At 43.6% G+C, this 288358-nt stretch overlaps 1 protein-coding gene across 5 annotated transcripts; it reads right to left on the bottom strand.

The window, feature by feature from the left end:
• Positions 1 to 98817: 98817 nt before the first annotated feature.
• Nek10 (NIMA related kinase 10) lies at positions 98818 to 285566 on the bottom strand. 5 transcript variants are annotated; one of them, XM_040747626.1, is made up of 36 exons: positions 285391 to 285566; positions 275334 to 275444; positions 275041 to 275101; positions 270592 to 270722; positions 268332 to 268430; positions 258471 to 258555; positions 254273 to 254314; positions 251975 to 252053; positions 250485 to 250552; positions 248700 to 248779; positions 247630 to 247716; positions 245580 to 245804; positions 242335 to 242474; positions 240803 to 240864; positions 238747 to 238824; positions 236798 to 236862; positions 235167 to 235269; positions 234948 to 235076; positions 232618 to 232755; positions 230241 to 230286; positions 227803 to 227924; positions 227586 to 227688; positions 203626 to 203701; positions 164206 to 164335; positions 163219 to 163289; positions 157437 to 157650; positions 147731 to 147917; positions 147566 to 147652; positions 137576 to 137630; positions 130944 to 130981; positions 127908 to 128008; positions 118906 to 119016; positions 108947 to 109055; positions 108005 to 108057; positions 107871 to 107926; positions 98818 to 104415 (listed from the first exon to the last, which is right to left on the bottom strand). In XM_040747626.1, exons 2-36 carry the CDS (start codon positions 275405 to 275407, stop codon positions 104358 to 104360), a joined length of 3363 nt encoding a protein of 1120 aa, XP_040603560.1. In that variant the 5' UTR covers positions 275408 to 275444; positions 285391 to 285566; the 3' UTR covers positions 98818 to 104357. The 5 variants fall into 5 exon arrangements, with proteins under 5 accessions (XP_040603560.1, XP_040603561.1, XP_040603563.1 ...); XM_040747627.1 differs by lacking the exons at positions 275041 to 275101; positions 275334 to 275444 and having other exon boundaries at positions 285391 to 285565; XM_040747628.1 differs by lacking the exons at positions 98818 to 104415; positions 107871 to 107926; positions 108005 to 108057; positions 108947 to 109055 and adding an exon at positions 111451 to 111689.
• Between the last annotated feature and the right edge of the window lie 2792 nt (positions 285567 to 288358).

Here is a 288358-nt window from a genome sequence, read left to right as displayed (position 1 = left end):
TCTCAACAGGAGACATAACTGCGACCACAACCCTCTCCTTCCCATGCAGAGAGCACAACCCTCTCCTTCCCATGTAGAGCTGATACCTGAACCAGGTCAAAGGCCTGGAGAGGCAGGACAGCTTCTATGGCACTCACTCCAGGCTCTTAAGGTCCATGCACTCCTTAGTGACTAAAAGCCTATAAACAAACTCACTTCGTTCCTATTTGCTAGTTAAAGTAACAGAAAGTACAAGCCTCACAGTTTTCATTTGGAAGATAACGCTACCTCTTTCCCCGAGTGAACCTCTGAAAATCGGTGGAAATCTAAAATAAGTTTATGACAGGCCTGTCATTCAAGTGCTCCTGAGGCTGAAGCCTGAGAATGGGAAGTTCAGGGACAGCCTGAGCAACATGGTAAGACAATATACAAAAGGGAGAGGATGTCGCTTAGGGACATAATTACTGCTTACAAGTCCCTGGGTATAATCTTGTGCCCAAAACAGCAAAACATTACTTTTATTTGTGATGGTGGATTTCACGCGCTCTGCATCTGTACCTTCCATATTCCAGGTTTATCACTGAGGGCACCATGGTATCAAGGGGTGGAACACGGGAAATCCCACGTAAGTGAGTCATCCCAATCGAATGTTTGCTTTAAATGAGTTGCCATGGTCTTGGTGTCTCTTGGCAGCAATGGAAACCATAAAAGGAGAGCTCATCACACACACACACACACACCAACTGTGGGGATCACAGACCCTGGCCGGAAACCCACCCCTCCATCAGCCTGGGAGCAGGCAGCTGCAAGATAATGTTTACTGAAAACAATTCAGTGCTATAAAGCTCTTGATAGGGCTCCGATAAGGGCTCGCTCACTGAAACACCATGACTTTTATCCCCCCTACAGCTAGATGCTTCTTCCTGCTCCCTGCTGTTTCTCCCAGATTCTGGTGCCAGAGATTTAACGACCAGCCAGGAGGGTGAGAATCTGCGAGAGCTGTGAGAGGTGTGTGAGAGCTCGGTTGGAGAATTGTGTGTGTATGGATGGCAGAAGTCTTTAAAAAGGGAAGCATTTTTTCTTGGGGAGTTCTCCTAAGCCGACTTGGGGAGCATAAAGTTTTCTTAAAAGCAACCGACCGGTCTCTGGTAAGAGCTCACTGACTCTAGACTGACTGCTGGGGAGCCTACATAGGACCTAACTAGACCCACTGAATGCAGGTGACAGTAGGTAGATTGGGCAATTTATGAAGCTACTGACAGTGGGTTCAGGACCTATCCTTAGCACACGAACTGGCTTTTTGGAGCCCATTCCTTATGAAGAGATACCTTGATCAGCCTAGACACAGTGGGGAGAGCCTTGGTCAGGCCTCAATATGGTGATGAGACAGACTTTGCTGACTCCCCATGGGAGGCCATATCCTCTCTGAGGAGCAGGTGGGAGGTGGGGTGAGGGGAAGATGGGGGGAGTGGGATGAGGCGAGAGAGGAAGAACTGGGATTGATATGTAAAATTTAAGAATAAAAATAAAATTAATTAATTTAGAAAAGACAACCAAAGAAATATAAAATCTTGAGCTTAGGACTAAACATTGAGGAGTCGGTGTTCTACCAGCTTATCAGAACTCCATTGATCAATGTTAAAACTCTAAACACTAAAAATCTTAGTGTAACAATCACATAGAAGAAGGAAAGAACTCTGAAACATTTCCCATTTTCACATACCTTAAACCACTTACTTATGCTTTTATACCTTGCATTTACACATCTTAAATCATTTTCTGAGGCCCTCAGAACTTACCTATGCTTTCTTATTCTCAGATCTTTATATACCTTAAAACATTTTCTGAGACCCTCAAAACTTACCCTTTTTCTTTTCATCTAATCATTTACTAGGCACACAAGTAGTTATTACTAAGCAGTCATTGCATGTTCCTTTAGTGGAAAGCTATGTTTAAATCCTGTTTATCTTTTAATATGAAGCCTGTTAGCAAGGCAAACTTGCCTGCCTTTTCTCAATAGGAGACCTAGAAGCTCTGGAAAAAGCAAGACCTAATTTTTTCATATGAAATAAGCTAACAAGGTATCTGCAGTCTTGGAGAAGAACCTGGCTGCCTGCTACTGTCAAGCTGGCAAAGCTATAGTTAACCTAGCCATTAATACCATCAGAGATCTGAGCATGCTAATTTGTAGCAGGAAGCATATTCCAAATGGCCTGTGTATCAGTTAAAATGACAAAGACTAGCTCATTATCCAGATGGCTCCTGTGGTCTCCATGACATTGAGGTAGAGGTACCAGGACAGCATCAGTCTTTGGCTACCAGGCCCAGAAGATAAGAGGTTTCCCTATGGAGCAGGAACTCTGTGTGTGTGTGTGTGTGTGTGTGTGTGTGTGTGTGTGTGTGTGTGTGTGTGTGTGTGTGTGTGTGTGACCTTACTTTGTCTAGGCAAAGTGGGGCAATCATCGCTCCAGCATCTTACATGGTCATAGTTTGGACCAGATCCTGGCAGCAAGTTGTGCATTGGGACAGTCTTGCCCAGTGGTTAGCATTACCACAACCAAGGTGGAGTTGTTGTGATACCCTGTCTTCTCTGAAGACCTTGGGCTCACTGCTAGGAGGTGGGGGGTCTCTATCACAGCAAGGTTTCCCATTAAAAATTTTAAATGCCATATTCATCAGATCTCTGAAAAGTTTGAGGACCATTATATATTAGGTATATCTAAGCTAAACAAACCTAGACTTAACCTTGAAAACAAATATAGACTAAATAAAGCTTTTTCCTATAATTAATCATATTAATATTTAATATGACTACAGGTACAGTTATGAACACATTAAAGAATTTGATCCTTTATAAGTTAACTGGCTGTTGTATATCTTAATCATCCTTAACAGTTTACAACTATAAGCTTTTATAAGACTAAGATTTGCTGGTGTAAGCCTTGTGAGCAGGGACTGAAAGAGTCTAGAGGCTGGCATTGCCCTTGACAAGTTAATAGGCATCACAGTCATATGTTAATGGCAGGGTCACAAATTCCTCTTGCCAGAGATAAGGAGAAAGACTCCCTTTTTAGCAAGCATGAACTTTCTTCAAGCCCCTGAGGGAATGGGGGCTTTTGTCTAAATACCTGACCTTGGGAAAATGACTTTATCGCTTTATCTCTGTCAAGTTTAAGCCTTTGAAAGTAACAATTTCTGAATCTAAGCTCTTTTTAGTATCAAAATAAAACTTTTAACTCATAAACACAATCTACATAAAGACTGGGAAATTTTCTGATCCTTTTATAGCACACCATTACAGAATATAACAATTACTTATATGACTCAGTTCATCAAAATATCTTAAGTTTAACAAAGTTCACAAAGATGAGGCTAGAAATTCATTCTTAAGCATGAAGGTAAGGAGAGATATTCTGTAAGATATTGGTTCTCAAACTTCCTAGTGCTATTACCCTCCAACACAGTTCCCCGTGTTATGGTGATGCCCCAACCATAAAATCATTCCTGCTGTTATTTCATGACTATAATTTTTGTGTTATGAATCTCAGTGCAAACATCTGACATGCAGGTGGTCCTAGGCTATCCATATAAAAGGGTCATTCTACCTCTTCACACACACACAAAGGGTAAAGACCTCTAAGTTGAAAAGCTGCTCCAAGCCCTTGTTTAAGTCATTGTCTTGCTGTATCATAAGATAGGGATATCTGAGTTTCTAGTGTTTAGTATTTGGTGCTCAAAATCGGGGCCCGAATTTTTAATGTTTTTACTTTTTAAAATTCAAATGCTAATGATATAAAACATTTTATAAACCTAAAATGTCTCATAGCCTTATAAATTTAAATATTTTAAAGGCTGTTCCTTAAAAAAATCCAGTTCTTTTATTCAAATTTTCTATAGAACTCCAAAATTTCCTCTTATAAAGTCTAAATTTTTCAATTGTGTGCTCCTGTACCTGTTTTTACTTCAAGAGGAAAGATACAGGGAAAAACCAAGTTCTAACAGTACAAACAATTTAAAGCTTAATATCTTGGATTCATTCACGAAGATTTGGGTTTTCTGGAGGGCTTGGATTACCTCTTTGACCCCACCCTCAGCAGCAAATGCATAGCCTGCCTTCTAGATCCTAGCCTGTTCCACTTCATTGTGGCTGTTGCTGCTGGTGGCTGTCACATGGCACTGGCATTTCCAAAACTGCTAGGGTCCACCATTGCAACTGGGCTCTCTCCAGAAACTCTAGCCCTTTCACACATTTGCAAACTTCAGCCATTCCCTATGACCCCTTCATACCTTAGAAACAATACCATCTGGGTGACTCCTGTGTTACACAGTTTGGCTGTCAGCACAAGGTACATTTTTGCATATGAATGCATGATAATGAAGTTTTAAAACATTAGTAAATAAGCATTGTTTTCAATCCTATCTTTTATACACCTTATTTTCATCATAGGACAGGACTAATATTCAAAACTCCATCTTAATCTGAAATATCTCAGACCTGTTGTTGCCTCCTTAGTAGGCCCCTGTCACCTGATCATCTTTAATCAAGATAGTGATGAAGTCACATGACATCCATTTTCTCCAACCCTAGCAAAGATGGCTGCCAGCCACATGACTCCCCAAACATGGTGAAGTGACATCTGCCCTCTTCAACTCTGGCAAAGATGGCCGCCAGCCGTGTAGCTGCCAAAAGATGGCAAAAATCCACTTGTGCTTATATCCAAAAATACAATCATAACACATGATTCTTTTAAGATTATCTATGCATAGATATTAACTATCAACTCCATTTTACTGGATTTAAGTTAATTTTTTCCATAGATTTTACAGGGTTTTTTTTGTTTGTTTTTTACGAGACAGGGTTTCTCTGTATTGTTTCAAGGCTGTCGGTCCAGCCTGGCCTCGAACTCCCAGAGATCCACCTGCCTCTGCTTCCCGAGTGCTGGGATTAAAGGTGTGTGCCACCACTGCCTGGCGATTTTACAAATTTTTAACCATATCCAACAAAATAAATGAATTTATAAATCTTAAGGCACAGAATGTTTCTTTTTTTTTTTTTTTTTTTGACTGTTCTGCTTTGCTTTCTTCTCCCCATCGCAGTGTCAGACAGAACAACTGGCAAAGGACATAGAGGAAACTTGTAAATAAGCATGCCTGGGTCTTGAGAAGGAAGAAGCATAACCCAGCTCTACAACAGTGTAAAATGGTTTTGATGTTATTCAAACCCAAAAGACATCGGAACTCCTACTAACCCAAACCCAGTGGCCAAAGAGCTCAGAGATAAATTCTGAGACCCACCCATAACAGCAGCCATGTCAGCAGTGGTGATTTGTGGCTGGAGGCAGCAGAAACAGCAAAGATATCCCATTCATTTCTGTCTCAGCAACATGCTTGCAACAAAACTGATGGGCACACTAGAAAGCACAAATAAAACTTTCCAACAAAACACGCAGACACAACATTCTTAAGAAATAGACAAAACTTCCCAACAAGACAAACAAAACTTTTCTTGGGAAACAGAAAAAAACTTTCCAGCCAGAACCAGAACGAGGTGGTCAGGCAATATCTCACTATATGCTCTGGACAGGATATTTGGATCCCATCGAATATGGTTTCCCTCCATATAACAGATAAGCTGGGTCTTGTGGTAGGTTTATTCCCATTTTTCTGAGGAATCTTCAAGAAAGCCAGTTACAGAGAGGGAGGACTGATGACCAAAGGGATTAAGACTGGGCTGGTTTAACCCCAGAAACAGCTGACCTGACAAGGGTTAACTCTTGAATCCCAGGGAATCCAGCATGGGACTGATCAAGACCCCCTGAATGTGGGTGTCAGTGAGGAGGCCTAGGTTATCTATTGAGCCTTGGGCAGTAGATCAGTATTCATCCCGAGTATACCCATGGACTTTGGACTCCCATCCAACAATGTGAGATGCACTCTCACCCTGAACTCTTGGGGGAGGGTCTAGGCCCTGCCCTGAATGAAATGACAGACTATGAATACCCCCATGGAGGGCCTCACCCTCCCTGGGGAAATGAGGGGATAATGGGGGAGGTTGCTGGGAGGGCCCTCAGTAATTAACCTCTCATGTCTCCTGGTAAATTATTAGATATAAATAAGTTGTTTTAAGGTGCAAAGTTTATGTGGGGATATGAAAACTTTAGTTGTAGGTATCTAAAATATTTTTTAGGGTCTAAGGTTTTTTAAGGTGTGTAAATTCAAGCTATAAAGGTCTGAGGTTGTGAATGTTTAAGTGGTAATTGTTAAAAAGAGATCTAATATATATAAAAGGAATTTAAAATGTTTCAGAATTCTTTCCCTTGCTATGCTACTGTTGTAGTAAGACTTCACAAGTTCAAACTCTTAACATTAATCAGTGGAGCTCTGAAACTATTTGGGCAAAGCACTACTACTATTATCATAGTCACAAGCTCAAGATTTTAAATTTCCTTTTGTTGTTTCTTAGTACAGCTGTAAAATTGCTTGTCATTGTGCTAAACAAAAATCTGTCTAATCTATATACACCAGTCTTCTGGATGGAGGAAATGAAAAGTTTCTCCACCCAAAAAGCCTCTCCACTGGTGCAGCAATCCAAATCAGATCTAATCAAACCGAATTAGAAAAGCCCATGTTTAATGGATACAATGCTCCGGGATGGCCTTCCAGCCCCCCCCCAGAGAGGAGACAGGAAAGAGAGACCAGGAAAACCATGAGTCTATTTTCTGGGAAGCAGTTTAAATACTCTGTGGGAGTGGTCTTAAGCATCTCTAAAGGAGTGGTTATCAATCATTTCAGGGCTTTCCGAGATTCAGCAGGCTTTAGAGAGATAGAGGAGGGGCCTGGGGTGGAACTTCCACCATAGCAGGAAAAAGTGTTCATTCTTTTAACTCAAAATCACCCAAGGGTCCCCAACCTTTTAAAAAACTATGACTTATAGGCATGAGTCTACTGTCTTTTCTACAATGTGGATTTCAGTACAGATGAAAAACAGTGGCAATGCTAACATCTCTAAAACTTTTACCACTTTTTATCAACTTAAAAAATTATTTTAAGCTTGGAACCATCTCTCACAGGTCAAATGGACTCTAAATAAATACTGTCTGTCAACAACCTATTCTCCCACCTCCTATTCCCAAGGGTGGGATCTCTTCCCCTTTTTCTGGTCTTGGGAACCCCTTCCCCCACTACAAGACCATGGGCCTAAACGTTTCAAATGTATACCTAAAACTAAAAAATGTACCCTTAAACTTCTTAACTAATCTTGTGTGTATGTATATATATATATATATATATATATATATATATATATATATATATATATTACTGGAGCAGATTTCCAATCAATTAAAGACTGCAAACTGAATGTCCCCAGCCCCAGATGGTCCTGCAGAGCTGGGACAGTGAGTGAAACAGCCTCCTCTTCCTGAACTTGGCCAACATTTCAGTTTTTTGAATCCCCAATGATGCTCCCATGTCAACAGGAAGTAATCATAGATTATTACATTGGCTGGGATATTAAGTTTCAAAATGCAGAACAAATGGCTAAGGTGCCTATTTAACATATCAAAACTGGACCTGGCCAACAGGTTCTTCAAGCATCTCAGTCCCTACCTGTTACAGGGTATGGCTCTCACATACTGCCTTCTATTCTAAACTTTCCAACCCAGGGGCTGGGTTGCCTTTCCCCCAGAATCTCTTCCCTATATAATGCAGCCATTTTGACTTCCCTTCCCCTTTTTTGGACATTTGGCTTTCTGGCTGCTGCACATGGTTCTGTCTCTCTCCCTTCCCTTCCTCCCCCAACCCCATGACCCAGCTCTGTCTGGTCATGTCCACTCTGGACTCTCCCAGATGTACCTGCCTCTGACTATGCTCTCCCACACATCTACAATACACTTTCTCCTCCACCATACCTAGGAGCAGTCTAGTCCTTTGCATTTTTTTTCATTCAGCTAGTCCATGTGAAAATGTATACTACTCCCAGCATTCTGTACTAACTCACCTATACAAAAATGGATCATGCACCACTTCAGAGATGTTAATATCAGCTCCCCAGGTATCACTGCCATGGAAACCAAGTTCCTTTGTGTGAGGCAGTGTTATGCCTAGATTGCAGAACCCCAAAATTCCACCACCAAGGAAGTGACACACCAAATGTAAAAACAAAGGTTTTCTTATTACTTGCAAGTCAGATATTGTCCCTTCGCGGAATAAGCAGAGTGCCAGTTTTTGGCTGAGGGGGAGGTTTAAAGTGGAAAGTTCAAACGCAACATGTATTCTTCCAGCCACCCTGGTCCTATTGGTTGATAAATAAAGTGCTGTTGACCAATAGAGAAGCAAGATAGATGGAACTAGGAGTCGAGAAGGAGAGGGGAAGTTGCCATGTGATCGTGGGAAGAGAGGACACATGAGACTGTGTCCTTGGTAAGATAAGACCTTATAAAAATATATACTAGTAATTATGGGTTAATAATTAAGTCAGAGCTAGCCATTAAGAAACCATAATAAATGACCAACAGCTTTATAATTAATATAGCATCTTGCACATTCATTTGGGACTGATGTGGTTCTGGGACCAGGCTGCTGGGAATGTACTTGTAGGGGTGTTAATGGACATCTACAAGTACATTTTGGTGTCCTAACATGAAAATTGTGTTTAAATAGAGGCCAGTAGTCCCAGTCAAGGCGTGGTACAACACGGTCCTGGTCGAGGTGCGATGATACACATCACTGTCTCCACTCCCATCTTAATCTTCTCAGAGAAATTGTCAGAATTTTATGAAATCTTTGTCTGGGGTTCTTTTCCCCTTAAGCTGGCACCCTGCTTCAGCCTTTTCCTTCTGCCAAGGGAAATTCCAGTTTATTGAGGTCCTTTGTTTCAATAGTCTGAGAGCCAAGTAACAGACCTCAAGTGTCTCTTTAAAGATCCTCATTTCTGCTGGGATGTTTGTATCTCCTCTATTTTTTGAGAAAATAGGGGTTTTAATAAGCATTCAAGAAGTATCAATAGATATCAGTATCCACTTCCTATTGAACATGAAGTGTGTTTGTATTGAAGAAGGAATGATTGAGTAGTGACTGTTCCTCAATGCCTTGTCTCTCACCAGATAAAACTCTCTTATGTACCTGAAAACAGCATTTCTTCTGGCCCCAGAGGAGTTCGTGAATGACTTAGAAAACAAGAAAATGAAATTCACAGGTCCTTTCAGTCATTTCATTCCACGTAAACTTTCTTCTTGTAACAATTTTTTAAAGATTTGTTTTATTTTTATTTTATTTTTTTATTTAATTTAAATTAGAAACAAGTTTGCTTCACATGTCAATCCCAGCTCCCTCTCCCTCCCCTCCTCTCCCACCCCCTTCAACCCTCAGCCAACCCTTCCTCCAATCCCCACTTCACTCTCCAAGGAGGGTGAGGCTCTTCATGGGGGATCTCCAAAGTCTGTCATATGATCTGGGGCAGGGCCTAGGCCCTCCCCCATGTGTCCAGGAAGAGACAGCATCCCTCCATGTGGAATGGGCTCCAAAGTCCATCTGGATGACAGTGCTAAATGCTGATATATTGCCTGAGACCCCAAAAAATGATGAGGCCTCCTCACTAACACCCATGTTCAGGGGGTCTGGATCAATCCCATGCTGGCCTCTCAGCTATCAGTCTGGGGTCTATGAGATCTCCCTTGTTCAGGTCAGCTGTTTCTGTGGGTTTGACCTGCCAAGTCATAACCCCTTTGCTCATCACTCCTCCCTCTCTGCAACTGGGTTCCAGGAGTTCAGTTCAGTGTTTAGCTGTGGGTGTCTGCCTCTGTTTCCTCCAGCCACTGGATGAAGGCTCTAGGATGGCATACAAGGAAGTCGTCAATCATGTTATCATGGAAGGGCATTTAAGGTAGCCTCTCCAGTATTGGTTAGATTGAGAGCTGGTGTCATCCTTATAGGCCTCTGGACGTCTCACTAATACCAGATCTCTCTTCAAACTTATAATGGCTCCTTCTATTATGGTATCTCTCATCCTTCTCTCCTCTATTCTTCCCCCTACTCAACTTTCCTGCTCCCCCATGTCTTCCTTTACCCTCCTTTTTCACTACCTCTCTTTCTCCCAGCTTCCTCACCTCTCCCCAACCTCCCCTCATGTGCCCAATCCCCTCAGAAGATTCTGTCCCATTCCCCTTCTCTGGGTCCTCCCTGTTTCCCTGACTCTCTGGCTGGGGATTGTAGGCTGGAACTCCCATGTTTCAGGCCTAAAATCCACATATGAGTGAGAACATGCCATGCTTGTATTTTGTGACTGGGTTACCTTATTTAGGATGGTTTCTTCTAGTGCCATCCATTTACCAGCAAATTTCAAGATTCCATTGTGTAAATTTACCACATTTTCTCTATCCATTCTTCAGTTATGGGGCATCTAGCTTGCTGCAAGGTTCAGGCTATTACAAATAATGCTGCTATGAATAAAGTGGAACAGACGTCCTTATTGTATGAATGTGTGTCCTTATTGTGGTAGACTGATTCCCATTTTTCTGAGGAATCTCCATACTAGTTTCAAAAGTGACTGTACAGAATTGGCACTCCCACCAGCAGTAGAGGTGTGTTCCCCTCTGTGCACATCCTCTCCAGCATACATTGTCGTTGGTGATTTTGATTTTAGCCATTCTGTCAGGAGTAAGATGGTATCTCAGACTTGTTTTGATTTACATTTCCCGGATGGCTAAGGATGTTGAGCATTTTCTCAAATGCCTCTCAGCCATTTTAGACTCCTCTATTGAGAATATGTAGAAATTACTCACAAGAGACCAAACAAGTAACCCAGATGAGCCAAGTAGATTTCTGCCGCCAAACGGGAAGCCAAAAGCCAGAAAAAGAGAGCTAGATTCCCACTGTTCAGTCTTTTATACCTTCCTCTGTAACGCCACTAGCCAGGCCCACTTTTGGGCCTGGCTTGTGACATAGTTCACTGCCTACATCCATATAGGTCTTTAGTCATGCCTAAAGTGGGTGTGGTAAACTGCTCTTTTATTACCTCATCTGTATGCGCCTCTGATAAGTCACATGGCTAATGGCAGAATTCTGTTTTCCTCTTACAACTCCCCTTTTAGTCTAAAAAGGATATTTAAACTTAAACAACTAACATGTCAATGAACAAAATGTACCAAACATCTATCCCATGTAAATCTAAATATATCTGAAAGAAACACCCAAGACTGAACACCTCTTTCCAATCCCAACTCTAAAATAATTGAAAACTAACACTAACAGGTGTAAACTATCCTATAATATCAATAGTAGGGAGAGAAGGCATGAAATTCTCAAAACTACTTCCTGCTGAGATGGGACAATGACAATCTCATGGGGACCTGTGAGAAGAAAAATGTTAGTGTAACAAAATCTTCAGTAGATCAGATAGTCTCTGTTTGGCAGGAGATGCATGATTGAAGTTCTTGACTACAGTTCTAGTGTTGATTGAAGCTCTCTTCTGAAGCTCTGGCCAGATTGTACAAGGTGTGCTGTTTCAGTTCCTTGTTCTGGAGTTGTGTCGAGTGATGTAGTTTCAAGCCAGTTTCAGGATAGTGCTTGTCAGTCGATGATGTGAGGCAGTTCAGATGCCTCAAGTCCAATCAGGTGGAGTCAAGGAAGTGGATCCTCATTCTCTTTATGAAGCAGATTACTGTCAGGAAATCCCTTGTTCTATGGAAAACTCAAACATTAATGTTAAGAAAGAAATATTGTAACTTTTATATGTATGCATACTGGATGAGGTGACAATAGGGAAGATGGTAAACATGAAGGAAATTAGACTTTTCAGAAAAAGAAATCCACAGATAACAGTCCTTGATTTTATTTTCTTCTGTCTTATATCAAGGCTATTTGATATAATACAGAAATTCTGAATTTTATTTAAATAATATGCTTGAATTTAGAGTAGGAGAGCCAATCCAACTCCAAAGCCAGATTCAGTTAAATGAATGGGGATTGAAGTATATGAAGAAACAAAGATGAAAAGGTACTATAAAAAACAAAATAGAGAGATTTAGACTTTGATACCACACAGTGAGTTACTGTTTGTTTGATGGTCCTCAGGGTAGCTATACATTCTTCTTCAGGAATCTATATGTCCAGTATTCTTTGCTAAGTTTACCTGTGAAGACAAAAAACAAAATACTTCTCTTTCCTGGAGGTCACTTTACCCATGGTAGAATATGATTTTTTAGATGAACTGTTATCTTTCCTCCTCCTGAGATGTCTTCTGTTATGATCGAATCTTAATTAATTTTGATGGAACCCAAAGCTTTTCTTCTCCTGTGGAAACAAAAGCAAAACCTCTTCCCCAATGTAACACATATCCTGGTTTCCAGACTGAGGTCATAACATCCTTAAAATACACCGGTTGGTTCAGTTCAGAAGTCTTCTCTGTAGTCCAGTGTCTTTGTGCTGTAGTTTGTCCTTTTTCATCAGCATTAAGAAAATTCAACGTTAGTAAAACATTATGTAACCTGTGTTTGGGGGTCTTTGTTCCTCCTGGCTGTTTATGAAGCATCTCTTTTAAGGTTCAGTTAGATCTTTCAATCACTGCTTGTTCTGTGGGATTGTAAGGTATACCAGTTACATGTTTTATATTATAATATTTGAAAAATTGTTCCAATTTACTGGATACATATGCTGAAGCATTGTCAGTTTTTATTGTTTTAGGTATACCCATAACAGCCATCACCTCTTAGAGGAGTGTAATAACAGAATCAGCTTTTTCAGAGCCAAGGGCAGTAGCCCATTGGAAGCCTGAGAACGTGTCTATGGTATGGTGTACATATTTCAAACTGCCAAATTCTGGGCAATGAAATACATCCATTTGCAAAAGTTCATTTCTGTGAATACCTTTAGGATTAAAACCTGCTGGTAATGGAGGTTGATTGTAGAATGAGCAACTGGGGCAATTTCTTACTATTTCTTTGGCTTGTTGCCAGGTGATAGAAAAATCATTCTTTAAAACTTTTCTGTTAACATGGAATTTCTTATGAAATTCTGAAGCTTCAAACACATTACCTATTAATAAACAATTAATTTCATCATTGCCTTGTGCCAGAGGACTGGCAGATCTGTATGGGATGTGATGTGTGTTATATATATAGGATGAGTCCTGTTTCTGATGGTTTCCTGTAATTGTAAAAACAATGAGGTTAATTCTGTACTATCAGGAACAAACTCTGCAGTCTCAATGTGCAAGACAACTCTCTCTGCATACTGAGAATCCGTGACTATATTGAGAGGCTCTGTAAAGTCTTTAAGTACCATGAGAATACCATATAACTGCCTTTTGTACAGAGTTGTAAGGGCTTTGAACTACTTTACTTATATATTTCCTAATTTATACCCTGCTTTACCTGATTTGTTTGCATCAGTGTAGAAGGTAAGAACTCCATAAATAGGTGTTTGCCTCACGATACGCAGAAGAATCCAAACTGTTTATTTTATAACCTAAATAGTTAATAGATTCTCCTCTTTGTATTTTTTCTGGGGCAATTTGTAATCCCCAGCGAGGCAAAGTTTCCTTTACTACTTCAAACATCTTTACCAAAGTATCCTTATTTAAATCAGACAGTAATATGTCATCCATATAATGATATATTAATTAACGAATGTGGAATTCTTTATGAATTATTTCTAGAGGTTTATGCACAAAATATTGACACAAAGTTGGGCTACTTAACATACCTTGAGGTAGTACTTTCCACTGGAATCTCTGTACCAGTCAGGAATTGTTATAGATAGGTACTATAAAGGCGAACTTTTCTCTGTCGTTTTCTTGTAATGGTATGGTTAAGAAACAATCTTTTAAGTCTATAACTATAATTGGCCAATCCGTAGGTATTAGAGAAGGTAATGGCATCCCAGGTTGTAGAGACCCCATAGGTTAACTTCCTCTCTGTCTTTCTGGCCCAATAAAGTCAATCTATCTAAGGCTCTGTTTAACTTGAGATAGGGTTCCAATCCCTAAGAATTGAACGTTAACCTCTTTTAAAGGCCAAATTGTGGGCCAATACTTCTGGTTAAGGATGGTGACGTCACTTCCGGTGTCCAAAATGCTGTTGATCACCATATTATTTACTTTAACTGGTAACTTGGGTCTATGATGTGATATAGAAGTTTGCCAAAATATACGTTTGTATTTCCTCCTGATATAATTGATTCATCCTCTGGAGCTAATGTATTATCCAGTGCCGTATTATTTACAATGGGCAGTGGATCTTCTAATTGTCCTGGGAGAGGCTGTCCTCCACTGTCACTGGGAATGACCGGATAATCTTGCTTTTTGGAGCCTTCCTGAGGCCCCTGCTTATGTTTCCCGGCTGTAAAAGTCTACCTTGTCTATCTGCAGTCGACCAGCATTCCTTGTTCCAATGTTTTCCCTTTCCATACCTCCTACAGAGACCAGGAGGCTGAGGTCTTCTGTTTGATGCATTCCTGGTAAAAGCATTATTTCTAGGAATGTGTTGTCTACAGTTCCTACTCAGATGTCCTATTTTACCAGTTAAAGCACGTGGCATTTTTATGTCTGTTAAAAATTTTGGAGATTGCCTCCCCTACCCAGGCCTCTATATCGTCACAGGTAGGGTATTTGGCATCCTGGTGCCTCCTCAAGCCTGTAGAAATAGCTTCACCTACCCAAGCTCCCATATCCTGACTTTTACATTCCAGATTCACTGTATATAGGGCCCATTCCTTCAATGGCGCTGATCTTATTTTTAATGGCCAAAGTACCTGCCTGCATTGTGGATTTGTGTTCTCATATGCGAAAGATTCTGGATTTGCTACTTGTACTTCTATTGCTCTGGATAATCTCTCTAAAAATTCAGTGAACCTTTCCCTGGACCCTGTACTACCTTGGTATAGGGTTTCATTATCTCTCCTGTTTCACAAACCTTATCCAAAGCATTCAAAGCAGCTGTACAGCATAAAGACAACATGTGATCGTCATATGCAGACTGAACCTGCGTGTCAGTGTAAGTATCCTCCCCAAGAATCTTGTCTTGGGGTGCTTCATGACCATTCTTTAATTGAATCTCTAAGGCTTTCGCCTCTTGCCTCCATAAAGCTCACCATTGAATTTGACAAGAATTTTCGAGCATTGCTGAGGCTAATTGGGCCTAGTCTTTTGGGGTTGCTCTATTTTTTTTGAGTTAACCTTGTATCGTGCCACTTTGCTGAAGGTGATTATCAGCTCTAGGAGTTCCCTTGAAGAGTTTTTTGGGTCACTTATGTAAACTATCATATCATCATGCAAATAGTGAAAGTCTGATTTTTACTTTCCAATTTGTATCCCCTTGATCTCTTTTTCTTGTCTTATTGCTCTAGCTAGAACTTCAAGTACAATATTGAAGAGATATGGAGAGAATGGACATCCTTGTCTTGATTTTAGAGGAACTACATTGAATTTGCCTCCATTTAATTTGATGTTAGCTGTTGGTTTTCTGCATATTGCTTTTATTATGTTCAAGTATGTTCCTGTTATTTCCTGATCTCTCTAGGACCTCTATCATGAAGGGGTGTTGGATTTTGTCAAAGGCTTTTTCTGCATCAAGTGAGATGATCATGTGGTTTTTCTTTTACAGTTTGTTTATATGGTGAATTACATTGATAGATTTTTGTATGTTGAACCATCCCTGGGATGAAGCCTACTTGATCATGGTGGATGATTTTTCTGAAAATTTTTTGGATTCAATTTGCTAAAATTTTATTGAATATTTTTGCATCAATGTTCATGAGAGATTGGTGTGTAGTTCTCTTTCTTAGTAGTGTCTTTGTGTGCCTTGGGTATCAAGGTAATTGTAGCTTTGTAAAAAGAGTTTGGCAATGAACCTCCTGCTTCTATTGTGTGAAACACTTTGAGGAGTATTGGAATAAGCTCTTTTTTAAATTTCTGGTAGAATTGTGCACTGAAACCATCTGGACCTAGGTTTTTTTTGTTTGTTTGAGAGTCTTTTGATGACTGCTTCTATTTTGTGGGGGGTTATGGGTCTGTTTAGATTGCTTATCTGCTCCTGATTTAATTTGGGTAAGTAATATCTATCCAGAAAATTGTCCATTTCCTTTAAATTTTCTAATTTTGTAGAGTACAGATTTTCAAAATATGACCTGAAGATTCTTTGGATTTCCTCAGTGTCCAATGTTATGTCCCCCTTTTCATTCCTGATTTTATTGATTTGCATATTCTCTCTCTGCCTTTTAGCTAATTTGGACAGAAGTTTGTCTATCTTGTTGATTTTCTCAAAGAACCAACTCTTTGTTACATTGATTCTTTGTATTGTTTTCTTTGTTTCAACTTTATTGATTTCAGCCTAAATTTGATTATTTCCTAGTGTCTACTCCTGGATGAGTTTGCTTCATTTTGTTCTAGAGCTTTTAGTTGTGCTGTTTATTCTCTAGTGTGACTATTCTCCATTTTTTTCATATGTGCACTTAGTTCTATGAACTTCCCTTTTAGTACTGCCTTCAAAGTGTCCCATAAATTTGGGCATGTTGTATCTTCATTTTCATTTAATTTTAGCAAGTCTTTAATTTCTTTCTTTATTTCTTCCTTGACCCAGGAATGGTGCAATTGCACGTTGTTCATTTTCCATGAGTTTGTAGGGTTTCTGCAATTTGCATTGTTGCTGAGTTCTAACTTTAAAGCATGGTGATCCAATAAGATACAGGGAGTTATTCCAATGTTTTGTACGTGTTGAGATTTGCTATGTTGCCAAGTATGTGGTCGATTTTAGAGAATGTTCCTCGTAACCTTGAGAAGAAGATATATTCTTTTGTGTTTGGGTGGAATGTTCTATAGAACCAATTGGGTCATAACTTCTGTTATTTCCTTTGTTTCTTTGTTGAGTTTCTGTCTGGTGGTCCTGCCTAGTGGTGAGAGTGGGGTGTTGAAGTCTCCCACTATAACTGTGTGATTTGAATTTTAATATTTCTTTTACAAACCTGGGTGCCCTTGTATTTAGAGCATAGATGTTCAGAATTGAGACTTCATCCAGATGAATTTTTCCTGTGATGAAGATGAAATTACCCTCTTTATCTCTTTTGATTGATTTTAGTTTGAAGACTAATTTGTTAGTCTTCAAGAACACCAGCTTGTTTCTTGAATCCATTTGATTGGAAAATCTTATCCCAACCCTTTACTCTGAGGTAATGTCTGTCTTTGAAGTTGAGGTGTGTTTCTTGTATGCAGCAGAAGGATGGATTCTGTCTTCCTATCCATTCTGTTAGCCTGTGTCTTTTTACAGGAAAATTAAGACCGTTAATATTGAGGAAAATTAAGGACCATTGAGTGTTAATTCTTGTTAGTTTTTGATTTGTTGTTGGTTGTGTAATTGTGGATTAACCCCCCTTTTTCTTTTGTCTTTTAGTAAATTCTGATAATCTATTATGCATGTTTTTGTGAGTGTAGTTACCTTCCTTAGATTGAAATTTCCCTTCCAGTACTTTCTGTAGGGCTGGACTTGTGGATATGTATTGTCATATCTTGTTTTCTCCATCTATAGTGATTGAAAGCTTTACTGGGTATAATCGTCTGGGATGGCATCTGTGGTCTCTTAGTGTTGGTAGAATATCTCTCCAGGATCTTCTGGCTTTCAGAGTTTTCATGGAGAAGTCAGGTGTAATTCTGATAGGTTTGCCTTTGTATGTTACTTGGCCTTTTTCCTTTGCTGCTCTTAATATTCTTTCTTTGTTCTGTATGTTCGGGTTTTTTACTATTATGTGGAGAGGGGACTTCCTTTTGTGGTCCACTCTGTTTGGTGTTCTGCAGGCTTCTTGTACTTTCATTGGCATGTCATTTTTTTAGGTTGGGAAGGTTTTCTTCTATGATATTGTTGAATATGTTTTCTGCACCTTTGAGCTGAGTTTCTTCACCTTCTTCTTTACCTATTATTCTTAGTTTGACCTTTTCACAGTGTCCCATATTTCCTGGATATTTTGTGTTAGGGATTTGTTGGATTTAATATTTTCTTTGGTCAATGAATCTATTTCTCTTAGTGAATCTTCAATGCCTGAGATTCTCTAATTCATGTATTCTGTTGTTTATGCTTGTGTCTGTAGTTCCAGATTGTTTACCCACCTTTTCTAGTTCCAGCATTCCTTCAGACTGTGTTTTTTTTTAAATTGTCTCTATTTCAGCTTTGAAACCTTGCACTGTTTGAATTGTTTCTTGTAATTTTTGGTTTGTCTTTTCCTCCATTTCTTTAAAAGATATTCTCAATTCTTCCTTTATAGTTTCTATCATCTTCATGAAGCTGGTTTTTAGGTCATTCTCTTCTGTTTCATCTGTGTTGTGATGTTCAGATCTTACTGGTGTAGGGTCCCTAGACTCTGGTGGTGTCATATTGTTTTTTCTGTTGTTGAATTTGTTCTTGGATTGTCATCTTCCCATTCCTTCTTTCAGTGGGTACAGATGGGGTCTCTTCCTTTCCTGGTGAGTAGGGGTCCAAGGTTATCTTCCGGTGGGTGCAAGCAGGTCTAGTTCACTGATGGGTCTCTTGGAGGGTGCAGATGGGTCTCAGACACTCCCCTCCCAGTAGGTGGGAGCTCTGCCCTCTGCACTCTGTACTCTACCTTCTGCCCTGAGTGGGAGAGAGCATAGGCAGGCTCTCTCACCAGGCTCCTGGTAGCTTGGTCCTCAGGGGGTGAGTGAAGCTAGCTGCAGTTCCCAGTCCAGGAGATCCCAGAGAGGCCTTCTTGTAACTTTATGCTCTCCACCTATGTCCAAAATCAAAATACACTAGGACAGCAGTCAACAATGTGTGAGTGTTATAGACACAGACAACAGGAACACTCCACTGGTTCAGGGGGGTGAATTAATGCTCAGAATACAGAATGCAAACTTTCCTTTCTGCTTGCTGGGAAATAGCTAGAACCCTAAAAACAAACAATGTTTCTAATGACTAGAAATAGACCCCAAGCCAGTCCAAGCAGAACACAGCACAGATTAGTTCAAAACAGTGTGTGTGGGAGGGGGGTGGAGAGCTGTCCTGTCTGCACTCTACCACTGGTACACACACCATCAATCTACATCTAGAGTCTACATGCAATTGCCTCCCAAATGTACCTTCCAGCCTTCTCAGACATTTTATTTACATAAAAGAAATAAGATGGACACTTCCTGAGAAGCAGGAAGCTATGCTGAAATGGATCTGTTTGTTTTCCTCAGCTGCAAACATGAAAGCCATGAATAAGTAAAAGAAGAATAACAACTGGGGACAAATCAGAGGCCTTGAAAAGGACTCACTGCAGTGGAGGCAAAAACTCCAACTTTGCCAGTTCTGATGGTTTTCAAGGAAAAAAGAATGTCGCTTCTATTTCCAATTACCCTCTGGGAAATTTCACTTGAAAAATTCATTAGATGCAATTATCACCTCCATAAATTTTACTGTCCCCTCCATAAGCTCAAGTCAGTGGAGAGCATGCATAAATGACTTGAGAAAGCAAGTGACAAATGCCAGGCTTGGCTTGAAATTAGCTCGGAGACACCAAGCCAGGGATCCACGTGATGTTAACAGGAAGGGAGCATCTACTGAGAACTGGCACCCCAAACTGGACTTGGTTCATAAAGTGAGGACTAGCCACATCAAGTGTGTGCTGTGTAATGGAGGATTTTCAACTATTTGTCTTGAATGTTTACATTGGCTGGGGCTTGATTGCTCTGAGACAGCTGGAAACATCTAGACTTCAGGTATTCCCAGTCTTCCTCCTGTGAACATGTTACAGATAGACTCTGACAGTGGTGACAGATACACCACTGACTATGTCCCCAATGCCTGGTTCCCAGTTGGAGGTGCTTTCATGGGTGGTACTGGAAACTTTAGGAGAAGAGGCCTAAATGAAACAGCAGGTCACCAGCTGGTGGTATCTCTTTGAAGGTGTGTCCTATCCTCTGTCTCGTTTTGCTATCCGGCATCAGGTGAGCAACACCTGCCTCCCCTCATTCCCATGACCCTGAGGGCCTGCCCATGAACCAGAACCAGCAACCCTAGGCTGACCTCTGTGAAACTGTGAGTACACACTCCCATCACCCTGAGGATTTGCCCTTGAACAGGAGCCAGCAACCCTAGGCTGACTTCCTCCATGAAACTGAGATGACTCTGCTTTCAAGTTACATTCTGAGATATTTTGGTCACAGCCAGGAAAAGGTAACTAACAGAGTGGCTGGATCCTGGTGATGTCTTCATAGGGATGTAAAGATTTGACAGTGGGAGCCTAAAGCACCACTGCTTACACATTTACCAAATCCACCTCTGACAACAACCTATTGACCACAGAAAGCCACCAAGGAACGAAGAACTTCTTAGGGACTTCTCAGGGGTCAGAACTGCAGAGCCAGCTGCTAAGGGTCCTGCATCTATTTCCAGCTGGAGCAGTGACTCTCCTAGGAACCCTTCTTTCTTGGAGCATACCTGCTCCACACACAGAGGCACAGCATTACCTACAAATAAGACCTGTCTGACTCTTTGACGCACCAGTTGCTTTGTGTGAGAGAAAAGAGGAGAGCCAGGCCCAACACCAAGAGCTTCCTCCAGGAAACCTTCTCTGAATGGATCCAGGGGAAGGCTGTGGGCCTCTGCATACCTAGCAGCTGGTGGCAGGGGTGGGAACGGGGGAGAAAGGGGAATGGCCATCTCCTCCGTAGCATTTGAGTGGAGAAACCCCAGCCATGAGCAAGAGAAGACTGCCACCGACTAAGGTGCTTCAGATGGAGAATGCAACGTCTAAGGCTGTGAGAGCAAGCCCTCCTGCAGAGACCCAGGGCCTCACCCTTCCACTTGGTTGCTAGTGTCTGTCAGCTTCTTCTCTGAGGAAAGCCTACAGCAAGAAGATGGTTCTCATAGGACATTGTAGTCCTCCATGTTATGCTCTGGAGAAACTAGAGAATCTGTGTGAGAGGTAGTTTTAGCAGTTGGTGTTACATCCTGCAACACGTTGTTATAACTGAAATGTAGTTAAAATGACTTGACTTTTTTAGCCCTTCTGTAATAAGACATCAAGGTTGCCAGACATCACTGTAGTGATTACACAGCTTCCTTAAGGATTTGGTTTCACCCTCACCAACCTTAGCCTGGGACTTTTGTTCATGGTTACAATATGGCTGCTGTTGCTTCTGTAGTCACATTCACATTCCACCTCTGGAAATGGAAAAAGTAGCAAAAGCATTTTCCCTGTGAGTTTTTATTTGCATAACAAAGGAAAATCTTCCATAACTTCTTCCTCTGTGTTCCTGAGTCAAAGACCTTCAACACGGCTGCAACACTTCAAAGCAATATTGTTGCTCTCCAGTCAGTTTCAAAGGGAAGGAAGGCTGTGAGTGCCATTAAATCACAAAATATACTGTCTGTGGCCAGAGAAAATCATGGGTAAGACTCAACGCTTCTATCTGGTCCTCTGATCTCAGGCACTGCAGCTTTGCCATCAGGGAACAGGGCTAAATAGATGTCCAGGGTTCTGTTCCCATCCAGGATGCCCTGCCGGTCACACAGCAGAGTGCACATGCTAGGTCGTCTGCCCTGTTCATGACCTCCTGGTCTTCCTTATTGGCAGAGAGCTCCACATGGTACAAATTCTGGTGACATTTTCTATGCCAGGTAAGGCACGTGCATGAGGCCAATATGGGTCAGTAAGAACCAAGGAAAAGTGTGGCCTGCAATATTGTCTGAGGAAGACTTCCTGTTAGCCAATCAGAAGAGTTTCTGGCCCCTCAGCTCACAGTGTCCTCCTTTGCTGCAGCCTCTAGACTCTGAGTTGCAGCAGCTGTTTTGAATCAGCCTGGTAACAAAATCACCACACTTAAAATGATGATATCTGTATCACACCAAACATTAAAATCCTACTTACTTATGCTGGCTTTTAGAGTCTTACTTCTTTATTTTATTTATTATTATTATTATTATTATTATTATTATTATTATTATTATTATCATTATTAGTTGCTGTTGTCGTTTTGTTTAAAAGCCTAGCACATCCTAGACATTGTAATGACCTGAAAGATTGCCTGTGCTTATCAACTTATCAACATGACACTTGAACAGTAGCATCTAAGTCAAACTGGGCTACTGTGGCCTGATGGTGACCAAGCCATGTCAGTGCCCCAGTTCTCAGTATTCTTGCTGCCTTTGGCAGCACGTGGGTTAGATCTCATCAGATGGGAAAACAGCATGAGATCCCAGGAAGCTGAGATACAAAGACTGGTTCACCCCTGCAGAATGGTCATTGATCTCATTACCTCATACAAATTCATATAGGACCAAGATACTCCATCTGTGACTGTTTCCATGGCGACCCAACTGCCCCCTCCATCCAACCTGCACCCTGCTTGAAAGCAGCAAAGACAGACTGGCTAAGTCAGTAATGCTTACAGCTGAAGTTGGAATATTGTTATATGGGGGGTCAGTGCTAAAGGGAAACTCAATTCCTAAAGATCTGAAAAGGTTTAGAACAATCTTCCCCTCCCCTGTGTCTTCCTCTTTACATATGAATGGAGAGGATGAAGTAGTTATTTTAATGACAAGACACCGGCCTGGGGTGTGCATGCCAGGCTTCTCTGCCTGAGCCAACACTTAATGGAGTCACCTGGGTCACCACAGGGTTTCTGCTCCACCTCTTTCAGGGTGGAAGGTCTACACAATTATGAAGAATTCTACAAGGAAGCCATCGTTTCTCCCACTGCTGGCCACCCTTCCATTGCTGTGACAGGCCCCTGAGAGGAACAAGTCAGGGGGTGAAGTCCTTATTTACTCTGCAGCTGCAGACATCTGTGCCCATGTTACCTCAGCTCCATCAGCCCCTTGGCTCTGCTGTTTCTGAGCCATGGTGAGGAAGAGACAGCACTGTGGTGAGGGAGCAGAGAGACAGGAGGTGACTAGGGTACCACTTTACACTCCAGCATCCCAGTACCCAGTGACTGTCTTCATCCCCATGTCTGAGTGTCTGCTACTTGTATGTGGTGGGTGACCCAGCATCCAGCCTGTGAACCATTGGGGACATTTAAGAATAAAACTGTGACCTCCGCCTCCCCCCCACCAAGGTTCTTAACTTGTTCAAACACTTCTATCAGCACAGACACAGGGTTATTTTATTTTGTCAGGCTATCTAGCCTTAGCTGCTGGGGGCTCTCCCAGAGGGCTTCGTCCTTCTGCTTTTGAACAACCCTTGCTTGTTATCTGGTGCTGCATAATAACCCAGGCTCATCTTTCATATTTTCTTCCCAAGTTGTCTAAGTCATTTCTTTGGCTTCCCCTGGTTCTTTTCTTTGGAGAATAACACTAGAAACAAGGACCTGGGTACAGAGAAACTTGGTTGCTATGGGGGTTTTGAGTCCTCTCAGTGATCAGAGAAAAATATTTATGCTTATAGTAACTGATGTACATACACATATCTGCTAATGGCTCATGTGTCCATGTCACATACATACGGGCAAGCGACTCATGTGTGAGCATCTGGATATCAAGCCAAACAAGACTATTCAACTCTAATACCACACCAATCACAGCAGCTTCCCCACTGCTATCTGTAATCTCCCACTGCATCCTCCAGAAAACTGGACGTTGATTTCTGCTATCTGTTTAGTTGGTCCTTCCATTCCTGTGCAGTTTGGATGAATGACGGCATCATAACCACTAGCCTGGCCCCTGTGAGAAACAACTGGTCAAAAATTATAGTGAAGGGTAGCTCAGCGGTAGAGCACCTGTTCGGCATATATAAGGCCCTGTGAGAGGAGGAGGGAAGGCTGCTCTCCATTAGAATTGTATTCACCTCTGATGCAAAGCCTTCCGTTTTACAGAACCCATCATTTCCAGAGACACTCAGGCAGAGCCCCATCTCTGTATCCTCTTGGTTGAGATTGTTTTTCATGTGCAACACAGATTCACTTCCACTATTTATATCCCTTCCTCAGACCCCGAAATGTGTTTGTATTTATGTACATTTAATGATAATGTCCAAAGACTTGACTAGAAATGACAGGAGTAGGACTCAGCTTTCTCAGTTCTGATCAATATCACTTCTTCACTCTCTGACAAGGAGGGGCCATGTCCCCACATCGCTTCTTCACAATCCAGCAAAGATGGGCCCATGTTCTTTTCTCATGTATAGGTTCCAAGTCCTGACAACCTTATGCATTGCTAAGTTTTAGCCTTTTCTTCTGTTCTTTCAAATCAGCTAACAGTTCCTTTGTTCCCTACCTCCCCTGAACCCGCATTTCCCATGCCACCTTGTGGAAGAAAAGGTGAAGTGATGATGGATCTCCTTGGGTCCACAACATTCAAACTCTCCTTCCCTAAGTCTTTCTCCCTGGGCCCACAATCTTTTCTTCCTCTTTCTACAACATTTGCCACACAATTGTTAGACCATGAGCTCTTGAGTCTGGGACACATCAATAATCTTAATTCCTTCAACAGTATGTATGTGGGAAATAAGATTCATCCAATCATTATTTGTTAAGGGACAGATAAAGAATGAATGAGGGACATGGGCAATCCATGCAGTAGGGACATACTATAGAACATTTCTGTAAAGAAACATTAAATCACCAACTTTGCAGGTAAATGGATGGACCTAGTAAACATTATATTGAATGAGATAGCCCAGACCCAGAAAGACAAATGTTGCATGTTCTCTTTCATCAGAGGTCCTAGTTCCAAATCTTTAGATATTAAGTATGTATCCTAGAGTAACTACAGAAACCAGGGAAACAACTAGGGACAATTGTCGGGGGCTGGGGAGAACAATAAAAAGGAGAGTATCAGGGTACAAGTAATCTGATCAGGAAAATGAGAAAACGGGAGGACTCTAGTTATGAAGAGGGAGGGAAGTAAATAGAAATACAGAAGGAAGAGGAAAGTGGATAAAATAGCATCAAGGATGTCTGAAAGACATATGGGATCATACTATCAACTATCTACCTGATTATAACTGTAGTGTACATAGGTCTGTACATCAATATACATATATGGTTCAAATGAATGTTTTCTCATTTGGTCTGACAATACTTCCTCTGAGAACCAGAGACTACATAACAACTCTAACCTCAGGCATGAGAAATCCTCTTTTCAGCTGGTCAGAGCATTCCAAGAGATCCCAAAACATTATAGATGATCACTTATTGTCCTTGGTTACCTCCAGAAGCATACTGCTGAAGACACCATGTACTTCAGACCTAGGGCCCAGAGGTCCCTAAGCGGGAACTGACATGACAGTCTCCTCCCTGAGGACTAGATTTCATGGTACCATGAGGTGGACTCGGGCCATGAGGTTTGGCACCATGTACCTTTAAATGCTGAGCCATCTCACCAGCCCCCTGCTTATGGTTTTCTTGCTAATTTTTAGTAATTGTCCATTTACATCAGAAGATTATGGATGACCCTTCTTACCATATTGACAGATCAGAATGAACTTGCCTTTTCTATGACAAGTTCAGCAGCAGCAACCTGAATGATGGAAAATAGATATCTCTCCGGATGGTCTGTGTTTTCATTCTGCAATTTTGAAGGGAGCATAACAAGAGACAAGGAGATCGCAAGGTAAAATACTGCAGAGGTTATACCACGGCCCGATCTTCTGAGAGACAACTCTCAGACTCCCAGTTCTGCTGCCCTGCACCAGTCCAGAGAGCTGCTTATATAAATGGCTTTCTCTCTGACTCACACATCTCTCCAGAGTTAGGCTGTACTTCTTTTCCCAGTGACTGGTAACTATTTTAATGAAGAGGGGAGAAAATTGCCATATTGAGAAAAATCCCTGAATAAACAGCAGGAGCATAATTGCTATGGCCTTCAGGCTCCTGGGAACTCATACCACTTTCCACAGTGATTGTCATGATTACCTGCTGTTTAATTGTATATTTAGGACTCTGTGGAAATTGCAAACATATTTCAGCTTAGCTGTAAGATTTTGCAGCTCAAAAGAGGTAACAAGCTCACTCTTGCTCTAGACTAAATTCATGCAATTGTGTTCATCTCAAGCACATGACCATGTTCATGAGCTCGTCTGTGAGAAATTTTGGGGACAACCAGTTTCACCGTCACCATCTGGAAAGGCTTGTCACTTTTCCAGGTCACAACCACCACTGCTGGCAGCCCACTAGAGGAACAGCAAACATGAGGGGCCAGTCCTTCTCTGTCATCTTTGAACTCCCAGGGGAGTCCTTCATCTTTGGCACAGCATAGGAAGACCACAGCGGCCAAACATGGGGCAGCTTTTCCAGATTGCTCCTGACTGAGCTTCAAGCCAGGAAGGACTTGTGAACAGGATACAGGTAAAAACAGGACACAGGCTTTCTAAGACCTGGTGACAACAGAACATGGCATCTGTAAGCATCTGACTTTCTCTGCTGGCCAGCACTTTTCTCCTGAACACGGAAAGTATTTGTGCTAAGTGACAGCTCAGGCTACACAGGCAGCTGAGGCTTGAGTAAGGAGGCAGGGACAAACCAGAGAAGCATCGTAGCAACTGGTCATTAGACCAGAATTCAGCAGTTTGTGGTGAGCATCGTCAGCCCTTGCAGACTACAGATAGTTCTCTGTAACACCCATCTTTCTAAGCGACACGGCCCATGGAGCTGTTCGACCCAAGACACGACATGAGCAGCCTCCTACAGAACATTGAATTCTATATGGCTTAAGTCACAGTGGGGAAAAATCTTTTCTCCCAGACATCAAGATTATTGTTCTATTAACTCTAAATTGTGTTTTACTTCCTTATATTTTCCCTTTCTTGAAGTTGGAGACAGCAAGCATCCAGTCCAGGATGCCACGTCAGCACCAAGCTGTCTACCCTGCCTTTGGGATCACATGACAAGTTTGACACTGTATTTTCCTCAGTTTTGGGAATGCATGACATAGTGAGGAAACCAAGGTGGTGTCCTTTAGATGTGGATGTCAAAAAGACACAATCTACCTGGGCATTGCATCCTCTAAGCCTGTGACATAAAGTATTTGCCATAGATCAGTGTTTCCCAGCCTGGCTAGATTCATCTGTGTTTGATACTTTATTTCTGTTTTCAATACTTCCTAGTGTTGAATACTGCCTAATATTAAACCAGGGCCTCATAAACTAGCAAACACTATTTCAATACTCCCTAGTGTTAAAACCAGGGCTCATAAATGAGCAAGCTCTCCCTCACAAAAACACATGCCTAGCCAATTTTAATGTTTGGTTTTGAAATGAGGTTTCGCTAAGTTGCCCAGGCTTGCCTCAAATTTATGATTCTCCTGCTTCAGAATCCTGTGTAGCTGCAATTAAAATCCTTCTCTCGAGGGACCTAGCTTCCCTGACTATATCAGGAAGATGTTTTATAAGATTTGATGCCCAGGTCAGGCCTTGACTCAAGAAATCAGGGTCTATGAGGATGGGATCACATGTTTAATGTCCCTTGGGTAATTCTTTTTTTTTTTGGTTTTTACGAGACAGGGTTTCTCTGTATTGTTTTGGAGGCTGTTGGTCCAGCCCAGCCTCGAACTCACAGAGATCCGCCTGCCTCTGCCTCCCAAGTGCTGGGATTAAAGGCGTGCGCCACCACCGCCCGGCTCCCTTGGGTAATTCTAATTTGAGTTCAGGCTTAAAATCCAAGATGAGGGGTCATTTATGAACCCATACCTATATAGACATTCTGTCACCTGATACATACATTCTCTCTATATTGGATTCCCAAAGCAAACAGAATTTAGTGCAATCCCTAATGAGTTATGCCTTTGTGTGGGCCCTTTCCAATTCTGGAAAGTGTGAACTGACAATGTCATATCACACAAAGCAGACTGAAGTGAGAGGCCCTGCTGTCTTTAAAGAAGAAAAATGCATGGCTACAGGAGAGTTTTATGTTGGGCAACAACTGTCACTCCCCCCAGACCTCACATGCTGACATCTAACTGCCAATGCATTTGGAGATGGAACTATTTTAGAATCAATCAGGTCATGGAGATAGGAATTATGGACCACTGATGTTCTTTCTATACCTTACAAGAAGGGTAAGAGAATCAACCCCCTATCTTTCTGCCATGGGGGAGCAGAGCTCGAAGTCCAAGGCTGAAACCCAGAATAGAACCTCCGGAGACAGCAAATCTCAGTGGTAGAGAAGCTCTCTGCCATCTGTGAAGTTTGGTGATACTAAACTCTTACCATGGTGTGAAACATAGCAGCTGAAAGACGGAGCAGGTATGTGTGAGTGAGTGAGTCTAAGACAGCCTAAGTTCTGCCCCTACTAAGTGTAGCGCTTTGGCCACGTGACTTATTCATCTTGATAAGTCTCAGTTTCCACATGTGAACACTCGCCAATCTCCTAACATTTGGGGGGGTAGGTTGGTTGGTGGACTGGATTTAATAAGCATGGGAATTACACTTCATCATGACTCAAAGCTAGTAGTAGGAATGGTTACTGTGGCCCTTCTACCTACAAGATCATTCTGCAGCCATTAGTGGCCATTGAGGTATAACTGGAAATGTAGATCTGGGTGAATGACAGAGTGTCTACAGAGAACAATGTCCTGCCCCAGAGCTAGCAGGGAGTACTGTCTCTAATCTCTGTCCTCAGTTTCCATGAAACTTCAACACCAAGTGCTGTAAGCCACAAGATCACACAGTAATTATACATCTATTGTATCATGAGATAATTTAGAAGAATTGAGGATTCTTCTAATGGATGAAAACAGTACAAAAGTTGTATTTGGCATTATAGTCTTGTGAATGAATTGGCTGTTTCTTGTTGCAGATTGTTCCTGTAGCTTATTCTTTTCTGCAGTAAACTTGGTATTTACTTCCCACAGTTTAATAATACCAGATCACTTACAGGGAACAAATTTCTCCCATGCATTTGGAGTTTACTGATTACATTCCTTAGCTATGTGTGAGACCTGTTTCCCACTAACAGGTCCTTTTCCCTTCTCCATTGTAATTGCAGAGAGCTGCCTTCCTGCAGTTATCCTTATTGACAGGCATTTGTTCAGTGTTTACGACCCAGGCAGAAGCATCCCATCTAAGACATCCCCAGATATCCAAGGACATAAAATTGCTAAACCCCCAAAGTTGTTGATTCATAGCTGCCTAGATGGATAGAAAAATAAGCACACCCTGATTTCACCTCACTGACCGATAGAGAAGTGATAACCTAAACTAACCCTGCACTAAAAGATTCTCAAACTTCTTGTTTTATTAACTAAAGATTTTAGCTCAGAGATTTACTGCTCCCTCCTATTTCCCCTGAGAAGATAAAAACAAAGGTAACCAGACCATTTTCTCATCCTCAGGTAAAAGTAAACTTTTGTGAAGGCCTGTGCTACCACTGAGGCTAGAGCACTGGAAGACACCAGGTTTTTTTTCTTGTACAAATTAAAGTTAGACCCTCTCTTTGACCTACAGCCCTAAGCAATTGTGCCAAACTTTTCTCCTAGCAGCTTCAGTTTGCTGCTCTGTGTGGAAATCTTACCTGCCTTGCTGACCCTGAGAAACTCAAGCCTCACATTGTATTGTAAAAATAATTACTGTTGCAAATGTGTACATACACACACACACACACACACACACATATGTGAAACAGGAGGAAGAGAACAAGAAAGAGAGCAGAAGAAGAATAAGGAACAAGCAGAGGGAGCAATTGTGTGTGGGTCAATTCGTCTTTCCTTCAGATTTTCATTCCTTCGCTTATCTGTAGTTCCTTTTTTTCGAACCCTGAGTGAAATTTTTAAAAGCAAAGGTCTTTTAACATTTTCTATACCAAGAGGGCCAGTGCTGATGATCCCCGTCTAATAGTTAAGTGAAGTTACAGAGCAAAGTAGTGGGCTTCCCCTGCTTAATCTTCACCTATCCTTTTTGATTATTAAAGCTACTGTCCTTCAAGTTCTATTTTAAGCTTTCTTCAGGTAGCTCAAGTGTAATTTTCTTCAAAATCAAAAATTGGGAAGCTGCTGATGAGAGACCAAAAATTAAAATTAATAAAAGTTTAAAAACTTGGGCCGCTGAACCTATGCAGAGAAAAAAGGGAACTTCTAAAATTTGACTTCCTAACCAGGAGTACATGACTAGGAGCCTGTGCCTAGCTCTTGGAGAAAAGGAGTTAGTTTACCACCATCTGTGTCAACATTATTTTGTCCTAGAGAAAACCAGATAACTACTAATTGCAGGTTGTAAAAAAAATCCCCTGACTCTATGCCCCTGCCCTATCTTGCTCAAATGTCTCATGCTAAAATATATAGCTTTTGCTTTACTTTCTACTTTGCAACAACCTTGAATAACCATGGAAACTTTATAATTTATGGCCTTTGACCTTATGGTCTTACCCTTTAAAAGCTTCCCTTAATTGCTTGTGGGGATCTCACTTCCTCCCGATGAAGTGAGATCCAGGTTGGCCACCCTGAAAATAAAGAAACCTTTGCTTTTGCATCAGAGTGTCAGTAAAAGTCAGTTCTGAGGCTTGCTCTTGAGAGGTCCTCCCACTAATGTGGGGAAGAGAACCCTAATGCGGGCCTCAAGAGGGACTTCCTATTTGGCTGAGAAGAGATTTCCTGAAGGTTGCCTCACAATCCCCAGGTCCCACATTTAAGGAGTATGTATGATGTAGAGAGAGAAGTGACAAATCCAAAGGATAACACCCTCCTATGAAAATAAACTCTTTAAAAAACAGAAACAAGAGAAGTTTTAAGGGATAAAGAAAACATACTAAATCATCATACTCAAAGACAATACACAATGTAACAAGCGCATTACCAGAAATTTAGATAAACAAAATCCAATGAGGTTCAGATAAACTCATCAGAGAAGCATGAAATTATCAACTACATATGAGAGATTTCAGATTATTCAGAGTTTGCACATGTCACCGGTGCCTTCTGACAAGGGCTGCTTGGTGATTCCACCAGAAAACAAGTTCAATGTTGGTTCCTCTGCTGAGTTCTGACTCCTGGAAGACACAAGAGTCAGAGAGAAGGGTGGGTTGCATTCACAGTGCCTTTCATAAAGCATAACTCCTAGACACTCGATGTTCATTTGATGGGCAATCGGAAATAAATTCACTCTGTCAAAAGGAGCTATAATAATCACTTTAAGCTTTAGGATAAAAATCTGAAGCAAATGTGCCCAGTGAACAGTGTTCAAATATGCATATGTAAATCTGAAAGCAGATCCATCAGAAATTAAAGAGGAAGAGAGATTAAGGGAAGGAAAAGAGGGGAAAACAATCCAGCATTTTTCACTCAAGGTGTCTTACGAGGGAAATAGTGATAGGCTATGACTGTAATGTTCAGTCTTCCCACCAGTCGCTTGGGTCCCTCTGCTGTCTCAGCCCCCAAATAACACACGGGACACTATATTAATTATGGAGCTGTTGGCCGTCTGCTTGGTTTCTTATCGGCTAACTCTGACTTAATTATTAATCCATAACTGCTAATCTGAGTATTTCCACATGGTGTTAACCGGAGAAAGGGTCTGGACATCTTACTCCTCTGGTGTCCTACATCATGACCAAGTGTGCCTCTGTTTCCCAGAATCCCCCTCAATTCCTAGTTCCACCTATCTTGCTTCCCTATTGGCCAACAATGCTTTATTCATTCACCAAAGAGAGACATATACAAAGAAGGACTTCCCCCATCACATGACACTTTAAATACAATTAGGGAGGCCTCCTCAAACTGGAACCAAAGGTTTAGACCCCAAAAGGTGACCAACTAAACCAACGACAGGGGACTCAGGTACCCCTGAAGTTCTTAAGATAGGTGGAGACCACACCAAGGATTTCTTTCTCAGAATTTTTCTGGGTCTGACACCTTTCCAAGCATTAGAAAATGATTTACAAACCTTGATGCTGTTTCATATCTGGAACAAGCTAAGCCCTATTTGTCTGAGTACGTACTCTTGATGTTTGCTACATGTTCACTTTCTACATACTCTTAACACCTCTAATTGGAAGTTGATGACATCAAGGTTCTTAGGTTCGCCCATCTATCTAGAGCACTTTGTTTTTAGCTCATACCAAATTTCTAGTAATGAATGTACTACAGAGTCAGAGCTACTAAAACTTTAGCCTGACTCACACTCGCTGAAACTTGTTTTCTACTAACCCTGCTCACCAAGAATCAGGGCCTCTCTGTAACCTGCTCAGTGTCTCCCCTCTTCCCAGATGTCCCAGAGCGAGCCTCAGTTTAACCTGTGGCTGTTGTAACTATCTTATTGGTGCCATCCTTCATTTTCTTTTCAAGTGTTAAATATTGTGGCTGTTAACATGCATTACCCCTGTAATAAAAGAAAATAACCCAAGTTCTGAAATTTCCATCAGTTGTGTGTGTTGCACGGCTGCACGACGGAATGTTGCCTTGCCATTGGGGAATCTTTTTTTTTTTTTTTTTTTTTTTGGTTTTTCGAGACAGGGTTTCTCTGTGGCTTTGGAGGCTGTCCTGGAACTCACTTTGGTAGTCCAGGCTGGTCTCGAACTCACGGAGATCCGCCTGCCTCTGCTTCCCGAGTGCTGGGATTAAAGGCGTGCGCCACCAACGCCCAGCTCTGTGGAATCTTTTTAACTGATGTGAAGCTACAGCTGTGTCACTTTACAGGAAAGGGGCAAGGTGTTAAAAATGACAGTATTTTGATTTTTAAAAATAAAATGGGAAAGCAGAAGTGTGAATTATGTTTTGATTGCCTTATTTGGGGAACAGCAACTCACTATGTCCTGACTTTTATCGTGTCCGGTTTGTTTTGGCTTTCCAAACAAGACAAATACAAAGAAAGAATTGAAACAGTAAACAGGGCACCAAGACCTTACCTGGGCAGCTGTCAGTTACGTGTGAATTGGGTGCCATTGTGAGGCCTCTACCCCTATCCAGACCAAAGCCAGGTGTCTGCTGAAGCCTCCATGCAGGGAGATAGAAAAGCCAGACTGGATTCTTAGGTACTTTATTTACATACCTAAGTACTCCTTTTTTTTTTTTTACTGTTTATTACTTTTTTCATTTTGCTACTTTTAGTTTTGAGAATTTCATACATGAATACAGTATATATTTTTTACCATATCCATCCCTCCCTCTGTATCCAGCTCATCCTATCTACCCACACCCACATCTCAAATTCATATCCTCATCCTTTACAAACATTATCATTCATATAAAACCCACTGAATCCAGTTAGTTCTCCCCAGCTTAGGGCTGAGCACTTGGGCACAGCAACCTAACAGGGACTGTAACCATGGAAACTGACTTTGCTTCCTTTAGCAGTCATCAGCTACACACAATAGGCCCATTGGGGTAACAGTGGCAGTAGTATCTTGGAAGTAACCAACATCTGTGTGATTAGACTTAAGGCCTAATCAGTAAGAGAGAACTGATATCTGATGGTAAATCTAACCAAGAACCTGTGCCTAGAGAGGTTACAGATCCACAGAACCAAAACAATGCCACCATTTTGTTGAACCAATAGCGTATCCACCTGCCTTCCAAATACTTCTCACAATCATAGACAAGTACACCTCTCAGTTCTAATTTCCCTTCTTGAATGTAGAGTAAGTTGCTATTCAACTACAGGACTTGGCCCTCTAGTGGATATGGCCCTACCATTCTCAGATTTGAGTTACTAGATTGATGGGAGGGAGGGGTGCACTCTGTGGACCAAAACGCAACCCCAACACCCACACATTCCTCCTTATGACACTGTCAAGGATCTGCTGCTGTATCGAAAAACCACTTCAAAGCACAAGGGCTTACAACAACAGTGGCATTTTTTGGTCAGCATTCTATGGGAAGGCAGGCTCTGATGTGCAGCTGCTCTGCACCACAGGCTAAAGCTGTGGTTCCCTGTGCAGTGACATTCAGAACCTCCAGATGGTTTCTCCTCTCTTCAGGTGGTAGTATCACCTGACACTGGGGGGGGGGTGGGCTGGCTTTATGGAGGAAGTGTGATAAAGAAATGGATCCTGTTCTCAAATTCTCCTGGGGCTTACTGAGATCAGATAGTTTAAGATGAGGCAGGAAATGACCAGAGGCTGACACCCCCATATCTCCAGGAGCAGGAAGGCTTTCAAGGCGCACAGAGGCAGAGCAGCCATGAGAAACCCCAGTCCATGTAGAAGAAGAAGGAGCTAAGTGGAAAGCATAGCTGTGCCAGTTATTTTTTTCTTTACCATAACAAAATGCCTGGTGGAAGCAATTTATGGGAAGGAGGATTTACCTGGGCTCCCGGTTTGAAGGACCATTATGAGTGGAGGCGTGGCAGAGCTGGCACATGGTGCTGGGACTTTTCAGGTCTCCATGGATCAGGAAGCAAAGAGTAAAGAATCCTGACACTCCATTGACTTTCTCTTTCCCCCTTTTATTCAGTCTGGCCCTGGGGTCAAAAGACAATGACACTCACATTGTGACTGACATCTCTCTTCAGTTAATCCTCTCTAAAGTGCCCTCACACACATGCCCACAGGTGTGTCTCCTAGGGGGTTCCAAACCCAGTCATTCTTAGAATAAATATGAAATCCCTTACTGGGGTTTCCTGGAAGTGGACTTGAGGCAGTGTATGCACACTGGGTAAGCTTAGAGTTGTAGAGAACAGATAATTATAGGGTACAGGGCTGGTACATGGCTCAGGGGTGATAACAGAGTGGGGCAGAATTTGCTTAGAGTTAGGGATGTTATAAAGGAGGACACTGGGATACGGGCTTTGAATCAGTTGGCTTGTATGTCAAAGACACATTTAGAGGAAACATTTAGAGGAATCAGCTAGTAGTTGAGAGGCAGTGTTCCCAATAACCTGGCCCACAGTGCCAAAGCATCTGGAACTAAAGCTTAGAGAACTTGATAAGCACGGGCCCTGATGGGCAAGCTCATGCCCAGCCTGTGTTTGCATCATGCTTGATAAAACACTGTCGTGCTGGAAGCAGGAGACTTGATGGTGAGAATCAGGGTACAGACACAGAGATGACAGTGTGATGATAGTTACAGCTTATTTCTAAATAAATGATGTCTGGTAAGGTCAACAATGGATACATCTGAAGCTTGGAGGTATGTATTCACCCTTGCAGTACTTGTATACTGTTTTGATTTTCTTATTTCACCAATGAACATGAGTTAAATATTCCTGTCTTAGTTTATATTCCCTACATCCATGACAAGCATTTTTTACACAGAGATGTTGGTGGGGGAAAATGGCCACAAGGGAACCAGAGGAGCTGACTGGACAGGTAAAGAGACTAAATAAGACTGACCCACAGAAGCCTGCACAGTCCTGAGACCCTAGAGGATGGGTGTGTCTGCAGTTGACTAATCTTGAGGCAAGCTTCGGTTCTGCACTACCATTGCGGTCAGTGGCAAGTCCCAAGGAGTAGAAGACCTTAGCTCTTGGCAAAAATTCTGTGAGGAACAGCTTTGATTCATCATAATGCATTCCATGTACATGCCATGATCCTTCAAAATGGCACTGGCAGTGGCTGGACCAGCACACTTTCCTCTGTGAATGGCTTTGTAACTGTAATACCCAGCTGGTTCTGCTAAACTTCCCTGGAATTTTCCTCTGGGCTAACAATACATGAGAAGTTTCAAAGGGAAGACTCGTTTCTGAAGATTGTAAGCCTAGATTATAAACTCACCTTAATAAGTCAGACGTCTAAAAGTTCTAAAAATAGGGGCAAATAATAAGAGTACTTTCTCAAGCAAAACCTCAGCCTTCCCTCTGCTGCACTCATAGAAAGCAGAAATGAATCTGTCTCCTCAAATGAAGGAGTAGGTAATGGAACACTCCACAGATGCCTTGGATTCTGGGCACTGACAGTGTTTCCGTCAATCTCATTTATTTTTGTCTGAAGTATTATTTTCAGTACATTACATTCAAATACTGATCAGACCATGATCTACCAGCTATTTTTAGAAAAAATAAAACAAAAAGGAATACCTTTTATTAGCAGAAACTATGGTTGTCTGGTTTTTAGCATCAATAATAAGTCTGCATTGAAGGAGGTGAGCTAATAGCTGGCTGAATTTTAGGCAAAGGTGCTAATAGAAGTGCTTGGAAAAGTGGAATTGGAAAAGTAGAAAAGTTGGGGGTCACTCTGAGGTCACATCAAAAGGCTCCAGAATCACCAAATTAGAAAGATGCTAAAAAAATAATACGAGACTCAGTTTCTAGAAAAATCAAGGTCCTGCTGCTATGTGGGAGCCAGAGCTCACTGTTCTAGGTCCTCCCTGCTGGCTCCTTCCCAGCCCAGTTGTCTTCAATAACCAAGTAGTATGGCTGGGTCATCCAACTGAAATAATGCTATTGTTGGGAGAGGAAGAAGAAACAGCTCTGTGGTCAACTACAAGAAAAGTCAGAGCTATGTGTGGTGCCTGTGAGTCTACCTCAGGAAGTGGCTCAGTTGGAGTGCCATGAATTTCAGGCCAGCCTGGTCTGCAGAGAAAGGAAGGAAGAGGAGGAAAGGGAGGGGGAATTCCCAGGTAAACAAGCATGACGTTTTAGGATTTTCTCATACAAATAAATCTATAGAAAAACAATCAATAAATCTTTGAACAGATTATGTTCTAGCTTGGGATGTGGGCAGTTTAGCTCTTCTTATTTCACTTCCAAATCTCTTTCAATGCCTCCCCTATCCTTTCTCTTCCTTGCTTTCCCCCTTTCTACCTTTTTTCCTTATTTCCTCACTTATCTAGAAGGCAACACAGTAGCCCAACAGGGGACCATAAAAGGCCATCTGCTTCTGATGCTAGGGAGGCTGGTGACAGCTCTGGGAGATCCCACAGGGCACCAGGCACACTTTTGACAAGCCAGCTGCCCTCCCAGGAAACTAAAGAGAGTGGCACAAGCTGTCATTGACTCCCCTTGAGGAGCTAGAGACTGGACTTAGCACAGCAAGTATCCTTTGAAATACTACTAAAAGCTGGCTCTACCAGGCAGGGCAGGAAAGGGAGCATGTTTCCTCATGGGGCTCTTCCCCTGGGTGTCAGCCCACCACTCAGCAGCTGCCAGTACACAAGAAAAACAGTCTGGATTCTGTCCCCCACCAGAAGTTTCTAGCTGCTTCCAGTTGCTTCACTGAGAATTTACGAGGTGAAATTGCATTAAATTGAGTTGTGTGTTTTGATATAAATCAGCCAGACCTGATTTCATATGGTTCAATGTAATCTGTCCTGTGGTGTCTGCGAATGGTGGTGGGAAAATCCCCTTGGAGGGACATATTCACATATGGATCATGCCATTCATATTCTTTAAAATCCCCAGTGGGTCCCTGTCAACTCATAGTGACGTCCACATTTTCAGAGTGAAGTAGCCACAACAGAATTATCTCGACTTACTCAAACCCATGCCCCATCTTCTAATCCCTCCCACGAATTCTCTTCTTATAACTTCTTAAACAGAAGTCACACACACTCACAAAATTTCTCCAGCTTCTCTCCAATTCATTTATACATTTGGTTCATTAGTTTTCCTAAAAGCAAAGAGTAACAGAAATTAGGATGATAATTGGGGTTATTTCTCTGTGGGTGATGACAAGCCTAACACCCACAAGCTTGATCACCAGAACTGACACACAAAAATTGTAGATAAAATCTAGATCATGGACCCTATACCCAAAGTCAACAGACTGTTCAATTTTTCTCAAACAGTAACACTGAGATACTGAAATGCTTTCACTAATACAAACCTTTTGGGGACATATATTTGTTTGACCATTGCTGTTGGAGAATTCTTATGCTACTGTCAGAATGACATCTGTTTTGGGGGATAACAAAGTAGTACTGATCACTGCAACTAACTGTTAAGACTCTCAGTCTTGCCTGGCAGTGTTGGCGCACACCTTTAATCCCAGCACTTGGGGAGGCAAAGGCAGGCAGATTTCTGTGAGTTCAAGGCCAGCCTGGTTTACAGAGCCAGGAGAGGCTTCAAAACAACAACAACAAAAAGACTCCCAGTCTTGCATGCACGCCATGGAGAATGAGAAGGGTCCACACAGGCCGAGGATGGGCCAGCAAAGTCCCAGCTCCTGACTTTCCTTGAGAAGAAGTCCCTGCAGGCTCCTGGTGGAGGAAGGTAGCTCTGAAGCCCCAGTTCTTCTGCTCTCAGACAGTCGGAGGTCCACGTCAGCAGCTAAGCCTGGACAGCCTGACTCTTCTGCAGAGCGTATTGAAATGATGCTGATCTCGTGGTGATCTTGGACCTGTTGACTTTTTCTGTTGTCCATGTGCTTAATGTGCCTGCCAGGTGTCTGGAGATAACTCCACTACTAGATACAAGACAACCAGCAGAGGTAGTTTTCCATGGTCAGCCTGAGCCTGAACACACATATACTGATATCGGCAGTGTTTCTCTAGGGTTGAATCACCTGGTTATTTATTGCCTATGACGGTTCCACACTTTGCACCGCTATGCACTTCAAGGCTCCAAAAAGAGAGCAGACTGGAAGCTGCCAGTAATACATTTCTTGGTAACAGATGGCGTGGTTCATCCCCAGAGAGACATGTCAGGAACAAGCCTTGACCCATGAAGCAGAGAGGAAACTACTATGTACCCACTGGTTCAACACTGTCCATGTAGGAGAAAGGCTCTCAGGTAACAAGAAGAAGGGCTTCCTTGAGAGTTCCCAGGTGATTGCCTTCATAGAAAAGAATCCTTGCTCATATGATAGTGACGTGTCCATGACAGCTGACAGGCAAGCTGAATATCCAGAAGCCACAGTTCAGCCACCTCTTTCCGATATACAAATTACAAGGTTGTCTGGGCCTGTTAGGAAGTCAGAACATATTCCAGTCTTTTCAGTAGGACCTCTCATGACTGACAGACAGTCCTCGCTTGCTATGTCACACTTGCCCTGAATGTGGGCTCAGATTCATGGCTGTAAATGGTCGTAATCAGAACGATTTGCATCATGCATTCATTGCCCCTTCTCCTTACACCTATTTCTGCTATTGTTTTTCTAGTAAATACCCTTCTCTTGATTTATTTTTACCCCTAAAGAGGTTGGACTAGGGATTCGGTGGAAGTCTAGCTTGTCTAAGCTCCTCTATGACAGAGGATCAGTGGAAGAAGTTGATCTGGCAAACACCCATAGCGAGAGCAGTGTAAGGGAGGTGGGAGAAACTGGGTCAGTGAGTCATCCAACATCAATCAGGGGAACACTGTGGGCAGCTGGGGCTTAAGGGTCTGGGGATCTCAAGAATGACAAATGCTTCAGAAGTAACCGTTAGTATTTAGGCATTTTACTGGCCCACCTTTGGAGTTCTGATACACCCTCAGCTGCTGCCACTAAGAGCATGACCTGCACATATTCAATGTGTTCCCTTTTAAAAGGGCCCTGCCCACCTCCCATCCTCCCCCCTCCCTCTGACTCTCTTTCTTCTTTCTCCTTTTCCACTGCTCCTGTCCCCAGAGGCTGGTCTTACCCTTCCTCTCTCCCCTTTTTTACTATCCTTTTCCCTTGAACTCTGTTGCGTGGTGTCTTTCTCTCTTGAGCTGCTTTTTTAAGATGACAACATTAACCCTTTACAAGACAGTAAGGTATGTGAAACATATATACTGCTGAGAGGAAGAGTTAACCCCACAAAATTTTTGGTCAACGAACAGCTATACAAATCAAATTTTGGAGCCATAAAGGACATACAGTCAAAAACAAAAATAGTTGAGAGGTAAATGGGTATGAAGTTGATTGTGAAGTACAATGAGGGTACAGATAGTATCGGGTTAGTTTGAAAAGTAGAACAACCAATAGCAGGACTGAAGGGCTCAGACCATCACACAGCCCCCTGCTTTGGCAGCCATGACAGGCTGCAGAAACCCAGCAAGACAAAGGCCCCTGACTCAGCAACTGTGCTGAACTTCCGACCGTGCCCCTCATTAGGAAGCCAGATATCCTCCATGTGGCAAGGGACCAATCAGAAGTTAGCTGGATGGCTCTGGATGTGCTTCACTGATAATAGTGGAATGCATTAGATAGCAACAGTCCCTGGCCCTTGGGTGGCCTCCAAGCATAGCAACCTTTCTGCAGCTGCAGCTGCCTAATCAACTCAGACTCCCAGACACCCCCCTTGCTCAACCCCCAAAATATGCCCTACCCCATTGCAGCTAAGGGTCCCTCCTATTCTACCTGCTCTGTCAGATGAACAGAAGACCCTAGTTAACTCATAATTCAAAGGACTCTTTACTTTTGCATCAGATCAGGTCTCTTGGTGTTTTGGGGGCCCGATCCGATGCAAAAGTAAAGAATGTTTTATTGTTTAAGGAGTTAGCTGCATTAACTCTCTTCCTCTGTCCATTTGACACAGTGGGTAGGGGCAAGAAGGACCTGGAGGGACCAAGAGGCAGGGAATTTAAGGGGAGTGACTGGGGGGCCACAACAGTCTCAGGATTGGTGCATTTCCAGGTTTGGACAACTTGTCCTGAGTTGATTGGTCAATTGCAACAGGTAGGTTGTTATGACCTATAGGCCCTCCCAGGGCGGTTGCTATGCTCTGCATTCCACTATTATCAGTGAAGCACATCCAGAGCCATCCAGCTAACTTCTGATTGGTCCCTTGCCACATGGAGGATATCTGGCTTCCTAGTGAGGGGCAAGTCGAAAGTTCAGCACGTGCTGCTGAGTCAGGGGCCTTTGTCTTGCTGGGTCTGTTCTGCAGCCTGTCATGGCTGCCAAAGCAGGGGCTGGGGGAGGGTCTGGTCCCTTCACAACAAGACCAAGACTAAGACCTCACTGCCTCATAGAAGTTCAGCTGGCTCACACCTAACATCTGGCTGAGAACACCTGTACACATTCTGAGGACTGCTGGTGGACAGGAGGCATGGCTGTCTGCTTCCCAGTTTAACCTTCCCAGCTTGATGCCAAGTTTTTGACACCTCACATCTCAGCACTGTTCAGTGGCCTGAATCAGACCCTATGCTTCATGACAAGGATCCTTCCCCCAACAACTTAACTCAAACTCACAACTCCTGTGACCAGCAAAGCCCTGCCAACCCCAAGTCATCTGCTCCCTCTGAATTGTTGTAGGCAGAGAGTGGCTAAAAGATATCCACGTCCTGATCTCCAAGTCCTGGGACTATGTCACTGAGCTGGTTAGTTTTTGTCACCTCAACTCCAGGGAGAGTCATCTAAGAAGAGGAAACCTCAACTGAGAAAATTCCTCCTTCAGATTGCCCTGTAGGCCAGGCTGTGGGGCATTTGCTGATTAATGATTGAGGTGAGCGAGCCCAGCCCACTGTAGGAGGTGCCACCCAGAGCAGGAAGTCCTGAGTTGTATAAGAAAGCAAGCTAAGCAAACTGCAGAGAGCAAGCCAGTGAGCAGCACCACTCCATGACCTCTGCTTCAGTTCTGGCCCTGATTTCCCACAATGACAGGCTGTGACATGGAAATGTAAGCCAAATAAACCTTTTCTTTTCCAAATTGATTTTTGTCCAAATGTTTTATCACATCAATGGAAAGCAAACTAAGATAGTCATGTTACTGGCCAAGGGGACTTTACTCTTGTGATTATTTTGTATTCCCTGAGTTATCACAGTGCAATCAAAGGTGACCTTGGGATAGCAGAGGGAGTCAGAACAGTTATAATCAAGGAAATGCTGTACTGCTGGTCTCAGAGATAGAATAGGCTTCCAGTAAGTGATGTCTAGTGGCTCCTACAGCCCAGAAAAGGGCAGGGACTAGATTTCCCCTTAAAGTCTGTGACACCTTGATTTTTAACCAGATGGAAACTGCAATTGGAAGATAAAAATCATGTTAAGCCATTCATTTGCTAAATTGGCACAGCAGCAACAGTGAGCTGTGCAATGGCTGCTGAGCCAGGCTTCTGCCTACTCTGGCCTTCTGGATGGTCCTGTCCAAGCCCTCCCTGCCTGGATGTCAACCAGAGAGGTCCGGTGACCTCAGATGTCTAACATGGACTTTGGAACCAGAGTCCTCTTAAGGATTTACCCTCAAAAGCAGCTTGCAATGAACTCAGTGTCCCCCAACAAAAATCAGTAGTTTAATTCTTAGCCACTCTTTTTATAGGAAGCAATATGGCACACTGGCTAAGAACATCAACTCTGGGTACTCATGTCTTGGGTTTGAGTGCTGGCTCTGTCATGACTAGTTGTGTGACCCTGGCAAGTTTAACTTCACTGAGAGGCTTATCAATCTACAAAATGAGGACAAGCTACCTGTGGTAGCTTGAAAGAAAATGGTCCCCATAAGCTCCCAGGAGTGGCACTATTAGGAGGTGTGGCCTTGCTGGAGTAGGTGTAGCTTTGTTTGAGGAAGTTTGTCACTGGGGGTGAGCTTTGAGGTCTCAGATGTTCATAGTTTCTCTTCCAGCTGCCTGAAGATCCAGATGTGGAACAAGGTGGTACAATGCTTTCCTGCCACTATGATAATGGATGAAATCTCTGGGGTGAAAGCCCCAATTAAAAGTCCTCCTTCATAAGAGTTATAGTGGTCACAGTGTCTCTTCACAATAACAGAAACCCTAACTTAGACATTACCTATACTGGGTCCTTCCTCCCAACCCAAACCTAAGAACACAGCCCTGATCAGGAATAAATTATTACAAATCTAACCACCTAAGATGAAGTCACACTCAGACACTACTTGGTAAAAAAACTCTTAACCCGAGTCAGCAATACCTGGAATCAAAATATAGACACAGGTTTCATTTCTCCCTAGAAACTTCACCATTCTTATTAGTCAGTGATACAAGAATGCGAGGTCTAGTTCTGACCAATCAGAATGGGACAGAGGACCCACAGGTTAGGGATCAAAACCTAGCAGACTTTCTGCTGACTGGCCAACGAGTCTAATTTCTAAGGCTTAGCAATCTTCTCCAAAAGTGAAACTTTTGGTTTGCAAAAATACTTTAAATTGTGCAATTACTTTCTTGGGAACTCACACTCATTTCTAACAATAAGTGTATGCCTGTGTAGATATGGCAGGTCTCTTCCCTGTATGTGGCCAACTGTAGAGGGTCCCCATGAGTCCTTCACTGTTCTGAAAGAGTGGGTTTTCCATGTTCAAATCTGAACCTTCCTGTTTCTCATTCTCAGCATGGAGACATTTTTGACATTCCCTGGGTTACTCCAATGCTCTGAGGCCTCCATGAGGTGATGGTGAGAAGCCAGTTTTTTTCATATGTCTCAACCAAAACAACAGCAGATTCTACAGAAAAAGTGGATTATTTGAATCTAGCCATCTTCTATAGAGACAGAAATTAAGAACTCACAAAATGCAAATGGCGGTAATTCCTCTCATTTTCTTTGGGAAAACAGGGAGGCATTTGGCATGAAAGAGTGCATAACTGTGCAGTGATTTTATTAGTGATAAAAATCTTAATTTTTCCTAATGTAACATGCAAACACTCTTTGGGGTCCTAACAATCTTTAAATTGGTAAAGTGATCCTGAAACCAAAAATGAGAAAAGCTGGAATACTATCTTTATGGTTAGAAGTATTATTTTCAAATTTTCAGACAGCTTGATTTCCCTCACTGTAAGGTTGCCGTACAAAATGGACAGTACCAACCTTCTATGGAGTCCTACTTGACAGTGGGAGTCCAGACAACAAGAAGACATGCTCTGTACACAAAAATTAGTGGAGAGATCTACTTTGAGGGTCTCTGACCTGTTTTTTCTTTTTTGTTATTTTAGGAAGCCATCCAAGATACTTTTAACCTTCTGTGTAATTCTAGAATTCAGGCCAAACTCTCCAGGAGAACATGCCAAGCTTGGACCATGACTGGAGTTCTTTCCCGCTTCAGACTCAGATGAGAACCCAGAAAAGCCATGCATGTCACCCAAAGCTGGTAGTGCTCAGCTAGGATGCGGACTCTGTGTCCATCGAGGGTCTCTGTGATCCCTGCTGAAGTCCACAATTCCTAACCTCAAATGCAGGCGATGGCAACATGACTACTGGAGTTTCAGAGAGGAATCTGAAAGTCCCTCAAAGACTCTGTCAGGGATATCCCTGTGATATTTTGAACAAGACTCTGGTTTCTGGTCAGTGAGAACTAAAGAATCAGCAGTAATTGGTGAGCCACCAGGCTGGCCTTGAGCTGATGGTCCACAGACAAGACAGGCAACCACTTTCCTCTATGGTCTCTACATTTCTGGTCTCAGGTTTCCAGTCTGGCATCCCGTGAAAAAGGAATCATGAGATGAAACAAATGCCTTCCTTTCCAAGTTACTCTTGGCCATGGTGCTTATCATAGCACAAAACCAGGACCCTGGGCAAGCCCAAGGCTGAAAGACAGACAGAGAAAGGACAAATCCCAGTTCTGGGACCCAGACCTTCCTCAAAGAGTACTTTAGGAACTCCCCACATGGGACCTTAGGATCAACTCAGCCTCTCTGGTTCCCACAGGGGTTGACATAACCATAACACAATCGAGCCCTTTGAGAAGCTGTGTACCAACATCATCCCTCCTGCAATGTCACAGGCTCACTCTGCCAGACTGAGAAGAACTGTTGATTAGACTTTCCAAATAACAACTATCCAATAACAACAGTCCCTTTCAGAATCCAGGAGTGATGTGTTTAGGGTTACAATGTCAACTCAAGGGAAGCAACCCGAACTTGAAAGGAATAAATTTTAATGACTGCAAATTACACAAGATTTAACCAGCTGTGTTCTAGACCTGGAGTGCTGCTCCAGGCTAACGGCTGACACCAGTTTCAGGAATACCTGTGTCTATTCGGAATCTGAGAGGGCATTTCTGTTGGGGTGCATAGTTGACAGAGAATTAAGGGGACAATTCTAGGCCAGTCTTAGGAGTGGAGTAGCAGCTCAGAGCCTGCTGAGCAAGGGTCTGAAGTCCTAATATGACCCCACCCTCCTACAGAAAGGGAGGGCTGGAGGCTATGAGCACCACCTGCAGAAGGGGTTGGACACCTCACAGGGCTGCAGCAGCACTTTGCTGTAGTCTTGTTTCGTTTTGTTTTTTGAGATAGGGTTTCCCTGTGGCTTTGGAGGCTGCCCTAGAACTTGCCCTGTAGACCAGGCTGGCCTCAACTCTCAGAGATTTCTCCTATCGCTGTCTCCCAAGTGCTGAGATTAAAGGCATGTGCCACCACTGCCCTGCCTTTCTTATGACTTCCTCTGTGTGAACATGTGGCTAAGGGGACCGCTAGAGGGAAGGCTTCCAAGGGGAAGCCCCCTGCTCCCAGACCTCAGAAGTGGCCAGTGTCTGCCTCATTGGAGGTTGAGAACTCAGCTCTCCTGCTTAGGAGGTACACCTCCACATCAAAGGCTTCTAAACCTCAAATTTATATCTTCAGCTCCAATACCCTAGGATTCTTTACTTCTTGTTTTCCTGACAATCCACCATTCTCCCAACAGAGTCAAAGGAACCAGTGGTGCATCCATGATTCTAATGGGACATAGTGTTCTGGATCACAGAGGCAGCCAATGTAAATCTGACTTCTGAACTGAATAGATACCATGTTAGGTCTCCAGGGAACCCGGGACAAGTCTCACTCAGTACCTGTGGCTCCTCCGAGCACTTCTCACCCTTCTCTCTCCCCTAAACCCCTTCTTCCCAGGGGCTGGGCTGTTAAGAGAAGCTTTTTCTTTTGCTAGCTGCTTTGGTTTATCCCCCCGCCAGTCGCCTGGGCTCTGCCGCGCCAGCCTGGTTCTAGATCCGCATGAGTCCCAAATAAACACACAGGAGGCTATATTAATTATGAAGCTGTTGGCCTTGTTTGTCTCTTACTGGCTAGCTCTGCCTTAAGTAATTACCCCATAATTGTTAATCTAAGTATGTTTCTTACCGGAGAATAGTTCCCGGCGTCCTACCCCCATGGTGTCACATGTTGACTCTCTTGTGTTTCCCCTTCCCAGAATCCTCCTCGACTCCTAGTCCCTCCTATCTAGGTTTTCTATTGGCCAGACAGTACTTTATTGACAAATGCACAGGCAAATAACAGGACTTCCGCAACACTGGGCTGCTACTTCCCTTCCTCCAACCTGATCCCTATATTACCAGCAGCCTCCTGGGTTCTCTTGTTCTCTCCCTGCCCCTCTCTCCTCTCATGGTCAGGATAAACACTTGTTGTTGTCTTAAAAATGTGCCTTATTACCTTCCCTTTCTTCATGTTTTTGCACAGAAAAAGCTCTCAGGCGTTAGACAGATAGCCTTGACTTTGTATACTGCATTTCAGTTCAGGTCAGCAAACATAGTTAACAACTAATCTGTGTAGGGTAGGCTTGTTCTGTTTCTAGATTGCCTGTGTCTATCTTTTCCTTAGTTGAAGTAATAACACTGACCACTTTTAATTCATGACACTTTTTGCATGGCAGACCAAACACTGTATACTTTACATGTCTTATTTAAATCCCATACAACTCTATGGTATAGATCTTCTCATTTCTGTTCTGAACGTGCAGTGACTAAAAACAAAAAAGATTGCGGCTTTAGCTAAAGTTGCTGAGACTTGAGTTCGATTATTGCCCTTATGAGCCTCTGCTGAAAACTGCAAGAGGGTCTCAGCACACTTAAGTCACTCTGACTCCTTCCAGGCTGAAATGCTAATTGCCCTGGAGCTATTAGCACGGGTGGGTGGGGGTTGGAAGATTGTACTTTGGAGACGACAGTCATTCTGTGTAGTGTGAACAACCATGAATGCCCTATCATTGGGATTATTTCAAGACAAAGTCCATTTCCTTCTACTGGGAAGGAATTGACATAACCTTCCTCTAAAGCAATTTGGTGATACACACGAGAGCTTTGTAAAGTGCTTAGCCTTTGATTCAGCATTTCCACTCTCAGAGTTTCTTTGCCTTGAGAGGAAAAAAAAAGCTAAGGCAGTGTGCAAAGAGTTAGCCCCAATATTTGCATATTTGTACTCTTTCTAAGGACAAGAACTTGAAAACAGGCAAATGTCCAACAAGAGCTGTTTATACAGTTCATGCCAAGAAACACTGGGGTATCATTAAATGCTATGCAGAAATGCATTCTGGAATACAGGGAGGATATTCTATGTCAATTCCTAAAATGATTTGAAATAATGTAATATGTAATAAATAACACATTGTATTTCACATATATGACATGTATATAATATATGTCACCTGAAAAAAAAACCAGCTCCTCAGTAATTAGTAACAAGTTAAGAGTACCTGGAAGGAAATACAGCAAAATGATAAGTGACAGCCTGCCTCTCCTATAAAAACAGGACTCCAACAAGAGCACAGCTGGCCTTGCTCAACCCTTTTTGTCAGCCCAGAAAGGAATGTCTGTTGGGACAGCCTGTCTCTCAAGACAGTCTGCCTGACCTTGGGCAAACGATTTCAAGGAGATTCCATAATCCCCACATAGCCCCTTACAGCTACAATTTAATCCCTTCACCCCACCCTTATGAAAGGTCCTGCCCTGCTTTCCCCCCTTGCAGACCTCTCCCTCCATTTGCCAAGGAAGAGAGGCTTTCCCTCACTGTGCATGCTAGTAAACACAAGTCGCAACTGTTGAAGGCCAAATTCCATACACCGTCTGCCTTCTGTCTCTTTCCACTATCTCAGAAATCTAACAGTAATAGCAGTAATAGTGAGTTTTCAAAGATGCGGGAATTACTTAAAAATGCTGGCTTTTCATTTTTTTTTCCACTTTAAATTTAGATAAGAAACAAGGTTGCTTCACAAGTCAGTTCGAGGTCCCTCTCCCTTTCCCTCCCCTCCTCCCGTGTCCTCCCCCCCCCCGTTATCCCCTCATTCCCCCAGGGAGGGTGAGGCCCTCCATGGGGGTGTCCATAGTCTGTCATTTCATATAGGGCAGGGCCTAGACCCTTCCCCAAGAGTTCAGGGTGAGAGTGCACCTCACATTGTTCTATGGGAGTCCAGACTCCGTGTGTATACTTGGGATGGGTACTGATCTGCTGTCCAAGGCTCAATAGATTACCTAGGCCTCCTCACTGACACCCAGATTCAGGGTGTCTTGATCAGTCCCATGCTGGATTCCCAGGCTGATGCCTGGGATTCAAGAGTTAACCTTTGTCTGGTCAGCTGTTTCTGGGGGTTAAACCAGCCCAGTCTTAATCCCTTTGATCATCAGTCCTCCCTCTCTGATACTGGCTTTCTTGAGTTCATCTCAGTACTTAATCAGCCACTAAATGAAGTTTCTGTTTCCCAGACTCTCTGGCCATAGGATTGTAGGCTGGCACTCCCCAGATCTATGTCTAAAATCCATATATGAGAGAGTACATGCCATGTTTCTCTTTTTGTGACTGGGTTACCTCACTCAGGATGGTTTCTTCTAGTGTCATCCATTTGCCTGCGAATCTCATGATTCCATTATTTTTTTTCTGCTGAATAGTACTCCATTGTGTAGATGTACCACATTTTCTCTATCCACTCTTCGGGTGAGGGACATCTAGGTTGCTTCCAAGTTCTGGCTATTACAAATAAAGCTGCTATGAACATAGTGGAACAGACATCTTTGTTATATGAATGGGCATCTTTTGGATATATGCCTAAGAGTGCAGTTGCTGGGTCTTGTGGTAGGTTTATTCCCATTTTTCTAAGGAATCTCCATACTGCTTTCCAAAGTGGCTGAACCAGTTGGCACTCCCACCAGCAATGGAGGAGTGTCCCCCTTTCACCACATCCTCTCCAGCATAAATTGTCATTGGTGTTTTTGATTTTAGCCATTCTGACAGGAGTGAGATGGTATCTCAGAGTTGCTTTGATTTGCATTTCCCGGATGGCTAAGGATGTTGAGCACTTTCTCAAGTGCCTCTCGGCCATTTTAGACTCCTCTATTGAAAACTCTCTATTTAGTTCTGCAGCCCACTTCTTAATTGGGTCCTTTGCTGTTTTGGAGACTTGCTTCTTGAGTTCTTTGTAAATTTTGGAGATCAACCCTCTGTCAGATGTGGGATTAGTGAATATTTTTCCCATTCTGTGGGCTGCCTTTTTGTCTTGCTGACTGTGTCCTTTGCCTTACAGAAGCTTCTCAGTTTCAGTAGGTCCCATTTATTAATTGTTGATCTCACTGTCTGTGCTACTGGTGTTATGTTCAGGAAGCTGTCTCCTGTACCAATTCGTTCAAGGGTACCACCCACTTTCTCTTCTAAGAGGTTCAGTGTGGCTGGATTTATGTTGAGGTCTTTGATCCATTTGGACTTAAGTTTTGTGCATGGCGATAAACATGGATCGATCCGCATTCTTCTACATGCCAGTCTCCAATTATGCCAGCACCATTTGTTGAAGATGGTTTCTTTATTCCATTGTATATTTTTAGCTTCTTTGTCAAAGATCAGATGTTCGTACGTGTGTGGGTTAATACCCGGATTTTCAATTCGATTTCATTGGTCTGCCTGTCTATTTTTGTGCCAATACCAAGCTGTTTTCAGGACTATAGCTCTATAATACAGCTTGAGGTCAGGGATAGTGATGCCTCCGGATGTTGCCTTGTTGAACAGGGTTGTTTTGGCTATCCTGGGTCTTTTGTTTTTCCATACAAAATTGATTATTGTTCTTTCAAGGTCTGTGAAGAATTGTGCTGGGATTTTAATGGGGAAGCATTGAATCTGTAGATTGCTTTTGGCAGGATTGCCATTTTTACTACATTGATCCTACCTATCCAAGAGCATGGGAGATCTTTCCATTTTCTGAGGGCTTCTTTAATTTCTTTCTTTAAAGATTCAAAGTTCTTACGATACAGGTCTTTCACTTGTTTGGTTAGCGTTACCCCAAGGTATTTTATGTTGTTTGTGGCAATTGTAAAGGGTGATGTTTCTCTGATTTCTCTTTCAGCCCTTTTATCATCTGTATATAGTAGGGCTACTGACTTTCTTGAGTTGATCTTGTAACCTGCCACTTTGCTGAAGGTGTTAATCAGCTGTAAGAGTTCCCTGGTAGAGTTCTTTGGGTCATTGATGTAAACTATCATATCGTCTGCAAACAGTGAAAGTTTGACTTCTTCCTTCCCAATTTGTATCCCCTTAATCCCCCTTTGTTGTTGTATGGCAATAGCTAGAAGTTCAAGTACCATGTTGAAAAGGTATGGAGAGAGTGGACAGCCTTATTTTGTTCCTGATTTTAGAGGAATTGCGTTGAGTTTCTGTCCATTTAGTTTGATGTTGGCTGTTGGTTTACTGTATATGGCTTTTATTATGTTTAAGTATGTCCCTGTTATCCCAGATCTCTCCAAGACCTTTATCATGAAGCGGTGTTGGATTTTGTCAAAGGCTTTTTCTGCATCTAGTGAGATGATCATTTGATTTTTGTTTTTCAGCTTGTTTATATGGTAGATTACGTTGATGGATTTTCGTATGTTAAACCATCCCTGCATCCCTGGGATGAAACCTACTTGATCGTGGTGAATGATTGTTTTGATGTGTTCTTGGATCCGATTTGCCAGTATTTTATTGAGTATTTTTGCATCAATGTTCATGAGGGATATTGGTCTGAAGTTCTCTTTCTTGGTTGTATCTTTGTGTGGCTTGGGGATCAAGGTTATTGAAGCCTCATAGAAAGAGTTTGGCAAAGACCCTTCTGCTTCTATTGTGTGGAACACTTTGAGAAGAATTGGTAAAAGCTGTTCTTTGAATTTCTGGTAGAATTCTGCACTGAGGCCATCTGGACCTGGACTTTTTTTGGTTGGGAGTCTTTTGATGACAGCTTCTATTTCCATAGGGGTTATAGGTCTATTTAAATTGCATATCTGTTCTTGATTTAGTTTTGGCAAATGATAGCTGTCCAGGAAGTCATCCATTTCTTTTAATTTTTCGAATTTTGTGGAGTACAGGTTTTCAAAGTATGACCTAATGATTCTCTGGATTTCCTCAGAGTCTGTTGTTATGTCCCCCTTTTCATTTCTGATTTTGTTAATTTGCGTGTTCACTCTCTGCTGTTTGGTAAGTTTGGACAAAGGTTTGTCTATCTTGTTGATTTTCTCAAAGAACCAACTCTTCGTTGCATTGATTCTTTGTATTGTTTTCCTGGTTTCTACTTTGTTGATTTCAGCCCTCAATTTGATTATTTCCTGGCGTCTACTCCTCCTGGGGGAGTTTGCTTCTTTGTGTTCTAGAGCTTTTAGCTGTGATGTTAATTCTCTGGTATAACTGTTCTCCTGTTTTTTCATGTGAGCACTTAGTGCTATGAAATTCCCCCGTAGCACTGCTTTCGAAGTGTCCCATAGGTTTCGGTATGTTGTGTCTTCATTCTCATTGAATCCGAGGAAGTCTTTAATTTCTTTTTTTATTTCCTCTTTGACCCAGGGATGGTGCAGTTGAGCATTATTCAATTTCCATGAGTATGTAGGTTTTCTGCAATTTGTGTTGTTGTTGAATTCTAATTTTAAAGCATGGTGGTCTGATAAGATGCATGGAGTTATTCCAATGTTTTTGTAGCTGCTGAGGTTTGATATGTTGCCAAGTATGTGGTCGATTTTTGAGAAGGTTCCATGTGGTGGTGAGAAGAAGGTATATTCTTTTTTATGTGGATGAAATGTTCTATAGATATCTGTTAATCCCAGTTGGGTCATTACTTCTATTAGATCCTTTGCTTCTTTGTTGAGTTTCTGTCTGGTATTCCTGTCTAGTGGTGAGAGTGGTGTGTTGAAATCTCCCACTATAACTGTGTCGGGCTTTAGATGAGTTTTAAGTTCTAATAATGTTTTTTTTAACGAATGTGGATGCCTTTGTATTGGGGGCATAGATGTTCAGGATAGACACTTCATCTTGGTGGGTTTCACCTGTGATGAGTATGTAATGACCTCCTTCATCTCTTTTGATTGATTTTATTTTAAAGTGTAGTTTGTTAGATATTAGGATTGCTACCCCTGCTTGTTTCTTGGGTCCATTTGATTGAAAAATTTATTCCCAACCTTTAACTCTCAGGTAATATCTGTCTTTGAGGGTGAGGTGTGTTTCTTGTATGCAGCAGAAGGAAGGGTTCTGTCTTCGAATCCATTCTGCTAGTCTGTGTCTTTTTATGGGTGAGTTAAGGCCATTAATATTGAGGGATATTAATGACCATTGATTGCTCATCCTTCTTCGATTTGCAATGGTTGTTGTTGGTGGAATTATGTGTGGAATTTCACCCCTTTGTTCTTTTGGCTGTTGGTAGAGAGGGATTCTCTAATGCCTATGGTTTTCTGGTTGTAGTTAGCTTCCTTGGGTTGGAGTTTTCCTTCCAAAGTTTTCTGTAGGGCTGGGTTAGTGGACACATATTGCTTGAATCTAGTTTTGTCATGGAATATCTTGTTTTCTCCGTCTATAGTGATTGAGAGCTTTGCCGGGTATAGTAGTCTGGGCTGGCATCCATGGTCTCTTAGTGTAGGTAGAATATCTATCCAGGACCTTCTGGCTTTCAGAGTTTCCATGGAGAAATCAGGTGTAATTCTGATAGGTCTGCCTTTATATGTTACTTGACCTTTTTCCTTAGCTGCTCTTAATATTCTTTCTTTATTCTGTATGTTTGGGGTCTTGATTATTATGTGGCGAGGGGATTTTTTTTTGTGGTCCACTCTCTTTGGTGTTCTGTAGGCTTCTTGTACCTTCATTGGCATGTCTTTCTTAAGGTTGGGAAAGTTTTCTTCTATGATTTTGTTGAATATGCCTTCTGCCCCTTTGAGCTGGATTTCTTCTCCTTCTTCTATACCTATTATTCTTAAGTTTGGTCTTTTCATGGTGTCCCATAATTCCTGGATGTTTTGTGTTAAGGATTTGTTGGATTTAAGGTTTTCTTTGGTTGATAAATCCATTTCTCCTAATGTATCTTCAACACTTGAGATTCTCTCTTCCATCTCTTCTATTCTGTTGGTAATGCTTGTATTGGTAGTGCCTGACTGTTTGTCCAGCTTTTCTATTTTCTGCCTTTCTTCAGATTGTGTTTTTTTTTAGTGTCTCTATTTCAGTTTTCAACCCTTGCAGTGTTTGCATTGCTTCTTGCAATTTTCTGTTTATCTGTTCGTCCGTTTGTTGCCTTTTATGAATTTTTTGGTTTGTTCTTTCTTCCATTTCTTGCATTTTTGGTTTGCTTTTTGTTCCATTTCTTGGATTTTGTGCTTTGTTTCTTCTTCCATTTCCTGCCTTTTTTGGTATGTTTCTTCTTCTAATTCTTACATTTTTTGCTTTGCTTTTTCTTCCATTTCTTGCATTTTTTGCTTCATTTCTTCTTCCATTTCGTGCCTTTTTTGGTTTGTTTTTTCTTCCAATTCTTGCATTTTTTGGTTTGTTTTTTCTTCCATTTCTTGCATTTTTTGGTTTGTTTTTTCTTCCATTTCTTTGAGGGATTTTCCAATATCCTCTTTTAGGGCCTCTATCATTTTCATGAAAGTGCTTTTAAGGTCGTTCTCTTCTGCTTCCTTCGCGTTAGAATATTGGGGTCTTGCTGGTGTGGAGTCTCTAGAATCTGGCGGTGTCATATTTGTTTTTCTGTTGCTGACTGTGTTTTTGTATTGTCTCTTTCCCATCTCTTCTTCTAGTGGGTGCAGAAAGAGCCCCTTCCTGGTCTGGGGACCAGAGTTCCCTTTTGGTGGGTGCTAGTAAGTCCGGTAATCTGGTGGTTCTTCTATACCTTGTCCAAACGCTGGTCCGTGGGTGGAGAAGAACAACAGGAATCTGGGGCGCTTAGCCTCCTACCTGGTCCCCTGGACCCTATGCTGGGTCCTGTTGTACCTGATCCGGAACTGCTACTCCCCTGGTCTCCCTGGCTCCTCTAGTTTCCTGGTCTCTTTGGTGGGAGAGAAGATCTGGAGTCTGGGGTGCTTGGCTCCTGCCGGGATTGGGAGCTCTGTGCAGTTCCCAGGCGATCTGCAGGCTCTGGAACACAGGCCGGGAAGCTGGCCTGTTTACCTGATGCTGCCAGAGGGACAGATACTTCCCTGTACAACCAGCCTTCTCTAGTTTCCTGGACTCGTTGGTGGGAGAGAAGATCTGGAGTCTCGGGTGCTTGGCTCCCGCCGGGATTGGGAGCTCTGTGCAGTTCCCAGTTGATCTGCAGGCTCTGGAACACAGGCCGGGAAGCTGGCCTGTTTACCTGATGCTCCCGCCTGGATTGGGAGCTCTGTGCAGTTCCCAGGCGATCTGCAGGCTCTGGAACACAGGCCGGGAAGCTGGTCTGTTTACCTGATGATGCCAGAGGGACAGCTACTTCCCTGTACTCCCAGCTTCCTCTAGTTTCCTGGACTCGTTGGTGGGAGAGAAGATCTGGAGTCTGGGGTGCTTGGCTCCCGCCGGGATTGGGAGCTCTGTGCAGTTCCCAGTTGATCTGCAGGCTCTGGAACACAGGCCGAGAAGCTGGCCTGTTTACCTGATGCTCCCGCCGGGATTGGGAGCTCTGTGCAGTTCCCAGGCGATCTGCAGGCTCTGGAACACAGGCCGGGAAGCTGGCCTGTTTACCTGATGATGCCCTGGCTTTTCATTTTTAAAAGTGAACTTGTTTTACTTACAAGGGAGAAAGGCAGTTATCAAAGTCATAACAATAAAGTATGTCTATCAGATACTTTTGATAGTCATGAAAGTTTAGTCATGTGCTAGCTGTCACTCAATGTGACCTTCCCTAGGAGCTGGGCTCCCAAGCATGTAGGACTCAGATTGTAGGGTCTAAGGTCCTCTCTTTCACAGGAGGAATCTTGGCAAAGGCCAGGGCTCCTTGTTCTCAGCTCATTATATATTACATATTATATATACATTATATATCATATATCATTACATATTAATTATTATATACGAGTCTTCATCACAAATCAGCTCTACTCTCCTTTGCCAGGTTGGAACTCCACCCATAGATGCTCTGATCCTTACAGTGTCACAAATTGGAAGTAGAAATAAAGGATCAGGATGACCCATGCAGTAGGCAGTAAGTTTTCTTCCCAGGTCCCTCTTTCAAGACTTTCTCCCCTTTAAACCTGCCTACTCACATTTCCAAATGGAACACTGTGATAGGAAATGCCCTGTCTTTATTTGATTAACAGAATCCCTGAACAGGAAGAGTTACTCAGCTCCTAATAGCACAGATAAAAGATGAAACTGAAGAAGAAATGTTTCCTTAAAGCATATTGCTGTCATGGTATCAGCATGAGAGCTTTTGTTTTCTGAGTTATGACCAGGAGCCTTCGACTCTGCAGCATCAAGGTTTAGTAGTGCTTAGGAAATAAACCCGTGTGATCTTGATGCATCACTGACACAACCCAGATTAGTTACTCATCAGTATTTTCAAGTCAATACCCAAAGTGAGCCTCTCTTCTCTTCTTTGCCTCCTTCTTGTCTTCTTGTCTTGTTGGTTGACCACTTCCTTGGGACATAGAAGCAAGGCATGAGCAGAGACTGGACAAGTGATTTACAGAGGGATTTCTCCCGGAAGAAAGCTGTGGGGCAGCAACAGAAGCAGATAGAGACAACATGCTATGCCAAGATCTGGTTTGAGCTGCCTCCTTGCCTCTTCTACCTAGTCCCCAGGATCTCGGGCATGGGCAGGCACAGAGCAGCCTCCCAGAAGGAGGGAACTGAGCTGTAACTTAGCTAGTCTTTCCCGCATGGCTCCACATGGGTGGCATCATCTTACAGGTCCTTCTCTGTGGGCGATCTCTTGAGGACTGAGGCCATTCCTCTAAGGAGGGCAGTGATGTAAGTCACCTGCCTGAAGCCCGAGAGATGCTTGCTGGAGCAGCCTTGGAGTCCCGACCGTGCACCTACAGTGCCCTCATTTGTCTGTGTTCAGGAGTCCTTTCTATACAGCCAGAATCCTCTGTCACGTGGGGCACCTGGGGAATGCATCCGTGGGAAGGTTCCGGTAGGCATCTGTGTGACAGCAGCCCAGTGAGTCTGTGACCACTGTTCTATTTTAATCTCCTGTGCCTTCACTGTCTGCTGAGAACACTTGTATTTCATTTTCTTTTTACTCGTGTTTTGATTTGTTTCTTGAGATAAGAATGGATGTGTGACCTGAGCTGGCCTCTAACTTGCCATCCCCCTGCTTGAGTTTCCAAAGTGCTGGGATTACGGGTGTGAAACACACAAACCTGCCAAGTCACGTTATGCAACTCCCCTGACATAATCTGTCTGCAGGAGTGCCCTGTGCTGTGGTGGCTGCTGCATGTCCCCTTTCCTTTATCCATTTCCATCCACTGAGCTGCAGAAGAAATTCCTCATTGAGAATGGCCTTCTGACCCTGGGAAATAATATCTTCATAATGGTGCTTCTGAAACATCTTTCCAAGTCTGTTTTTCCTCGCCAATCACACCTACTCTTTCTGTGTCAAGTCCACACACTCCCAATTTGTGTGCCCACTGTGTGCTCTGGAGAGAAGCAGCACCCCCTCCCACGGATTCCAGAGCTCCCATTGTGTCGCCAGGAGACAGAACTCACTGATTTGGTGCTCCCTGCCATCTATACTGAGTCTGGGCCAGGCTGTGACTCCTTTGCTCAGTTACTTTGACCAGCCTCCTAAGGCTTTGTTAACATAGGTTATTTGCTTGCCCGCTCAGTTGATGGTACCCCAAAACTCCCTTATGAGGTTCTAGTTTGACTACAGAGAAAGTTGTCTGAGACATAAAAGGTACAAATATGCACACAGCAGTTCTGCCAAGCTCTGGGGTGATCAGGTTGGGTACTCAGCCATGTGCCTTGTCCCTGCTCCAAGGACAGACTCACTGGGCCTCTGAGTGAGAGCAGCAAATGATTTGCTCTTTCAGCTCCTACTATGCCATTCCCATCAACCTCTCCCTTCCTGGACCAAGATGCTTTTGGCTGTGGAGGGTAGGACATCGACCTCATGGGCAGAGAACCCTCAGCACTGAGGGCAGAAATGAGAAGCAGACATGGATTCCAGCTCATCTTTACAGGTTTTTACTTTCCCTTGGTCTCTGATGCATCATTTGACTTCCCTTCTCAGCTGCCAACCCTGCAGACACAAAGGCACAGGCCTGAAGTTTCTAAAACTGTAAGGCCTCCTCCCTTAGAATTCAAGGTGGCTCCTTCTCACTAACTCATCCCCCGCTGCCGTACACAATCAAGTTTGCCAAGCTGTCTCCTTCTCATCATACGGCACATGTTTATCAGAACAGGCCCTTACAGCCAGCTCCTGGAGATAGGTCCATTTCCTGGGAGGCAGCCCCATCTCCAGGCACAGAAAGCACAGGGGTTGAGCCCAGGTTGAAGCTGAGATCGATCCTTCACTGCCTGCGTTGTTTCAACTTTAACTCAGAATATGTGAGACAGATGGTAATTTTCTGACATTACATTTGAGATATAGCTCAAAGCTCTATGGTGGACCTGAGGTGACATAGCAAAAAAGTGACACAGAGGGGATTCACATGTGGCTTTCTCTGAACCTGGGCAGGTGCTATGCCTGTAGCCAGCTAAGACAGAACCAAAGGAGACCACCAAAGGGAGCCACCGAGGGGTTGGTAGCCAGAGTGTACCTTCTACTCCTTCCTCTTCTACTCTGCCTTCCTCCCCATCTTCAGCAGTTCCTGTCAAGACAGTTAATCTCTGTTTGTCTTACATGCAGGGAGCTGATGCTGGGAGACACATGCTCACCAAGAACAGTGAGTGCTAACTAGAGTTCCTGTTGATCATCCCTGGGCTCCTCTCAGCGTCCAAGTGTTTCTGGGTCCTGATCCGGGCTCCTCTCAGCCTCCAAGTGTTTCTGGGTCCTGATCCGGGCTCCTCTCAGCCTCCAAGTGTTTCCGGGTCCTGATCCATGCTTTGGATGTGGCTTCTCCTTAAGCAGACCTTCTGAGCAGCATAGTTTCAATATAGAATGCTTTCCGTATCAAGCTTCCCTATGGGGGCGGGGCACAGCTTGGAGAGGAGGAGTGACTGTCACAGTCATGCTTTGTGAGGTGTGATCAAGACAGGGAGCACTGTGTGATGGTCTCAGAAGCTGAGGAGAGGGACATGGCCTGTGTTTATGTCCCTGCAGGACTGAGCAACGCATCAGACACTCGGTCCAGCCCGCTCCACCCCAGAAGAGTGCAATGCTGCTGTCATTCTTGGTTTAATCCCTCTGACTCTCTCACACCAAGCAGAGGCTTTCTTCCTGCTGTGGCAGCCAGCTGTGCTCTAACATTTCGGCAAATTAAAAAGTAATCCCATAATGGATTGGTTATCGAGTTTAATCACTCTGAACTTGCATTTTTCCATTTGTGGGACTATGAAATTCCATGTGTCCATGCAGCCCATCATTTAAGGTTCATAAGGACATCAGGTCTTGGCTGCCACAAACTGACATTCACACAGAAAGCAAGTAGATGGGTGAAACCAAAGTTCCTACCACAGGGAAAGAAAGCTGGTGACAGAGAACGGCCATGCGGTCAGTAAGTGGGGAACAGACATTTCTCAGAAGAAACACGGCATATTCAGCATCATTAGCCATCAGGGAAATGCACCACAGAACCTCACAGGCTTGGTACCTCCCCCAGTCAGAATGTCAATCATCAAGTGAACAAAGATGACACAGGCTGGCGAGGATATGGAGACAGGAACCCTTACAGGCTGCTGGCAGAAAGGTTGACTGGTCCAGCCACTGTGGAAATCAGCACGGAGGCTCCCCCACAGAGCTAAAATTAGAAGTGACATAGGATCCAGTTACACATACCTGTGTATATACCCAGGTACATACCTCAGCATACCACAGAGACACTTGTGTATCCGTGTTTATGACTGCATGGTTCTCACAGCTGCAGAGCGGAACCAGCCTGGTTGTCCATTGGTAGATTGTTTCATTTGAGATGTGGTGCATATGCATAATGGAAATCTTGCCCATCTATAAAGAATAAATGGATGGAACTGGACATCATAATGCGGAAAAAAAATAAATCAGACTCTGAAAAAACAGAATATGTTTCTCTCATATGTAGAGTTTAAATTTAAAAAATGACAGTAGAATGTGGACTGTTAGGAAGGAAGGTTCCATCAGTGGGAGGGAAGGAAAGAGCAAGCCATGGCAGTGAGGGTGAGTGTGATCAAATTACGTCACATATCATAATGCAACCTAGTGTTTTGCATGACTAACACATGATAATAAAAACTTTTTACTGAGCGTCTTATTAAAACAACAACAGAAAGAAGATGTTGACGGCTGGGCGTTGGTGGCGCATACCTTTAATCCCAGCACTCAGGAGGCAGAGGCAGGGGAGCTCTGTGAGTTCCCAGCCAGTCTGGTCTACAGAGTGAGTTCAAGGACAGCCAGGACCAGCACACAGAGAAACCCTGTCTCAAAAACAAAAAACAACAGAGAGAGAGAGAGAGAGACAGAAAGAGAAAGAGAGAGACAGAGAGGGAGAGAGACAGAGACAGAGAAAGAGAGAGACAGAGAGAGACACACACAGAGACAGAGACAGAGAGAGAGAAAGAGAGACAGAGAGAGACAGAGACAGAGACAGAGAGAGACACACAGAGACAGAGAGAGACAGAGACAGAGACAGAGAGAGAGAGGAACCAGCAGGTTGCTGACCTCACAGCAGTCAGGTATGTGGTAACAGCAAACTGACATATCTGGCTTCCAGGCTTCCTCAATAAGTCTGTAACACAAAGCTCCACACACTTCCTGAAGATAAAATTCCATCCAGTTTCCCAAACTCCAGGAAATGATGGTGGAATTGTCCATGTTTTTGTTGAGTCCCACCTCGGCAGAAGTGAGGTTTTCCCCCCTAGTCCCATCCCATTCATGATTCTTAGGCCTTCTACCCCATTCCGGAAGACTTATACTCAGCCACCATGTATAAACCTCACGCTCATAGGTGCTGCATTGGTAGGAATGTCCTCTATAACTGTCTTAAGAATGTGGGAGAGAGATGGAAGCCTTACCTCGGGGGCTTAGGATGGCAGCCTCGTGCTCATATTTGGGCACTGAGTGATCTGAACTGGGCTCGGTGCCGTTCCACATTCTCTTTCATATTGTCCTGGAACCAGGAGCTAATCCAGATGAGTTCCTGCAGACATCTACCTGAGGAGCAGAGAGAGCCAGTTATAAGACAGCAGAAATCTTCAGCTCGCAGTCAACACAGTGAAAATGCAGCTTCTAGGTGAGAAAAACATGGAAGTTCAGCATGGGACAGAGAGCCTTGGAGGGACCCGGATCCAGTTATTGGACCAATGAAGAACCATGCGTTAGACTCTAGCTGGCACCAGCCTGCAGCATGACAGAGGGGAGGAGTGAAAAGGGAGGCTGAGACACAGAGCCCACTGGCACAGAAACAAGTGTAGGCCAGAAGGACAAGGGACTTCGCTGATCTGGGAGCTCCCAGCCTGCTGGCACTGGAGAAGAACTTGCAGTATCCCCAGATGAATGCTGCTGTTGGAATGGGAACCACCGTGGGAAGGTCACATCCACGCCCGCTGTTTTGGAAACCATGTATCCCACTATTCCCCTTTCTTCTGGAACTCATAGAGAGTGTTGTTCCACAGTCCCAGCCAGCATCTACCCTGTGACACATAATGGCACTGGTGGGACACCACTGAAAGAGTTCTTCTGTTCCGGGACTGAGGACCTGGAACAGAGCAGACGCCATTTTCCTTCTGGAGTGCTTGCTCCAGATGCCAGATAAATAGGGTCAGAGGGCTGAGCCCATTTGTGGGTTTGCCTACTGAGACTAGGTCTCAGAAAAGTACTCTTGGACACTGAAAATCATGGGTCCTACTGTTCCCCTCTTTATAGTCCAGATTCCTGCCCGGACTTCTATGTAAGATTCATGGGGTGAAGCTGGGCAGTGGTGGTGCACACCTTTAATCCCAGCACTTAAGGCACAGGCAGGGAGGTCTCTGTGAGTTCAAGGCCAGCCTGGTCTACAAAATGAGTTATAGGACAGTCAGGACTATACAGAGGAACCCTGTTAAAAAACACAAAACAAACAAAAATAAAAACATAAACAAACAAAACAAAAAAAGATCCATGGGGTGAGGCTTCAGTCCAGAGACAGAGCCCAGTTCAGTGTCCCCAGTTCAAGGGACCAAAGATAAACTATTCAAAGTAAATTCTAGCCAAGGAAACTTTGGTCTCATTATACTTGTGGGAGACAACGGGGAAGCAAAGGTATTCCCATCAGTTGGGATCCCAAACCACTCCTGCTGAACTACTGATGGCACATGACATGAAGAGGAGGCAGGTCTTGCCCCTAGCTTTTGCTTTCTGAGGGGTGCAGCATAACCACAAAAAACGTGGAACCAAGTGCAGGTTGTCAGGGAAGGATATATTCACTCTCGCCCAAACAACTGCTCAGGGGAGGCAATGCTCTCTTTATCAAGATCTTTAAAAAATAATAACAACTACACTTGCTAACAGGTTGATTGATTGATTTGGCTCACAAAACAACAACAATAATTTAAAATATCCTCAAGTAAAACCACAAAATTTATGCACCCAAATAGATGTATAAAGATCAATTAACACATGCAGGAAATGTGAAAAACGTGTCCTCCAAAAGTTCACATTTCTCTAGGGACTGACTCCTAAGAGACTGAATTGAGTGGGATGCCAGACAAGGAATTTAAAGGACTTGCTTTTATAAAACCTCAGTAAGTTCCAAGAAAAATAGTTAAATAAACCAAGGAAGATGATACAAGATATGAAAGAGATGTTTACTAAAGAGATGAAGATTATGAAATAAGAAACAGAAAATCTGGAGACACAAAATGAGATAGAAGCCCAGTGCAAAGTCTTACCAACAAACCAGGTGGACAGAAGACATTTCAGGGTTAGCAGACTATCCCGGTTTGATTTATATTGCTGTAATAAAACACCATGACCAAAACAACGTAGACAGGGAAGGGTTAATTTGGCTTTCACATCCTGATCATAGTCCCATAACTGAAGGAAGCCAAGGCAGGAACTCCAGTCAGGAAACCGGAGACAAGAAACTGAAAGACAGATCACAAAGAAAATGCAGCTTACTGTCTTGCTTCCCATGGTTTTCTTATCTTGCTTTCGTATAGAACCCAAGATCACTGGCTTCCACACAGGGGACTGGGCCCTCCCACAGACTTGTCTACAGGCCAGTCCAATGGAGGCTTTGTTTCACCCGAGGCTCACTCTTCCCAGATGACTCTAACTTGCATCAAGTTGACAAAAACTAACCAGAACAAAGTAAAGGGATTGGGACATTCAGTAATTAGTGAAAAAAGTAAAAAGCTACAAACACAAATATTTGTGGGACAATCAAAATGGCAAATTTAGCCTGGCATTGGTGGTGCACGCCTTTAATCCCAGCACTCGGGAGGCAGAGGCAGGCAGATCTCTGTGAGTTTGAGGCCAGCCTGGTCTACAGAGCAAGTTCCAGGACAGTCTCCAAAACAATACAGAGAAACCCTATCTCAAAAAACAGAAAAAAAATGGCAATTTTTTTTTCTCCAGATTTATTTTGGTAAAAAAATAAATCAGATGTAACCTTTCAAAAATTACATTAATGTTTAACATGCATTCAAATAACTTTCTTTTTTTCCAGTTTAAATTTAGATAAGAAACGAGGTTGCTTCACAAGTCAGTTCCAGGTCCCGCTCCCATTCCCTCCCCTCCTCCCGTGCCATCCCCCCAACCCCCCCCCCGTTATCCCCTCATTCCCCCAGGGAGGGTGAGGCCCTCCATGGGGGTGTCCATAGTCTGTCATTTCATATAGGGCAGGGCCTAGACCCTTCCCCAAGAGTTCAGGGTGAGAGTGCACCTCACATTGTTCTATGGGAGTCCAAAGTCCGTGTGTATACTTGGGATGGGTACTGATCTGCTGCCCAAGGCTCAATAGGTTCCCTAGGCCTCCTCATTGACACCCAAATTCAGGGGGTCTTGATCAGTCCCATGCTGGATTCCCAGGCTGATGCCTGGGATTCAGGAGTTAACCTTTGTCTGGTCAGCTGTTTCTGGGGGTTAAACCAGCCCAGTCTTAATCCCTTTGATCATCAGTCCTCCCTCTCTGTTACTGGCTTTCTTGAGTTCAGCTCAGTACTTAACCGGCCACTAAATGAAGTTTCTGTTTCCCAGACTCTCTGGCCATAGGATTGTAGGCTGGCACTCCCCAGATCTATGTCTAAAATCCATATATGAGAGAGTACATGCCATGTTTCTCATTTTGTGACTGGGTTACCTCACTCAGGATGGTTTCTTCTAGTGTCATCCATTTGCCTGCGAATCTCATGATTCCATTATTTTTTTCTGCTGAATAGTACTCCATTGTGTAGATGTACCACATTTTCTCTATCCACTCTTTGGGTGAGGGACATCTAGGTTGCTTCCAAGTTCTGACTATTACAAATAAAGCTGCTATGAACATAGTGGAACAGACATTTTTGTTGTATGAATGGGCATCTTTTGGATATATGCCTAAGAGTGGAGTTGCTGGGTCATGTGGTAGGTTTATTCCCATTTTTCTGAGGAATCTCCATACTGATTTCCAAAGTGGCTGAACCAGTTGGCACTCCCACCAGCAATGGAGAAGTGTTCCCCTTTCACCACATCCTCTCCAGCATAAATTGTCATTGGTGTTTTTGATTTTAGCCATTCTGACAGGAGTGAGATGGTATCTCAGAGTTGTTTTGATTTGCATTTCCCAGATGGCTAAGGATGTTGAGCACTTTCTCAAGTGCCTCTCAGCCATTTTAGACTCCTTTATTGAAAACTCTCTATTTAGTTCTGCAGCCCACTTTTTAATTGGGTCCTTTGCTGTTTTGGAGACTTGCTTTTTGAGTTCTTTGTAAATTTTGGAGATGAGAAATCAGAGAAACATCACCCTTTACAATTGCCACAAACAACATAAAATACCTTGGGGTAACGCTAACCAAACAAGTGAAAGACCTGTATCGTAAGAACTTTGAATCTTTAAAGAAAGAAATTAAAGAAGCCCTCAGAAAATGGAAAGATCTCCCATGCTCTTGGATAGGTAGGATCAATGTAGTAAAAATGGCAATCCTGCCAAAAGCAATCTACAGATTCAATGCAATCCCCATTAAAATCCCAGCACAATTCTTCACAGACCTTGAAAGAACAATAATCAATTTTGTATGGAAAACAAAAGACCCAGGATAGCCAAAAACAACCCTGTTCAACAAGGCAACGTCCGGAGGCATCACCATCCCTGACCTCAAGCTGTATTATAGAGCTATAGTCCTGAAAACAGCTTGGTATTGGCACAAAAATAGACAGGTAGACCAATGGAATCGAATTGAAAATCCGGGTATTAACCCACACACGTACGAACATCTGATCTTTGACAAAGAAGCTAAAAATATACAATGGAATAAAGAAACCATCTTCAACAAATGGTGCTGGCATAATTGGAGACTGGCATGTAGAAGAATGCGGATCGATCCATGTTTATCGCCATGCACAAAACTTAAGTCCAAATGGATCAAAGACCTCAACATAAATCCAGCCACACTGAACCTCTTAGAAGAGAAAGTGGGTGGTACCCTTGAACGAATTGGTACAGGAGACAGCTTCCTGAACATAACACCAGCAGCACAGACAGTGAGATCAACAATTAATAAATGGGACCTACTGAAACTGAGAAGCTTCTGTAAGGCAAAGGACACAGTCAGCAAGACAAAAAGGCAGCCCACAGAATGGGAAAAAATATTCACTAATCCCACATCTGACAGAGGGTTGATCTCCAAAATTGGCAAATTTATATATCATTGGTGTAGAAGGTGCTAAGGTACAGACTAAAGGCATGAAAAACCCAGTTAGTGAAATAACAGTGGAAAATTTACTACATCTGAAGCTAAGATGTATATATCAAGGCACACGAGTCATCTAGTATCCGAATGAGTATGGCAGGAAAAAAATCCTCCCTAGACTATACTAAAATAAAATGCTAACAGTGTAAAGCAAGGATATTGGTAACCATAAGAGAGCAGTGCCAACTCACTTATTAAGGCAAACATCATAATAATATATGTCTCGACTAAAGCATTAAAGGCCAAGGGACTAAAATAATGCCAACTTAGATCACCATAGCCAGCAAGCTGAAGGAGAAAAAGCAGACCTTCCAAGATATATATTTATATATATTATAACCATACACCAATACTGTAGAAGACATGTAAAGGAATTCTACACAGCAAAGAGGAATACAGACCCAGCCATGAGAGCAAGCACAGAGAGAAGAGATCCTGATACGAGAACTGAGAAGCAGGGCACATGTAGGCAGTGGCTGCTGTGGGCTCATGAGTGCAGTGGTCCGGTCATGGTCAGAAGACACTGTTTCCTCTGGGACTTCCCGGCCTCTGCCTCTTACGTACAGACTTTCTGCCACCTCTTCTCTGATGCTCCCTGAAGCTTGTGGGGAGGGAGTATGTTATAGATGTCTCGTTCACTACTGAGCACACCACAGACACTGCACACAGAGGCAAAGACTTTCTGAAAGGACTCCGATAACTCGGGAAATAACTGTGGGAATTGACAGACTAGTGGAATTACAGAGTTAAAATGCTTCTGCAGAGTAAAGGTTGGGAAATCTTTACCAGCTCCTCACTCCAAGGGGGATTAATACACAGCATACATAAAGAGCTTAAAAAACTGAATGCCAAACACTAAATCAACAATACATAGATAATGGTTAAGTGAACTGAGCAGACACTTTTGAAAAGACGTAGTGCAGGGCTGAAGGATAGCTTGATGGTGGCATTTGTATAGTGCAGTTAAGACCTTAGGCTTGATGCTAACATGAAAAGTGGGGGTGGGGGAGAAAAAAGACAAGTGCGAATGTTAAATAAATACATGATGGAAAATGTCTAACCCCTCCAGCCCTCAGGGATATAGAATGAAAAGCATGCTAGTGAAGATACAGGGGCAGGATCAGTGGGCACACTAAATGTATGCATGTTGGACTGGTAAGATGGCTCACCCAGGCTTGCTGCTGAGTCTGATGACCTGATTCACTCCCTAGGAGCCATGGTAGGAGAATAGAGACAACTCCTGTAAGTTGTGCTCTGGCCTCTATACAGGTGGCGCTTGGGTCTCACCCCCCACCCCATATACACAGTAAATAAACAAGTAAATGTAAAATTTTAATACATATGTGGAAAACAGTGATGTGACTCATTCTGTACAACTAATATATACTAATACAATTTAAGCATGGTGAAAGGACGGTGTAGAGGAAGAAGCATGATATGTGTATGACTGACAATGTCATATTGAGACCTTTTGTTTGTCAGCATCCAAGTGGATTGAAGAGCCATGCAGTTTGGTCATGTTTTGTACATCCCACTTTGAAAATTCCTTCAATTTGAAGAGTTCAGTAAATGTTAAATTATCTACTGTAATACCTAAACATGTCTTTACATCAAATCCTCTCTGGCTGTATCAGAGGGTCTCACGAGTGCCCTTTGACCTAACTGTAGACCTGCCAGCAGCGGCAGGAGGACAGCTCCAGCTGCTGCAGTGTCTTCTGCCTTCAGGCTCTGGGGGCAAAGGCAGAGTTTTGTCCCACAAAGTGAGCAGGTAGCACCCATTCCAAAAGACCTCTGACCCGGTGCACTGAAAGCATATTTTGATGTTTATGTTGCAGCAACTCCTTTAGCCAAAGGCATCCTCCGACCAAATAAACAGACAACCTTCTGCTCATTCTTTTTATGAATGTTCCCTCTTTTCTTTGATTACTTCATTTTCTATAACAATCTTCTAGTCTCCTCAACCACATGACAATACCGTATTACAAATGGAGACCAGAAAATGGGGGTGGGAAATGACAAGCCACAGCACAGATTCAGGCCAGGCCTGTAGCCTCTGGTTGTTGTGTTCTGCAGTGGCATCCCTACCGCCCAGCTTGCTTTCCTAGGGTCCCTCTTTCCACTTTTTTGGTCCTCCCAAACCCCCAGCCTCACCCAACACTGTGATTTAGATTTCATCCCTTACACAGTCTGTGGAGCGGAATTCAGATGAGTCATGGTTCAAACGAGGGAGAGAGAAAAGTGGAAAGGAAGCCTTGTTTTACCTCCAGCCCTTGGCATCCACTCTCAAGCATCACCCTTGCCCGTGACTCATTTGCAGACCCATTTTTATTCTCAATTTAAGATCTCCAGACACTGCAGAGAACTAGGTGGGACCAATCCTGTCTTCCTCAACAAGAGAATACAAAGCAGTGACATTCACATCCTTACCTCAGAGGCAAACCCTGGCACAAGAGACCTGTCCATGTCCATCTCCCCACTTCATGCTGGGACAGCAGGGCTTTCTTGAGGTCACATGACCCAGACCTGGCACCACCACACCCAGAGAGAAGGTTGGTGACAGATACCACCTTCTGCCAGAAGTTCTCTCTCCATCATTCATCGAACACAGCTCAGTGACTGCCCTGTCTTGCTCTCAGGGGCCAGTGTTCTGGGACATGAGTTCTCAGGACATAGCATCCTGTGCCTGGATGGTCACTTCCTCAGAAGGAATGAAGGATAACAACAAAATAACCACATCTTTGCATCTAGAACATATCAATGTACCCCCCCATGCCCTTCAATCTCCAACTCACGCACTCAGGAATCCTAAGGAAGGGACACAGCATCACCTGAGTGTCACTGTTTTGCAAGCATTTTGTATGTGATGTTATATGCAGTGCGCTCTGTGTTTGTGTTTTCTTCCCGTTGGTGAGGAGGAGGAAGGTGCAAAGAGGATCACCTGACTCCTTTAAGTCGTACGATGAGCAGTGAGGAACTGCGCTTGGAGGAAACAGCATGTCAGCGTGCCCCACTATTTTCAGAGTTACAGTGGGTAGATGTGTGCTCTCATAGCTTCAACTGAGAAATGCAAGAAATGTGGGTGCCTCCTGAATGCCTCTCCTCATACACTGAACTCTGTTCACTTGCTCACCTATTCATTCATTCATTTGTTCATTGGACAAACTAAAATGAATATCTCCAGAGACTGGACTATGCTGAATACTCCAGGCCCTGTCGCCCGCAAACAGATACAGATATACAAAGGGTCCCTCTTAAGTTACAGCTTCTCTGCTTGTTAAGAAGTCCTCTTGAGTACTGAGGACACTGAATGATGACAGAAAAACCCTCCAAACCCATTCCCAACCAGGATTCCGATTACCCCACGTGGGGACCGATTGCTGCCCTTGGGTTTCAGCAAGCTGTGGTTCGTGTTGGAGATGGGTATAGACTTGGTAGGAGGATGGGCAGAGCCAGTCAAGGGCTGCACGGGTCCAGTTCGTTACGCTACACTGACATGAAAATTATTCAACTCTGATTCGCTGGGGTCTGCAGTAGTGATGAATGTGTGCAATCAAGCCCAACATTTGCTCAAATCAGGGGCTCGTTAATGTGCTAATTAGCTCTCTGTGCTTGCTGTGCCCGTGCAGGCAAACACCAATGATGGTCACTTGAATTTCATTTTGTCTCTTTCTGTTTTCCACTCTATTGCAAATCGTAGGAAAGCCCAGGATGGCCCTAGACCAGAAGGCATGAATGGGCTACTAGGGTTACATTTCTGAGGTCCTGTTCAGGGTACCAACCCACATCCAGATACAGGATGTATCACGCCCCTGTGCTTTCCCTGCGTCAAAGCCACTCTGCTGCTCTAAGGCACACACTGATCTCCCATAGGTCAGTTAGCAAGTTTTTTCTGGAGAACCAGTTGGTATCAGCTTTGTATAAAGGGCTATGAGCAGAGGAAGAACCGTTGCTGGCCTGAGGAAGGGTAAGCCAGTAGAGACTTCTACTACATCACAAGAACAAGGCTAAGAAAAGTAAAAGTTAGAGGTCAATGTCTTAGTAACTTTAAGGCCACTATGATAAGACTTCATGATCAAGTCAACTCATTTTTGCTCCAGTTCCAGAGGAATAAGAGAGTATGCTACTTAAATACATACAAATATAATGCTTAAAATACACTATGTTAGGGTGGCTGTACTGTTGCAGTACACTGTGTTAGGAAGGCAATACCATTACACTATTACAGTATACTATGTTTGGATGGCAATACTGTTACACTGTTACAGTACATTGTGTTAGGATGGCAGGAAAATCCTGCTGTTCAAGTCAATATTGACTATTTCCTCGGTTGTATCAAAGGTCAAAGACCCAACCTGAATGTGTGAATACACTCTAAGAGTGATAAGCAATGATGCCACCAAATAACCTGTCCTTGTCATTGGGCAACATTTGACTCTCCATACCTTTTGTCAGGGAGCTCAGAAGATTTTACTCTCATCCTTGAAGGCTAGAATGGGGTGAACGCTACTCTTCATTACTTGGTTGAGGAATTTAGAGAACTATGACTCCATGAGGATGAGTCTGCTTTGTCCTCAGAGTATCAAAAGGAGATCTCTCACCTGGGATCACTGTAGCTGGCAGACACCTGACCACAGTGAGTTCTGTTATACACATGGGAAGCCCCAGATGGTCATGACCTGGTCCCTCCAAGGGCTGGGAAGTCACCACAATTGTCAATGACTTGGTCTTTCAGACTGCACATTGCAAAGGCCCAAGAAAGTCAATTCAGGATAGAAAGTACAGAAATGCCAATTCTCTTGCAGATTGGGGGAGGGTGGGTGAGCCATTCTTAAGATGTGCTGTGTCTTGTATCCCCAGGTAGAGCATATCATGAAGAGTCACACAGACAGAAACACAACCAAAGGGCTAAAGAGGAAAGAGAGTCGGAGGAGGGGGCAGGGGCAGGGGCCGCAGAGAGGAGCAATCCCCTGTGTATCAGAAAGGCCGGGAAGGCAGACCCACACCCACACAAAAGACACTTCTCAGATAAAATCTTTATCCCGGGTATTGAGCTACCTGCGCGCGCGCGCGCACACACACACACACACACACACACACACACACACACACACACACACACGGAGTTCTTTCTTCGTGGCATTTCTCCATCCTATTAAATATTTCAACTCTTGGGCCTCCTCAGACATGCCTTTTGGTAACACCAAACCAGTCCTCTTCTACCTCAGACGTTGAGTGTTTGCAGTGGCACCTGCAGGTGGCCGTAACATGGTGGTAACATCATGCCATGATGTCTACCTGCAACTCTTCCTTATGTCTCCACTGCAGATATTAGTATGAGGCAGATATTAATACCTGGGTTTACAGACAAGGATGTTTAGGCTCAGCCGCTTCACACTGCTAGCCCATGACCACAAGGCTGGTGCATGGAAGGGTCTGAAGCCAAAGCCAGATGCCTCTTATTTTAAACCCATCATCTGTCCACACTCCAGTGTTGTATTTCCTGAGACATTGTGTTTTCTCTAACTTGACTCCTAAGCATTCAGGAATTTTACACAGTGTCAGCAGTCCCAGCAGGCAGAAGTCACTGATGGCTTTGAAAACACAGAAGCAATAGAAAAAGAAAAAGAGGAGATTAAACTCTTAGAATACCCTGTAAAGAGACAGGGAACAGAAAGGTGTTTGAGGAAGCTTACAAGCAAGTTAATATGGTGCACAGCTCAGAGCACCATGCGTGGGATCTGGGTGCAGAACTAGGTGGGGAACGGACTGTCCCTGTGCTTAGTAATTTCTTCTTGTTCCCCAAACCTTGTGGTCTCCACAGCACTGGGCTGGCATTGCTCTGCTCATCTGTTTCTGGAGAAAGCATCTGTGTTCACTGCATTCCCAAGGACAGCCCACTCAGCCTTATAACCAGCCCGGCTCCCCAAACCAACTCCTTAAAAGTGACAGGCATTCATCATTTCTCAGTTCCACATGGAGAAATCTCAGCAGCTCACCTGCAATGAGCATTCTCTCTTGGTCTGTTTCAGAAGTCTACCCTCCCACAAATTCAGGCAGCATGAGTTCTTGAAGAGGGACCAGTGATGATGGCAAGTCACAGCTGTACAGGAATTATTAGCCTCAAGCTCTGATGGTTATGGTGGTTACCATAACCACAGACAAGGCCAAAAACTTATAAACACAGAAGACAAGCAAATCACCCAAAGTCATGACCACAACAGGCAGTCCATGTTATCTCTCTCTCTCTGATCACCTATTTTTTCTAAGTACATAAAGCAGCTCATGACTCATACAATATGTGCGGTGCAGCTTAAGGACTGGTGATACAGGGCAGGGATGGTGGCCACTTGCTTTTATAAATAAAGTTTTATTGTGACATGACCGTGCCTGCCAGTGGCTACCATCATGGCTGCCTCTATGCAGAAGCAGCAGAGTGGAACAGTTTCAACAGAGATCCATAACCCTTAGAACCCACAGGGCTTCTGTCTGGCTCATACAAAGATGTGTCAGCACCTGACAGACTCACTGTTCCGCAGCCCATCACTCTTCTTCACAGGAAATAAAAAGCCATTTTTAACTTTTTGAAGCCTCACAACAGGAAGCTCAGGGAGTGTTTAACTTGTCAGTTTGCTGGGGTTTGGGATCAATCAGCAGATATACTCCTGCCCTGGTCTGTGAGGGTAGTCTACAAAGATTTACTTAAGTGAGAAGCTCCTCCCCAGAAGGGCAGCACCTTCCATCAGCAGTCCAGATGCAGAAGTTGAGGGAAAAGGTTGCTGCTTTTGCCTGCCCAACTTTGCTTCCTGCTGGTGAGTGCGTTTACTCTGGGTCTGCTGCAGCTGCCTTTCTCCAATGACCTAGAAACCCAAGTTCTTTAACTTACCAACGTGAACTCTCCAGTGACTCTCCAAGAATCCTCCAAGCCTTTAGAACCAAATTAGGACCACTATAACAACCAGTATTGTGAATTGAACAGATACCAGATTCTGAGCCTCTCCAGAGCACAGACAACTATTATTGGACTACACAGCCCCTGTTGTGTAAGGCAATCTAATAAATCCCATTTGTAATTTATATTTGTTCTCTTGTTTCTGTTCCTTGAGAGAATCTAACACAGGAAACAATAAAAGGTATAAGCACAGATCCTGCACAGAAAATGTCCTTCTCAGGGTTAGTTATGAGGATAAAACGCATCTGACCTTGGGAAAGGTAGAACTCACTAACATTTCAGCACATCTTTCTTTCTGATGTAAAAGTCTTCCATTGAAAACTGAAACATTTGAGTGTGCTGTGTTATTGTATCCATGTAAGTGTTACCAGATTATAAATGCTTACAGCCTGGACATTTATAACCCTTACAGAAGGTTTGGTGGGAAGTCCTGGCCCCTCATCCAACAACCATGGGAATCAACTACAAGAAACAGAACTTTGATTTATATCTAGTGGTGAATACAATAAAGGAGTTCTGAGCAGCTAAGCACAGCACAAAACTTGAGGTATTGTTAGAGGTGAGTCTACAGACAAGCCAGATAATTTTTAACTACATTGTGTGGGGGGGGGCATGCACTAGGGCTCTCTCTTTCGGAAAATGGACAAAGCCTATTTCTACCACCCATTTCTGTGTAAACATCCAGGTTCCAGGAATGAGGAAATAAATGTCTGCTGAAAATTCCCTCCATGCTATCTCCTCACTCATGCAATGGACAATAGGAATCATGTCTATGCCTTAGAGAGGAAGAGAACAAAATCAAGTGTGTTTCTCTGGTAAACTGGAGTGCCCAGCTCACCCAGTTTGTCTGGGACTTGGTTTTAGGACTGAAATCTGTAAGTCAGAGAAAGCCACAGATACTTGTTATCCTGGGAATGAACAGGCTTAAACCTCACAGGTAAGAGTCCATTCCTGATGCTGTATCCAGCCCATCTGTCCACAGACTGGGTTTTCTTTCCTGTATCTATCTGTCATGGAATCTGTATTGAATGATGGTGAGCAGGGACAAAGAGCCTGCTTATCCGTATAATGGAGTTTGCAGCCCTGAAAATAAAAGGCATTTAACTCACAAATGCTAAAACACAGCAGAAGCGAGGCCCAGCCAGAGCCACGCTCCTACACGAGTCATTTGTTATTACTGGTCAGGAGGAAGTCCTTAGTCTTCCTACCACTTGCTGGTTTCCTTAGCCAAATCTCTGGGGTGGTGTTGGAAGGTCACAGGAACAATGTGTGATGCTAAGCTTCAGAGGTTAGATCAGGAGATGAATTCAGTTTTTCTCTGACCATTGCAGCCCCAGGTCCAGCCACACCCTCACTTCCTCCAGCTCAAGAGCACCATGCTTTCCAGCTTAACCAATAGAAACATGTTCCTAAGAAGCAACTAAATTAGTAGAAAGAAAACTCAAAATAATACTTGCTATCACCTGCCAGAAGGATGGTACCCACAGTTAGCCCAAAGCTAGCGCTTGAAAAGTAAGATCAGTAGCAAGAGCTAGAGATTCTGCACTGTCACCATACCTCTGAGCCATTATGTGTAGGAAGTATGTGATCTGCTTTCTATTTTACAGCCCACATTCCTGAGCTCCAAGGATGCAGCTCTACCGCAGATGCCTGCGTCCAGATATCCAATACTATCTCACACTGACAGTTTCAAGGTCAACTTCTTGGTTTCACCTATATTTGGCATGTTACTGCTTCATTAGAAGCCTTCATGGAATCCAAAGCTGTTGTGCTCAGGCCACGGGATCACAGCAGATTATTACAAGATGGAGTCATCAAAGGAAAAGGGTGATTGGAGTCTAATCCAGGGGGAGGGGGGAACTAGCCCAGGGGCTTAGTTCACCCAGCACAGTCATGGAATCCCAGCAAGTGCTGCAAAACAGGGAAGCTTAGCTGGACATGCAAGATCACACATCCTACTGATGTCCACCGAGCGAGCACGCAGTGCACACCCATGTGCCAAGCCTGAGCCTCAGACTCCAGCCCTCTAGATCAAAACTCTGTCAGCATAAACCGCTCTGGAAGCACAGCATGGCTCCAGTCTGCAGACCTACGAAAGCACACTTCTCGGCAGCAATTTATGACATACATTAGTTCATTTTGAGTAGCTAAGACCAAAATACCATTTCAGGGAGTATGCACTGGTCAACTTTCCACTGCTGTCACACAGTGCCTGTATTTTCAATAACTTTTTTAAAGGTGATTTACCCCATGGCTCTAGAGATTCAAGGTTCATATCCTCAGTGACTAGGGATGTACATGGCAAGAGACAAAATGCCCCCAGAGAATAACTCAAAGAAAGGATGGGTGTGTCTTAGCTCACAGTTTCTGAGGGGTCAGTACCTCTTCCAGGGTCACCACCAGCAAGAAGTCAAGGCTCTGCCTTACCCTTCTTCAAATGCAGATGACACACTCCTGCCTCAGGGCCTTTTGTCCCAAGGCCTTCTAAGTGCACTGAGCTCAGGGTGTTTGTTTTGCAGCCTGCAGCATGGATGGGCTTGGCTGATGATGAAGGCAGCTGGAGCAGGTGCCCTGCAGAGCTAGTGGATAAGGATTTCCTGTCAGCTTAATTTGAAGTGCATAGGGATTCCAGCAAAGCAAGCATGCCTATAGGGAGGTAGCTTCTGAGAGATCTTGGTCTCTAGCCCTCACTGACCCACCTGTCAAGCAGCAAGGCTGGTCCACTGCAAAGCGGATGATGGGAAACGGGAGTTATTCCCTCCCTCCGCTGCCTGGCTTGGCATCCCCCTGTCTTTAGAAGGTGTTTTCTAGAGCTGTCCCCTTGAGTGCTGCCCTCCTCCCCGCTGAGTCCCTGTCATTTTCACTGCACACCTTTGTCTTCAATAACAGGTAACGCTCTAGGCAAACCCAAGGAAATGGAGGAGGAGCCTACACGGCATGGCCTCTCCCTCCAGATACACCAACCAGAATAACCTGAAGCCCAATTTCTACCCAGCTGCTCTCACACAAGCCAACTGCTTCATTTCCTCCTTAAAGTTCAGATTTGCCTGGAATGATTTCTGTCACATCAGGCAATCTCCGGAGGTTTATAAATGACAAGAGGAAATTGGCTACACAGACCCAAGAACACATCCCTTTATTTATCCAAATGCCAATGATCACTGCCCAGTAGACCGGGAAAGGGGCAGGCAGGGGTGCTATCTGCCACCCGCAGGCCTCAGCGAGAGGATCAAAGTGGCCTGGTCTTCAGCTGTACACAGCATGACGGGCACCCGTGAGCACCCTTGCTAGGGAGTGTGCACTGGCCAGTTCCTCATTGCTGTAACACAATGCCTGTGATGGAATAGCTGTATGAGGAAATAAGGGGCGGTTAGCTCACAGACTCAGAGATTCAAAGCTCTGATCTACTGTTGGCTTTCTTCCTGGAAAATACCTAGGCAGCTTGGGGGACACATGGCAAGAGACAAGAGCACAGGCTGGGTATATATGTGCACCCTCTGTTCTTTAGGTAGCATTAGAAAAGTACCAAGATTCTACCTGTTGCTTAAGCCTGCTGATCTTAATTGTATATATCTAACCATCTCCCCAGGCCTCATCTCTCAGTGCCATGGTCTCAATACACTAAGTTCCACACTCTTAATGCCCCATAATGGCGATCAAATATCAATATATAAATCCTTGGAAGACATGAAATTGTGTTCATGCCACAGCTATGTGTAACCACAGGAGAACATGTAACAAAGAATAAGAAAGCTCAAGAAAAGCTGAACATGTCTCAGGGTCCTGGCCGGGATTGGAGATGGGGAGCAGCCATTGCTTTAAGAACATCAGCAGTTGGCATAGCAGCCTTGTCACCATGATATAATTCCTAGAAGTTCATATACAACCACAATAAAACAAAATTTTAAATATTATACAGAAAATAAACTAAATATTAACATAAATATCTTTGAATATATCAGTTTATGACTAGCAATGTCAGTGATAGAATGCCTGCTTAGAATCCCCAAGTGGGAGGATGGCTGTGTGGCTCAGTGGTAGAGTGCCTGCTTAGAATCCCCCAGTGAGGGGATGGGGGTGTAGCTCGGTGATAGAGCACCAGTCTAGAATGTGCAAGGGTGTCGAATTTAATCCCAGTTTTGGGATGAATGGATGAATGAGGGTTATTTGCTTGAGTGTGAGAGGCTACATCCAGGGGAAAGGGGAGCAATCTAAAACAGATTTGCATTCAGATTTTGCCTCTGTAACCCACTTCTGCCCATAAGTGTCCAGCGTGCAAGGTGGGCAGGTATGATAAACGATTTCATGTCTACCACTCCTTGGAAAACCCCCTCCCGCCAGGGGCTTATGAAATGCTAGGGGTTTGGTGTGGGATGCAGCTCTCTTCCTGGAGTTTGTGAAGAAACTCCCAGGAAATTCTCACGTGCAACAGAATCTAAGTGCAGCTGATGAGAACTGAATGGGATAGAAGCCCCCTCTTCTCAATAAATGTACCCATGACCCTTTGTGTTGCTTCCTCCATTTCAGAAAAAAAAGTCAGAAAAAGAATATGTAAAAGTTTATTTAATTAATATCTAGACAAAAGCATTCGAAGATAAGTCCATTGGCCAGGCAAGTTTTCAAGATTCTCTACCGAATGGCTCCTTGTTTTCTGGGTCATCTGCCATACCCCCTTGTATCACTGTCAGTAACTCTCTTTAGCAGAAAGGACTGTTACTAAATTTAAATTTTATGGCACTATTGAGAAGCTGATTATAAAGTAATATCATGAAAGGAATTATTGTTGACCCAATATGGAATTTGAGCTGTTTATTTTCCCCTTGAGAGATACATGCCACTAAAATTAAACACTGAATTAGCCTTAAGAAACACATTTCAATCTGGCTGAGATACCTTCTGACTTAACCCATCTCCCAGCTGATGACAACTAATTACAATACTCTTAAGTCTGGATTACTACTCCCTAGTGACAGAAATCTAATGGAGTTGACAATGTCTATCCTGCACAGATAAATGACACATTTGACATTCTTTGTTTTCTGACACCAACAAAAGCAGCTTTCAATTTCTAGAGTCCCAGTTCTCTGTGTTAATTTTGGAAAAGAAACAAAACAAAGTGACAGCATGAGAATCACAGGATTATAATAACCCTAGGGCTCCCTAACCTGGTGGTTCCCAGACACAGAACATTCTGATCCAGAATGACCACAAATCCCAGGGTGATTTGGCTTGTGCACAATGTGTCACTAATACTATACTCCACTGGTTCTTAATGCATTTGGTAGTTTTAGTGGGATGATCTCATTCATGCCTGGAAATAAATAGATACACATTTTAGTTCTCTGTGATATCTGTGGTGACAGTGTGTCTGTTTGAAACATCTCACAAATCCTGATGGACATGAACACAGAGTCCTCGGGCAGAAAATGAATACTGATAATAAGGGAAGGAAGCTATGGGATATTGAGGAGATACCTTGAACCAAGATGATGGAAAATATCAGACCCAGAGCAGGCCATGAAAGAACATCAAGGAGGAATAGGAAAGAAAGTAGGAATCATGGTGGGTACAAGAAGTCAGAAATGAGATAAACTAAGAAGCGTGCAACAAAATCTTAAAAGGGAAAATGCAAGTATGCATGTCACAAGAACATAAAAGAAATCCTCCCCAAGACCTTACGGAATCAAGGGTAAGTCATGTCTATTGACATCTGATGGGCAATGTCCTTCTGTATATATGTTTCTCTTATTGGTTGATGAATAAAACACTGTTTGGAGGTAAAAAGATAAGCAGGACTATGAGTCAAGGAGAATTCTGGGAAAAGTAGGCAGAGGGAGGCCATGGAGAGATACCATGAAGACCCCAAAAAGATAGGACACACCTGGTGTTCTCCTGTAAGATAAGGCCATGTAGAAACACATAGAGTAGTAGTTATGGGTTAATAATTAAGACAGAGCTAGCCAATAATAAGCTCTAGTCATCAGTCAACAGTTTAGTAATTAATGTAAGTCTCTGTGGGTTTCTTTGGGGCTAAACGGTTGTGGGAACAGTCTGGAAAGAGAAACCTCCATTACAGATACCCTTATCAGTGTCTCCAAGAACAAACTCTAAGCATTTCTTTTCATGTGCAAACACATAAACATACACATGTATGCACATATATACTATACACACATATACATATTGATACACATTGATACACACCTAGTATACCTTAACTATTGTTTTTTTTAACTATTTGTAAGCCATCATTTTAAGATGGTAGATCATCGTCCACAGAACAGACAGAAAGAACTTCAGGTATGCTTGACCTAGTGCAGACTGTTGTACACCTCAGAGTCACTTTAAATTGGTCACAAATGATTTATTGGCACTAACCCCTTGACAGTGGTCATTTATAGCTGTGACATGGATCAAATTATATCCATAGGGAGAGTAGAGACCAAGCCACCCAAAACTAGTCCCAACACACTCCAAGAAAGTGGTTCAAAGAAGAGGGCTCTATCAGAATGGAAATGATGCCAAAGTGGGCTTTATATCACTGGCCTGTAATCCCAGCTAACGATAAAAGTTGGTAGACTTGGAGCTAGTCTAGGATTCGTAGACAGGCTCTCCCTCAAACAAGCAACAAGATGGAGTTGTTTGTTCTAGCCCTTCCAAAAGGGAACAGAACAAAGGAAGGGATGACAGAGAAATAGTTCTCCAGTGCCACAGCCTGACACTAGTGGAGTATGTTTTAAATCTCAGCTCCCATTTGTGAGCCATTTGCTATATTTGGTTCACACACAGGCGTATTTCATCTCAAGAATGACGTGTTAAAAAATTAGATGAATTAGAAGTTAATAAAATGCAGGGTCAGAAGAACACATGGAATAAATGAAAAAAAGCCACACATGTCTCTTGCTTATATATTTATTATTGTCTGTTTCTACACAGCATAATATAAAGTCTCCAGATCCCATGACTACAACTTGCTGACTGTTTTCCCTGGTGCTGGCAGATTTCTCAGCATACAGTCCATAATCATTAAATATTTATTGGGGAAGAAAAGAATGAAGTGTTAAAACATATATCTGTAGCCTCACTGGCAATGATGAGCATGTCTTAAAAGCACTAGACCTACCTTGTGGTTATCTGAAAGGAAGGACTCCAAGAAATAGGAATTTCCCCAGGTATTTCACACTGGCAGAAGAAAAAGCTTGGACTTTTGATGTTGAATGGAGGGGTGCTTGTCTCCTAAAAACAGATTTCACACCGCTCTGACAGTTTACCAGACAGACAGCGGTGAAACAGCAGTCCTTGGCAAGGACTGCTTATCTACACAGCCTCTTGCCTTCCTTCTGTTTAAGCCCTACCCTTATGCTAGGAACTCAGAGTTGTGCTTCAGAGGGCCCTGAGCCTCTTTGTTCTTCTTCCCCCTGTGGCTGCATTTAACAAATCTCCTTTTGATGCTTTCAATCTTTAATTGATTATTTAATTGGGTCCTGAGGATGGGTAGCTGAGCCTGGCTTGCTGCACAGACTCAGACTCTAATAACTCTGTTAACAATTTATAAGCACATATACATACATAGGTAAATAGATAGACAGATGATGATGATGATGATAGATATAGAGAGAGAGATAGATGGATAGATAGATAGGTGATAGATAAATAGAAATAAATATATATGGATAAAGTTATAAACACACATGTTTGTAGCATACATATATAACATATATACATATACTCTCTCTCTCTTTCTCTCTCTTCCATCTCTTGGTGGTCACAACTTAAGAAGGGTTGAAAATAGAAAATACTGAGATTCAATAGTAAGTTCAATAGTAAGCTACATATGGAAAGGACACATGCCAGGGTCTGAGAAGATGGATCCAGACCTACAGGTAGGTCCATGAGGGCAATAAGCAATGTGTGCTTGTGGTGGTTTGAATGAGAAATGTCCCTCATCGGCTCTTGTATTTGAACACTTAGCACTTTTCAGGTAGATTTAGAAGCTATGTCCTTGCTTTAGGAAGCATGTAACTGGGAGTGGATTGAAAGCTTAAAGCCTTGTTCTACTCCCAGTTACTCTCTTTCCTTCCTGCTTGTGTTGAAGATGTGTGACTCACCTCAGCTGCCATGCCTGCTGCTTGCTGCCATACTTCCTCACCATGATGGGCTCTGCCCTCATGGACCATAAGCCAAATAAAAGCTGTCTTTTTCTTCCTTCCTTTCTTCCTGCCTGTTTTCCTTCCTTCCTCTTCCTCCTCCTCCTCCTCCTCCACCTTCTCCTCCTCCTCCTCATCTTCCTCCTCCTCCTCCTCCTCCTCCTCCTCCTCCTCCTCCTCCTCTTCTTTTGCTATTGCTGCTGCTGCTTCTCCTTTTTGGTTTTGTGTTCATTCTGTTTGCTTATTTGAGACAGCTTCTCTGTCTGTCCTGGAACTCACTCTGTAGACCAGGCTGGCCGCAAACTCCGAGATCCACCTGCCTCTGCCTCCTGAGTGCTAGGATTAAAGCTGTATAACTCTTCCATAAGTTGCCTTGGTGGTGGTGTTTTCTCACAGTAGCAGAAAAGTAACTGATAAATGTAACTTAAATGCCTTGCTCTTATCTGGTATCACCAGCAATTCTTTTAATAAGTTGATTCTTTTTCTGCAAGAAACAGGACTGCTTGCTCAAATAAATCAGTGAGAGAGTTCAAAAGCAGAGAAGTCTGGTTCAAGACTGTAGCAATGTCATAGAGGCCTCAGTTGGAGTTTACACTCTCTCCTCCATCCTCAGTATTGCTGGCTATGCCCTCTCAATGTAGGAAGATACCATAGCAGCTCCAAGTGACCTCACCCAAGTGTCCACTGGAAAGCTCCTCCGCAGATCCCTCTAGCCAGGAACAGTTACCAACATACTCCCTTGTCTCTCAGAGGTAAATCAAGCAAAAGGCATGAGGTTCACTTTCACTGAAGTGTAAGGACAGAGAGCTGAATGATGCTGGAACTCAGGTCATTTGAGAGAAACAATGAAAGTCCATCATATGGCTGCCACTGCTATCCCCTGGGTTGCTCTGTAGTGATATCTGGGTTGGAGATAAGCCAGTGACCACAAGGCATCACTGTTGTCCTCTTCACTGTTCAGTCACCCACTTCTTCTGCAATACGCATAGCAGATAGGACATTCTGTCCTATAGCGAGCTCACAGGTTACTGTTATTACAACAACAAATTCATTGGGAGAGGAAGAGTGGTTGCATAACTTTGGATTTTGCAATATCCTTCAATAGCCGTTGGAGAAGACCGTTGCTTTGAAAAGGAAAGGCGTGTTCTACAATAACCTCCGCATTTGGAGAGCAGAGACAAAATGCTTCATGACTACTATGGGCTTAGGATAAAGATGCTGCTGCTGTGTCTCTCCTACAGCACTGACGAGGACACCAGTGAGAGGTAGAGGAGGGATGGGGAATTAGTGCCACGTGGCTCCTTAGGGTCCACGTGGATAGGAGGTCAGGGGCAGCATCCAACAACTGTCAGGAGACGAACAAACATCCGGTGTTAGACTGGAGGGTGTCCCACACTCTGCTATGTACCAGATGCCTTTCTGGGTTATGGATAATGCCAGCAGTCAAGGATGAGCCTGAGTGCTGTCTAGTAAAAATGACATCATTTAATAGCACCTTCCCATGCATTACAGGAGTCAACTGACTTTTGCAACTGGCCTTGGACAGCTGAAATCCCCATAATTCTGAAGACAAGAAAGGATAAAGGGACAGTAACTGAAATGCTTTCTTAAGCACCACACACACACACACACACACACACACACACACACACACACACACAATGCAAGTGCCCTTGCTCCAGCTTTTCAAGTCTTCAATACCAATTATAAGCCCCAAAGTTGCCTACACTCCCCCAATAACATCATTGCAACTTTCTTCAGCCCAAGGTGACAAAGTTTGACTTGAAAGCTGAAGGTTGTTCTGTGTCAACACATGGAACATTTCTGAATGCTCCATGGAGTTCTGCACAACACCACCCTGGGAAAGTCTTGTTAAAACTGCCAACCCCTGTTTCTAGGAGACAATGATTCATCCTAGGTACCTCTTCTACAAAGTAAAGGACTCAGGCCAGATGTTTTTGGGATTTTGTTTTGAGACAGGATCTTGCTTGAAATGCAGCTCAGGCTGTCTTTGAATTCATTCCACAGCCTATGCTGGCCTGGAACTCACTGTGCAGTACCAAATGGCCAAGAACTTGTAGGTGACTTCTATATTCACCTAATTATGATCAACAAAATCATGCTCGACACCAGCAGAAATCTTTTACTTTGATTTACTCTTGTCTCCAGGGCTAAGAGCTGCTATGAAACTGGTGATCACTGATAAAAGATGAAAAATGTAGGGAAGAAAGGTAAGTCCATCTAAACAATTTTAACGTTTGTCACAGTCAATAGCCAAAATCCTGTTGGCCTTGGCAACCTATTGTCTATTGTCTTGGGGACCTAGCTGCACCCAACTGGTAAATGAGCCCTGTTGGAAATAGACATCTGGGGCAAGGATGATATATGCCCTCCTGCAGGCTCGACTCCCAGCAAGACTGACTGCTGGCTTCTTTAGTATTCATTACTAATCAAGGGTAACTTAGTTATTCTTACGAGTGACACTATACCCTAAACTGTCTAGAGGCCTCAAGTCATAGACTAGGAGCATGAATTATTTAGATCATGTTAGGTCTTTATGTTTAATTACCAAAATTTGCTAAGCAAAGGAAGACCCAGGAGTTCCAGAGGTCTCAGCCTGAGTTCTCAAGGCCTGCCTGTTTGTGTGAATCTCTCCAGTTTCTTCCTGACTGGCAGGCATTTGAAATCATAAGCTCTGTTGTGAAATTAGACAAACATAATAGAACCATGTCTGAGAGCCTAGAGGTTCATAAAGTAACATGATACAAATTTCCAGAAAGTTCCACATCTAAGTGGCAGAGAAACACTACTCCATTTAAACAGAACTAAAAGGTCTTTGCCCAAGAACAATTATCAATTTATGTCAATATTCTGGGGATATTTGTTTGATTAAAAACAAGTAGACATAGACATGATAACAAAGCTTCCAAAGGAGCCACAACCAAGATTTTTACAGCATCATTCCTCCTGAGATTCTCCTGCTTTCCCTCCCACATACTCCCCACAGACCTTAGTTCAACTTACATCTAGGTTGAATTACCCTATTAGAAGTGAACTTTTCTCTCCAGCAGAGAAAACACAGGGTCACAAACACTGCGCAGATCTCAGTACAAGTCAGTGCTCGAGTAACTGCTTCTCTAAGTGTTCAGGAACTGCTCTGGCAGCTGTCCTGTCCATCATAAGAGCTCCCAGCAGAGACTCTCGTTCTCTCTCTCTGTCTCTCTGTCTCTCTGCCTCTCTGTCTCTCTCTCTCTCACACACACACACACACACACAGAGAGAGAGAGAGAGAGAGAGAGAGAGAGAGAGAGAGAGAGAGAGAGAGAGAGAGAGAGACAAAGGGCTTGTGGTCCTGTCTCAGAGGTGGCATCACAGGGAAGAAAATGGGTAAATCCAGGTCTGTTGGTACCTGCTCAGGCTCAGATGTCAGGCCTACGAGCTTCTGCAGATGTCCCAACCATGAGATAGTGTCAGATCATTCTGGAACCTTTGTAGTCTCCCCTACCCACTTCTCTGATCATCTGCCACCTGTCATCCCCGTCTTCCCCTACTTGGGTCTCAATCCTAGTGCCTGTGGTGTTGATGTTCTGTTCATAAAGTGGTCTCCTGTGTTGATGCATTCAAGGCTATTCCCCACTTTCTCTTCTGTCAAGGTCTATGTATCTAGTTTTATGTTAAAGTCTTTGATCCACTTGGACTTGCGTTTTGTGTACGGTGATAAATATTTGCATTCTTCCAGTCTTCCAAGCACCATTTGTTGAAGATGCTGCCTTTTTTCTGGTGTGCATTACTGGCTTCTTATGTGTGGATTTATCTCTAGGTCTCCCAGAGATACATTTGACTCCATTGATCAGTCTGTCTGTTTTTAATACCAATACCATGCTGGTTTTGTTACTATAGCTCTGTAGTAGAGCTTGAGATCAGGGATGATGATACTTCTAGAATGAACAGGATTGTTTTAGCTATCCTGGGTTTTTATTTTTCCGTAAGAAGTTGAGAATTCTCCTTTCAAGGTCTGTAAAGAAATGTGTTGGCATTTTGATGGGGGTTGCATTGAATCTGTAGATGATTGCTTTTGGTAGGATAGCCATTTTTACTATGTTAATCCTACTGATTCCTGAGCATAGGAGAGCTTTCCATCTTCTGATACCTTCTTCAATTTCTTTGTTCAAATTTTTGAAGTTATTTATCATGAAAGTCTTTTACTTGCTTGGTTAGAGTTACCCCAAAATATTTTATATTATTTGAGGTATTGTGAAGGGTGTTATTTCCCTGATTTCTTTCTCAGTCTGCTTGTCATTTGTATATGGGGGAGCTACTGATTTTTTCAATTAATCTTATATTCAGACAGTTTGCTGAAAGTGTTTATCAACTATAGGAGTTCCCTGGTGGAATTTTAGGGTCACTTACATATACTAGCATATCATCTGCAAATAAAGATACTTCTGCCTTTCCATCTTGTATCCCCTTGATCTTGTCAGTTGTCTTATTGCTCTAGCTGAGACTTCAAGTACTATATTGAATAGATTAGTGTCTTCGTTTGTGCTTTCTTGCTGTTAAGAGAAACTATGACCATAGAAACTCTTATAAATAAAAACATATCATTGGGGATGACTTACAGTTCAGAAGGGTAGTTCATTACCTCCATGGCAAGAAGAATAGTGGCATGTAAGTGATGGAGAGACAGCTGAGAATTCTATATCTAGATCTGGAGGCAGCAGGAAGAGAATGGCACACTGGGCCTGTCTTGAGCATCTTAGACCTCAAAGCTCACCCCCATTGATACACTTCCTCCAACAAACCACACCTATTGCAATATGGCCACACTTCCTAATAGTGCCATTCCCTGTGGGCCTGTGGGGATTTTTTATTAAAACCACCACATTCCACTTCCTGGCCTCTATAGGCTTGTAGTCATATCATTATGCAAATGTATTTAGTGCAACTTCATAAATTCCCATAATCTGTCACAGCAATGTTTAGAACTCCAAACTTTAGTCTCTTCTGAGTTTCATGCACTCTCTTAACTGTAATTCCCTGTAAAATAGAAAGCAGATCACATACTTCCTACACATAATGGCTCAGGGCATATATTATCATAGCGAAGTTAGTGATTTTCTTTGACAGGTATCTCCAAAATCTTGGGGTCTCCAAGGCAATCCAGGCTTCATCTTCACAGTTTCACACAATGGCCTCTCTTGGTCTCCATGCAGGGTAACCCCTGACATATGCCTGACCTCTTTCCTTAATCATGGGGGGAGATTCCATAACCCTTTTTTCTATCCTTGACTCTAACTCAGAACCCACTGATCAAAGCAGCCAAGTTCTGCTGCTTCCTGGGGCTGGAACATGGCCCACTTGTTAATTACATGTTCACCAGCTTTCTGGTTTTGATGGTTTCCTTCACTGACTGAGCTTGGCTGTCCTGAAACTGGATCTCTAGACAAGACTGGCCTCAAACTCAGAGATTCCCCCTGCCTCTGCCTCATAAATGCTGGGATTAAACCCACCATGATAGGCTCTAAGATTTTCATTAACTCCCTCCCACAAGTTGGAAGCTTACCTGGGTGGGATCATGCCCTAAGGTTACCACTCCCTTTATTCCATTTAGTGTCAGGCTTTTCTTTAATATATTTATCTCCTTGAACACAGGATTTAGCTCCTGGTGTCCCTTTTCTCCTTGAACTTTACATTTTGTATTTTTCCTTGCTCGGTTGCTTCTTTTCATTATACATCTTCATGAGAGTGAACACTAATAACCACACAACAGAGTCAATGCTAGGCTGTTTCAAAATTTCCTCTGCTAATGTCATTAATCCAAAATTTTTCAATTTAACCTCAGGCAGACTTCTCAGACAAGGGCAAAAAGCAGCAACATCCTTAGCCAAAATATGACAGGAATGGCCTCTAGGCCACACATAAAAATCCTTGTTCTCTGAAATCTCTTGAGCCACGCCCCCACTGTTCAAATCAACCTCAGTAGTACTGTCTTCCATGTTCATACTAGGATGTCCATTAAACACCATTTAAAGTGTTCAAGTGCTTTTCTAATCCAAAGCCCGGAAGTCCATATCCTCCAAACAGAAGCACAGTCAGGTCTATCGAAACAACACTCACTCTGGTATCACATCTGGATCCACAGCAGCAGGAAGAGAATGGCCACACTGGTCCTAGATTGAGGAGCTGAGACATCAGATCCTGCCTTCAGTAACACACTTCCTTCAACAATGTCACAACTACTCCAACAAGGCCACACTTCTAATAGTGCCACTCTCTATGGGCCTATGGGGGGTATTTTTATTCAAATCACCACATATGGAGAGGGTGGAAAACCTTGTCTTGTTTCTGATTTTATTGGAATGTTTCGAGTTTGTCTCTACTTAATTTGATGTTGGCTTGCTAGAAATTTACCTTCTTTATGTTTAGGTATGTTCTCTGTATCCCTAATCTCTCCTGAAAATTTATGATGATGGTGTGTTAGATTGTGTCAAAGGCTTTTTCAGCATCTAATGAGATGATCGTGTGGGTTTTTTCTTTCAGTTTATTTACATTAACTGATTTTCATATGTTAAACCATCCTTGCATCTCTGGGATGAAGCTTACTTGATCATGGCAGATAATCTTTTTGATGAGTTCTTGGATTTGGTTTGGTAGTATTTTATGCTTACAGATAAATACAGTTCTAGAGTTTTTAGATGTACTATCAAGTTGCTAGAATGGGATCTTTCCAGATTATTTTTATGTAGGTATTTAGTGCTATGAACTTTCCTCTAAACACCACTTTCATTATGCCCCATAAGTCTGGGTAGTTTGTACTCATTTGCATTAAATTCTAGCAAGTCTTTAATTTCTTTCTTTATTTCTTTTCTGACCCATTTTTCATTCAGTGGAGAGTTGTTCAGTTTTCATGAGTTTGTAAGTTTTCTGCTATTGTTTTTATCTAGATTTAATTCATGATGGTCAGATGGAAGGATACAGGGAGTTATTTCAATTTTCTATTGTACCTATTCTATTTAATTGCATTTTTGAGACTTACTTTGTATCTAAGCATGTGGTCAGTTTTGGAGAAAGTTTAAGGAAGTACTGAGAAGAAGGTATATTCTTTTGTGTTTGGGTAGAATGTTCTCTGAATATGTAAGGTCATTTGGTTAATAATGTCAGTTAGTTCCAGAATTTCTGTTTAATTTTTGTGTAGATGACCTGCCCATTAGTGAGAGTGGGGTACTGAAGTCCACTACTTTCAGTGTGTGAGGGTCAATATGTTATTTAAGCTGTAGCAGTGTTTTGTTTGTTTATTTGTTTAGGGTTTTTTGTTTGTTTCTTTTTTTTTTTACAAAAGTGGATGCCCTTGTGTTTGGAACATAGATGCCATGAGTTGAAATGTAATCTTGGTAGCTTTTTCCTTTGATGAGTACAGACAGTGTCCTTCCCCATCTCTTTTGATTAGTTTTGATTTGAAGCCTATTTTGTAGTTATTAAGAAAACTGTACCAGTTTGCTTCTTAGGTCTATTTGCTTGGAATATCTTTTTCAAACCCTTTACCCTGAGGTAATATCTATTGTCTTAGTTAGGGTTGCTGTTGTTGTGAAGAGATGTTCTGAACACAGCAACTCTTAAAAAGGAAAAACATTTAATTGGGGTAGCTTACATTTTCAGAAGTTAGTCCATTATCATGGTGTACGGGGTGGTGTGCATGCTGACATGGTGTTGGAGAAGGAACCAAGCCAAGAGTCCTACATCCACAGGCAACAGGAAATGAACTGACTTACTGTTTGTGACCTGAGCATATATGAGACCTCAAAGCCAGCCTCCATCAAGATCACACCTACCCCAGCGAGGCTATACCTTCTAATAGTGCCACTCCCTTTGGGGCCCATATTCTTACACACCACCACATCTGTCCTTGATGTGAAGGAGTGTTTCTTGTATGCAGCTAAAGGATGGATCCTATTTTTGTATCCATTCTGTTACTTTGCGTCTTTTTATTGGAATTGAGGCCATTTATATTATTTATTTTCCTGTGTTTTTATTGTTGTAGTTTTCCTCCTTGGTTTGGAATTTTCCTTCTAACACCTTCTGGATTTGTAGGTAGATATTTAAATTTCAATTTGTCATGGAATATCTTATTTTCTCCATCTATGGTAATTGAAAATTTTCTTGATTATTGTAGTCTGGGCTGGCATCTGTGGTCTCTTAGAGTCTGCAGCACATTTGTTCGGGTCCTTCTGGCTTTTAGAGTCTCCATTAAGACGTCAGGTGTAGTTCTAATAGGTCTGCTTTTATATGTTATTTGGTTTTTTTCTTTGCAGTTTTTAGTATTCTGACTTTGTTCTGTACATTTGGTGTTTTGTTTATTATGTGGTGGGGGAACTTTATTTTCTGGTCCACTCTATTTGGTGTTCTGTAAGCTTCTTGTACCTTTATAGGAATGTCCTTCTTTAGGTTAGGAGCATTTTCTTCTATGATTTTGTTGAAAATGTTTTCTAGGCCTTCGAGTTGGGATTCTTCTCCTTCCTGTATTCCTATTGTTCTTAAGTTTGGTCTTTTCATAGTATGCCAGATTTCCTGGATGTTTGTGTTAGGAATTTTTTTACATTTAACATTTTCTTTGACCAATATATATCCATTTCTTGTATCATAACCTTAATGCCCTATATTCTTTCTTTCATATCTTTTATTCTGTTGGCTATGTTGTGTCTGTAGTTCCTGTTTGCATCCCTAAATGTTTTATTTCCAGGATTCTCTTGAGTTTGTGCTTTCATTTCAATTTTCAGGTCTGGGACAATTTTGTTAGCTTCCTTCAATTGTTTGTTTATTTTTTCCTGAATTTCTCTAAGGTATTTACTCATTTCCTCTTTATGGGCATCTATAATCTTCATATTGTTGGTTTTAAGGTTTTTTCCTTGTGCTTCAGCTTTTCTAGAACATTCAAGGCCTGCTGTGGTAGGATAGCTGGGGTCTGGTGGTGACATTTTGTCCTGACTTGTGTTTTTACACTAGCATTTAGGCATCTAGTTTAGGGCTCTAGGTTCCCATTTCTGCATTTGTCTTTGTTGGGTAGATGCATTTTCCATTGGTTTCTGTTCCTCTATGGATTTTCAGAGAGTGTGTTGAATGAGTGTTGCCTGTTTAACTGACCTGTTGTGTTGCTGTGTTAAAGGGAATAGGCTCTCTACCTGGCCCTCTGGCAGATGGGAAACAGTGAAGGGGAGAGGCCACAGGGGATGGCTTGTGGAGTCCACAGGAGGCTTCCATAGGGGGAGGAGAAGCTGCAGCTCATGTTCTGTTGCAGCACTAGGGATGACACTGAGAATTGAGTCTGAGGGAACAAAGAGAGTGGAATAAGTCTGAAGGCCAACTATCTGGTCTTCTCTAATTTGCCAATTCTTATTTAGTGTATTTTTGATATATTTGTCCCAGGCTAAGTATAAGTGGGCATTAAACACAGAAACAAACAGCGGACGTTAATTTGTGAGGTCAGTAATTTCCCCAGTGTTCCAGAGATGTGTGATCTTTGGGTGCTAGATTCAATTCTTTCTTATACTGTGTTGTGCATTTTTTTACCACACAGGTAATATAACTATACAATCCAAACGAGAAACAAACAGAAGGAGAAAGAGGAGGAGGGAGGAAGACTAGAAGAAAGGGAAGGAAGGGGAGGAAAAAGAGGAGCAGGAAAAGGAGGAGACAACAAAGGAGGGGGAAGAAGTGGAGGAAAAGGGACAGGGTAGGAAGAGGAGGGGAGGAGTGGGTAGTACTTTCCTCTACCTTGGGGTTAGGGAATCTGGGTCTTTGTATAAACTTGGATCAGATACTTGACCTCTCCGAGACTGCTTGCTTTTCTTGTCAATGTGGGTGGCCATGTTACATCAAAGACTTTTGATAAAAATAAAAATAGTTGATTAGAAGAACTTAAAAAATGTCAGATAAGATTATTAGCATGTGTGATGCTTTGAAAGAAAATGATTTCCAAAGGTAGTGGCACTATTAGTGGCTGTAGCCTTGTTGAGGTAGGCGTGGCCTTGTTGGAGGAAGTGTGTCACTGTGGAAGTGGGTTTTGAGGTCTCATATATACTCCAGTCATGCCCAGTGTGTCCCACAGCTTATTGTGAGTCAAGATGTAGGACTCTCAACACCATATCTATCTGTATGCCACCATGTCACACCATGAAGGTAATGGCCTGAAGCTCTGAGATTGCAAGCCCCCAATTAAATGTTTTTCTTTATAAGATCTGCTGTGGTCGTACTTTCTTCACAGCAATAGAAACCCTAACTAAGACAATGTGTTCTGAAACTTTTAGATTTTACACTAATAAGGTTTTGAACTAATACAGTTCTTGTACATCACATACCTAGCTTCCCCAAATGGGACAACTCACAAAGCCATAACACAAACATCAAAACTGAGAAACTAACATCAGCTCCTGCACTCCACACTGCCTGCCCACCTGAACTCCACACTGCCTATCTGAACTCCACACTGCCTATCTGAACTGTACACTGCCCACATGAACTTCACACTGCCCACATGAACTGTACACTGCCCACCTGAACTCCACACTGCCCACCTGAACCCCACACTGCCCACCTGAACCCCACACTGTCCACATGAACTGTACACTGCCCACCGGAAGTGTACACTGCCCACATGAACTCCACACTGCCCACATGAACTCCACACTGCCCACATGAACTGTACACTACCCACCTGAACTCCACACTGCCCACATGAACTGTACACTACTCACCTGAACTCCACACTGCCCACATGAACTCCACACTGTCCACATGAACCCCACACTGCCCACATGAACTCCACACTGTCCACATGAACTCCACACTGCCCACATGAACTCCACACTGCTCACATGAACTCCACACTGCCCACCTGAACTCCACACTGCCCACCTGAACCCCACACTGCCCACCTGAACCCCACACTGCCCACATGAACTCCACACTGCCCACTTGAACTGTACACTGCCCACCTGAACCCCACACTGTCCACATGAACTCCACACTGCCCACATGAACTCCACACTGCCCACATGAACTCCACACTGCCCACCTGCACCCCACACTGTCCACCTGAACCCCACACTGTCCACCTGAACTCCACACTGCCCACATGAACTCCGCACTGTCCACATGAACCCCACACTGCCCACATGAACTCCACACTGCCCACATGAACTCCACACTGCCCACATGAACTCCACACTATCCAAATGAACTCCACACTGTCCACATGAACTCCACACTGCCCACATGAACTCCACACTGCCCACCTGAACCCCACACTGTCCACCTGAACTCCACACTGCCCACATGAACTCCACACTGCCCACATGAACTCCACACTGTCCACCTGAACCCCACACTGCCCACATGAACTCCACACTGCCCACATGAACTGTACACTGTCCACCCTGCCCACACTGGTTCTGCCTAGTCATCATCTATGTCAGTGGAATGTTTCTTGCTGGTGTGCCATGGCCAATGTCCTTCAGTATCTACTTATCCTCAGACTGAGGTGATCTGGTAAGTGAACTGCAGCTCATTCATGGATTCAGCAAGAGCTGAGTCCTCATATCCCTGCTGCTTCTGTTCTCATTCTAAGGGTTGTCACAATGCCCTTTCTAATATTCTGTGCCAAGTGGGAGCTGGGAGGCCCAACCTGGCTTGCAGCTTGCATCCACTCTTTTTGGCTAGGACCTGGGCCTACCTCATTAGCTTAACCTCCTTCTTGGCAATCATCCTGCAAACATTCACAACTCCCCAAGTGCTATTAGGCTGAACTTTTTATAATTACAAATTTGGTTAGCCTTTGGATACTTCTGTGATTTTTCAATAGCTTCTTCTTGCCATACTGGTTGAAGTCCAAGGAATATTGAAATCATCTTATCAGTTTTTAGTGAAGACCCCAATGACAAAAGAGGTTCAAGAGAGCTGCTGATGCATCCTGGCCATGCCAAGACAGAGCCAGAGTTAGGCAAACATCATAAAGGATGAGAAGTTAAATGATAGCTTATGTCTTAACAGGAAGGTTATCTCAAGCAAGCATTCTTTGGGCATTGTACAGTTAAACATTGAGCAGGAATGTGGTGAGCTAGTTCCTGGATCAGGGAGAGTTATCTTTTAAGTTTATCTTGAGATCTCCGGTTTCTCAGGAGAGGGCAGAAGGGCAAGTCACTCTGTGATGGGCTAGTCACTAGGGGCCTAAATATTTTGAGTTGGGATTTCTCATAGGAAAATAGGAAGTCAGAGAAGTAAAGAAAGCAGAAAATGGCAGGCTGCAAATGCCCTCCCCTCCTGGAGAAGCTGGGAGTCAGTGCCTCATTCATACTTTGGTGTTATCCTTCTCCAAAGCCACAGCTTCTCATCAAGAGGACTGTGGAAGCCAGGGGGAGAGATTTAGATGAAGCCCCTTGAGTTGGCAATGAGCTCAACTCAGTTCGAGGACAGGCTCGAGAGCAGCGTCTGCCATCCTGTGGGTTAGACCCCTTTGAGGGTCCAATGACTCTTTCACAGGGGTCGCCTAAGACCATCAGAAAACACAGATATTTACAATATGATTCATAACAGTAGCAAAACTGAACTAGAAAAAAAAAACATCCTGAGTGAGGTACCCAGGCCCAGAAAGACAAATATAATACGTACTCACTCAACAATGGATATTAGACATAAAGCAAAGGACAAACAGCATACTGTCCACAACCCCAGAGAACCTAGGTAACCAATAGGACCCTAAGAGAGACACACGTGGATCTGCCTAGGAGGAGGGAAAAAAGACAAAAAAGCTTGACTACATAGTTTCCGGCACCCTGAGCATAGACTGAAAGAACCGGGTAGGGTTCACAACTCTAAGTCCAGGACTTGAGTGGCTGAGACAAGAGAACCACAGCACATTCAAGGCCAACCTGAGCTACGTAACCCTAACACCAGATTTCTAGTCCTTTATTTTAGGAGACACACAGAGCAAGCTGGCTAGAGGGACTAGCGGTATTGGTGAGCTCTGAGCTTGATTGACAGACTCTGCCTCCTAAGTGAATAAGGTGGAAAAGTGACTGAGGAAGAGCTGTGGTATGAGCTAGAGTAGAGAGCAAAATCGTGGGACTTAGAACAGCTGGGTCTTCATCCAGTGGTTCCTAAAGCTGCTGATGTGGCCCCAGGAGGTCTACTTGCCTCGAATCACTCCTGCTGTGTGAACACAGCCTTGTGGGACATAAGCAAGAGAATTGAGTAGGTGAACGGTCCATTCCAATTAGTGCCACACACACACACACACACACACACACACACACACACACACCCAAAGTCCGGAAGTCCAGAATAAAGCCTTTAGCCCTGGGAAGTTCTAATGTCTAATCCTTAGAGTGTGTCCCTGTGGAAGACAAAGCTATAAACAATGGTGAAACTGTCCAGACCCGTGTCTCTTGCAAAGACAAACAATCTAAACAAAATTTAAAGTGAAACAACATAATTATCCATCCACAGGAACTGACTGAACAATGACAATGATAAGACCCTGATGTTAAATGTCCCTCTGGTATCAAAATGTGACCTGTTGCTTGGGCTTTAGAATTTTTTTTCTTGAGGCTAACAATAGTAAACATTTAGCCTTCAAGTGCAAGGAAGTTTTCTGATGCAATTATTCAGCTCTGCCATTGTGGTTCAAAAGCAGCCAGAGGCAACACACAAAGCAGTGTAACACTGTATTCCAACAAAACTTTATTTACAAAACCAGACTGGGAAGGCTTCCACCCTTGGGTCATAGTTTGTTAAAACCATATGAAGATCAAGGTTTCCTTGATCTACAAGATGCCTACATTCTATTGACAAGTAGGAAAAGTGAAGTTAGAAAGCAGGTATCATTGGGTGTTTTTTTAGAGAACGTGTCACCAGTTGGCTATGGCCTTGAACTCTAGAGTCTGTTGCCTCAAATATCAGGACTGTGCCTGTATACTAACCACCACATCTGGCTGAAAGCATGTCCTTCAAGAATATTAACAACCATGAAAACCTAAGAAATGCTCCAGATAACAAGATGGCTAGTGTATTTTCCCTTTTCTGATATTGTATTCATCTTTCCCTAGAGGTGTAGGAATAAAACTTAGAAATGGATACATTACTCTAAAAAATGGCACTCTGGAGAGAAATTCTTCTAATGGCTAGGTAACAGGCATTCTTAAAATCTTCCAGTTTGTCGTTTTCATCTAGATCAGAAGTCCAAAAAGCTGCACTGTGACAAGCCACAGGAAACTGCAAATTACTGAAGGAGAGTCGGGAAAGAAGCCGAGCCCAGACCATCTTTGTGGCCGGCAGGACCTCTGATACGGTCTTCCTAGAGCTAAGCACCTCTGTCTGGCCCTCTGGGTTCTTCCACACTGAAGAGCCACTGGGCACGTCTCTGAACTTGCAGAGTGAAGCCTCAAAAGGTGTCTGTCTGAGTGTCCCTGCAGTACTGGCCCATGACACAGAACCCTTAGTTCTCTGCTATGGTGTGTCTAGCACACTGATAAAGGTTAAAAAGCCAGGACACTGAATTGTGTGGCCCACAGCTAGTGACTCAGAGAGCTGTCTCTGGTCCTTAGTTGTTTCCTACAGCCGTTAAACCATGGCCATGGGTCATGGGTGTTTTCCATGAATTGACCTCAGCAGATGTGGGGGTCACAGCAGTGTAAATTGAAGTGGTAACCTTTTACCAGGGAAACAGACATTCCCTTTGGGGATCTTAACGTCATTAATAAAACAATGTAGAAGCAGACTTAGGAGGAAGCTCAAGGGCATTTTTTACTAGAATAGAAGAAAAAAGTATAGTACAAAAATGAAAAGACCCAGAAACTGATATTGGGGTTCAAGCTTCCAGCTGAAGATCAGAGAAGCAAAGCAGCTGGCCACTAGCTCTCACCTCTACTCAGATGAAATGGCAATCTTGTCTTCACAAATCCTCAGAGGTAAAAGGCTCAGTTCCTGTCTCCTCATCCTTATATTCCTTTCTCTGCCCAGCCATTTCCTCCTCCTGTCTCCACCTCCCTAGTGCTGGGATGAAAGGCGTGTGATCCCAGGTGCTGAATCATCTATGTGTGAGCTCTTTCTCTTTAGGACTGGATCAATCTTGTGTGGATCTGGGTGGCCTTGAACTAACAGAGATTCGTGAACCTCTTAATCCTGAGTCCTAGGGTTAAAGATGTGTACCACCACCTCCTAGCTTCTGGCTGCTAGGATTAAAGGCCTGTATCACCACTGCCTGACCTCTATAGCTTGAGGCTGGCTTTACTTTCTGAATCCTCAAGCAAATTTTAATAAATCATAAATAATATATCATCTCAAAATAGCACACTGTAAGTCATGTGAAAATCCCAGTAGCCTCCAGGATGAAAGATGGACAAGTCATGTCTCTTGAGCACGGAATAGAAATAGCCAAATAACCAGGAGAAACTCCCAAGACTGGAAGTGGGCTAGTGAACCAAGGAGAGAGCCCCCAAAGCATCTGCCCACACAGGGGCGTGGTCTTATACACCCACCCCACTCAGTGTCTTCATTTTGTGTTTCTCTGGGTGTTTTGTTTTGTTTGAGCATGCTGTTTCATAGATGATGCCCATGTTAGGAAGGACTTCATCATCCTCATCAAACTATCTTCCCTGGTGTTAATCTTAATGTAGCTCTCCTATTTTCCTGTAACGCTCTTGATGAACAGAACTGATCATTCTCCCCACTCCCATTTAAACTGAGAAGACAACCCATTTCAGAGAGCAAGAAAAAAAATAATTTATAGCAGGAGTGAGTTTAGGAGATAAGTCAGAGCTGCTTAATTAGATGTTCTTTACTGGTATGTATTTATTGTTTATTTTTATCTTTCCTCCCTCCTTTCATCCTAGTCCCTCTCCTGACTTCCTCTCTGTCCCACCATCCACTCCTTCTGTTTCTATGCAGAAACAGGCAGGCCTCCCATGGGTATCAACAAAACATGGCATATAAAGTTACATTAAGACTAAGCACCCCCCTTGTATCAAGACTGGACAAAGTAATCCAGTATGAGGACCAAGGTCCCAAAAGCCAGCAGAAGAGTCAGAGACAGCCCCTGCTCCCTCTGTTAGGAGTCCCACAAGAAGACCAAGCTACACAATTGTAACATATATGCTGAGGGCCTAGGTCAGTCCAATGCAGGCTCCCTAGTTGTCGGTTCAGTCTCTGTGAGCACATGAGTCCAGTTTAGTTGATTCTGTGGGTTTTCTTGTGATGTACTTGACCCCTCTGGCTCCTCCCCCCTTCCTCAGTATTCCTCAAGCTCTGCCTAGTGTTTAGCTGTGGGCCTCTGCATGTTTCCTTCAGTTGCTGGGTGAAGACTGATAACAATTGGGCTGGACAACAATCTATGAATACAGCAGAATGTCATTAGAAATCGCTACATTGACTTTTTTTTTTGGCCATTCCTGTTTGGTTCTATACTAGGATTCTGGGCCATCCATCCTCTGGCAGTACCAGGGGTGGGTCTTAGGCTGAATCAATCGATGGTTGGCCACTTCAACAATCTCTGTGCCACTTACTCCAGCACATCCCATAGGAAGGGCAGACTGTAGGTCAAATGTTATGCTGCTGAGTTGGTTTTCCAGTCCCTCCACTGGAAGTCTTACCTGGTCATAGGAGATGCCAGTTCAGGCTATGTCTCCCCCATTGCTAGGAATATTAGCTGGGTTATCCTTGTAGATTCCCTGGAGTTTCGCTAGCACGAGGTTTCTACTTCACCATGAAATGCCCCTCCTTCCTAGTCATCCTTTTCGGTACTCTCCCCCTACACACCCCTACCTGATCCCTCATGCTCCCATCCCTTCCCACCCCAGTCCATTTAATGTAATTTTCACCACCCCCCAAAAACAACATATATGATAAACTAGTCTTGCGTGGGTAGGGTTTCCACAGTCTAATACAGGACTTCAGTGAAGGGGTGAGGTAGGGAAGAAAGGGGGTTCATCCAGTGTCAGACCCACTGGGACTCACCTACGGTGTGGTGGATGGGCGAACGCCCAGTGTCCTGAGGCAGGAGTGACAGTCTCCACATTCTTACCATACCCCTTCTCCACATTCCAGCCTCCGTTTTGGGTCTCTTGGGGACCTATAATGAGTTCTCCTCAGAGCAAGTTTCCCATTGTAAACACACAAGGCTTAGGACAACAGTTAAGTCCTTAATCTGAAGTCTATGTAGAAAATCAGGGAGCAAGCATTTGAACCCAAGTCTGGGAGCTAAATTCCCAACTATGTACACTTTTCATAGCATGTGCAAATCCGTTTAGGGGATTCCGGGCTCTAGGTGACTATGTGTGTTAATGTTGTTCTGGAGAAGGAAGCCTAGCCAGTGGTCTTTGGTGGTGTACTCTGAGTGACTTCATGTGTGTTAATATTGTTCTGGGAATGGAAGTCTGGCCCGTGGTCTTTGGTAGTGTACTCTGAGATGGAAACACTTCAGTGCAACATCATTAATTAATCCGTACCCATGCACAGTGTGCTACTAGTGGTTATGTGGACCAGATGTTTCCAGCATTTGTGTGTGCGTGCTCATGTGCACATGTATGTCTTAATTGAAGAAACGTACACAAATACCTAAGCAGCAAACAAGTGAATGTACAGGGTGGGTATGCTTATCAGTGTGTGGAGGGATCTAAGGGAGATTACTCATGAGCTAGTGGTTAAGCCGGGCGGTGGTGGTGCACACCTTTATTCCCAGTACTTAAGAGGCAGAGGCAGGTAGACCTCGTGAGTTTGATGCCAGCCTGGTCTACAGAGTGAATTCCAGAACAGCCAGGGCTACACTGAGAAACCCTGCCGAGAGAGAGAGAGAGAGAGAGAGAGAGAGAGAGAGAGAGAGAGAGCGACAGAGACAGAGACAGAAACAGAGACAGAGACAGAGACAGAGACAGAGACAGAGACAGAGAGAGACAGAGAGAGAACTAGCGAGTACTTCTCATGGCTTCCTTTTGTGTGTCCTGGAGAAGGAACGGTTGTTAGGGCCACAATGTTAGGTGCCTCTTTGTTTTCACTAAGCACGTCCTCTCCAATCATGCATAGGCATAAGATGGCAAGTGGGGCATTCACTCCAAAAGTTTTCTTTGAAGACACATCTTACTGCATACGCACCTCAACCAGTCCAGGCTGGATAGGCACACTGCACCTAGATCCAGAATGGATTCAAAGATGCACCTGGTTACCATGGCAAACTGCTAGACCAATTGCTTTGTTTGGAGCAGGGTGTAGGAGTACCTCAGGCAAATGTCCTGGCTTGCTTAGATGGCCCTGCAGACTACCTCAGACTCCTCCCCTTGGTCGTCATCCCTGCTCACCATGGCAACGGTGTAGTGTAATCCACGTTCTTAGTCTGTTGGTAAGGCCCACTGCAGAGAAAGCCAGGCATCTTGGTGTGAACTGTCTATGGACTGAGACACATGGCAGGAGCTCCCGGCAGCATCCCAGTACAGAAAGTGACAATGTCTTCATGTTGGCAGGTGGGGTCCTGACTCTAGTCTGAGACATTTAACAGGTCAGTTAAGCTGTGCTTGGTGTTCTCACCAGTACAGGGCCTGTTGATTCAAAGAGTTCCTATTGTTATGGAGCAGTCAGCATCTGATTCATCTTCCACACCCATCTGATTTTGATCATGTGATCTGCTTGGCCCATGGGGGAATGGGGAAAGCCTGATATACTCTGGAGCCTGGCAAACAAGTCCTGAATTCTCTTTAGTTCTTGCTGCTGTCATAAAACCGCATCTGTCTGCTGGATAGATACTACTGGAGACACCAGAGAAGGAATGTGAGAAACATGGGCTCCTTCACCCTGCTTCTCTGGGGTCCAGGCTGGTGGATAGCTTACCTGCCAGCACTTGTGCAAGATTTGCATCAATGGAAAAGTACTTCGAGAATCTACCAGTTATAGCCCAGGACAGAGTTTACAAACACACGTTGGCAGCTTGGGCAGAGTTGTCATGGTAAGAGACACCTGTGATCCCATCAACAGGAAGGCTGAGTTTGGTAGTCTGAGGTCAGCCAGGGACACACTGCAAGATCCAGGCCAGCTGGAGCTAACTGGGGAGATGGTCTCAGAAAGAAAAGAGCCAGGGAGGGGGAGGAAGAGAGAGGGAGACTTAAAAATCACAAAAGGAGAGGAGGAAGTTTGTAAAAAGAAATGACACTTACCCTTGACAAAAGCAAAATTATTTTCCAATAACTTGAAAATACATTTTTATTTCTTTAGCCTTTAACAGAGCACATTTACACAATAGCAAAAAAAATAACATTTGTTTTCATCTTTCATGTGAGTCTTTTATAGAAGCATTTCTTTCCCTTTTTTCGGTCTATGCCTGGGTGATTGCATTAGAGACTCGCAGTGTTCATGGGGAGCTTTGGGGGACAGCTGGCAGGCACACTCACTACCTTCTACAACAGTGAAACCACCAGTATCCCCCTGAAATGCAGACCCCCTTCAGGAGGGTCACAGTCTGTTCCTTGCAATGAGGGCATGAGGGTGGGCAAGGCTGGGTGACCTGAATGGGAGGTGCTAGGGAGAACAAAAGCCTATCGCAGAGACTGAGAAGAAGGCACACAGGGAGCCTGGGAGCCTGGTACAGGCACGGACCTTAGTCTTGGACACAGGGCCATCGGGAAACAGCTCTGCACTGCAGGAGCCTCCACTTGCTCTTGGAGGACAGCACCACTCCTTTTCATCTTCACGGGGCACAACAGAATGCAGGAGGCCTTGCAATTCAGATTTTCTCCACTAAATGTCAGCAAGCAAAATACTGCAAAGACTTTTTTCCTGTTTCCCAATTTGGAGGGATAAAATGGCGGGATCTTTAGGCGGCTAGTCATCAAACAGCCACTGGCAAATCATGAAAATGCCCACAGTGTCCCTTTCCCGATCTGACTGAGCAACCGTGTTCACATGTCTCTGCATCTAACCATTCAAATTCTTCACAAATTGTTTGGTAACATTTTTATTGTCACATAAAATGAGCCTGTGTTGGAAGAAGGGGAAGAAAAGTAGGCCCCAGAGGCGCCGCCATGTTCACTTACAGGCAGATCGAACTGCTGCTTTGGGGCTTGTTTCTTGCTCAGCAACAAAGGGCTTGTTTAGTATGTGCAAGACTCTGAGCTCAGTCCTAGGTACTAAAAAGCAGCAGCAGCCCTACATGGAGCACAGAGCCTCTATGCCTCTCAGGGACCAGCCCTGAAGAGCCACCAACATTCCATGCTGATGTCTGGGAGGCCAGCTTGCTGTGGCCATGCGCAGCTGCTAGCCCAGGAGACACAGCAGCAGGGATCACTAGGGCGTCTGGCTCTACCTAGAGGCTTCCTTCTGTCAGCTGCTCCTCAATGAGGCACTTCTGGGTGATGCTCTGCCCTGGGAATGTTGGCCCTCCAGTTACTGGAAGCAAGATTGTGTTTGGGAATTGAATAACTTCCTTGGAAGATCTGTCATCTTTACAAGGCAGGACTTCAGGGTCACCACAAACACTGTGTCCTGTCACAACATGAGGCTACCCTAGCAGTCCTATTTCTGCTCAAATCCACTAAAGTGTGAGGTAAGCATGACGGGAAATGTCAGGTACTTAGCTAAAACTCACATGTCTCGTATATTTTTCTTAGAACCTTGGCTCCAATGGCGCTTGGAGTGTAGAGCTAAATGGTGGGATAAGATAGTCTGTAAGGGGCCTTCACTGAATGTTTACACAGTGCCAAGCCCATAGGCATTGCCTTCTTTGGATTATTAGTTCTGGTATAAACTTCTCTGTTTAGTGGGACAGTTCCTTCTTGACATTTTCCCAACACTTAGCAGTATTCACTAGCGATCTTACCATATCAATTCCAAGCAGCCATCTTGCCTACTGATCATCAAAGGGGCAGCAAGGCATGACTTTCCATAACCATAAAACGTCTTGTTTAGGAGCAGATAAGCTACCTTCAAGAGCTCATGTAGCAGCCACACTGATCGTGCGTGCTTTTCTTACTCCTGACCATGGTAGCCAGACACAGAGCAGAGCTGGCTTCATGGGACATAATGAGAGGAAAGGGAACATCTTGCTTTCAGAAAAATAATATCCCACTTTCAACTAGCTTTTACAATATAAGGTGAACTTAATCATCTCAATTTAATCAGCCAAATGCTGCACAGGTGTCAAGGCTAGTGTGTCCCCATGTGAAGAGGCCACTGGGACTTTAGGGTGTGCCGTCCTCACTTTTGCAAATGACTGTTGCCCAAAGACCCAAAGGATGCTTGCACTGTCAGTGTCCATCTGTCACCTCACCAAAAACCACAGAATCTTTCCTGTCTCTCTTAGAAATCTCAAAAGCAACATCAGCAGAATGTAAATAGTCATGTAAACATGCAACTTGCATGTTACATTACAACATGCACATTCACAAGACTCTCTTCACCATGAAGTTGCTTCCTTGAGACATAGGTGACTTGCAACTCGTATTTCCAGACCATGGCATGTGCTAGCTGAACATTTTAATTTTAAAAACAATTTATCCAAAGCTGTCACTTTACACCAAAAGAGCATTAACACAATCCAGAAGGTTTTACAACAAATGCATACGCATCACATCCATGTCTGTAACATAGAGATCTGATGTTCAGACAGAATGCCACATAGGATTAAGGTCAGAGTGTGGTATCCTCCAGCTTCTTCTCTCTGCTGCACACTCTGGGTGCTGTGAAGCTGTCCCACCCAAGTGGCCTTGCACTACCTAGCAGCTGATTTGGGTACTCATGAAAACCAACATTTTCAAAAAGCAAGAGGTGAATAGTCAAAGTTCCTTTGAAACAATTTTTTTCTATCTTCAGATGGATAGAAGATGTGGGTATTTCTAAAGGAACCCAACATGTTCACTTTATGCAATTCCAGAGAAGAAGAGAAAATAAAGAGGGGGGGAATGTATATGTTCTATGCATATTAATACTGATAGAATTGACTAGTCAATATGATTGCCTTTACAAATCTTAACATTAAGTTTAAAATAAGTGGTGCTATCGATGGAATTGGACATAGCAGTCCTCCAGTTCCCTATTTGAGTGTTAAAAGTCATTGCATCCAGTGAGTTCCAGGTGGCACTTATGCAGGAAGACCTTAACTTGTATAAACTGCATAACAACATCCTCCAGTGTACATGTATGAGTGTGTGTCTGAAATTCTTCCCTCAGCTGTGTCTGTCTGTCTGTCCCTCTTTATTCTTGAGGTGCTCCTCCCAAAGGCACTGCATATCTGCCACAAGACTAAAGACAAATACTTGCTACCGCCAGTTTCCTGAGAATGGGACATTTTGCTTTGAAAGAGTGAATGGAAGTTTCAAGTACAAATGCACACTAAGAGCTGCTGGATCCAAACATAATTAGCTGAAAGCATTTGTGCACCAAAAGTTATGTGAAGAGATTAATTCAAATTCTACCCCATACAATATTCGGTCACTGGGAATGCGATGGATTCAACAATTGACAGGATTTCATTCTACAACAAATCATTAAAAATTATACAAGACAAAAAGGGAAAATGTAAATGCAATCGAGAACAGATTATGAGGCGTGTTAATCTCAAGTAGCCACTTCTTTGCACAAAAGACAATTCAGCTGATCAAGACAAAAAGGCTGTTTTCATTCTTGCCTGAAATCACAGAGAGCGCTTTGGAAAGGCTAACTTCACTGCTGGGGAGAGGCCGCATTCCAAGGCTTCCTTACACACGGAGGATGAGGGTCAGTGACTGCAGAAACTTGGGAGAACTCAAGGGTAGCATACACAGCCTGCACCTCAGCACCACCAACCAGCCATTGCATGGTTGGTATGAGCCCTTTTACAGGGGTATGTGTTGGCTTCTCTTTGCTAATTGTACTAGCTTGTTCTGTGATAGATGCCATTCCTATGGCCTATAGGAGATATGGAGAAACTATGTATCTTTTACTTTTCTATCTGTAGACTGTACTCATTTAAAAAAATACTTCAATTAATATTTTTTTCTTTACCAAGGCAATGAATGCCATTCTGTCTATATATTACCATTTGAGAAAGAATTTGATTATTTGAGTATTCACCCCCAGCTTACTGCATTCTATGAAGGACTTCCTCGTGACTCAAGTCCACGTCCCTCTAGGCCTAGGTCTCCCACCACAAATCAGGTGATCTACAAAATGACTGAGCAGAGAAATAAAACTTTGCTTCAGCTAGTCAATAATGGTGTTTGGATTCTGTATGTGAAATTCATATATGGATGGGATTGTTTTGAGAAGTAAAATTGAAATTTTTTTCATCACTCTATTTAATATTTAAATTGATGTATTTTAACTGTTATCTTGGCTTAAAGAAAATATTCATTAGTAACCACGAAAGGCACTAGTTAGTTTATGATCAAAGAGAATTGGGATATAATTTAAATGTTAAACATTCTAATTCTAAAAAATAGGATGAATTCACATTAAGTGATTTGCATACTATTCAGGAAGGTTATATTGTGTCTCAATGACTGCCAATATATATTGTACTATTCAATTATGCTAAAATATATCAATGTAATTAAATACAACAGAAATCAATGGGAAGTTAAATGTGTAATTTCATCTTCCAGTGTGCTAATTGCATGCAATGAATTGCTTCTGAAGTGGGGACATGTACAATATGGGTTGGGGCTATACTAGAGTTATTGGAGGCCACTTGAAAAGGAGGAATTTAAACTCAGTGGCCTAGCAAATCCTCTCTCAATAGAAGTGGGATGCTATTTGGCATTATGACTTTTTCTTTTAGGCCATCTCAATGGGAAAAGAAGGAACTTATATTTCATTTTATAATTTGGGAGGATTCCCAAACAATAAGTATTTATCTTACACATAGGTAATTTGGTAAGATCTAGAGTAAGGGCTGTCACTGCTTTCATAGTTTATGACTTCTTCAAAGTGGTCTAGAAATATTGCAAGCTTCATTAACAGCAAAATGCCACCCAATCAGACCTCCCTCCTTCCCTGGACCTATGTGCACACACACACACACACACACACACACACACACACACACACACGTTCTACACCAGTAGATTCTACCAGTCTAGCTGCAATCAGAGTATCTGACAGCTGCTCCCAGATGTGTGCAAGGTTATATGACAGCTACTCCCAGATGTGTGCAAAGTTACAATGACAGCTACTCCAGATGTGTGCAAGGTTACAAATACTGTCTGCACTGTGTCATGTCTCAGAACCTCTAGCACCCAAATGGATCAGAGAGAAACATTTCATTTACAAACTATCATATTTTGAATTTCTCTTAAGATTAAAAACACAATGGAAAACGTAGCATTTTGCACTAGGTCATGTAATAGTTTTATCTAAGACTATTTTGTATAAATGGAAGGCAAGATTACTTTTAAGCATAGCCATCAATCATGAATATAAAATGTTCCTTTGAAAAATATAAGTTGATTTTATGATTGACCTTGAGAAAAGTCCTGTGCTACTCCCATCTGCTGCCCCGGGAGCCATTTTGCAGTGTTTTCTCCCCAAAGCACACTGCTAGCTCATCATTGAGAGTGCAATGCCCTCAGAGGACAGAGACTCAGCACTGCGGGTTGCCACACACCCCTGCAGCAGTGTGAGAGCACTCCTGTAGCTCTGCGAGTCTTTGTCTCGCCTGTGTCATTCTAGCCAGTCCTGGGCATCCTGCAGTCTTGGCTGAAGCCTAGAGCTTGAACTTGCTGGGAAACTCCACCTGCTCCAACGCAATGCTCTTATCTTTTGGTTGGGTAATTCCTGGTCCCCCATGGATAAGAGTGACATCTAGAAGATCTAGAAGTGGAAAGAGTGCCATAGAGTCACAAACATTTCTATTTGCTTAAGCCAATAGATATAATACATATACCACAACGAATAAAAACTAATTAATGAAGTGAGAAGTTTCAGAGAGCTCTGACGTTTTGCTGAAATTTGGCAATAACACGGTTTTTCTTAGGTTAAGAGCACAATGAGAACCAGTGACTCTTCACAGTAGAAAATCAACACCATTCAAAGTAGTTTGTGCCACATAAGCCTCTATGGTCATTACCTCTAATACATGAAAGTCTTTGTTCATTTACCTCTATCATATGAATGTCTACACTCATTTACCTGTAGCACATGAATGTCTACACTGACTAACCTCTATCACATAAATGCCTACACTCATTTACCTCTATCACACGAATGTCTGTGTTCATTTACCTGTATCACGTTGTTGTAGTTTGAATGTAATTGGCACCCATAAGCTCACAGGGAGTGGCACTATTAGGAGGTGCAGCTTGTTGAAGTAGGTGTGGCCTTGTTGGAGGAAGTGTGTCACTGTGTGGGTGGGCTTTGAGGTCTCCTATGCTCAAGCTACACCTAGTTCAGCCCTGTTGCCTGCAGATTAAGATGTAGCTTTTTCTCTACTCTCAGCTCCTTCTCCAGCACCATGTCTGTCTGAGTGCCACCATGCCCCACCACGATGATAATGGACAGAACCTATGAAACTGTAAGCCACCCAATTAAATGTTTTCCTTTATAAGAGTTGCCATGGTTATACATCTCTTCACAGAAATAGAAACCCTAACTAAGACACACATGAACATCTGTGTTCATCTACTTGTATCACACATCTGAAGATGCAAAGCAATGGAAGCAGATTCAGTGTACATTGACTTTTCACTTCTATGAATGATTCTGGCTACACTTCACTATTATTATCATTATAAAACATTGCTGAATGATAATAGGGGATAGGGAGCTGGCTCGGAGGGTAAGGTACTTGCTGACAAGCCTGACAATCTGAGTTCTACATGGTCCAAGGAGAGAACTGATTGTGGAAAGCTGTCCTTTGACCTTTTATGAACATCCCTCCTTTCTCTCTCACACACACAGAAGCACACTCAAAACACAAGAGATTTAAATGATCTCAGGTTAACCACCACTTGTAGAGAATTATGTAATAACTTTATTATTATGTCAACAATCTTTCTCTCATTTGTGCGTGTGTGTGTGTGTGTGTGTGTGTGTGTGGCCAGAGATTAACCTTGAGTATGGTCCCCAAGACACCATCTCCTTTGATTTTTGAATGAGGGTCTCCCTGGCCTGGAATTCAGTGATTAGATTAGGTTGCATGGCCAGTGAGCCTAACGGATAAGCCAGAACTGGGATTACAAGCACACACCACCACACCTCATTTTCTTCTTTCTTTATCCCTAAATTTTGTTAAAAAAATCAAGTATTTTATGTGTGCAGGTGTCATGCCTCCTGAGTATATATATGTCTGTACACTGCTTGCTTGCCTGGTATTCTTGGATACCAGAAGAGGGTGTCAGATCCCCTGGAACTAGACTTACAGATCGTTGTGAGTCACGATGTGGTTTCTGGGAATTGAACCCCAAGTTCTCTGGAAGAACAGCCAATGTTCTTAATCACTGAGCCATCTCTCCAGCCTCCATGCCTGTTTTATTTATTTTTTAAATTGAGTTTTGGGGGTTCTCATACTGGCAGGGCAAGCCCTCTCTCACTGAGTTGTCTCCTCAGTCCCAAACCTAAAACATAAGAGTCTTCCTTACTTACACACAGATCTACTGACCAATCACTGAATCATTAATCTGGTATGTGTCTACCAGGGTTGACATTGAGTCACAAACTAGAATGGAGAGGTACAATTAAATAAACCAATAATGCCAATCATAAGCCTCTATAAACTCATGCACCAAATTTTTCATTGATAAACACTTTGATTCTCTGCAAGAATATGAAGCTGTTCACTTCCCTTGCTCCTGACCGTCTGAGGAAATACACACAAAATGACAATCGTCATACAATGGCAGCCTCTGCCCCACTACTTCAAGCCAAGGACACTTGAAATAGTAAGGTGCTGAAAGTCAAGAGCAGAGACGTGCACACCACCAGCAGAAGCTTGTACGCTTAGCACTCGAGCAAGTGAAAATGCAAACATCTCCCAGGGACAATGGGAGCAGAGCACCTGTAAGGACGGTGATTTCTATCAGCGATGCATTCTTGCAACACGGGGATTACTCATCTTGGCTCTGCAGTCTCAAATCATAAGAAGCTGAATTTGCAAGGGTTATATTTTAAAAATATGTTATCAAGCCAAAGGAGCAAGTGGTTGAATAATCTCATGTGTGATTCATAAGAAAGGCTCCCTGAAAGGAGAGCAGAAGAGAAAAAGCAGGAGACAAGCTGAGCTCAGAGGAGAATGTAATTTCTCTGTAATGACCTTACTGAGCCAGTCTGGAGTCCTTGCTTTCCAGGCTACTTGCTGTTCTTAAGGGACATTTCCAGAATAACTTAGAAAGTCATCACAAAGTAGCTTTCCTGGCTGCAGAAGCAAATGTTCTTTCTCCAGGAGGAGCCTGCTTGGGGGAGTCCTGAGCACCTGGGGTATGTGCTGGATGTGGGTGGTTGGGAACACAGAGGGACTCCTCTGTCAGCTGCTGCTACCATAGCCTACCACACATAGTACTTCCACAGTGCTGGCCAGTCCTCAAATGCCAGCACCTGACTTCTTTTCCATTGAACTTCTCTGGTGATTACTCAGTTCTTTGTCCATTATTAGGAAAGGCTGGAACCAGCAGAAATGGGCGCTTCTGAGGAAGGCAACCAGCAATTACCAGTAAAGCTGGAAGATGACTAATCCAGCTCCCTCCCTTAGAGTCAGGGAACTCAAGGCTTCTCAGAGTGTGGTGCGGTGGCCCAAGCTTCAGACACCCAATATGGAAACTTGTTTGACAATGAAATCTTTCTAACCTCATCGTCTTTGTCAGTGTTTTCCAGAAACACCTATCAAATAAACTAAGCACATTCAATTTATTCTGCCATCGCTCTGTCTAACAGTAAAGCTGCAGGATGTCTAAACTAGATTTAAAGTTATCAAATAGTTTGTTTATTTTAAAATCATTTAAAGTATGGTTTCCTTGGCTGTGAGAACAATGGATATCTGAGCTTCCAGCTCTTCTAGAATGGTCCCAGCAAATTTAACTCAAGAAACCATCAACTCGTGCTCCTTGTCTAATGAGCCAGTGGGTACGAGGTAGTCTGTCTTTTGTTTCCTTGTAGAACACAGTAGTGAGGCCTCCACAGAAGCTGGGCAGCACACATTCCCTCGTGTCTACATCTACTCAAAGTGTTTTAAATCAAGTTGTAAAGCTTTCCGGAATCAAGGATGGAGAAAGCAGAGCTAACGTCCAACTATCTCACGTCATCCTTCCCCTTTGAAAGGAAACTCTGCCTCTCACCTGTTGGTTGCAAAATTGTAATAGCCACTTTCTTCCAGGACCTCTTCAATCACAGTCTGAAATTGACAGACAATCCAGTTAATATGAATTCAAAGGGACACACGGAAAAGCACCCAGGGCTGCAGAAATACTACCTGCATCTGCTCGTACGTGAGCCCCTCTTCCAACTCAAGGCTGCTGGGGGGACCTGAAACACAGGAGGTACAGAAAGTCAGCCTTTGGTTCACAACTTCATCACTATACCTTACTGGCAATTGATACTTCAATGCCGCAAATAGGGTCAGTTTCTTACACATAAAGACTCAAAGACAAATTCCAGGGCCAGAGAGGTAGCTGAGCAGGTAAACGTACTTGCCTTGCAAGTCTGATGACCTGAATTTAATCCCTCTCTGGACTCCCAGATGTTGTCCTCTGATCTACACACACACACACACACACACACACACACACACACACACACACACACACACACAAATAAATGTACTGAAAAATAAAATAAAATTTCAAAATAAAATGTCTTGGCTTTGCTTCTCTTCCCTGCTTGGTTGCCCTGGGTGAGGCCATTACAAAGCAACAAATGAAGAATTAGGAGTAAAACCAATCAAGGAAGGTAAAGGTATGTATGTTAAGGTGAACAGTGATTCACAGCACCTCAACCCACTTGGGAGCTGCACAAACCAGTTGTTGGTTCCCCCCGAGTCAGTCTACATTGACCTAAGGCCCTGCTGGAGACAGGCAAGATGCCTGATGTGGATTCTTCAGGTGTGTTTCAAGTTGTTTTCATTTTGAATACTGAAGCCTTCCATTTCTGCTTTTTTATCTTCCTAGATGCTCTTAGACATTTGATTTCAGCAGGCAACAAAGAAAAAGGAAATAGAATTCATGCACAGAGATCCTGCTGTTTATTTACAATGTCAGTGAGCAAGGGAGGGAGCTGCCTGTGCTGGGGCATAGTCTCTAGGAACCTCTAGATCCCAGTCACCATACCCCAATCCACCATCTCAGAGAACACAAATGCCCTCCATTTTGTATGGTGGGCGTGGTGTTTTAGGACATAGGAAGAAAATCTTTCTTACCTGTGGGGTCACTTTGGGACCAGCTGTTTGCAGACAGTGAATGATGTAGTAAGTGGTAATCTGATGTAAAAAAGTTTGGCTCAATTGTTTCTGGAGACCCCTGAGATAACTGAGGAGGAAAAGTGTGAGAGCACATCAGAGGCAAGTGGCTTCTGGGAGTGGGGGGGGGTCCCATCCCATTCGGGAAGTCTGTCCGTGTGGGAATGCTGGGGCTCTGTGGTCCCCTGTAAACAGAAACACCCGGCTTCCAGAAGACTGATGGACTGGAAGCAGAGAATTCCAGCGAAGGCGAGGCAGACCATTCCTTAGTCCCATGAGAAAACCATGCTTCATAAAGGCAAAAGATGAAAGGCATAAAAACAACAGCTGGGCCTGGGACATCAAGGTGTTATTTTTAATCAGGCATAGGAGTAATAAACCCCAGTTGTTCAACGGAACAATATTTTCAGTCCAAATTGAAGCCCCTTTTCACCACCTATTCTGAATAAGGACTTTTTGTTGGACCGCAGCAAGCAAGTTTCTTAATACATTTTTCTAATTACTATTAATTTGGCTCTCCACACACTGGTTCCTAACGCTCTATCCACCCAATGGCAGAATTTATTAAGTCCCAACTGTTTAATGGTCTTCTGTGAGCTGGATTTTTAAATGGGATTTCTTAATGGAATTTAAGGCTATAAATATTTTCCAACTCCTTTTACCTTTAATGCCACCCAACACTTGGATCGTCCAAGTTTTAGTGCCCGAGTTAATTTACTCTTAAAATGTCAAATATTCATAAAGCAGAAGCAGACATCACTGTTTGAACTGGGTGGCTGTAGTTAATTTGGATTTACAAATTCTGTTCATGAGTTGAGCATGCCCATTTCCAATCACTTGAGGAAACTGGCAGCCAAACCACAACTAAACAACATGTGCCACCAGGTAACCCAGAAGCCTCGTGTGTGTGTGTGTGTGTGTGTGTGTGTGTGTGTGTGTGAATATGTATGTGTAAGTGTGTATATGTGTGTCTGTGTGTATATGAGTATGTATGTGTCCATCTGTGTGTGTGTCTGTGTGTGTATCTGTCTGGGTGTGTGGGCATATATCTGTGTGTGTGTGTGTGTGTGTGTGAATGTAGGTGTGAGTGTGGTGTGAGTGTGTGTGTGTGTGTCCGTGTCTTCTTTCTACATGTACCCTGTCCTCTGAGTGTGAGTGTGTGTGTATCTGTTCATGTCCATGTGTGTGTCTGTGTGTGTTGTGTGTGGTATGAGTGTGTGTGGTATGTGTGTGTGAATGTGTGGTGTGTGTGTATGTGGTATGAGTGTGTGTGTGAGTGTGTGTATGATGTGAGTATGTGTGATGTGTGTGGTATTAGTGTGTTTGTGTGGTGTGAGTGTGTATGATGTGAGTGTGTTTGTGTGGTGTAAGTGTGTGGTGTGTGTGTGAATGGTATGAGTGTGTGTGAATGTGTGTGTGATGTGTGTGTGGCATGTGTGTGAGTGTGTGTGTGGTGTGTGTGTATGTGAATGTGTGTGTGTGGTGGGAGTGTGTGTCCTTGCCCTCCTGTTCCACATATGCCCTATCTTCTCTGTCCTCCCTTCCCCTTTTCCTTCTATCAAAATAGTATTACAAGAATGTCCATAAATACTGTTTATAATAACTAAAAACTGGAAGGTCCACATAGAAAGAAAGATACATCATGATTTGCTCACACTGTGGAATCTACAAAGCAATGAAACAAATGACTTATGCTCAGAATGTGGATGTATGGTGAACACATCAAGCCTGACACAGGAGACGCAGCAGAACACTTCGCCTTTGTGTATTTTCACAACCCAGGAGAACCAATGAATGTGCTGGATGTCAGGAGTCTGATGACCCTGCAGCAGGGATGTGGTGTGTCTAGGGTGGAGCCCAAGGAGCAGTTAGGAAGGTTCTGCGTGCTGCTGTGGTTGAGGTCACATGGGCAAACACATTCTGTATTATTATCTTGATATATTATAAGTTAGCAAGTCAGAACTATTCCATCATTGCACATCAAATACTATGAATACACATTGCAGATATTTCTCAGTCTCCACACACATACTGTATTAGAAGACAATATGATTCTGTCCCTTTTCATTCTTGAAAATGCACTGTTCCTCAGTGATAACTGACAGCTCTGGGGTAGCGTGACAAGACTGTCAGATGTTGATGTATTACAGTGCAGAAGGACCCAATGCCTTAAGCACTGTGCCTTTCTTACAGTCTGGCTAACAGTAGTCACTGTGGCTAAGCTTCCAAATAGTCCCTAGGGCCCTGAAAATGGCTTCCTGTGTTAGAATGACTTTGCATGGGAATATTTCAGCAAGGGGGTGGGCTATCCTACTTAGCTATTCAGTCTACTGTGTGGTCCTAAAGATTGCACCGCCACGCCGGGCGTTGGTGGCGCACGCCTTTAATCCCAGCACTCGGGAGGCAGAGGCAGGCAGATCTCTGTGAGTTTGAGACCAGCCTGGACTACCAAGCGAGTTCCAGGACAGCCTCCAAAGCCACAGAGAAACCCTGTCTCAGAAAAAAAAAAGATTGCACCGCCACTAAAAGGCTTGAATCCTCCAGTAAGAGTATAATTGTGAGTGGGGACTTTAAGACTGCTATTTTGAGATGGCCAGGGTAAGGTGACTCTTTCATTGGTCTTCAGCCTTGAAGGGCAGGTTGTTTAACACTTCAAGTCTTGTGTCATATCGGCACACTCCTTTAGCCTGAGAGCTTCAGATCCCTAGAGGTGGGAAAAGGCATAGGAACAAAGGATGGGTCAAAATTCATTAGTCTTGTGTTTGAACCTAGATATATTGATTTTTATTCCAGAACTTTCTAGAGATTCTTTTTGTAGTTTATATTCTAGGTGTAAATATTCTTTTAGAAAACTAACCTCCTCATCCAACCCATTTACTGTGTGCTACAGTGTCCCACCCCATTTACTGTGCTACAGTGTCTCACCCCATTTACTCTGTGCTACAGTGTCCATCCTTTTGACACTGTGGCATGAGGCTATCATCCACACATCCACAGACTTCACACTTGAGAACTAGTTGTTCAAGCAAGTTACAAAAAAAAAAAACTCTTAAGTTTCCCCTGGGCTAGAGAATTCAGAAATGACCATGAGACTTACAATTTGACCAGGAGTAGATATTGGAATGTATATAGATAATACACTTGCGCAACAATGGGCAATTCAGTAGATCTAGAGGAGTGAATATAAATAATGCTTGTGCAACAACAGGGAATCAGTAGATCTAGAGGAGCGTGTATAGATAACGCATCGCAACAATAGGAAGTACAGTACATGGCATCATGGAAAATGGGAGATTGGCCAGCATAGGAAAGAATGGTGGAGAGCTTCACCTAGGTAACACTGGAGGAGGAATAGACACAAAAGGAGATGGGCTATTATTAGTAACCACAGCAGAACTCATTGTCACTGATTGAGTGCTTAAGGCATTCTGGCAAACTCTGTCATTCTATTTGGCTCTTACCATTACCTTGTAAGGTAAACATTATCTTCATCGTGTGGATGACGAAGTTGGAGAGTCCATTTACAGAAGGAGACTGCGAAAATGGACAGAGCTCAGGACTTTTCACAATGAAAGCTCAAGTGAGCAGAAAGGATGGTGTTTCTAGTGGTCCTGATGAGGGTATGGGAGCTGAAACTGGTTCTAATTGTGGATGGCAGTCACTGTTACCCATGGGTGGAGACACGGAAACATAATGTCTTTCAAATTGCAGCCCCTGTTGCTAGAGAAAGCTATGGGTGGTTAGTGGTTCCACGGTGGTGTTGTGAGCACTCAGCTTGTATGTAGACTGCCTTTAGCATGCTTTCCCTCTTTGCATGACACATAAGGCCCTTCCTCTGCACCAGTGAGCACCCTTGTTCTAAAGTGCAAATGACTACGTACACTTTAGGAACTAACAAGTCAGGGAACGCATTTGAGAGAACGGGTTATGGCTGTCACCACCCCTGCTCTAAGACGCCCCTGATTTGGGGCAGGTACCAAACCATTTTATCACTTAGTCAGTTAAGAACAAGTACTTAAGGTAGAAATTTCAGGGACACAAGCAAGGAAAGACTACAAATGCCATTATTCAATTCCCCAGACTTCATCTTCTTTCCCAAACCAGAAAGTCTGGTCCTCTGCTACAGACCAGTGTCACAAAAGGACACTGAACCTAGCTGATGGAGAGAACTCCGGAAGACGTGAAGTGAAGCGTGAATGAAACTAGATGCCAGAAGTGAGAAAATATACAGCCGTGCCTGGCCATCACTCTGCACTCACCACTGCTCTTGTCTAATTTCCTTGTCCTCCAAGACTGAATATCACTGTTAGAAGTCATAACACATTACCTAATGTCCCATGTTCTCTAATCTACAGCTTCTTTTAGTTTCTTATTAGCTTTCCATAAGCACTTTGTTATCAGAACTGATCAATTCTATACTCACTCGTTTTCTTCCACAAGCCAACAGTCCATCAGCTCTGCAACACTCCAAGCTCCTTCTACCAAAACACCCAGCTGTGTAGTGTTTACATTTCCTCTAAGAGTCATGTCCCTAAAAGAATGTCATCATGGAAAGGATGGAAATGTTCTGTGTGGTATTAATTAGACACAGGAACTAGTCCTCCCCAGAACCTACTTTAGACAATGATGATGGTGTCAAGGCAAGGAGGCAGGGTGGCCTCCCCTTCAGGAAGGTGGACCTTGACAATGGACCCTTTCTTATCGGTCAGAGCTGGTCACTGTCGCTCTATTGACTTAGTGTGCCTCTGGACCTTTGGCAGAGCCAGGTAAACACAAAGTGTGCTTATCACAGTTGCAAAGTCCTGGGAGCTGAGCAATCTGCCTGTCTGGAAAAGAGCTGGAAACCTCCACCATTAAGCAACACAAACTATATCTGCAGATATGTGCTCAAGTTGAGAGCTGAGGCAATGTCAAAAGGCCAACTGATGGGAAGAAGTTCTACATCAGCTAGTCCTCCACAGTGGGAAAGTGTCACTGATTTTTCCTCGGCCTCCCTATACCAAATGCTTTGCAGAATGGCAGCTTCTAGAATGGGAGAATAGGGCAACATTGTGAGTTCTGAGTGTCATGTGTGTAGAGAATGTGATTGACCAGCCAGGCAGTCTTATGACTGTTGGGAGTGTTCACAGTGGGCAGGCACAGCTCTCTATATGCTTCTTGAGTCAGCAGCAGTGGACACTGCTGGGAACTAGTAGGAACAGCATAAGCTCTGCTCTTGCCAGGTCCACAGACTTAGAGCTAGGCTAACAGTATCCCCTGTGATCAGCAAGCACAGTAAAATATAAGAAGCACTGTCCCTACCAGGCTACTAATTTCTGTCCCTGATTCCCATGCTGGAGACATGTGGGAGCCTCTCAAAACTGAGTACGTAGTTCCAACCCTCAGAAAAACAACTCCAGGAGTAGCAGGTATGTGACCTGAGTGAGTCAAATGAACAGCAAACTATGAGAACTCCTCCACAAGGCTGAGTGCTTACAAAGCTAACCAGTTCCCAAGTGGGCCTTCGTTCTTTAGTTTGCTTTAACCCCTGGTCCAGACAATGCTTAAAGCTTGCAACGCAAGGGTCTTGAAAAGCCATGGTGGCAAGTAAGAATCACATGGTACCATGCCTTTGCATAATCACAAACAGTCAACTCTTGTCACAGAGAATCAACCCTGTCAACCCAACTCTCCATAGGACATAAGCTTGTCCATTTCTGAGTGGCAGCTTAGTCAGGGCTCCCCCTGCTTTCAAATGTCAATGGTCAGGCCTTGTCTAGAAAGAGTCTGGCACAAACATCAGAAACAAAGTAAATTACTCTTGAACATAAACAACAAATAAACACTTTAAAGGGGTTGGGAATATGGCTTAGACCATACGTGATATGCAAGCATGAATTTGATCCTTAGCACCTACATAAAAAGGCACAAGTGGCTGTACATGCTTGTAATTATAGTGCTAGAGACGGAGAGACTATCAGATGCTTGCTAGTCAGTTTGTTAAAAAAAAAAAGAACAAAACCATAGTGAAGAATGGGATCCAAGGTTAACCTCTGGTCTTTACATACATACACACACACACACACACACACACACACACATACACATTACCAACCCCATACAAATGTCATGAAGTCTAACTATCATGGCTGACTAAACATGAACTGAACAGGTATGACATCAATAGACATGCTAACGCAAAAGGGGGAAAGCTCACGAGACCTCAACACTAGGCAAAGAATAGCAGGCAATGAAGGAATGCTGGGAACAGGAAAAATAGTCTTCCCCAAGAAAGAATACACTGATTGGTTATTCAATACCAAATGGTCAGCCGTGAAGACACATACCTATACTTTTCTAAGAAAAGTTAAAACAAGCCTCAGCCCTTAAAGGAACATCCATGGGAGAGCAAAGCACTGCTCCATAATATCCTGAGCCCCATCTCCTTGAAGAATGGGAAATCTATTCTACTTCCACTTCCCAGGGGGGCAGAGGGGTTGAGAACACAGCAAGAACACGGCCCTTGATATTGGGATTTGTGCCCAACTTCACTGTAACTTGCTGTACCATATTCATTTGACATCCTTGGGAGGCCTGCTCTTTTTCTTAAGGGAAACACAAGAGGGGCAGATCTGGGGAAGAGGGAAGGGGGCACCGAGAGAAGTGGAAGAAGGAAAAACTGCAGTAAGTCAGGACATAATGTGTGAGAGAAGAATGAGGGGGAGAGGGAGGGGGAGGGAGGGAGGGGAAAGAAGGAAGAGAAGGAGAGATAAAGGAAGAAAGAGAGAGAGAAAGAAAGGAAGGAAGGAAGGAAGAAAGAAAGAAAGAAAGAAAGAAAGAAAGAAAGAAAGAAAGAAAGAAAAAGAAAGAAAGAAAGAAAGATGGGCTGCAGTCTCTATCCAATTCTTTCCCTGGATTTTTATAAACTGTCTCCTCCATCACTCTCTCTCCTGGTTTACTTTGATAACAGTGGTAGGTTATAAGACCTCAGGCCCTGGTAAACTATGCTGTTTATTATGTGTCCTTGTCCTGTATTTGCGCCATGATCCAGAGCAGGGACTGGCAAACTGTCCTATGGAGTGGGCAGTAAATATTTCCAGCCTAGAGGATGTAGGGTTTCTGACTCTGCTGTTCAGCTTCGCCTATAATGATAAAGTAGCCACAGGTCAGATGGAAATGGATGCATCTGGTTATGTAAATAAAGCTTTATTTATAAATGTAGGCAGCAGGCCAGATTGGCTTGAGGGTTATGGTTTGCTGACTGCACATTAGAGGCTTGTTCAGATGCAGCTGCAAGCTTTTGGCAGCAATGCCTGTGTCCTGCATCAGATGGCATGCACTGCCATGTGCCCAGCCCTGTGGCATCTCCATCCCTTCTTGCCCCAGGACTATAAACCTACAATGCCAGCTTTAGTTAATCTATAATATAAAATGTCCCATCATCAGCAATTTGTTTACCCTGAGACAGAATATAAAACAGAAAGGAAAATGATTGGTATCCTTCAAAAGCAAATTTTAAAACAATGAGTGGGTTACTTTGCATGCCCCCAGGGCAACCAACATGTCATCTTTTCCCTTTAGTATCATTAACTCCTGGATTTAATACTGTTGGCATGCTGTGGTTGTATTCTTAGTGATACTTTAGGGACAGCTTGCGCATGGCTCCCAGTCTTTGGACACAGGAGTCCCTGGCGATGCTGTGCGTGTCTACACCTCAAAAGAGCCCAACCCAAACTTGTGTGATCAATCCTTCTTCTTCACCAGTCAACTGTGTCTCCTCAGAAATGTGGAGAGAAACTGAATGGTGCTTGATTAGTTTCTATAGTATTTTAGTGAGTATGCTTTCAAAAGAAAAGATTTGCCATGAATTTACATCTCCCTTTTCCATTGTTAAATTTCCCAGTTCCATAGCTGCTATGCTATTGCTTGCTTGGCTTTGGTGCCCCTGAATTATTCCAGTCAACATGGAGCAGCCTGGAGCAAAGAGCAGCTTAGGTGAGCTACAGAGAAAGAGCTCGCTATGTGACCAGGAGGAAGACTAGGACCTCAGGTCTGTTCACAACAGCTAATCCTAGCTGCTGAGGGGCCCCATTCACACTAGTTTATCAGAAAAGAGTCACTGGCATGACACTATGTAGAGTGACCTACCTTTTCATCCTGCAGATATCAAAGACAGCTCTTTGTCCCTGGGGCCCTAAAAACCAGCTCGGCAAGGATGAGGCTCTACCTTAGTCTATCAGACTTGGAAACAAGAAACTGAGAGGCTCCCCAGGAATCTTGTGCTGGGAGAAGGGAAGGCTGAAATTTAGTGCCAGAGGGGGACTTGCCTCCTGGAGACAACTTCTCAGGCCACCTTGAAAGAAAGATTAGAGCCAGGTTCTGATGCTCACCTCTTGTTTTCCCCTTAGAATCCTGAAGACCACTTAGGCTCTGAGAGGGTCATTGAACCTCTTTGTCCCTCTTCCTGATGTGGCCATATTGACTAAGTCTCCTTTATCTCCTTTTTCTCTTAATCTGGCTCCTTGTTGGGTTGTTGAGGGTGTGGCTCACCTGGCTTAGTAGCGCTCTCATTGGAGCCCCCCCAAACTCCTCCTCTACCCCAACAATCCACCTTTATGCCCAGACAAGGATACTGACCAGGGATGCTCTCAGACACAGAGAGGGAGTCAAGGACGGCAGGAGGGGTGATTTTTAACAAAAGAAGATATCTTTGCTGTCAGGGAAGAAAGAAACACAGGGGGACTTGCCTCCAGGTCAGGCACAAGCAGAAAATCACTGGCTAGAAGGCGAACATCCCTCTATCTGGGAATCGAGTGCACCTCTGAATAGCTTTTTGAGGGAGAAGCTTCCATTCCATAAAACCAGAATTTCTGCTAAAAATTAATTTGTATGCAAATTGGCTTATTCTCAATATTACTTTAATAAGAATATAAAAACCAAGATTGCATCATGCAATCATTTTGTAGGAGATGAACTTCTGGGACTTAAAACTGTATTTCTTAGTATTTAGGTTACTGTTGATAAGTGTGAGACCCCCTGTATCTCTGCTTCACCTCACTGGCTCTGCTGTTTGTCAACATAACATGTGAAGGACAACTTGCTCTCTTTCTCTGAAGGATGGGTTCATGCTTTGTTTACCTACCTGCAGGTGCCTCGTGTGTGTGTGTGTGTATGTGTGTGTGTGTGTGTCTCAAAGAGCCTGGCAGTAAGTTTGTGACTAAAAGTAGACTCACTAATGAAAAAAAAAACCTCAGAGGAAGAGTTCATGAGCAGCACAATACCAAGGTTTAAGCATATGAGGACACTTAAGAAGAAGGGGAAGAGAAGGAAGAGAGGAAAGTGGGAACGGGGACAAAATTATCCCCACCAAGGTAGCCAGACTTTCCTACGCCTGGGGGCTTCCTGGACAGGACAGAAGGCAGAGTGGGTTTCCTGGATCCAACTTGTGTTGCCAGAGGTAAACAACTTTCTTCCCATTTGGTGTAATGATTTAGCTTCAGGATATGTGAATACAAATTTTTGCTGTCCCCAAAGACAGCAGAATGTTGAAGATGGAAAGGGCCTGGAAAAGTTCATTATGTACCCACAGATAATTAAAATGTGGCTTTGCATGGTCAGCTGACTATTTCAGGCAGGCTATGCACAGTTGGGGCTCACTGCAGAGCCTTGTCACAAAATACTGGGACAGATTCCTCGAAGGCAGGCTACAATATACCTACATATTTTTAAATTACAGACATTTATTCTTAGGAAAGCATTCAGTAGTAAGGAATGAGCTGTGTCACAGAAGTAAGGATAAGAAATCAAAGGTAAGACGGAACCATTTGGTATTTTAAGCAATTCCCTGTAACAGTGCATAGAATTCAAGGAGGAGTTAGGAGAAGAGAACTGAACCCTCAGGGCGTCTCCAGTGGACAGATCCCTACATGTAGAATGCGTACCTTCTTAATTTCAGATTTGAGGTTACAAGGGTTGCTCTGCTGGCTGAACAGGGATTTCTTGAATCTCTCTATAACCCTTCTCTTCAGGTCATGGTGCAGAGCTGGGGGGAGCTGCAGAAAGCAAGAAGACAGTCATTACAGCCATCTTCTCCACACTTCATCACCCCCTATAGCATGGCAATATGCACCCAACAAGACTGAGGGAGAGTCTGAATTAGTAAATAATATGCTGCAGTTTCCATCCTCTGTACCTCATGACGGTTTGCTTCCATTTACCTTGTCATGGTTACACTCACTGACACAACTCTTCATGTAACATCTATGCCCACCTATGTTCCATTTTGTGAGGAACAGCCTTGGCAAGGAATATCCATTCTGTTCATGCTTAGGTGTCTATGGCATGCCAGAACCATGCCACGTACCCCAGCCACAGCCCTGAGAAGGATCTGATACTTTGAACCAGAAAACACAAAAACTCAATGGTTCACACTCAGATGTCCACCTGTGAATTCTTCAGCTGGAGAGAAGCCAAATCCTATGGAACAGCGTTGCCGGGAAGAAAGACAGGGTGGGTTAACGTGCATTACGACCTGAATAGGATGACTGGATTTCACAAACACAAGGGCAGTCACTGAAGACTCTTAGAAAAGAAGGGGATTGGAGAGGACCGCTGAATTGTAGGGCTTTGCAGGCAGGCTTCACACAGGGAGTCAGAGTTCTGACGGCCCAGGGGGCGAGGTGATGTCTGGTCGAAAAACAACGCAGGGGAAGTAGGATCAGAATTATCTTGTTGATATCAAAAGGAAGAGCAGAGGGGGAAAGGCTCTATAGGGAGACGAAATGAATACTCACAATTAATAAGAAATGGAAAATTCTCGACTCAAAACAAACGCTGACCAACACAGGCAGAAATACTGCATATGTGACCGTGCCCCAGCCCTGCTCCACTGCCTGGGAGTTTGACTAGTTACCATGTGATTATGTAGGGGTCAAAAAAAATTATGTGTGCCACCATGAGGGTAGGGTAACATGAAACCCTCAGAAATCACAGCTGTCATGCACATGGACTAAAGGGGGAGCATGTGAGGTGAAGGAGAGAGTTTTTAGTATTCGTCTCCTATCGAGCTGTGGGATGGAGCAGTGAGAGCGTGAGGGCTCATCCTGGAGACTCGGGCTTTGGTAATTCCCTGTTGCTTCCCACCCGAAGGTGCCACCTTGCTAAACCAAACAGCAGAGGGCAGTGGTGGCCTAGGTCTAACCAGCAACCTCGCAGTTTGATTGCGTCACGCCCCTGTAAGGCAAAGGCCGCACATGCAGCTTGCTACAGTGACATTTTGAAGGTGAGGATCTCCTTCAAGGGGGTTCAGCCTAAGGCTGGGAGGTATCAGATTAACTGCCAGATTAACTCAGACTTCCTGAAAAGTCTTGCTAGTTATTTAACTTGATGAACTTCTAGTTAACTTGGAGGTTCATCCATTGCCCCTGAATTCAGTGTCTAACAGCTCATTTGAGTCCGGTCCACTGACTTGAGATCTGCACATAGACAGTGCAAACAAGCTACTGTGTCTCACTGGGATAAGTGTCATCAGCACAGTGTCCCACCCATAAAGCTTTCAGTGAGAATTTAGAACTTTGCACAGAATGATGAGGGCTCAGCTGTAAATGAAGGGAGTATAATAACACAGTCCATATGAAAACAGAGCCCACGGCTCATGCGCGCTGGGCACTGCCATCGCTCCTGTACACTCATGTTCTTGTGTCTCTCCCACAGCAAGCTTACATGCCACATTCTTGTTCTAGCGAGGAAAGGATGTGCCACACACCTTCCTTCTGAGGTGTAGCCTCCTGCATCAGCCTTACCCTTCAGCTAACACCACTGCCACACAGCGTCTCACAGGGTATACACGCGCTCACGTCCTTTATTACATCCAAGACGCACACAGCTCAGAAAAGCAGCAGTTCTTGATGAAGAAACTGATTCTAGAAAAGATGTTTTCTTCTATTCATGTGTCTAAGAGGTTTTACTGTACCATACAAATTAATGAAATGAAAAGAAGAATCTAGTCTGTGTGTTTTCTTCAATTTGTATCTATATGGATTCTTTCCAAAAGCCTGGATTTTCTACCCAGGAATACATGAGCAAGATACCAGCAATTTGCAGGGCTCCGTTGGATAAATAGTAGACCAAAAATAGTGGTTTAATCTATTTTGGCATTTTACAGCTTAAGAATTTCCCCTAAATGTTCAAATCAAGTGTTGTAAGATTGCCATTTAAAGAAATAAAATCTAACACTTCTCTTAGAATTTCGAGTCCCTAAAAACAGAGTCAATATGAGAAATCCAGCCATGCCATGACTATCGTATTCTGTTGACTCTGTCACCCTAGCCATGAGCACCCAAGGGACTCAGTGAATGAACAGACTGTTCTGTACTTTACTGCTGCTGCATAACACAGTATGGCTCACTGAGAGCCAGGGGACAAAATCCACTGCTGATAGCACCCCCATGATGGGCAATGCTGTGGGCCCTCCCCAAACTACACCATCTGTTCTCTGGGAGACAGATGTGTTGTAATTTTTAAAGTTGTTATATGATGACTTCAAAGCATTTATTTCACAAAATGATTAAAGTATAGTAGAGAATTAAAGCTTGTTTCATTCCTTCAACTCTGCAGGCCTTAGCTATGCAATAACTAAAAGGTGATATATGAGCATTAATCACTGTCTGCTCACAGAAACCTGGTTCCCAGCATCTGCGATAAGCCACTCATTGCCTGCTTAGCATGCTTCTCTCAAGACTTCTAACCCAGCTTGATAAAAACAGATGTGTGATAGAGGTAAAAAGAAGGACCTTAACCTCCTGGTGTGTGGAACTGTTGCCATTAGATGGAATTGGCAGATATGTCTCCATGGAAACCAGATAGGAATGATCCCCAGCAACCAGAAGCTAGGTTTGCAGTCAGTCCCCACTACAGTGCTCAGGAGGACAGGAGGAAGGAAGGGGGCTGCCCTGCTTCTCAGGTCGGTCTTACTTTGGACAAGCTTCCTCTGCACAGCCTGGTGTTCTATGCAGCAAATGCATAGCTGTATGTCTCTCCTTCCCATGAACGGCACTGGCTGTGGAGAGCACTGTACATTAACGTTCCCAGAGAGGAGTATTTTCTCACTGAGTCAATAATAGGAGGCTGAAAGTGTTCTGAAAGCACATTTGGAAAACCCCCAGTTGTTGTGGCTGAACTGGCAGCATGGAATAAATGCATGCCATTGGTCAAAGAGAACAAGGTCGCCCAGCACACATTATTCCTTTAATAAAGGAATTCCTTTTATTAAAGGAATAATGACACATTCACAAGAGTTTCATCCTTGCTTTAAAATCCAACAAAAAGGGGTATACATCCATGAGTTTATTTGCCACAGGAATTTACATACAGAAATTATGCTAAATTTCAAAGGATATTTCTCTCAATAATTAACAATTAGAGTAACTAAAGAGCTATTTGAGGATCGTTCTATGGTACTAAAGAGTATTTTCCCAAACTCTCCTACTAGTACATAAATGGACATGCATTTTAATACACTGTCTCTACTGTCTGATCTGGTAGGTGACACTCATATTCATTAATCTAGTTCTCTCCCAGAGGTTTCCCTGCATTCCTCCACACTCTTCCAGTTAATCAATTAGAGTTCTTTGTGGTTACCTAAGACACAGGCTGATGTCAGAAAACAGTGAGAAACAATCAATTTAGACTCTTGTGTCCAGAAGGGCAGTTGACAGTGCAACTGACAAGAGCATTAGACTTGGGGCAAAAGTAAGACAAGATGGGTTGCTTGTCTCCAAGCATAAGATGCCCCAAAATCGGGGGTGAATGGCACGAGGGAAACAAAGGGAACCAGAGGCTGTGCAGTACCAAAGAAGGAGGTGGCTTTGCCCACCTGGTCCCCCAGTGTAGGAGGTGGCCAGTGCCTTTCTGTCCATCCTGATTGTTCTGCAAGGCAGCAGGGCGTTTCTCCCTGGCTAGCTGGCCAGGTGCTAAGTTCTGTGGGTAGGGGCTGCTGAGAGACCCAGAGGATGGAGCTTGTCCTTCCCGGCCCAGGATGTTCTGCCCTTGCTTGGCTTTAGCAGCAGACAGTTAGTGCATGCTGGGACCCAAGGCAGGTGGTGCTTACTCCCAGTCACATTCAGTGGCACTATAGAAGAGTAGTATTTCAGGTATTTCTACCAACAATCCCCAATGGCCTTCTTGATCCCACGGAGGGTGTTTTCCAGCACACCAACCTGGAGTGCTGACTTCGGCAGGGACCTCAGGACAGGTTGTCTGGCCTGTCTCCAAGTGCAGGCTTTAAGCTTGGCCAGCACATCACCTCAGCAAATCTCACTAGGCCCAGGGTGGAAGTGTCTATTTCCACGTTAGTCCTCTTTTTGGATGCAATACCGTAACCCTAAAGATACTCAACTGGACCCCAAAACATGAAATTGGGGCATCCTGTTGAACCCTGAAGAGGTTGAGAATCTTAAACCCAAGCCACTTTCAGTTTTTATTATTGTCAGGGGGCACAATTTCTTGCTCTGTCCTGAGGAAACAAACCTCCCCTGGCTTGAGAATTGGATGAGAAGACTACTGGGAGCAGAGATCATCAAAAGGTATGCACATTCCTCACAAGCCCCTGGGGATGAGGACCAGATCCATAACCCATCAGATTTCCTTACAAACATGGTGACTGATCCACACTAAGGCTCAAGAAGGAGTGATTTACACGTCCCAAACTCACAAGGTTGCAGTGCAAAACAGTGGCACCTCAGACTGAGTAACAAGTACATCCTGTGGATGTTATGTGGGGAGGGATAAATAGGGCACTGGATCCAGCTGCACCCACAGGTGTGAGCACACACACTCTCTGTGGTGCATTGGATGGGCTGGTTCATGTGGAAGTCAGTGCAGATGGCCTGGCTGTCTGTGGGCTTGTCCTTAGAGGGGGTAAAAGGCAGAGCTTACAGAGGACAGAATTCACAGAGGAGCAGAGAAGTGGGTATGGTCGAGTGATGTGGGTTTCCTATCTGTGGACCTGTGGGCTACACAACCTTCCCCAGCTGAGGTTGAACAAAACCTCCAAGGTATTCCTTCCAGAACAGCACTGGAGAGTGCAACAAATGCCCTGCACCCATGCAAACCATGAAGCTGCTCACCTTTGCTGGCTGTGACCCTAAAAGATACAGGAGTCCAGGGAATGTAACGGCACAGACAGAGTGACCAGAGACCAGCTGCAGTGCTTGCCACAAAGAGAAGCAAGCGTGTGCTGATGATGTACCTTGGCTTCAGCAAGCTTTGGTAGAGAAATTAGCCAGGCATTCCCAGAAAGGAATCTGGTTCTTGCACTACTGAATACTTTTGTTTTTTCTGGTAATAGAAAAGATGATCCAGATTCTATAGGCAAAATTCTGGCCCGAGTTGTCACTGCCTCAGTGAAGGTTCTCTACCTCTCCCAGTTTGCAGAATTGAGTCCACTCAAGGCCCAGGCAAAGCCTCCTAAGAGATCCTGAAACATTACAACAAGAACTCTTCATAAATCTTCCTCTGCACTATCCCCAGGAAAATGTGCAGCCATTTATCAAAGTGACCGTCTACCGGGGAAAAGAATATGCTGGCTTCTCAGAAACACTAGGCTCTTGTTATAAATCAGTAGCGATTCCTATAGTCTTAAACTATCCTTAGCTTATAGAAATCAACATTTTTTGTTTTGTCTCTCAAGATGGGTAAGGATAGATGAAGTCTGAGTATATACTTTTCTTATCAGGAGGAAGCTAGCACATATGCCTGTAGAACTTTTCTTCAGGCCCTGGATGTATAAATAGACTTGCCATAACTGGTACCAACAGCTCCTATGGTGGCTCTTAAGGTAACTAGGACATGGGTTAGTTACTGATCATGTTGCTTAGACAAGAAAAAAAGCAGAAAACAAAACAAAAACCTGACAAAAGCAATAGAAAGAGGGAGAGAGGGATGGAGGAGGGGGGAGGGAGGGAGGCAGGAAGGGAAGGAGGGTGGGAGTGAGAAAGGGAGGAAGGGAAGGAGGAAGGGCATTTATTTTGGTTTACAGGTCTAGGGCACACAGCCTGTAACAGCAGGGAAGATCCAGTAGCCACAGCAAACAGCTGGTCACATTGGAATTGTGCGTATGCTCAACTCCCTTTCTCCTTTTTATTCCGTCCAGGTTCCAGCCCATGATAGCCACATTCTAACCTCCACTATCTCAATCTAGACAGTCCCTCACAGACATTTCTTCCATGGTGATGTTAATGCTTATCTAGTTGGAAATCAAGGTTAACTACATGACACTCATGCCTCCAGATGCCTACAATGGTGTTTGACACTTGATAGGTGAAAACAAAATCACCAGATGACACTGTCTCAAGCTTCAAAGTACTTATTTTCTTATCCAAGAGTCTACACTTCTTTGTGGGAGGGAGGGAGGGAGGGAGGGAGGGAGGGAGGGAGGGAGGGAGGGAGGGAGGGAGAGAGGGAGGGGTTACTAGTAAGTGGTCCATGGCTTAGGGAAAGGAACACCCAGTTGTCCAGCACTGGACAGAAGTGCGACCATAACACTAGTCTTCAGTACTAAAGTATTACTCATATTCACAAACAGAAAGTCTAATGGTCCTGGGTTTCATGAGAGTCAGACTTTCACATCCTTGAGTGTCTGTTGTCAAAGCAGAAGGAAGGAAAAAGATCCCATTTCCCCTCATTCCTATGATAAAGTTGCTGGTAGAAAATACTACCAAGCCCTATAACCTCTTTGCACCCCACACTAAAGGGCCACTTGTATGGAATCTGTTTAAGCACAACGAGGAGTTCAGGAAGGAGCCGTGGAGAAAACTGGACACATTTAGTGCTAGGCCAAAGTGTCCCCACATACACATACATGGGGTTGGAGAGGGGGAGCAATTCAGTGCTCACTGTAACCCAAGTTCCACCAGGCTGTATTTTCCCAGCAGTCTTAGCGCTGTCCTTGTGGCTGAGAAGAGAGGGGACACTGCACACACTGACCTGTGTGATATAGAGGAGAGGGGACACTGCACACACTGACCTGTGTGATATAGAGGAGAGGGGACACTGCACACCCTGACCTGTGTGACACAGAGGAGAGGGGACACTGCACACCCTGACCTGTGTGACACAGAGGAGAGGGGACACTGCACACACTGACCTGTGTAACACAGAGGAGAGGGGACACTGCACAGACTGACCTGTGTAACACAGAGGAGAGGGGACACTGCACACACTGACCTGTGTGATATAGAGGAGAGGGGACACTGCACACACTGACCTGTGTGACACAGAGGAGAGGGGACACTGCACACACTGACCTGTGTAACACAGAGGAGAGGGGACACTGCACACACTGACCTGTGTGATACAGACACGAGGGGACACTGCACACACTGACCTGTGTAACACAGAGGAGAGGGGACACTGCACACACTGACCTGTGTGACACAGAGGAGAGGGGACACTGTACACACTGACCTGTGTGATACAGAGGAGAGGGGACACTGCACACACTGACCTGTGTGACACAGAGGAGAGGGGACACTGCACACACTGACCTGTGTGATACAGACACGAGGGGACACTGCACACACTGACCTGTGTAACACAGAGGAGAGGGGACACTGCACACACTGACCTGTGTAACACAGAGGAGAGGGGACACTGCACACACTGACCTGTGTGATACAGACACGAGGGGACACTGCACACACTGACCTGTGTGATACAGAGGAGAGGGGACACTGCACACCCTGACCTGTGTGACACAGAGGAGAGGGGACACTGCACACACTGACCTGTGTGACACAGAGGAGAGGGGACACTGCACACACTGACCTGTGTGACACAGAGGAGAGGGGACACTGCACACACTGACCTGTGTGACACAGACGAGAGGGGACACTGCACACCCTGACCTGTGTGACACAGAGGAGAGGGGACACTGCACACACTGACCTGTGTGACACAGAGGAGAGGGGACACTGCACACCCTGACCTGTGTGACACAGAGGAGAGGGGACACTGCACACACTGACCTGTGTGATATAGAGGAGAGGGGACACTGCACACACTGACCTGTGTGACACAGAGGAGAGGGGACACTGCACACCCTGACCTGTGTGACACAGAGGAGAGGGGACACTGCACACCCTGACCTGTGTAACACAGAGGAGAGGGGACACTGCACACACTGACCTGTGTGACACAGAGGAGAGGGGACACTGCACACACTGACCTGTGTAACACAGAGGAGAGGGGACACTGCACACACTGACCTGTGTGATACAGACACGAGGGGACACTGCACACACTGACCTGTGTGATACAGAGGAGAGGGGACACTGCACACCCTGACCTGTGTGACACAAAGGAGAGGGGACACTGCACACACTGACCTGTGTGACACAGAGGAGAGGGGACACTGCACACACTGACCTGTGTGACACAGAGGAGAGGGGACACTGCACACACTGACCTGTGTGACACAGAGGAGAGGGGACACTGCACACACTGACCTGTGTGACACAGAGGAGAGGGGACACTGCACAGACTGACCTGTGTGACACAGAGGAGAGGGGACACTGCACACACTGACCTGTGTGACACAGAGGAGAGGGGACACTGCACACACTGACCTGTGTGATACAGACACGAGGGGACACTGCACACACTGACCTGTGTGATACAGACACGAGGGGACACTGCACACACTGACCTGTGTGATACAGACACGAGGGGACACTGCACACACTGACCTGTGTGATACAGGCACGAGGGGACACTGCACAGACTGACCTGTGTGACACAGAGGAGAGGGGACACTGCACACACTGACCTGTGTGATACAGACACGAGGGGACACTGCACACACTGACCTGTGGCATACAGAGGAGAAGGGACACTGCACACACTGACCTGTGTGATACAGACACGAGGGGACACTGCACACACTGACCTGTGTGATATAGATGACTTTGTGCAGCTGGATGAGAATCTGCTGAATGGGGTCACTGATCTGCCGCACTTTCCTCTGGGATACCGCGATGCCTGCAGATGCTGTGGGTGATAAATTCTGCAGTTAGTTAAATTCACTTAAAAGTGGCATTTGTGAGCCAGGCATTGGTGGCACACACTTTTAATCCCAGCACTCAGGAAGCTGATCTCTGTGAGTTCAAGGCCAGCCTGGTCTACAGAACGAGTTCCAGGATAGGCTCTAAAACAATACAAAGAAACCCTGTTTCCCCCCCCCCCAAAAAAACAAAAACAAAACAAAACAAAAAAGAAACAAACAATCAAACAAACAAAAAAGTGGTATTTGTGGAAAACAGAAAAAAATCTGGGGTAAAAAGAAGCCAGGATCTCATCTTACCAATGACACCTCTAACACTTCTGTGTTTTATATAGTAAGTTGTTATTTCCCTCCACACCTCAAGCACCTTGGAAACAAAAGTATTCCTTACACACTATCTAAAAGACAGAGTGTCCTTGGATATTTTGTCTGCAATGCAGGAGGCTGCCATTAGGAGGGAGTGGTGCCTCAGATATGGAGCTCTGAGGAGGGTTTTTTATTTGTTTGTTTTAGACACTAAATTAATCATACCTTCTACAACATACTTTAAATCTGATTTTATCAAAACTACTAGACACAAACATCAAATAGGCAAAACTTCACAGTTGAATTAAGTACTGTTCAAATCCTTAAATATTGTAAATCGTAATGTCTACTTTGATTTCTTTCTGGGTCTCAGTGGTCAGGGTTAACTTGCTCTGCCCGGATTCTCACTGTAAAACCATCACACCTTCACAGACAGCTAATGGCTGCTAGTTTGCACAAGAACTGCTTCGCTCATTTCTCGTCCTCGCCACGGTGGTCTCCTCCTGAGGACTAAAAGCTAATATAGGAAGGGCTCGCTCCCTGTGCCAGCCACGCCTGCCTCCTCTCACACAGACTGGGATGGAAAGCATAGAAGATACCAGAAGCATGACACCCCTCTTCCTTCTGGGTCCCTTCCCATCTATACCACATTTTCTTCAGTAATACTCATCTAAAAGTGTTTTCTAATTAAAATTAAGTTTCCAAGACCTCCTTTTCTTCCTTCCATACCATTTCAAGCATTGAAGAAATTAAATTTGTTATAGCAATTGCTTCCGCAGCAACTATGATTTTAAAGATGATTCTTTTTTTTTTTTTTTTTTTTTTTGGTTTTTCGAGACAGGGTTTCTCTGTGGCTTTGGAGGCTGTCCTGGAACTAGCTCTTGTAGACCAGGCTGGCCTCGAACTCACAGAGATCCACCTGCCTCTGCCTCCCGAGTGCTGGGATTAAAGGTGTGCGCCACCAGATGATTCTTACACGTGTGCTTTCAGGAAAGGTCGTGTGTCTCACCATAAGTGCTTTGTTTTCAAAAAATTAAAGAGAATTTAATGTGGTTGTTTAAAAACATAAAATCTTCCATTTAAGGCACAAAAACAAAAAGGAAAATAAAATATAAAGATTTTCTTTATGAGTATCTCTATTTACTTGTTTGAAAATTAGCAGAAATAACTGAGCTCTGTACCATGTGATACCAACTCCTTGTTTGGATGTAAAGGGCCTGTCTCTCTTGAAAACTCCTTGTAAGTATCAATTATTGGATAATTAAACTGTGATTTAATAAATTACTCTCAGGGAAAAAATATGAGCAAGTAAATCACAATTAACTAACTGCAGCTAAGAACAGAGCAGTAACGCTAACTGCTCCCCACAGTAGCCCTAACCTCTGCCTGTGTCCCCACCCAAAGGCCTCCTAAAGAGCAACCTCCTGCCTGTGTTCACTGAAAACAGGACTGTGCAAAGCACCAAGTTCATGCTGGCAAGTCAAACCTGGAGGACTTGGCTTTGTGTCATTTCGTGCTGGCAAGTCTGCTAGGATTTGCAGACATGGCATTTATAGAGAACAAGCAAAACTCTCACAACATGGCTGGGCACTTTTAGGTTTGTGACAGCATTTTGAGTGGGTACCACACAGGCTTGACTGTACTTTACCACAGACATGTTCATCTGTGACCCTAAATACAAAAACAAAGAATTAACTGCCTGTTGTTTAACACACAGCTATGCACTTTAAGAACCAGGTTTTCAGTCCATTTGACACAACTCCTCAGTTCCAGAAAACTCTTAACTTTTTGAAAATAGCTTTGATTGCTTACTCTCTTAAAGCAAAATTTCAAATGTTTAGTTGCAAAAGCCTCTTGAAAATCACAAGAACACACAAAAATGTGTATTACAGATGAGGTTCATGGCTCAGGGGACCGCCTCTTGTGAGGGCCACTCATCAGAAGTAACTGCTGGCATTAGCTCGGTGCCTTCCCATTCCCTACACTCATCGGTTTCACACACATGCACACATAGCTCCAAACAGCAACTTTGCAGCTGTCTTTTAGCTTAATGGGTTATGAGCAGCACTGTGAAAAAGGAATGCAATGACATGGAAGAGAACTGGCATTGCAGAGGTTGAGATTTCATAAATGTGTACAGAAAAACAGTCACTATTTCTTGGAGTAGTTATATACTTTATAGAGTATGTGGTTAATATTCTCATGAAGGCAAATTCTGGAAAACAGCTTACTATAGTCTGATCAGCTGTGTGCCACTGAAAAGCAGCAGTGGTGGGCAATTCAGACAGAATTCTGTTGCTATCTGGGGCACAATTTCCCCTGGGGTATCATTCAAGTTATCTTAGGCTCACTCGTCATGTGCTTAACATCAAAATGATCTACCAAGTTCCTGCCATGATCTTTGGGACTGTGGAGAATGCCACCAGGCAGGCTCTGTAACTGTCACCCTGCTACTGACTCAGTATCCTTCCTTAGGCAAGGTCCTGGGCATGTAGATCCTGGCTTTCAAACGCAAGAAGAGGGGCAGCATTGCTGAGGAGAGAACAGGGAAGAGGATGAGCTGATGAGCTCACACTAGCCTGCAGGAAGGCACGGTCGGGGTCAACTTGGAGTTACCTGGTCTTGGTCTTGATCCTACGCCACCAATGAAGTCCCTGGAAACAGAATCAGACAGGGGCCATTAGGAAAGTCCCACCTAGCAACAGTCATTGAGGGTTGTCATTGAGGGTTAGGTTTTGCTGTGTTCAGTAAAGACAGAAAGTAGCATTTTGAACTCAGGATGGACTTTCTTCTGGCAAACAGAAGCACCTTGTCCTGCCAGGGTGGTTTGTGATGGGCAGACCTTGGAGATGAGCAAGAGTCTAAAACTCAGCATCCCAAATGGTGCTTCTGGTACCATTAAAATCAAAGCAGTGAGCATCGTGTTTGTGTGTGTGATAGGGTCGCACGTAGCTTACACTAGTCTCACACTTGCTACATAGCTAAACCTTACCTGGCTGTGACTTTTGTATTAAAAACAATATTAACTTATTATGTGTGGTATTTTCCATGATTTGTCCTTCAGATGAAGAGTAAAAATAAAAACCAATCACTACATAATATTCTATGAGAGAAAATTATTTTTACACTGCAACAATTACATTTTCATAGGGCTTCCAGGACTGTTAAAATCTTTCCTCCACACCTCAAAATTCTAGGTTGTCCAATCATTTTAAAAGTTGGTTCCACAGCCTTCTGGTCTGTGGGGGTGGCCTTCACCCCCGCTGGGGATACTGGTAAGCAATCTTCCCTCTTAACTCTTCCCGCTAGAATGCAAAACCTATTTCTTAGTAGCATGCTGCACCCCAATGGCTCACATGATGCCACACAACCCAGCAGGGACATACTGAACACCAGTGAGGTGCATGGTGGGAGTCTGCTCAGCAGCCCCAGGTGTGAGGGCTCCTTTCACTAAACACACTGACCGTTGTCTTGTCCCAGCTTTCCATTTCATTACAGGATTGTCGGTGTTCACATGCAGCTCATATCTAAGCTATGAAGAGTAGCAAAGCTGGCACACATTTGCCAACTACTCTAGTGCAAATGCCAGAAAAATCTCCAAACTCTACACCACCAGTGACTTCTTCCTGTAGTCTTTTCCACCTCCTTTTACCACCACTGATTTAAAACTTTCTAGGTAGATACATTTTTAAAAGTAAAAAAAAGTGAGATTAATCTTATATGTTCATCAAATGTACCCCAAATATCAACATTTTATAATGAGTTATGTTTTATACTGTGTTACATTTACAGTAATATCAAACTAAACATTTGGTACTTCAGTTGCACTGGTCACATTTTTCACTGCTCAAGTCAACACGTGTGCCCAGATATCTCCTTATTAAACTTTGCTGACTCTTCTGTAGAACCATTGGTCACGATCCCTTACCTATAGAATTTGTCAGGGCACATAGCTACTGGGTCCAACATCTCATTGCCCTCATTACCTTAAAGGTACATTAAAATACAACTTGTGGAAAGCTTTCATCGGTGTTTATGGAAATTCTGGAAAGACTGGTAAGACACAAACTGAGCTAGCTGGATGGTCATTGTCCTGGGAGGTCTTTTATTTCAAATACTGCTATTAAATAGTATATGTGATCGGCTATGACATGTAACCCCTAACTGTTCTCAGCTGCTCCAAAATATGTGCTGCTCTGCACAAGTCTAGATTTTTCTTTTGTAGCTTTATGGTGGAGGCTAGAAAGATGGCTCAGTGGTTAACAGCACATACTTCTCTTGCAGAGGCCAAATTTGGTTCCCAACACCCATACAGGGAAACTTACACCTACCTATAACTCTAAGCTCCAGGGAATTCAACACCCTCTGCTGGCTTCTGTGGGCATGTATCCTCAACAGATGTACATGTATACATACCCATAATAAAACATATAATAAACCTTAAAAAACAAGCATCAGGGAATGTTCACAGAAAACATCACACACACACACACAGAGAGAGAGAGACAGACAGAGAGAGAGAGAGAGAGAGAGAGAGAGAGAGAGAGAGAGACTTATTCTTTCCATAGAGGCCCTGGGCTAGACACTAGTAGTGAAAGGAAACCACCCTCATAATCTCAGAGTAGAAAAACCATTAATTTCTCTGAAGATAAGTCATTAGCCACAAGGATGGACAATCATTTGGAATTTCAAAATAGTGTGGATACACTATAAGCAGAAGCAATTGCTGGACCCACAGGCAGACAGATGGCAGAAATGATGCAGAGCCTGAGGAAATTGTGGACCAAAGCACACAGAGCGTTTATGACCTGTGGAGAGCTGTGATCCCAGATGATGGCATTCCCACAATAGCTCAAGTTGACCACAGGGATGATTTAACCCAGGAAGACCTTTCAGACCTATTTTCTGGTGAGAAGACTTAGCATATTGAAGATTCTGTCTGATGAAAGTTTTTCAATGGGTATAAACAGCTCCTGAAGCTGGTGACAGAGTTTCAGAAACTGAAAGGACTCCAAAGGTCATGACTTCTAGCTGCCCTCAAATCCAGCATGACCTGGTCCACAGCTCATAAGCCTAAAGTGATGAGCCTAGTGCCAGCCTAGACTCCCACCCACAGCAGTCAGAGGGAAGGCAGTAAAACAGACTTTACTCTGAATTGATGCAAGCACCGTGTGAATTGGTTTGGTAATTATTTTGTCAGAAAAGCGTGAATTACTTGGATAATTATTTTGTCATTAAAGTCCTGACTATGAAAGAGATAACGCTCTAGAGTTTTTCTCTCAAAGAAATCCTTCAAATGTATGAAATGAGAAGCCTGGCTTACAATACTAAGAACATATCATTTGAGGTTACTGCAGCCATAACATACAAGGTAAGTACTCTTTCAACATCCATGACCATGACAAATGTGACAGGTGAACTGAGGGAGGTTGGGCTCTCATGTTTAGTCAGTGTCTTCATTGACGGTGTCCATGAGGAGGTGGTACCAGGTTCCTGGCCTTCCCTTCGGACTATATTGATGGTTGAAAGCAACTGAGCAATAACCAGGCAATCTAAGAATTGCCATAGAAAAGGGACAGCACTTCCTGATGGCACAGTACTGTTTGTTGTCCCGGTGCTGGGAAGATTGCTGGATTATGACACTAGCAGAGGGGCCAGGTTGATTCCGGTAAGCAATGATCAAGCATACATATTCAATAAAAGCAAAAGGAGACTCGGGTTGTGAATGAGAATGGAGGCAGAATGGTCACAAGTAAACAGTGAGATGACTGTTAAGAGGGAAGGATCCTGGGTCCAGAGACAATGCTATGGTGTTCTGGTCACATCTGTGATGCTGAATGACCATAAACCTCTACAGCTATCTCTCTCTATAAAGACTGGAGTCAGGAGCACACCCTCTAGTAAAACCATGCTCACAAAGAAGGTATTCACTGCAGGAAATCTCTGACACTGCAAACATCTGATGTTTCAGAGCAGCCAGCCAGCTATACCCTGTTGCCTTGGCAACAGAAGGCAAGTAGGCATGGAGAAATCTTGTTGCCTAAGCAACAGAATAAAAAAAAAGAGTAGGCCTTTATCTACAGCTAACACTATGAATTAATTCAAGGAAGTGAACAAGATTTCATCCTTTACAGTAAGAAACTCAGAAATTGCAGTGAGATAACTCATTAATTTACTAATGAACAAGCATCCAACAAATACCCATGGATCAGCAACTGTACACATCATGCTGTACCAGGAAAGTAAAAGAAACAACCACATACTATTTAGCCTAAGCTAAATAGTAACAAATAGCCATCACATGAACAGATGAATGTTCTTAGTTTCGGAGATGGGGTTCTTGCTACATTGTCCAGTGTACTGGCTGGTTTTGTGTGTCAACTTGACACAAGCTGGAGTCATTAGAGAGGAAGGAGCCTCAGTTGAGGAAATGCCTCCTTGAGATCCAGCTTTAAAGGCATTTTCTCAATTAGTGATCAATAGGAATACGCCCAGCCCATGGTAGGTGGTATCATCCCTGGGCTGGTGGCCCTGAATTCTGTAAGAAATCAGATTAAGCAAGTCACAGGAAGCAAGCGAGAAAGCAACTCCCCTCCATGGCCTCTGCATCAGCTTCTGCCTCTGGGATCCTGCCATTTGAATTCCTGTCCTGATTTCTTTCAGTGATAAACAACAATTTGGATGTGTAAGTCAAATAAATCCTTTCCTCCCAAAGTTGCTCTTTGGTCACGGTGTTTAATCACAGCAATAGAAGCGCTAACTTAGAGACCCAGGTTGGTCTTGAACTCAGGTTTCCATGGTTCTTCCTGCTTCTGTCTGGGGTGATCAAAGTTGAGGATTTCTTTCTCTCTGTTATGTTTCGCCGCAGCCATGCCTGGATCCTACGTTCCAGAAGCTATGCTTAGGGAAGCCGTGTGCATCACTGTGACTTCAGCTTAGCCCCAACCAAGGTGCTTTCTGAAGAGTACCCAGGGTCTCCTTGTCACCACCACACTAGTTCGTGCTGCATACAGAAAAGCCAAAGTCACCTCTACAGGGTTGACTTCTCCACTTATTTTTACTCTAGTATGAAGTAGCCTGGTCTTCTTTTACGTTTTATCATTTGGTTTCTACGTGTTTTATTAATTCATATTTCACACTAATACACCAAGAAGCCCAGGAATATCCTAAACAAATTAAACCAAAAAGAACTTCAGCTTTACTTAATGTCTTCAAGATAACTAGAAACTATGCTTTAAAGTTGCCTCATTTTAATTCAGGGACGCCATTAGAGTCACCTGTGAAGAAGTAAAACATGTTTTAGTTTTCTTTCCTCGTGCTTTGCATGAAGTGCAAGGTGTTTGCTATCATTGTCCCCTCCTGCCCTGTGTCACATTATGTCTATACTGTGAATGCCCCGCAGTGAAAACAGCCAATCTCAAACCAACTCTGCTTCCTGGTGGCTTGGCACACAGTATGTCCCGCATGTGTGACACAGCTATAGAAATGGGCTTTTAGGTCAGTCTTTGGCCATCCTGGAACAGGGTTTGGGGAGAGCACCAGCCTCAGTGTCCCGGCCACTTATCATGATCACAGATTCATCACTACGTGGTAAGTACTACTCTGTAGTGTCTCTGCTTCTGGTTGAACTGCCATATACCAGCTGTATTTTAAATAATTTGTTAGAAAATTTTAAACTAATTTCTAGATTTAAGAAACTCCCCTCAAGAGTTAAAATATTTAACATATGCTTCTTTGTTGTTTAGAAGGTTTGAACCCAAACATAACTATTATAAATGAGGAAAGTTCCCATGGATCCTTCTAGAAATTAAGGCTAGAATTACTTGAGCTTTCAAGATGTCTGAATTTATCTGGTAGAAATTTCCCTTTTTCATGTAAAACCCTCTAAACTGGGATATTCGGCTGTATGTAAAACCTCGCTGGCATCACCACGGGGGTGTGCTTCAGCATGGAGGCTGCTGGCCTCTGAGCTTCCCTCTGCTGTCTGCTGGTCTTTCCCAGCCCTATACTGGTCGTTTCTGATGAGAGCATTCCGAACCCAGGCTGTCCTTGGTGCAGTGGTCTGGAACATCTTCTCATAGACGGGCCCATCCTCTCTGTGTCATGGTCTTAATTGTGTGGTTCTCTCTCTGCAGACCGAAAAGGTCTTTATTGTGTGGTTCTCTCTCTGCAGACTGAAATCCAGTGCTGTGCCCCTCCCCACACTCCTCTGGGGCCGTATCTTTCAGTTAAGCACACTGACTGTGTTCCCTGTGGACTGCCTCTCCATAGGCACGTCTGACTTGCGCCGACTCCAGGAGGCTCTTTCCCTTACACTAGCTGTCCCAGCCACTCCTCGTATTCCGCAGCTGTGCCTGCCTCTAGAGCTCCAAGATTACTACAGCCAGCCTTTGAGGTTCCATCCACCCTCCCCCAATGCCCCCCAAACTGCTCTCCCAGGGTGGTAATGATCTTGCAAAGGTCAAATCTAACAGTTTAGTTTTAGTTTTTTTTTTCCTTTGGTTTTTGGAGACAGGGTTTCTCTGTATTGTTTTGGAGGCTTTTCTAGAACTTGCTCTGTAGACCAGGCTGGCCTCGAACTCACAGAGATCTGCTTGCCTCTGCCTCCTGAGTGCTGGAATTAAAGGGGTGAGCCACATACGCCCAGCTAGTTTTAGTTCTTACCCCCAAAAGTTACTGTCACAGGGGCAACTGATGTCCCCTAATAATTTCTCCTTTAATAATTTCTCCTTTCTCTTAGAGAGAAAGAGAGAGGAGACAGAGAGAGAGAGAGAGAGAGAGAGAGAGAGAGAGAGAGAGAATCATATTTTTAAGATGGGCGTGGTTGTATAATGGAGTTCCGACAAATATATCACAACACTCAGACTGGATCCTTAGAAGAAGTGTGTGTCCCTAACTCCCCTTTCCTTGCCCGAATTCGCCATGGAGCTGAGTCACATACCCACATTCTAAGGATCCAGGGCCTCAGGTGACCTCACTGAGCAAGGCTATTCCATTGCCTTGGCCCAGATTATGCTGTGAGAACGATTTGCTGTCACAGAATTAAAGGAGGCAGACATGCAGGGGTCCAGGACAAGGCTTAGCACTCTCCAGCATGCTAGACTGCTAAGCAGCCCTAGGTTCTAGCTCTGGGGAAGACATCAGTGTCTATGCCCGCGTGCCCACAGTGACTTCTGCCAGCCCAAGTGGCTCAGCTCTGTCTAGACCAAACGCACTTCCAGGTACACTGTCCCTCAAAACAGACATACCTGGCCTGTGAGTGCCTTTCTCTTCCTGAAGTACTGAAACTTCTCTTTAAAATGCCTGAAACAAGAAAATAGAAGTAACTGTAAGTAATTGCTCCAGAAACTGTGGCTTTCATTGTTGGCTCATGTTCAGTGCTGGGGTAGGAGTCCAGGTCTGGGTGTGTTCTGGGCCAGTGCTCAGCCACAAGCTGTGTGGCGGCCTTCAGCAACCCTTTCCTCAACTACTGAGGCTCTGCAGTCTTGGCGGTTGCCCTTCACCGTAACCACCATTTTTCTTCTTGAAAGTAGCTCAAACATAAGGTTAAATATTACTGTGCACACGAGAGGAGCCTGGGAGTCCAGGGAAGTAGCTTTCCCTCCAGCAGCATCAGGTAAACAGGCCGGCTTCCGGGCCTGTGTTCCAGTGCCTGCAGATCGCCTGGGAACTGCACGGAGCTCCCAATCGCGGCGGGAGCCAAGCACCCCAGACTCCAGATCTTCTCTCCCACCAACAAGACCAGGAAACGAGAGGAGGCTGGGAGTCCAGGGAAGCAGCTGTTCCTCCAGCAGCATCAGGTAAACAGGCCGGCTTCCGGGCCTGTGTTCCAGTGCCTGCAGATCGCCTGGGAACTGCACAAAGCTTCCAATCCCGGCGGGAGCCAAGCACCCCAGACTCCAGATCTTCTCTCCCACCAACAAGACCAGGAAACAAGAGGAGGCTGGGAGTCCAGGGAAGCAGCTGTTCCTCCAGCAGCATCAGGTAAACAGGCCGGCTTCCGGGCCTGTGTTCCAGTGCCTGCAGATCGCCTGGGAACTGCACAGAGCTTCCAATCCCGGCAGGAGCCAAGCACCCCAGACTCCAGATCTTCTCTCCCACCAGCGAGACCAGGAATCCAGAGGAGCCAGGGAGACCAGGGGAGTAGCTGTTCCGGATCAGGTACAACAGGACCCAGCATAGGGTCCAGGGGACCAGGTAGGAGGCTAAGCGCCCCAGATTCCTGTTGTTCTTCTCCACCCACGGGACCAGCATTTGGACAAGGAATAGAAGAACCACCAGATTATTAGACTTGCTAGCACCCACCAAAAGGGAACTCTGGTCCCCAGACCAGTAAGGGGCTCTTTCTGCACCCACTAGAAGAAGAGATGGGAAAGAGACAATACAAAAACACAGTCAGCAACAGAAAAACAAATATGACACCGCAAGATTCTAGAGACTCCACACCAGCAAGACCCGAACATTCCAATGCGAACAAAGCAGAAGAGAACGACCTTAAAAGCACTTTCATGAAAATGATAGAGGCCCTAAAAGAGGATATTGGAAAATCCCTCAAAGAAATGGAAGAAAAAACAAACCAAAAAATGCAAGAATTGGAAGAAAAAACAAACCAAAAAAGGCAGGAAATGGAAGAAGAAATGAAGCAAAAAGTGCAAGAAATGGAAGAAAAAACAAAGCAAAAAATGCAAGAATTGGAAGAAGAAACATACCAAAAAGGGCAGGAAATGGAAGAAGAAACAAAGCAAAAAATGCAAGAAATGGTAGAAAAAAACAAAGCAAAAAATGAAAAAAATGGAAGAAGAAACAAACCAAAAAAAGGCAGGAAATGGAAGAAGAAACAAAGCACAAAATGTGAGAAATGGAACAAAAAGCAAACCAAAAAATGCAAGAAATGGAAGAAAGAACAAACCAAAAAATTCATAAAAGGCAACAAACAGACGAACAGATAAACAGAAAATTGCAATAAGCAATGCAAACACTGCAAGGGTTGAAAACTGAAATAGAGACATTTAAAAAACACAATCTGAAGAAAGGCAGAAAATAGAAAAGCTGGACAAACAGTCAGGCACTACCAATACAAGCATTACCAACAGAATAGAAGAGATGGAAGAGAGAATCTCAAGTGTTGAAGATACACTAGGAGAAATGGAATTATCAACCAAAGAAAACCTTAAATCCAACAAATCCTTAACACAAAACATCCAGGAAATATGGGACACCATGAAAAGACCAAACCTAAGAATAATAGGTATAGAAGAAGGAGAAGAAATCCACCTCAAAGGGGCAGAAGGCATATTCAACAAAATCATAGAAGAAAACTTTCCCAACCTTAAGAAAGACATGCCAATGAAGGTACAAGAAGCCTACAGAACACCAAATAGAGTGGAACACAAAAAAAAAAATCCCCTCGCCACATAATAATCAAGACCACAAACATACAGAATAAAGAAAGAATATTAAGAGCAGCTAAGGAAAAAGGTCAAGTAACATATAAAGGCAGACCTATCAGAATTACACCTGATTTCTCCATGGAAACTCTGAAAGCCAGAAGGTCCTGGATAGATATTCTACCTACACTAAGAGACCATGGATGCCAGCCCAGACTACTATACAAGGCAAAGCTCTCAATCACTATAGATGGAGAAAACAAGATATTCCATGACAAAACTAGATTCAAGCAATATGTGTCCACTAACCCAGCCTTACAGAAAATTTTGGAAGGAAAACTACAACCCAAGGAAGCTAAGTACAACCAGAAAAACATAAGCATTAGAGAATCCCTTTCTACCAACAGCCAAAAGAACAAAGGGGTGAAATTCCACATATAATTCCACCAACAACAACCATCACAAATCAAAGAAGGATGAGCAATCAATGGTCATTAATATCCCTCAATATTAACGGCCTTAACTCACCCATAAAAAGACACAGACTAGCAGAATGGATTCGAAGACAGAACCCTTCCTTCTGCTGCATACAAGAAACACACCTCACCCTCAAAGACAGACATTACCTGAGAGTTAAAAGTTGGGAAAAAATTTTTCAATCAAATGGACCCAAGAAACAAGCAGGGGTAGCAATCCTAATATCTAACAAACTACACTTTAAAATAAAATCAATCAAAAGAGATGAAGGAGGTCATTACATACTCATCACAGGTGAAACCCACCAAGATGAAGTGTCTATCCTGAACATCTATGCCCCCAATACAAAGGCATCCACATTCGTTAAAAAAAACATTATTAGAACTTAAAACTCATCTAAAGCCCCACACAGTTATAGTGGGAGATTTCAACACACCACTCTCACCACTAGACAGGAATACCAGACAGAAACTCAACAAAGAAGCAAAGGATCTAATAGAAGTAATGACCCAACTGGGATTAACAGATATCTATAGAACATTTCATCCACATAAAAAAGAATATACCTTCTTCTCACCACCACATGGAACCTTCTCAAAAATCGACCACATACTTGTCAACATATCAAACCTCAGCAGCTACAAAAACATTGGAATAACTCCATGCATCTTATCAGACCACCATGCCTTAAAATTAGAATTCAACAACAACACAAATTGCAGAAAACCTACATACTCATGGAAATTGAATAATGCTCAACTGCACCATCCCTGGGTCAAAGAGGAAATAAAAAAAGAAATTAAAGACTTCCTCGGATTCAATGAGAATGAAGACACAACATACCCAAACCTATGGGACACTTTGAAAGCAGTGCTACGGGGGAAGTTCATAGCACTAAGTGCTCACATGAAGAAACAGGAGAACAGTTATACCAGAGAATTAACATCACAGTTGAAAGCTCTAGAACACAAAGAAGCACACTCCCCCAGGAGGAGTAGACGCCAGGAAATAATCAAATTGAGGGCTGAAATCAATAAAGTAGGAACCAGGAAAACAATACAAAGAATCAATGCAACGAAGAGTTGGTTCTTTGAGAAAATCAACAAGATAGACAAAACTTTGTCCAAACTTACCAAACAGCGGAGAGTGAACATGCAAATTAACAAAATCAGAAATGAAAAGGGGGACATAACAACAGACTCTGAGGAAATCCAGAGAATCATTACGTCATACTTTGAAAACCTGTACTCCACAAAATTCGAAAATTTAAAGGAAATGGGTGACTTCCTGGACAGCTATCATTTGCCAAAACTAAATCAAGAACAGATAAGCAATTTAAATAGACCTATAACCCTTATGGAAATAGAAGCTGTCATCAAAAGTCTCCCAACCAAAAAAAGTCCAGGTCCAGATGGCCTCAGTGCAGAATTCTACCAGAAATTCAAAGAACAACTCATACCAATTCTTCTGCAAGTATTCCATGCAATAGAAGCAGAAGGGTCTTTGCCAAACTCTTTCTATGAGGCTTCAATAACCTTGATCCCCAAGATACAACTAAGAAAGAGAACTTCAGACCAATATCCCTCATGAACACTGATGCAAAATTCCTCAATAAAATACTGGCAAATCAGATCCAAGAACACATCAAAACAATCATTCACCACGATCAAGTAGGTTTCATCCCAGGGATGCAGGGATGGTTCAACATACAAAAATCCATCAAAGTAATCCACCATATAAACCAACTGAAAAACAAAAATCACATGATCATCTCACTAGATGCTGAAAAAGCCTTTGACAAAATCCAACACCCCTTCATGATAAAGGTCTTGGAGAGATCTAGGATAACAGGGACATACTTAAACATAATAAAAGCTATATACAGTAAACCAACAGCCAACATCAAACTAAATGGACAGAAACTCAATGCAATTCCTCTAAAATCAGGAAGAAAGCAAGGCTGTCCGCTCTTTCCATACCTTTTCAACATGGTACTTGAAGTTCTAGCTATTGCCATACGACAACAAAGGGGGATCAAGGGGATACAAATTGGGAAGGAAGAGGTCAAACTTTCACTGTTTGCAGACGATATGATAGTTTACATCAATGACCCAAAGAACTCCCTCAGGGAACTCTTACAGCTGATTAACACCTTCAGCAAAGTGGCAGGCTACAAGATCAACTCAAGAAAATCAGTAGCCCTACTATATACAGATGATAAAAGGGCTGAAAGAGAAATCAGAGAAACATCATCCTTTACAATTGCCACAAACAACATAAAATACCTTGGGGTAACGCTAACCAAACAAGTGAAAGACTTGTATCGTAAGAACTTTGAATCTTTAAAGAAAGAAATTAAAGAAGCCCTCAGAAAATGGAAAGATCTCCCATGCTCTTGGATAGGTAGGATCAATGTAGTAAAAATGGCAATTCTGCCAAAAGCAATCTACAGATTCAATGCAATCCCCATTAAAAATCCCAGCACAATTCTTCACAGACCTTGAAAGAACAATAATCAATTTTGTATGGAAAAACAAAAGGATAGCCAAAACAACCCTGTTCAACAAGGCAACGTCCGGAGGCATCACCATCCCTGACCTCAAGCTCTATTATAGAGCTATAGTCCTGAAAACAGCTTGGTATTGGCACAAAAATAGACAGGTAGACCAATGGAATCGAATTGAAAATCCGGGTATTAACCCACACACGTACAAACATCTGATATTTGACAAAGAAGCTAAAAATATACAATGGAATAAAGAAAGCATCGTCAACAAATGGTGCTGGCATAATTGGAGACTGGCATGTAGAAGAATGCGGATCGATCCATGTTTATTGCCATGCACAAAACTTAAGTCCAAATGGATCAAAGACCTCAACATAAATCCAGCCACAGTGGACCTCTTAGAAGAGAAAGTGGGTGGTACCCTTGAACGAATTGGTACAGGAGACAGCTTCCTGAACATAACACCAGTAACACAGACAGTGAGATCAACAATTAATAAATGGGACCTACTGAAACTGAGAAGCTTCTGTAAGGCAAAGGACACAGTCAGCAAGACAAAAAGGCAGCCCACAGAATGGGAAAAAATATTCACTAATCCCACATCTGACAGAGGGTTGATCTCCAAAATTTACAAAGAACTCAAGAAGCAAGTCTCCAAAACACCAAAGGACCCAATTAAAAAGTGGGCTGCAGAACTAAATAGAGAGTTTTCAATAGAGGAGTCTAAAATGGCTGAGAGGCACTTGAGAAAGTGCTCAACATCCTTAGCCGTCCGGGAAATGAAAATCAAAACAACTCTGAGATACCATCTCACTCCTGTCAGAATGGCTAAAATCAAAAACACCAATGACAATTTATGCTGGAGAGGATGTGGTGAAAGGGGAACACTCCTCCATTGCTGGTGGGAGTGCCAACTGGTTCAGCCACTTTGGAAATCAGTATGGAGATTCCTCAGAAAAATGGGAATAAACCTACCACAAGACCCAGCAACTCCACTCTTAGGCATATATCCAAAAGATGCCCATTCATACAACAAAGATGTCTTTTCCACTATGTTCATAGCAGCTTTATTTGTAATAGCCAGAACTTGGAAGCAACCTAGATGTCCCTCACCTGAAGAGTGGATAGAGAAAATGTGGTACATCTACACAATGGAGTACTATTCAGCAGAAAAAATTAATGGAATCATGAGATTCGCAGGCAAATGGATGACACTAGAAGAAACCATCCTGAGTGAGGTAACCCAGTCACAAAAAGAGAAACATGGCATGTACTCTCTCATATATGGATTTTAGACATAGATCTGGGGAGTGCCAGCCTACAATCCTATGGCCAGAGAGTCTGGGAAACAGAAACTTCATTTAGTGGCTGATCGAAGAAGAGACAGACTCCCTTGGTTAAATACTGAGCTGAACTCAAGAAAGCCAGTAACAGAGAGGGAGGACTGGTGATCAAAGGGATTAAGACTGGGCTGGTTTAACCCCCAGAAACAGCTGACCAGACAAAGGTTAACTCTTGAATCCCAGGCATCAGCCTGGGAATCCAGCATGGGACTGATCAACACCCCCTGAATTTTGGTGTCAGTGAGGAGGCCTAGGGAATCTATTGAGCCTTGGGCAGCAGATCAGTACCCATCCCAAGTATACACACGGACTTTGGACTCTCATAGAACAATGTGAGGTGCACTCTCACCCTGAACTCTTGGGGAAGGGTCTAGGCCCTGCCCTATATGAAATGACAGACTATGGACACCCCCATGGAGGGCCTCACCTTTCCTGGCGGAATGAGGGGATAACGGGGGGGAGGGTTGGGGGGAGGGCACGGGAGGAGGGGAGGGAATGGGAGAGGGACCTGGAATTGACTTGTGAAGCAACCTCGTTTCTTATCTAAATTTAAACTGGAAAATAAAAAAAAAAGGAAAAAAATTACTGTGCACTTGATCCATTTGTATAAGGCTATTTTTCTCCCAAAGGAAAGTTGATAAACAGAAATTGTTACTAAACACAGCAGTATGTCTGTGTCATCTTCACACTTAAGCTTTGTGCAGACATCTCCAAGTCGAGGTCCTGTCTCTCTCTCTCTGCCTCCCCACTGCCCGTCTCCAGCATCGTGACAAGGGATAAACACCACCAGACTCATCAGCAGCAAACACAGTGCTTCTAGAATTTGCTACACATTTACATGCAATTTTCCTGCATGGTGTCCCTCATTCTCCAACCACTAATCAAGGCACTTTGTCTCCCAGGCAGGAACTCTTGAGAAATATAGGACAAAGAACTGGATGTGGTGATTTTTTTCCTGAAAATCTAGTCACTGTTTTGATGGAGTCATTAAATACAGAAAAGACAAGGATTGTGGCTAAACCCTTGGCACTCAACATGGATCTTTAGAAGAGTTATTTTCTATCTTCTCTCCTGGGGTTTTCATAGCACAATCATTGAGCAGACAGAATTATTTATACTTCATTTATTTAAGTATCTCTAGTTGGAAAATTTAAATCCAGTTAGCATACTCCCCTGTGAGATTTATCTTTTTCTCCATTTCTATTTTAACATTTCTTTCAGTTTCAGTCTGCCAAGTTTATTTGATCCTATTTTTCCTTACAATCTTTAAATTATATCTAAATATATGATTTTCTTTCTTATTCCTCAGTACATTTTTAAAATCTTTGTTATTATTTCAACTTAAGACCAATATTGGATAAATCCAGCCACAATGAATCTCTTAGAAGAGAAAGTGGATGGTACCCGTGAACGGAATTGGTACAGGAGACAGCTTCCTGAACATAACAGCAGTAGCACAGACAGTGAGATCAACAATTAATAAATGGGACCTACTGAAACTGAGAAGCTTCTGTAAGGCAAAGGACACAGTCAGCAAGACAAAAAGGCAGCCCACAGAATGGGAAAAAATATTCACTAATCCCACATCTGACAGAGGGTTGATCTCCAAAATTTACAAAGAACTCAAGAAGCAAGTCTCCAAAACACCAAAGGATCCAATTAAAAAATGGGCTGCAGAACTAAATAGAGAATTTTCAATAGAGGAGTCTAAAATGGCTGAGAGGCTCTTGAGAAAGTGTTCAACATCCTTAGCCATCCGGGAAATGAAAATCAAAACAACGCTGAGATACCATCTCACTCCTGTCAGAATGGCTAAAATCAAAAACACCAATGACAATTTATGCTGGAGAGGATGTGGTAAAAAGGGGAACACTCCTCCATTGAAGGTGGGAGTGCCAACTTGTTCAGCCACTTTAGAAATCAGTATGGAGATTCCTCAGAAAAATGGGAATAAACCTACCACAAGACCCAGCAACTCCACTCTTAGGCATATATCCAAAAGATGCCCATTCATACAACAAAGATGTCTTTTCCACTATGTTCATAGCAGCTTTATTTGTAATAGCCAGAACTTGGAAGCAACCTAGATGTCCCTCAACCGAAGAGTGGATAGAGAAAATGTGGTATATTTACACAATAGTGGAGTACTATTCAGCAGAAAAACACAATGGAATCTTGAGATTCGCAGGCAAATGGATGGCACTAGAAGAAACCATCCTGAGTGAGGTAACGCAGTCACTAAAAGAGAAACATGGCATGTACTCTCTCATATATGGATTTTAGACATAGATCTGGGGAGTGCCAGCCTACAATACCATGGCCAGAGAGTCTGGGAAACAGAACCTTCATTCAGTGGCTGATGGAAGAAGAGGCAGACTCCCATGGCTAAGCTCTGAGCTGAACTCAAGAAAGCCAGTAACAGAGAGGGAGGACTGATGACCAAAGGGGTTAAAACTGGGCTGGGTTAACCCCCCCAAAACAGCTGACCTGACAAGGGTTAGCTCTTGAATCCCAGGCTCATGCCTGGGAATCTAGCATGGGACTGATCAAGACCCCCTGAATGTGGGTGTCAGTGAGGAGGCCTAGGAAATCCATTGAGCCTTGGGCAGTAGATCAGTATTCATCCCGAGTATACACATGGACTTTGGACTCCCATCCAACAATGTGAGATGCACTCTCACCCTGAACTCTTGGGGGAGGGTCTGGGCCCTGCTGTGGATGAAATGACAGACTGTGGACACCCCCATGGAGGGCCTCACCCTCCCTGGGGAAATGAGGGAATATTGGGGGGGTTGGGGGAGGGCACGGGAGGAGGGGAGGGAAACGGAGAGGGATCTGGAACTGACTTGTGAAGCAACCTTGTTTCTAATCTAAATTTAAACTTAAAAATAAATGATAAAAAAGACTAATATTGGGCTGGATTTACACATCATATTTTTCACAGTCTTAAATGTTTAAGATTTTACTTAGATGTGACAAATATATAATTGTGACGCTCGGTTTCATTCATTAACTTGGTGCAGTCTAAAGTCACCCAGGGAAGGAATTCACAGTGGGGACTGCCTTAGATCAGGTTGGCCTGTGAGTTTTCTTGTGAGGGTTTTCTTGGCTGAGTTAACTGGGATGGGAAGGGCTGCCTGCTGTGGGTGGCACCATTCCCTGGATTTGGTCCTGGATAAATGAGTATACACATATATGTATATACCATGGGCTAAACACAAGAAGCATGTATGCATTCAATTCGCTCTGCTCTCATCTGTGACTATTTTAAGTTCCTGCCTCGCTCCCTGCTGCCATGGGTGATCCCCTGGAACTATGAGCGGAAAAGAACCCTTCCTCCCCTAGGTGGCTTTTGTTGATGTTTTATCACAGCGACATAAAGTGAGAAAACACCCCTTGCCTGGTGTCTGGCCTCTGACTACCCCTACGAGGGCTGCACCTGCAGCAGGCTCGGGCTCCATCTCCCCTCCCACTCCCATGCCCCCACAGCAGCCCCATAACAACAAACTTGTACAGGGAGCTTACTGAATGTAGACTCCTTCAGAGGGCTTGAACTGGAGCTGCTACAGTTGTCCAAGATGTCCAGCTCATCGTCCAGTTCAGAATACAGATCTGCACACAGGAAAGGAGGGTGAGCCTGAACGCGGAAGGTCCCCAGTGCATTCCTGCCCTCACCTCTCAGAAACTCACCTTTCTCCACACTCTCCAGGTGGAAGTTATCCTCCGACAGCACCTCCTCGCAGGTCCTGTCCTCCTCCTTCCCACACTGCATCGCGTGGAAGCCCTCACCAGGTAGTTCTGCGCTCTCTGAAAGCTCACTTTTCAGGCTGGCTGCCCCACTGCTGCCGCTGCTCAAGCTTGCCTTCTCAAAGGTTTCCTGGAAGGAAAACCCTGAGTGTTCATCCTCTCTTTCCTCTGCAGGACCCGGCACTTGTTACAACACACTTGGAAGTGTCTAAGATGATTGCAAATACTTAATGCAGAAGTGACACCCGTAATTCCGCCTATGAACCCACCACTGGGCCCATTTAATCCATAAACCCCAAGAAGTAAATCTAGAATCAACGCTCTGACAAAAGAGATCAGTGGCAAAGTTGCCCCCACCAAAGGCCTATGAGAACTGGTGACCTAACTGTTGTAATCTAAGAATAGCAGCTCAAGAAAGACACCGTGCAACAGACTTCAAGCAGAGGAGTTATTTTTTTATTAGGGGAAAAGGATTGTAAAAAGGGAAAAGGGGGAGGAGATAATCCTCCAGAGACAGGAGCAGCAGAAGAGGGGGAGAGAGAGGAGAGGAGAGGAGAGGAGAGGAGAGGAGAGGAGAGGAGAGGAGAGGAGAGGAGAGGAGAGGAGAGGAGAGGAGAGGAGAGGAGAGGAGAGGGAGATAGAAGGTAGTCAGGTAGTCCTTTTAAAAGGGAACATAGTGAACATGCACAGGTGGTGCTCTTAGTGGCTGTTGAGGGCATATCCTGCCAGAACCCCAAGGACAGGCCAGTACAGATACCTAAATACTAACACAACTACCTGTAAGGAATAGAGCCCAGATGCCAATTTACCATAAATTTCTCTCCTTTGAGTCTCTTCCCAAGTGTTTGCAGTGGTAACTACTCAGCCCTGTATCCGTGGAGAAAGAATGTCTGGAAGGAACATGACTATCTGAAAAAGCCAGGCCATGAGGAATGAGCAATGACACACACTACGAGGTGAGGGACAGCAGGGAGGACTCTGTCACTCAAGGCTCCAGTCTCTTTGACTTCCCGCCTGCAGAGCTGGACACACACTCCTCCAGGGCCTCCAGAGAGAATGTAAGTGTGTCGGCTATAAGACCTCACCTGAGTCACTCATCAGGCCCAGGTCTCAATAATCTCAGGCTCAATAAAAATACAAATGTTTGATGACATAGAAGGCCAGCAACTTGGGGTTGTCAAGGAGAACAGCACTGAAAAAGGAGCTACCTAAAGTAATTCACAGTACCAAAGGCATTCACCTGTGGGACCATTAACAGCAAGTGCAGAGGCTGCAAGGCTGCAGATCACCAGCAGAGCTAAGGCACGGATCAGGAGCACAAGAGGGGCAGGCGCCAACTCAGCAAGGCCTTTACCTGCTGAGCCCTCTCACCGACGTTGAAATTTCTAGTTTTGATTTATTAAACATACCTGTTCTTAACACAGATGACACCATTGCTGCAGGCTTTGCAGAAACTCACATCTAATTGCACTGATGCAATAAGAAAATGTCTCAATGTATCTTATGGTGTTGTGGACTGAACCCAATGCCTGCATGACGTTAGGTCTACATCCACAGATCTCTTTTCAATATTGACACATATAGGGTAGAGTCCTTAGAAGGATTTGAAATGCCAAGTGTGGCCAACACAGAAAATGCTGAGTAAAATGTTGGGTTCTAAAAGATGCTCATAGGTTTGGAACCAGGACTAGATCTGGCAGAGCAGAGATGTTAGAAATACCTTAAACATGAAGTTTCTGTGAAGAAGATTGTGCTCTGCAGAGGCTAGCCAAACCTGTCTAAGTTAGAAGAGCAGTCAGGACACTAGATGAAGGAATCAACCCAGGATCATCAAAGCAGACTGGACAACTAGATGACTAGTTACAGAAAATCAAATTAGGAGTGAGTTTCTTCAGCAAAATGAAAACTGGGGAGCCTGAAAAGATCCCTGGGGAAAAGGCAGCAGACAAACTGGAAGGAGAGAACCAACTCTCACAAGCTGTCCTCTGACCTCCATGCATATGACATGCATGTGCACACATGCATAGAACAAAAAAGAAGGCATTTTTTTCTTTGAACGACCGAAGAGTAGAGTGAGGCTGTGAGCTCTGAGTCACGTGACTCTAGACTTCAGGAGGACTGGCTAGTCCAGGACCAGCTGGGCTATAAATTTGTTACTTCGAATAGTTTCTAGAATTGCATCTGCAAACCCTGATGAAAGAGAATTCCCAATGTGAGAGAGGCGCTCTTTCAGAACCTACATATGCTGGGAGATAGAGTAAGAAGGCAAACTTAGTTTCATTTAAAAATGTGTTGCTATAGCAATCTGCAGTTTCATGCACTTCCTCTCTGTATCTATTCTCTGTCCCTCACTACAGAATATAGAGCCCTTGTCGTGTAAAGTATTATGTCAAGAGAATAGAATGTTCTTCAGAAAGATAATAAATGCTCCCTAAGTTTTGATGAATATATGAAACTAAAGATGAATTAAAAATATTGCAACGGTAATCTTAATGTTATAACAAAGTATAAAAATAAAATTTGTTCTATGATCTTTTCAAGACACAAACCCAATTTAAAGCAGTCAGATTGGACAACAGAGGAGAAGCTGTTACCTGTGAGAGTCAATATTTTAAAAATAAGAAAAGAAAAGACAGAACATCAATTAAAAAATAAAGCAAAGAGCTACAGAAAACTGAAAAAAGTTTAACCAGGATCTCCACAATAAGCTAGCAGATGTCCCCATCAGCACACAGCTGCTGACATTGAGCTGGGTCCAGCCATAAAGTCTTTGAGACACTGGAGAAAGAAACTGACAAAGAAACTAAAAAATGGGAAAACATTTCATGCTCACAGATTAGCAGAATTAACATTGTAGAGAAAGGAACATTAATGAAAAATAGTGTATGAATCTAACTCAATCTCCATCAAAATTCCAATGGCATTCTTCACTGGACTAGAAAAAAATACAAGAATCCATTTGGAAACTGAAGAACCATGAAAGGACAAAACAATTACAAGCAGAACGAAAATAGTACTGGAGGTATTATACTGCCTGGCTTCAAATTGTATGACATAACCACAATGACGAAAACAGCATGCATGGTACAGGTATAATAATAGACAAATAGACTGATGGACTAGATCAAAGGAGCCAGGAATAGAGACTGCTCCAGCCATTGAGTCTTCAATAAAATTGTCAAAAACATAAACTGGGAAAAAGAAACACAGACTTGAAAAATGGAGCTAGGAAGTAGACATCAACATGCAGAAGAATGAAGCTAGATTCAAGCCTCTCAATCTACATAAAAATCAATTCAAAATGGATTGAAGATGTTAATCTGAAACCTGAAACATCAACACTGCTAAGGGAAACATAGAGAAAACACTTCATTGTGTGAGCAAAGGCAAAGATTTTTGTGAAAAGGACTCTAACAGTACAGGGAGCAACCTCAAGAACTGGCCGGTGGGATTACATGAAATTAAAATGTTTCCTCACAGCAAGAGAGACTATGTACAGAATGAAGAGACGGGCTACAAAACAGTCAAAATGTGTATCAGATACACCTCACATGGGGGATAATACCTACAATATATAAAAATCTTCAAAATGTAAACACAAGATAACTAATCTTCCAACAAATAAATGGGGAAATTAACCCAACAGCTCCCAAAGGAAAAATATAAAATGTCCAGTGAACAGCCAGGCGTTGGTGGCACACATCTTTAATCCCAGCACTTGGGAGGCAGAGGCAGGCATATTTCTGTGAGTTCAAGGCCAGCCTGGTCTACAGAGCGAGTTCCAGGACAGCCTCCAAAACAATACAGAGAAACCCTGTCTCAAAAAAACAAAAAACAAAAAATAAAGAAGAAGTTCCAGTCAACACTGAAGTGATCTGTGCCCTTGGCTGTTAGACAATGCAAACTAAGACTGCTGCAGCAGTCATGTCAGCCAGAATGGCTTTTGTGAGGAAAACGAATGATAAACTCTGGGAAAGGTGTGGAGAAAGAGGAGCCTTTACCTTTGCTGGTGGTGATGCTTTCTTTTATTTCTTGCCACTATAAAGGTTCCAGTATAAACACCAGTATAAAGGTTCCTCAGAAACCAAAAGTAGAACTTCCATATGGTCCAGGTACCTGTGCTGGACCCAGAGGCCCCTAAGTCCTCCCACAGAGTTACCTGCATATTGCTGCCCTATTCACAACGTCAAGGAAATGGAGCCAGGGAAGACATCTGCTAACTGATGAAAGAAAGGGTAATGAAAACTTAGTACCCACCGATGGACTCATTCGCCATAAAGAAAAGTGAAATCGGGACATCTGGACAAAAGCCGCAGGAACTGGAAATTGTCTTAAGAAAAAATTCCCAGACCTCCCAGAAAGGTCAATGCCACATGTTTCTCTCCTATGTGGATCCCAGACTTGGTATTTTCTGTTTGTGTTTTTGTCTGGGGGTATACAGGTAATGTAACCTGAGAGATGGCAATGAGAGGGAGAAAGGGGGTCTTAAAGAAGGATTGAAGAGAAAAACTAGAGAGCAACAGAGTAAATATGAATATATGTGATGAGGAACAGGAAGGGGGAGCCAGCATGAGGAGGACAGTGGGCAAGGCCAGTGTGAGAGGAGGCGGCTGAACAAAAATAAAACATGGAGTGAAGAGCCCATGGTGAGCCCACCGCTCTGTAAACTAACCTAAAAGAAAGCAGAAACATAAAAAGCTGACACTGAAACCCAATAGACCCACACCACCCAAACCAACGCTGACAGAGAGTGGCACAGCTGGAGGACTTACACAGCCCAAGTTCAACACTAGCACAAGTGCACACTCAGAGACAGAGCTCAGCCAGGAAAGAGAGCACACAGGCTGCACGGAGAGTGACATCAGTATACCATGTCTGGAAACTTCTGAGAGTAGAGACAAAACAACAACCACGTGGAAAAATGCATTTTCTCACCTTAAACATTCCTCACTGCTTATCTTTCAAAGACAGACAGATATGCATAACTCGTTTTCAAAAAAAAGTGTCAGCTTTATAATATTCAAGACCGAATGATAATTGGTCAATGGACAAGTGAACAGATCAATGAAGCCAAACAGAGCTCAGAAATAGAGCTATTCACTTTTGTCAAATGATTTCACACAGATAGTTAAAATTTTTTAAAATGATGTGGAAAAGCTGCATATTCACATGGAAAATTATTTCTTTCTTATTCTGTACACAAAGTAAAATTAAAATGAATCACTGATCTAAATATAATTGTTCAGCGCTCCAGAACCCCTACAGTCAAAGCTGAGCTTGATGTCCAGGTTGAGTGCATACCTGCAAACCCAGCGCTAATGCCTGCCCCACATTTGGTGAGGAAGAACTAAACAAAGTCTTCTTTACAATGTCTACATTGATTTTTCTCTTTCAGATCTAAAATAATACCCATCATGACCCAATGCAATACCACAATGCATTATGACCAGTGCCAGAACCCCAAACAAGATGTGACTGTCACAGTCTCGGATGTGACCCATACACCTCTCATTGCTAGACATTTGAGTAAAGTCTGTATCTTGTTCTCATCTAATTCATTCTCATTCTTAAAAGCTCTCTGTATCAGTTATTACTTGGAACTCAGAAGTTAACGGGAATGCCTTGTTCACTTTCACAGTAGCTAACTGTAGTACCCTGCAGGAACATAGTTCATAAATGAAGCTTCCGTGGCTCTTTTGAAATATATATTTGTACTCATCTTTAGTAGTCTATAATGAAAACTTCCATAATTGAAAATAAGCTGAAGTATGGGAATAAATAGCATGGGGCCCCTGAGATGGAAGTCTGTAGTGTTTCCCGTTCGTTTTCACCTAACTCACTAATCGGCAGGGTTCCACCAATTCACCACAGACCTCCTTCCCGGTGTGCGGATCGGCAGTGGTCCACTGACTTCTCTTCCCTGGGGCACTGATATTAGCTGCTCTGAGACAGCCTTCCTCGTACTTGGAACAATTGTAACAATGCTTAAGGAAAGCAGAGACGATGTAAAACGTAGGTGGAAATAACAGTGGAAAAGACAATGGGACACAAGCGACTGGAAAGGACAGAGGAGGCTACTGAAGGAGCAGAAGGGGTAATGGGACAGAGAGAAGACAGGGAAGAGAAAAACAAGAAATATAGAGAAGACAGAGAAGAGAAAAACAAGAAGGATAGAGTAGGGGTAATGGGACAGAGAAGACAGAGAAGAGAAAAACAAAAAGGATAGGGTGCCATAATGAGACTCAATTCTGCATATGCTAATTGAAAATTTTTAATTAAAATAGAGTAAGAACAACAACAAATAAAGAAGTCAATGAGAAGATAAAGATAATTATGATAAAAATTGATGCCCAGTGAGAGTAATACAGAGAAACTGCTTATTTTCTTTTGATAAGATGCACTCCATAATAAGAACTTGTTGGTTCTTCGATAAAGCTATGTTTTCCTCTTAATATTTGATTTTGGAAGGGAAAGATTATTATATGTTTACCATAGTACAAGGAGGGAAGTTTTGTGTTTTTAAAGCAGTCGCAGAAGCTTGGTTTGAAGTCAACTATCCCTTGATGTTCCATAAAGATTGAACACTTCATGAAGCACCTTGTGATAGATGAGGGACCCAGTGATGTGTTTCTCCACATGACTGGCAGGCATTGATTTACTGCAGAACTCCCGCTTGGGCAAGCCAACAGCAGAATAAAACCATCTACCTAACACAGGCACTACACATTTGATAGAACTGACACCATCTTTAATTGTATGCCACAGCCGGGCATTGGTGGTGCATGCTTTTAATCCCAGCACTTGGGAGGCAGAGGCAGGCAGATCTCTGTGAGTTCGAGGCCAGTCTGGTCTATAGAGCGACCTTCAGGACAGCCTCCAAAACAATACAGAGAAACCCTGTCTCGAAAAAGCAAAAAAAAGAAAAAATTGTATGCCACACAGTCAGGACATGAGCCATGAAAATTACAAACAAGACAAACTTGTTTTCCTTTCTTTTTAAATGGTTGCTGTGTGTTTGGTATGTGTGGGTGTGTACATGTGTGTTCATGAGTTGGAAGCTAGAGAACAACCTCAGGACATTCCTTCCTTGTATTAATTTATTGTGTGTGTATACCCACATACGTGTGTACCCACGTGTGCATGCAGGTGGAGGTCAGAGGAAAACTTCTCTTCTATCGTTTGTGTCCCTAGGATCCCCAGTCATCGTGATGTTGTGAAACTCCCGTTCCTATGAAACGCAGTGGCCCCATCTTCTTTTTTGAGGCAGGGTCTCTTATATAACAGGAGTTGAGAAAGCAGATTAGGCTGGCAGGACAGGGAGCACCAGTGATTTGCTTTCTACACCTTACCAGTGTGGAGATTACAATCATTCTCAGTGTATCTGCACAGTTTACGTTGCTGTTGTTATTATGCGTTTGTCTGTGCATGATACATGTGTAGGCCTCAGAAGGATGCCATAGTATGCAAATGAAGATCAGAGAACAGCTTTGTGGATCCAGTTCTCTACATCTGACTTGACATGGGTACTATGGAGCATGCTCAAGCAGACAAACTAGGGAAGCAAGTGTCTCACCCAGCCATGAAACAGCCCCTGACCAGCAGGTTTTATCTTTATTTTTTATGTGCGTACTTGCTATGGTTTGATTTTCTCCGAACTGAAACATCCGCCCAGAAACGAGAGTGGAGACTCACAACACACAAATAGCAAGAAGTTCCTGAAGTCAACAAGATTCCCAGCTCCTTCCCCAAGATGGCAGAAGCTGTAAGATGGCTGCTGGGAAGAGGAAATTCTCCCACCAGTCGAGTTACCTGCAAGTCACACAAAGAACTGCAATGGTGCAGCTGTCATGAGCTGTCACCCATGCCGGGTGGGCCCTTTGGTGGCACACTGCATTTGAACTGTGTCTGCATTTCTACCCCCATCCAGATTCCTGGAAGCAACCCCAATAAAAGCACTAGTTCACCAAGTCAGACTCTGGGGGCATCATTTCTTTGTTGTGTTGTCGGTTGGTATCTGCAGTGCAAAGACACTTTTTACTCTCCCTAGGAGAAGCTCAGCAGTACCAGGATGCAACTCAGACCCTCAAGCTTATAAGATAAGTATTTTATTGACATCTTTCCAGCCCTGTTTTCCTTGTTAAAGAAAATGTTTGAACATTCTATTTATTTATTTAGTTAGTTGTTTATTTATTTATTATTTTTATGTGTATGGAGGTTTCGCCTGCCTATATGTTTATGTGCTTACAGACAGTACCCACAGAGACCAGATTGGATCCCCTGGTGTTGTAATTACAGATGATTGTGAGCCACTAGGTGGGTGCTGGGAATCGAACCTTGGTCCTCTGAAAGGGCAGCCAGGTTGTCTTGACCACTGAGCCATTGCCCCCAGCTCCCTGTCTCCTTTATTAGCCATAAATCCTGGGTATTTTGTCTTTCCAACAGAAAATGTGCTACTGCAATGCTTATGTGAAAAGTACTACCTAACTGCAGGTCAGAGAACTCTTACAACACAGACCTACAGCCCCTCAAGATGTAAATTCTTCAGAAAAAAAAAATCATGCTTGCAGTTAAACAAAAGAATTACTATCATGCTCATACTTAAGTAAAACCAATCTTTCAAACACTTGTACTCTGACTTCTGAAGTAATGCTGTAGATCTGAACACATTAAACTTTAACTCTAATATTCCCTGGAGCTGATAAATAATACTTCCTCAAAACCCATTTCTTTGGCTGCAGTGATTGCCCTGCATTTCTGGCCATGCTCTGAGAGCCTGATTCTCCAGCTGAACTCTCAATCTCAGAGTGAGTAAGGATACACTGATGGGTCAAATCATGTGGTATCGGGGATTGCTAGAGAGATCTGAAAAAGCCAGGCGTGGGAAGCAGACAGGACAGAATGATAGACATTAACCGGTTGAGAGCTTTGTGGTGCAGGACTAATCCCATGCTCCAAGCTCTTACTAAGCTAGAAAGAAACAGCTAAATCTCTTGCATCTTAATCTACTAAAACATATAAAGTGCTTGTAAGGGTGTGACCTTCAACAAGGTCAGGACACAGTAGCAAGCAGAGAGCTTACCCAGATCAGTAAGAAAAATGGAAAGGCAAATGTTATTTTCTTCTCTGACTGAATGTACATGTTTAGCCAAAAGTGCAACAAGATAGCTGGGCGGTGGTGGCGCACGCCTTTAATCCCAGCACTCGGGAGGCAGAGGCAGGCGGATCTCTGTGAGCTCGAGGCTGGGCTGGACTGATAGCCTCCAAAACAATACAGAGAAACCCTGTCTCGTAAAAACCAAAAAAAAAAAAAGTGCAACAAGATGAGTAAGGAAAAAAATATTTAAAAGCACTAGGAGCTACATATAGAGACCGTTAGCTTCATATGAGAACTTTCTAAGAGAGCTTCCTGATGCTCCGGTTTCATAGTAGACAATACATCATGTTCTGTAGAAGATCAGCAATTCTGAATTATTTAAATTCATTTGCAGAATATAAAAAATGAACACAAATGTGTAACTATATGATGATGAAATAGTTTGTGTTTTGACTATTTCCCTTACTGTAGGCAATTTTTCCTTAAGATGAACATGAAGGTCTTCAGACAGAATATTAGAAGGCCTCCTGTAAGGACCAAGAGGTTTCTACTTACCTGGGACAGCAGAGCCAGCTCATGGTGGCATGTGACAGCATTCCTGTTGGCTTCCATAAAATATCTCTGTGTGCGCCTCCTCTCCCTTTCCAGTTTCTTCTCCAAAGCCAGCTGGGATGTGGAGAGGTTGTCTAAATACTTCATCATAACATCTGAGATCATGGAACTAACTTCTACAATATCCGGACGGGCTTCTGCATCAGGAGTGAGGCACCTGAGAGCAGACAAGGTAAGTGTAACAAAGGTCATAGTTGGGATGGCATGGGGGAGGGGAAGGTCAAGTTCAGCCCAACTGAAGGTCCATCATAGTGTCTGCACCCAGAAGCAGGGACAGGACAAGCATCAGACACAGCTGTGAATCCAGGACTTCAAAAGGCATCTGGAACCTGGGGGAGGGGCAGCTCATAGCCCAGGGCTGTAGGATGCCATGAGTCTCCCAGGTCTCCAGGTGGGCAAAGGAAGAGGTCTTCTGCCTGCCTGTGTGACTGCTTGCTGCAATTCCAGCCCACTCACTAGTCAGGCAGACAAGCAGGGCCTCTCTGAAGCAAGTAAAGGAAGGACAGTATCTGGGAGGCCACAACTTTTGACCATATTCTGTCAGTACTAACATATGATTAGTCTGGGTCTTGCATAACACAGACAAATATAAAATACAGGGCAGTGACTTAGGGGTGTGAGATTTTTTACAGTGTCAAAAGTAAAATCTCACCATTCAAGAGCCTGAGTCAGGAAGACCATGAGTTTGAGGCCAACCTGGGTAAATGGATATTAAAAGAAAATGGTAATTTTTAAGATTATAGCTTATTTGGGCATACAAAAGAACTGCTCACAAACAGAGAGTCTGAGCTAAGATGAAAGGCTGGTGTGTAGAAGCTGACAAAGCTGGGAGGATTTTGGTATTTTCTTGCAATTGGCTATCAGCACTTTCACTCCTTTTAAGGCCAACAGAGTTGTTGACACTCATTTTCACTAATTATTTTCATTTCACTGGGTCTTGTTGACATGGCTCTTACACTAATATTCTGTGTTTTGCTTCTGATTAGCAGAATTTCAGGGACATGGGGGGGGTATTTTCAGTTGGGATACACTGTTATAGACAGTCTTCATTGGAGTATGTCTAAACTGCCCTCTCAAATGTTCTTAAGAACTTTTGCTTAAGTAACGTGACATGTTGAGTGCTCATGTTTCTGTGATTTTAGAAGCAGGGAATAGCATCAGGCACGCTGAAGGGAGTACTGTTCACATTTCATCTAGACACAGTCAGAAGGCCATTTACACAGCAGGGAGTCAACACCAAAATGGCTGCACTGTTTGCATTTCAGTTTATAAACTATCACATGATGGGATCTTGACACTCTAATTCATCACTACGTGGAAAACATCTTGAGGGGGAAAAGGGCATGTCCCCTTCACAATGATCTTAGAATTTAAGATGGAATCTCACTCCCGAGAGGTATTCGGTAAACAAGCAAGTGAATCAATGAATGAGTGTACTTGGCCTAACACCTAAAGAGTTTACCTATCCTTAGCCAAGATGTCTGGACACAAGCTTGTGTCCCACAACACACCAGCCGAGGTTCCCATTTAGCTCCATTGCTTGCATGGGTATTTCAGACACATTCTTCATAGACACATGTACGATTCCCTAATCAAATATGCATAAAATCATGTTCTGGGGAGGGGGAATCTGGAATAGTCCTTTCATTCACCAACTTTGTGCTCCCGTCAGAGATGAGATGGAACAAAACTTCGAGGAATAGTGTTCAGTTATCTTCAGTTCAGGTTTTAAGGAGTAGAGTTGGAGGTGGGTGAGCATGTGACGATTCCCTTGTCCTTACGACCAGCTTAGCTCCCTAAGCGTCATGTCTGCTTGGAAACAAAGCAGCAGGCAGATCCTGCAGCCAGGCAGAGCGAAACTCACACACTTGGAATAGTCAGTACACACAAGGAGACAGTGCCCCTTGGAAAAGAGAAGGGAAAGAAGGACAGGACAGGAAGCCGCCAGCACTGCGGCCTCCCCAGTTCCACACACACCGACGGTAAAAATAGCAAGGCTGGTGGTTCCAGGCAGAGCAACAAGATGGAGTCTGTTGTTGCTCCAGACTCTTCCTGGTTGCTAAGTTATTATTTAAAAGATTGCTTAGGAGAGGGGCGTTTTGATAACAAAATGTGTGAATACACCATGTAAACTGGAAGAGGGAAAGACTCTGCACGTTAGAAATGCAAATACTGTGGGCTGTGCCTGGCAGGATGTGCAAAAGTGAAGCCGAGGTGCTAGGAAACTGAAGAAACAGGTTTGTGTGACTGGAAACAACACGGAGTTTACGAATGGACAGAGAGTGTTGCTCTAGGAAACTCAAGAAACAGGTTTGTGTGACTGGAAACAACATGGAGTTTACGAATGGACAGAGAGTGTTGCTCTAGGAAACTCAAGAAGAAACAGGTTTGTGTGACTGGAAACAACACGGAGTTTACGAATGAACAGAGAGTGTTGCTACGGCTAGGCAATGCCAGAAGCCAGGAGGCTGAGGCAGGAGGAAAAGGAACCCCCGTCAGCCTAGAGAGCAGGACCCTGTCTCAAAAAAATTAAAAAAGAATCACTAACTCATTATTAAGCACAGTGGTTGTTTTGTGTGCCAAGGTTCTGTCTAGTTGCAAACAACTGGCTCTGAACATAATAATTTGCTGAGTCACTGATAGTTATTAAGCACTCTGTTTTTACATAACCTTCCACCAATATTTTTTAAAAAATGAGACTAAGAAAATGGGAAATCTGAAATTGTTCTCTAATTCTACTGCAACTTAGTTTTTCAACACTACAAATTCAAAGAAAATTAAATATACAATTGAATTTAACTCACAATAGTATTTTAAATTATAAACTCCTTCAAAAACATTTCATCTGGGGACTGTGGAAATGGTTCAGTGCTTAAAGCACCTGCCAACAAAACGGTTTGCGTCCCAAAAACCCATATAAAAGCCTCACAGGTGTGATAGCCAGCTCTCAGGAGTCAGAGAAAAGGGACTCTCCAGGACAAGTTGGCCAGATAGACAATCTAGTTGGTGAGCTTGAGTTCGATTGGGAGACTCAGCCTCACAGTAAAGAACGATCAAGAAAGATAGACAGCATCAACATAGGTCTCCAGACATGTGCGTACACATATGCATCCATATACATGTGAACATATATACAAACACATACATACATGCATGCATGCATACCACAACATCACATACATATTCATGTAAAACAGCAGCAACAGAGCATTTCATCTGAAGTCCCTCATAAGTTCCATTCATCCTTTGAAACGCTATGATGGCAATGAACTCAGCCTTACCATGAAGCCTGCTCCTGCAGTCACCTCTGAAGCCTCCTCCAGGCAGCCATTGCTAATCTTGGGGTGTACTTCTTGATGGTGTCCTGTCCTTATCTTGCTGCTGCCATCAACCTTTCCCCTGGTCTTGCTTCCATGTCTCAAAGTTGTAACTAAATCCATCCAACTCTTCATATCTCCAAAATCAGTCTACTTCCCCACCTCCCTGTCAATCATCACCCTGCATATAATGGAATAGCATTTCCCACCCTCATCTGTCCCCTTTCTCTGTTCCTCATGAGGTTTGCTAGAGGAGAAGCTGTCACTGTGTGCCACTCTGCTTGTCACATTTTGTGACATCTCCCTTGCACCAAATGATGGAACAGACATAGAAATCCCTTGACCAGCATCTTCTGTACATGGGTCTGCCTGAGCATGATGTTCTGTAGGAATAATTCTACAAAGGGGTGAGGCATTAACCAGCATAAAACAATGGGCTTGCACGAGTAACCAAAGAGCCAGGGGAAGGGCTACCATAGCATGCCTACTGAAATTCATTGGAGATGGTGATATATTTAGGATAGATATGGAGCCAGGGTTTCAAAGTCTTAGAAAAAGGCAGGAACTTGTCCACCTAGGAGGACTCTAGGACTTTTAGAATCCAAAATTGAGAGAGTTTGGTTCAGACTGATGGAGCAGAGAACTAATGTTGGTCCCATGCGAGTACCAAGACGGCCAACATTGACATCAGTTGGCAGCCATAACTTCCCTCAGCCAGTGTTGACTGAGGGTCTGGTCTCTGCCAGACATGCCTCTGCATAATAAGCAGGTAGGAACCAAGGTAACAAAGTGTCTGCGCTCAAGTTCACTTAGTGAAGAAGAGACAGTCAACGTATGTGTATGCTTATGTATGATATTTTAGGGGCATAAGTTAGTTTTTTGTTATTGCTGTCACCAAATACTAATACCCGACAAAACCAACTTATAGAATGAATGAAGGGATTATTGTAGCTCCTGCTTTCGGGAAAGATATTGTCCCCTGTGGCAGAAAAGCAAGCAGCAGGAGAGCAAGCTGACAAGAGTGGCTTCCAGTCCAGTTCCTAACAAGCATTTGTTTTCCTTCCTGCAACCTCGAAAGCTGGGCACTTTGTCACTTCCCTTCCCACTCTGGTGTTTGAAACTCTTACCATGGTGGCCCACTGAGCTCCACCTACAGCACCCAGCAGCTCCTTTAGCCCACGGCTCCAAGCTCTTCCATATCTGTTCCACAAACCAGTTTCAAAGATCTACAAATGATGCAGTCAGATTTCTTACAGCAACGGTACCGTTCTCAGTACTGACTTTGTTAGTTGTTTTCCTTGATGCAACAATCAAGTCACCTGACAAAAGCTACTCAAGGAAATAGGGCTCGTTTTGGCTCATCACTTAAGAGGAGATACAGCCCATCCTGATGGGAAAGCATGATGGCAGGAGAGGATCTATACACAGTGCTAAGGAGAAAAATGTTGGTACCCAGCTCACTCCCTCTCTTTTTCTTCCGTCTGGGACCCCGTCTCATACAGTGATACTACCCACATTCAGGGTGGGTCCTCCCTCGTCGACCTTTCTGGAAACTCTTCCTCACATATACCCAACAGTACATCCCTTAGGTGATCCCAAATGCATTCAGATCCACAACAAAGGCAAGCAGGCACAGAATCACACAGGCTGTGTTTTTAAAGCGGGCAGGAGGGCACAGAGGCAGTGGAGTGCTCAGAGTAGGTTTCTGTATCTGACATGTTTCTGTGTTGACCCACAGGAAGTAAGGGCAAGAACCACGCATGTGTCTGAAAGGAGGGGGTTTCAGGAGAAAGGACCAGTAGGGAGAAGGTCACACAAGGCATAAAAGGAGCCCGGAGGGTAGCAGACCCATCTGAGTGTGAGGTGATCAGGGACAGTCTCCATGGTCAGGTGGGACTTCACACATGCTGTGGGGTCACAGGGGCAACGACCTTTATTAAACTCCTGCTGTATTAATAGGGAAAGCCTCTTATTTTTTTTTAGAACTTAGTATAAAATACAGTATTACTCACTTTTAAAAGTACCTATAATTTGATCATTGAACACAGTCCTTTTGGCATCTATGTTACTCTTTTTTCCATATTTGTGCATATTTTATTTGTTTCAGAAAAATAGATTTTCATACTATTTGCCTTACTCAGTTTCACATTATACACATTTTTCATGTTGACAAAAGGTCTTATAGATAGGCCTTATTTATAGGCCAAATAGCTGTACATTTCTCTCAAGTTGCTCTTGAATGTCCCAGTGGTTTCCAAAGAGCCACTATTACTAACAATGCTTAGAAAACTTACTAGGGTTGGATTACCTGGGGGGCCTTTTATGAGCATTTACCCATAGGTAGTGAATATGAAGGCATAGGGATTTTATGGTGGCAGCTATATGTTGTAAATTGTGAGACTATTTACCTGCTAATGGTATCTGTCACTTTTTCAGAGTAGATGCCTTCTGGCACTGGCTCATACACTGCCTCCACTATCTGCAAGACAAACAGAAAACAGCAACAGCGTCAAAGAACCACGCTATCTGTGAGCAGTCATTCATAGCTACAATGCGGGCTGCTAATAAATGAATATAACTACACATACAAATTTTAATCAGGAATGAAACATCCCAACAAATGAAAATCAATGCCAATTAGACAGTTCTATTCTCCAGGCTGAGCTAAAGTTGACTCAGGCTCATGATAAGGTAACACATGGGATAATAAAAGATGGTGGCCTGTGGACCTAAGGTGGGACCTGGGGATGTAGCTCAATGGCAGAGCACTTTTCTAGCAAGAGTCAGGCCCTGGGTTCCACCACAGAGAAACAGTAATCAGAAATTCATTTCACAATTTTATATGATAAATGAAGACAAGGAAGAGGAGTATTCATGCAATGTGATAGATATTTAGATGAGAGAGAAGACAGACTGGGTTGTGTAGGAAACCAAACAAGGCATGCTTCTAACTGACAGTAGTGCTCGTCACAAGGGTAAAGAACAGGGCACTGATCTGCTGCCCAAGGCTCAATAGATTACCTAGGCCTCAGTACCCATCCCAAGTATACACACGGACTTTGGACTCCCATAGAACAATGTGAGGTGCATTCTTACCCTGAACTCTTGGGGAAGGGTCTAGGCCCTGCCCTATATGAAATGACAGACTATGCACACACCCATGGAGGGCCTCACCCTCCCTGGGGGAATGAGGGGATAACGGGGGGGGGGGGGGATGGGGGAGGGCACGGGAGGAGGGGAGGGAAAAGGAGAGGGACCTGGAACTGACTTGTGAAGCAACCTTGTTTCTTATCTAAATTTAAAAAAAAGAATAAAAAAAATCATTATTGATTAAAAAAAAAAAGAACAGGGCGTGGCCATTAGCTAGAGATGCCCTTTTCTTCCCGGTGGCCTACTTTAGTAGCCAAGGACAGCATGTTGGTGCTGCAGAAGGGAGGACTCAGAGTCGCCATCTGATAAAGGATGCAGCCTGCAGCCCAGACATCAGCCTTCTCTCCATACGGCTCACTCTTCAGGACCTCTGGGCTGAAATACATAAGAAGGATGTTATGGCATACTCGGGAAATAAATGGGCACTGGAAGAGATCCAATTTTCACATTGGTGGTGTGGATCTAAAAAGCAAGTAAACGGACATTAAAATGACTCCTAATGACTTTGTCCCATACCTATACATCTCTCAACCCTTCTCAGAGAAGTGTCTCCTTGCAGTAAACAGCAATTAACACAAAGACCCTTAACAGCCAATTTACAGATAATAAGAGACGGTGGGGTACCTGGCCCTAAATGAGAAAACATATTATACTCTTCCCCACAAAGCACAGGGATCTTAACAGAAGAGGGAACAGAAAGCTGGTTGTAAGAACCAGATGCCATAGATAATACCAAAGAAACGGTTGTTTCCAGACTCAACAGGGCAGATGCACTGACGGACTTATGCCTATTGTGACAGCATGCACAAGACCTGCCAGGATCCCAGTATAGAAGGGGGAGGTGGACACAAAAATCCCACCACTCTCTGGGGGAGGTACTAGCCTTTGATAGATGCTGGGAGAGACAGAGCTAGTTTTCTCTAATGGTATTACACCTGTTAGATCTCTACCACCCCACAGCAGACCCCACTGCCAAGACTACCTGGGCAACACAATCTGGACTGTATGGGAAAAGAAAAATAAATAATGAAAGAAGAAATCTCAGAGCTGGATGTGAAGGGATGGGAAGTGGGAGAGGTGGTTATGGAAGGAGGTGGGGGAGGGGATGAATATGCTCAAAATACATTGCATGGCACTCTCAAAGAACTAATAAAAATATTGTTTAAAAAACAATAGTACTTGAGGGCTGATAAGATAGCTCAACCAGTGAAGGTGCCTGCCACCAAGAATGATGGTATGAGTTCGCTTCGATGAAACACCATGCCAAAAGCAACTTGCAAGGGATGCAATGTATGTTGAGCATATTCATCGCAGCAATAGTAACCCTAACTAGGACACAGTTTAAGTACTACCATCCACAAACCACTCAGGTGCCACCACATGTCCTGGGGTCATATTCTTCTGGCAGAGGCACTTTCTCCCTAGCAGATGGAACTCTGGGTCCCAGCATCCCTTTCTGTGCGGTAGTTCTTGACCAGCTGTGTTCAGCACCCAGGGTGGCCTCCTGTTTCAACTGTGTTTCTAGCTTTGAACAATGTGGCTGTGGAAGTGGCCTTGTGCCAGGCCCAGGTCTCAGCTGAAGAGTCACAGAGTCATTCCATCTGTCCTTCAAGGAGCTATGTATGTATAGAACCAGAAGAAGATGGCCCAAGTCACTTCTCCCCTCACAGGCTGCCTGACCCTAACCCTAAAACCCTAACCCAGTAAAGACCTTTCCCAAAGAGCCCATAAACTAGGGCCGGAAGTCTGTGGACACAGAGGCCTATGTGTCTAACAATAAATGCTTATTGTTGAAGGTCATGGAGATTCTGTGATGAGTACAGATGAAGGATTACAATGGGAAAATGTGTGGATGTGGCCTCTTCCCTTTCTAGCCATCTGGTTATGAAGTAGGATGGGAGGGGGACCACATTCAAACACGCTGTGAGAAGTGATAGTACCCACTTGGGTACCTCTCCTGACAGTGCCATGCAACTTCAACAACCTGTAAGTGGCACTTATCTGAGTGGGTTTGTAGATGTGGCATTTTAATTTAATTTAGTGTGATGGGATGTAGCTCTATCAATGCCATTTAGCACCTTGTAACATGCAGTTCAGCTAGGAATTCAAAATATGAGGCACGGAGGTGCATGTGTGTAAGGGCAACACAGCTTTATTTTTCTCATGGTGTCTCTCGTCTTCCTCAGTGGCACCACAAGTTGCCACTCACAGGCCTGCCCTCTGAAGTGGGAGAGCCTCCACCTCTGGTGCCTGAGCTTGGCCACATGCTTGACTTTGGCAAAAGTGATGCATGAAAAGACTTGCAAGGTGTTCACTCTCTTCCAGCTCTTAAAATCCCTGTGAACATGGTCACACAGGCACCACTTGGCCCGCAGGCTGGGTGATGAGTAGCTACCTTCACTGCCCCTCCCCCATGCCAGCCATGAGGCTATAAAGCTTTAGTGAGCCTGGACAACACTGTGATCCACAGCCTTAGCTGGAGCCAAATGCATTTGCCAGCATAGAGATCATGGGTGGGAGTTAAACGATTCAAGCCAGGAAGTTGAGAGATGGTCTGTTCAAGTGAACTGTCCTTGAGGTTAGCTCTCTTTGGCCTACAAAGAGATGAGTAAGGTGCACAGATACGGAAGGAAGGCAGGGTGCGGTGGCTCAGACCTGCAACCCTGGCACTCAGGAAACTGAAATGGGAAGATCAGGATTTCAAGAGCAGCCTTGGCTACACTGAGAGCTCTGGGCCAGCCTGGGCTGCCTAGTGAGACAAAACAGAAGAAAAGCCACAAGGAATGTGATGAAGAGCCAACCACGTGAACATGTATCGGGCAAAGGATCCAGGAAACCAGGCTGGCAGACACGACAGTCAAATCCAGGACAGTGACTTCTGATTGCTAAACCACCCAGGCAGCTGTATTTTTTATGGTATCCCCAGCACACAAATGTGAGTTCTGTGGAAAAGGCTATTCATGTATTTTTCATCTTCAAAAAGAAATCAGCCTTTGGGAAATATGGCTAAAATAATACTTAATCACTACATGCAAATATGTCAGATGGCAAATATGTGTGTGGCTTTTGTTTAGACAATAACTATAAAATAATTCATTGTCTTGTGAGTTGAATAACTGTAATTTAATTTGATTTCTTGTGAGTTGAATAACCTTCAATTTCTAGCAATGCTTTTGTAGAAGTTAAACAGCACATACACAACACATTCATACATACACATGCATACACACACACACACACACACACACACACACACACACACTACCACTCCTAATTTAAGATGGACTTTTCAAAGACAAAGGAGCTGCAAAGTGTGGAGCTGCAATGATACAACTTTATGAAAATGTTTCTCACATTGAGTCTGAACTCCCTTGGCCCTCAGAGCCAAGTTGATAATGCACCCCAACATCACTTAAGACTTGCTATCCCACGGTGCAACAGTCTGTTTGACTCTAGCCTTTGAGAAGAGTGTAAGAGCTAACCTTACTTCCCTCTAGTCCCCCACGAAATCAGCTTTTACAGCATAAGCTAATGCCAATTTTAATCTCAAGTCCACTTTCTTCTGAGCGCTGGCTCTGAGAGACATATGTGCACGTGTTACAGTAGCAATGATGAAAGCAGAGAACAGCTTGGAAACACCCTACAGACAAAGCTTGTGTTGCCAACACTGAGTGCTTCCAGGTCAGCTGGGGTCAGTTGGAGCCAGTGACTAAATCTCTGTAAAACTCTGATAAAGATTTTTGTAAAGTGTGCAAAAACTGTAGTCATTGTACTTTATATGCAATAAAAAAGTACAAGTAAACCAAAAGGTAGTGTAGAGTTGGATACATGTCGAGGAGCTACATGTATAGTTCTGAAATATGCAAGTAAACACATAAACATAACTCAAAGCCAGCTGCCTCTGAAGGGAGACTGGGATACCAGTCTCCTGAACCACAGACACCACACACACACAGACACACACACACACACACACACACACTATACATCATACTCACCCCACCCCATACCACACACACACACATACACACACCACACTATACCACATCACACACACCACACTATGTATATATATATGTATATATCCACACATCCCATGCCACACTACACCACACACATTGCAAACACAAAACACCACACATATAACACACCATATATATGCCCACACCCTACACACCACACCACACCACACACATATGCACTCATGCAAGCAAATACATACCACGTCTGACATCGAAGGGTGATTTCACAGAGAGTAAAGGCAAAGGGAGAGAAAAATGAGAAGGAGGCTTGATCTAATTGAGAAATAAAGACAAACTGTTTCAATTTTAATTTTTCATGAATGTTCCCTTGCTGATATACAAACAATTAAGCTGCTAATTGCAAGTAATTCTTATTTACTTGCTAAACAAGGAAAATAAATGTTGGACCTCAGTGAATGTCAAAGCATACTAGACCCGAACATTACGATAGTTTTTAAATAATTCACTTTCTTCTCAGAGGGAATAAGTGGACAAAATGAGATGACCCATGCTGAAAGCCTGGAGGAAGTGAACTTTTCCACAGTTGTGACACTCAGGAGCTAAAGTTTCACTGTTCTCTCTCTCACACACACACACACACACACACACACACACACAAACATGCTCACACACATGGGCACACACACACACACACATATCCTTCCCACAGAGAAGGATGAAGACTGGCATGAACCCTGCACAAGATGATGTGCACATGGATGAAACATCCAATGTTTTAGGAGCTCTAGGATGAAAACCAGGCAGAAATATACACAAAAATGACATGATATACTCAAGTTTTTTCCCACAGAAGTACAGAGTAGCTTTTCTGTCACAGTTGTACAACTATACCAGAACAGAGCAAGTCAATAGTTCATATCTAAAGCCTGGTTATCTATAGGGTATGTGGTGGGGGGATGTCATAGAATAGAGGTAGTCTGCTCTGAAATGGCTTATAATTGGAGACTACAGTAGGAACTCTGGTTAGCCTCATGGAGATACAGGTGGCTCTATGCACAGAAACACAAGGCCCAGCATCAACCCTCTGCTTCTGGTTCCATTCCTCAATAGAAAGAATCAGAGATCTCTTCAGGACTGGCTGGTTCTAGGACTAAGGTAAAAAACCTATAAGGTTATTCAAGCCAAAAGAAGCAAGCAAAACTATCTCATAATGAAAGGAGTATGTCATAGAGATACAGAGGCAGAATATGGTATTGTTTGAACAACAAGTAGCCTTATAATCAAATTGGCTGCCATTAACACATGCCATAGGCTACAGTAAACAACAGCTATTTCTTCTTCATAGTTCTGGATGGAGAATTAGAAGTCCTTGAGTATTGTTCCAGCTAGTTCAAGTTCCTAGTGAGGACTCTATGATAGTTCTTCCTTGCTGAATCCTCCTATGAGGCATACTTCAAGTGGCCCAGAATCTGATACAAGGCCTGTGGCTAATATTCTTTCCTAGGGGTTAGATGTAAGCAATATCTAACCTTTGTCCCTAGGTCACAATGATAAACTGAGGCATGATTCTTTCTAAGTTCATTTTCAGACATTGTCTGCAAACAATCTCTCTGGTCGGGCTTGCTGATGGATTACACTCCCATAGAAGAAAGAAAAAGGGATGAGTTCCCAGCTAAGTGTCCAGCTGCCCCCTGCCACCTGGCAACTCTACACATAGCTTATGGGGGAGGGAGGACAGAGGGAAGACTAGAACAGGAGCTCCATCTATTCAGCTATGGGGAAGCCAACCCTGCTGGGCAATGCTCTTCAGTTTGCGGGGAGTGTCCACACCTCTGTAAGTTACCCTTCGCTTATTCTCTGTCAGGAAGTCTGATAAATTGTCTTCTGAAAATGAACTTGGAAAGAATCATGCCTCAGTTTATCATTGTGACCTAGGGACAAAGGTTAGATATTGCTTTCATCTAACCCCTGGGAGAGAATATTAGCCACAGGCCTTGTATGAGATTCTGGGCCACTGGAAATATGCCTCTGATGGGAACTGGGGGATAAAGGTCTCCTTCTTAGTTGTTTTCCTGTCAAAGACATGAGGTAAATGACTTTTCACCCACATGTTCGACCTTGCGAGCTGTCTTACCACAGGCCCACAGTAGAACCCATTGATACTGAGCTGAAACTCCTAACACTGTGTGTCACAGAAGAGCTTTTGTCAGCTTCTTCCCGCAGGCATTTGTTACAGTGCTAGAAAGCTGAGGAACACAGCCCCAAGAAACCAGAGTAGCTGGGTGGTGGTAGCGCATGCCTTTGATCCCAGAACTCAGGAGGCAGATGCAGGCAGATCTCTGTAAGTTCAAGGCCAGCCTGGTCTACAGAGTGAGTTCCAGGACATCCAGGGCTACACAGGGAAACTGTCCCAAGGAAAAAAAGAAGGAAAGAAAACACAAAAAGAGAGAACAGAGTAAATACTTTTCCAAACTTCAGAGTTAAGTTTCTCTCCTTTGCTCAGATTCCTCAATTTGAGCCAGCGTTCGTCTAAGCTATCGTCCAACCCTCCATGCCCACCTTGAAAACAGCCTGGCCTTGATCTGCCATTGGTCACAGCTACCTTCTGTCTCCCACTTTCAGAAAGATTTCTCCAGCTCTGCCGGCCTTGCATACCTATGCAATACCTATGGTCTCAAGGTGGACTGACAGAAGCTTTGTCTGGATTACAGCCAGCCTTCTTGCAACAATCACTTCACACAGTCTGGGGTTTAGATATCTTACTTGAGGACTTGTTTTCCAAAAGTGTAGGGATGGGGCAGGAGCTGGTGACGTGGGAGAGGATGCCAACGTGGTACTCAGTTTGCTTTCAAGACAATGATGCTCCCTGGTATTTGACTCTCTGTAGAGTCCCCAGAGGCAAAATTGGAGACATGGCAATAGGAAGCCAACACTCTTGTGGGTTTTGGAATGAACATCACCAAGAGGCATACAAGGTCACAGCTTGGGAGAATAGGACAAGGAAGAGCCTCTTCTGGGGACAGTCATGTTCCTCTGGCTAGTGGAATACAGAGTACAAGTCGTGTGGGGGAAAAGAAATGAGTGGACACTTGTACCCAAGCAGGGTCAGGACTCATGTCCTAAGAGCAGAAAGGTCCTACTGCTCTAGACTACCTTCTCCAGAGAAACCCATGGGAGCATCCCCAAATGCAAAGTAGATCCCTTCACCACCTCCAGGGTCAGGATGTTTTTTCTTCCCTAAGCTGCCTTTGTCAGGGTATCTTATTATAGCAACAGGAAATGAACTAAAACAGGGACCACAACATGGACGAAAGGTGTTGAGGAAAGTGGGGGTGGTGACAGAACATAAGTAAGAAGCCACTTCAAGTCGGAGGATACAGCTGGCAGGGAGATGGAAGGAGAGGGAGGAAGAAAATCATTAAAAGCAAATTATGACTGAAAATGCCATAATACTGGGTGTGCAATTAATCAGTTACTTTCTGATAACTCTTGGAGCTAAGTTTTACTGTTCATGCCACCATAGAAAAAGAAGTCCAACCAGTCCCAGGCTCTGTCACAAACCAGCAGCTCTGAGGCACAGTGACAGCCTGGACTCTGCCACTGAGTTAAATGAGATGGCTCTATTACAACCTAGAGCCTAGGACCCCGACATCCACAGCAATCTGTTTAATGAATTTATAGGACTGGTCCTAAGGTACACACAAGGCCAGCTCTCTCTGAGGATGCAGACCAATTGCTCAGCCAGGGGACATCCCACAGCAGTCACCTGAATTGGGATGACCTGCCTCTCCTCTGCATGTCTTCCTGAGGAAATATTCCCATTCTCTCTCTACCTCCACCTCGGCTCCTCACCTGATCACATGTGTGCCTCAGTAGCTTGTTCCTAAACTGAAGCACTCAAGGATTCTGACCCTGCCTCCCACAGGACTTCTCTGATGATGTCCAGTGTCTCCTCTGCACCTGATGGCTCATGTGGATTCCTAACTCTTGGTGTGTCCCCCACTTCAAACTAACGACTCACAGCTACACCTAACCCTCTGGGTATCATCAGTTCGTCCCACAGAAGATGAGATTATACTGGATGCATAGAAATTTCTAAAGACCAGACTAGTCAAGATGAACAAGCAGAGAGAAATAGCTGGGCTGAGACAGGCCATTAGCTGAGGACTCTGGGAAATTAATGAAATTAGTTCTTGGAGAGAAACTGGAAGACGGTCAATGAGAAAGTAGTTCATTGACAATGCAATGATGTGGCGCTGTGGAAGCGGTGCTTGGAGACTTCATAAAGGAAAATGTCTCCCTAACAAATGTTAGAAATACTCCTACAGGACCCCGAAGAGCTTGGGACATAGTAAGGGCAAATGTTAGAAATACTCATACAGGGCCCCGAAGAGCTTGGGACATAGTAAGGGCCAAGTGTGTGGAGACTCAGTTCTTGATTGAAGTAATTCACCTGATAATGCTTTCATTAGGAAAAGATAGAAAAGGGATTTTCATACCCCACTGAGTGACTAATTCTGAGTCTATTAAGAAGTTCATTTGGGTCCTCCGGCAGCATCAGGTAAACAGGCCGGCTTCCCGGCCTGCGTTCCAGTGCCTGCAGATCGCCTGGGAACTGCACAGAGCTCCCAATCGTGGCGGGAGCCAAGCACCCCAGACTCAAGGTCTTCTCTCCCGCCAAGGAGACCAGGAAACCAGAGGAGCCAGGGAGACCAGGGGAGTAGCTGTTCCGGATCAGGTACAACAGGACCCAGCATAGGGTCCAGGGGACCAGGTAGGAGGCTAAGCGCCCCAGATTCCTGTTCTTCTTTCCCACCCACGGGACCAGCATTTGGACAAGGAATAGAAGAACCACCAGATTATTGGACTTGCTAACACCCACCAAAAGGGAACTCTGGTCCCCAGACCAGTAAGGGGCTCTTTCTGCACCCACTAGAAGAAGAGATGGGAAAGAGACAATACAAAAACACACTCAGCAACAGAAAAACAAATATGGCACCGCCAGATTCTAGAGACTCCACACCAGCAAGACCCCAACATTCCAATGCGAACGAAGCAGAAGAGAACGACCTTAAAAGCACTTTCATGAAAATGATAGAGGCCCTAAAAGAGGATATAGGAAAATCCCTCAAAGAAATGAGAAAAAACAAACCAAAAAATGCAAGAAATGGAAGAAAAAACAAACCAAAAAATGCAAGAATTGGAAAAAAAACAAACCAAAAAAGGCAGGAAATGGAAGAAGAAACGAAGCAAAAAATGCAAGAAATGGAAGAAAAAACAAAGCAAAAAATGCAAGAATTGGAAGAAGAAACATACCAAAAAAGGCAGGAAATGGAAGAAGAAACAAAGCAAAAAATGCAAGAAATGGTAGAAAAGACAAAGCAAAAAATAAAAAAATGGAAGAAGAAACAAACCAAAAAAGGCAGGAAATGGAAGAAGAAACAAAGCACAAAATGCGAGAAATGGAACAAAAAGCAAACCAAAAAATGCAAGAAATGGAAGAAAGAACAAACCAAAAAATTCATAAAAGGCAACAAATGGACGAAAACATAAACAGAATATTGCAAGAAGCAATGCAAACACTGCAAGGGTTGAAAACTGAAATAGAGACATTTAAAAAAACACAATCTGAAGAAAGGCAGAAAATAGAAAAGCTGGATAAACAGTCAGGCACTACCAATACAAGCATTACCAACAGAATAGAAGAGATGGAAGAGAGAATCTCAAGTGTTGAAGATACACTAGGAGAAATGGAATTATCAACCAAAGAAAACCTTAAATCCAACAAATCCTTAACACAAAACATCCAGGAAATATGGGACACCATGAAAAGACCAAACCTAAGAATAATAGGTATAGAAGAAGAAGAAATCCACCTCAAAGGGGCAGAAGGCATATTCAACAAAATCATAGAAGAAAACTTTCCCAACCTTAAGAAAGACATGCCAATGAATGTACAAGAAGCCTACAGAACACCAAATAGAGTGGAACACAAAAAAAATTCCCCTCGCCACATAATAATCAAGACCACAAACATACAGAATAAAGAAAGAATATTAAGAGCAGCTAAGGAAAAAGGTCAAGTAACATATAAAGGCAGACCTATCAGAATTACACCTGATTTCTCCATGGAAACACTGAAAGCCAGAAGGTCCTGCATAGATATTCTACCTACACTAAGAGACCATGGATGCCAGCCCAGACTACTATACCCGGCAAAGCTCTCAATCACTATAGACGGAGAAAACAAGATATTCCATGACAAAACTAGATTCAAGCAATATGTGTCCACTAACCCAGCCCTACAGAAAACTTTGGAAGGAAAACTCCAACCCAAGGAAGCTAACTACAACCAGAAAAACATAGGCATTAGAGAATCCCTCTCTACCAACAGGCAAAAGAACAAAGGGGTGAAATTCCACACATAATTCCACCAACAACAACCATTGCAAATCGAAGAAGGATGAGCAATCAATGGTCATTAATATCCCTCAATATTAATGGCCTTCACTCACCCATAAAAAGACACAGACTAGCAGAATGGATTCGAAGACAGAACCCTTCCTTCTGCTGCATACAAGAAACACACCTCACCCTCAAAGACAGACATTACCTGAGAGTTAAAGGTTGGGAAAAAAAATTTTCAATCAAATGGACCCAAGAAACAAGCAGGGGTAGCAATCCTAATATCTAACAAACTACACTTTAAAATAAAATCAATCAAAAGAGATGAAGGAGGTCATTACATACTCATCACAGGTGAAACCCACCAAGATGAAGTGTCTATCCTGAACATCTAAGCCCCCAATACAAAGGCATCCACATTCGTTAAAAAAAAACATTATTAGAACTTAAAACTCATCTAAAGCCCCACACAGTTATAGTGGGAGATTTCAACACACCACTCTCACCACTAGACAGGAATACCAGACAGAAACTCAACAAAGAAGCAAAGGATCTCATAGAAGTAATGACCCAACTGGGATTAACAGATATCTATAGAACATTTCATCCACATAAAAAAGAATATACCTTCTTCTCACCACCACATGGAACCTTCTCAAAAATCGACCACATACTTGACAACATATCAAACCTCAGCAGCTACAAAAACATTGGAATAACTCCATGCATCTTATCAGACCACCATGCCTTAAAATTAGAATTCAACTACAACACAAATTGCAGAAAACCTACATACTCATGGAAATTGAATAATGCTCAACTGCACCATCCCTGGGTCAAAGAGGAAATAAAAAAAGAAATTAAAGACTTCCTCGGATTCAATGAGAATGAAGACACAACATACCCAAACCTATGGGACACTTCGAAAGCAGTGCTACGGGGGAATTTCATAGCACTAAGTGCTCACATGAAAAAACAAGAGAACAGTTATACCAGAGAATTAACATCACAGCTAAAAGCTCTAGAACACAAAGAAGCAAACTCCCCCAGGAGGAGTAGACGCCAGGAAATAATCAAATTGAGGGCTGAAATCAATAAAGTAGAAACCAGGAAAACAATACAAAGAATCAATGCAACGAAGAGTTGGTTCTTTGAGAAAATCAACAAGATAGACAAACCTTTGTCCAAACTTACCAAACAGCAGAGAGTGAACACACAAATTAACAAAATCAGAAATGAAAAGGGGGACATAATAACAGACTCTGAGGAAATCCAGAGAATCATTAGGTCATACTTTGAAAACCTGTACTCCACCAAATTCGAAAATTTAAAGGAAATGGATGACTTCCTGGATAGCTATCACTTGCCAAAACTAAATCAAGAACAGATAAGCAATTTAAATAGACCTATAACCCCTATGGAAATAGAAGCAGTCATCAAAAGTCTCCCAACCAAAAAAAGTCCAGGTCCAGATGGCCTCAGTGCAGAATTCTACCAGAAATTCAAAGAACAGCTTATACCAATTCTTCTCAAAGTGTTCCACACAATAGAAGCAGAAGGGTCTTTGCCAAACTCTTTCTATGAGGCTTCAATAACCTTGATCCCCAAGACACAACTAAGAAAGAGAACTTCAGACCAATATCCCTCATGAACATTGATGCAAAAATCCTCAATAAAATACTGGCAAATCAGATCCAAGAACACATCAAAACAATCATTCACCACGATCAAGTAGGTTTCATCCCAGGGATGCAGGGATGGTTCAACATACAAAAATCCATCAAAGTAATCCACCATATAAACAAGCTGAAAAACAAAAATCACATGATCATCTCACTAGATGCTGAAAAAGCCTTTGACAAAATCCAACACCCCTTCATGATAAAGGCCTTGGAGAGATCTGGGATAACAGGGACATACCTAAACATAATAAAAGCTATATACAGTAAACCAAGAGCCAGCATCAAACTAAATGGACAAAAAGTCAATGCAATTCCTCTAAAATCAGGAACAAAACAAGGCTGTCCACTCTCTCCATACCTTTTCAACATGGTACTGGAAGTTCTAGCTATTGTCATACGACAACAAAGGGGGATCAAGGGGATACAAATTGGGAAGGAAGAGGTCAAACTTTCACTGTTTGCAGACGATATGATAGTATACATCAATGACCCAAAGAACTCTACCAGGGAACTCTTACAGCTGATTAACACCTTCAGCAAAGTGGCAGGCTACAAGATCAACTCAAGAAAATCAGTAGCCCTACTATATACAGATGATAAAAGGGCTGAAAAAGAAATCAGAGAAACATCACCCTTTACAATTGCCACAAACAACATAAAATACCTTGGGGCAACGCTAACCAAACAAGTGAAAGACCTGTATCGTAAGAACTTTGAATCTTTAAAGAAAGAAATTAAAGAAGCCCTCAGAAAATGGAAAGATCTCCCATGCTCTTGGATAGGTAGGATCAATGTAGTAAAAATGGCAATCCTGCCAAAAGCAATCTACAGATTCAATGCAATTCCCATTAAAATCCCAGCACAATTCTTCACAGACCTTGAAAGAACAATAATCAATTTTGTATGGAAAAACAAAAGACCCAGGATAGCCAAAACAACCCTGTTCAACAAGGCAACATCCGGAGGCATCACCATCCCTGACCTCAAGCTCTATTATAGAGCTATAGTCCTGAAAACAGCTTGGTATTGGCACAAAAATAGACAGGTAGACCAATGGAATCGAATTGAAAACCCTGATATTAACCCACACACGTACGAACATCTGCTCTTTGACAAAGAAGCAAAAAATATACAATGGAATAAAGAAAGCATCTTCAACAAATGGTGCTGGCATAACTGGAGACTGGCATGTAGAAGGATGCAGATCGATCCATGTTTACCGCCATGCACAAAACTTAAGTCCAAATGGATCAAAGACCTCAACATAAATCCAGCCACACTGAACCTCTTAGAAGAGAAAGTGGGTGGTACCTTTGAACGAATTGGTACAGGAGACAGCTTCCTGAACATAACACCAGTAGCACAGACAGTGAGATCACAATTAATAAATGGGACCTACTGAAACTGAGAAGCTTCTGTAAGGCAAAGGACACAGTCAGCAAGACAAAAAGGCAGCCCACAGAATGGGAAAAAATATTCACTCACCCCACATCTGACAGAGGGTTGATCTCCAAAATTTACAAAGAACTCAAGAAGCAAGTCTCCAAAACATCAAAGGACGCAATTAAAAAGTGGGCTGCAGAACTAAATAGAGATTTTTCAATAGAGGAGTCTAAAATGGCTGAGAGGCACTTGAGAAAGTGCTCAACATCCTTAGCCATCCAGGAAATGCAAATCAAAACAACTCTTAGATACCATCTCACTCCTGTCAGAATGGCTAAAATCAAAAACACCAATGACAATTTATGCTGGAGAGGATGTGGTGAAAGGGGGACACTCCTCCATTGCTGGTGGGAGTGCCAACTTGTTCAGCCACTTTGGAAATCAGTATGGAGATTCCTTAGAAAAATGGGAATAAACCTACCACAAGACCCAGCAACTCCACTCTTAGGCATATATCCAAAAGATGCCCATTCATACAACAAAGAAGTCTGTTCCACTATGTTCATAGCAGCTTTATTTGTAATAACCAGAACTTGGAAGCAACCTAGATGTCCCTCAACCGAAGAGTAGATAGAGAAAATGTGGTACATCTATACAATGGAGTACTATTCAGCAGAAAAAAATAATGGAATCATGAGATTCGCAGGCAAATGGATGACACTAGAAGAAACCATCCTGAGTGAGGTAACCCAGTCACAAAAAGAGAAACATGGCATGCACTCTCTCATATATGGATTTTAGACATAGATCTGGGGAGTGCCAGCCTACAATCCTATGGCCAGAGAGTCTGGGAAACAGAAACTTGATTTAGTGGCTGATCGAAGAAGAGGCAGAATCCCTTGGTTAAGTAATGAGCTGAACTCAAGAAAGCCAGTAACAGAGAGGGAGGTGTGATGATCAAAGAGATTAAGACTGGGCTGGTTTAACCCCCAGAAACAGCTGACAAGACAAAGGTTAACTCTTGAATCCCAGGCATTAGCCTAGGAATCCAGCATGGGACTGATCAAGACCCCCTGAATCTGGGTGTTAGTGAGGAGGCCTAGGGAATCTATTGAGCCTTGGGCAGCAGATCAGTACCCATCCCAAGTATACACACGGACTTTGGACTCCCATAGAACAATGTGAGGTGCATTCTTACCCTGAACTCTTGGGGAAGGGTCTAGGCCCTGCCCTATATGAAATGACAGACTATGGACACCCTCATGGAGGGCCTCACCCTCCCTGGGGGAATGAGGGGATAACGGGGGGGGGGGAGGGAGGGCACGGGAGGAGGGGAGGGAAAGGGAGAGGGACCTGGAACCGACTTGTGCACCAACCTTGTTTCTTATCTAAATTTAAACTGGAAAATAAAAAAAAATCTTGTTTTAAGAAGAAACTAAAAAAAAAAAAAGTTCATTTGGTTTCCAGGTATTGATTCACACTCCCATCTCGACTGAGAGCCTTCAAGAAAGAAGATGGGAGGAGGAGTATGGAGAGATGGCTCAGTAGATAAGACTGCTTGCTGCTTTTGCACAGGACCCATGTTTGGTTCCCAGGACCCATGTTTGGTTCCCAGCACCCATGTTGGGTAGCTCACAACTGCCTACAAGTCCAGCTGCAGAGGATCCAATGCCCTCTTCTGGCCTTTGTGGGCATGTACACTCAAATAAACATACACATAATTAAAAATAAAATAAGTCCTTTTTAAAGGAAAGTAAACTAAACATCACTGTAACCCAAACAGGAAATAAAAATATACATATGAAAAGAACATAGAGCATCTGCCCTAGAGCCAAGAAATCTGCACTGTGCAACCACAGAGACCAAGGGCCCTTGTGGTGATATTTTGTTTATGATATAACAAATAAAGCTTGCCTGAAGATCAGAGTACAAAACTAGCCACGGTCATAGAGGCCAGGCAATGGTAGTACACACCTTTAATCCCAGCACTCAGGAGGCAGAGGCAGATGGATCTCTGTGAGTTCAAGACCACCCTGGGCTACATGAGAGTAAATCAATCTAAAAGAGAAACAGAGTTCACACCTTTGATCCAAGCACTCGGGATGACATGCCTTTAATCCCAGCGCTAGAGAAGTTAAGGCAGGAGTGACATGGCTGGGCTGAGAGGGGAATATAAGGCAAGAGGAGACAGAAATGCATTGCAGTCTGATCTCAGTCTGAGCAGCAATGCAGTGAGGAGCAATCTAAGGTTTGGTGGATCGCCCCATTGGTCTGAGCATTGGTAGAGGTGAGACCTGCTGGCTGGCTGCTTTGCTTCTCTTATCTTCAGCTTTGACCCCAATATCTGTCTCTGGGTTTTTATTATTCATGCTACAGTTCCTCTGCTCTGTGAGTGCAGAATCTAGCTAAGGTGACATGGTAAATGCTATCTATAGGCACATATGTTTAATTTGGACTGTAGTCTATACAAAACTAAAGATAACTCAATTGGAGATTTAGTTACACTGTAAATACAATGTGTGTGTGTTTGTGTTTGCTTGAGATGGATAAGGTGTTGCTGGGAAATAGATCAAAGATAATCACCACGGTGAGATACAAGTTGATGAGAATTAATGAGGGGAAAGGAAGTGTATGTTTATGAGAAGGAATGGAGGTCTGGGTGCATCCTCTGGAAAGAAAGAACATACCACTTGGGCATCAGGTGATACCCAAAGCTTAGTAAAAAAGACTCTCAGAAGCATCATGAAAATGTCTTCATCCTTTCTCTTAAGACCCACTTATTATGAGTCCCACCAGAGCAGAAGGCAAAAGGCACCCTGTTCTACCCTGTGCAGGAGTGAAGACACACAGCTATCAGACAGGCAGGCCTCCACCACTGAGGTACCATTGGACTTCAGCACTGACTAGACAGGAGGTGGGAAGGCCTCTCCTACTCCTGGTTCCCAGGTATCTGTCTCAGTCCAGTGGGTAGTGGTGTGCTTAACATGGAGACAGGAGAAACAGGAATAAATTAGACCACCTAGAATATCATAGTCATGTCAGCATGACCCATGGCTGGGCACAGTGACGGCTGACACGTCTGTGTGTCAACAGTCTTTGTAGCTTTATCCTTGAGGCATCACTGTTGGTAATCTGCTATCACACTCTTCTCGGCTCACAGGCACAAGATGCCATCAAACAGATAATCAAGATGTACTCTGAGTATCTCTTGGATGTTTCTGAAATACAAACTCCTTATCAGGAGAAAGACAATTGATGTCACGGTTTCTTTTCCTGTTGTTGTGATAAGGAAAATATTCCAGGGACAGCTACAGTCCATCATGGCAACTAAGTCACAGGGACAGTTACAGTCCATCACGGCAGCTAAGATACAGGGGCAGTGCTCTGGGAGCTGGTCACATTTAATCTACAGTCAAGAGTTCAAAGCAAAGACTGCATGCATGGGCTCAGTTCCTTTTCCCTATTTTATACAGTCCAGGACCCCAGTCAGGGACTTTGACTGTCCTACGTAAAAGTTGCTAGAGGTGACAGTGTCTTCAAGCTATCCTTCCTTTCCTGCAGGCCCAGTTTGGATCAGTATGTGACCTCTCTCAGCTGCATCATCCAGGGCAACCTCCCTTCTGATCTCTGACATCCTTCATGGCTTCTTCCACCGGGTGTCACCCAGAAGTATGCTCATTCTCAGAACCAACACCCTCTAACCCAGGTCAGGATCCACCTCTGGGCAGAGCACTTCCTACCCTGCAAGTTTTCAGGGGTGGTCTGCAGCAAACTAACAATACAGACAGGCTTCACCACCTCCAGACCTCCAGACCTCCAGACAGCCATCCTTCCACTCAGTCAACAGACATGGTTACTGAGCAAGTAGTGTATAACTCATACTGCACAAGACTTGGCTGCCCAGGGACAAGCAAGGACCACATGCAACTCTGGCCTTGGAGAATGCATGTGCTACATACATTAGCAAAATACATGAAGTACTACAAAGAAAATAGACTACCTTGAAATACAAAGTTTATCTCATGAACTGGCATTGCCATGTTCTTTGGATTCAGAAAAGTTATTTAAAATGGGATATGAGTAATCATGAAACAAATGTAGAGGGGTTTTTAAAGACTGCATAACCCAGCTAGCCTTGAACTCCCAAGATGCTCCTGTCTCAGCCTCCCAGGTGCTGAGATCTCAGGTGTGTACCACTGTGGACAGTTGGCACACTGCCAACAAATATATTTTATTATTTTTAAAGTAATAAGGAATTTCTTATTCTATAAGACAGGTAAAAGATGCATTAAACTGAATGGTTACTATGCTTGCTCAGTAAATGCTAAGTGAATAGACCCAGACTCCACAGTTTTAGATGAAAGCATGTACCTTCATCAATGGAGAATGGAAGAGACACTGGCTGTGGTTTGAGGATGGAGAAAACCCCATCCCTAAGGGTCTTTCCTGTGGCAAACATCTGAGTTCTCACACTCAAACATCAGGCCTTTTATGTCACACACAAGACATTTCTGGAAGGTTGGTGATAAATGGAGGAAGGAATTTAAGCCTGGAAAACTAAGGGCCAGCATATACATGTTTGATCATGACTGTCAGATAGTAATAAACCAAGTGGCAATAGCACAACACAGCACAATGTCCACGGCCACCTGGTAAGGCATCATTATAGCAACTTCCCTAAGATTAGATGGGGGGATTAAAACAGAAAAGGAAACAAAGGTACAAGAGCCTTTCCCTAAATTGTTCCTTAGCATCTGTAATTCCAACCCAACAGGAGGTTGTTTTCTTCTGAGACAGTGGCCCATGGGAGGGCAGAAAACATAGCAAGAGGGTTGATTGCAAGTTTAAGGCCAGTCTGGGCTACAGAGAGAGACTCTCAGAACAACAACAAATTAAACTGCTGTGCTTTGCTGACATTCTGGTTTGCCACAGTTACCATTTATACCAAGTGACTACAAACTGAGGTTTTAAAAATAAGCAGCTGTGGTTCTCAACCTATGGGTCATGACCCCTTTAGGATGACATATCAGATAGCCTATGTATCAGATATTTACATGATGATTCATAACCATAGCAAAGTTACAGTTGTGAAGCAGCAACAAAAATGGATTTTTTATGATTGGGGGTCACCACAACACGAGGAACTGTATGAAAGGATCGAAGCACTAGGAGGGTTGAGAACCACTGGTCTAAGGGCATCTACCTACAGGATGGACTTCCATATGCCCAACTCCCTACAGCACTGTGACCATTACTCAGTATTTGTGAAAGTAGTCCCCCATTCTGTCTTTCAGCACGATCATTGGAGAGTATTGGAACAGAAGGGAACAAAGCACTTTACTCAGCTCCAGATTCGATTTCCTTCAGTGGAGGGGGAATGCTACAGTGATAGTCACGGCTCTATGTGGTTAGAAGGAATGCTACAGTGACAGTCAAGGCTGTGTGGCTGGAGGGAACTCTACGGTGACAGTCAAGGCTGTGTGGTTAGAGGGAATGCTACAGTGACAGTCAAGGCTGTGTGGCTGGAGGGAATGCTACAGTGATATCCAGGACCAGGACAGTTTAGTTCTCAGTTTTCTTTCAGAGTTCTAGGAGATGCAAAACGCAGCATTTTTAAAATTAAGGCCTGACATAAATTTACTCCAGTGCTTTTTTTGTTTCTTCTTTTTCTTGGATATTTAAAATGGTGGAAAGCGGGAAAGATAAAGATGGACCAAGGCCTGCAAGCTGTGCATTGTTTAGGGCACTTTAGCGCTAATCACCTCACGGATAAGAAAAGAAGCAGAAAGAGGAACTCTTCCCAGGAGAGATGCCCATAACCAATGAGAGACGGTGCTCCAGATAGAGTCATAACAAATTCAACACACACAAAATGAAAATGACTGAGGATGGAAATGAAAATGTTAATCAAAGTATGCCAACATAATAGAGCATTCAGGACAAGGGAGCGAAATCCCTAACACAGCTGTCATTTGCTGCTGGTGAGAGGGACAATTACAGATTTAGGAAGCTTACACAAAACTCCACAGAAACAAAGCAGTAAGGATTACACATACTAAATTCACTATTTTTAAGTATACAAGTAATTTTTAATAGCATACAATAATAAAATGTCATATATCACTTATGTAAATGAGGCTCTAGTGATTTGAACAATTTATCAGTATGTACTGAGTATTCACCTGTACTGAACACTCTGGTCTGAAAACAGAGCACATACTTTTGGAGGGATTTGTAACTTACATATCACCACCTAGTATTCTGAAAAGCACCCAGACTGACTTGTCTGTGTGCCATTACAAGACCCTTTTACATTACTTCTAGGCTTGATTATGTGACTGACCTCTGGCAGTAAGGTATTGGCAAGTATGATCAAGCAGATGTCTGGGAAGTGCTCTATCTTCAGAATTCTTGGTGCATTCTCTCCCAGATCCCAGTTCCAGAACTTTAAAGCCCAGTGGCAGTGTAGCCATGAAGGGGTCATATGGAAGTCAATGGAGTATACGGCTACCAGCCATAGGGGAGCCTGAAGCCAGCGCCTACCTCCTTCTCATGGCAACAGCACAGAATGGTGGGCTGTTCTCATTACGATCTTTCCAGAATGCAGACTTAGAGTAAATAAATGATCAACTCTCTTTTAACTCAATATATTTCAATAAATGCTATGTAATGAAATCTAGAAAAGATGTGAATTAAAGAAAATACCCCCACATAATGGATCAAAGACGAAATAAAAAGAGACTGTGAAAATAAAACACGAGGGCAAAATTTTGGATTATGCAAGCTATATGATATACTAAAAACTACCTAACATTATTTTTAAGTTTTTTTCAAGCCCTAAATAAGTGGAAAAGCATCTTGTGCTCAAAAATTCGATGGCTTGTTATTGCATAAACAACTATGTTGGTATTCTCTAGGTCTTGTGACAATCAGACCTTTAGAGGCATAAGGCACATTTACAGTTAGTTGATTCTATAGTAGTTCTTGTTAGATTAAAATGAAGGTTTGGTATAATTGTGTTCCTTTCTGAAGGCTCTATGGAGCACTACTTCCCTGCTCTTTACGGTTTCCAGGGAGTGGTCATGCTCCTCAGCTGAGACTCCCACTATTCTATCTAGCAACTACAATCAAATCTTCTTCATGGCACTCATCCTCACATCTCTTCTGCCTCATTCCCCTTCACTGTTGGACAACATATTCACATATGTGGACTCTTGGGAACAGGATCACTTTTCTGAGATTTAAGACAGCTGAATTTTGTGGAAATTGACAAGCTGATCCTAAAACTTATCTATAAACAATGAAATTCAGAATAGGTAAAAATATTAAAAAAGAAAAGAAATGTTGGAGGGCTTATGCATACCAGTATTAAAACATATTACAAAGCTATAGTTATTAACACTGTAAGGCACACATAAGACCACCCATATGGACAGATGAAATAAAACTGACAGTCAAACCCAAAATCTCAGAAAATTTGCATGGCAAAGACAATCATTCAACTTCACTAGTCACAAGGGAAAGCCCATCAAAAGCACAGTGAGATCTTCTGGTACACCACCCCTGTCACTACAATCAAAATGACAGATGATAACAGTCATCAGATGGTCTGTCTGACAATGTTGCTCTGGTGGTTTAAATAGGTATGGCCCACATAGGCTCATATATTGGAAACTTGGTCCCCAGTTGGTGGCACTGTTAGGGAAGGATGAGGAGGTCTGACCTTGGTAGAGGAGGTGTGGACCTGAGGGTGGGCTTTAAGGTTTCAAAAGACCTCACCAGTTATCAGTCAGCTGTCTCTGCATCATGGTTATGTCTCAAGGTGTGAGCTCCAGTGATGCTCTCTGCCATGATGGTCATGGACTCACCTCTGAAATTCTAAGTCTCAAATAAACTCTTCTGTAAGTTGTCTTGGTCATGGTGTCTCATCGGAGCAATAGAAAAGTAACTGAGATGCCACACAGTACAACAGGGAGAGAATAGCTGTGTTGACAACTGGTAGGACTGTGTATCCACAGGCAAAAGAGTGACGTGAACCTGCCTCATATCATATGAAGAGTTAATTCTAGGAAAGTCACGAACATGACTGTAAGAGCTAAACAGGTGAGACTCGCATAAAGAAACTTTCTTAGTGTAAGCACCCAAAGTGGTTAGTTAGTATTCATCATAACTAAAAAAACAGGATGAAGACAGTGGGAGAATCCACGACATGGGAGAACACATGTAAGTAGTACATAGGAAGTAAGAGAATCCACAACATGGGAGAACATATTAAACAGTGTGATGGCAGTATGAGAATCCACAACATGGGAGGATACATGTAAACAGCATGAAGACAGTAGGAGAATCACAACAAAGGAGAACACATGTAAGTAGTATTTAGGAAGTAAAATAATCCACAACATGGGAGAACATATAAACAGTATGAAGACAGTAGGAGAATACACAACATGGGTGAACACATGTACCCATCACATAACTGATATTGGTCTGATACTAAGAAAAAAGCAAAACCCCGTACATCTCCATGATTAAACACACCAGGAGACCTGACAGACAGTCAAGCTCACTAGTCATGAGGGAAAGTCAACCAAAAGTGCAACAAGATGCATATCATAACCACTGCTGTCACTACACTCAAAAGGACCAGTGATAACAGGAGTGTTGAGATGTGGGAAATTGGAGCCTTTATACACTTTTGTTAGGAGCCAAATGGTGTAGCCACTATGGAAGACAATTTGGCAGCTCCTCAAAAGAATCCAACCCGTTCCCAGACTGAGTTGCTCAGTTCCAGGCCAAGTTCCCCTGGAAGCTGTGAGGCTTTACCTGGCAGACTTTGCAGGTGGTAGAGAGCTACCATTTCTATGCCAGCCATGGGAAGGAAGCTCTTCCTTGCCCATAGCCTATCAGCCATGCTTATAGACTTGTCTGCATCGCATGGAAGTCTCAGTCCAGAGCAGCTCCTTCCCCCCAGCCCATCCACTATGCATGTCGGCTTGTTGCCATTGCTGGCACAGCCTCTTCCACTCTGCATAGCACAGTCCTTTCCCTATAGGAGCTTCTGAGGCAGGCCTTCAAGACACAGGTGATACTTCTTATGCTAATAATGAGCAACTGCAAGCTGAGCAGGGTATAGAAATGGACAGGAAAGGAGGACTGACTTCCAGAGAGTGTCTCTCTCTGGGGAGGAAGCGAAATGTAGAAGGTGGTGAGTATTAAATAACATTCAATTCTGGGTCCTACTACAAGTCTTCATACATACATATAACTTATGTTTATTACATCAACTCCCCTTGGTTACCCTGACCTACCCAAGACCCCCTCCCCTTCTTCCCTGGCAGTGTCCTTTCATTACTTTCATGCTGTCTTCTCTTTTTGCTTCTAAACAACTAAGTAAATATAATATAATAAAATAGAATAGAATGCATTTGAAACCTAGTATATATAAATGTACATTTGCTATACTTATAAAATATTTCACAATATAAAAGAATGAAAATATTGAATAGTTAATGGCAGCTGGTAAAATACATGCAATTTGAAATTTTCTCAAAATGTTTATGCATTTTTCAAATTCTTCCAACCAACATTAATTTCTTTTGTAATGATAATAAACAATACAATACATGTTGTTTTCCAAAAGCTATCATTAACAGAAACTTTGGGGCAAGAACTATTAAATGTATTTTTATTAAACTGTAATTAATATATGCTTTAAAATGAACCTATATAAAATCTCATTTTGGCATCAAAATCTCCACAGGTATTTTGAATAGTTCAGTGCTGAGAAATATCCTTCCCTCAAATGCAAACCAACATTTAAAAGCTAACACTTACACATTTCCAAATTTTAACATCTAGTCAGGAACTAAAATGTAGATAATTACAGCATCCACAGTCATTTCAGTCAAGTAAGGGCCTTCTGAAAGCATGACCTCAAATAACCCAGGACTGTCTGAGTGCACTCGTCCAAGCTATTACTGCAAATTACCCAGTGTGGAGCTATATTTAAGCTAAAAGTTTTTTTAAGAGCCAGAATATCTAATTCAACAGTGCCCAGATATTTTTTAGAAGTCTCTTTTAGCAGCAAAATACAGAAGCACACTTTTTGAGAGAATTGGCAGTACAGGTGGATGGCACCTCAGAGCTCACTTGGAGCCCTCTCCTTCCCTCTTGGCTCCCCTGTGTTAAAGGAAGCATCCCCAGACTCTAGGTTCTAACTAACCTAGTGCTTATTCTCTTACAGTCAGTTGTCTGCTGGCTGTGGCCCTAACTCCTCCTGCATCCCCAACATCCCCTATCTTTACCTCTCATCTCCATCTCAGCCCTCGGGCCCTGATGCCTCATCTCAGCCCTTAACTTCTCCCTTGCGACCTCAACTGGTAATCAATCCACCCTGCAAAGGATAGCTCTCAGTGCTTGGTGCCTGTACTGATAGTTGCCATTGACCTCAGCAAAGAACTCTGCTCCCTAATGGGAACTCTCTCTCTCTCTCCTCTCTCTGTCTCTTTGTCTCTGTCTCTGTGTGTGTGTGTATGTGTGTGTGTTCCTGTCTATCTCTGTCTCTGTCTCTGTGTCTCTGTCTGTCTCTCCTCTCTCACCATCCAGTCTTCAGCATTAGTCATCTCACAGCAAGTTCTACAGATGCTGGTGGCTCTGTGGATGGGGCTCCTGAAGTCCCAAAGACAATGTGTTGAAGGCTTGATCTGCAGTGAAGCAGTGTTGGGAGACGAGGCCCTTGGAGATATTTGGATTATGTGGACCTGACCTCATCAATGCATACACTCATTCATTTTACTCACAGTTTAATGAGTTATTGGGAGGCAGTGGACACTTGATGGGGGGCTACTTACAAAGGCAAGTCATTCTGGATGTCCTTAAGGTGTATATTTTGTCCTTGAATGCTTTCTTTCTCATTGTTTCCTGGCCACCATGAGGTGAACAAGTTTGGACTTGCTTTCCACTGTGATCTTTTGCCTTACTACTAGCCCAGAAATACTGAAGTCAAATGACCACAGATCAAAACCTCTGTAACTACAAGGCAAAGATGCACTTTCTTTAAGTTGATTTTCCCATTATTTTCTGCTGCATTGTTTCTTTTTGAGACATGCTGCCTCATTATTTGAAAAATAACCCAAAGTCAACATATTCCAAATTAAATGCCTTATTTCTCTTTCCCAGAAAATTACATCGTTCCAAGTCTCCTAAGTGCTGTGGGCTCCACTGTATCTACTAAGCAGGTCCAGTGCAGTCCCAAGGCCAAGTCCCTATGAATGTGACTTTGCTTTCAAGATATGATCACATTAAAATGAGGTCATAGTTGATAGGGTCCATCTAATCCTATATAAACATTGTCATGTCAGACAATACAGAGAGAGCAGGAGACACAGGCAATGCTGTGTGGTGACAGGTAGAAACTCCAGCAAGGGCCATTAAATGATGCTCTTTCCCTATCTGCCCTGTCCTTTGGCAGTTTATGACGTGGAGACTCCCATTTCCTAGCTCACTTATCTGCCTATCTCACCAGAATTGATTCCTCATTCAGTGCCTGTGAGACTACACAGCTTCTGCACTATGGCCTCTGTCAAGTGCTCTGTCTGATAGCTCCCTGCACTCCTGGGACTCCCTACAGTGTCTATTAACATAATCCAGAAGTATCAAGTCAAGCAAAGCCTATGCCCAAACTTTGACTTTTTATGTCTCAAAAAGTTTGCTCTACTACTAAAAGTAGAGCAAATGATGATTCTTTATCACAAACTACAACAACTACTATCTACAACTATGAAAGGCACAGGATTTAGAAACAGGTTGTGCTCAGAAAGCGTCATCTACGGTTGCTAATTGAAAAGGTTGGACATTCCTTCCTGCTCTGGTGAGGATGAGGGAATTGGAGAAAGCACATTCACAATGCCCCCTTTCTTAATTCCTCTTGTGCTGCATTAAAAATCCTTACTGCCCCAAGAAAGTCCTACAACTCTAGTGTGCACTTGTTAAAGACTGTTAGGGGCTTCAAGGCCTCTGGGAGGAATCATGGAATCATGCTTGGAGGCTGTGTAATAAAGAAGAAAGAAGAAATGCTGCCCCAGTAACAGCACATGCCGCCAACAATGGACAGTAAAATCAAGACCCCATCTGTCATCCTCTACTACTACCCTTTCTCTACACCATCATGGCTCTGTCCAGCTCTGCTCTCTCCCAACTTCTACTTGCAAGCTAAGCCTGCTGAGGTTAAGGTGCAAAGGGTCCCATTTTGATGATTTCAGGAGTTATATTCTTAAAATATAACTCTTCCCTCAAGTATTAGAATTTTATTCGGTCTGAAAAGTTGGAAAATGTGACATATTGCTTCTCTATATCTTTGGAAATACAATTCTGGAAAGACTATAAAGGATGAGAGAAGAAGAATCTTCCTCGGGTATTTCTTGCAAAATGATCTCCACATTGCTCAGGGTCTGGTTGAGCAAGCAGCTGTCACCAAGTGACCCACACAGCTGCAGCTGAAGTCTATGGGATGCTTGGGGAACCCCAGGCAGAGAAGGCTAAAACCTGGGTCACCCTGTGTCATTCTCAGCCAACTCTGAGGAGTAATCAAAACTCTAAGTGAACAGAAGGGGATTCTATGTGGTCCATTGCTAATCATCTGCCATTAGCCAGAAATCCCTAAGAATAGTGCTATCCAGCCAGTTGTATCTGAATTATTAAAATTATAGCTTTTATTCTTTGTGAATAAGAAAATAGAAATGAAATTACTAGAAAAAAATGAACCAGCCTAACATTTATATCCCCAAAAGTTGTTTCAGCAATTAATCTTATCAAATACTGTCTCACTCACAAGTACCTCCTCCTACAGAGTCCAGAGTACAGACAAACATGCCAATTCCCTGATCTCCAGCAGCTTTCCCAATGCCTACTTTGCCCACCGGGCTGGCCTTGACATGTCTCCGAGGGGGGACATAGTAAACACTGCATCTCATTAGAGTAGCTTGTATGTCGTTCACCAGTTCACAACTTCAACATAAATACACTGAGAAACTTTTCATTTCCATGACTGGAGCTTAAACAGAGAATGCCAATCTCACTATAACGGTGTGTGTGATGAAAAGAAAAGAGGCCCTGCCCACCTGGAAAGTGCCATGAAGTGACCATTTTGTCACTATCCCTGAAGAGTCTGTGGTGGGAGGAAAGCATGACTGACAGTGTGATTCAAACCTACCAGTCAGAAGGCCAGAGAGTTGAGACAATGCCATCTGCCAGCCAGAGCAAGATGTCAGGCGTCTTCCTCCACAGCTCTTTGCCCATTGCCTTGAGAAAGGTTCTCTCACTGAACTGGAAGCTGGTTGCAGAGCTCTTGGCACCTACCTGTCTCCAACCCCATGCCAGTGTTACAGGGGCATGAGCATGTGCAATCATGATCATGCCTGGCTTTTTATGTGGGTGAAGGGGATTTGAACTTCAGTCATGTTTGTAGAACCAGCTCCCCAGCCTTCTTGTTTATACCTTTGAGCTCAAAGCTATTGTGATTATCAGCACAGGACAGGTACAAAATTTTCTTTATAGACAGATAACGGTAGCTGCACTGGGAGGCAGGGAATACTCAAATGAAGCCTCGTGTCTCTAATATCTATAGTCAGTTAATGGTTCCTTAGGGAAGGAGAGCTTTTCTTCAGTATAGCCTAGTAAGGAACCCATATTCCTATAAATAATTCCTCGTCCAGGATCTGTAAGCAACTCTAAGGAAATCCATTGGGCCATCAAAAAATGGAGAAAGGGAGAGAGGGAGGAAGGGAGAGAGGAAAGAGGGATACAGGAAGATGAAGGGATCAATTGGAGCCAAAGGTGAACAGGGTAGGGTAATAGCATTGACTGGGATAAAAATACATTATATATAATACATATTATGTACATAATGCATTTGTATATATAAATTGTATGTATTTCATATTGTATGTGTGCATGCATGCACATGTAAAGTGCCATAATGAGAGGGCTGGAGATATCGAGGTGGTTAAGAGGCAAACTGCTCCTGCAGAGGTCCTGCGTTCAGGGCTAGCACACACCAAGCAGCTCACGATCACCTGTAACTTCAGCTCAGGAGGCCCAACATCCTCTTCTCATCTCCAAGGACACTGCAGTCACATGCACAATCCTTCTCACACACATACACATACCCATTAATAATTTAAAAACAAAACCATTAAGAAATAGAGACTGTCATAATGAAGCCCATTACTATGTATAATTAATGTATGCTAACAAAAAGAAGAAATTCTTTGCAATCAAGAAGTGAGAAAATAAGATCAGCAATGAGACCGGTGGTCACTGGGTTTTCTACATGCTGGTAATTACTTTGTTATATAAAGTAACCTTTTCTTGTTGTTAAGGTGTCAGGCAAATGCAAGTTTGAATCTTTTGCCCCCTTGTTTGCTAAATTTGTAATTTTAATTTTAAATAAAACTATTAACCCAAATTCTACTTCTTATATATCTTACCATCTGTTTCCTCGTGGTGACCCAGAGTAACAAATGCTTCTGTGGTGGAATCTGCTTTCCCTCCCGAGTCTCTAACTGTTCTACACACCTGTCTCCTCCTGTAGAGAGTCACTGCAGCCCTACACACCTGTCTCCTCCTCCTGTAGAGAGTCACTGTAGCCCTACACACCTGTGTCCTCCTCCTGTAGAGAGTCACTGCAGCCCTACACACCTGTCTCCTCCTGTAGAGAGGCACTGCAGCTCTACACACCTGTCTCCTCCTGTAGAGAGTCACTGCAGCTCTACACACCTGTCTCCTCCTGTAGAGAGTCACTGCAGCTCTACACACCTGTCTCCTCCTGTAGAGAGTCACTGCGGCCCTACACACCTGTCTCCTCCTGTAGAGAGTCACTGCAGCCCTACACACCTGTCTCCTCCTCCTGTAGAGAGTCACTGTAGCCCTACACACCTGTGTCCTCCTCCTGTAGAGAGTCACTGCAGCCCTACACACCTGTCTCCTCCTGTAGAGAGGCACTGCAGCTCTACACACCTGTCTCCTCCTGTAGAGAGTCACTGCAGCTCTACACACCTGTCTCCTCCTGTAGAGAGTCACTGCGGCCCTACACACCTGTCTCCTCCTGTAGAGAGTCACTGCAGCCCTACACACCTGTCTCCTCCTCCTGTAGAGAGTCACTGTAGCCCTACACACCTGTGTCCTCCTCCTGTAGAGAGTCACTGTAGCCCTACACACCTGTGTCCTCCTCCTGTAGAGAGTCACTGTAGCCCTACACACCTGTGTCCTCCTCCTGTAGGGAGTCACTGCAGCCCTACACACCTGTCTCCTCCTGTAGAGAGTCACTGCAGCTCTACACACCTGTCACCTCCTGTAGTGGCTCCCTACAGCTCTACACACCTGTCACCTCCTGTAGGGAGCCACTCCAGCTCCATTTTCTCAAGGGACCAAGCTGAGACCTGAACTGAAGGACAAGCCTTGAAGAACTTACTGCTTACTGGTGACACTTCCAAATATTTCTATATTTTTAAGGGTCATAAAATAAATTTTAGTGGCAATCTGCCTGTCTTTTCCCTTATTATTGCTTTCATTGGACACTGGAACACTTCAGATGCCCTAGCTTCTAGGCTGTGTAACACCCACAAGCCCCGACAGGTAGAAACGTGTAAAGCATCACGTGTAAAGCACGTGACACTGGTTAATGACTGATGCCAGAGGGCCCAGCCCACTGTGAGGAGCAAGCCAGTGTGTAGCACTCCTCAGGGCCTCTGCTTCAGCTCCTGTCAGGAGTTCCTGCCTCGGTTTCCCTCTGTAATGAACTGTGATTGAGATGTGTAAACTAAATAAACCCTTCACTTTTGAAGCGTTTTTTGGTTAAGTAAATGAACACACCAGGTTTTTCTAGTCCACTGCTTCACAGTCCCTGACGACCTGACTGGGAGCCCACATAAGTGCAAAGCAGAGTCCTGGGAAGGCAGTAAACAAGTGACACTTTGTAGTGCCAGACGCCAGGTGTCAAGGAGGGCCAGCAGATTCTGAGTCACAAACAGAAATGACATATAAATCTCTAAGTCTTGAAGCTTCTCACTGTATATCAATCGCCGCTTGCTTGTCTCTAAGGATGGTTTTAATGGGGACAGGGCAGCTGGCATTATAGGGTGACATCATGGACTTTTCATTTTTATTCAAGACAAATATCAGCTTTCTAAAAGAAATCAAGTACATAACTAGATAAAGTAATTATGGTGATTTTGTAAATGCAGTCTCTCAATTACAATATGTGATTATACAAAGGCCTTTGCTGAATATAAAATGTGTGTCCTTGATCCTTGGTGAGACTGATAAATATCAGTTGAGAGGAGTAGGGATCTTCACAGAGGGACAAATCCCCTCCTATAGCTTGGTCAGTGTCACCATAGCCACTTGCTAATGATCTGGAATGACCTCCAGACCAGTGAAACCAGCACTGGGGGAGGGGAGGACCCTACAAGTGTACCTTGGAGTAATACTAGGGTAACTTTCTATATGGGTCTTCTTTGGTGAAGCCCACCTATCAGATGACTATATCTGCAGAATAAGAGGAGAATTTTACATTTTTTCCCAGGGAAGAGAGGGATCGTATTTTGCCATGTCCAAAGTCTTTGAGGTCTTGGGGGCTGCAAATGCATCCCTCTTGTGTCTACCAATACGTGTCTCCAGTCAACACAAATGCCACGGATGTCCTGCTGATACCTTTGTCTGGATTCTCCTGGATATGCAGAACAGAATCCCATCCATTTGCAGTCTATATAGACAAAACTAATCCCTTTGACCCCCCTGTGTATGCTGCTGCTTGAGAGGCCTGGCATATTTATAGACTCAGGACTGGCCCTTCAGTGACTGACAGGAACATACACTTCCTTGGGGATGGATAGCTCTGGGTAAAAGAAGCTCCTGAGTTCTTCAACAGGCAAGGGAGCAGAGAAGACCCCACCAAGAATGCTACTGTCTGTGACTTGAAAGAGAAGAAAACAAGGTGCAGATATGGAGCTCCAGGCTACAGCTCATCATACTTAGAGACTTCAACTCTGCTACTAAAATCAGAACCGAATGCAAAGGAGACAGCACAGGGAGGACAAGAGGCCAGTGCTTTATTCAGAAGCAGAGATATAAGACCCTAAGTTAACTTGTAAGCCCCACCTTTCCAAGAATCAGGTAACTCCCTGGGATTCTGGGAGTTGTAGTTCTTGAAAAGAACAGCAAAGACTCATGGGAAAGTATGGTGGTGATATGGGTTTTGTCCATATAAATTCCAATAACACATGCTTTGGGGCCACTCACCTGGAAAGCTTCCTGGTGATGGTCCTGACCAAATTCCATGTTGGTCAGTATTTAACATTTTAATAAAAGCTTGCTTTAATTTGGCCAAAATGGTGGAACTTTTTTTCTGGCAAATTTCAGGATTAACATATGGGGGCCCCAGCAAGATAATCCACCACCCTGAGTTCTGAAGTCAGGCTTTTCACTCTCCCTCTTATCCCCCTCCCCCAATGAACTATCATGCTTGGAAAAAAGTAGCAAGCAATTTTATGGTGGTCTGTCTCCCTTTTGGTTTTGGTAAGGGATATAAAATTTTTAAAACTCTATGATACTTTTCTGCCTGGTCTTTGGATTCTGGTTTTGAGGCACCCTACTGGAGATGAAAGGGGTCTGATGAGACCCACAAAATCCTTCATGAAGGACATAGGGAGACATCCCAGGACCCTCTTGTTATTTCTGATTTTATTTCTGGTTAATTAGAGTTCAGCTAGAGCCACCAGTTGTTTTTGACCTGCATTGGATCCCTGATTTCATGCCCTGGTGGTGCTGGCCACCAACTCAAACATGGGGTGGCCTGCCACCATGGTACTATCATCAAGGTTCCAAAGCCTAGGCAGCACAACAAAAGCCAAGGACACTCCAGACCATTGGGGACCAAACTCAGAGTTTGGAAAGGCCCAATGTCAGGATCTCAAGCAGTCCACAAGTTGTGCAATGAGGCAACCAAGCAACTTCCTAACTATTAATTTATCTTGGTCAGACTGGTGAGCTCTGTGTGACACTAAATGTTACTGTGTCTCTGTTGTTTGTTGGTCTCTGGTCTGTCTTCATGGACTCCTAGCATCTGGGATAAATAGGTTTATTTCTGGTTAACTGGGGAGCTCAGCTACTATATTTTTCTCTCCTAAACTTGAAGTTCTAAGGACTCCTTTGGTGAGATCTAGAGCCAAAGTACAGAGTATACTTTGGAGAGGGTTGGCACTTTGGGATTCAACACACCTAGAAACTATGATGGTAATTCTACAAGAATTGGGAATGGGTCCAGCATGGATTTGGGGGCCTGGGAACCCCAGAGTGGCTCAGTCTGATAGTGCCTAGCATCTGGGTTGTACAGGAAGGACTGATGGACCTCTGGAATAGAGAATTGTTGAATGTCATTGTCCCATGTTTCCTGTTGTTGGCTCTTTGTTTTTCTGTTGTCACTTTGGCTTTATGTCTTGGCATGTCTGCTCTGTCTTTGTGTGTTCTGACTTGGAGCTGAATCGTGCCACCTCAACTGTGGCAGCTTCAGCAGCTACCGCTCCCGTATTGGAGCAGCATGATCTGCAATAAACATTCATATCCAAAAGCATCAGTATGGCAAGGCTTTGGGCTCATGGGAGTCATAGAACATAATACTTGTGGCCAATGGGCAGTGTTCCCCAGCAGGAAAGCCAGACCCACTACAACACCTCTGTGCCTGTGAAAACTGAATTCAGAGGCTCACAGGGCACTGCTCCCCTGAAAGTCCAACACTAGAGGAGGTAGGAAAAGTTTTGTCTATTTTGTATATATGTATCGGTCTGTGTCTATAAGTTTTGTTGCAAACATGGAACTAATCAGATGCTTCCCATGAATGCCCCATTTCCCAGTCTTTGACTGGCCTTTCAGCCTCCCTGGGCCCTGATAACAATGCCCCAGTTCAACTGGAAGCAGCTACAGAAGAGCAGCCCCCACAGCAAGCAGAAATGCTAAGTCAAAAGGAAACTCCCTGACAGAGAGAACAAAATGGCTGAGATTTACCATCAGGTACATTAACTAAAATAGCTCTACACTATGAGAGGACACTTGGCTACTTTATGCAGAGCAAAGAGATATTATCCATCACAGGACCTTTGGCCCTTGTGTTTCTACTAATTACTGTTGGCTCTTACATTATTGATAAAGCAGCTGAATGATCATTCCTATCTGGATACCATTATGCTGATGGTTATTAGATCCAAATAAAAACTGGTACCCATCATAGAGTCAATGATTTGACCCAGGATTCAACTTAAGGGAGAATGTTAGGCTGGAAGTTAACCTGTAAGCTCTCACCTTCCCAAGGACCAGGTAACTTCCTGGGATTCTGGGAGTTGTAGTTCTTAAAAATAACAATAAAGCCTCATGGGAAAGTATAGTGGCCTATGGGTTTTGTCCATATAATTCCCAATAATACATGCCTTGTGGCCATGCCCCTGGAAAGCTTCCAGGAGGTGGTCCTGGAAATCTTGGTCAGTACTTAACATTTTAATAAAAGTTTGCTTTAATTTAGCCAAAATGGTGGAACTGGTTTTTCTTGCAAATTACAGGATTAACAAAGGCCACCTGAAAATACCACACACACACACACACACACCCACACACACTCGAGCACGATGCCCCATCCCCAGAGGCCCTACACTCCTCCATCCGACCCTACCCTCATCCCCCAACCCCCAGGCCCCATCACTAAAGTGAGATCAGCCAAGTTAATGATTTAACTCCCTGAAGTACAGATGTTGGAAAAGTACCCTTAGGCAAAATGTTAGATTTTCTGTTTAGGTACCATACCATTGTTTCCAGGATATAATGGATGGCTCGAAATGCCAAAATTAAGACTGACCAGTTTGAAAAACCTATTAGATTTATATTAGCATAGAATACTATTAACTATGTAAGCTACCAAATACACTGATTGGCATAAAGAGATCTGCCACTGAGTAGGTCATTTCCTGCAGTTCATCCTTCTGAATGATGAAAAGTTCGCAGCATCCTGGAGGCAGAGGCATGAAGCTGCCAGAAGTTTTCAGCCGCCCTAGTGGACACAAGAAGCTCCTGATTGCAGGGCTACATAGTAAGATCCTGTCTCAAGAAACCAAAATTAGGGGCTGGAGAGTTGGCTCCACAGTTAAGAGCACAGGCTACTCTTCTAAAAGACCTGAGTTCAATGCCCAGCACTCACATTATGGTTCACAGTGATCTGTAATTCCAGTTCCTGGGAATCCAAAGCCCTCTTCTGGCTTCCATGGCTGCTGCATGTACATGGTACACAGACATACATGCAGGCAAACTACACACACACACACACACACACACACACTAAAAAGATACATTTTTAAAATTTGAAATTGTAGAAATATGATTCTTTAAAAAGAAACCAAAATAAAAGAAATAACTAAAAACTGCTGAACACAGCCATGCAAGGTAACTCAGTTGTCCTTTCCATTCCTTCCTCTGAATGACAATTTGGGTTATGTGTTTCCCTACAGTTAAGCTCACCGACTGTTCCACTCTTTTTTAACCCTTTCTTTTTTTCCTCTTCTGATCTTCTCTTGCCATTTTAGTCACCACACTCAGACGGGAGTCTCAATCTGAAGAAGAGACATCCCTTTGTATAACCATTCTTAGTACATACATCACAGTGGGAAAAGCACCCCTTCCCCACGCTGGCCACCTTTCTGCTTCAGGGTTAGCAGGTGCTTGTTCTATCCATGACTTGCTGGGGTTTTCTCCCTGAGCTTGACTGCGGGTCCATACAAATCAGGACTCTCTAACTGTGGGTCCTGCCACACCCAGCTGGCACTCAGCTCTGCAGGTGTGTGTTGTGTGGTCGCAAGTTCAACTGAGCCTTACCGCAGGGAAAGACCGAGTCAGTGTGCGCCTGACAAACCCATGCTGGGGTATCCGCTGCAGTGGCAGGGTACATGCGGATTTTCTCGTGTTTCTCCAGATTTATCTTCTGAAAACAACAGTTCCATTAAGTGACCTCCCAGAAGAGAAAGGTGCAAGTCTCTCTGAATCCCAACATAAATCTCAACCTAGCCAGATCAAGTCCTTTTCGTCCCTAACTATACTGTCCATACTCAGAAGTGAACTAGAAAAGGATTTAATTTTCATAATTCAAGGGTCATTCCCTAGAGGAGCCAATGTTGGAAGCACAATGAAATAAAACTCCCAATGTTCAGAGGGAATAAAGACATTGAACATTCTACAGCCTGGTTCCACCAGCTGTCCAGTCCACCAGTATGCCAGGCTGTATTCTCAAGTCTGTCTCCCTTCCCAAACAATGAAGTCCTTCTAAGTGTTTCTTGTTTAATGGTAGTACATCCTGTATGTGGAGGGATTTTCTGCAATTTCTAGTATGAATCAGGGGGCAGACAACATGGGTGTAGGACTGGCCTAGAGTACACTGTCGTGCTATGGAGGCCACAGCATTCTCAACATCTGATCCAACCTTCTTTACATCCACGATCTATTCCCTCCACTGGAAGGCCTCAGTGTTGTATAGTAATTTCCTCCAAATTGAAACATTTCTTCTTGTAGACCACAGGAGACTAATGAGACCAGGGAAGTAAAGCAAACCTGGGCAGAGCTAAACTGTGTAAGATCCTCAGTCCTGCCCCACCCCTGGCCCTGTCCCCCTCAACACCCCCCACCTGCCCCGTAAAGTTCTACAAGCTAGGAAGAGAGACCGTGACCAGTGTGGGGTGCTCTTTCTAAGTAGAAGAGTGCCCTGGAAGAGCCTCTAACTGGCTAGCTGAGTTGTCTCCAGTTGAATTGGGACCTAACTTATGGAACCTCATTGATCTCTGAGGCTTAGTTCCTGTGAGTGCTGGAGTGGGGTTTTCAATGATGCAGCTGCCTTTGAGTAACCCTCACTACTATAATCACACACACACACACACACACACACACACACACACGCACGCACACACGCACACACATGTTCTGTAGGTAACCTCAGTAAACTCACTGGCTCTTTTACTCCTGTATATGTTAGCTATTCCTTATATGTGGAGGAAGTCCTATGTATATGTCAATAAAGCACTGTTGGGCCAATAGGAATCTAGATAGGTGGGTCTAGGAGTCCAGGAGGACTCTGGGAAGGAGAAACACAGAGAGTCAAGATGTAACGCCATGGGGTAGGAAGCCCGGAACTATTCTTCGGTAAGAGAAATACTTAGATTAACTATTATGGGGTAATTACTTAAGTCAGAGCTAGCCAGTAAGAAACAAACAAGGCCAACAGCTTCATAATTAATGTAGCCTCCTGTGTGTTTATTTGGGACTAATGCGACTCTAGAACCAGGCTGGTGGGAAGGCTTCTCACAAGGAAAAAGCTTCTCTTTACACTTATATTAAGATTTCTTCATGTAACCACGGCGTCACTTCTGCCTTCTTATTGAGTCCCCTCTGGAAGGGGCTGACGCACCCTGCTGTGGCAGGAGGGCTACCCAATGATGTCAAAGGGCAACTCTGAAGGGGTCTTGTATTTCCAGTGGGCCCTCCTGGAATTCTGTTTTACACCATCATGTAACATAAGCAATGGCTGCTTGGAAGAGATGGCCCAGGTCAGCCTTTCACACCAGCTGCCAGGGACCTGCAGAACTGACTAACAAGTCACACAAATTTATTAACTAAAGCAAATAAATGTTGGAAGGGAATACTATTTAGCAACCAATAACTAAAGTCTGTATCTCCCACAATTCTACTACTTTCCTAATTGCTCATTAAATTAACATGAGAGAAATTCATGAAAGTACTTCTTTAGACCAAGTCTCCCACCCTCAAAAAAGCAAGCAAATAAAACAGCACTTTCCAAGTTTCATATTGTACTTGATGACTGGATATTGCACCTGTCAGGGAAGACTCTGGAGAAAGAATCACCATATTTACAGACTGGTGTTTATTTACAAAATCTACAAAAGGCAAGGACACCAAAACTTCAAACAAGAAACTTTGAATCATCAGCAAATAAAAAGCCAGGGCCTCCTCTAGCAGGATTGGCTGTAATTGAAGGATAGCTACCCATTTCTCTCCTCTGAGCCTGGGGCACATCAAACAGACCAGACTCCTAGCACCTCTACTGTGCTTGGCATGGTACACCCGCATGCGGACTTTTGATAAAGCCAGTGTTTAGCATTTCCAGGGACATCTTCCAGTATATTACAAGTTTTTTTTCTCACATCTGCATGCTTCCTTTTGTGTCAGTGGTTTCAAAGGTTGCAGTATCCATACAAATGTTATGATGTGATATTGTATTGTTCTTTTCCTTTTCTACAAATACCAAATCTTTCATTTTGAAATCAGAAACTGTCACTGAACATTATCAGCACTGTTGTCTGTGTTTAAAACCTATCCAAAAATTTTAAGAGTACCAAAAGTTGAAGAATTCATGGAAAAAAAATATATATATATATATCAAAAAGTTTTAGTTGAGCATATAGCTAATAAAAGCATTTATGAAGGTCACCTGGAATGCCTTTACCCCAAGGAACAAACCAAAATTGTTCTTGCAAAGCATCAGTTGTGTTAAACAATTTTGATTCCTGACACACCAGGCCAGCCCTCCCCTTACTCAAGGCCCATGCAGCAGGCAGGGTAGCAGGTGCTGAGGCACAAGGGGCTGGGCACAGGCTCCTTCACCTATAAGATGCATGACACTATGGAAGAATACTTGGCCTCCCCTAAGGTTATGGGGGATGTCACCCTGACCCTATCAGAGGCCTGAGGATTAAAAGGATGCACGTAGAAGGCCCTGCCACTTAGTAAGCTCTGCATGGGTGGGTGACCAGTATTAGCAAGTAAAGCTATGTGGTGAGCAGTGCATGGCCAGTCTCAGTGCAGGGGTACCTCTCATATCTGCTCCCAGGCAGTTTCTACTAAACAGCTTCTATTTGAATTCAGGGACCACATGACCTATTCCACTGAGTCTTTAAGATGTACTTAGAATTCAATTTGTGCAATTAAATTCTGAGTTGCCTCAAAATCCCCTGCTATCTAACCTAGGCAGGCAATAAGCCTCTCCCTCCCTCTCTGTCTCTTCTCCCCCACCCCAGTGTGTGTGTGTGTGTGTGTGTGTGTGTGTGTGTGTGTGTGTGTGTGTGTGTGAATGCTTTGGATTTTCAAGAGATGGGGAGAGGCTCAGGGTCAGAGAGAGGTGACATTATTCAGGTAATCTTATCCTGCCATACAAAAAGAAGCCATAACAGAGGCATTTACTGACCAACACTCCCTGCCTTCACTGGAGACAGTTCTACTCTGCAAGTTTCTGTCTTTACACACTGAGAACAGCTTTCTTTCAACCAGGCTTCTTGGCCTGGTTGTCATAAAAACCCTAAGGCATCCACCAAGGGACCAAAAACATGAACAGCGGAGGGGGGAGGAAAAAAGGAGCTACAAACAAACCCAGAACAGAGAGAGCAGCCCAACTGTAATGATCAGAAGACAAATGTTGATTCTTAGCGCCATCTCTTCTATTTGTCCCATAAGTGCCAACCACCCTTCCAAGGTGTGGGCCTAGACAAGTCATAACAATAATTCAGCTTCAGCAAGCTCTTAGAGAATGGCTTTCAGGCACCAGACATGAATGCAAACTCTGGATTTGAATAAATGAATGAATAAATGAATGAATGACATAAAAGTAGCAGGAGGACTATGAAATGGGGAGAAGGGGTCTAATGAGAGAGAGGATAATGAGGTAAAAAAACAAGTATTTTCCCTCATATGCAGATTATATATTCAACTCTATATACATAAATATGTATACTTACATCTCTATGACATGAGAACAGAAGGGATGAAATTTAAGTCCTGAAGGAGACTAGCAGGAGATGGATGAGGAGCACAGAGGAAAAATATAACACATACACACATACATATATATGTATATACATATATACATACACATATATGTACCATAATGAAATCCGGTACTTTGTATACTAACTAAAATTCTGGATTTTAGATAGAATATTAGCATTCTAAACTTAGTTCATATACTCTTGGCGATAAAAATACAACATCAAATATGACTAACTGAAATTTAACTCTGTATCTCATTGTCATGTAATTTTGCTAGTGAGATCTGTTGAGACAGGATGTATGAAGAGTTAATGTTTTGTGACCAAATTATCCCCAGATTGAGTATAGTGTGGGGCAGCCGCCTTGTGTTTAAGAAGTTAAAAGCATGAGGATCAACTCCAGTGTTTAAGAAATGCTGGATGAGTTAGCAGTATCTGCCCATCTTCCCACGAGTCAGTTTCCAAAGTAAAGCACAAGCAGTTCTAGCAAGACAGACAGAACCCCCCCCCGCCAGCAGACTTGCTTTGCACACTCCTTGGAGGCAGCACTGTGAAACAGCATTGTTTCCAGACCAGCTCCCAGCATCCCTCAAGATCATTCTTAACTCTCTTCCTAGGATGCAGTGTATAGCAATTGGCTACATGGGGGAAGATTGGATGCTTTTTGGTTGTTTGTTAAAATGAGAGTTCAGAACACTTCTCCGAGAATATGTTATTTTACTTCATATATGTTTACAAGGTAGGTGCCCTGTGACAAGCAGCATAACAGTCTCATGTTTTGATAACAGCTGGCAAACAATCCTTTACAGTGTGCATTACATGTCACTAATGTCTCTGTCCACCAAAACAGAGCATTCACTTATCCAGCCTCCAGGACAGGGGGCAGAGCAGTTGCCTCATTATCTACTCAAGATGCAACAGCATTGAATCAGTCCCTGTCACCATCCAGCTACAGGACATGTAAGAGGACACAGAAATCCTTCCCGAAGGTAGGAGATACTGAGTCAGTGCATGAAACTGGGAGAATGGGATGTTCCTGGTGTCCTGGGGGTGGCATCTCGTGTCCTCATTTATCTGTGGATTTATGTGTCCAGGATTATTTCATTCAGAAGTTGAAGAAAGTAGTCCCCAAAAGGAATAAAGATGGGCTATAAATAGGTTAAGCCTGTGGTTGTTGCTCTAAACACACATAATGATACATAATTCTTTGCCCATGAACTACCTAGGAACGCAAAGCTTGCTAAAAAAGCTTCCTTTTCGAATTCTATTCTCTTTGCAAGCAAGAACAGTAATAAAAGTCCAAAATAATTAAGTGTGCCACTTGAGAGTCATAAAACAATTATCCTTACCAACAATAGAGGATGGTTCCCACCACAGACGTGAGCTTACTGCTTTCCTGCTTTTGCTTTGCCAGGCCAAAGTCAGCTACAATTCACAAAACAGAGTAATGGGTTACTGTCTTTCCCCAGGGTTAGCAGTCCCCAGAGCCTGAAACACTACTAAGTGACTAGCTGCCCTCTCTCTGCTTTCACAAACGTCTCCCGCTCTGTGCACCCCTAATCTCAGTTCACACATACCCTGCACCACTGTGCTGTATGTTCTGACATAACTAGACTCATCTTTTTAAGACAATCTAAAGTAAGTCTTGCTAACTAAAGAAGATGGAATTCTTTGTTGATCTTGTGAATATTCCTTTAAAGTTCTCGAATAAGAAGACTGTAGTATTTAAGTATAAAGCTGCATCAAAACTGCACCTGAGGTAGGGGGTGTCTTAGCCTGGGATCCCAGCTCAAGAAATGAGGTATGTGTTAACCAGTGAAACCCTGTCTCAAAACAACATCCAAAAAGGAGAAGACGAAAGAAGAAAAAGATCAAAACAACTAAAAGTGGATAGCTGAAGTTGTAAAATCTTATTAAGTGTGCTATGATATGCTCTTTAATTAATGGCAGGTAGACAACCTTTTAAAATATAGTTGAAGGTGCCTCATTAGTGCAGCAGGCAGTGTGACAATCTCATAAAATACAGTTGAGTCTTGGTGAATAGATTCTTAAGGCCCTAGCCAGCTAAGGTAGCAAAATCAAGAGTTCAAGGCCAGTTTGGGCTACACAGTGAGATCCTGTCTCAAGGAAAGAAGGGAGGAGGGAGGGAGGGAAGGAGGAAGGGAGGGACGGAGGAGGGAGGAAAGTGGAGGTGAGAGATGAGAGGGTGGTGGAGGGGAAGAAAGGAGGGTAGGTGAGGGCATGGAACGAGAGAAAACAGTAAAAGCAGAATAAGCCTGAACAATCATATGAAGATCTGAGAACCTGAAATTAAATAGCAATTATTGGCCCTAACTCGCCATATCTGCAAAAAATAAGGATTAAAATGGCAAAGCACAGTGATAACTAGTGCAACGGTATAATTAAACAATTCAATATTGAAATTTATATATTATATACAACTATGTGCAGCACAGTATTTGATAACTGGCTGTGGGCAGTCAAGGCCTTAAGAGAATGTGTGAAGATCATATGAAATACTGAATAAATGTATATTGTTGACATGAGCAACAACCAATGCCCCAACCTATGGGAATTGTCAAAGCCTCTCTCTGACCTGAGTGCAAATGTTAGCAGTGTGTACAAGTGTGTTTACTAATGACTGACCAATGTGTGCAAAGACCAGCAACTGTAGCTTCTTCCTCCTGGATGTTTAAAGCCCAAGACTGCTGCCCACAGAGACATCCTCTTAGGACTAAGCCCTCCTCCCAAGCACTCCACAATAAACAGTCTGAGATCCTGAGGTCAGGGCAGTCGGTGCCACTCATCAAAGTGCACACAGACCACCTGACCCAAGCTTTTCTTCATCTGTGTGTTTTTCTTTAGTGTCTTTCCGTTCTTCATTCTCTCCTCTCCCCTGTCACGTGTCTACAACCAAGCCAAGCTGGACATGGAGACTGGTGATATTTGTTTGTTGTTGTTGTTTCACTTAAAATAATACATTCTGAGCCAGGGTCTTATGTATGTCAGAGAGGAACCTCTCGTCTGGTGTAAAACACACTATGTGGCTTGAACTTCTGGTCCTCCTCCATGTCTCAAGTGTTGGAATTACAGACATGAGCCACCTGCCCATTTATGCTGAACTTTGAGTTCAGGGCTCTCGCATGGAAGTCTATCAGCTGAGCCACATAACAGCCGGAAAATAATGTATTTTTAATTAAGTAATGTAGAATTATACATTCATAGGGTACGGTATGACGGTTAATAGATGTACTGATATCTATATATCATACATACTAAAATCAAGATAAATTTGTATTTTCCTTACTTTTGATTTAAACTAACTTTCAATTAATACATAAAACAAAAGCTAAAAATCTCAATGGGCTAATGTTATACTTTGCTCTGTGTGTAAGCATTTTGACGGCTTGGATGGGATGGCCAGGGATGGATTATGGAGCTCAGGAGCCAAAGAATACTGAGTGTTACAGCTCAGATGGGAAGGTATTCTGGACTCGGGAGCCAAGGAATACCACAGGTCACAGTAAGCATAGCAGCTTATAGTCTTGCTTCAGGAAAAGGCTTCCCCAATGTATCAGCTCTGCTCCTGCAGGAGAGGGTTTCCCCAGCAAAGTTGTTACAGTTCAGCTCCAGCCCCCCAATGGAGTGTAACAACTTTGCTTTGCCAGGAAAGGTTACCCCAGCCCCTGCTCTGCTCTGCTCCACTCTGCTCTGCCCAGGGTCGTCTCTGCTCCAGTGAAAGTAAGTCTCACCCAAACCTCCTTCAAGAGATTTATTGTGAGGGAAGAATCCAGGAGAGTGGCTGCCCCCTGCCAAGGTGGGTTTACATAGGGATTCTTAGGGGGCGGAGTTTTCCAGGGTGAGGATTGGTCAGATTTCAATCCCTGAGCTTAGGATGGCTAGATCTCCTGCCCAGGGATTGATTAGCTTTCTGCACAGGTTTAGGGTCAGATTTGGCTCAGTTTCAGGGTGGAAATGCGTTTCTTTCACTGGTCCTTTTTAGCCTTTTGACTCTAGTTTTAGGTCCAAGGTGTATTTCTTCCACTGACTCTGATTCCAGGGTCAAAGTGTGTTTCTTTGGCACTGGTTTCAGGATCAGGGTACATTTCTTTGGTTCTGGTTGCAGGGCCAAAGTGTGTTTCTTTTGCTCTGCTCAGAGTGTGTTTCTTTGGCTGGCCCCTTTTCCCTACACTGTGTATATACTATATAATGTCTAAATTAGGCCAAACATTTTATTTATGGTAGGAGCATTTAGAATTTTTTCTTCTAGTCTCTTGAGTTCACAATATGTAAACAGCAGCCTGGTTTGTTTTACCCATCATTCTCTCCTCTAAACTCCTCAGTCTCTGGTCCTCACTAATCTTCCTAGTTTACATGAGGTCAGCATTCATACATGCCATGGACAAATGACTCCTGAGGCATTTGTTCTTCTCTGCCTCGCTTATTTCATTAAATGATCTGTTTCTACCCATGTTGTCATAGGATAGACAGAACTCTGTTGTTTGTAAAGTACATTCAGCTGTGTTTCCTGGTTGTTTGTTCTTTATGCATCCATCATTTGGTGGACACCTGGCTGTCTCCGTTTCTTGCCCACTTGAACTCTGCTGCAAGAAGCTTGAGAGTTCAGGTATCCCTTGCGAACACTGATTCCATTTCCTCTGTATGTCTGCCTAGGAGTAAAACTGCTGGATCAGATCAAATAGTAGTTCTATTTTTAATTTTTCAAGGAGCTTCCTTAGTGTTTGCCACAATCACTGTGCTAATTTACATAATCCAGCAAGGCTGCCTTCCTTTACTTCCTGGTCAGTGCCTGTTTTCTTCCCCTTCCCAGCAGGGAGAGGATAGTCATGTATTTGCTTATTTATTTAGGCTGATGTACAAAACTGCCTTTAATCTTTTTATCATGGTCATTCTTCCTGGGGCAAGATGATATTCTTGGGGTTGAGTTTGAATTTTCTTGCAGCTTTGCACTGTTCATTATTTGATGTCCTTCTGAGAGGTCAACTTTGCTTGGGTTGTTTGAGGTTTTGAAGAAACCTTTCAGTTTGTTGGAACCTATGTGTCAGATTTGATTTGTTTTCTGTGCTTTGAGGTCCTACCCAAAACATACAAATGTTCTCAACCATTTCTCATGGGTTTTTTTCCCTATTTGTTCCACACTTACAGCCTTTATTCATTCTGGATTGGTTTTTGTAACTTCTGAGAGAGGGGGTTCTTCCTAGTCTTATTCTTTGTGTGAATATATTCAACTTTCCTAGCACCATTTCATTTCCATGTTAAAGATTGTGCTTTCTAAACTATGTCTTTATGATATGAGTCTTATCACTTTTGCCAAATCCAGATGCATATAGATGAACGGGTTTCTTTCTAGACTCAAACCCATCCATCGCCAAGCTCATGCTACTTTGATTACTACAGTTTTGCATTATATTTTGAAGTCATATAGTATAATGTGCATTTTATAGATGTCAGAAAACTGAGACTCAGAGACAATAAGAAGTGCACTTATTATCTTACAGAGAGAAATCAACAGTCAGGCATTAATCTGATGTCAACTAATTCTTAACAAAACACAATAGTGCATACAAAGAAAAAACTCAAGCCCCAGTTGCTTCATTGACTGTCCAATCCAATATTAAACAAGTGAATCATCTGCTACACACAAATGACCAATCATTAGACCAGTGTGGCTCTGATGCAACAGGACTGAGAGCAGCGCCTCCCACAAGTCCAGGTAAAAACTGATAACCCACTAACAGACCCATCCAGTAACACAGAGGCCAAAGCCTACGAGGTGAAAAATAGGGTCTCCAGAACATGAGATCAGCAGCTGCTTCAGCCCTCAGAAACCACCTGGTCTCCAGGCCACAGGAAAGGGGACTAGAGCTGGGGAGAGGGCCAGTCAGATACAGTGCCTGCTGAACCAACATGAGCACCTAGCACATGAGGAGCAGCATCAGATGTGTCCGCCAAGCTCACTGGCTACCCAGTGCAGCCAGCTATTTAGCACCAGTTACTCTGAAGAGTGAAGAGTGACTGAAGAAGACAGGTTGTTCTCTGGCCTACACAAACATTCACACACGTGTACACACACACACACACACAAGTACACGCATGCACACACACATGTTCATACACACATGTACACACATGTACATGCATACAAACAAACATGTACACACACACTTATACATACACAAGTACACCCATGCACACACACAAATGTTCATACACACATGTACACACATGTACATACATACAAACAAACATGTACACACACACACACACACACACACACAGGAAAATTACACAGTCATCACAGTACATGCACATAGAGACCCTGGCAGTGTTCACTCCTTTCAGCAGAGTAGAAAATAAGTTGGAATTTCCTTGATCTGGTAAAAGGGATGTGTGAAGACCTATGGCTGACATACTACTTAACACTACAAGATTGAATACTTTGTTTCTAACTTCCAAACAAGTCAAGAATGTTGATGCCACAGCCCATGCCCACAGTTCCAGGAATGGGGAGGCTGAAGCAGGAATCTTGTGAGTTCAAGAGGAGCCTGTCCACACAGTGAGTTTCAATAGTTTCAGGCGTACACAGTAGACCTGTCTCAGAAAATAAAAATTCAAATTTAAAAAGGAGACTGGCCCCTCACATTCTGCCCAACACTCAACAATGATTTCAGGCGCATTTAGATATGAACCAAACCTTTGATTTCTCTTGCAGTAGAATGATTACATCGTGTTATAGGGGTATGTTTGACTATTTTAAAAAGGCTAAGTTGATATTTCCTCTCAGAGGAACTGTTAGAGGGCCCCAACTGCCACACCCAATATAACCCTGGATGTAGCTGTGCTCATACGAGGGTCCTCATGTTGTGTTCTGAGAGCCCAGCTCAGTTTTCACTTGCATGTCCCTGATGAGTGCTATTGTTGAACAGTTTTCATGTTTATTTGCTATCTGTAAATCTTTTCTCAGTGATGTTTCTTTTCATTTTCCCCCTACTGTTCATACCTCTGATCCCAACTTATTTTTAAATTTTTATATAGGTTACCCAGATGGCTAATTTTTTATATCAGTTTTGCTGTACTAAAGAACACCATCAAACTGCTTTGTGATGTAGGATTGGGCACCTAGAATGTTTCTCCTCTCCAGCTAGTATGGCAGAGACATGCAAGATGAGGAGCATGGTGAATACAGGTATCTGGTGCTCCTCACTTTCCCCAAGGGCAGCCATGGCATTCTCTGTTGTCACCCAGCCAGCCTCCCTCAGGTCTCACAGTATCATACCTGGCAGCTAATAGAGGCAGAAGCCTCTAGTACATTCCTCTGATGAGCATCCCAGGGGGGCTTCCTACTCTGCTGGATCATCTCAGCACCAAGTTTTGAACCTTTCTGGAGCCAGGTGTTGGTGGCACACACCTTTAATCCCAGCACTTGGGAGGCAGAGGCAGGCAGATCTCTGTGAGTTTGAGACCAGCCTGGTCTACAGAGTGAGTTCCAGGACAGCCTCCAAACAATACAGAGAAACCCTTTCTTGAAAAAAACAAAAAAGAAAGAAAGAAAACTGAAGCTGTGCCGATGGGATGAGAAGCTGGACTGCAGTGACTCACACTTCTGTTTACTGTGTGTTCACTCTTGGCCATTGACTCTGCCAGAATCTTCTGGAGATGTCACAGCAAGAAGACAAGCTGAAGCAATGATGGGCCACGTGGGCCCTTCCCTTGTAAGGCACTCAGTCCAAACCAGTGTCAGCACTGCGGTGCAAGCTATCCTGAAAGCCCACCCTCTGGAACTGTTCAAGGTTTCCCACAATGCAACCAGCTGACCACTTCCTTCAGATCTGTGAGAGACCCTGAACCAGAGTCACCTAGTCAGGCTTCCCCTGGATCCCTCCACCTCAGAAACATGAAAAAAAACAAACAAATAAACATTATTGTCCTAAGCCTCTAAATTCTGTAGGACTATGTTACCAATCAATGGACTCCTTAGGCCATATCACCAGCACCAGGAACATAGAACTCAGCCCCTATACTCCTGGCCTCTGTCCCTCCCCTGAAACCATAATTCTCCACACCCAAAACTCTAGAGACAAGGTTGAAATTCTACAAAACTTCCTGATAAATATGAAGAATAAATACCAAACTCAACCAGGCTAAAAGAGCAGATGTGAGCTGAATTTTCAAAGATGAACTTACACCACATGTTACCAAAAACTTGACCCTCCCTCTAAAGGCCTCTATCCATTCATCTGATTGAGTATCTGTCACCACAGAAAGTTATTTTATTCATTCTTGTCAATATATAAATATTTGTTTAGGTCTGATATTCTCAATGAGAGTAAATGCTTGTAAATGAGAGTAAAGGCTTGCCACTGTTGGATGAGGTAAGTACACACCTATGTGCACAGGTCATATGTGCACACATCATTCTGTAGTGTTGTCCATTATCCACAAGCTGGATAGCTTGCTGATCTAGCATATACTGGAAAAAATTAGTAAGATTAACTCAGCACTCTGTAAAATAAAAAGTATACTACAGTAAAATTTTTAGGGAGCTCATTATAATTTGAGCACATGTAAGCCTTGGCCAACTTAAAAACTAAAATGACCTATGGAAATCTTATGAAAATTGGTTTCAAAAGGTAAAAAAACAAGGAATGTTATAATGATTTTTATTCACTTCAATCAATTTAGATAGTGCATGAGCTTAGACAGACGTTCATAAGAACACAGATAGATGAGAAAATGCTTGACTAGCCAAAGTGAATGCTGTTTAGCCATTGGGAAGATTTTGGTAGCAGCAAGAGATGCTTTTGCTACACTTTTCCTCATTTTTGGTGACATATGGGGAAGACATGCTTTATTTCTGAAATCATGAAGACATCTGTGTGCTTGGGTAGGAATTCAACACTAACAACTGAAAACATTTTAATACAGCATGGGAACACTTTAACAGGACAAGTGACAGGGGCACTGCTCACATGCAGCCTGCAGCTTCTGCACTCAAGCAAGGAGTCCAGCTCTGAGTCAAGTCCTAGGCCCTTGCTGTGCCTCCGACTACATACTACGTGTGACACTGCACCCCTCGCTCGGCTACTCCGGATGGGCGTCTACACTGGCTCTGCTACTCTGGATGGGCGTCTACACTGGCTAACTCCCTCACAGCAGACTTAGCGGACTTGCTCTCGCTGTATGACAGCAGATGCCAAGTGCTCTGACACGCTGAAGATATAGGGTGCCTTTGCCTGGAGACCCATCTGGTCACAAACGTTTGACGTCAGCTGTGTCAGTTTCTCCCCAATCACAGTCCAGCCACCAAGCCGTAACCTTCCTGTGGGCCTTTCCCATAGTCCTACAAAGTACCTACCATTTCCCAATCTACATTCAGCTTTTCACTCACGGTTGTCTGGGAAATCCTAAGTGGCTGGATAGCTGATGGTATCTCCTCTTCCCTACTCTTGCTCCTTCCCACTCCAGCTCCAATATTCATGTATGCATATCTTTTTCATTCCTGTGGCCACAGTTTGAAGGTACCGGAAACCCTCCTCCCCCAAGTGTAGTCCATTAGAAGGCTTCTCCTCAGTCTCGGGGAGCACTCAACAAGATCTCACTGCCAAGGCTCCCCAGAAGCACTAGAAGGTCTCCATCTTTCTCATCCATCCTTCAAGACTACCATGAAATGTTTATTCACTGAGATGTCAAGATCTGTGATCCAGGAACTGAACTAGGGTCAATGAAGATGACCAGCAGGTCAGTGCCACCTCTGATACAAACCTTAGGAACTAGAATTGGAGATGCACATTCAATAAAAGATCACTCACGAGGTACAAATATGCATCTGTAGTGTGACAAGACCTTCCAAGGGCAGAGCAAGTAGGACTGAGAGCAGATCAGAAAAAGCCTCTGTAGAAGTTAGGGAAACAGTTCAGCTGGTAAAGGACTTGATAAGGCTTCAGGACTTGAGTGCAATCCCCATATAAGAAAGTTGAGAACAGTGGCACACATTTGCAATTCCAGTGCTGCAAAGACAAACACAGATAACAGATATAGACCTGGGGATGTCTAGTCAGTCAACATGACCTGTTTGGCATGCTCCAGGCAGTGAGAGGCCCTGTCTCAAAAAGCAAGGTGAATAACCCCTGGAGAATGACATCTGAGGCTGTTCTATGGCCTCCATGTGCACACACAATCTGTGGCATATCCCCACCTCTCTCTCTCTCTCTCTCTCTCTCTCTCTCTCTCTCTCTCTCTCTCTCTCTCTCTCTCTCTCTCTCTCTCTCTCTCTCTCTCTCTCACACACACACACAGTAGGAGAGGGAGGAGGCTGTTAAAACATGGCGAGTAAGTAACTATCAAGTAGAGAAGTTAACAGGGATGAAAAGGGAAAGGGGCATGGCGCGCCCAGACAGAGCCGTCTGTATATGCCAACATCCTATGGTGAAATGGACAGGACACACTGAGGAAATGAGAGGCCTGCAAGGCCAGAGTACAGGGAGTGGGACAGCGCTAGACAGCGCTAGACACTGCAAGGCCCGAAGGCCACACTCGCATATCTGACGTCTCCAGGAGGACAGGTTAAACTGCGCACACTTCAGACATTCTGCCTGTCCCAGCCCATGACTACAACTCCATGGTGCCCTCAAGATGCCTTTTCTTTATCTGAAGTGGCCCTTTCAGGGGCCATTGCCCTGGAGAAGAGAAGCGTTCTGAGGGGGTCTGTGTGGCTACATGTCAGAGCCCCGGCTGACATCAGAGACATGCTCTTTTTGGTCCCATAGCAAATGCCCCAGAGAGACAGGTGTTCCCTAAAGAGCATGAAAACAGGGAGCAACCTCGACAGCTTTAGGAACACACTCATCAGAAGCATATGCTGCCCAGGAGGGAAGCTGTGGCACTGTGGCAGGGGGAACCTACCTTGCAGCTCAGCTCCAAACAGCCAGTCTCTTTAGCACTGCCAGTCCAGATACCCACAGCCTGGCAATTGCCCATGCAAGGCCCAGAGAGAACACGGATTTCTAAGAGGCTCAGGGTCTTCCTTCAGCAGGCTCCTGCCACACTGCCCTTCCTTTTCCGAAGGCCACAGATTCCTCGTCCCCACCTCCAGACTCCTTCCTGGCATTCCCACAAACGGAGTTCAGCTGATACTGACAACTTCCTATTTAAATTCAACAAATGGCATGCTGAGTCTAAATGGAATGTCCTAAACTGGGGAGGAGGCTCATGGGCTTGGAGCCTGACTGTCACACTGTGTCCCTCTGTGCCCCTTCCCAGGACAGCCCCTGGTGAGCAGCAAGGCTCTCGGCATCACAAGTCCAGGTTGCCCACTGTGCTCTCTGGTTCTAAGGCTTCTGCTGTGGACTTCTCCAGCTTGAGGTCCTATGCATCAGAGACCTTGAAGCCTCCACAACCACCAAACTAATTCCACTGCAGCCTGCTTTCCTACTTCTTAGCACCCTCATCGTCCTAGAAACAGATCTGGCTGGATTTCCTTTGGCAGGCCCTCTACTATCCCAGGACTTGGCAGAGAATGTTCTTAGCTTCACAGTAATATGAGGGCAATAGGTTGCGGCCACCAATGGAGCTGAGGCTGTATTGGGCTACGTACATGGCATGGAAAGTTTTTCATCAGCTTGAATTTAAACAGACCCCAGAGCAGACCCAATGCTATGTAGATCCCATGATCTACAGAGGCCACAGGAAGAGTCACTAGGCCAGATTTTCCACGTATGAACAGCATGTCCCTGTGGGTTTTGTGATCCCTATCAGTGATCAGTTTCTTAAAGTGACACAGATCCTAGCAAACATCAACGGACAATGACAACTAAAATCTCCAAACCCTTGAAAGAAGGCCAAGGGTTGCGGAAGTACAGACAGTCTCTATTCTCTCAGGTGCTGTGACATTCAGGAGAGAAAAGTTTTCCTTCAGGTTACTGCCCTTGATGATAGTGAGAACTGCCAACATGCCCAAACTAATTAACAACTTCCCTTGCTTCAAACACACTTCCCAGGTGGCAGTCAATGCCAGGCAGCTCCTCCACCCTCAACTCTTGGTAGCGTTTCTACTTGCACACATTTTACTCATCTGGACCTTCACTCATTGTTTCTTCCTCTTTTGTAGCATTCATTCATGTATTTGGTCGGGAGGGGGGGGGGGGGGAGCCGCATGTCCATGCATGGTACTTGTATGTGAGGTCGGAGAACAATTTACAAGGGTCGGCTCCCACCTTCCATCATGTGGTTCTTGCGGATCAGACGCTGGTAGTAGGGCTTGGGGACAAGTGCCTTTACCCTCTGAGCCTCCTCAGAGGCCTCAGTCACTTCTATACTCATCTTTCTACCCTCCCACTCAATAAACATTTCTTAAGTTCTGACAGAGAATCACAGTCAAAGGGATGTGTTTTCCCCTTCAAGGAAGCAACAGCCGCAACCTGATGTTTAAATACCACATTCTAGACGCTGTGAGGGGGGGGAGTGTGTGTACTCTGGAAACCAGTCTGTCAGTTATGGGTGGCAAAGACATAGCTGGAGGCACAAGAATGGACTTTGGTGGCATAAAAGATGGAGCCTTGCGGCAGTGGGATGGTGTGTTGGAAGTCCCAGTGACAGTGGCACAGCCTGGTCTGCTTAGGATCTGAGGCTGGATCAAGAGACAAGTGTGTCATCATGAAGATCTTTGGACACCAAGCTGTCTTAAATTCTCAGGGATCTGCGTGACTGACTTAGACAAGAATGCCATGATTAGATTTTTAAGGAGGTGCCTCCAAACCCCCCCCCCCCCCCGCCCTTGTTCTCTGTCAGGGTCACACGGTCTCTGCACAATGGGACTCCAACATTTCTCATGCTTCATTAACTGAGACCAGAACTCTTGCCTCTGGGTCCTCAAACTCCAGTGTCTCCTGCTACAGCATGCGGCATGTACATGCTGCCTGTCCCGGACAGGTGCCAGAGCCTTCAGTGACACAAAGTAAGGACAGGAACTCCAAGCACCACTGGCTAGCTCCTTCTGCCCCTGCCATCTCCTTACACTGTCATCTCCCTTACAGCCAGATGTGATCACAAGATTCGATTCAGGCTGAGTGTGCTGCTGCAAGCCCTTAGTCCCAGTACTCAGGAGGCAAAGGCAAGTGAATCTTTATAGGTTCAGGGCCAGCCTGGTCTACAAAGTGAGTATCAGGATAGCCAGGCTATCCTGTCTCAAAACAAAACAAAAAAAAGATTGATTTTGACCAATACTACTAAGAAGTCTGACCAAGATCTTTGCTAAGGAGCAGATAGCATCTGAAGAAGGGAATTTTTACTGTTGTGTTTACCATAACAGCTTCCTTACTTCCTGCCTATGAGTTTAGAAGTGATGCCTGGCGTTCCAGCAGCCATCTTTGTAGCTATGAGAGCACAAGCAAATGGACTAGATATCAGTCTGTTACCAGACACAAAAGAGAAAGAAGAGAAAGGCTTAGATGGTGGCCAACCTCTGTGAGCTGCCAACCAGACCAGGCCCACGCCTCTCCACATCTTATTCAGAGACAGCTGGACACTCTCACAGTGCGACCCATTGCTGGCCTGATTATCTGCTTCCAGCCCTTCCTGGGTTACACAGCCCGGACACTGTAACCATCCTCCTGCCTCCCGACTCTAATCATTTAGTTTGCAGTGTGAAACGGAAGCTCCCGGGCCCTTGCCACACCAAACCTCTTTGTAGCAACCAAAAATGCTTTGTTCTTGCCATCTCTAATCTTTGGCACCTGCTCTGTCTATGCCTTTCTTCTGCCTTTCTTGCCCTCCAGCCCCTCCAGCAGAGTGAGTAGCACGGTTAATTCTGAATTACATTGATCAGTGGTATCTGAGCAGCCCAGATGGCTCAGGGGGTAGAGTGGCTTGTCACTAAACCTGATGGTCAAATTTAACCCCAGAGCCCACACGGTGGAAGGGAGGAACAACTTTATAAGATGTCCACTAACCACACGCATGACTCTGTCCCCATAAATAAATACATGAAAGTAAACTGAACACAAAAGCATACAGACTTCTGGGTGGAAGTCTGGAGAGCTGAGGTATGGCTGCCATGCACTCTCTCGCTCTTTGTAGGCAGAAGCAGGTGTGGGCCCTGAATTCAGCACAGCCTTTACCGACCTGCGAGGGGCAAGCTGCGTCCCAATAGAAACCTTATGGCTTAAACTTAGGACTGGAAAGACATTCTCGTGCAGGTCTAGTCACCGAACATTTCAGCCTCATAGAACACACACCTTGGCAATGTGCTCCCTCTTTAAAAACAAGTAAACAAACAAAAGCAACCCTTTAAAAATATGAGAACCAGTAATCGTTCACAAGACACACAAAAACAGACATGCTTGGATTCGTCCCACAGCCTACTGTCTGTCCCTGGTCTAAGTGGTTGGGACTTGCAGACTCCTTGTTGTTGCAGAATTACCTGCCTCATCCTGACTGACACAATGCTCCTTTGCATACTCTCCTCCCACTCACCCACCCCCACCCCCATCTCCCACCACCTACCCTCACCCCCACCCTTACCCCTCCCCCCCTCACCCCACCCCCTTGCCATCCCATCCTGACTGATGCAGGCAATCTCGCCCTCTCCGCCATGAACTATCATCACAAGTTCATGAAGGAAGGGTCCCCTATCCGTCCTGCTTGCCTTGCTAGCTGCAGCATGAACGACTCACTGACTGGATACCTAGATTTCTCCATATAATTGTGAGGTCAGAGAGCAGAAGTGTGGCCTTTTGCTTCATAGCCGTCCTGCTCTACAGTAGCATGCAGCAGGCAGCAAGCTTTTGATAAATGTCACACAGAACCCAGTGTGGCCTTATTCCTCCCACCAACAGCAACCAGATATCATTGACAAAGGCGTGTACAATGTGCACTCTTCCAACAGGAGCGTGCGACCTCCTGAGCCACACAAAAAAGCCCATGTCTGAAACTATTACCTGTCGTCATGTGAATTTTGTGTTTTGTCTTTATGTTTTTTTATTTTGGTACCAGGGGAGTAAGAAAGGCAAAATTTTCCACTAAATATGGACATTTTAAGAGGCTAAGAAACGTGAAATGGTGGGTTTGGGCATGGGTTCACAAAAACAACACTTCGTGCAATGTACCAGTCAAATGTGGATGCCACACAGCAAGCAGGTGACAGCACTTAGAGCAGACTGAGCTTGGCCTAGTGTGTCACTGAGGGTCTGTTTCCACCTGTGCCTCAAAGGCCACTACAACATGCAGCAGCCAGGCCTGGCCCTGTATCATCGAGCATGTCCAGAAGCTAGCTTTCAAAAAGAAACAGACTCACACACCGGGAGCAGACAGATTGGGGTGGGTTGGAACAGAGTGGCACAGCCTGCCCAGAGCACTGAGCTGGATGCCCAAAACTGGGAAGCCAAAGAGAAAGCATCAGGAATTCCACACAGACATGTTGGTTCTCCGAGCTCTGGTTACAAATGACAGCAAACTCCAGCTGGCAAGCCTACAAGAAATGACTGCAAGCCAGCTTCTACACAGAACATTTGCACAGTCCTAAAGGTTTGTTTGTTTGTTTGCTTGCTTGGTTACTTTTTTTTTTTTTCAATACACTTTGCCCCATTCATCAGTGACATCATTTGACAAATGTGTGCTTCCTTTCTGGAGGTAAATAGAAAACACCACTACAAACAACAACGTGTGGAAGGCTGCCCCCTTGTGGAGACAAGGAGACTCCACCTAGGCAGCCGTTGGAAGCTCTGTGGCGGTTTCTCCCTTGTGGTGACTGCCCCTTTGTGGCGACATCCTTCTACAGCACCTGTGTCAGCAGTGTTGCCAAGGTAGCCACACTCCATCCAACTTCCTAAAGTGTTGGCATTCTATATATTTAGTTCAATACTAATGTGGTACTATTTCAGCCAAATCAGTCTCCCTTAAAACAGAGTCTACTGGGCACATTTCAGTCAACATTGACAGACGATGATAGGATAGTGTAGAATGACTACATTTAAGATGGAATCAGAAGCAGACACCCACAGCTAAACACTGAACTGAACTCCTGGAATCCAGGGGCAGAGAGGGAGGAGTGATGAGCAAAGGGGTCAAGACCAGGCTGGGGAAACCCACAAAAACAGCTGACCTGAACAATGGTGAACACATGGACCCCCGGCTGATAGCTGGGAAACCAGCATAAGACTGATCCACACCCCCCTGAGTGTGGGTGTCAGTGAGGAGGCCTCAGTAATCTATGGGGTCTCTGGTAGTATTTATCCCCAGTATATGAATGGACTTTGGGAGCCCACTCCACATAGAGGGATACTCTCTCAGCCTAGACACACTGGGGAAGGCATTGGACCTGCTCCAAATGATATGACAGACTTTGAAGATCCCCATGGAAGGTCTCACCCTATCTGGGGAGCAGATAGGGTGAGATGGGGGCTGGGGGGACTGGGATTAACATGTAAAACAAGCTTGGTTCTAATTTAAAAATAGAAAAAGAGAAAACAACCTAGAATATAAATTAGAATTTTTATCAGTAAAAACATTTTCATATATACCAATCGATTAAGGAAAAAATAATCTGTGTTGACAACATGGATAACATTTCTAGGCAATGAAGTATTTGTAAATGTCAGGAACTAATTTCCTTAGTAAGTAAAGAGTATTTAGGTATTATTAAGAAAATAACAACTAAGTAGAAAAGTGGGCAGAGGCCATAAATAGAAAATCTATTGAAGGAGGAAAGTGGATGCTATACATTAAATGCACAGCTGCATTCCAAAGTGAAAAAATGCAAAGGGTAAAGAATGAGATATTTTATCAGATTCATGAAGGCTTTTAGATTCCATGGTGTCCAGTGTTTCTTGGGAATCTGAAGAAAGTCCCCAAATAGGAAGCCCTCTATGTGGTTAGTGAGAGAATAAAGTCATGTGATATATTTAGAGAGTAATTTTGGCAACAGTGATAAAAATATACATGTGCAATTTGACTTGGAAATTTTATTTTGGGGAGTTTTTCCTAAATATGGAACACATAAGTTTGCAAAGATATATGCAGGGATGTTCACTGCAGTATTGCTTCTGTAAGTGAAGGAATGAAAATGCTGTAAGGTATATTAGAGAATGTATTAAGGGCATTCTCTTTCATAATTCTACCTATTATTATACAAGGGTAACATACATTAATGAATGAAAAAAATCTGTGAGGTCTGTCCACTTCTGTGGAGTGAAGGTGTTAAGGACAGTGAAGATCATTGCCTTCGCACTGAATGATCTCTAAGACATCGTGGGAAATGTGTAATAAGTCTGGGAATGGAATATGTCATTTTATTTATGTAAAATAAAAATATAGCCACTCTTGAACAAAAAAAAAGATATTGTTCAAGAGCTACATAAAGGCCTTGGATTGTTATGTTGGTCAGGGAGTCCTCCTCCGCTTACGATAAAGGTGTCATGGCAATGCCCTGGTCACCCCATCACTGTGCTAGAAACAGGACGGTGCAGTGGATTCTGCCCCGAGGGCCACCCCGCCTCACTTCTGTGAGGACAGTGTCTGTGCTGCCTCACTCAGGCTAAAACGTCCAGAAATAGGGAAACACTTTTAGCTTAATAACTGCTACGTGAACTCTAATAAGTATTAAATCAGTAGATGGAACAGAACAACAGTAAGAGGCAAGAGAAGAAAATTAAAAAGTCAGTGATTGCTCATTCGGCTACATTCAAGTTACTTTTCTAGGGAGTCTGGCACAATGGGAAGTATATTTTTGAAGTTGCAGAGTCAGTATAAAAAGGAGGTATGCTATTATTTATTTCTAATTAACAGAGCCAGCCTGCCTGCTTCCAGTTTAAAGGGGAACTGATCATGCATGTTTATCTCTTCCCATTCTGAAAGCCTTGCTAAAATTATGGGTAGGGACTGTCTCTGAGAAAGAGTGTGGTGATAGCAGAGGATGTAGTGTCACAATGACACCTTGGAAGAGGGTGAGGGAAAACACCGTGGTGATGGGCCTGGCAGAGCACACTTTCCGATTGTCTGAGAAGAAGGTCAAAGTTGAGCCATTCACCCTGCAGAGCCAAAGGTGAAATCCCAGCCCCCCCCCACTCACATGCACCATTGGACACCAACAGCAAACAGATTCATTGTCCAAAGTACCACAACCAACTAGGTACCAAGAAGCAGATGGCTATGCTCAAGGGAACTCAATGGAAATCTAAACTAAATATGGTCCCCTGAGACCTGCCAACCATGTGCCTCCCACAACAGCAACACAGCAGCAGGCCAGCACAGTCCATGGGGCAAGGCTTGGGTGGAAACCAACTTCAGTATCGCTGAAGAAATTTCCACCATGCTATGAGTCCCCCGGTGATAGCCTTGGCTAGAACACAGAGTGATTTCCAACAATTGATTTCACTCCCTTCTGTAAAAGAGATTAAAGTAAGCAAGGGGAAACAAAGATGGCCCCAGGAAGTCTACCTTACACTGGGAGGGAGTGAGAGCCAGGTCCTTTGAGGATGGAAGAGAGAACAGCATGAAACCCTTGGAGATCAGAACCACATTTAAAAGTCAAATGCTTAATAAAATGACTAAAATACAATCAATCTGAATAACTAAAATGCTAATAGAGATAAAGACACATGAACTTTAAGGTTAAGAGATTGCTGGGACAAAGGATACCTAGGAGTTCTAATAAAGTGAAGCCAAGGAGACAGCAAGAGAGAAAGGCAGCAAAGAATAGAGCAGAATGTGTCCCAGGAAGAGGGTTTTACAGGCTAGACTGTAGAGGACACTTTGTTTCAGATGCTCCAAATAAAAAGGTCTACTGGGCCCCAAAGGTAAAAGGAACACTGTGGAATTTTCCAGAGATAATGTAGTTCATGGATTGGGCAACAAAAGTAAGAACGGCACCAGGATTCCTAACAGTCAGGCAGGATTCTAGAAGCATGAAGAAATGCTTTCAAAATCAGGAAAGCCAAGGAGTTCCTGGTGCAAGCCTGGAGTCTCAATATCTGGGAGGCTGATGCAGGAGGGTAGCATAGAATCAGATGGAAAGATCCAGAATAATGCCTGTGTACCAGACCCAGAGTGGAGTCCAATTGACAATGCTGCTGCACCTGCAGGAGTGCAGTGTCCAAGAAGAGGAAATTGGATGTGGACACCATGTAAATGAAGCTCAAATTCCTGAGAAGAGAGAAGATTGGGTCCACAGAAAACTAGAAGCACGGACAGGAAGGAAGGCAGCTATTGACTAGAAGGAAAATAAAAAGATCTATGAGGAAGGAAAGGGGGTTAGCACTGGGCAATAACTGCACAGTGACAATGACATAAACGCTGAGTATTGGTTTAACCCTGAGCTGTGCTGACAGGGAATAGGAAAACTAAACCATCATAATGAAAATCAAATACTATAGGAAATGAATGTCTTAAAAGAGGAATTAAAAGTGCCCTTTTCTGGAAACACAGAACTAGAATTTGAAAACAGGTGGACCACGTAACTTCATAAAGATCACAACATTGTTTATTTGCAAACTATTTTAATGTATGCCATTAAATAAATACAAAAACTAAGCTAAAAATGAAGCAAGCTACTACAATAAATTCAGCTTATTTAAATACAGCCAAAGATGTTATTACCTGAATAAGCATATAAGAGTGATTTAATGAGGTTTCCTATGATAAGCATACAATTCCCTATGGAATTCAGGCTCACAATTACTATTTTTTTTTTTTTGGTTTTATGAGACAAGGTTTCTCTGAGTAGCTTTGGAGCCTATCCTAGCACTCACTCTAGACCAGGCTGGCCTTGAACTCACAGAGACCCGCTTCAGGCTCACAATTATTAATAATACCTATTAACTTATAAATTGAAATAACTATATAGAAATAAATTGTAAAAAACTAACCTTAAGTAAAAGCAAGTCAGATTTTTAAAAAGCATATGCTAAACAAAATTGTGGTTGATTCCAAATGACTAAGCAAACGTTTGTCTAAAATAAAGTTCACAATTGTTTGAATTTCATAATTCATTGGCTTGAAAATGCTTCCAAGTGATTTTGCATTGAATGTTTATCTAAAGATTTTCTATTTTAAGCTGTTTTTTTTTAATTTTTAAACTAATACAGTATGTTCTACTTTTTAGAATCTGGCCAGTAGATTTCAGTCCTGATTTGTGAATACGTGCATCCGGGAAGTGTCCATTTGGAATGGCCTCCTGAGTAATTATTATCTCATGAAAGCAAGGGAAACATTGACTGTCCTCCGCCAGGGGCACTTAGGCTGAGGCCTGCAAACACTGGGTGTGGTGACAATCAGAAAAAACATTAATATCCCCCTCTTATTTTTAGTTTTAATTTTTTTATCTTTTGAGATAAAAATTAAATCATTTCCCCCTTCCTTTTACTCCCTCTATATACCCGTCCTTGTTCTCTTTCAAATTCATGATCTATTTTTTCATTAAGTGTTCTCTCTCTCTCTCTCTCTCTCTCTCTCTCTCTCTCTCTCTCTCTCTCTCTCCCCCTCTCTCTCAAACACACACACACACACTATATATACATATATACACATACTATATATACATATATTATATATATACACACATTATATACACATACACACATACATACATACACAGACATATATATACATACACATTTTATACACACACACCCTTGCTCAGCCTAGATAGCATTACTTGTATCTTATAACATTACAGAAAACCACAACCAATCAAAATGCTGAGTTGTTATAGAGTCCAGTCCCAACAGACACATCTACAATACCTTCACCTAAGGTCAGGGGTCATTGTAGAAGAGGGGGACAGAAAGATTTGTGAAAGCTAGAGAATCAGGGACTTTACTGTGAGACTGTTTCCTAAGAATGTCAGAAGCTACACCCATCAAGTCTCACCAACATGGTTGAACAAAGACGCAACAGTAGCCATCAAAAGCAAACAGGGAAAGCCCATGCTAGGGTGCATACCCACATAAAGAACTACAGGCATCTAAAGAATTCTCTGAGAGGGAGAAGCAGTTCTCCCAAGGAACAGTATACTAATTGCTTACCCAATACCAAATGGCCAGCCTTGTGTTTTTAAATGCATCCCTTTATTATCCTTTTTTGTAGAAATTGCTGTATTGTACAGTGTCTTCATACAGGGATACATAGAGAAGCTTACAGGTTATAGCAGTGTGTTCTCAAATATTCTTTTACTTAAGAAAAAACTGTGTAGAGACTACAAATCTATAGGAACAGGGTCTCCCCTTGTAGCTAGTGAATACTTCAAAGGAGAAGATAAAGAGGTCAGAAAAAAACAGAAGAAAGGTAACATACCACTCTAAACAAAAAGTAGTTCACCATGGAGGGTTAGGAAAGTGTGGGGAGAAAAATAAACCTACCAATTAAGGGGAATTTTTTAAAATTTTATTTTTGTTATTTTTTTCATTCATTTTTTTGAAGACAGAGTCTCACTACATAGGCCTGACTTGCCTTGGATTCAAAGAAATCCACCTGCTTGAATTCTACCAGAAATTCAAAGAACAACTCATACCAATTCTTCTGCAAGTATTCCATGCAATAGAAGCAAAAGGGTCTTTGCCAAACTCTTTCTATGAGGTTTCAATAACCTTGATCCCCAAGCCACACAAAGACACAATTAAGAAAGAGAACTTAAGACCAATTTGCCTCATGAACATTGATGCAAAAATACTCAATTAAATACTGGCAAATCAGATCCAAGAACACATTAAAACAATCATTCACCACGATCAAGTAGGTTTCATCCCAGGGATGCCGGGATGGTTCAACATATGAAAATCCATCAATGTCATCCACCATATAAACAAGCTGAAAAACAAAAATCACATGATCATCTCACTAGATGCTGAAAAAAACCTTTGACAAAATCCAACACCCCTTCATGATAAAGGTCTTGGAGAGATCTGGGATAACAGGAATATACCTAAACATAATAGAAGCTATATACAGAAAACCAACAGCCAACATCAAACTAAATGGACAGAAACAACGCAATTCCGCTAAAATCAGGAACAAGATAAGGCTGTCCACTCTCTCCATACCTTTTCAATATTGTACTTGAAGTTCTAGCTAGAGCCATACAACAACAAAAGGAGATCAAGGAGATACAAATTGGAAAGGAAGAGGTCAAACTTTCACTATTTGCAGATGATATGATAGTTTACATAAATGACCCAAAGGACTCTACCAGGGACCACTTACAGCTGATTAACACCTTCAGCAAAATGGCAGGCTACAAGATCAACTCAAGAAAATCAGTAGCCCTACTAGATACAGATGATGAAAGGGTTGGGAAAGAAATCAGAGAAACATCACCCTTTACAATTGCCACAAACAACATAAAATACCTTGGGGTAACACTAACCAAAAAAGTAAAAGACCTGTATCGCAAGAACTTTGAGTCTTTAAAGAAAGAAATTAAAGAAGCCCTCAGAAAATGGAAAGATCTCCCATGCTCTTGGATAGGTAGGATCAATGTAGTAAAAATGGCAATCCTGCCAAAAGCAATCTACAGATTCAATGCAATCCCCATTAAAATACCAGCACAATTCTTCACAGACCTTGAAAGAGCAATAATCAATTTTGTATGGAAAAACAAAAGACCCAGGATAGCCAAAGCAACCCTATTCAACAAGGCAACGTCCGGAGGCATCACCATCCCTGACCTCAAGCTCTATTATAGAGCTATAGTCCTGAAAACAGCTTGGTATTGGCACAAAAATAGACAGGTAGACCAATGCAATCGATTTGAAAACCCTGATATTAACCCACACACGTACGAACATCTAATCTTTGACAAAGAAGCTAAAAATATACAATGGAAAAAAGAAAGCATCTTCAACAAATGGTGCTGGCATAACTGGAGGCTGGCATGTAGAAGAATACAGATCGATCCATGTTTATCGCCATGCACAAAACTTAAGTCCAAATGGATCAAAGACCTCAACATAAATCCAGCCACACTGAACCTCTTAGAAGAAAAAGTGGGTGGTACCCTTGAATAAATTGGTACAGGAGACAGCTTCCTGAACATAACACCAGTAGCACAGACAGTGAGATCAACAATTAATAATGGGACCTCCTGAAACTGAGAATCTTCTATAAGGCAAAGGACACAGTCAGCAAGACAAAAAGGCAGCCACAGAATGGGAAAAGATATTCACTAACCCCACATCTGACAGAGGGCTGATCTCCAAAATTTACAAAGAACTCAAGAAGCAAATCTCCAAAACACCAAAGGATCCAATTAAAAAGTGGGCTACAGAACTAAATAGAGAATTTTCAATAGAGGAGTCTAAAATGGCTGAGAGGCTCTTGAGAAAGTGCTCAACATCCTTAGCCATCCGGGAAATGCAAATCAAAACAACTCTGAGATACCATCTCACTCCTGTCAGAATGGCTAAAATCAAAAACACCAATGACAATTTATGCTGGAGAGGATGTGGAAAAAGGGGAACACTCCTCCATTGCTGGTGGGAGTGTCAACTTGTATAGCCACTTTGGAAATCAGTATGGAGATTCCTCAGAAAAATGGGAATAAACCTACCACAAGACCCAGCAACTCCACTCTTAAGCATATATCCAAAAGATGCCCATTTATACAACAAGGATGTCTGTTCCACTATGTTCATAGCAGCATTATTTGTAATAGTCAGAACTTGGAAGCAACCTAGATGCCCCTCAACCAAAGAGTGGATAGAGAAAATGTGATACATTTACACAATGGAGTACTATTCAGCAGAAAAAAACAATGGAATCCTGAGATTTGCAGGCAAATTGATGGCACTAGAAGAAACCATCCTGAGCGAGGTAACCCAGTCACAAAAAGAGAAACATGGCATGTGCTCTCTCATATATGGATTTTAGACATAGATCTAGGGAGTATCAGCCTACAATCCCATGGCCAGAGAGTCTGGGAAACAGAACTTTCATTCAGTGGCTGATGGAAGCAGAGGCAGACTCCCACAGCTAAGCACTGAGCTGAACTCAAGAAATCCAGTGACAGAGAGGGAAGACTGATGACCAAAGGCATTAAGACTGGGCTCCTTTAACTCCCAGAAACAGCTGACCTAACAAGGGTTAGCTCTTGAATCCCAGGCTGATGCCTGGGAATCCAGCATGGGACTGATCAAGACCCCCTGAATGTGGGTGTCAGTAAGGAGGCCTAGGTAATCTATTGAGCCTTGGGTAGTAGATCAGTATTCATCCAGGTTATACAAGTGGACTTTGGACTCCCATCCAACAATGAGATATGCACTGTCATCCTGAACTCTTGGGGGAGGGTCTAGGCCCTGCCCTGGATGAAATGACAGACTATGGATACCCCCATGGAGGGCCTCACCCTCCCTGGGGAAATGAGGGGATATTGGGGGGTTGGTGGGAGGGCACGGGAGGAAGGGAAATGGAGAGGGACCTGGAATTGACATGTGAAGCAACCTTGTTTCTAATTTAAATTTAAATTAAAAAATTATATATATATATATATATATATATAAATATAAATCCACCTGCCTTTGCCTACCTAGTACTGGGATTAAAGATGTACACCACGATGACCTGTCTTAATCAAAGAAATTTGACCTCCTATTAGATTTTCTACTACAGGTGAAAACACCAAAATAAAACCAAAAACAAACAAACAAAATGATGTGGAAGTATACAAATGGCTGTACTTTTGCAGCCCTGGAAGTCTGTCACCAGAAAGACAGACTGATAAAATGATCCAGAAGCAACATGCTTAATGTGCTCATCAACAGAGCTTCTGTTTATGAGCTAGAAAGAAAAAAACTCCAGAAGCACTAACTGAGGAATTAAATTAAACAGGGAGCATCTACAAAGACTGCATTCTCTCATATGAGCAAATCAGTCATTTAGAATGGTATTGCCACTATTTAATATTGTGTGAACACTGTCCTCTCATGGATGTGGAACGCAATTAAAATTTTTTAAAAAAAAGCATTTTCTCTCTGTTTTGTTTTTGCTTTTTGATAAAGGGCATAGGCTAGCCTCAGAATTATTATTTGCCTGAAGCTGGCCTTGAACTCTGGCTCCATATGCCTCTACCTTCCAAGGGCTGGAATACAGGTGTGGATCCCTACACCCAGCCAAATGTCATTAAAATCTAAAAGGCCATTTCCTCAGTCACACAGGCTACATTCCAGTTATCCAAAGGGTCAAGTGGCAGATGCCTACTCCACTGTTCTACTGTGGAGTTCTACTGACCAATGGCACGGCTCTGAAGTAGGGTTCTACTCTCAACTAATATTCAGAAATCCTTCAGTCAAATGACGTTTATACTTACTAACTGTCACCTTGTCCTTATCTCCCAGCATAATGTTGTTCGGCGTCAGATCTCTGTGGACAATCCTCTTCTCCTTGTGCAGGTACCGAAGAGCTAAGCAGAGCTTGAAGTAAGAATGAAAACAAATATGATTCCCCACTGTACACATGAACAACGGTGCATCTCTAAGGCAGCTCAGAACCTTGCTGTGGAATGAAAGTTTCAATGAAGGGCGTACCTGTATAAATATTCTCCACAGTCTTTCTTCCGTGAAATGCTGCTGTTTTTCCTTCAGAGAGCTACAGTGCTCTGCAAGTGGGGCTCCTTCTATAAGTTCCATGACGATATACAATCTGTCATCTATGCAGACGCACAAAGGGGTCACAGAAATGTTAAGTCAATGCAGCACCCTGGAAAGGCGTCACAAATCCAAGCCCATGATTTTCAAAGAGCACGCGGCAAACCAGTGGTAGCAGTCACTGAGCCCTGGCAGGACACAGAGCAGTCTTGGGGCCATCACAGCCCAGGAGCAACGTCCTTTGGCTCCAGACTTTCCCCACTTACATTTACATTGGCAATTGTCATCAATCACAAGGAATGGCTGGAAGGTGCCAAAGACAATAAGCCAACTGTCCCAAGTCACAGGCCCTGCCTCTTAGGACCTCAGATCAAATAAGACATTAAAAAAACTGCATTATAAACTGCATTTCCTACAGTCACATAGATTATGTCATAGACACTTAGCCTAGGATCACGCTATGATATTACCATGACACAGATTAAAACACAGCCCATGAAAGAAACCATTGTTAGACCTCTCTTGAATGGAGAGACCTGGACTCTGCCTCTGTTTTATGGTTTACAAAGATTTTGTTAGCTACTGCTATTTGAGTTTATTTTGTTGTTGTTGTTGTTGTTTTATATACCTTCATCTAGATTCAATTTGAACTATTAACAATAGTATGAGACGAGTCTTTTCTGACTGTTGCATGTACACAAAATACACACACACTCAGTTTATCTGCAAAGGACTGGCACCTCCTGTATGGCCACGCAGTTGATGTCTCCACACTTACATTGCAGCATGAATGCATGCATACTATTCTTTCTGTTGGGTCTCATGGGAATGCACAGCATCGATAAATCCTGTTATTTAAGGTCTCTCTTGCAGACATTTATAGTCCCAAAGCTTCACAATGCCAAGAATATGTATTGTCTGCACTGCGCTCAGCTACAGCGTCATTTTCATTTCCTCATATTATAGTCACCACTGTAATTTATAGCCTGATACACCATGTTTTACATATTTTAAGTTATCACCAATTAATTTTAGAAGCTGTGTATTTTTTTAAAGTATTTTTGTTGTTATCTTAAAAAGCAGTGTGAGAGAAAGATACCATGTGACAAAACTTGGGTGGAAAGGTTTTTCATTGGGGAAATTGATGGGGGGGGGTGGGAGGGGAGAGCAGAGAGTGGCCTCTGGGGACAAGAGTGGCAAAAGAGAAGAGAAAGGCAGACGGGGAGGGGGGGAGATAGGCAATGAAGAAGAAACACAGAGACAGACAGACAGACAGGCAGACAGACAGACAGACAGACAGACAAAGGCAGGAGATGGGAAAAGCCCTTTTAAAAGGGAACACAGTGAATGTGCACAGGTGGTGCTCTTAGTGGCTGTAGCTTGAGGGTGCATCCTGTCAGAACCCCAAGGGCAGGCCAGTACAGATGCCCGAACACAAATAGTTTCATTTTGTTTCTTTAATGACTTGTATTTATCTCTTCAGTATCGGTCAGAAGCTAATAATCTCCTCAGTTACAGGAAATTATCCCAATGTTAAGAACCAATGGTTAAGGAGGCAGGAGAGACTCTCGATCATCTAGAGAACAGAAATGGGTAAAACCATAACAAATGCCCCAGCATGCAGAACACTTCATGTTTTCTTTTGGGACAAGGTGTGTCTGTGCAGTCCTAGCTATCTTGGAACTATGTAGACCAGGCTGGCCACAAACTCACACAGATCCTCCTGCCTCTGCCTCAGGAGTGCTGAGATTAAAAGGGTTAGTATCAGCACTGGTAAAGCAGCAGGGAGTGAGGGACAAAGGCCTGTATGGTCATCAATCTTGCTTCACATAGAAATACTTGAGGATTTTATGTTACAGATCATTAAGTTGCAATACCTACTTCACTTGCAAGCAAGTGGCTGAGTTTGGCTTTGTCTTAAAGTTTTGACTGCATTTTCCATTCCATTGGCAACAAACAACCCACTTGTGGGCTCACCCCGGACTCTGGCGCCACCTGGTGGTACCTACTGAAAAATCTGGAAGGCGAAATCCACTCCATTTTACTTGGGGTGGGAACACCACTGGCTTGGCTGCAGGGTAAGCTGCTGTGAGTAAGCTTGCCATCACCATTTGGTTCCTTTTTTCTTGATTACATCCAGTTCAATTTTTTGTACAATAATTTAAATATTTTGGTTTGTTTACACTGTGTTTCTCTACGGTGGGTATCAAAGTATTTTAACTATTTTCAGATCATAACTTATGAAATTTCACTGCCTAAGAAAGGGATGTGTGTTAATAACGAAAGCATAAAGAAAATAGCTGAAGGAGTTTGTTTTCTGACAATATAATATAAATAATAAAGATATGTTTCCTCAACTAGAAACAATTCATACTTACTTTCCAAAAATGTTTTATAATAACGTACAATGTTGGGATGATAAAGCTGAAAGAAAACAAATAATAAACATTTGTCAGACTGTTTCAAAACACAAGCTTTTGGCATGACCACTTAGGTGTTTTTAAGCTGTAGTTATGTCTCAGACTGTCAGCTACCATTTAAGATTTTGTTGCTTTTAAGTTAATGGCTCTGCCGCACTTCCTAACTCAGAGTAGAGTCTTTTAGAACCAAATGGCCCACTTAGCATGTTCTGCCCCAGTGGAGGGAAAGCCTGTCTAAAAAAAATAAAACTAATGTAAAATGTCTGCAACGATTTATTTACAATGTGTCCAAATGTTTTACACCGCTGTGTACACTTTGAGCAGGGCCCGGCTAGCTGCTATCCGTGGACCCAGGCAACTTACATCAGTAGCAGCAGAGATGCTGGATACGACATCCCAGGAACAGATGACATCTGTCAGCCTCTCCCACAGCCAGGAGCAGGCTTGCAGCCTATGAGTGCAAAGGGAGCCTGCAGCCTGTGAGTGTAAGGGGAGCCTGCAGCCTGTGAGTGCAAAGAGAACCTGCAGCCTGGGTGTGCAAGGGGAGCCTGCAGCCTGAGTGTGCAAAGAGAACCTGCAGCCTGTGAGTGCAAAGAGAACCTGCAGCCTGTGAGTGCAAAGAGAACCTGCAGCCTGTGAGTGCAAAGAGAACCTGCAGCCTGTGAGTGCAAAGAGAACCTGCAGCCTGTGAGTGTAAGGGGAGCCTGCAGCCTGTAAATGCAAAGAGAACCTGCAGCCTGGGTGTGCAAGGGGAGCCTTTAACCATGGGAGTGTCTTCCCACTGGGACCTGAATGTGTCACAGGAGATACTTGAAGCAGGGAAAACACCAACTTGTCCCACTCTGTTGGAACTATTGTGTGTAAGAAAAGTGACCCACTGCCATATGAGACCACTTCTATAAGCCTGGTAGTTTGGAGCCTCTGTGTTACTGCAGGACCACTGTCATCTCTTAACAAACAGGGTCTCCCTTCCCAGCCATGTTTCTATTGACTTTCTTTCATGACTTACTCCTTTTAGGCTCAAGTAGCTTGTTCCCACAGTGAGGGAACAAGTGGACAATCTTGAGTGACCCCCAAGCCTGAGCAGAGGCATCCTCATTGGCCTCTTCTGGACACTTTTTCTTAGGAAAAGCACTTAGATTAGCACCCTCGTCAGCTCGAAGGCGACTCCAGCTTTTAAACCACATGGGAGCAGGCAGCAAACAGAATGATATTCTGACCCTAGCTCACAAGCAAGGGTAGATCAAGCTTTGGGACCTGATCAGGCGTCAGATGGACTCAGATCAAAGTCATTTTCCAAGCTTGTGTACAGAACAGGATGACTTTGTGAAAGGATGGGATAGCTTCTTAAAATCTAATCCATTAAAGCATAAAAGTCAGTTACAATGTTACTGGTGATGCATTTTACTGTAACTTAGTGATGTCAAACTGGAGGTTTCAATAACTAAGGACCGCAATGGCACTGTTAATGCTCCAGTCCTGACATCAAGCAAATGTGACTGAAAAGGACAGAGATCAGTGAGACTGAAAGCTTTCCAGGACTTAAAAAAAGAAAATGCACAAATAAGGAAGGCTGAAAAAGAAAACAGCTTGTTCTTGGATCGCAAAAAGAATCCCCATTTCTTTTTTGATATGTGTTCTTTTCTTCTCAAATAATTCTTCATGATCACAGCTAATTGAATTCTTCTCTCAAACCAGCATATATTGCGGGTGCTAATAGAAATAACCCTGAGGATAGTAGCATACACCTTTAATCCCAGCAATTAGGACTGGGAGCCAGAAGGAGGGGGTCAAGGTCACCCTTGGCCGCACAGCAAGCTTCAGAGCAGCCTGGACTACACAAGGCTGGTCAAGAAAAGAAAAAGGAGACAAGGAGACGAAACCCACATTCTACATATAATAAGCCAGCCTTGGGGGCTGGGGTGTCAGCAGTTTGGCTTTACTTGATTGAAGCTGAGGATCTTTCTCATACTCCCATTCAGTAACTTGGTAACCAGGTACCGAAGCTGGGAATTCTTCAGAGCATGCCTATGCGGAACCTCGGTAGCTGAGCACTGTGCATGATCATGATGAGGACAGAAGGGTTTCTCATACATGGTGCATTCTGCCTTGTAAGCTCAATTGTCTTGCATCCAAGGCCCTGCTATAAACTCCTAAGAGAGTTTCCATGGCTCGATAACAAGCTTTAGGAAAAACACTGGTAAAAATATCACTGCACTGATGTCCAGCATTTCATACAGAATGGTTTATAAACAGCAAGGAGAAGAACAGCACAAGAGCTCAGCCTCAATGACATTTATGTCAGAGGCATCTCAGAAATAAGACAAATATTTACCTGCTCCTTAATTATTGTTAATTCAGAAACTATGTTCTTCACACTGCTGTCTCGGTCTTTCTTATCCTTCCCAAACGCTGGGTTATGTAAATTGACCTCCTTCATTGCTAAGAGATTTTGACCGCTACGTTTTCTAACCTAAAATAAGGAAACAAAATCAATTTCATTACTCTGATGAGAACTGAGGGTCAAGAATAAAACAGATTAACTAGAATAACAAAATCACATGGTTAACCAAGCCATAGTATGAGATTCTAGCTCAACAGGTCTCAGTTGAATAACCCTTTCATGGAGGTTGTGATATCCTGCATATCAGATATTTACATTACAATTCAGTGATGTAACAGTAGCAAAATTGCAACTGTTGAGTAGGAATGAGATGAATTTATGGTTGAGGTTTGTTGTGGTTTGAAAGAAAATAGCTCCCAAAGAGAGTGGAAATGTTAGTAGGTGTGGCTTTGTTGGAGTAGATGTGGCCTTGCTGAAGTAGCTATGGTCTTATCAGAGAAAGTGTGTCACTGTGCCGGTGGGCTTTGAGGTGTCCTTTCTCAAGCTACACTAGTTCAGACCACTTCCTGTTGCCTGGTGATCAAGATGTAGAGCTCTCAGCTCCTTCTCCAGCACCATGTCTGTCTGTAAGCTGCCATGTCACACCATGATGACAATGGACTAAACCTCTGAAAATGTAAGCCCCCAATTAAATAATTTTCCTTTATAAGAGCTGCCACGAATGGATGGCACTAGAAGAAACCATCCTGAGTGAGGTAACCCAGTCGCAAAAAGACAAGCATGGTATGTACTCACTCATACATGGATTTTAGACATGAAACAGGGGAGTGCCAGCCTACAATACCACAGCCGGAGAGTCTGGAAAACAGGGAGGACCCTAAGAGAGATATGCATGGTAACCCAGAGAAGGGGAATAGGACAGAATCTTCTGAGGCGATTGGGCACACAGGGAGAGGGGTGAGGAAGCTGGGAGAAAGAGAGGGGGTGAAGGGAAGGGAAGAAGAGGCCATGGGGGAGCAGGAAAGTTGAGTCGGGGGAAGAATAGAAGAGAGAAGGATGAGAGATACCATAATAGAAGGAGCCATTATAGGTTTGAAGAGAGATCTGGCACTAGTGAGATGTCCAGAGGCCTACAAGGATGACGCCAGCTGGCAATCTAACCAATAGTGGAGAGGCTACCTTAAATGCCCTTCCCCAATAATGTGATTGAGGACTTCCTTGTATGCCATCCGAGAGCCTTCATCCAGTGGCTGAAGGAAGCAGAGGCAGACACCCACAGCTAAACACTGAACTGAACTCCTGGAACCCAGTTGCAGAGACGGAGGAGTGATGAGCAAAGGGGTTAATACTTGGTGGGTAAAACCCATAGAAACAGCTGACCTGAACAAGGGGGAGCTCATAGACCCCAGACTGATAGCTGAGAGGCCAGCATGGGACTGATCCAGACCCCCTGAATGTGGGTGTCAGTGAGGAGGCCTCAACATTCTTTGGGACCTTAGGCAATAGGTCAGCATTTATCCCTGTCATCCAGATGGATTTTGGGAGCCCATTTCATGTGGAGGGATGCTGTCTCCATCTGGACACATGGGGGAGGGACTAGGCTCTGCCCCAGATCATATAACAGACTTTCGAGATCCCCCATGAAGGGCCTCACCCTCCTTGAAGAGTGAAGTGGGGATTGGAGGAGGGGTTGGGGGAGGGTTAAAGGATGTGGGAGAGGAGGGGAAGGAGGGAAGCTAGGATTGACATGTGAAGCAAACTTGTTTCTAATTTAAATTAAATAAAAAAAGAAGAAAAAGATTAAAAGATTAAACATAAAAAGTTTTTAAAAGGTGCTGCCATGGTCATGGTGTCTCTTCACAGCAATAAAAACTCTAAGGCAGGGTCACCACAACATGAGGAACTGTATCAAAGTGTCACAGCATTAGGAAGGTTACTAATTGCATTTATACTAAGCTGAGCTCAGATCTGTTATCTTCTGGTCTGCCCTACCCACAGTACTCAGTAGGATTTCACTGGGCAGACACAGAAACACTGTTGTAAATTTATAAGTTATGTCATGCACTGCGACAAGCTGTTTTGACTATTTTCCTGTGACAGGTTGGAGGTGCCCTACCTCAATCAGTGAGCACTTATTAGAGCTGAGAGCCAAGGCAACATCCACGGCATTATCACTGCCTGTTGGCCAAAAACAACCATTCTCATTTTTATTTCTATTTATTCTCTAGTTTTCAATGACAAGGACTCCAATTAAAATGAGGGATAGACAAGTGTGATCAAGTTTGTTTGGAAAGATGAGAGCTTTTCCAGGGCAGAATCACCTTATAAACACAGCCAAAAGCTCCACTTCCCAGATGGTCCAACACAGCGTAGTCTCCTATGTACTTGAGTGGTGCTTTCTTCTGATTGATGCTTTCAATGTTCTCAGCAATTTGCTTCAGTTCATCTTCCTAACCAAGTCATAACAGGGAAATGGGCTGCTGTTATTTTTATCCTGACCACAGAGCAGCCTGCCCAAATTTTTAAAGCTCAAGACTTACCAGTAGTAAATTCAACTGTGATACCAAGTCCTCATATGCACTGATATCTCGAACATAATGTCCTATGTCAATGAAGATCTCAAACAGGTCGGTGGGGAAAAGTCTACAGGGAAACATGGAAACACACACACACATACACACACTTAATGTGGAGCTTGGGGACAGTGAGCCTTTGCTTCCCTTTTGGATGTGACTCACTCACCAACCAACCCTACCAACAAGCTTAACCCATTAGGTTATGAGCAGAGTACTGCGCTCTGGCTTAGTATGCAAATTCACATGATAGCTGCATTTCCTGCAGAGTAAGCCAAGAGGAAGAGCCATGTTCTAAAGACCCACTGAACAACACCGTGCTGTAGTCACCTACACCGTACCTCACACTTAGAATGTGAGAGGGGTGCCTCTCTCATTATTTGCTTCTATGGCAATAAAAGACAAGGGGACAGAAACAGATTATACCATGGCCTTGTTTGTAATCTATCTGGGGGTACAGACACTAAGTATATTCAAAAAGGATATTTGTTGGGTATTTATGAAGTACTTAGCGCTTACATGAAGTCATTTGTTGCAGTTCTAAACTTAACCCTAGGATATAATTATACTCTTAATTTTTAAATATAATTTATGAGATTTATTTATTATGTATACGGCATTCTGCCAGCCAGAAGATGGCACAAGATCTCATTATAGATGGTTGTGAGCCACCATGTGGTTGCTGGGAATTGAACTCAGGACCTCTGGAAGAGTAGCTAGTGTTCTTAACCTCTGAGTCATCTCTCCAGCCCCAATTTAAATGTTTTATGAAAATAGAGTGCTGGTAATAAAAATAGAGATAATTATGCATTTACAAAGTACTGGCTTCAATGGCCTCTTAAAATGTTTGAATTCATTAAAATGAATGGTTTTGGGCTATGAAATGACAGTTTATAATTAACATTTTCCTTTCTTTTCCCCTAAATTCAAATATCATAGGAAAATAAAGAAATAATATAAAGCAAACCACACTTCTCAGCAGAGGATTTGATATGACATCCAGACTTCCCTCATCAATAAAATTCTGGTAAGACTATGTATATGGGTTTTGCCCAAATGGTGTGCATGTCCTGTATGTGTAATGTGTGTGCTTCCTAAGGCCGCTTTTCCACCACGCTCACCAACTCACCTCCAGCCCAGCCCTGGTTCCCAGCCTATCAAGGGCACCTAAACAAACTCTTGGTTGGTAAAGGGGAAATGACCGGACTAACTTTGGAATTTCTCAGTGGTCAAAAACAAGTATGTTTTTGATTCTATCCATTCGAGATGTTAATATCGTTAATTAAAACCAAAGCCCCAGCAGTTACATGGTTTGCGAGGCGTTGTACCAATGCAGCTAGCTGTCACAGGGCCTGTGAGGGAGCTCCCAAAGCTGTTAAATCTGTGGAGTCTAAGAAGACTAGAGAGGCATGGTTTGCATGAAGCTATTCTCTTTGCATGGTCCCTAAGAAGTCTGGAGAGGCATGTGAAGTCTGGAGAGGCATGACTTGCATGAAGCCATTCTCTTCGAACAGCTCCTAAGAGTAAAGAGTGTGAACCCAGACTGGCCTCACAAGTGCCTTAGCTCACTAACCACCCATGCCCCTTCAAGCTCATACCTTTTAAAGAGCGGCCTGTTCCTTTCCATACTGAAGAGAAACCTCAGGGCTCGGAAAGCATAACACTAGGAAATGAAAGAGACGACTCTTACAGGGCAGCACAACAAATTAAAACATTTCCAGTAAGAATTACCAGGGTAGACATTACAGAGGCTCCCTGTGAGTGGCTACCCTAAGCCGCAGACCAAGCTCACGAATAGGAAAACTGCCACCAGTCCTGGAGTCCCTCCGCTGGCTGCAGGACTGATGCTGGGGATGTGGCCCTGTTTATCCCACACTGGCCATTGCTTCCTTCTAGAAAGTACAAAATGGGCAGAGAGATAAGAAATAACACTCCTCTGCCAAGGAAGCCATAAAACCAAAGACTTCCAGGAACTTGGGGTTCACGCTCCCTGTTCACACAGTTTCTAACCACTAGAAACCATTGCGTATAAAAACAGTGACAGGCACACTGGATTCAAATGTGGCAGGCTTGCAAAGCTTTAACTGAGAAAAACAGTTTTCCGGGTCCAGCAAGGTGGCTCAGTGGGCAAAGGCATTTTCTGTCAGTCCTAATGACCTGAGTTTGATCCCCGGGGCCCACATGGTGGAAGAAGAGAACTAATGCCCACAAACTGTTCTCAGACATCAAAACATGCTCCATAGCATGACTGCCTACACACAGGATCACACACAAACAAATAACTGTAGTTATATATTTTCACATAGAAAGAAAAGTTCTGATATTCTTCAGGGGAGAAAGGAAGAGGGGGAGGGATAAGAACGAAGAGGAGTGGAGGAGAGAACATAAGGGAGAAAAGAAATGGGGGGTGCCCTGGTTAGTTTTACGTCAGCTTGACCGAAGCTAAAAGCATCTGAAAAGAGGGAAAATGCCTCCATAGCATCCAGCTATGCGGTATTTCCTTCATCAGTGATGGATAGAGGAGGGTCCAGCCCATTGCGGGCGGGGCCATCTCTGGGCTGGTGGTACTGGGTTCTATGAGGAAACAGGCTGAGCAAGTCAGTAAGCAGCACCCCTCCAGGGCCTCTGCATCAGCTCCTGCCTTCAGGTTCCTGTGCTGACCCCTTTCCTTCCCAATCTGCTTTTGGTCGTGGTGTTTCACCACAGTAATAGAAACCCTGACTAGGACAGCGGGGGCAAGGGGTGCAGGAGGGAGGGGGTGCACTGTGACCCAGACCACCAGTGGGGTGATTGTGTACACTTGTGACCCAGACCACAAGTGCAGTGATTGTGGTCTTCTGGAAACCTGGAATAATTTCATAAAATTGATGATCTGAACATAGAAGGCCCAAACGAAGCTGCCCAGAGTCTGACAGAGAACAAAGGGACATGAAGGAGCCTGGGAAACCGGGGAGACGAGAGCTTGGAGAGCTGTACTCCTTGGCACCCTTTCTATCTGGAGTTTTAAAACCTCTTGACTTAGCAAGGCTCATGCTCATGACAGCTCTGGCTGAGCTGTGTGCCTGGATGCACTAGAGAAAGCGGAGCTTTCCTATGTCCTCTCCAAAGCCCCCGCCTGGCTGCACACAGTAGTACCAAGGGACTCTGCAAAATCTGGCCATTATGCTAGATGACAATAGTAAAGCCCTTTTTAAAATGACCTTCCTTTTGAACACATAGATAAAAACATGGAAATTACACACAATTATGGGGAAGCGTGATGTTCTGGTACACACGTGTGTTTTACAATGTCTAAGCAAGGCTAAACATACCTAAACATACCTATCCCCTCAGTCACTAACCTTCAATAAGCCACTTAAGTCACCCACATGAAGGAGCTGTTTTTGGGCCTTTCATGCTGTTTGGAGTCACTGTTTTTCATGCTGACTTATCACTAAGCACAGTCACTCATGCTAACCTACACAATCCTAAAAAGTACACACTATCTTATTAAAGGCTCCCCCGATTTCAGTACCTTGAGATAAAGAGCAAAAGACAGGCTTGTTACCTGCAGTAGATTAGTTTTTGCTGCATTCTTTTGTTTGTTTGGTAAAATTAATTTTGCTATTGTATATACACCATTTTCCTGGAAAAATAAAGAGGCCATGGATCAGCAACCAGTAGCAATCCTACACAGAGAGAAGCATTCAGAAGGAGCATAAACAGATAGTAAGGACAATACTAACACTGTCAACGGGATACTTTTAAATGCCAAAGACTACAAACAAGCTTAATTTTTTTCAAGGTGCAATTATATAATAACGTTATATAATAAGCTGCACAAATGTGAAGTGATTTAAATATTATGAAAACAAAGAGTGGGAGAATATGAAGGAACAGGATAAAGGAATTCAAACATCTTCATATGCAAACTACAGGACTGCAGCGATAGTGCAGTCAGTGATGTACTTGCGCCACAATCATGAAGTATTAAACTGGGTGAGGTGGCTCACTTGTAATCCCAGTGCTGAAAGGGCAGAGATCCCCCTCAATCACTGACAGCGGAGGCTGCCTGCAGACCACCGGCCAGCCAGTCTTGCTGCATCAGTGGGTCCGGTGCCAATGAATCACCCCGTCTCAGAAACAAGGCTGGGTGATGCAAAGACAGTTTGGTATAGGAGAGCACACACGGCTCCTGCAGACGACCAGAGTTTGGTTCCTGGCACCAAAAACAGTGGCTTAACCACCTGTAACTCCAACTCCAGGAGATGCTATGCCCCTCTGGGCCCTGCAGGCACCCTGTGCAGGCAGACTTGTGCATGCATCGTTTTTTAATCTTAATTTTTAAAAAAGTGGATATCTGATGAATGCTACCTCTGACCTCCACACACACGCATGTGCACCCACACACATGAATGAACAGACACATGAAAACACAGGTGCATACACATTCCAAAATACCCCATCCAAACTATAAAACATAGATACTTCCTCCCTTTCTGCCTTTGATAATTAGACAATGAGTACTCAGAGATTAATCATTGTTAAATAAGTATTTTAAGAAAAGGGAAAATGACCCCAAAAAGGACAAACTTTAAGGAAGCTAGGGGAATTGTGGAAGCAGCACTGTTTTAGACTTGCTCAGACAATACGCATGGAGCTGAAAAAAGCCTGTTGTGACTTTCTGCCAGCTATCAATGACTGTGTGAACCTGACCCCTATAGCTGTAACTGCCCTGCAGATTATTTTATAGCTCTGTTTTATTCATGGGTACACTCGTGAGAGGTGGAATGAGTTTTGTTTCCTCTGGGAGTGAACCCAGCAAGTCGTGACAGCAGGAGCTGTACCCAGTCTGCTGCTCTTCCCACCGCTTTCCCATGAGCCATGCTGCCTATGGGCTTTATGTCATCCCCACCACCACCATGCATTCTGAAGGCGAAGTCACAGCTATTAGTCTTCTCCTCTGTAAAACTCCACATGGGGGAGATACCCGGCAAGAACCCAAATGAAACGGATGGTAGTAAGGCAGGGAAAAGTTACCAACATCGGTTCATCCTAAGTTCTACTTACCTTCAGCTATCCACTTGACACAGCCCAGAGTTACCTGAGGGAGTCTCGGTGGGGGCATTGCCTCAGTCGGCCTAGCATGTGACTGAGTGTGCATGGTACATGTTCTTGATTGCTAATTAATTTAGGTGGGTCCAGCTCCCTGTGGGCATTGTCACCCCAGGGTAGGTTCTGTGTGTATAAGAAGTCGGCTGAGCACACACCAAAGGGATCAAGCCAGTAGGCAGAACTCTTCCACGGTCTCTGCTTCCTTTCTTGCCTCTAGGTTCCTGCCTTGAGTTCCTGCCCTGACTTCCCCACTAATGGACTGTTAGCTGGAATTGTATGTCAAACAGACCCTACCTCTCTGAAGCTGCTTCCGGTCAATGCTTTATCACAACAGGAAAACAAACTAGAGCATAATTCAACTGAGCTAACTTAGGATGAAAATATAAACCGGAATTCTATAAGCTAAAGAAGAAATGTTAAAACATTTGTTAGTTACATGATGGGTCCTCAAACCCATTTGCTGGATTACAAACTGCAACCCAAGGGGGGCGTGGTCATAATGTTCTTACCTGAACCACTTGGTGGGCGTTGGCGTCATTGAGTGCCAGCTCTGTCAGGGCAGCGCAGCAAGCTGGAAAGGAAGCAGTTAAACCTGTCAGCAACCCCAGGACCCACCACGTGCCCAGCATTTACCAGGAATACAATAAACAGCTGGGTAAATGAATCACTGCTTTCAGTACAGTCCCCAAATCCTGGTGATGACGCTATGTTGTGCAGTTTCGGAGAGGGTGACAGACTGTCAGTCATCAGCGGCCCAGAGTCCTGAGCTGTGCCCTTCCTGCTCCCCAGCTGCCTCTGGTGGCATTGTAACTGAGACACGTTCCTCCTACTGAGCCGCCACCTTATGTTATGCTGACAACTTCCACACATCACTGTATACTCACAACAATATTTCCCATGAGCAAAGCTGAAGCCTGGGGGTCTTGAGAAACACAGCTAAGGACACATGGCCATCCATCTAGGTGAAGGAAATACCTAGACTCCACTAATGGCTTCCCTTTCTTACTGAGATGTGAAAGGAGTGATGTCGAATAAACCCACATGATGAATACAGCTCCAGAACACTGTGTCCATGTACAGCCCTAGGTACCCTGCCGAGCTGATCACCTGGGGAATTCTGGCCCCCAAGCCTCTTAAGTCCCTCTCTAGACACTGTCCCTATAAGTCCCATTGTGATCACCAATTGCACCTCTCTGAGAACACACACACAATGCCAGGAGCTCTGGAACCCACTGGTGCCACCTACAAGGTTCTGGGACCAGCTGGTCCCATCTATGGTGAACCTTTAAACAGGCAGGCTAGCCCAGCCTGTGAGAGGGAGAGGCCTTTCCAAGCGCACACAGACTTCAAAGGGAAGGAAGATCTAGTTCTCTGCCCTCAAATGTCTCTGATCAAACTATGCTTCGATTCTCCAGAAGGAAACCGCTGCGAGCAAAGCAAGCCTGTCTTGTGCCCATTGCCTTTCAATGCTCGTCCTCTGTCACACGTATTCCTTTCTCTGAGCCTCCCCAAGTTCCACTCGCCTCCAGCATCCTCTGGTCCTCTCCAGGCTGCTCCAGAGTCCAGACTTCCCTGAAGCACCCACACGCCCAAAGCTCAGGCACCTTGACAGGTGCAAGCTGGAGGAAGCGCTACCAGGAAAAGGGTAGCTCAGCTTTCACTTCCCTTGAGAAGCCCACGCAGTTGTCATCTCTTCCTTCTTCTTGAAACTGGTCTAGGGAAGGAGACTCCCTGGCCCCTTGTGAGTAGATGTGTGTATTAAGTGGGATAGTCTCAGATCAAGAAAACTGTAGGGAGCATGGTTCTGGCCCAGATCAAGCTATGTGCTTTAATTCAGTGACCTCATCTGTTGCATCATTAGCTTGGCAGTCCAACACCAATTCCAAGAAGGCTCTGGCATCCATGTGGATTCACTGTTACACATTTGGGATCCTGCAATTGGGTACACTCAACACCACTATACTAATGCTATAACAAGGAATACCAACACAATAAAGAATGCAGAACTAAGAGACAAAACACCATGGTATAAGACAGATACCTGCTTGGAGAGAGACAGTATTTTCCTGTATTTCCCCAGGACTTAGGTCTTCTGATAAATGCAGTTGCTGGATTCGGCCTGCGGCATTCGCACTGGACAGGCTTCCGATGGAGGAACGGTCAGAAACAAAATTCCTGTCTCTGTAAAAGGAGAGTTACTGCTCAGGCCATTTGTTCACCTTCTTCTGTGCTTCAAACACAATGAAAATCTCATAACAAGCCTGCATTTTGTATAATAAACAAACTAGTAAAGAAATGAGCACCAGGTAGTGAGGTTTTCTATGTTTGTAATTGCTTCCTCTGCTAGAACCAAGTGTGCTGTACGGTGTGAGATGAGAGATCCTGCCCAGCCTTCCCTGGCACTCCCCAGGGCTGAACTCTTGGGGCACTGCAGTCTGCGTGGCTGCATCTCAGCCGGGATTCCTCTGAGTTCCTCTTAGTGAAAACCAACCCTGCTCAATCTTCAGCTGTTTCCTCTTTGGCTTCACAGGAGTCTCTCTCCATGGGCATGGCTTGAAGCCCTGTCTTCCCCTGGCCTTATCAGCCATTTGTCTCTGTTCTCTGTCCTCTCCTCTGCCTCAGAGCATCTTTATAAGGCTCTCCCTCTATTTCACTACATCCAGGGCTGTTCTGGTCTCTAGGTTAGTCTGCGGGGCTATGCTCATCACTCATCACTCACTTCCCATCTTGGCTGTGTGACTTCCTCCCTTCTACAGCTCAATTACTCATCTTCAGCCACAGCTCACAAATCCGTGCTCTGCAGTTGGTCTGCTGGTTCCTGGTGCACGGTTTCCCACCGCAGATGCTCTGTCTGTTATCTGTTTTGTTCCCTTTGGTTTATATGGTTACTTTAGTTATTTATTTCTCGTGACATCAGCTGTTTGGGTCTGTACGTTCCCACACATGACACGAGCAAAATGTCCTGTCTTCCCTTCCATGCTATCTGGGTCATTCTGTTCTTTCTGTCCTGAGCTGGGACAAGGAGCAGTTCTGTTGATGGTCTTATCTGCGGTCATAATTATCTGGGAACTCTGTGTGGTGATCACTGAGCCTGACAGCAATGTGCCTGCTGTTGGAGGCTGCAGGTGTACAGGCCTAAACGGGTTTCCTGAAAACCACCCTGCAACAGTCTGTTAACACTAGGGCTGCCAGTCACCAGGCACCAGGCAGCAGCTCTGTAACACCTGTCCTGGTGGCCAGGTGCAGGCATAGGCCCCGGGCACAATGTACTTACCCAGCTGGGAACAAGCCCTTCCAAATCACCTTAGCTACTTTAAACATCCAGTAAGAGTTTATGTGTATCACCTTCTCAAGGAAATGTTTTCTAACACCATTCATGGATAGGGTTGGAACATGAGTCTTTAGACATGAAACAACGTCCATCTATCAATTATATAAAACCTATGATTTGAGCTAATGAGGGAAAAACACCTTGTGTTATAATTAACTTTTAATAATACTTAACTATTACATAATGCCAGTTATCATTAAGAAAATAAAACTTAAAAAAATGAAAATAGCAACTATCCAAGGACAGCTACACCCATCATCTTCACCCTACAAGCATAAACAAAACAACTTTGCAATTATTCTGACAAAGGGAATAGCCTATTATGTCACAGGACTGGTGAAATATTTATAATCTACACATCCAAGTAGTTGAGGATTTTATAAAAGCTAGGAGATTGTCAGTAGGCTATACACTTTCTCTTTGTCTTCACAATCACAGAAATCATTATTAAAACTATTGTTCATATATCTGCAGTCTCTTCTAATGCTCTGAAATATTTCCACAGAGAAAATCCATAAAGGAATCATATGTATGAAGTCTTAGTCATAGTGATTTGATAATCTCTGGTGATGTTAAAATGGATAAGGCACTCTGCCTGAGAGCACAGAATAAACTCTATTGACGGACCAGGGAGCACAAGCACGCCCGTCTCTTTTGAGCAGAAATATCTGCCCGTGACTCTGACTTGGCACCCTTGGGGCTGAATTATGCTCTGTAATAATATAAAGTAACAGAATATCCCCAAAGATGGTCCCACTATGTATTATTATTCAATACTTCAAGATATTTAATTCAGAAAATATAGTTACAATGAAATATATATCAAGAAACTTCAATTTAAAACTTTTCTAACAAACCATTTCCTTTCATGATCATGTGTACGGACAGTTCTTAAGTACCTGTAGCACTGACTACGCCCGTTTGGGTGTGGTCACGGTACATAGAATGTATGGGGGATAAAAGAACTCGGAGGGAGATACGCTCTCTCTTTGGGTTCCAGTTGCATCCCACAGAGCAGTGTGTGGACCTTTGGTTCTCAGCATTCTTGGCTTCTCATGCAAGTGACTTCTCCCTCAATAAAATATCATAGGACATCCCTACTTTGTGTGGTTTAATATTACCGCGATATCTGGTGTCAGGAGTCAGGCTAAAGTAGGTGTAGTGGTGTGAATGAAAATGGCCTGCATAGGCTCATAAGGAGTGGCAGTATTTGAAAGGATTAGGACATATGCCCTTATTGGCTTTGGAGTTTCAAATGCTCAAGCCAGGTCCAATGTCTCTCTCTCTCTTCCTGTTGTATGTTGATCAGATGTAGAACTCTCAGCTCCTTCTCCGGCACCATGTATGCCTGCATGCCTGCATGCTTCCTGCCTCGGAACTGTAAGCCAGCAACACTTACATGTTCTCCTTTATAAGAGTTACTGTGTTATCCCGGTTATACAAATGGATTTTGGACTCCCATCCAACAATGTGAGATGCACTCTCACCCTGAACTCTTGGGGGAGGGTCTAGGCCCTGCCCTGGATGAAATGACAGTCTATGGACACCCCCATGGAGGGCCTCACCCTCCCTGGGGAAATGAGGGGATATTGGGGGGTTGGAAGGAGGATACGGGAGGAGGGGAGGGAAATGGAGAGGGACCTGGAACTGACTTGTGAAGCAACCTTGTTTCTAATTTAAATTTAAATTTAAAAATATAAAAAAAGTTACTGTGGTCATGGTGTCTCTTCACAGCAATAGAACACAGACTAAAACAGGAAGCATATACCTTTTATCCCAGTGCTTAGAAGGCAGAGGTAGGTGAATCTTTCTGAGTTCAAGGCCAACCTGGCCTACATAGTGGTTTCCAGGATAACCAGGCCTATGGAGAGAGACCTGTCTAAAAACACAACAAATAAACAAAAAAGAGCTAGTCTAATATTCTACTAATTCATAAGACCAAAGCCCCCACTTACCCTCGTAAAATATGAAGGAGCTGCTTGATACCACCCCAGATACGGATTTCCACGCTGGTCTCTGGGTCCTCACACACTTGGACCAGAATCCAAACAACGCTCCACAGCAGCTTCAGGTGGTCAGAGTGGAGCAGACTGAGCAGGATGGGGATGCCCTCATAGAGTTTCACCTGCTCCTTCACCTGCGGCTCAGCGCACAGCAATCGCAGGAGCTCGGCTGTAAGTCTGGGGCGATGGGAGCATGGGTGAGAATCACAGCAGTCCCGCGTCAGTGACATCACATGACTGGAGCCTCCACTGGGGCACAGAATCCATTACTTGAGCCACTACTCTTACACCCTGTGCTCCTTGATCATGAGCGAGGGGCGTGACCCTCTGCCAGGCGCCTCTCTGCTGAGTCATGGGCTGCCACTGTAGAGCTGATCCACCTCCCCTGTGGTCTGTCTTGACCAACTTCCTGCTGGTTTTGTCCCCATGTCCTACTGTCCTAACAGGAATTCTTCATGTTCTAACTGCCTTTAGCTACAAACAAGCTCCCTATACCCTGGGGTAAGTTGTAAAGCAGGGGTTCTCTCTCTCTCTCTCTCTCTCTCTCTCTCTCTCTCTCTCTCTCTCTCTCTCTCTCTCTCTCTCTCTCTCTCTCTCTCTCTCTCCATTTTACTCCCACTCATACAACATGGGTCCATGGTGGCTACCTCTCCTACTTTTATGTTAAGCTGATAATGTCTACAATACTGTTTCATCTCACATCATCATCAAACTGCCCTGTCTGGTATGATGTTCTACCCCACAATGCCATCACACTGCCCCTGACTGGTGTAATGTCACACTGCCCCATCTAGTGTGATATCACACTGCCCTTGTCTGGTATGATGTCACACTGCCCTGTCTGGTGTGATGTCACACTGCCCCTGACTGGGGCAGTCACACATCTTCTCAAGCTACCTACAAGAGAAACATTCTCTATTCTAAGCACGTCATGTGCGTGTATTCTGCTGCTATCCTGCTTTCACGTGTGCTATTGGAATATAAATGTGTTGTGCTGAAAGTCTGGGAGTTCCCATAACGTTCATGTGAAAATCCACACCGTCTTACTATGCAAAACCCATCCTAACAACCTAGATAAGCGTGATGAAAATAGTTTTTTTTCAGATAAAAGGGATTCAGGAGGGCTTAAGGAACGTCCTGATAACCTGTCAGAATTAGCCACATTTTTTGATGTATTAACTGTGCTAGTTTCAGACACTTTGCCTCCTTTGGCCAAGCAGTCCCTGCCAGTGTATTCTTCTCACATTCCACTGTCTACCTCTAGGATTCAGTACCATCTTTGCTGAGATATTTCCTCCTACCTCCCTTCACTCTGATCAGGAATCTCTACTCTGTGCTCAGCCTTGGTGATTGCATCTTCCTGCAAGGACCCAGGGAGTTCTGCCAGCCTGCCCCTACCTCATGCTGAACACTCTGACCTTACTCAGCTGAGGTAGGGTCTGGCACCTTGTCTCTTGAGTGAGTTCAAATCATCAAGTGTGAAAGCATAGACTCTTGTCTATACCAACACTCTTGTAAAACACTGTTAAGTCAGCTTTGAAAGGATTTTTTATATTAAAAAAATCACTGCAAGGATCAGATCCCGAATTCTTAGGATTTCTATACTCTTGGCTTTTAAGAAAATTGTGGTTTAATGCCAAACAATGTAGATGTACAAGCCTAAACATGTCCAATAGCCATCTGCACATCTTCCTTTAGAGCAATCACAGCAGAAGCAGAAAGGAATCCATTTTGTTCCAAATTCTGTTTTGAGTTATAATGAGACCACAACGTGAGTCAACACATTATCTCACTTGCCTTAAACACAATGGCTTTTGCAACTCCACCTATTCCACACAGTAATCTAAGATTACGAGAGAGAGAGAGAGAGAGAGAGAGAGAGAGAGAGAGAGAGAGAGAGAGAGAGAGAAATTTGAGTGACCGTGGCCAAAGGTCATAGATTTAAATTACTACAAGTTCCATGTTCCCCTGTGGAAGCATTTTCATCAGGAGGAAATCCTACCTTTTGGAGAGTAAGTCATATTCATGCAGAATCATCAAGAGATTTTCTACTATGTTGAGTTCACTGATCTTCTCCCTACACTCTGGACTACAAATGCAAAATTATTAGTAGTTCCTACAAAGATATTCTATTATGGTCACATTTTTCTATCCTAGTGGTCAGATTACTTTATGTGCTGGTTTGAGAATGGCCCTCATAGGCACATAGGTTTGAATAATTGGGCCCTAGGTTATGGAACTGTTTGGGAAGGATCAGATGTTGCCTGTCAGTGAGGGCAGGTTTTGAATCAAAAGACTCAAGCAATCCTCAGTTAGCTCATTCTGTATCATGGTTGTGTCTCAAGATGTAAGTTCTCAGCTACTACTCCAGTACAATGCCTGCCTACCTGCTGCCATGCTTCCTGCCATAACAGTCAAGGATGCACACTCTGAAACTTCAAGCCCCAATAAATCATTCCTTCTATTACAGCAATAGAAAAGTAACTTAGACACCTTGTAAGGAGTTGTGAGGTGGGAACACAGAGAAGCAAAGAATCACATACTGTTCACAAAAAAAAAAAACATAATCACCTGCTCACTGACATGAAAGTATATAGCTGTTTCATTTAAAATAATGTCACTATAGAAGGATGGGCTTCCAGGGAGCGTACAGGTGAGAATGAAGAAAGAAGGTGTGGGGATCCGACCGGCATAGGGATGCAGTTGTTCCCAAGCCAAAGGGAGGGAAAGCTCCAGTGATGCTCCATCAAATAGCAGATGAGGCCTGAGAGCAAATGGGGTGACCCGCCATAGGTCAGAGAGGGGAGCTTTCCCATCTGACTTCCAGATCTCCCCGCCATAGGTCAGAGAGGGGAGCTTTCCCATCTGACTTCCAGATCTCCCCGCCATAGGTCAGAGAGGGGAGCTTTCCCATCTGACTTCAACTTTCTAACCAGGTACCTCTTCACCATACGCCGTTCCCCCCCATGTGCCTTAACTGAGCAGGCAATGGGTCAGCCTGTGCTCTGCATCTCCCACCTACGCTGCCACAGCAGCCACACTGAGGACTGGACTGCACCAAGACGCACTTACCTCTCTGCTAAGCTAGCCAGTGCCAGAAGAGTACCCAACAGGACGTTAGTGTCTCGGGCACCAAGTAAATTCACCAATGTCTGAAAAATGGAAGGAAAAGCACAATTGCAGAGATCCTAAAAGCATCTTGCATGGTGCACTGCTCCTAGAGATCATGGACACTGACCTTTTGCTATTTTTGTTCTGGATTCTTCTCTTTCACTCTATTAAAAATATATATATGCATACAAGTAGAAGTATATACATACATATATATGATTTTGTAATTACTTGTTTGTTTTCTTCCAAATGTTACCCACTAAAGTGGTATTGAGTGTCTTTATAAACCAGTGGTTCTTAATCTTCCGAATGCTGAGACCCTTATAAGCACAGTTCCTCGTGTTGTAGTGACCCAACCATAAAACTATTTCATTGCTACTTCATAACATTCTTTTACGAATCATAGTATAAATATATGACATGAAGGATATCTGATATGTGACCCCTGTAAAAGAGTTGTTCATCAGCCTCACCCCCACCCCGCCCCAGGGAGATCAGGACCCACAGGTTGAGATTCATCGCAAAACATAATTTTTTTTAAACTAGGACCAAATTGCTTAATATCTCATGGCTTTCCTTAGAGAATAATGTGTTCCCTGAATCCTCGTTAATGTAAATTCTCTTCCTCCTAAATTTTCAGAGCACAGATGCCATCCCCTCCAAAAAATAAAAAACTTTCTTGCCAAGCATGCTGCCATCAGAGCTGCAGGCTGTGAAGTGACTTCCGGGATAGAGCTTTGCTTCCATGATACAGATACCCTTCCTACTTCCTTCCTTTGAAGCTATCTTTCTCTAAGTCCTTCTGCATCCCCACCATCACCTGATGTGTTTCACAAACTTCAATCCTAGAAACCACATTTTCAAAATTTTTGCCAAGCCAACTTAATAACTTAATGTGGCTTTTCTGTCAGAGCTAAGCAACATCACTGACATCATCTGCTGAAGTGAAAACTGCTATGCATCGCCTAGACTCACCCCCTAGACCACAGATAGTGTATGTTAACGTATTTTAGGCAGTTGTACTTTGATATTTACAGTGGCCTCCTGGATAGGATGACTCAACAGGTTATTGAAATCTGCCCTGCCCAGTTGCCTGCTAAATAGTGGAATAAACATATTCTTACAAGTAAACTTGCATTCATTTATTTTAAGGTGCACATGTGCATGCATGTGTGTGGTGTTTCTGGGAATGCAGAGCCCAGGACCCCAGGCATCTTGAATAAATTTCTTTCTCTGGACCACATCTCCTGCCCCTTAAGATAAATACTTGATCCTTATGCTTGAAATACTATATCACTTTGTGAGTCTGTGTCACATGAAATTCCTATATTCAATTATCTCTGGCTTACAGACAATGGTGATTTTGTATGATTCCAACTAATAAAACCCTACAAGACAGATGGGTTTTGTTTATAGTAAAAATATATATGTCTTTTATTTGATGACTTTCATTTTATTTGAAATAAACAACTTCTTTCTGTTTACAACATTAAAGTAATGCACTCAGGTGGCATTAAATGGATAGAAAAATAAAATCCTTCATAAACTGTACCAGTAGTTTGTTCCTTATGTTCATAAGGATCATAAGGAGATAAGTAGAGAAACCATCATTTTAGGTTGGGTGACCAGTGTTATGACTTATAATGATATGTAGCTTAACCATCAGGCTCAGGACTTGGGTATGTGAACTGATGCCACACAGGGTCATGCAGAACTCAAGAATGAGCTTTTTGGGGGTCCACTCACCTTGTGGGCTCCGCTTGCAGTAACCCATTCTCTTTGGTCCTTCACAGCAGCAAGTTTTTGAAAAATATCTATTGAAGAAAGAAATAACTCAAAGGGAGATCCAGAGATTGAAAGAGGCAGTAGTCGAGCCCAGTGTTGGTGGCGCACGCTTTTAATCCCAGCACTCGGGAGGCAGAGGCAGGTGGATGTCTGTGAGTTCGAGGCCATCCTGGTCCACAAAGCGAGTTCCAGAACAGCCTCCAAGACAATACAGAGAAACCCTGTCTCGAAAAAAACAAAAAACAAAAAAACAAAAAACAAAAAAAAAAAAAAAGAAAGAAAGAGGCAGTAGTCATGAAACCTGGGTTCCTCAAATGTCCAGGGGAAGTAGAGAAAGGAAAAATGGAAATGCAGACCCGCAAAAGGAGCAGTGGAGGACAGGACTGTGCGCTTCAATTCTAGGAACTACCCCAGTCTCAAATAGTAATATAAATGAGAAAGTATCACAAAAGCAGACTCCCTCATATTTACAATTGAAGAGGCTCCTGGACCTTCTACAAGTTCAAGGGATGTACTTAATAGATGCTGCTCAGCCGGGTGCTGGTGGCGCGCCTTTAATCCCAGCACTCAGGAGGCAGAGGCAGACAGATCTCTGTGAGTTAGAGGCCTACCTGGTCTACAGAGTGCCAGGACAGACTCCAAAGCTACACAGAGAAACCCTGTCTCAAAAAACCAGAGAGGGGAGGGGCGGGAGGGAGAGAGATGCTGCTCGCAAATATCCCAACTCAGGAAGAGAAGGAAGGTCAGCCAGACATAAAACCTGGGAAAGTTCCTGTACCAAGAGAGCTGCCCTCAATAACTTCCTGGTCCTGGCCTCTCCCCTGCACAGGAGAGCCAGTGTGTACCCAGCCAGTAAGCATGGGAAACCAGTCTGTCCATACAAAGACAAAAGGCTTGAGCAGGCACCCTGAGCAGCAGGAAGCCTGTGGCTTGCCACACCTGAGGGGGGAGAGAGGAAAGGGGAATGTGGCGATGCAGGGACTGGCAGGTGGAGGGGAAGTAATGGAAGAGAAACTCGTCAAGCTTCTAAGAAAGCCACATGGATGACTAAGATGCCCCATACCCAGGCCACAGCTTCCACACTGTATCCAGGTGAGGGTCTCAGTTTTCTTTTTCAGGCTCTGGATGACCTAGGTATAATTATTACCCAAATTTCAGGAGCAAAAAACTAAAGTCTGACATTTTCACAGAAGCTGAAAGGTAGAACCCTCCACTAGATATTGCTCATATGGAAACCACCTTTCCTGAAACAAATATGCTTGCCACAGGAAGAGTTGTCACGGGAAGCCATGGGGACCCATGTTACCGAATCCATCCTCTGGGACAAACGCACACCCCATGTGAGTGAAACACCAGTGAGAACAACAGGTGTCCTTTTTCCTGCTGTAAACATCATGCTCCACTCCCAGCGAGTCCACGCCATTAGCTGTGTCCCTGGCAACAATGCTTACACGTCATGTTGACCAACTTGTCCACACAGTGCTGCTCCTCTGCATAGCCGAGGTACTCGTTGGCCACAATCTCCATGTACTGTTGGAAAGACGAACCCAATAAGTCAGTCAGAAAGCTGCTACCAAGAGCAGACAGGAAACAAGAGTGCGGGGCTTCCGATGAGCCCCAGATGGCACAAGAGAGTAACCTACTACTGTGCAGAACTCCTGGGCCTGCTGTGCTCAAGCACAGGATATTGAGCTTAGTGTTTCACCATTTTTCCTAACACCCCAAAATGACTTGTAACTGAGTTAAGCTTATGGTGTGATTAATGTAAGATACACATGATAATTTGATTCTTTGACTTACCTTGCAGTAAAATGTTTATAACCTACCATGTACATTAACATTTTATAGTATCCCAAATTATATTTAACCAGTATACATAGAAAAATTAACAATATTTGCTAGTCAATAACTAAGAAACAGGCTCAGAGAAGCACACAGTACGAGAGCAGGAGCCGTAGATAAGTGATAAGGGTCCTTTGCAGCACATGGAAGTTCACTTCACTCAATGAGGTGAATCTCCAGTTACATTTTTTAGAGAGCTGATCATGGATCACCTTCCCAGGATTCAGGGTTAATCTGACTGTGTTTGGTTTTCATAGCTGTGACAAACCCTGAGAGGAGGTGAGACAGACAAAAGATGCTCAAGTAACGGCGGCAGAAAGAATGGCAGGAAGGGACCAGAGGCAGGAACGTTTCCATGACAGGTCAGTAGCCACTTCTTGCAGCTAGTCCCTGCTTCTCAAGGTTCCCAGTGGCTCCCAACATAGCTCCACCAGCTGGGCATCAAGAATCAGCTATGGGGGAACTTCATCTTCAAACCGTAACATTTCCACTAGGCTTGCCCCATTAGTCACTCAGAATGAGTTTTTCAGGGCCGTGAGTTTATCATGAATTACTTTTTGCTGGTAAAGTAACACATGACTGTAATCTCAACTTCAAGCAGCTGAAGCAGATCGTTCAAGAGTTCTAGTATAGCCTGTGTTACATGGTGAGATTGCAGCTCATATAAGAATAAACAGGCAGAAAAAAATCAAAAGATCAGGGTGTGTATATACCTGCTATTTAGCTACTGGGGTGGAGGCAAGAAGACTACAAGTTTGAAGCAGAGTCGGCTTCACAGTGAGTCCAGCCCAAAAGTTAAAAAAAAAAAAAAAGTGAACGTACGGGCTGGGTAGTGGAATGCTGGCCTAACTTTCTTATCCTGAAAAGATAAAAACTGAAACTAATAAAACTAAATCACAGCCCAGCTGTGGTGGCACACGCCTTTAATCCCAGCACTCGGGAGGCAGAGGCAGGTGGATCTCTGTGAGTTCAAGCCCGAGCTGGACCGACAGGCTCCAAAACAATACAGAGAAACCCTGTCTCATAAAAACCAAAAAAAAAAAAAAAAAAAAAAAAAAACCTAAGTCACCTTTCTTACCACAGATTTTGTGAGACTGGGCCATTCCCACTCAACGACATGCCCAGACACTATTTTGCTCTCTTATGGAGCCCAATTCGCTGAGCAACAAGTTGCTTAGCACATATAGTCACCTGTCTATCATTAATCGTAATATAATTTAAGATACTATAAGACATGAGGGTAATAGAATGATTTGTTATAAAATATTTTTCCATGCAGAAAAACCTAAAATCAGGATCATTCCTTACATTATCAACTTAGGAACACTTAATGAAGAGTGGGTATTTTATGTGGGAAAAATGTACTAATGACTTTGTACCTCTCCACACCATGGTAAATGAACTGGACGGGCAATGCACATCATGATGACAATAGTCTTTTTTGTCATCATTAACTAAAGACATTTGACTTTTAAAGTTTTTTGATTTATTTAAAAACGCTACAAATTAAAAATGTAACCTTTTACAGCACTTCTTTTTTTATTTCAACAGGCTGGGTAAATGAGGCCAATTAGAAGAACAAAATATCTTCCATCTCTCCGTGCCTGTGAGTGTCATGTCTCAGGGCCAGTTATCAACCCATCTGCTTTTGCCTGGCAGGCAGCTGACACAAGACAGGCACGAGCTGCTTTGAGCTTTAGCAGCTCATGATTTCAGCATCAGTACAAGCCAATCCCCCTCCTTGCTTCTGAAGGCAAGCAGGGAGGCATCCGCATCCCTCAGCTACTACATTTACCCCTATCCCGAGGCATGCTAAGGGAGAGTATTTGGAGAGAGACAGGCACCAAGTCCATCTTGCCAAGAACAGAATGTAAACGCAAGACCAGCTTTCACAGAAGCAGTCTTACCTGAGCTAGGTCTTCAATCCCACCCAATTTATGGAGTATTTCCTAATAAAATAAAAGCAATAGAGCATCTTAGAGGACAAGAGGTACGTATTTTACAAGTGGCTTCATTACTAAGTTGTATAATTTATTATTGTTTCTTTAGGTTCTACATTCTAATATAAACACAGAGTATTTAGTATTTGTCATTTCGTACTTAAGATAAATTGCTATGAATATAAAATTGTGTTTGTGGAGATATAAAATAATAAACAAAAAACCATCTGGTCAGAACTACATCCTGCCTCCCATCTCCCATTCTCCGTACTTCTTCCTACCATTAAAAAAAGGTAGACTTGGGAAACGCCCAAGGCTAAAAATACAAACTTGTGGACAAAAAGCAGCAGCAGCAAATGATAGGCGGTGAAGCGAGGCGCTCAGATGCTACAGGCTACGATGGTAACGAGGAAGAGAACATTCTGTAGAAGCCAAGATTTAAAAATAGTCTGGAGTAAACAGCACGCAGGTGCTAGGTGAGAGAGAGGGCTCTTCAGGGCAGCAAAACTACCAGACACTGTGGCTGTTGTCCCCTCCTACCAATATGAGGCCAAGAACCATCCCCTCCCTTCCCCCGCCCCTCCCCTGAGCCCTCCCTTTGTCCCTCCCCTCTCCCCTCCCCTCCCCTGACTCCTCCCTTCACCTCCTCCCACCACCCCTCCCCTGACCCTTCTCCTCGCCCCTCCCACCGCCCCTCCCCTCACCCCTCCTACCACCTCTTCCATTACCCCTCCCCTTCCCCCATCCTTCTCCCCATCACCCTTCCCACCACACCTCGCCTCACCCCTCCCATCGCCCTTCCCATCATCCCTCACATCACCCCTCACATCTAATGCAACTACAGCTTGGAGGCTTTTAAGATCTCCTCTTGCCGCTGACAAGCAGTGTGTTAGAGATGCCTATAATTAGTTTAGATGAACATTTATCCTGTGGAGGACTCCACCTATCCTTAAAACCCGACTTAAATCCTCTAATCGCAAATAATTCTAAATAACTATATCTTTAAAAAATGGCTTCTCTGATCTTTCCTGTCTTTGCTGTGGTTAGAAGCTGCAGTAGACATCTGCCTAAGCCTCCGAACGTTAGCCCCAAGTCAAGTGGGGCAGCCTGACAGCACTGTCTTCCAGAGCACACTTTGTACATGAAGTTCAGTGTGGAAGCTGTGCAGCACACTGACTCGACAGAAGGAAGCTGACTGGGTAGAGAAGCTGGTGCTGTGAGGAGTGGAGGTGTGGGGCTGGCGGATGGCACGCGCTGCCAAGCCTGGTGACCCGGGCTCCATCCCAGAGACCCGCATGGTGGATGGAGAGAAGTGCTTCCCATAAGCTGCCCGCTGACGGCCACATGTGTTCCGTGTAATGTAAGACACACACAGAGAGAGAGAGAGAGAGAGAGAGAGAGAGAGAGAGAGAGAGAGAGAGAGAGAGAGAGAGAGAGAGAGAATGGATGGATGGAAATGAATTTTTTTAAAAAACTGAAAAGAAAACTTGCAGTCATAAATGTGAGAAGACCTAGACAGCTGGATCAAGAAAATAATGCTTTCAGGTATCCAGGTATTAGCTAGTACATAACTCTAAGCCCAGTGCTCCAGAACTCATGCCAATCTGGTCTAAATACGGAAATTCTGATTTAGGAAAAAAATGAATGAAAGCAAAAACTAGAAGATATTTTCATAAGGGGAAACAGAAGGAGAGGCACCATAAGAAAGAAGAGAAGTGGACGAGAGATGAAACCTGGCCAGCAGAAGGGACATTTCTCCTGAAAGATGGAAAGACAGCTGCACAATAATCCAAATATTTCAAATAACAAAGAGGAGAGGAGAAGAACGCTCCCACCAGCATGGCTCCAGGCTCTGCCGCAAAACTCAGGAGGCGATTTCTAAGGGCACAGCTGGAGGGCAGGGCATGAAGAGTGGAGACAGAGCTGGGCTCTAGACCTGCACAGGGACTCCACAAGAGGAAAGCAGAGTGCAGTGACAGCAAAGGCTTGCTGACATTCACCCAAGTACGGGCTAGTAATCCCCCGCATGGCCTCATGACTTTGGCCAAGAATTCTTGGCAACTCAGAGCATCACACAACTGGCAGAGCATTCGCTCTCTGTTCAGGAGGCAAGCCAGAAGCAGAGGCTCGGGAGAATCCCCTTCTATGGAAAGTGTCAACCAGGGACTCCGGGACACTGTGTATCAAAATACCATAAACAAAGTAGCCACTGCATTTTTTGCTTTAAAGGGGAATGCAATCTATCTTCTGCCAATCAATCAAAAGCAATACTTTAAAAGCAAATCAACAGCCACCAATTTTCTCAGGAAACAAGGTATTCTAGGTAAAACTTTTGCTGATGTCTGGTAAGCCTGAGAACGGGCTGTTCCTCCTTGAATACTCTTTAATATTCTACATCCTGTGTTTTTACCCACACGGAGACTTACCAGAGGGAAAGTGGGGTGAGCACTGAGGAAGGGGAGCAATCAGCACACCCTGGCCTGACAAGAAAAGCCAGACACATGCTCCTCCTTCCATACGCCGCTCACATAGCTTGGCAGCAGGCAGCTCTAAGAAGCACGGGTCACCCAGCTCTACACAGTGGCTTACGTGACCGTGGACAACCAGGACAGCATTTGCTAGATGCCCTGACAGCACATGCAAAGGGATGCAGTTGGATATAACAGCACAAAGCTGGTTTAGGATAAATGTGAGGAAAGGTGTGCAGACTCTAAAGGAAAAGAAAAGACATACAGTGATCAAGAGCCCCAGAAAACTCCATCAAGGCAAAGAGACACTTTTTGTTTTAATGCTAGCTTTGGGAAAGATGGTGATTGGGGCAATGAAAGGGAACATTGTAGCTTGAGTAAGAATCAATCTACCATAAGAACCTGGGTGGTGTGAGCATCCTAGTAGTTCGGAAGGACTCAGCATAAAACAAGATCCTTCGGGAGAAAAAGCAAAAGCAAGAGTCTGTACAAATAAAAGGCACTCTTGAGATATTGCCATAGTTGAACAGAAGCCGCCATGACGGCCTGTCACACAGTTCAGGGCAGCCAGAGCAGCCTCACTGTTACTGAGGAACTGGCTTTGTTGTTGCCTGCCTACAGAAACACCTCTAGGTGCTTCAGAAACACAGTCAGGTTGGCAAACAGCAGCACTCTGCAACTCCCTGCCTGCCCCAAGCTAGCCTAGAAATCTTCCAGTCAGATTCCTTGGGTAGCCTCATGGCTAAAGCACGAAACTCTTCCTATTCCAGGCAAACTATGGTCCTATGGCTAAGCAGCCTTCACATCTCCTAGAACTGTGTTAGAAATGCAGAATTTGGATAGAGAAAGGGCTCAATAGTTAAGAGTACTTGCTGTTCTTGCAGAGGACCAAAGTTTGGTTCCAAAACCACCTGCACCTCTGGTTCCAGGGAACCAAACATCCTCTTCTAGCCTCTGTAGGCCCAGGGAGATATATAACATACACACAGAACAGACACATACACATGCACATAAATAAAAATTAATCTCTAAAAAGAAATGTAGAATGAGGAGCCTCCGTTTCCACCTGTTGAATAAGAATCTGTATCTGTGAGATCCCCTTTGATTCCTGTGGACATTAAAATGCAGGAGGCTGTAACCTAGACGCAACATACCCAGTAACCAGTGATGAAAGGGGAAGAGTCTGACTGCAGTGCAGGCCCCTCCCCTGAGACCAATGCTCTCTTGGGCTCAGAGTTACCAACCGAGAGGCGGGAAGGATGGGTTCTTGGCAGCTAACAGGCTAGAGCCCTGTTGTTCCCATGGGTTGCCTCTGGAGTCACATGCCAAGTGTCCCTCTTGTCACTGATAACTTTGCCCTAGTGATCCTCATAACCTTAAACATGCTTCGGTGTATGGACTACAGTATACCTCCTTGAACTCGAAATGACTTCCAAGGCTTAGTAGCAGCGGTGGGTGAACACATAGACCAGAACTCGGATATTGAACCTTACAAATTAAGCATAAACACACAGATGAACTGGCCTGCAAATCACCTCTTCCTAGTCTCGTCAAATAGCAGTGAGCTGTGTGCCACATCTGGAAGGTCCTCACTCGTGAAGGAAACATGGTCCATCTCAAAGAAAAGCCCACTGGGCTTTTAATTTAACTATTTTTTTTGTTGCAAGTGAAGAAGAGTTTTACTTTTTCCAACCAACCTGATAACATGGATCCCTCATTAGCAGCCTCAGGCAAATTAACACTCTCAGAAAATGAATGGATGGAGCTCGATTAACCCACTCTCTGAAAGAAGAAAACAAAAGAGGATGTGTTGGTGCTTAGACAGTTCACAGACAACTCACAGCTATGAAGGAAAGTGAACACAGTGAAGGAGCCAGGCCAGCGCCCCATCTCAGCTTCATCTGTAAGGGACTGTGATTTGGCATTTACTCTTGGCCCACACCAGTACAAAACACATAGACACAATCTTCATCTCTTAGGTAAAAGTACCCTCCAAACGAGTCTGGGTCTGAGCTCTCACACTAACTTAGTAATGTTTTATGGTGTCCCTACATCAAAACAAAGAGCTAAACCTCCAATACTCAGGTCCAGCTTAAGAAGTGTCTGTGTCCCAACAACCTAGAGTCCACTTGAAAAGAGCGCATGCATACACTGAGAGAACAAAAAGCATTGTGGGATCCAGGGAAACTCTGCAGCCCAGACTGGCCTTGAACTTAAGATCCCAGTGAAACTCTACAGCCCAGACTGGCCTTGAACTTAAGATTCCAGAACTCTGGAGGTTGAAGAGGAGGAGTCAAGGCTAGCCTGGCCATACAACAACCCTTCATTGTCCTGTCATCACATTGCTGAGCCAGGCATGATGACAGACACTGAAGAGCCTAGACTCGGAAGGATCCAGAGTTTAAGGTCACCCTTGGCTATATATATACTGAGTTTGAGGCCAGCCCAACTTACACTGAGACCTCCTCAGGGCAACAACAATTAAAGTGCAACAGCCCATCCCCTTTCTGGTTATCACAGAGGAAGAGAACAGAAGTTCCCCTGGGTGTCCACCCCCACAACCCCCCACTACCACCAAATGTCCCTGTTCTTCAAGTCCTGGTGGGCCTCAGAGAGCACACACTTCATCACTCAGCCATCTTGAGCTCAGCTAAGGCTGGTAGTAAATATGGTTAAACATTAAAGGTACCATCCTTGCTTCCCAAAATCCCCAACAGCACCCAACCCCCTCAGAATGAAAGTCTCACCGTCTGTCCTCTTGCCCACAAGGCTCTGCGGGATCTGTCTTCTCATGTGACTCTAAGCCTGCCTCCTAACACAGCCCCTTGTTCCCCTCCAGCCAGGTGACATGCTGTCTATGAGCCAGGGTCTACAGTGCTTCCCAGTGGCAGCCTCCTGTGGCTCTTCAAGCCAGGACTCTCATGACCTGTACTGTCTAACCACAGAGCGGGTTTAGTGAAGACGTTACTACACAGCCTGGTACCCTCCTGAGGTGAAGAAGGCAGCTAAGCACTGCCCGGTTATTGCAAGTATAGGCAGGCATTGTCTACAGAAGGCAAGTCTAGCCTGGTGACACATGCCTCAAAGCGCCCTGCAAGCTTGTCCAACAATAAGCATCCATGGTGTCCTAGTTAACAAAAGCCTGGAATACAAAGGGTCTGAAATTCCATCTTTAGCCAAGGGAAATGGGGAAACAGCAGGAAGTACTTCAGACAATAGTAACTAACAATGTCATTCACCTGGTTCTGCAAAAGGCAATGCCACAATACTGTAAACACCCCTGCCAGTTACCTGAGCTGAAGAACCAGGCCAGCTGTGCCCTGGCCTGTCCTAAATCTATTCTTGTGTTCTGGAGAAAAGATTCAGGCTTGTCTTCTTTATAGCACCGAGGAGTTGAACTCTTCCTCTAAACATGCACATTTAAAAGCCGAGTGAATGAGTCAGGGTTACAGCTGTGGTGGTGGCATCCCCCATCCCCTGGCAACAGGACTTACCATTCCTTCCATCGGGTGGACAGAGGCTGGCAGGGCACTGACCCATTGTTTTATTCCTGGGGTATTTGCATGCTCCCTGCAGTCCATGCCCCCAGCAAACAGATGCAGAAGGAAAGACCCATAATCACCACTCATGGGGCCTACTCTACCACAACCAGCAAGGCTGCCGGCAGCTACCCATTCAACTACCAGCAACAGCATGGCCCTCTCTAGAGCAAGCACTTTATCAGTGACCATTGTGCCATGGGGCACAGCCCAGTTTCTCCAGAAAAATAAAAACAGGACTCAACCAACCCCTGGGCTGCCTGAAAAGCAGAACTTTCCAAGCACAGACCTGTCATCCAGGCACTTGGGAAGTGGAGACAGGAGGATTATAAACTTGGGTACAGAGCAAGCTGGGGGAACTTAGTGAGACTGTCTCAAAATAAGAACAAATTTGAACAAAGTATGACAATGACAGAATAAAACCAATTTCTTTGTATGTTAAATTAAAAAGCAGTTGTTGGTTTTAAGTAGGTGTTGGCTGTAGCTCAGTGTAGAGCATTTGCCAAGCACAAATGGGGCCACCCTGGCCACAGCACTGTGGCTCATCATACTTCAGACTCCCCACTGGGGAAAATATGGAAAATTTAGAATACCTGCAAAACTCTGATAACTCTAGTACTCTTCTTTTGAAGAGGGTACAGGGCAAAGACTTGCAGCACAAAGACCCTCTCCCCCCTCCAGGGGAAGAATGGTGGCTAGCAACAGCTGCAACAACCTGATGCCACCGAATGCCAAGACCATTTCAGTGGGGGTGGAGGGCAGGGGCTGGGAGCCAGGATCTGTGCTACAAATATGTGCACAGTATTCTTCCAGTCAGCCATGGCCAGTCTCCACAGGAAAGCTTGGGGCCTCTCCTGTGGGTTTTTCCATATTGAAATACATGTTAAAAGGTCTTTTCTGTTTTTCTCCTTACTCCTCAAGAAAATGAGCTAGAATTCCAATGTTGACTTTAATTTTCATTTTTAATGGAGTCTAACCAAATGAAGGGACCTAGAATAGTCAGAGTTGAAAGTTCTGTTCCATGCAAATCACATTTGTTTTGTTTTGCTTTGCAATGTTGGGACGGAAGCCCAAGGCTATTAATATTTCTCATAGCTATTACCCTGCTATTGTAAATAGGATTCCTGATGGCTGAGTCCCTGGGTTCTGCCCCTTGAGAATGACCTCAGAAGGAGACCATCCTTGGCTCCTGTCCTAGAACCCCAAGGAAGACAGAAGGGCCGCAGGGATGCAGTCCCAGCTCTGTGGGGAATTGCATGCACCTCTGTTCACCAAGAGTCAGGGGAGCTAGAAAACACAGGACTTAGTGTAGCCAGAGAACTACACAGAAACCAGGCAGTGGTGGAGAGCAGCGTCTTCGTTGGACTGACGCAGTCCTGTAGGTTCCCTTTGCTTGGGTTCCACATGACGGGTGAAAGCACTCTTCAGATACATTTACCATGGGAACAGGAGATAGGTCCTTGGAGGCAGCCCTGGAAAGTCATGTGTCTGCAATGACAGTGCTTCCCTGGAGGCTGTCTCAACATGGCAGCCACGCAGGAGTACATTCATGAGCGGGCAAGTATTTAACCTCTCTGGTGACTGAACTGATGCCACACTTTCACAGGGCTATTTATACTCAGTCTATTCAGCTCCCACCCCTGCTTGCCCAAGACACCACTTTCTGCCATCCGTGTCCAAAAAAAAAAAAAAAAAAAGGAAAATGTCACTGCATGTGCAATGTTTGAAAAGAGAGAAGGTAGGTAGAGTTTCTGTTTCTTTCACAGATGAAGAAACCAGTTCGTGACATGAGTGCTCCAAATGACAGGCAGCCATCAGCTGAAAACACATGGGAGGCTATCTGGAGAGGCTATTGCCCAGACCTGCCTATAGCATGCTTCAGCTCAGAATAAACACTTTTCTCATGGTGTGGTACTGTTTTCCTTAACGCACACCCAAAGCAAAGTCAACCTTCCAAAATAAAGATCCTCGTTCTTAGAATGGCCCTCTTTTATTTCTGAGTAAATGGAAAAGTAAATTCACATCAAAATTGATGTAAAACTTAGCAGAAACAAGAACATAAGTGAGGACTGTCCTGAATCCTCGCTGACTTCTCTCTCACTTCTCTGTGCTCCTAGCTCATCCCCTGTATTACCCACGAAGCCTAGCCCACAGCAGCCAGCCAGGAAGTATAAACACTAGGCTTCCCTCTCACTGACCACCACGTAGTACTTCATCACTATGTCCCATCAGCCCTGTTCTTGGTCTCGGGAGTACAGCAAGGCGAGGCCTGGGCCTGTGCTCATCTGGGGCTCCTTTGAAGGACATGGAACGGAAGCCCAGACTGCAGATCTGTCAAGTGGTGACAGCCAAGAAGAAGCAGGACCAGGGTTCATTAGGGCAGGGTGCTATTTTGGGACAGTCAGGAGAGGCTCTCTTGTAAGATTGGCTCTACGTGAGCGGAGGGCAGGAGCTTTGTGCAAGCCTGTGTCAGAAGAGCAGGAAAGCCTGCAGCCCAGGCCCTGGGGTTTGTGTAGACAATAGTAGAGAGAGAAAACAGAAGTTGTGGTCAGATAGAAGGCAGCAGGTGGAGCTTGAGACCTACAGAATAGATAACTGGCCTTCGGAAGTTTTTAGTCCAAGAAGGTACTGGAAGGCTTTAAGCAAAGGACTCACATGAGCTGACTGAACTTTTGAAAGGATCCTTCCAGAAGCTATGCTGAGAACAGAGTAAAGGAAAACCACACAAAAGCAGGGAACCCAGACAGCCTACAACAACTGTACAAGCCAGAAGAGCTAGCAGCCTGGGTTAGGTCAGGAGACAGTGGGAACTAAACCGGAAGTTTCCTCATGGGTGGAGAGAAAAATCCAAAGTCCTGCTCTAGGAACGATGCCTTGAAATGACAAAGCCGGAAGAAGCTACCCATTGACATGTGAAACAGAGGTGGAGTCATGAGAGCAAGGAGGCCACTAGGAGCAAGGCCAGCAGGGGAGATGCAGCACAAGCAGGAGCAGAGCCTGGTAAAACCAGGTCTGGTGGCCAAGGCCCACAACTGTACCTGAGGCACGATAGGGAGTTCAAGGTTAATCGGAGCTACATAATGAGACCCTGAAAATGGGAGAGGAGACAGAGAGGGAACAGAAAGGAAACAGGGAGTGGACAGGAGGAGAGATGACATTTTAGCCATGAAATTGTGGATCCTGGCATGGGACTGTTACTCATTGCCTAGCTCTCAATAGCTCACGTAGATTATAAACACATTGCAGTGCACGGATATGATGATCCTGTCCAGGTTATGGTTGCTTTGCGTGGTGATCTGTTGTCCAAGGACAAGCAGTTCTTCCCTGGGAAGGCAGAGCAATTCAGCCTCCTGCTTGTCAGGCTTCTCTGGGATGAGAAGCCACAACACACAACAGAGAGAGCACACTCACCAAAGAGATGCTTTGCCCCCGTGTCAAATTAAGTTCATCAGCTGTCGTTAAAAGTGTGCTCATGAAACCACAAAAGAAACCGGGAATGAGTGAGACACGGGGCAACAGTGCCAGCCCAGACTCTGCTGGGACCCTCTTTGAATCTCAGCCCTTTCATCTACCCCATGGCAGCTTGGCCTACTTAAGAGTCCACCCATCTCCATAACTGTTATGACTTTTGTGATTGTGTGTGCACACATGTGAGTGTGTTTGTGTTCACATACTCGTATATGTGTGGGTGTATGTATGTATACATGTATATGTGTGTGTGGCCATATGTATATGTATGAGTGCATGTGTGTACATGTCTGCATGTGCATATGTTCATGCATGTGTGTGAGTATGCATGCATCAGGTATGTGTGTGAACATATTTAAAGTATAGGGAAAACTTTAAACAACATTGTATGGGAACTGACAGTTTAAGAAAGCTGTATACAGTGGTACACACCTGTATGTAACTTGGGAGGCTAAGACAGAGGATCATGAATTTGAGACTAGCCTGGGCTATGTATACACAGCAAGACCTAACTCAACAAACCAAGGGCTGGGATGTAGCCCAGTGATAGAGCACTTGCCTAGCTTGTATAAAGCCCTTGGGTTCCATTCCCAGCAGTGAAAATATAAAGCCTTTGGGTTCCATTCCCAACAGTGAAAAATAAGGAAGAGCTGCATATTTGTCTCAAGACAGTAGCAATAAAAACCAGCTTCAAAGACTAGAGTTTAGAGGTAAAAGGCCAGGTTTTGGTCTGCAGGAGGTTAGTGTACACTAAGGGAGAAGAGAGCATGGGGTCATGAGAATGAGGAGGACTGGGGAGGGCTACGTGAGGGATCACAAGTTAGGCCCACAGACAAGCAGAATGCTATGCGTCAAGTCCACCAGCAGCATGACAGAAGCTCAGAAGTAAGAGAGGAATGGGGACATCACTCTGACCCTCTTGAGCACAGGGCTGAAGTGGGTAGCATCAACATGAGACCGTCAAGCTGGAGTGTGACTTAGCGGGGCACATACTCAATCACCGGCACCACAGAGCAAGAGAAAGAGACCAAGAAGGAGTAAAAGGTTCCTGAGAAGAACTGGGAATTAACAGATTCTAAGTGCAGAAAGTCATAAGCCTGAGACCTGGGGCAAAGTTCTGGACTAGCTACAGACTGCGCCCCGTGACCAAGAGGAAAAGCACTGGCCTCTTTACAGGATGGTTAGGTAAGACCACACCATGAACATCTGTCTACCATAAAGAGACCCTCACCGTATGCTAGCATGTGGTCCTCTCACTCTGTGATGAGCCTACATAGCCCAAGCAGAGGACCAGAAGATCAAAAGGACAAGTGCCGTTTGCACCATGAACTGTGTCCTAGTGTCAACTTGGACAACACAAGACCTATTGTTAAGCAAATACAGCATTAGTCTTCTTTGCTAGGGATATCCAGGGCATTCCTAGGACACTTTTTATAGCAATTTCCTTATGACTATTATTTTAGCTTTATAAACTTTAAAAAGCCAATTTCATTCTTTTTTTTTTTTTTGAGACAGGATTTCCTGGAACTAGCTCTTGTAGACCAGGCTGGTCTTGAACTCACAGAAATCCACCTGCCTCTGCCTCCCGAGTGCTGGAATTAAAGGTGTGTGCCACCACCGCCTGGATAAAAAGACAATTTCTAATAAGAGAGGGAGAGTTAGTCTTTGTAAGGGAAAAGTCCCTGATGAGATTATCCAACCCTAAGTGGTTAGCCCTAAACACATGTACAAAAGAGTAACAGAAGGGTAGAGTGCACACCTGTGCGAGTGTACATGTGTGTATGTCTGTGTACATGTGTGTAAGAATAATAATCATAGAAAAAGAGGTCATGGACTTCTTGAAAGGGTGTAGAAGAGGACACGTGAAGAGTTGGGGGCTAGGGAAGGAAATGATGTAAATACAGTGCTCATATATAAAATTCTCAAAAATTAAAAGTTTGAATTAAAAAAAAGATGGCCATGGGTTAGCCAGATATATTATATCACGCAAAATTCTCTCTAGTATGTATCTTAAGCATATCTCCATAAAAGCATGCTCCTGTCTCATTTTCAAAGTGTTTCAAATTTGTGGCAAATACTTAGGGAAATATGATGCAAAATGGTAATATAAGGATGACAATATACGTTTGGGGGAAGTTGGATGAAGAGTCCTGTCAAATGAGTAGGACAGGTCCCTTATAACCTAAACCAGAACATCCAGGTTCTGCTCACCTCTACATAGTCATTGGCAAGGAAAAGGAGCTTTCTTCATTATTCCAAAATAATGGCCCCAGGAAAAGGTCAGCTAAATGAATTCACTTGAAAATAACACCAAGTTTAGTAACCATACAAAACACAGAATGTATGCTGGTATTTTTGATGAAATTTCATACTACATTTATTAAAATTCTCATATTATCTGACCTGGCATCCTTTAACTCACTTTTGGCTTTCAGAGTATAATGAGATTCTTTTTTGTAAGTATATTAGAGCGACTTATCATTCCCCCAGTCTCCTCAACCTTTACTATTCCAAATACAACACCTGTGGTTCCATCTTGTCATCTTCAGATGTCAGTGTCCCAATCCTACCACAGCCTGTGCATCAGATTCTACCAGCTCATGAAACCCTCCGTCTTCAGCTCCATGTACAAGTTCATTTCATGAGACAATTATATCACATTATAATATAGAAGCTGTATGTCAGCGAAACACAGACCAACAAGAAGCAGGAGCACAGAAGAGTCATGTAGGTGGTCAAGAAACTGCTGATATTGTGACAACTGTTACTTCCCTGCACAACCTCATGACAACTTGGTCTTGGATACCAGGCAGATGAGATAAATTTATTTCTAACATCACACTCTAGTACTGACAAGTCATGTTAGGGCAGAAAGAAAGTGGAGGTTAGAATTTGTTTCTGCATGTGGACGCACATCCAAAGCAGCCTGCCTCCGGTCCAGGCAGTACTTCATTTTAGGACTACTGTGAAAGACTTGCAGGCTTGCTCTACCTGGCTCTGGATTAATGAGTTCAGCTGCAAAATGGAATAACCGGAGGCCAGTCTTAGAAGAACCTAGAGAGGAGGTGTCTGAACATGTGAGAACACACTGGGAAGTATGAAAGGGGAGAGAAACAACACTGACAACAGGGCAGAAAAGAAGAGAAGAAACAGGAGTTAAGTCCAGTTCCTAATTCATTATGCTATCAGAGTGAAATTAATATTCAAATGTGTAGGCATGTCTGCCACCAGAAGTAGGCCAATGTCTGAAGTTCCCACCTACCAATCTCATCCAGACTTCAGGTGTCTGACTGTAAGTTACAAATAGTTATGTTTCCTCTTGTATTAGAATAAGGGTAATTGTTTTTGCTGAGGCAAAAAGGGACCACACAGCATTCACCTTGGCATTCTCTCCCGTCTTCCTTCTCCTCAGCTGCCTCATCCCTTCTTGGCAAAAGGGAGATGCTCACCAATTTGAGTGAGCTGAATCTATGTCTTTCAATCCAACATTAACCCTGAAGTTCACAAAGGAAGGGGCAAGGAAACCACACCAAAAGAGCTCTGAGATGTAATTATTCTATAGAGAAGGCAAGAGAAGAGAATCATGCCATCTTAACAAAAGTATACAAGGTAAGGGACAAAGGGGACCTCAGCACTTAATCCACTCTTTATCTAACTCTGATTTCAGAATGGAACTGAACACAGAAATTTATAGCACCCAAGAATGTCATGGCTCTTAAAACCCGACATCCAAAGTTCCTTCTCATGCTGTAAAAGAAGGGGACTTAGCATCATCTCTCCAGAACGTAAGTGTGTGTGGTCCAAGATTCCCCATCAGTCACCCACAACAGGACATAGGCTTGGACTGCAGATGCATGCTCACCCTTTTTTCCCTCCAAGTCCAGGCTGGGGGGAGCCTGTTTAACTGGTCACTGTGTCAACTGCAAAGGTGTAACACAAACGGTGTTGTCATGCTGTCTACAGTGCTAATCAATGTCTCTTTCATACGGACTACACAATAAATCTTCCTTGAGAATGCAAACTCAAAACAAGCACATTAAAGAAAACAACGCTGTCCCACATCTTACCTGTCACCAAACTCAGCTAAATTCAGAATGCAACAAGTGACTCTAGTGAACTCACACCGTGGCAACTCATCCACCGACTTTCACATAGCCTTTGCTCTGTTTTTTACATATATATGTATATATATTTAATAATTTCTTTTTTTGAGATTATAAAATAATTACATTATTTCCTCCTCCCATTGCCTCCCTCCAAAACCCTCCCATGTACCACCCCACCCCACCCCCTGCTCTCCTTTAAATTTATGGCTTCTTTTTCTTTTTCTTTGGTTGTTAGTGTGTGTGTTTGTGTGTGTGTGTTATATACAAACACACACACATATATAACAATAAAGAAAAAGAAGCCATAAATATGAATTGTGTGTGTGTGTGTGTTCCTAAATCTGCACTTGCATTGTGTTCCCTTGCAGGCTACTCTATTCTCCATACAGGATCTATGAAACATGCCTTTCTTGGGTACAGGTCTGTCTTTGGGGTACAGCCTTACCTGCATATGAGTCTGTTTCTCACCAGAGCCGTAAAGATCTCCTGAAATAACTGATGCTGTGGATGTTTACTGAAATTCCTCTCATTCTTGTAGTTTATACTAAGATGAAAATAAAAACAGGAAAATGATTTATAATAAATATTATTTGGACTAACAAACTTACCAATGAAAACGAGGGTCATCTACATTGAGACAAAATATTGAGTCTTAAGGTCAACATATTAGCAAGGGCAAGCAACAACTGTTACACAGGGACTCAACGGTAAAGCTGACAATAAAGATGATGATCAGGAGCTGAGCTAGTGCAGGAGACTGCTGAGCAAGTCCGTGACCTCAGCTCTGTTCTTGGACCCACATGAAAGTAGGAGAGAACCAGCTCCTCAAGGCTGTCCTCTGGCCTCCACATGTGCACTGTAGCACATGAGATCACACACACACACACACACACACACACACACACACACACACACTAATGATACATTTTAATTCAAAAGTTACACTCAAATATGTGTTTCATTTTATCGCATTAATGCAATTATCCCATCTAGGCACTTCCAGCTCAGATTGAAAGAGGAGAAGGGAGAGGAACGACTTCCGGAACTTTTCTCTATGTGTTTGTTCATTACACAGGGGGAGTTTCAAATTCGCAGTCCACCCACACTCCCACCTGCATTGACTGTTCCAGCTGTTAACACCAGCAAATGTCACATGTATGTCAGCAGATATCATTTGTAATTAATATGGATTTATTGGCAGTTTACATTTTTTCAACCAACAACTGATACATTGTTGTTATCTGTGTCTAAGAAAATTTTCATATTCCCAATTCAGCCTCTTTTTTTTTGATATTACAGTCCAACAGTTAGTCCAAGCATTCTACTTTAAACCTTGGAGAACGTAAGATATTACACAAGCAGGTCAAACCACTACAGTGTCTGTGACGTGTATTTTCATGCATAATAAAACTGGAGGTTGAAGAGCTAGAGCATTGAGTGAGGGTACTTGCCACCACCTCTGAGGACTCCAGTCAATCTCAGAAACTCAGATGGTGGAAGAAAGAAACCAACCCCTACATGTTTTCCTACACACATGCATATACACACATGAATGCACACTAAATAAACATAAAATGACTAATTTTAAGATTAAGACCAAATAAAGTGAAATTACATGAACACCACTTTAAAGGTTCTATGCCACATGTCATTATATCTGCCTTAGAGGACATTCTATACCACTCAACTATACATTGCTATGATATCAGGCCAGGGCTGTAATGGTTCCTTAGGTAAGACCACTGGTAAACTGAACATATAACAAGACATTTTAGTTTTCATAAGTGAAAATGTCATGTGATTTTTCTGAACTGTTCAAGTTCATAAAAGGCCAGAGAAACAAGCTAAACCAAACAAGTAATGATCATCGGTATCCATGCTTAAACTTTATGTCATTCATCATGTACATGGCATTTACTAGCAAGTGACCTGAACACATTGTAACACTGAGAGCCAGCTCCCAGAAAGGGAGTGGCCCACAAGAATGCATGTTTCTAGAAGGTCTACAGACAACAGAAAGAAACACAGACTGACACTCCTTGCTCAAGCCAAGAGACTGTCTCTGCAATTGAGAAACTCAGATTTTTAAACTACCATGTTTAAAACTTTTATTACATTTCTCTCCTCTCTCCCTCCCTCTCTCCCTCCCTCTCTCCCTCCCTCCTGACTTCCCTTCCTCTCTCTCTCTGTGCAAGTGTGTATGTGTGTGTGCGCGTGTGTGTACTGTTATAGGATAGAAGTCAGTTCTCTCCTTCCACAATGTGGGACTGAACTCGGTGTGTAAAGTTTGGTGGCAATCCCCTTTACCCCCTGAGTCATATCACCAGCCAGCCCAACTAACGTCTTCTTTAGCCATCCCATCTGTTCACAGCAACAGATTCTTCTATGCTTTTTCATCACTGGAAAGATGGAGACACGACAAACTCTAAGACCAAGCTTGGGACTGACTTACCCGTGTCAACATCTTGAAGCTACTTCCTTAGTGGACAACTGTGTCAGCAAGGTGTCCTGCACTCCCAGGACAGGTCCACCACGCCTGCCTATTCAACCTGCTACTTGGGCTTTTTTCCTCTGCGTGGGAACGTTTCCCATGTTAACTAAAATTACTAAACCAAGAATATTAAACTTTAAATTTTCACTTCTGTGATAAATTTAAATAAGCAAACTTATTTAATAGGCTTCTGATAGCAAGGGAGATTTCTTACCTAAAATTTTCAAGTTCAACTGCTTCTGTGGACTCATGCCACTGACCACGAGCTCTGTGGCCCCCTGCCTTGATGGCAGTCTCAGACTTCGTCATGCTATTTTGGGCACTATCAAAGTTGATGGCTGGAAGCTGCGGAAATGGAAACAGAGAGTTCATGGCCTTTATGGCTCACTTAACACACTATAAAACAAGTCACAGAGTAGGAGAGGCAGGGCCAAAGCAATGAGTGCTTTCCCACTAAATAACTGAGATGGCAGCTTTGTAAATGGGAGGGGCTTTCCGAGGATTTAAACATCTTTAACTTAAACATTTACTCCCTAGCTTGGACCTTTTTCATCACTAATGATGTCACTGGCCACAGTTCACTGTTATGTATGTTTAGTCTGTCTCACATTGACATGAGCTGGAAACTGTGTATTTTTGTTCAGTGATATTTCCTGGGCACTCAAACCAGTTGCTAGGGATAGAGGTTTGGGGTGAGCCTGGCCACAAGAGACTTTGGAAGCTTCTGGAGTGCTGCAGATATGCAGCTGGAGAGTTTGTGAATCCAGACAGCATACACTGCATGGAAGAGTGTCCCTTTGCCGTCATCACCAGTGTACACAGTGTTCATTGAGGCCCCAGCACATGGGAACAGGCAAGAATCCATCACTGTTGCTCAGTTTGAATTATGGTACTTATGACATTGACTTGAATATCTGCGTTTGCCATAATGAAACAAATGTGTCTAGGATACCTAGAGTGTATCTGTGCTGCTCTTAATAAGACCAACCTGGCAGCTCCATAAGTCATCAGGATTCACACACCAATAGTTGCTGTGGTTGAGACAACCCTAAGGTTTGCTCTTGGTACCATGTGAAATTGCATGTAATGTGGAAAAATGGCCCATCTTTTCCAAAGTGTGAGTGAAATATGTCCTACAATCAATTATTAAACATGAAGTAAACAAAGCACAATCAAGGATCCATTTTTTTTTGTTTTTTGGGTTTTTCTATGCAAAAGTAAAGAGTCTTTTATTGAAGCTATTTAGCAAGCTAAACTCATTAGCTTGGGCCCTTTATCCTGCCACCATGGCGGATGGCTGGAGAAAGACTCTGAACAATCTCGAGGCAGGGATCTTAAAGGGCTGCATAAGGGGAATATCTAGGGGTATGGAACAGTCTCAGTATTGGTGGGCTTCCAGGTTTGGATGACTTGCACTATGTTGATTGGTCAACTGGTTGTTATTGCCCATAGGCCCTCCCAGGGCAGTTGGTACGCTCTGCACATCACTGTGGTATACTTGAAGGATCCATTTTTCAATAAATTATTTCACTATGCACAATTACAACTGTAGAAGCTAGAGTATAGAAACTGATACCAATTCCTTCTGGAAAAGGACCCAATTTCCTTCTGGAAAAGTGGCTTTCCTTATCCCCTGCAAGGCTGTCAGTAGGAAAAAACATTACGACAGTATTATTGCTTAGTAGCTGGTCCCAAGATGCTTCCTAGAAGTAGCCTCAGTTGAATTTTCAAAATAGAGACAATAAACCTTCCATTCTTTGTTTATCAGTTCAGGCACCAAACTATAGCCGTTGTGAGCAAGTGGCCAAAAGGACTTGTGCAGACAATGTTTAGTGATGGAACCACACTCCCAATCAGGTTCTATGGGTTTGAATCCGCTGTTAGCTATCAGCGTGACCTTGGAGGATTTATTTAATCTCTGTATACACTAGTTTCCATGTCATTAAAATAGAAGAAATAATAGCAGTGTGTAACTCTGGAGTATGAGAGTTAAGCGAGTTACTGTTTACACAGCACTTGCTATGTGGAGGCACAGTTCTAACTGCTTTATAAACACTCCTACAAGCCTGGTAATCACTACCATAAATTTGCTAAGTAAATAAGTTTGTCGTTACAAATTAGGTGATTTCCAAATGTGGGTTTATAACCTAACAGACATTAGATATGAAGTCACAGCAACAGGTTCATTTTTCTGTTAGATAGGAACTGTCATAACACACATGCACCCACAACAGGAAGTAGGTTTCCTAGGCCTAAAGCGTTTCAAAGCCCTTTGCCATTGATGAAACTCTTAAATATTGTCTGTATGAAAGAAAGAAAGCACAGAACAAATATTTCTTAGCCACTCAAAGGAAAGGGAGGGCACAGCTCTCACCATCACCCCCTACACACACACACACACACACACACACACACACACACACACACACACACACATTGGCAGGCTGACAGTGCTAAGAATCAACTCAGATAGCCACAGAGGCAAGCTACACGTGGTAGCTATAATCGCAGGTCCCAGGTACCTGACAATAAGAACTCTGTTACAATTAGCTCCTTCAGATGAAAGCATCATCAGTTCAGGAGCCACAGCAGTTTCCCTGGCCCTGTCATCCCCTCCCTAGAGCTCCAGGTCCACTGTGTCAGATGAGCCCAGAGCTCTTGATTCCAGACCAGGGTACAGGTTAGAGTCTGCTCAGGCCTTCCTCATAGAGCGGACATTGCTCAAGGCACTTTGTACAGTCAGGTGTGCTGTCTAGTCTGCACATCTGCCACCTCCCTGAATTCAGTCACCCTGAAGACAGAAGCACAGCTGCCTGCTCTTGTGTTCCTAGTACATCATACCAAACCAACAAACAGCAGCCATTCAAGCACAAAGATGGGGAACAAAGCGCACAGCACAACTCAACACTCGGCTAGCGGACAGCACAACTCAACACTCAGCTAGAGGACAGCACAACTCAACAATCGGCTAGAGGACAGCACAACTCAACAATCGGCTAGAGGACAGCACAACTCAACACTCGGATAGAGGACAGCACAACTCAACACTCGGCTAGAGGACAGTACAACTCAACAATCGGCTAGCGGACAGCACAACTCAACACTCGGCTAGCGGACAGCACAACTCAACACTCGGCTAGCGGACAGCACAACTCAACACTCGGCTAGCGGACAGCACAACTCAACACTCGGCTAGCGGACAGCACAACTCAACACTCGGATAGAGGACAGCACAACTCAACACTCGGCTAGCGGACAGCACAACTCAACACTCGGATAGAGGACAGTACAACTCAACACTCGGCTAGCGGACAGCACAACTCAACACTCGGCTAGCAGACAGGCTCCTGGGAGAATCAGGGAGAACTTTCACTTCTCAACAACTCCGCACAAATCACAGGGCACATTTTTTTCCAGGAATTTCTAGTAACTGATTATCACAGCCCATTTGTAAACAAACAAACAAAAAACTAACTAACAAAATACAAATTAAAAAAATGAAAACCAAAGCAGACCACATCAGCAGGACCTGGTAAGCAGCCTGACTCACAAGTATGGCCCCTCAAGAAGACCACTGACAATCTGAGGAGCAAGCATGTCCCTGCTTGCATATGCTGACAGGGTTTCTTGCTCCGACTCTTCCAGCCCTTGTTTTTCATCTTATCTTTGGCTTTTAATTTATGATTAAACTTCCATATACTGTATATCCTATGTGCTCCTTACAGTCTTCCTGGAACAAACAGGTACAAGTCTGAGCTATTCTAGAATGCTCCATCTCACACACATAACTGCATTGCTTCAGTAAAGGAGAAAAGAGCTCAGAGAGATTCTTGTTGTCAGGGTGACAGAGGCAAGGGACATCCACAACAGAAAGACGCACAGAATTTGAGAAGCTTTGGACCCTCCTCCAAGTGAGGCTAGACACTGCTCTCTGCTTTATAAATAATTCAAGTATTTTAAATATGCACCATTTGTGTATAAAAATTAGCAAAAAGATATGAACTTGTCAGACAAATGATTGAGAATTCCAAGTTGGCAGAAAAAAAAGAGAGAGAGAAAGAAAGAAATCATTAAATTTACTTTAATCAACCCTGGCAGGTAGAAACAAGGGAGTGGTAAGATGGAGGCCAAATATATCTAGCCACTGTAAACTTCAACATTGAAGGCGTGGAGCCCCAAACCAAATCCAGAAACACTGTAGGCATTTCCTTTGCCTGGCCAGGGGTTGTTCCTGCACATGGTGACCCAGTTCCCAGGTCACACCCCAACTCAGGAAAACCAATCACAAACTTGTAGAAAAGATAGAACAGTGGATCGGAAGCAGAGTCAAAGTTGCTGCTAAGGGGATGGCTCACATCAGGATGACAGACCAGAAGGCAAGAGAGAAAATAAATTTCCCCGAAGCACCAAAAGGTAAACATTGGCATTTGATGAGAGAACTGGCTGTTTACTGATTGAAGAATTCAAGTTCCGCTGGTTAGGATATCTAGTGACAAGCAGAGAAATGGAAAGGTTGCAGACGCCAAGTCTTGGCAGAGCCTGAGTCAGGGGAAAGAAGCAAGCCAGAGGAAGCAAGGAAGCTACGGAAGAACAAAGAGAATATACACACGGATATGAAACGGACCCTTTCAGAAACAAGTGGTGCATCCTTTGGAAACACTACCTGCTGTTTGCTTGACTGAACGTTCAAAAGGCACCGAAGTCTTTTAAGGTCTGAATAGTCCCTAGGAGAAAGAACAGCACAGTGTTAACCCAGAGAAGAATCCAGGTGAGCAAGGTCACATTACCATGACGGTGCAGCCACTTGGAAGCCTGCCCCTATAGGTAACTGCATGCAGGTCAACCATTTCTTTCCAAACTCTAGAAAGGTCCCAGTGTTTGAGTAAGCCCTGCAATCCAGGAGTTGATTTCCAGGAAGCTTCTGTCCCAGGGGATGACCACAAAACACTTGGTTACCTGGTGGTGGTCCCTTGCTGCTTTTTATCAGCTGTTTTCTCTGTGGGCTTCACCTTTTTGTCTTGATCAGGCATTGTAAAACATCAATGCCTCAGAAGTAACATTGCATTCCTTGCAAAGAAGATGGAGACAGCTTTTAGTTGAGTTATGTGACCCAAAGGCTTCTCAGTTAAAACAGACAAAATTCATCCTTGATGTCTATTCAAACAAGTAAAAAATAATAATTGCAAATATCAAAATGAATGTTACTGGCTCTTTACCTTCAAAAGGTCCTTCTTGAATAGATTTAGGCTGTCTTCACCTGTATCCTTTGGCACATGCTTGATTTAATTATTTGGGGCAATTTTTTACCATATTGTTCTGTATGTTCTCTTTGAGATTTATAAGACATGTCAGCTAACAAATACTTGGAGCTTAATTGACAGTAATTTTATGCAACCTCACTTACCTTTCTCTATAAGTATTCTGAATTAAACAGTATGGGTTCAGAGGAGTCCTCTCTCTTTATGAGTCATGTCCCCAGGTGTCTTGGAGAAAGCCACACCCACGCATAAGTAATCCGTCAGTGTCACCATGTTGCCATACTTCCAGAATTCTTTATGAAGTTTTTTCATTTTGTTTTTTTGTTAATTTTTAAAGAGAGGATCTCACCAGCCATCCCTGACTGTCCTGGAACTTGTGGTGTCAACCAGGCTGGCTTGAACTCCTGGCAACTCTACTGCCTTTCCAGTGTAGGGATTACAGATGTGTGTGACCATACTCAGCTTCCAGAATTACCTTTTTTTTTCTTTGTAAATATTTCTTTTCCTTAAGGGGCTATTGTGTGTGTGTGTGTGTGTGTTTGTGTACCTTCCTGAATTTGTGTGTCCTACATGTATATAAGTGCCTGGGGAGGTGGAGACAGGAAGACACCAGATATCCTGAAACTTAAGTTAGAAGCTGTGTGAGCCCCCGATAGGGATGCATGCTGAGAATTGAACCAGGGTCTTTGTGAGATCAGTAAGTGCTCTGAAATGCTGAGTCATCTTTCCAAATATCTTCCAGAATTCTTAAACTGTGAAAGTTGATATCTGAACAATGCATGCTAATAGTACTCATAATTTATGGTTAGGCTAATCTTGCACAGTTCATGAACTTACCTGAATATCTGGCAGGGAGGTGGCCTGCCTGGAAGTACAGCTCAGCAGGCATTTCAATACTCTGCATTCAGCATTTTAATATTGCCATGGTTACTTTTCCTAGTATTATTCCTAATCCTACTTCTCCCCACTCAAAGGCTATGTGTTCGTCCATACACAGTTGTTGACTTGTTGGCTTTTTTCTCTTAATTGGCTTCTATTCTCAACTCTTTCCATAACAGAAACAGAAGGATAAAGATAGTCATGGCTTTTTGCTGCTGTTACAATGTACCTGATATAAACAACTTACATGATGAAAGATTGTGGCTCACAGTTACAAAGATCCATAGTCCTTAGCCCTGTTGCTTCCAGGGCCATTACAAAGCAGAGCACCATGGCATGTGGAAAGCCGCTCACAACTTGATGGACAGAGAGGGAGAGAGACAGAGACAGGCAGGCAGGCAGACAGACAGACAGACACACACACACACACACACACACACACACACACACACACACACGGGGGGGGAATCATGAATCAGATCTACCCTTCAAAGTCAGTGACTAGAGACTACATAAAACCTTCAAAGTCAAGCTCCCTAGCCAGTGACGTTTCTCTTCCAGGCCTCGCTCCCTATGCTGGAGACTGATCAGCATTCCATTTCTGCCCCCTAAGGCTCATAGTCATCTCTGCATGCAAAAGTCATTTAAGTCACCTCCACTCGTCTCCAGAGCCCTAATGGTTCCAACAGCATTGGAAATTTCATATTCAAAGTCTTCTCTCAAAGTCAAAGCCAAGAAAGAAAACTGGGTGACAAGTATGTAGAGCTTGGATGCTTTAAGAAGAGAGGTTTTCTTTTTCCAAAAAAAAAAAAAAAAAAGTCTGCACATGTCATAACACAGGTGTGACAGTGGGTCTTTCCAAGCATTTCTCAAGTGTGTCAGAAGTACAGACTTCGCATAAAGAGAACTCAGCTACGGTTGTTCAACTGGGTAGTGGAAGACATGATCACAGTTCAGAAAGGACAGTGGCCGTGCTAGCCTTACATATAAGACACTACAGTTTTATTTTCCTTCGGTGGGGAATATGAGTGGAGTGGCAGAAGAAAGATATTACTGCAAGTGAGAACCTTAAACCACACTGTCTAGGACTTCCAGTGTCAAGCACAAAATGGAATGAGAAAAGGGTCAGACATGGCTTCTGCCACACCTGAGGAATAATATGAAGCAAAACAATAAAAACACATTTGCAGCATAACACACTGGTTCTATTTTTTAAAAGCCAGGTGTGTTGGTTCAGTCCTGTAATCAGAAAGCTAAGGCAGGAGGATTACCATAAATTACACGTCAACCTTGCTACACAACGAGTCCCAAGCTAGACTGAGAGACAGGGTGAGACCCTATCAAAAGCAAAAGAAAAGAAAGGAAAAGGAGATCTACCCATCCTTTATCAGATGATGAAACTAAGAACCATAGGTGGATGTGTCTAACCAAAACCACATAGAACTTTTAGAAGAGAAAAACAGAACTCCGTACAATGAAAAACTCTGAAATAATGGGAAGGTAAGAAATTGTTGAAACTGGCCCTTAGTAAAGGGCAAAAACAAGGCAATTGCTGTTTGTATAACTTAGTTTCCTGATCACTGGGGACCTCACAAACACCTATCCATTTATCCAGTCCTCATGTGGATTATATAGGTGGTGTATTTTAATATTCTCATATGATGGGAAATAAAGACGCAGCTGGTACAGTCTCCACGGTCAGGAAGGAGTGGCCAGGCAAAGGGGCACATTATCACTACCCTGCTTCCGAGTCACTACTTGCCACCTTCATGTGTAAATTGTTCATATTTCAATCAATTTTCTATTTAAACACATAGTAGGGGCTAGACAGAGCCCAAATTTCAATAGTAATCTGACCTCTCCCCTTTTCATTCTTCAAATGGTTACACATAAGCACCTCCTCCTAGCAAGGAGACAGGTTTTTTTGTTTTTTGTTTTTTGTTTTTTTTAGCTTTTGAAGCACTGAGACAATGAACCCAACCCATGACATTTCCCCCAGGAATCCCTTGTTGGGGACTGAAAGGCTGGCTCCAGGGAGAGCTTGCAATAGTTTTGAAAGACTATGCATATTTCCTGGCCTCTCTTGCATGTTTTCTGTGAAACTGTAACACTGCTACAGAAAAAGTGGAGAGAAACTAAGGCTTTGTTTTTTTAACTCTTCCTGGTTTGATGTGAAAGGTTTGATGAATGTGTTTTGGTAGCAGTTTCCAGCTACTTGTAGTGATGGCAGGAGCTCCTTAATGTGCTGGCCTTCATTTGTTTGCTAAGATTAACCCAGACCAGTGTGACTACCAGCCCAAGATTAGAGCATCATGACAACAGTTATCACTGTAATTTTCATGATTTCATTGTTACAGAGGGAAACAGCTCCATATAAAGTCTACGAATTCTCTCCATTGTCATTGGGGACGTGTGCAACACTGTTAACTGTGAAGTGTGTGGCTTCTAGTTCAAAATCTACTGAGTGCCCGAATAAGGACAGGGCATATAGTAAGCAATATTTGAAAGGTAAACCAGAAAAATCTAGAAAGAAATTATATTCATTAGTCAATGAAAATAACAAATAGCACCCCAAATTTCTTCTTAGTGACTCCACAAATAAAAACATTACATCCTTATGCAGTTTAGTTTTTATTGTCAAGCTGCTACAACCTGGAGTTACTTGGGAAAAGGGAACCTCAATTACATAATTATCTTGATAAAACTGATCTGTGGTTATGCCTATGAAGAACAGCCTTGGTTGATGGTTGATGCAGGAGGACTCAGCCCACCGTGGGTGGTAGCCACCCCTACACAGTCAGACGTGGCTGTAATAGAAACCTAGCAGTGAGCACTGCAAAGAGCTGGCTAGCGTACAGTGTTCTTCCATGGTTTCTTCTTCAAGCTCCTGCCTTGACTTCCTGACCTGACTTCCCTCAATAATGTATTGTGGCATGCAAGTGTAGGCCAAATCAACACTTTCTTCCCCTTATTTGATTTTGTTCACGGTATTTTATCATAGCAAAGGAAAGCAAGCTAGAACAGAAAGGTACTGTACATGTGGCGTTGCTGCAATTAACCTGAATACATTGTTTTGGGGAGGACTGTGCAAACCTTTGGAACTTGAAGATGGAAAAGCCATTGAATGTCCAGAGCCTAATGGGATGTTCTATGGGTGCTTCAAGGATAAGGATGTTCAGAGAAATGCAGATGAGGGAGGCTTAGCTTATGAAGTTTCAAAGGAAAGCAAAGACTCTGTGGGGCTATTTGTATAATATTTGGGGTCACCAGTCTGTGGCTGCCGGTCAGCTGGAGCTGAAAGGGCAGCTGCGATAAACAAAGCAGCAGCACCCATGAGGTGAGACCTTCTGAACTGCACTAGTCAACCGGAGCTGAAGAATCGGCTGTGAGTATGAAGAGACGAAGACTATTTCTCTTTATTGGGGAAACTACTCACAGAACTCACAGTGAAAATTGTGAACATACAGATTAAACTGTTGAGAACCATTCTTTTTACCTTTGTGGGAGGAGAGGAGGGTTATACAGGGTCTCGTCCAGTCCATACTAGCTTGAGAACCCATTACGTAGAGGTAGATGATACTGAACTTCCCATCTTCCTGGTTCTAACCCTCAGTCACATGGATTGCAGGTGTGTGATACCAAATTCAGCTCCTTTCTCTTTAAATTGCTGTTTTTGAGACAGGGTCTTACTCTGTAACCGAGACTGAGCTGGAACTCACTATGTGTAGTCCAGCCTGGCCTTGAATGCAGTGATCCTCCCATGTCAGCCTTCCTAACACTGGGATTATACAGGAGTGAGTCACCACAACCTCCTTTACACTTTACAAAAACAAGTTTTGCTTAATATAAAAAATTAAGAATAATAGAGATGACAAAGTCAGGGGAAACATGTCCAAAAGAGATAATGAACCAAACAAAATCAAAGATTACTGTGAGGTAGAAGGTTCTGGATAGTATGTACCTTTTGGGGACCTGAAGGTCTCAAGGATGAGGAGAGCAGTGGGCACATCTTGAGGTTGGGCAGAGCAGAAGACAGGCCCTGGGGGTGGACTGGGAGACAGTTGGGGAGAAGAGTTGAGAGAGAGTGAGTACTAGGAGCCCAAGGGAAATGAAGAGCGGCAGCCTTTAAGTCTATGGCCTGTCTGTGGAGCTCCTAGTGCCTGTGGTGGGAACAATGGTGTCTCTGACATTCAAACGTATCTGTATATGAGCGACTCAATTTATTATCCTGCTCCATTACTTCACGGCTAACTAACATAGCTAAGGAAGACGTTACCTGACTTAATCCAAACAAATCATAGGACTCAAGTGAACTGCACTAAAAAGAGGAAGGAAGAGATCTACGTTTTAGTCTCAAGTAGAGCACAGAGTCCTATGGCACAGAGCACAGGAAAAAAGAACTGTCCCCCCTTCTTCAACCCCGTATCTGGCATTTGGTCATTAAGCCTTGACTACTATACTACTAATATGGTTCTTGTTTGCCAGCTTCTCCCTAGCCTCAAAACCAAGACTTACATCATCACTCCTCACTACAGTGGCTTCTCCTTCCCCACACTGAAATGAAGCCTCTCCTTATGCTGCCTTCCCTTCTGCTGGTGAGGTGCTCTTTGAGATCCAAGGCCCTGCCTCGCCAGCCAGCTGCCGCTCAGACATGGCTCCTGGGTGGTTCAGCAGATCCCTGGGAATTAATGAAAAGTCCCAAGCAGAACATGATTTGTAAGCTCCAAGGATAATTGGAGCATCATTATCTGGAGATGGGAGTGAAAATAATGAAATAAATCAGCAGATGAAAACTCAGCCCTGGCTGACGGCTACCCAGTGATTATAGTGCTGACTGGGTAAAATCTCTTTATAGATACAGAAAACACAACATTTATGTTAAATATGGGCTACCTCAAGTGTGCTTACAGCACAGTATGATTTCACAAAGAAAAGCTGCCCATTTTAGCATGTGGCATTCTGTGCAGGTCAGTGTCCACCTTTGGGAGTTAGACATTTGAGAAGGGGACTCCCTCAGGTTAGACTACCAGGGCAGTCATGACAGACATGGTGACAGGTGAGATCTAGATTCTACTAGATACATTTTTCTAGCCACCTTCTTCAAATTAATTATCCCTAAACAATGACAAAATATGATGAACAGAGAGCAGCCGTGTCCTGATGGCCCAGGCTTGGTTTGCTCCACCTCTAATTTTAGACTAGTTTTCATAGGAGGGATTTTCTTTCTATAATTTTGTCACTCTGGTTCTGTTGATGGTCTTGAACCTAGAATTTAGGTCACTACAAATACTGTTAACCCATTTTAGGAGACACAAGAGAAAGCCTGACATAATGATTCACTTGGCTCAGGGCTGTAATTCTAGCATCCAGGAGGCTGAGGAGAGTGGTCACTGGAAATCTGAGTCCAGCCTGGGCTACACAGTAAGTCTGGGGGCAGCCTAGCCTATATAGCAAGATCCTGTTTCAAATAAATGAAGGAAGCAATTTTTAAAAAGAAGTATTTTACAAGTGAGAAGTAGTTTATTTCACTCAGAGCTAACACCCATGGTTTTCATGTGCTTCTTAAAAAACCTTAGGTTTGACTGTGTGTAAAGTTCACTTTCCTCCATACCAGGCCTAAATACTTCCTAATAGTCATAACTGAACAGTCTCAAGTGGACACCCTGTCTCCCTTAACCCGCAGCTCTGTGTCCCTATTCACTTGCCTCTGACCCCTACATAGAACTTAACACAAACAGCTAACGCTTGGTATTTCCAGGAAACCAGCAGTCTAAGAAACTTGTTATAATCACCCCATTTTACAGGTAAGGAAACTTAGATATCAAATGAGTAAGAAGTTGCCGAAGTGTGCCCTTCCAGCAATGGTGGAGCTGGGTTTTGGTCTCCAAAACTTTGCTTGGCAGGAGTGTCTGCAGCAGCAGCTCTGCTCTGCTCTTCCCTAGAACAGTCATCTACGGCCTGTGGGGATTTGGTTTTCTTTTTATTCTCCTCCTTTTTCCTTCTTTTTGTGACAGTCTCCCCAGGTTGCCCAGGCTAGCCTCACACTCTCTGGGATCTTCTTCCCTTGGCCTCCCAAAAGCTGTGATTACAGGCATGTGTCCCTACACCAGGTTCTTCTCTCTCTACCCTCTGCCCCACCCACCTCAAGCTAATCTTTCAACTCAGTTGTGTTGTGAAACATATACTCAACATTTGGAGGGCAAAGGCAGGAGAATCCAAGATATAAAGCAAGCTTTGTCTACTGGAGACCTGTGTCAGAAGGAGGAGGAGGAGGAGTAGGAGGAGGAGGAGGAGGAGGAGGAGAGAAGAAGAAGAAGAAGAAGAAGAAGAAGAAGAAGAAGAAGAAGAAGAAGAAGAAGAAGAAGAAGAAGAAGAAGAAGAAGAAGAGCACATTATGTTTGAGAAAGTGTTCCAGAGAGAATCTGCCCTGAATGTGCACAGTACCATCCCATAGGCTGGGAGGCTATCAAAGATTAAAAGAAGAGAAAGGATACAGCCAGCTTAGCACAGCAACGCCTCCCCCCCACACCTCGAGCACACACTGTGTGAAGCCACCTCAAGCCCCCGCTGCAGTGCTCATTCCGTGCCCCTGCTGCTGTGCTCACACCCCCGCTGCAGTGCTCACACCCCCGCTGCAGTGCTCACGCCCCTGTTGCAGTGCTCCTTCCGTGCCCCTGCTGCAGTGCTCATGCCCCCGCTGCCGTGCTCACACCCCCGCTGCAGTGCTCACGCCCCTGCTGTAGTGCTCCTTCCGTGCCCCTGCTGCAGTGCCTTCCCTGCCAGAATGAACTGTTCCCAGAACCCTGAGCCTCTTGTCAGGTGTGTAACTGACACGCACAGCCTTGGCTCAAACTTCTGATCTTCCTGCCTCATCTTCCTGCTTGCTGGCACTAGAGGTGTGTGCTATGAGGTCGGGGGAACGCATTGGCTGTTTTCACCGCCTAAAACTCAGGAGCTTGGGAAATGCTGCCTCGTCTTCTAGGTGCTCAGTACCTCTCTAAGACTACATCTCCAACCTGAGCCTCAAGGTTGGTTGGTTCTGACAATGTCACACTCCGGACTCCCCGATCACCTCCTACATCCTTTTTTTTTTTTTCTTTTGGTTTCTCGAGACAGGGTTTGTCTATGTAGTTCTAGCTATCCTGGAACTCACTCTGTAGACCAGGTTGGCCTCAGACTCACAGAGATCCACCTGCCTCTGCCTCTCAAGTACTAGGATTAAAGGCCACCACTGCCCAGCTCACCTCCTACATCCTTCACTAGTTGCGTTCTTATCACTTGGCCTGACCCTGGACTCCTCAAATGACTGGTAAATAGTCACTAAATTAATGAGTCTCTTCCTGCATCAGAGTTGAAGGCATACACTAAGCAGTCTAATGGCAAGATGGTATCCTAGAGACTACACTTGACCGAATCAAAAACTTTTGTGAATTGACCATGGATATTTCATAATCACTGTCTTCACTGTTCTTAAAAACACATGAAAACTGCATGTTTGTGGCACTGAGCCTGGTGTACATTTAATGTTTAAATAATTTGAAGCAATCCTGTGAGTTAGGTGCCAGTATCATTATTTGCATAAATAAAAAGGTTAGGAGACAGTGCATTGTTAGGGGGCAAAGACTGAAAATGCTAATTGTATGGGACTCAGCTCTTGCAAACCACACTGTATTGTCTCTCTGTAACAATGTTAACTTACACCATATGATCTTCATCATCATCATTATGGCACAAAATAAAGCATGTATTAAGAACTTCCAGACCTTTACAATGAAAGCAAAATCCCTAAATTAACATTCACTTTAAAGAGATCTTTGACTTTTACAGAAGTCAAGAGAGCCTTCTAAAAAGCTAATAATTTAAGAGACTCATTCTTTATCAAGTACACATTGAATGCACTTGCTAGATACTGACCCATGAATGAGTCAGTCTTCTCACACTTCTAGGTAGCAAAGAAATCAGGCAACACAGAGACAAGGATGGGGATGTGAGTGGACCGCCCTACAAAGGCACTCAGTCCACGCTCAGCAGTATGACGACAGCTGAGACAGCCAGACGGGGCATGGGCAGTGTTCTGTGCATGGATAAGATGAAGTTGGTGTTGACTAACCAAAGACTGGAAAATAGGGAAGTGGGGAAGATGGGCTTCTGGAAAGAAAGGAAAATACTCCTTGGTACCTAAAAAATAAAAGATACTTTAGTCTAACATTGGTGAGCAGGTGGATTGGATGGATAGGGACAGACTACAATTGGTAGCACTGATTGTATATTCAGTTTAACTCAGGGACTGGTGGCATCTGAGCTAGCTTTGTAGAAACGATGGTTTTGTAGAGGATGAGGAGGTGTGGAGGATGTGTTTTGGGGAATGTAGATAGTGGAAGCACCCTGGCAGTCCAAGGGTAGTAGGGTCTAGTGGGGTGGGGTTGCACTGAGAGTCACAACTGCAGCTGGGTGCTGGGTGCTGGGTCCTGGGTGCTGGCTAAAGGGAGCTTTCTAAGCCATGGTGAACTTTCTTCACACCTGTAACAGAAGTCACCTGCAGGCAGGCACTGAGGTGAGCCCACCTGTAAAAGGAAGGCAGGAGTGTGTTCACAAAGGAGATCACAAGCCTCCAGAGGCAGGTGAGCTGATGGCTACCAGCGCTGTTTACTCAAACCCGGCCCCTTGCTCCTAGAAGCACCACACAACGCGGAAGGCACCTCCCAACACACACTCTTCAGCACAAGCTTATCTACTTTGAAGAGACAGGCTCTGGCTGACTAACCCCAAGGCTGACATCGCCCCCTCAGGGAAGGTCCCTGTGGATAGCCTCAGGGGAAGGGAGGCTGCACCTGCGGCCTTGGGCGTAAGGACACCCGACTTCCTTCATCACTCACCGCGCAGGAAGGCGGCCCTCCTTCAGGCCAATCTCAAGTCATCTTCCTCATCCCGCCGTAGAACCCGGGCGAACTCAAACCAGCTCCCTCCCTGACACCTGTTAGCTTTTCAGTCAAATTCTTTCTTGGTCCGGAGGGACTGAACCAATGCTCACTCTTCTTCCTCCACAGCATCAGGCGCTCAGCCAATCAGGAATGACAACGCTGCAAGGTAGAGTAGCGCCATAGCGACGGGTGACGCCTACCCTGCTACCTTAGCAACCAGAGAACTCGCGGTGAAGCTCAGGGTGCCTGTATCTAAATTTGGTGTGCTGTATTCTAGTCTGAAGAGGCATGGAATCCGGACTCCCCCCCCCAAAAAAAACCCACCACCACAACAAAATCAAAGTTTATATCAGCTGCTCCAGGAATTATCATGGACGGCAAATCGTTCTTAAAAATTGAAGGGGAAAATGAAGCTCGGCATACACTAAGTTTGTTTGGGGGTTGAGAAGGACCTGGAGTTTAGTTTGTGGGTCAGGCAGGCCGAGAAGTCCAAGACTACCTGCTTAGTATCTCTTAGATGCACAAAATCACTTCAAGCTGAATACAAGTCTCGGACAGAAAAATGCAGACAACATGTTCCCCAGGCCCAAGAGCTCTCTCTCAGACTCCTGTCACCAGATCATTCAGTGGTTTTGCAAAGTGACATAACTTTCGAGAAGGTCTGCAGAGAATTTTTTTAAAGTAAAAATTCGAGTTGCACTAAAATAGCCTTTAAAAAGGCACAACACGGAGCTGGGGATTTAGCTCAGTGGTAGAGTGCTTGCCTAGGAAACACAAGGCCCTGGGTTCGGCCCTCAGCTGTGGGGAAAAAAAATAAAAGGCGCAACGCTGAGACTTTAAAGGTACTAAACTAAGTGTGTAGTCGATTTGGGGTGTCATTTCACCTGCTCTTCATATTGTCTGGAGTTGTAAACAAGAAATGACACGAGCAGCCTGACTGCCTAGTAAGAGATGGAGACTGCAGAATCTACAGCAACTCTGTAGTGTCAAAACACAAGGATGTGACCTTGACGGTGCCCTTGGGTATAGGGCCCTACCCACTTAAGTATTGGAATAGTGGGGTTTGGGTAACTCAGCACTCAGTAAGTGGAAGCAAGAGTTTGCAGCCAGCCTGGGTTGCATGAGACAGTGCCTCAAAAAACTACATCAAAACAAAATTCACCATACAGGAATTTAAAAGTACACTTCTACACTGGAAATATGGAGGAAATGAAGGCAAACATGGCACTACACTTCAGGACATGAAACCCTCAGGGCTGATTCTACCAAATAAAACCCAAAAATGTCGAGGGGCTGTAAAGCTGGGGTAGAATAGAAAGTATTGTAAATTACCAAACAGGGAATCAGTGACTAGCTGAACATTGACTTGTCTTTAGCAGGATACTGCTACGTGTGAAATGAATACTTTCGCTGATGTTTCATCAATGTTTGCCCAAACTGTGTAGCAGTACCCATGACTTCAGAGGCTCAGGCAAGAACAGGTGAGGGTCCTGGAAGGACCCAGGTTGTGTGATATGGATCCATGACTCCATAAGGGCCAAGCCTGAGATGTGTTGTGTATTTTGTCATACAGCTCAATCCTAGGACACTTACCCATTTCTTGTTGTTTTTTCCCTTTACCACCTTGAATGTCTAAACTACATAAAGCAACGTGTATTGAATCCTAATTATGCCTAAAATAAGCAGACTGGAGAAATGGCTCAGTGGTTAAGAACACTTGCTGTTCTCAAAGAGAATGAGAGTTCAGTCCCCAGCATTGCTCAGCATGGATGTCAGGCAGCTTACAACTGCCTGTAATTCCAGCGCTGGGGGATCTGACACTCTCTTTTCTGGTTGCAGTGGGCACTTGCACACATGTGGCACACACATACATAAAACATAAAACTAAAAGAAAGGTAAATTAAACCTATACCAAGATATTTTGGATCAATTCAAGACAAAACTGCATCATAAAATTTCTGAAAATATCAGACGAGTCCAATCTGTGGCCCATAGGCCACAAGCACTAGAGGACTGACATCAATGCAGCCCAAAAGTTACATTAGGAAAAGAAAATTTTGTGGTTTTTGGTGAGGGGTGGGGGAGGTAACTTGACACTTGACTGTATGGTCCCCAAGTATGTACCCCCCACAGGAATATGTTTGATTCTGAGGTCCATGCAGACTTTTAGATGGGTTTAAAAGAAAAACGAAAGCAGAAAACGTTTAGCAAACACAGGAAATGTCTCTATCGCAAGCACAGGTATAGCAAACCCACCACCAGGAGAGTGGGCTCAAATTCAAACCAAGCAGGCAACAAGCCACACCATAGCAAGCAGCCTTGAGTGAGAAATCCCTTCCCGGTAAACAGGGGTGACTACAGTCTGTATGGTAAGTGTAAATTACCTCTCAACTGTTCCACAGTTCCAAAGCTATGAACATTTGGCTTAACACATTTATAATGAGACACAAGAATACTCTCTATGTGGAAAACAGGAGCCAAGTGTTACATGCAATGGGAAAACAATCAAAATCAAAATCAAATTAGCCAAAAGAGAAACAGGCCTTGAGCAGAGAGGTCAGTGTCAGAGATAATAGTAACAGAACACACAGTACAAGGATCCATGTTGAAAACAGAAAGGAATGTTGCCTTCAACATTTCCTAACTATAAAAATACCATTATAAAATCATTGTATTTTTCCTTCTCCTCTTGTCTTTCTCTTCTGCACGAAGGACGGGGAAACAGGAAGCAGAAGCCACTCACTTCCCTTCTTGTCCCAGTTTAAGGAAAGTAGCTCTCATGTTCCCATCCCCTCTAGCCTCTCTCCTGCCTGGCCTCCTCCCCCAGTTTACCCAGAAGATCTTCACTATTGTCCTTTCCTGGGGCCCTCCATGCATCCCTCTTAGGGTGCTCCTTTTTACCTGGCTTCTCTGGGGTTGTGGA

This window comes from Mesocricetus auratus, unplaced genomic scaffold (assembly GCF_017639785.1).
Source record: "Mesocricetus auratus isolate SY011 unplaced genomic scaffold, BCM_Maur_2.0 Super-Scaffold_100006, whole genome shotgun sequence".
NCBI lineage: Eukaryota > Metazoa > Chordata > Mammalia > Rodentia > Cricetidae > Mesocricetus > Mesocricetus auratus.
Note: the sequence above shows the minus strand (reverse complement) of the source record. Positions and strands in the feature narration are given on the sequence as shown.

Excerpts from the sequence above, each read along its gene's own strand:
- Nek10 (XM_040747626.1), bottom strand. The coding sequence starts at position 275,407 with ATGCCTGATCAAGACAAAAAGGTGAAGCCCACAGAGAAAACAGCTGAT. Across the intron at positions 203,702-227,585 it reads TAAGGACAAGGTGACAGTTA|CTGACTTTGGCCTGGCAAAG; the intron begins GTAAGTATAAAC and ends TGTGAATTGTAG. Across the intron at positions 164,336-203,625 it reads GGAACCATCCTCTATTGTTG|CCCAGAGGTCCTGAAGAGTG; the intron begins GTAAGGATAATT and ends TATGTATTTCAG.